Source organism: Caretta caretta, chromosome 1, assembly GCF_965140235.1.
Source record: "Caretta caretta isolate rCarCar2 chromosome 1, rCarCar1.hap1, whole genome shotgun sequence".
NCBI lineage: Eukaryota > Metazoa > Chordata > Testudines > Cheloniidae > Caretta > Caretta caretta.
Genome location: NC_134206.1, coordinates 312,503,378 through 312,791,735, shown reverse-complemented (window position 1 = coordinate 312,791,735; position 288,358 = coordinate 312,503,378). Strand labels below are relative to the sequence as shown.

Genomic DNA, 288,358 nt, shown 5'->3' with positions numbered 1-288,358 from the left:
ATATTTATTTAAAAAAAAATACCTAGTTTTGTAATCTACATCTGCTTGGTACCCAAAATGTGTGACATGGGAAATTAGTTCTTGAAAACATTAATTCTGAAAAAGCCCTGCTGCTAGATAGAAATGTTTCATTAGAATTCAGCACAACTTCCAATCACCACAGCATACGAGAGAGAGAAAAACCCAAGAATAACATAGGGAAGAAAGGGGGACAATAAAAAACCAAACGTCTATCAGCGTGCTGTGCACTTTGTACTATTGATTTTCACTTTGTCTCTATGGAATCTTCTTCCTGACACATCCTAAGTCAAGCAAACAGCATGTGGTATGTTCTACAGCTGGATTGTCTATGGCACCCTTATGTGACAACTTTGCACATCTGGCAGACAGTTATGGAGCCTGCCTGCTTGCTAGTTAGCTGGAAGACAGGTTTTAACTTGAAGGGATAAACTACAGATGTTTTAGCGTGAAGAGGGGTGTGGTATGCTTGCCATGAGCACGTTACTCTTGCTGTCTCCCACATCAATCTCATTCCCCAAAGTGGGGTAGATGTAAAGATTTACCTGAAAAATCTGACATGTTTAGCACTAGCTAATGAGGGTCCTTCTGACTGGAACCTTTTGGTCCTTCTGCCAGTTTCCTCCAACTGGATCATAGATGGAGGAAAAGGCAGGAAGTGAAATGTTTTTGCCAGAAGTCCAGCCAAAACCAGTTTCTTAGATCTCACAGTATTAAAGGGTTTTTCCTGACACTAGAACAAAAAATCCTTGGACTATTTCCATGATGAAATAACTCCCCCTTGTTCAAGGAAGATATTCTGTTTTATGAAATCATCATGTAACCATTACAACCCCCACATCATGCAACAGAACATTTTGAACACAGAAACATTCAATGCTGCGGCATAAATCTGCATAACTACTATTGTATGGGAATCTGGGATAATTTGGAAGAGCCAGAACCAGCAGAAGATGATATTGCCTCTGATTCCTTTTTAAATCATCATAGAGATTAGAGGATGAATATTCGGTCTTTAGTCTGTGCCCTTCCAATGCAGAATGGTCCCCCTATAGTGTATTTTTTTATGCTTTAAGCAGCTTAATTATGAATTACTTCAATGATGAAGCCTCTGCCATTGTCTTTGCCATGCTCTTAGGCCTCACGATTAGGAAACATATCCAGACGAGTTTTCCCTTGCTTTATTTCATCCCCCGTGCTCTTAGTTTCCAACAAAGTGGCTGTTCATGTGCATTTCCTATCAATATAGTCACTTAAAGTCTTGGAAAATCCCAAGTTAATGACTAGGGAGAGCCAGAAGATAAGAATTTTGTTTCACAAAGTCCCTGCTTGGCCTGATTCACAGCAAAGAAATAAACACGGGTCTCCTGCATCCTAACTCACGAGGCTATAGACTCAGTCTCTTGCACTCTCCCATTGGAGCAGTTCCATTTTGTATAAAAAAATTAAATATTCATCAGGCCAGAGAGAGACTGACTTCCCTAGGATACGAGAAACCCAGGTTCGAGTGTCTACTCTGCCTGATTCAGATTAGGTGAGTGCCTCATCACGTGAGTTAATGGCTATTCTGGGCCCTCTCGCAACACCATCCTGAATCTGAGTAACCTTTCCAATAAAAGTTTTGTCAAAACTGATACATTTCTGTGACCCAGTGCCCTCTTGGTGCCCAGGGGCAGAAGGCACAGGGGTGCATAAGGGTTACAGGGAACTCCTGGGTCTGGCATCTATGTACTAGTTTACCAAAGTGTGTCGTGTAAGGACTCTACTGAGAACTTGTCACACAAGTCCTCATAATCATTGCAAAACATATGTATGGATAATACATAAGGAGTTATGTGTATGTATGCTGAAAATTATGTTCTTAAGGTCTGTGACTTGGGGCTTGCCACCAGAAGGTAAACACGTTTATTTTAGGCAGGAGACTTTTTTTTCTTTGTCTGCTAATCAAGTGACAGCAAAGTCACCAGGGGAGATTCTCGGTAGGAAAAAAACAAGCAGCATGGTTGCCCTTTTTGCAAGACAATGGATCATACGAATGATATGTGGGGGTGGAGAGGTACACCCAGTTCTCCCTCACTGTGGGACAAGCTGGCTTGTCTTATGAATGATGGATTACAGCCAGTCTGGCTGTTTGACTCTGGGAGAGGAATTTATGAGACTGAAATGTCTCATTAGTTAAGGTTAGGCTCGAGACAGCAAGTTACAATTTTATTTTGTATGCAACCTTTTGTTTCCATTGATTCTACTTGCTGCTTCTCAAATCTCTGTTCTTCGTTAAATAAACTTCTTGTTTTTACTAAAACATATATAGAATCATAGAACCATTGGGTTAGAAGGGACTGCAAGGGTCATCTAGTCTAACCCCTGCCAAGATGTAAAATTTGTTGCGTCTCAACCATCCAAGACTGATGACTACCCAGCCTCTTTTTGAAAACCTCTAGTGAAGGAGCTAAGTGCTGTGTGTTGGACCGAGTGGTGAATAAGATAGTGTGTACAATTCCTTTCAGAGTAGTCGATCTGTGAATTCTGTGAGTGTCCTGTGGAAAATGGGCTGGACGCTCCAGGGTGATGCTCAGATCATAGAATCATAGAATATAAGGGTTGGAAGGGACCCCAGAAGGTCATCTAGTCCAACCCCCTGCTCGAAGCAGGACCAATTCCCAGTTAAATCATCCCAGCCAGGGCTTTGTCAAGCCTGACCTTAAAAACCTCTAAGGAAGGAGATTCTACCACCTCCCTAGGTAACGCATTCCAGTGTTTCACCACCCTCTTAGTGAAAAATTTTTTCCTAATATCCAATCTAAACCTCCCCCACTGCAACTTGAGACCATTACTCCTCATTCTGTCATCTGCTACCATTGAGAACAGTCTAGAGCCATCCTCTTTGGAACCCCCTTTCAGGTAGTTGAAAGCAGCTATCAAATCCCCCCTCATTCTTCTCTTCTGCAGGCTAAACAATCCCAGCTCCCTCAGCCTCTCCTCATAAGTCATGTGTTCCAGACCCCTAATCATTTTTGTTGCCCTTCGCTGGACTCTCTCCAATTTATCCACATCCTTCTTGAAGTGTGGGGCCCAAAACTGGACACAGTACTCCAGATGAGGCCTCACCAATGTCGAATAGAGGGGAACGATCACGTCCCTCGATCTGCTCGCTATGCCCCTACTTATACATCCCAAAATGCCATTGGCCTTCTTGGCAACAAGGGCACACTGCTGACTCATATCCAGCTTCTCGTCCACTGTCACCCCTAGGTCCTTTTCCGCAGAACTGCTGCCTAGCCACTCATTCCCTATTCTGTAGCGGTGCATGGGATTCTTCCGTCCTAAGTGCAGGACCCTGCACTTATCCTTATTGAACCTCATCAGATTTCTTTTGGCCCAATCCTCCAATTTGTCTAGGTCCCTCTGTATCCTATCCCTGCCCTCCAGCGTATCTACCACTCCTCCCAGTTTAGTATCATCCGATGATAGTGTGCCTGTCATTAACTGAAACCGAGGGAGCGGAGCCTGCAGAGTCCTGGAAGGCAGTGCTTGTGTTGCCAGAGGCTGGTGGGGGGGGGGGGGGAACTGGCCCATGGCAGGCACAGACAAGGCTTCCTCATGCGAAGGGCAGGCAGCAGTGAGGTGCCCCACAACCCTGGGTGCCCCACAATCTTGGGTGCCTCAGGAAGCATCAGATTTCACTTTAATGCAGACTCCTTGAATCTATTTTCTGATGGAAAAACATTTCACTGAAAAATTGCCAACCCACTCTAGTAAGAACATCATGAACATCCAGGCCAAACTCAATTCATGTGCCTTAGCACCCAGACTTTATAGTGCCCAAAATGTACATGTCTGAAACACACTTTTCCGTTCCAGCATAGTCGCTAACAATCAACACATCCAGATTCTTCTGAAATCACGACAGTCTCCCCATTCACTCTGACCTCAGATAGTTATTTAAGATATTTAATAAAACACTACAGATTTTTAATCTGTCAAGTAGGAATTAGGGTTGTTTGTTTATGGTGCAATGGGGCATAGAGGTTTGACCAAGGGTATGGAACTCTAGTGGAACATATTGAGAGGAGTACAGGATTCTGTTGGGAGACATACTGCTTAGCCACCACTGCACCAGGCCAGGTTGCAACAGACTCGCTAAGAGACCAAACCAGTGGCATTCAACCTGTGGTCCGTGGACCCCTGGGGTTCTGCAGGCTATGTCTAAGGTTTCCAAAGGGATCTGCACCTGCATTAAAAAATTTAGTAGTTTGCAAATGGAAAAAAAAGGTTGAAGACAACTGGACTACACTGTTAAATGCCTGAGACTGTGGGAGTCATGCTACTCTTGGGGACAGAGGTCATTAACAGTGGAGAAGCACAGGTAAAGCTCTAGGAGGGGCAAGCTGGAAGATCCAGGAGGAATCAGGGCTACCCAGTTTCAAATATCAGGATGTCTGTGTACAGCTGGGGAGCAGAGACTAACTGGGAAGGTGATCTTAGGAAGTGGGCTCAGCTCTACCCTCAGCCAGCCTCTCTTCCCCTATACAGCTCCCGCAGGCAGCCTCCACTTCCCAGCTGTATTCCCCAGCAGATCTAGCTGAAGCTGCTGGCTGGAGTAGCTGAGCTGAGGAGAAAGTCCACGTACAGGATTGGAGAAAGAACCTTGAGCTGGTGAAAGCTACTCCGAACAGAAGGCTCAGTGGGGCCTGCAAGAAGGGGACAGAGACAGTTATGAGATCTCAGAAGCAGCTTGTAGCTGCAGGGGGAAAAGCCAATGTATATGGCTCTCTCTACAAGAGCAAGTGCTACAAGCTGCAGCAGGCACTTGCCTGCAGCTCTTACTAGGTCTCTTGCCCTTCACACAGAAACCAGGACACAGGGCTGCATTTTAGTTCTGGATATGTGGAACAGACAGGTCATGGTTTCTTAGAATTTTCCACTCCAGATTTATCAGCTAGTTATTTGTGCACAATGCCTTATTTGGCTAATATTGTGGCTCTATATCAAAGCTTGCTATGGCACCTGGAAGCCTTTGGAGCTTAAAGAAAGGAAAATAGTTATTCTAGCATTTGACAGTTTCTGGATAAATAATAATTCATGAGAAGCTAAACTTGTCAGCCTTTAGACTGGAGATGTAAAAATATCTGCTGCCCTAAATGGAGTATTAAAAACAAATTTTGTGAGAATGGATTTTAGTTTTGTGTCTCAACATTTAATAGCTGGAATTATCACCCACACAGCTTTCCTGATGGAAATCAAATGAAGCTCTGCTCCAATAAATAATATTTACTCCTGATATTTTTACTACTCAGCTATTCCCTATGAAAATTCCAAGGGAGTCCCAGATCAAAGCCCCTTGGTCCTGGAGCCAGCACACAACTAAAGACAGAAAAACTATTAACTAGGATGGAAAAAGGGAGTCAAGTAGGCTGAAAATTAACCACTCCCTGTCTTCTTAAGTCGCACCTTCCCATCAGTGGTCTTTTCTCCAGGGTGACAAATGGCTTAGCATCTTATTTTCCAAATTATTTTTTTGTCATTATGCTGTAAGTGTTCTCAGTGCTGTACAAAATCCACTTAAAGAAGGTCATTGCTCTTAAGCACATTCAATCTAACTCTGGTAAATACTATTAAATGAGATGATAGTTCCAGTACAACAGGGCTTTATTGGAGGGAAAAAAAGTAAGGACAGTGTAACAAGGTGTATATGGCTCTCTTCAGAGACCCATTTTTCAGGCATGGGCCCCAGTCCAGTGCTGCCCAAAACAAGGGCATTCTGGGGGATGTAGTCTAGATGGACGTGTGGGACAGTAGTGCAGAGAATATATATATTCAGGTGATTGCAGGACTACATAAACTCTTTTATACTCAGTTTGAGAGTGACCAAGAACAAGCCAAGATCTGAAGTAGGGGTGTGTTGTCAAAGAACTATAGATGTAGACTGAGCCCTGCCTGACCTATAGATTCTCTTAAAGGGCCAGTGTAACACCCCCACCCTGTTGCAGAGGTTTATTTTTATTGCTTTCCCGAGCTCACCCTATTTTGGCTTTTTTGATATGCAAGGCCCCAGAGCAGTGATACTCAAACTGAGGCTTACAAGCCACAAGAGGCTCTTTAATGTGTCTCCTGCGGCTCTTTGCAGCACATGTTATTAAAACACCATGTGATTTAATTATTAACCAGTCAGGATGCTTTTACTATGTTATTATCCAATTAAGTTGTCAACTTGCACTAAGTTATTAACTTATTTGCTGTGAGAATTGCATTATAATGATATAGTACTCTAGTAAATGAAACAATGAATTCACACTACTGTGGCTCTTTTGGGTAAAGTTGATCGCTAATTTGGCTTCTGAATGGCTGAGGTCTGAGTATCACTGTCCCAGAGTGAATACAGTTCTTCATCTGAGGTCCCAAATAGAGTGGGATTATTACCTTTGTTGTTTTACACATTGTATTGTTATCTGCTATATAACCCAACAGGTCATTTGCTTTTTTCTGGAACAGCACCACATTGATGACTCATTCAATTTATCTTCTGTTATAAACAGTGAGGTCTTTCCCTGCTGTGCCACAACCTCACCACTTATCCCCTATTCTGTATCTGTTGATCAGCTCTGATGGCACTCCTATGTGTGATTTCCCCCGGGATACTGCTAACTATTTGTCCATTGCAATTTGGAGAAATGGATGATCTTCGTGTCTTGAGAGGTGGAAGAAAATAATTATCTCAGTTCATCTTGGCTCTCTGAATACGGTTCCTTTTCCAGAATGTTTTCTGGTCTCATTTTGTTCCTCTGCCTTATCTGAAACTGGAACACTCGAGTGGGATGATTGTGTATACATTAACCCGCTCATTAAAGTCTCCATCAAGTGCTCACTGAAGTCAATAGGAGCCCATCCACTGATTTCAATGGGCATTGGATCAAGCCAGACACTGTCAGCATAAAAAGCCTGGTGAAGGGGGAGATGGAGAAAAGGGACACTTTCTTATGTATGCCTCCTAGCACATAAGCTGCCAAAAAAAAATGGTGAAGAATAGCACTTACAGGCTAAAGTTTCAGCACAGGAAATTAAATGCTCACCTCTAATTATTGCTAGCAGGAGTTGTGCATCTAATCCATCACACATGCCACTGATGTACCCCTACAGTATTCTATGTCTTCAATAGGTTTTGTTTTTAATTCTAGATTTTTCAAAAATGTTGTCTGTATATTTTTCCCCTTCCCAAAGTGGTTGCACTCAGGTCCCACTCTAAAAATGTAATATGAAATGAATGAGGTAAGTAATGCTGCTGAAAAGGTTCTAAGGCTGACTGGATGGATTTACTGTCATATTTGTGTCTAAGACAATAACTCCAGACCTAGGCTACATACACCAAGTGTATCTATTTCTTTCATTTTAAAACATTATTTCTTATTCGTTTTACAGTGGTACCTAGACACCCCAGATGAAATCAGAACCCCTTGTGCTAGGCACTGTACAATCCTTGCCCCCCCCCCCCGTCAGTGGCAGACCAGAGACTAGAATCCACGTTGCCAAACTCCCACTCCAGCATCCTATGCGCTAAACCAGGGGTGGGCAAACTATGGTCCTCCAGACATTTTACTCTGGCCCCTGAGCTCCCGCCGGGGAGCAGGGGCCGGGGCTTGCCCACTCCAGCCAGGGGAGCGTGTCAGGGGTTTGCCCTGCTCCACGCAGCTCCTGGAAACAGCAGCATATCCCTTCTCCGGCTCCTATGCATAGGGACAGCCAGGAGGCTCCGCACACTGCCCCCACCCCAAGGGCTGCCCCTGCAGCTCCCATGGGCAGGAACCGTGGCCAATGGGAGCTGCAGGGGTGGCACCTGCAGCCAGGGCAGTGCACAGAACTGCCTGGCCGCGCCTCCACATAGGAGCCAGAGGGGGAACATGCTACTGCTTCTGGGTGCTGCTTGAAGTAAGCGCCGTCCGGAGCACCTCTGACCCCCTTCCATGACCCAACCCCCTGCCCCAGCCCTGATCCCCCTCCTGCCCTCCGAACCCCTCAGTCCCAGCCTGGAGCATTCTACTGCACCCGCAATCCCTCATCCCAGCTAGTGCCCACACCCTCAGACAGAGCCCTCGCCCCCCACGCCCCAAGCCCTAATTTCATAAGCATTCATGGCCCCCCATACAATTTCCATACCCAGATGTGGCCCTTGGGCTAAAATATTTGCCCACCTCTGCACTAAACTATGTTGCTTCTCACCTTTGTTTCAAAATTCTCATTTACTTTTAAAAGTAATTTCCTTTGTTAAACACATTATATACCAAGTACAAGCAGTATACTCTCTAGTGCCTTTACACACACCTCCCTCTAGTGTTAAAAGGGAGCAACTGACAGCCCTGTAGATAATACTACAAGTATAATATTAAAATGTTAGGGAAGTAACTGATGGGACTCTATCTGAACTATTTCAGGTCCTGAGGAGAAAAGAGCCTGCCCAAGTTAGAAGATTCAGCAATATAATATATTCATTAAACATTGCTAGGGATTTGTGCTATGTATCTATGTATTAATGTTGAACCCCACTTTAAATAATCAATAGCTAACACAGCACTGCTGACATGAAGAGATTCCTACTATAGAATAATTTAATGTCTGGATATCTACTAAGGATGTAGCTGCAAGACAAAATTTCCAATCATCATAATGTTGTGAGCCAAATTTTAGATGACAAATTTTGTAAATATCTTGTCTCTACCTATGACCAATTAGGTTATTGAGCTGTGTTAAATCTTGATTTCAGTTAAAGGCTGAAATTGTCCAGGGTGAGTAAGAAGTGTCAAGTATGTCACTGGAACTGTAAACATGATATGTAAAATTGTAAAAGAAAGCATACAACAGAGTAAAACAAATTATGTTAACGGAGTTTGTCTGAGCTAAAAAGAATGGTGGTTTAGGAGCTTTCAAGGCTTCTGATGAGGTTTGCAAAGTTGTTATAGTAACAAGACCAGACTCTTCTTCATATGAAACAACATGTCCACATTTGAGCCACTGAGTATTTGATTTGATTGGACACAGCTGTCATTCCTTTTGGCCATTTCTACTTAGGAAATGAGGTAATTTACTAGCACTGCAAGAGCTATCACCATTGCTACCCTGATGAACATCATTGCACACTGGGAACTTATTGCCTGTAGGGTCTTTTTGGTTAATCCCAAAAATGTTCTAACCCAACTAGTTAAAAAATATAAATTAAACCACCATCTCCACAGATGCATGCTAAGCAACTCCTGAAATGTGACACTAATGTTCCTGCTATTCTCCATTCTGTTTCAATTTCCACCCTACATTATTCATCCTACCTCTTTTCTATTTATTTTTTCAGCTTCTGTTAATTCTCCATGGTTTTACAGCTCACATTGCCATTTGCCCCTGTGCAAAGTGAGTGGAACTGCTACCATTCTGCCTGACTAGGTTCCCCCCACCCACTTTACATAGGTTAGGTGACTACACCAGGTCCACATCAGTAGAGATTAAGGTCCATTATGTCCTGCACTTTACTGCAGCAAGTTTAATGAGCTAAACCCAATGCTTAAGCTGCTCAATTTCAGTGAAAGTTTGCCAGGATCCAGGGTAGCTAATAAGGCCAAGACCATGCAGCTCACTGTGCACAGGTTGCATCGCTGAGGGCTTAAGAAATCAGTTATGCTAATACACAAATACAGGGTTGAACCCATGCAGTGAAGCTTGAAAGGGCAGGGCATTAGTTTAAGTGACTTGCCCAAAGTCACACAGAAAAATATGGGGCAGAGCCAGGAATTCAATCTAGGTCTCCTGAGTCCCAGTCCAGTGCCTTAACCATACACTTCCTCATCCTCCCTATGGACCTTCCCTTAAAGATTTACTAAAGACTTCATGGGCTTTGGATCCACAATTGGCATCTCCAGCAGTCCTTGCTGTGATGAATTGGGAAATTCTCTTGACTACTACAGCTCTAGAAAGTAATCAATATTTTAATGGGAATATGAAACGGGACTGGCTATCTCAGACAAATGGTAATTATCAGGGCATGGAGCTGGTCAGCTGTTTGAATCCTTCCCATATCAATAGGAAATGAAAGCTGTGATCACTCAGATTTATACTGTTCCTCAAGTTGGGTAGTACCTTACTCTATGAGTAATCCTTTTAAAATCAATGAGATTACTCAGAGAAAGGTGCTTCTCAGCATGACCAAAGGTTTCAAAATCTAGTCCTAAATGTCCTGCAGTCAAGTAAGAGAGTGTTACTGTTCTGAATGGGAATTAGTACCATGGAAGGGAAAATTCCCTTGCTGGTAATCCCTCTTCAGTGTAAGACGGCCTGATTTGCAGAAGTTCAGTGGTTAAATAGCAAACTTAGACCCCAGTGGCAGTCAGCCCATGTTGTTTTGCGTTTTGACGGGGAGCTAGAGGGTTGATTTTTGGAGGAGATTGTTGGGGCTTTGTGGGGAGGGGTTGTTTTGTGTGGACTTTTTTAAAATAAACATGACTTCACTAAAAAGAAATGTAAAAAGGAAGGAAGGTAGAGGAGCTTTCCACAACACTGCTCAGTGCTTTGGTTAGGAAAGTGAACAGAATATAGATAGTGTCTTTCCTGTTCATCCAAAATAAGGGGAAGAAAAAGCTGCACTTCTGTGCATAAATGGTTACCACTCAGGTTTCATTGCAAACCTCTTTTTCCAGTTAACCATGAAAGTTTTGGCCTTCACTGCCACTGTAGGATGTTCTTTGAATTACTAATTTGTGTCCTCTGTGAAATATAGTTATCACTGCAACTGAACACGAGTACGTTTAGTGAGATATTTCTTTTCTTTTATTACTTCCAGGAGAAGGCTATCAGTCCACAGAAGTTGAGGAGAAGCTAGCTTTAGGTGTGTGTTTATCCAATTTGTTCAGCTACGTATGCAGTGGAATTTAGTTTAAATTATTAGTATGCTAAAAGTAAGTGAAGCTTGTGGGTAACGGGATGTAAAAGTAGGTCAGTATATAAAGAAATTCTCTCCATGACAGTTTTATGACTTAAAGCAATAGCACATCCTTGACTGCCTGTGTTCTGAATTCTAATACACAATTTATCAGGTTAATATGGGAGATTAAAATGTGAGCTTTCAGCATCCAGATGTAGCAAGTTCTCCCATTGAAACCTATCCGTGGTGACTAGGACACAATTTAATTCCAACTGTATTATCTTTCTCAAAATATTTAAAGTTAGAGAAGTCACTCAGCTGTCTAATTCCTCCTTTCCTGGCAAGGCAATTACTCGCACCTTTGTCATTTAACAGAAAGATAACATCAATACAATATAATACTGAATGTTCTGAAATGACTATTTTAATCATTTGCAAAGACTGTCAAAAACACACCTGTTGGGCAATTGATAATAAGTCTACATACAGATGCTGGAAGAGGAAAACACAGTATTCACAGTTGTCGTCCCTATGAGGGCCCTGATTCAGGAAGGTACTTAAGCATGTGCTGACTTCAGTGGGACTACAAACATGTTTAAAGTAATGCATGTGCTTATGTACCATACAGCACTGGGGACCTGAACTGCTTGAATTACTCACTGAATAATATTAATTATGAATTCATCTCCCATTATCTCTTTGCAGACTCATCCTGTTTTCAGCCTCTGTGTTTGTTATTTGTAAGCGTTTACTAAACGGTTTGGATTTTCAGCCTATTAAACTGTTCATTTTAACTATGTATTTTGCCTAGGGCTCCCAACCCTCCCAGGCTGGCCAGGAGTCTCCTGGAATCGGGACTGATCTCCTGGTGGCTACTCCAACCAATCTGGGAGATTTTAATAGGCCATTAAAAGTCCAGTCAGCGGCACAGCGGGGCTGGCAAGCTCCTTACCTGCCGTGGCTTCACTCAGCTTCTGGAAGCAACTGGCATGTCCCTCTGGCTCCTAGGTGCAGGGGCAGCCAGGGGGTCCCTGCATGCTGCCACCTCCCTGAGCGCTGACTCCACAACTCCCATTGGCCAGGCACCATGGCCAATGGGAGCTTCAGGGACAGTGCCTGCAGGCAGGGGCAGTGCACAGAGCCCCCTGGCCATCTCTGAGCCTAGGAGTAGACATGCCAGTCGCTTCTGGGATCCGCCTGAGGTAAGCGCCGCCCGGCCAGAGCACGCACCCCTCACCCTCACCCTCTCCCACAACCCAGCTCCCTGCCCCAGCCTCTCCCAAACCCAAACTCTCTCCCAGAGCCTGCACCCCTCACCTCTTCCCACACCCAACCCGCTGCCCTAGCCCTGAGATCCCACCCACAACCAAACTCCCTCCCACAGCCCACAACCTGCACCCCTCCTGCACCGCAACCACCTGCCCCAGGCTCAGCCCAAAGCCCCGTCCCACACTCCAAACCCCATGGCCCCACCCCCCAGCCCAGAGCCCATACCCCCTTCCCGCACCCCAACCCTTTGCCCCAGCCAGGTGAAAGTGAGTGAGGAGTGGGGGAGAGCAAGTGTGGAAGGAGGGGGGATGGTGTGAGTAGGGGCAAGGCCTCAGAGAAGGGGTGGGAGCAGGGGTGTTTGGGTTTATGCAATTAGAGAGTTGGCAACCCTAATTGTGCCACTCAAGTCTCCTGGTATTGTGTCTGTGTAATGCCGACAGACCCCCTGGTCTTGGTGTCACTAGATGGGACAGAACACCACACCCAGAAGGTGTGTGGGTTACATCTGCTCCCCAGCTATGACACAAACTTTTTGATGAATGGGAGGCTTCCAATCCAAGATTTTTATGGATGAATAATCATTTGTGGAAAAGTATAACAAAACCTTTGGGATTCACAGAGATTTGGATACAATAACCAGTGGTCACTGGAACATTTTTGAATGATGAATAACTTGACTCCACAAACAGCAACATAAGGTCACAGACAAAACACTGGGGAAGTACTTGCTGCCTTGGCTTGCTGCATGGGCAGAAAGACATGTTTCCTGATGTGTCTAATGAGCTCTACTGTGCCAAGCTAACTCAGAAGTTTCTGGTCTCCTCTAGACAATGGACACTGTGTATGGAAATATTGTTAGTAGCTACTGAATATCTACCTGCAAAGCCCTCACTTAAAAGGTTCTCTCCTGAAGCAGAACAAAATTAAGGACTTGGGAAAGAAATGTAATGTTATTTAAGATATTTTCTTACAGTCCATTTGACATCCTCTCCTATAACTTCAGTGACCTCTTATGATCATGTGTTATCTGTATTCTGGTAGCATCTCAGGGTATGTCTTCACAAAACCTAGACACCTGCAGCTGGCCCACGCTCGCCAACTAAGGTTCATGGGTTTGTTTTTCCCTTCCCTCCCTCAATTCAGAATTTTTACAGTTTTGAATGTAAAAACTAAAGTCACTGGACATGCAGCAAAATAATTCTTTAAAGTGCAGTCAAAAAAATAAAATTAACAAAATGGCAATCTTACAGATTAAGCAGAATGAGTTTCAGTTCTGATATCAATTAGTGTAGAAAATCTTTTTTTAACTCCATTTAAGTTCTAGCTAATAAAAAGTATAAAGTTCTTGGGTCAAATGCTGGGCGCTCATTTACACCAGTGGAAAATCCAGAATAACTCAGAATAATGCTGGTGAAACAGAGCAGAAACGGGCCTCATATTTTGAGGAATTTTGTTTCAAAAAACATATTTCCAATTGTTGCTATAATTACATTCCTGGAGATGTGGAATATGTTGCCTTATGAGAAGGTATGGTGTATAAAATGGAAAAAATAGAGATTAAGCATATGTTTCTAAGAAGATCACCTTGGATAGGTTTAACTGAAACATGCCATCCAATTCTCAGCAGCTGCTAGCAGCATCTCTGTTTCCACACTAAGTGATAGACCCTGTCTCTTTGTTACATCATCATACAAAGAGAACATTGTGACCTACATAATATGCATAATTACTTGTGAAACAAGGTATCAAGGTCATAATTTAGTAGGATTCAAACAAAATTATTTGGATTCTGAAAACATTAATATGGCATTTTATGGCTACCGAGACCCCATCACAGTTATATTAAATGGGATATTTAAAAATTAGAAGGGATATAAACTCTCATGCTACAGGGCATAAGCCAAATACTGACTAATTGCAGCTATGGGCAGTTACCCCATTGTGTTCACTGCAGGGTTTCCTGCACAGTCCTCTGAGGTACCCAGCACTGGTAACTGTCAGAGTCAAGATACTGTTATGAGCTGTGTTAACCCTTGTTGTTGGCTGAGCTAAAACCTTATTGAAACTGATGTGTGAACGCACCCTTCACTTAAGATAGTTGTAAGTGAAAGTTCGGGGCCACACCTAAAACAAGGCCTAATAGATTCTGCCCAGAAACTAGCACCATGTGGGTAGAGAGTTCCGCTGCGTATTGTTCTGACCAAGTTGGGGCGGAGTGAGGGGTTGTGTCTATGGAGGTATACAAAAGACAAGCTGGGGCGCAGACAAGAAACAGAGACTGTGGAGAGCTAGACAGCCAAGCAGCAGCCTCGAAGCATGATGTGATTCTGGGAGAAGCCTAGAGAAAGTTTCAGGGTCAGGGGTGGTGGCTAAGAGAAGCCTGAGCCTCTAACCTAAAACTGCTGCTTTGTTTTTGGTTCTTCCTGTGTTCGGAGAAGCTAGACTTTGTATATGCCTTGTGAACAAGCCAGCCTGCACCAAAACAGTGACAGACTTCATCAACAATTTCTACATCTCCAGGGCCCTAAATTCTAACTAGTCACTTGGGCTGAAAAAGGGGCAACAATCCTGATTTAGATGAACCACCAGTCTCAGCTGAACCATCATGTGATATTTCTATAGGTCTATATTTATGTATAGTGATCATGAATTTTTTTTTTAAAAAGTCTGCATTTACCCGTTACCACTCTGGTATGTGAGAAACAGCAGCACTACCCTTTGCAGAGTATAATTAAATACTAAATAACTAGTATCTCAGCTGCTGCAGTGTGGTAATTGCTGGCAAAGGCTGACTTCTTTTAAAAAATGAAATTAAGGGTGATTACCACATAACGTCTATGTACCAAGAGAAGAAATCCATGCCAAACAAGAAACAAAGTAAATGAATTTAAAGGAATGGTGCTATAGGAGAGTATATTAATGTTATGTACCTAGTCCATAATGTGACAAGCTATGTTTCATTCTAAGTAGGAAAGTAAATACAAAATGCGAGCAGCTCGTGAACAAAGAAAACAGAGTTCTAACTGGTTATAGCTGTGTGGACATTTTGTTTTCCCTGTGACAATCTCTGGGGCAGCAGGATACAGTGGATTCCCTGCACAGCACTTTGCACAAGACACTTTAACAGTTGCCACACACCAGTTCTGGATGGAGTCTGTACAAGGGCCAAATCTTTGATGGTTGTCTTATTCAACAAGTAACCCACCTGCTTTCAAAGGTTTAGCTCCAAATGTGCCTTTGGTTGAAGAAAACAAATACCTGCAAGGGGAGTCCCTTTGCAACATATAAGCAAACTAATGTATAACAACCACATCACGTGACAGCATCCCAAACTGAGAAATAAATGGAAAGATTGGATGAATGGAAAATAAGGGGCAGGTCTCAAATAACCCACTCAATACTGCCACTTCACTTTGGCCCTTTAAAATCTGCAGCTGCCTCCACACTCTTTCTTCCATTGGTGCCAGTACATGCTCTTGTTTGGTGTGGGGGGACCGGGGGGAAGGTGAGGTGGCAAAGTTGAGAGACAGCAGGGAAGTAGGATAGCTAAACAAAGAGCAAGGGAGAGGGGCCAAAAGGGGAAGGGCAGGAGAGGGAGTGGAGACAGAAAGGACATGGGGAAAAGGTAGATTTAATTCCAGTCCTGATGCACTATGTGAAGGTGGAAGGAAGATGTTGGGATGAGAATTACAGAAAAAGGGAAAGCTGCAAAGACAGAGTTGGGGGAATAGAGACTAAAGAATGAACATTTATTTGGTGACCATAAGCAGTTCATGAACAAACTAACGAAGAGGTGGAACAGAGGGGAAAAGGGCAGAAAGAAGTAGAGAAGAGAAATCTCACTGGACAAGGAGAGGGCAACCAGGAGCAGAGCCTGAGTATTCAGCTAAACAAACAACCGCTGTTCTTGGCTTTGGAGGGGCATGATGTTGCTTGCAGGGTAGGCAAGCAGAGGAGGTAAAAAACCCAAAGCCGTTCCTTGTTTGGTTGCTTTTACCCAACAGAAAGATGAGAAGCCAGTTGTCTGAGAGTATGTTTCTAGTATCCAGATGAGTAGAGTGGAATGGTGTGTTTCTATCTTCAGTTAACACACATCTATTTTTACACTTGGAGAAATATAACATTTGCTGAAATTATTTGCATTCCAGAACAGAAGAAGCATCTTTTAGCAAAGGATAAAAGATGAAAACCAGTCAGAAGCAGGGGCTTCAACACAATAAGAGCAGAAAGAGAGACAGACTAAGGGAGCATTTTCTAAAATAGCAGCAAGAAAATCCTGAATACTACTGAAAAAACAGATATGCATTTTCTCTTGGGTAAAACAGCTAAAGGAAAGTAAGACAATAAAAGGGAATAAGAGAAGAAAACTAGCACAATAGGAAAGAAAATAAAAAAAAACTAGCACAAGTGAGGGGGGACATTTTTTTCCAATAGGACAAAGAACCATGCAGAGCATTAGTTCTTGAAATCCTGGTGGATTTAGTTTCTCTCACTAAGGAATGCAAGAGCAGGATCAGAAGATATAAGAAATCACCATAAAAATGCATTGAACTGTTATGCGGTAGGATTGGAAAAACAAAAACATAAAACTCTTGAGACACAAAGGCCCAAAAAAAAAAAAATTGGCTTTTCCTCTAAATTGTCCATTGACTAAAGCATTATCTGGTGAACAGTCAGTCTGTGAGCTCCAGATGTTTCTTACATGAAGGCTTATGCACCGTGTGCTGAATCAATATTAACTAATTAATAAACAAATTAAAATTTAGCAATTATTCCAATTTAAAAAAATACAGCATCAACTAATCTGTATAGTTAGGAAAATGTATCAGTTATATGGTGGTTCTAGATAAACAAGATGTGTCAGTGATGTGCTTTTGGAAAGTGTAGAAGAGGATCAACGTATACTTCAGTGTAAGGAATTCTTGCATTTGAACTGGCGTACGGTCGCTTGCCGCAGGAACATCCTTTACCTGCAATTTTTCGGTTGAAGATACTCATGGTTGAGGAGAGATGAATTTCTTAATACAGCTCATTATAAAAAAATTCTATTGCCTCTATAATGTGCTTGGGTTTTGCAGCTGCATAAAAGGATGGAGGCTAAAAGTCGCTCTTACCTATTAATCAAAATGGAAATTTAGGGAGCATTGTCCTCACTAAAGAGCTCTTGGGAATGAGCAGCTGACCCCAGAGGCATATGAACAGATCACTACTGCTGTCTCTAGTGTGCCACATGCTCTTCAGGGTAAAAGCTATCATAAAAGCTTTAAAATCAGCAATGATTTTGAAAAAAAACTTTGCATTTGGCATTTATTTGAGTTCTAAACTTGGAGGGGGAACAGATCAGCCATTTTGAAAATATTTGCCGTGACCTGAAAATTAGGGATCAGTAAACCATTTTGAATAAAATGAGAACTAGCCTGAGTCTTCCTCTAAACATGGACCCGTACCCAGCTCTGTTGAAGAGCTGAATTGAACTCCATAGAAACAATTCCATTTTTCTAACATTTTCCCCTATGCCTTTGCATTATTGTTTTTGGATGGACACAGAAATGGAACATTCATCACAATACCATAGGACAGGCCATTTGCATAGGGCCAAATCTTGCTGTCCTTTTTCAGAATGTACTCAGAGGCCATGTCTACATTACAAACTTTGCTTGATGCCGGTTACATTGGCATACAGTGACCCAAGTAAGTATATAGATTGTACACATGCATACTTGGCTGCTTGTGTCAGGCTGCATGTACTCGCCACGAGTGCTTGTGTCAATGCAAAGTGGAATGCACCATGGGTAGGTATCCCAGTGTGCCACATGCCACCATCCAGCTGGGTGGGGTGTAAAGGACTCACGCACGGGTTTCTGGGAGCTAGGGGTCAAATTTCCAACACACACCATTCTTAATTACATAATGCCAACCCATAATTTTTTAGACCATTTTCTTTTAAAATCCCACAAACCCACACTGCAGTTTTTGGTGTCCACCATCTCTGACAGAAGCATGGAGCCCGTAGAGCTCTGCATTATTCTCATGAATGCTACAAATATAGGACACATGAGTATGTGGTATTTACAGACCCGCAGGAAGACCTTCAACAGCAGGGCACATGATGATTTCTTCAAGGACAGATTGCTGATGGACAAATAATTCAAGATTATTGTTGGCTTCATGGAGCAACTGCAGATCGTGAAGCACTGCTTCTGGGCCTAAGAAATGAGCAGTGACTGGTGGAATTGCATCGTAATGCAGGTTTGAGATGATGACTAGTGGCTTCAGAATGTTAGGATATGAAAAGCCACATTCCTGGATCTGTGTGCTGAGCGCACCACAGCCCTCCAGTGCAGGGACACCAGAATGAGAACTGCACTGACAGTGGAAAAGTGAGTGGTGATTGCACGCTGAAAGCTAGCAATTCTGGACTGGTAATGGTCAATGGGAAATCATTTTGGAGTTGGAAAAATCCATAGAGGGGGCCATTGTTGTGAAAGTGTGTAGGGCCATTAATTGTCTCTTGCTACACAGGACTGTGATTGTCAGCAATGTACAGGACATAGTGGATGGATCTGCTGCAGTTCAGAAACTCCATTGCAAAGGGGTATGCCTACCCCTATTTTGGCACCAGCCCACCTTCCCACAGAGTACTTCAATAGAAAGGGCTATTTCCTATTGTTAAACACCAGGGATGCTTCACCAAAATCAGCATGGGCTGGTCAGATAGGTGAAAGAAACTCACATCTTTAAGAACATCTTTAAGAACACAGGACTATTCAGAAAGGTGCAAGCCGGGGCATTCTTTCCCAGCCAGCAGATTACCACTGGCAGTACTGAAGTGCCAATAGTGATTCTGGTGGATTAAACCTACCCCTTGCTCATGAAGCCATACACTGGCCACCTCGACAGCACCAAGGAAAGATTTAACTACCAGCTCAGCAGGTGCAAAATGAGAGTTGAATGTGCTTTTGGTAGATTAAAGGGAAGTGCTTACTCACAAGATTGGCTCTCAGTGAGAAAAATACCCTACTGGCTATAGATGGATGTTGTGTCCTGCCTAATATCTGTGAGACAAAGGTGGAAAAGTTGCCACTGGGGTGGAGGTCGACGGCTGTCGGCTGAGTCTGAACAGCCAGATACAAGGGCCATTAGAGGAGCTCAATGTGAAGCTATACATTTGAGGCAGGCTTTCAAAAAGCATTTTAGAGTCCGCCACAATTGTGTTCTGTGTTGGACTGTTCTCTCGCCCTGTAACTTTGGCTGCTGATAGGAATTGAATAATACTGGCTGTACATTTATAAATATTACACTGTGTGCTTTACTGAACCTATGATTTATGCGGTGTTTGCTGCACATGTATAAATAGTACACTGTGTACTGTACTGGCCCGATGAATTATGCAGTGCCTGCTGTACGTTTACACGTGTGACTGGTTGTTTTCTTGAGTTCTGTGGTGCTGTACCCTTGCAAGTATTCAGTGCTTTGAATGCCACTGAGTATTCTACAAGCTGTTTGTGAACTAAAATATTTTATTTTCAAAAAATAGAAATTTGAGTGGCAAAAATGTGCAAATAGAAAACCTCAGAACAATACAAATGTCTAACAACGTAACAGAATAGAACTTTAAAGTGGGAAAGGCAGCAAATATCTGCCCATTTCAGTGCAGAAATATAGTGTATTTTGCCTACACATACACTAACCGTGGCTCTCACAGGTCAGTGTACGTGAAGATGTGGTTGTCCTTACTATCTCCTGGTGTGCAGTGGTAAGACTGGGGTAGGGATGCAGCCCATGAGGCCACAGAATGTTGTTGGGGGTAGGGAGCTGCTTCCATGGAGTTCTCCAAGAACTGCACACGGTGGCGAGTCCAGGATTGTTGGACCTATAGATCCACCAGAGTCTGCAGCATTTGTGTTTGCTTCCTGAGAAGCCCCATTATGTCCTAATGCATCTCCCTCTCCTTTTCCTGCTGGGATTCCTGGGCCTTTCTCCATTTTCTTCTGTTGTCTCTGTCCATCTCCATGTTGTCTTTAAAAAAAATCCAGCAGGCTCTTTGTTCACAGTGTAATGCAACAGTGGCTTGCATGATCTTGCTGAACATGTCCTCTTCTTTCTCCTCAGGCTCAGGTATTCCACGGGTGTAGAGGGGGCACCCCTAAGGCTGCAAGATCAGCAGCTACAGATAAGACAGATAGATGTATCACCGGATTTACAGTCACCATGAAAAGGGAAAGATAAGTTTCAAAACTGTTTTCCCTTTTTCTCCATACAAACTTTTAATAAGACTTGCTTATTGATATTTTGGCTTTGTAGTACTTCTGCACAGCACCACTCTCCAGTCCCAGCCATGGGGACTACAGCCCACCTGGGGTGAGGGGGAGGAAAGAAGGGGGGCATTAAGATTTTAATTTGGATGAAACAATAAAATTGTGATCTCTATTTCCATGGTTATGAGTATCAGGCAACGGCACTGAGTATTGGCACTGTTTTTCACAGGCGGTGGCGATTTTAACTGATCTCTCACTCCTGAGGGTAACAAAGGCACAGAGAGCACAGCTGCTGGTGGTGGTGTCCTGAAGCTGCTTGGGCCCATATGCCAGTAGGCAGTTTACTGTAATGGAGCCCAGCAATCGCATTGTGCAGTGGTGTGGGAAAGTGTCCTACTGCAGAGAAAGAAATAAGGCTGCGATCCCTAGAAGCCTACAGGAGAGCATTGCAGAGTATCTCCATGGAAGTTTTATCAAGATCTCTCAGGATGATACAAGGGACATCCCTACGTACACAAACAAACAGTTCTGCATAGCCTTAACCCTGTAAAGGGTTAAGAAGCTAAGATAACCTCGCTGGCACCTGACCAAAATGACCAATGAGGAGACAAGATACTTTCAAAGTTGGAGGGGAGAGAAACAAAGGTTCTCTCTGTCTGTGTGATGCTTTTGCCGGGACCAGAGCAGGAATGCAGATCAGAACTCCTGTAAAAAGTCAGTAAGCAATCTAGTTAGATATGCGTTAGACTCTGTTTTGTTTAAATGTCTGATAAAATAAGTTGTGCTGAATGGAATGTATATTCCTGTTTTTGTATCTTTTTGTAACTTAAGGTTTTGCCTAGAGGGATTCTCTATGTTTTGAATCTGATTACCCTGTAAGGTATTTATCATCCTGATTTTACAGAGGTGATTCTTTTACTTTTTCTTCAATTAAAATTCTTTTAAGAACCTGATTGCTTTTTCATTGTTCTTAAGATCCAAGGGTTTGGGTCTGTGTTCACCTATGCAAATTGGTGAGGATTTTTATCAAGCCTTCCCCAGGAAAGGGGGTGTAGTGCTTGGGGGGATTTTTTTTGGGGGGGGAGACATTTCCAAGTGGGCACTTCCCCTGTTCTTTGTATAACACTTTGGTGGTGGCAGCGTTTAACCTAAGCTGGTAAGAATAAGCTTAGGGGGTCTTTCATGCAGGTTCCCACATCTGTACCCTAGAATTCAGAGTGGGGAAGGAACCTTGACAGGACATGATAACAGTTTTCAGGTACATAAAAGGTTGTTACAAGGAGGAGGGAGAAAAACTGTTCTCCTTAACCTCTGAGGATAGGACAAGAAGCAGTGGGCTTAAGTTGCAGCAAGGTGGTTTAGATTGGACATTAGGAAAAACTTCCTAACTGTCAGAGTGGTTAAGCACTGGAATAAATTGCCTGAGGAGGTTATAGAATCTCCATCATTGGGGATTTTTAAGAGCAGGTTGGACAAACACCTATCAGGGATGGTCTAGATAATACTTAGTCCCCTGTACTCAAGGCAGGACTGAACTAGATGACCTCTCGAGGTCCCTTCCAGTTCTATGATTCTCAAACAAGTAAAACAATGAAAAGTTGATGTTTTTGCCTTGTTATCTTGGGGATGGGCTGAGCACCATCTTTACATTTGTACATTGTAAGGGAAAATGGATGCATACACACTTACCCAAGGTCCCTCCTCTTTCATCTGTGCTCAGCTGGTGAGACTGGCTAGACAGCGATGAAATCTCAAACAGATCCTGGTTTGTAGCATAGCTGGACTCCCCCCTCCCCACCAACATCTATCCCACCTCTCCTCCTCACTGTTCATGTTAGGGGTCTCTGTCTTAGGCTCCTCCAAGGTATCCCCAGTATCTGTGGGTGCTAGTAGGGTCTCCACTCAGTATGACATGCAGCTCTTTATAAAAGCAGCAGGTCTGTGGTTCAGTACTAGATTGACTGCTGGCCTCCCTGACCTTGTGGTATGCCTGTCACAGCTCCTTGGCTTTCATGCGGCACAGCTGCTGATCTCTGTCAAAACCCTGCAACCCCTGGGCAATCTTTTCTTAAATCTCCATGTTTCCGTGGCTGGTCCATAGCTGTGCCTGTACAGCCTCTTCTCCCCACAGGCCCCGGAGATCCAAAACCTCCTGTTGGTCCAGGCAGACAGACGTCTAGCACATGGATAAAGTACAGAGAAAGGCAACAAAAATGCTTAGGGTTCTGGAACAACTTCCATATGAGTAGAGATTAAAAAGACCAAGGCTGTTCATCTTAGAAAAGAGACAACTAAGGGGGGATAGATCGAGGTCTATAAAATGATGAATGATGTGGAGAAAGTTAATAAGGAACTGTTATTTACCCCTTTACATACCACAAGAACCAGAGGTTGCCCAATGAAATTAATAGGCAGCAGGCTTTAAACAAACAAAAGGAAGTACTTTTTCATACAGCGCACAGTCAACTTGTGGCACTCATCGCCAAGGGAGGTTGTGAAGGCCAAAAGTATAACTGAGTTCAAAAAAGTATTAGATAAGTTCATGGAGGATATATCCATAAATGGCTGTTAGCCTCAGTAGTCAGGGACACTACTCCCCTACCCTAGTGTCCCTAAACCTCTGACTGGACAACAGGGGATCACAGAATATCAGGGTTGGAAGGGACCTCAGGAGGTCATCTAGTCCAACCCCCTGCTCAAAGCAGGACCAATCCCCAACTAATGGATGGATCAGTCGATACATTGCTCAGTTCTGTTCATTTTCATTGAAGCATTTGGCTCCAGCCGCTGTAGGAAGACAGGATAATGGACTAGATAGACCATTGGTCTCACCCAGTATGGCTGTTCTTATGAGCATAGAGCTGACATGGTTAGTTAGGCAGCTGCACACAGCAATGGAGAGCTGCTAGGTGTGCTTGGCAAGCTGCGCAATCAGGGAAATTTCAAAGTTGTATTAAGTCAACGTTCAGTTTTAAACTTTTGAAAGAACAGCCATAACGGTTTGTTCAGAGTTATACACATTTCAGAGTTACAAACCTCCATTCCCAAGGTGTTCATAACTCTGAGGTTCTACTGTATTTACTACTAACAGTCTCAGATGGGCCACATATTGTAGGCAACCTCATCATACAATCCCCTCCATAAACCTATCAAGCTCAGACTTGAAGCCAGTTAGGTTTTTTGACCCCATTGCTCCCCTTGGAAGGCTGTTTTAGAACTTCACTCCTCTGATGGTTAGAAACATTCATCTAATTTCAAGCCTAAATGTGTTGATTGCCAATTTATATCCATTTGTTCTTGTGTCAACATTGTGTTTATAACTTAAATAACTCCTTCCCCTCCCTCGTATTTATTTCTGTGATGTATTTACAGAGAGCAATCCTACCTCCCCTCAGCCTTTGTTTGGTTAAGATAAACAAGCCAAGCTCTTTGAGTCTTCTCTCATAAGGTAGGTTTTCCATTTCTCTGATCATCCTAGTAGCCCTTATCTGCATCTGTTCCAGTTTGAATTAATCTTTCCCAAACATGGAAGACCAATTGCACACAGATGAGTATTCCAGATGAGGCCTCACCAGTGCCTTGTATAATGATAATAACACTTCCCTGTCTCAACTGGAAATACCTTGCCTGATGCATCCTAGGACTGCATTCGCCTTTTTCACAGTTCCATCAGATTGGTGGTTCATAGTCATCCTGTGATTGACCAATAGACCCAGGTCTTTCTCCTCCTCTGTCACTTCCAACTGATAAGTCCACAGTTTGTAGCAAAAATTCTTATTGTTAGTCCCTAAATGCATGACCTTGTACTTTACACTATTGAATTTCATCCCATTTCTATTATTCCAGTTTTCAAGGTCATCCAGATCTTCTTGCATGATATTCCGGTCCTCCTCCATATTGGCAATACCTGCCAACTTTATGACATCCACAAATTTTATTAGTGCACACCCACTTTGTGCCAAAGTCATTAATAATAATGTTAAATAAGATTGGCCTCAAGACCAATACCTGAAGAACTCCATTAGTAACCTCCCTCCAGCCTGACAGCTCACCTTTCAGTATGCCTGTCAAGGTTCCTCCCCCACTCTGAACTCTAGGGTACAGGTGTGGGGACCTGCATGAAAAACCTCCTAAGCTTATCTTTACCAGCTTAGGTCAAAACTTCCCCAAGGTACAAAATATTACACCCGTTATCCTTGGACTGGCCGCTACCACCACCAAACTAATACTGGTTACTGGGGAAGAGCTGTTTGGACGCGTCCTTCCCCCCAAAATACTTCCCAAAACCTTGCACCCCACGTCCTGGACAAGGTTTGGTAAAAAGCCTCACCAATTTGCCTAGGTGACTACAGACCCAGACCCTTGGATCTTAAGAACAATGAACAATCCTCCCAACACTTGCACCCCCCGTTTCCTGGGAAATGTTGGATAAAAAGCCTCACCAATTTGCATAGGTGACCACAGACCCAAACCCTTGGATCTGAGAACAATGAAAAAGCATTCAGTTTTTTACAAGAAGACTTTTAATAAAAAATAGAAGTAAATAGAAATAAAGAAATCCCCCCTGTAAAATCAGGATGGTAGATATCTTACAGGGTAATTAGATTCAAAAACATAGAGAACCCCTCTAGGCAAAACCTTAAGTTACAAAAAGGATACATAGACAGAAATAGTTATTCTATTCAGCACAATTCTTTTCTCAGCCATTTAAAGAAATCATAATCTAACACATACCTAGCTAGATTACTTACTAAAAGTTCTAAGACTCCATTCCTGTTCTGTCCCTGGCAAGAGCAGCATACCGAGAGACACAGACCCTTTGTTTCTCTCCCTCCTCCCAGCTTTTGAAAGTATCTTGTCTCCTCATTGGTCATTTTGGTCAGGTGCCAGCGAGGTTACCTTTAGCTTCTTAACCCTTTACAGGTGAGAGGAGCTTTCCCCTGGCCAGGAGGGATTTCAAAGGGGTTTACCCTTCCCTTTATATTTATGACAATGCCTCATAGTCTCCCCTTTAACCAGTTTCTTACCACCTTTCAATTCGCATATTAATTCCCATCTTCTCCAATTTAACTAATAATTTATGTGGATCTGCATCAAATGTCTTGCTGAAATCCAGGTAGATTAGATCTACTGCATTTCCTTTGTCTAAAAAAATCAGTTATCTTCTCAAAAAGCAAAAACAATGAGGAATCCTTGTGGCACCTTAAAGACTAACAAATTTATTTGGGCATAAGCTTTTGTGGGCTAAAACCCACTTCATCAGGTGCATGGAGTGGAAAATACAGTAGGCAGGTATAAATACACAGCACATGAAAAGATGGGAGTTGCCTTACCAAGCGGGGGGTCAATGCTAATGAGCCAATTCAATTAAGGTGGAAATGGTCTATTCTCAACAATTGGCAAGAAGGGGTGAATACCAAGAGAGGGGAAATCACTTTTGTAGTGCTAATGAGGCCAATGCAATCAAGGTGGCCCATTTCAAACAGTTGACAAGAAGGTGCTTCTTCTTGCTAGCTTTTCTCTTAACGTCCATTCTCCAACCCACTAGCTTTTCTCTTAATGTCCAGTCTCCTACCCACTGCTGTTCCTTTCTCCATTGATGTATCCTCTCTTACTTGATTTTCCTCCTGCTCAATGTTAGAATCAGGAGTGGAGGTTACATGAGCATCTCCCAACTGTCTCCCCTGAGTTCCTAGTTTAAAGTTCTTTTAATCAGGTGTGCCAACCTCCATTCCAGAAGCCTATTTCCCCTCCCTTACTGAGGTGGAGTCCATCCCATAAGAACAGTCCTCTTTCCATGAATGTCTCAGTGGTCAAACATCCCAAAGCCCTCCGTATAGCACCACAGCCTGAGCCATCTGTTGATCATCATAATCTTGTCTTGCTTCTTTCTCTTCTTCTAGGGACAGGTAGAATCCCACTGAAGTTTACCTGAGCCTCCATTTCTTTAAGCATCTTCCCCAGCCTGACAGTCTCCTTTCTTGTGTTTCAGTGAGAATCTAGCTGTATCATTTGTTCCCACATGAAGGACAATCAGTGGATTCTTTCCTACTCCCATTAGGATTCTCTTCAGCCTCAGGTCCACATCCTGTATCTTTGCTTCCAGCAGACAGCACACCCTTCTGTTCTCTGGATCAGCTCTGGTGACAGGCCTGTCAGTTCTTCTTAGCAGGGTATCCCAGTCACCTAGTTCTGCCTCTTCCTGGTGTTGGTGTGATTCTCCAGCCTTCCTCCTGTTGTTTCTGTTTGCAAGTCTTATCTTTTGTTTTCTCTTGCATTCTTCTGTGAGTCAACCTATATCCTCCCGGGAATCCGAAATCTGGTCATCTTCCCCTCTTCTTATAGGACTAGCCATTCTTCTCTCCTTCCTTGCCCTTCTACCATCAGTTACTGCCTTCTGTGCCACTTGTTCATTTTCCAACTCAGCATATCCATTCCTGAGCTCTATTTCTCCTTCACTAGCCAGTCTTTTCCTCTGCTTGGTTCTCATAGTCACAGGCTTCCACTGGACACTTTCCTCACCCAGCCATCTCCCCTCAGAGTTCTTCAGTCCAGATTGCACCTGCAAGTCTTGACTTTTCCTTTCAGCCTCCTCTTGCCTTCCCTCCATCATCTGCTTAAATTCTCTTCAAAATTCAACCATAGCATCTCAAAACCTTGGATTTTCTCTTGCAGCATCTCTACCTGGCAACACTTCTTACAGACCAAGCTCTTTCCAGGTACCCACTCCAGGTTAATGTACATGCCACAGCTTCCCCATCCAGTCGTCTTCATTGTCTCTTCCATTCCTTGGGTCATTACCACTGCTGCATCTATCTAAACTCCTGTCAAGGAGAAAACCAGACAAAAAACCAAACACCACACACACACACACACCTCCCCCAAACTCCTCCAACAGAACTTGCACTCAAACGCCCCTGTTTTCAGCTCTGTTTGCTGGCTCCTGTGCCAATGGCTGCCTTTATAGGCCCCCTAATCAGGGTTCTGCTTCTGTCACTGCATATTACTAGCTTCTGCAAACTGGGAGGGCGGGGGAAAGGTGGGGAGTTCCATTGTTGTAGCTAATCCAGCTCTCTGAGAGGCAGCAGCTAGGTTGATGGAAGAATTATTTTATTGACCTAGCCACATCTACAGCAAGGGTTAGGTCAACCTAGCTGCACCTACTGTGAGGGTTAGGTCCACCTAACTGTCTCTCAGCATGCAATTTTTTTCCACAGCCCTGAGCAAAGTAGTTAGGTCGAACTAAGCTTTAGGTGTAGACCAGGCCTACATAAATGAAAATGAAACTACCCAGCAGCAACAATGTCATCTTGTTACATCCTTCATTTTCCTTTCACTTGCCATCTCTCCCACTGCCACTTATGCTGGTTTTGCTCACCATTATATCTAAAATCAGAATGTAGTTTCCTTCAGGCAGGGTGGGCCCCAATCCTACAAGTGTCCCAGTACAGAGATCCATTGAAATCACAAGGCTCAGAGCAACTGCAGAGGTCTGCCCATAAGAGGCTAGTTACAGGATCAGGATATTGGTATATAAACCACCTAGCACACTTTGTGCACTGCATAGAGGATAACCACTAGTTGAATTTCACATGCCTTGTTGTACAATTGCCATACTTTAATGGGATTGGTTTGGTTCCAGGTGCCTTTCACTGTAAGAAATATTGATTGGAAAACAAAATGGTACATATGAAGGATAACAGGTGAATAATGTCAGTATAATTCACACAGCACCAATTAACATAAATGCAGCATCCACAGTGCACTGTGTTTCACTTTGTTGCAGACAGGGACACCTCTGGAAACGTATTGCTGATTTATATCTAGGTAATTCTGCTCCTTAATTACCAATATAAGCTACAATCAGACACATATGAAAGCACCTCTAGGGTCCAAATGGGTTCCTGGTCGTCAGATGAAGGTTAAAATTCCTATTGGCAAATTGCCTCAATTTAATACGGTTAGAAGATGCTTTTATGGTTTTAAAACCCTTTTTATGATATGTAAGTAATTGCATCAATTTGGCAACCATCTACTTAATTTTAAAGAGATTTAAGAGAACGCCTAGAGTTGAAAACAATCTCTTTCTCAATGCTACAGTAAATTGACTCATTTTAAGTGCTATTCTGTTATGAAAGGGGGAAATTGAAACAGCTTTTGTCACTGCTAAACTGAGTCACTTGAACTGTTATTTACGTGTAGTGTAAAGTTTTATTTACTGTCAAAAGACTGTTCATGCCATTGCATTTACATTGTAAATCCTAGACTTTATTTAGAGTTAAACCGTTAATTTGTTGCTTTTTATTATGCACTCCTAGTTGGCAACAGAGTGATCAGAAATAGGTTAAAAAAATAGTTTCCATCACAAGTAGTGCTCATTTCCATCAATAGTTTCCAATAACAGAATACCTTTTGAAAGGTGAAAGAGCCCCTTACTAAGCATTTATCAACTCCTCTCTCAAAGACCAGCTTTATTCAGCATTTTGTAGCCACTGCCAACAGAGAATCCTTTTATCTGCTGCTTTTGACAGGTTTTTGTTATTGATTGAACTGCCACTGTAATGGTAGATTTAACCATTAACCCCAGATGAGCAGCAAAATATCCACTGCTCATTAATGACTTGCATCTAACCATTTAAAAAATCCACAGTATTGACATCACTATATTTTACATCTTCACACACAAATGTAATGCCTGTCAAAACCAATTTGACAGCCTTGCTTAGCATGAAATCTTGTCTCAGACTAAGAGATGTATGCTGTGGCTGGCTCTGCCATATTTCTCTATGCTGTCCTTCCAGCCTGCCTCCTCACTGACTCAGATGGTGGGTAGAGAATTCAGTCTACCTGCACCTTCAGCCTTTGACCTCTTACTAAGATTATCAACACAGGGAGTCAATTAATGCCAGTCATGGTTGTGATGGGTGTACGAGAGATGGACATCTGTTTGCTGGCAAGTTAGTTTCACATTGTCCCAGTTTCAGTGACCCTGGGCTGGATTTGAACTGTTACTGCAAAAGGTAAAGATCTAATATAATGGTTATTTGACATTCAAAAAAATAGTGTATGTACAGAAACTTAAAGCAATATGACTTCGTTCAATAAGGGGGTTGCACTTAATATGGATAGCTAAATACTTGTACTCTTCACAGATTCATTGCTATTCCTTACTTTCCTGCTATTAAATTCTAGAGAATGAGGGGAAGAAAGGCTTAACTGTTATAAGGCTGGTATAGCTCATCCTATATCCATGTTCCACAGCATGTTCTGTCTCTCACTCTCAAAATGTATCTACAGAGTGCTCAACCACCTTTGTATCGAATGTGCTAAGAATTTCATGTAGTTTATACCTGCTCCACTTCTTTATCTTTTTTGCTTGTTGGCCCACTGGGCCCAGACATTTCTTGTGAATCAAACATGACTAGACTCCTGTGTAGGACACCCTTGCTGTTTCGTTGAATTTCTTATCATGAGCACATCATTTCACTCATACTGAAGGTATATGTTGTGGAGCATATTTTCAAGAATCTATGCCCTAATCTTCTTCAAGCTGCCGTGTGTGTTTGTTCTATTTTTATTTTTTTTAGGAGACTCTTCCTTGGTCTTTGCACCTCTTGCAGTAGCGTGGCCAAATGCTATTGCTTCCTTCTAATCTGGAGAACTAAAGCTCTTTTCCTGAAATGCATGCTATAAGTTTGCTGCAGGTGCATTCTGATATAGAAGGGTATACTTTTGCTTGATTTTTACAAAATAACAATTTGCTTCATTGTCAAATGGAAACAGGTTTAGGAGTCTTGCAGGGGGTCACACAGACTCAAGGCTAACAGATTTATTTGGGCATAAGCTTTCATGGGTAAAAAAACCCCACTTCTTCAGAGGCATCCAAAGAAGTGGGGGTTTTTACCCATGAAAGCTTATGCCCAAATGAATCTGTTAGTCTTTAAGGTGCCACCGGACTCCTCCTTGTTTTTGTGGATATAGGCTAACATGGCTACCCCTCTGATACAGACTCAAGGTATTTTCTCCTACTCAATTTTTAGTCACAACACAAAGAATTTCTCCAAGACTATGCTATTTTACAGGCCAAGAGAACCTTCCTCTTAGTATCTGCTGAAGCAGACAAATCCAACCCTGAAGAACTATCCATGGTGGTAAACCAATTAATCAATCATAAGTGTCTACAGCCCATAAGAAAACCTCATACCATGTAAAGAGAACTATCATCCTATTTCATTGAAACGGTCATGCATATTTGGAAAGGCTTCTCACACAGCATGGACCGCGTCCCCCTGTGCCAGCAAGCAAACAGCCTTTCTATGCTTCCAGGGTTCAGCAAATGCACTCCTCAAGAAGTATTGGCCATCCTAATGGAGTCTTGGCCAAAGACCTGTGCGAATGACCCAGGCTTTTCCTGGTTGGTGAAAGAGTCATAAGCAGAGCTCACCAGAGGGAAGATGATTCCGTTTCATAAAATTGTTGAGGTTTTGACATTTGTTTTTGGTCTTCACTGGAACTCAAACTTTTTTGCAAAAATGGAATTGTCTCAAAATGTCCAATTTTGGACCAAAACTGAGCTCTTCAATTTGGGGTGTGCACATGTTTTTCTATGAAACGTGTTGGCTTTGACAAAACAGCATATTTCAGCACAATTTAATTTAACCAAAAACGTTCCAACCAGCTCTGCTTGTGAGCAATTGGTGTTACTCATGACCAAAATAATCAACAGCTCATTCAGGAAATGAATCGTCCCTTCCTCTTTCAAACATGCAATAGTATGGCTGACACTGAAGAAACACTCCCTGGGTAATCATTTTTAGCAACTATCAACCAATATTAAACCTTCCATTCCTGAGCAAGCATATAGAGAAGCTAAACAAAAGCCAGCTAGAAGCTCATTTAATATTTTAGACCTAGCACAATCTGGATGCAGGCCAGGACATAAAACAGTTTTAGTGGCACTGATGGATGATCTCCAGCTACCAGTGGATGAAGGGAAGACATCAATTCTCATCCTCCTGTGCCTCCTGCAGAATTCAACACTATCAACCCTGAGATACTGCTGTCCTGCTTGAGAGATAACAGCATTTGATCAGGTAATCAGAGACTGTATCATAATGCATACACCAAGGTGGCAGATTAAGATTGTGCAGGCACTGGCAGTTGGAGTTTAGGGACAGCCAGAGCATGGGGTTGCATCCCTGACCATCTTGGCTAATAGTCACTGATGGACCTATCCTCCATGAACTTATCTATTTCTTTTTTGGAACCTGTTATACATTTGGCCTTCACAACCAGCTTGGCAACAAGTTCCACAAGTTGACTGTGTGCTGTGTGAAGAAGTACTTCCTTATGTTTGTTTAAAACCTGCTGCCTATTAATTACATTGGGTATCCCCTGGTTCTTGTGTTTTGGGAAGGGGTTAATAACAACACTTCACTATTCACTTTCTCCACACCATTCATAATTTTATAGACCTATATCATACCCCCCCCTTAGTTGTCTCCTTTCTAAACTGAACAGTCCCAGTCTTTTTAATCTTTCCTCTTATGGAAGCTGTTCCATACCCTTATCATTTTTGTTGCTATTTTCTGTGCTTTTTCCAGTTCTAATATATCTTTTTTGAGATGGGGCAACCAGAACTACATTATACTTAGTTTTCAAGGTGTGGGCGTACCCTGGATTTATGTAGTGATGTAGTGATATAATATTTTCTGTTTTATTATCTATTCCTTTCCTAATAGCTCCTAGCATTCTGTTCGCTTTTTTGACTGCTGCTGCACATTGAGTGGATGTTTTCAGAAAACTATCCACAATGACTCCAAGATCGCTTTCTTGAGTGGTAACAGCTAATTTAGACCCCATCATTTTGTACACATAGTTGGGAATATGTTTTCCAATGTACACTACTTTGCACTTATCAACATTAAATATCATCTGCTACTTTGTTGCCCAGTCAACCAGTCTTGTGAGATCCCTTTGTAATTCTTCACACTTGGCTTTGGACTTAACTGTCTTGAGTAATTGTATTGCCTGCAAATTTTGCCACCTCACTTTTTACCCCTTTTTCCAGATCATTATGAATATATTTTACAGCACAGGTCCCAGTACAGATCCTTGGGGAACCCCACTATTTAACTCTCTCCATTGTGAAAGCTAAACATTTATTCCTACCCATTGTTTCCTATCTTCTAGTCAGTTACTGATCCATGAGCGGACCTTTCTTCTTATCCCATGACTCCTTACTTTGTTTAAGAGCCTCTGGTGAGGGTTCTTATTAGAGGCTTTCTGAAAGTCCAACTCCACTTTAAATCAACTGGATCACCCTTGTCCACATGCTTGCTGACACACTCAAAGAATTCTTGTAGATTGGTGAAGCATGATTTCCCTTTACAAAAGCCATGTTGACTTTTTCCCAACATCATATGTTCATATACATGTCTGATAATTCTGTTCTTTGCTATTATTTCCACCAATTTACCTGCTACTGAAGTGAGGCTTCCCAGCCTGTAATTGCCAGGATCTCCTCTGGAGCCTTTTTAAAAAATAGGCTTTACATTATCTACCCTCCAGTCATCTAGTACAGAGGTTGATTTAATGATACATTACATATTACATTTAGTAGCTCTGAAATTCCATATTTGAGTTTCTTCAGAACTCTCGGGTGAATACCATCTGCTCGTGGTGACTTCTTACTGTTAAATTTATCAGTTTGTTCCAAAACCTCCCCTATTGATATCTCAGTCTGGGACCATTCCTCAGATTTATCACCTAAAAAGAATAGCTCAGGCTCCCACATATCCTCTGCAGTGAAGACTGATGCAAAGAATTCATTTAGCTTCTCTGCAATGGACTTAACTTCCTTGAGTGCTCCTTTAGCAACTTGATCGTCCAGTGGCCCCAGTGATTGTTTGGCAGGCTTCCTGCTTCTGATGCACTTAAAAAATTGTTTGCTATTAATTTTTGTGTGTTCAGTCAATTGCTCTTCAAATTCTTTTTTGGCCTGCATAATGTTACTTTTATACTTGATTTGCCAGAATTTATGTTCCTTTCTATTTTTCTCGGTAGGATTTGACTTCTGATTTTTAAAAGATGTCTTTTTCTCTCTAACCCCCTTATTTACTCTGCTGTGTGTGGCATTATTTGGTCCTTTTACATTTTTTTCTGATTTTAGATATACATTTAGTTTGAGCCTCTACTGTCATGTTTTTATGAAGTTTCCATGCAGCATGCAGGCATTTCATACTGTTCCTTTTAATCTCTATTTTAACTAGCCTCCTCATTTTCATGTAGTGACCTTTTTGGAAGTTAAATGCTAACGTGGTTGGTTTCTTTGGTATTTTCCCCCCTAAAATGATGTTAAATTTAGTTACACTCTGGTCACTATTACCAAGTGGTTCAGCTGTATTCACCTCTAGGACCAGGTCCTGTGTGTCACTTAGGACTAAATCAAGAATTGCCTCTCTCCTTGTGTGTTCCAAGACTAGGTGCTCCAAGAAACAGTCATTAATGGTGTCTAGAAATTTTATCTCTGTATGATATCTTGAGGTGACATGTTCCCAGTCAATGTGGGGATAGTTTAAATCCCCCTCTAATCTCCCTAAGCATTTCACAATCATGGTCATCATCCTGGTCAGCAGTATATTCCTACTGCTATACTCTTATTATTCAAGCAAGAAATTTCTATCCACAGAGATTCTATGGTACTGTTTGATTCATGTAAGATCTTTACTATATTTGACTACGTTTTCTTTCACATATAGTGCCACTCCCTCTCCAGCATGACATAAACTGCCATTTCTATATTGTAATGGGGGTCTACAAACCCCATACTGAGCAGAGGCAGAAGTGGGAGGTGAGCATCTTCTGCATACTGGCAAGCACTTTGACCACACCCCCATGCAGCTGCCACAACTGCCAATCATGGAGGCTGGCACCCAGAGCTGCAACCAATAGGGGAAACAAGGCCTGCTATAAAAAGAGAGCTCAGAGAAGGTAGGAGGCAGAAAGGCCTGGGACAGTGAAGGGGTACCACTGCTACACCAGGCTGCCTCCAGAAACACAGCCAAAGAGACAGAAACAGACTTCTAGGTCTAACTAGAGGCCCGGGGCCAAGAACTGTCCTGATCAGGGCCTAACCAAAGAAAGCCAGTCAGGATCAGTAGAGACCTCTCAAAAGACCATATCAAGGACAGGTTACATATATTTTGTACTCTTGTATTATTGTGTCCCATTGATTAGCATCATTGCACCAAGCTTCTGTCATGCCTATTATATCAATATCCTAATTTAGTATTAGGCACTCCAGTTCACCCATCTTAATATTTAGTCTTCTAGCATTTGTACATAAACACTTGTACATTTTGTCAATATTCAGTTCACGTGTCTTATTTAAATGGGACTCTCTTATGTGTGGCACAGTAACTCCTACCTGTACTTTACCAACTTCTTCCCGATCCTCTTTACTGGGATAAAGAGTCCCCACTTTAATAACTTCATCCCTAAGGGATGTTTCCACCTGAACAGTGTGCTCCTATGTACCTGTCAGCTTTCCCACAGCCCTTAACTTAAAAAAAACCTCTACAAACGTTTTTATTTTACGTGCTAGCAGTCTGGTTCTGTTTTGGTGTAGGTGGAACCCATCCTTCCTGTATAGCCTCCTCCTTTCCCAAAAGGGTTCCTCGTTCCTAATAAACCTAAAACCCTCCATCCTATACCATTGTCTCATCCATGCCTTGAGACCATGCAGTACTGCCTGTCTTTCAGGCCTTGAGTGTGGAACTGGAAGCATTTCAGAGAATGCTGCCATGGAGGTCCTGGACTTTAATCTCATATCTAGCAGCCTAAATTTGGCCTCCAGGACCTCTCTCCTACCTTTTCCTATGTCACTGGTATCTACCTGTACAATAGCCACCAGCTCCTCCCCAGCACTGCTCATAAGTCTGTTCAGATGTCTCATAAGATCTGCAACCTTCACACCCAGCAGGCAATTTACCATGTGTTTCTCAGGTCATCACAAACCCAACTATCTATATTTCTAATAATTGAATCCCCCATTACTATTACCTGGCTCTTGCTAGTAACTTCCCAGGAGGTGTATGCTCAGTGTGATAGGATACCATGACAGCATCTGCACCTCTAAAAGCTATTAGCTGCTTGCACTATAAGAACACATATGCCACCTGCCTACAAAGCAGGTAATCATATATTCTGCATCCAGTGCAATAAATCCCTGTAACAGAATACACTCCTGTGTTCACACCCCATACACTACTGTAATTATCTTTGTACAAGGTATGCCCGTTAAGGTATGATATGAAAACTCATGATTTGTTCGTCAGTTCTGTCCTGATAAAATGTGTGTGGCAACACTGTATGTGAAGTTATAAGAGTCCCCTGTGCAATGTTAAGAGTACATGTTCAAAACTCATATAGCACCAAGCTGGTCAAACAGGCCTGTGTTGAACAAAGGAGTGTATGTTTGCCTTACTTTGCATATAAGCAATAAACAGTCATCAAGCAGGAAGAGAAAACAGAAAGGAAGTTCAAACAGGTGAGAAAAACAGGAGGAAATATTCTTATGTACCCACTCAGTCTCCTAGTTCCTAGCTGGAAATGGTTTTCAACAGAGGAACTGAAACTATAAAAAGAAGGGGCAAATACTCCCAGACCTTTCTCTCTCTCTCACTGCCCAGTACATTCTCTGCACCTAATAAGACAAAGGGAAACTGCTGGGGTGGGGGGGGGGCAGAGGAGGTCCTGACCTGAAGAGTTTAGTCAGTGACCTTGCTGGAAGCATGTGGTAAGAAATTTTGCTTGGATCTAATATAGGTTGTTAAGTTAGGCACTACTAAGTATTTTATCCTTATTTTTCTTGTAACCATTTCTGGTTTTTTATGTTTCATTACTTGTACTCCCTTAATCTTTTTGTAGTTAATAAACTTATTTTACTGGATTATCTAATCCAGTGTGTTTAAATTGAAGTGTCTTGGGAACTATTTACAATAATAAGATGGCACATTATTCCCTTAAAGGAATAATGGACTTAAAATATTTATAGAGTCAGGAGAGGGCTGAGTAATACAGGATATATGTTTCTGGGGTGGTGTTGGAGTCACCCTGCAGTATAACCAAAGCTGGTGAGAGCCAGGATGTAGCTGGCAGGCTGCAGTTACACCCGGACACTCAGGATGTGGCCTGCATGCTGGGAGGCTGTTTGTGAGCAGCCCAGGTGGAGCTACATCAGCAAGGCATTGTAAGGCACCCAAGGTTGCAGTACATGGGTGACACAGACTGCCACTGGTCTGAATTGTACCCTAGTATGTCACCCCCACCCCCACTCTGCTGCTAGACTTCTCTTGTGGGGGGGGTGTTATTGGCTTAAGTTCAGAGTATGTTTGTTGGGTGTAACTACCTCTAATGTACCCTGTGTAAACTCCCTTGCAAAACTCCCATTTGCTACTCCTGTTCACTAGCTTTTGTTTGTCAGTTTGTGGTTGTATGCTTGCTTGTGGCTTTACTGGGCAGAAGGGATACAGCAGCAACAAGGGTCGAGTTCTGTATCTAAGGGTTTTCAACAATACAACACAAAACTGGATCTAGCCCCCACCCAGTGACCTGGGATAATTACACACCAGCCCTCTAAGAAGCAATACTTTCTCTCTCACAAGTACAGAGTCTGAGTGTAGCAAAAACTTTTATTAAAAGGAGGGAATTCACTCAGCATTAATTTAGGAAAACACCACAACTAGGGTTCATAAACCAAATCATGAGCAAAAGACCCACCCCCAAGTAAGCTAGGCAGTTTCCTTTTCCCCTCAGGGTCTTAAGTTCAGCAAGACAAAAGTCCCTTTAACGTGCCTGTCCCTTCTCTGTACCCCACTCACAGTTGCTGTCCTTGGCCAGTGCAGCTCCAGAGTTCAGAGGTTCATCCACACAGTTCACCTCCCACCCTGTGTGGAAGGCAAGGGGTAGGGATAAGGAGGCACCTTACATGCTGCACTGCTCGGGCACTCACTTGTTGCCCCAACGGCCGATTGCTACACTTCCACAGGGCTCTGCTCTGGCCCTCTCCACCAGCTTCTCTGCCAGCTGCCCTGCTGGCTGCTTCTCTCCACCAGCCTCCCTGCTGGCTGCTTGCTGCACATCTCCACCAGCTGCCCGGGCCACTTGCTAAGATATCTTCAGGGACCACCCCCCACAAACACACTTAACACCACTCTCAGTGATTTCAGCTGTTAGCGGGGGAGCCTTACTGCCGGTACACACTGGGCAGTCTCTTGCAATAGAGACACTGTCCTACAGTAGGTGTAACACTTTGACCTAGGTATCAGTGATTTCAGTTCTGTAGCATGTAACAAAACTCTCAATTGAGTCTAAATTAGCTCTTTTATTATACTACAGAGAAAGGAAAGGTCAAATGGTGTCTGGGTCTCTTAAACAGGACCCACCAAATACCTATTCTCACCCTCTCTCAACTCATTGGGCTTTGGAATCTATGTCCCCTGCCTAGTGAGTGCCATTCAGTTGAGGGTGAGTCCCTCAATTGGAGTATGCCAGGTACAGTTCTGCTGCCCTTGGTTCACACAACAAGGATAACAACCCTTTATTACTTCTGCCCCAATAACAAGGAGACTGGGGATCCAACACCAGCCACAAGTGATCATTTAGGCAAGCAATCCCATCATGCTGAGCACCTAGGCAGGGTGGGTGTGTCCATGCAAACAAGATCAGCTCCTGAAGTCTTTTTCCACAGCTCACGACTAGATGACAAGGGAGAGCTCATTCAGCCTCTGCTTACACTTGCTTGAAGATTATAGCATGGTCTGTTCTGGGGGCTGTGGTGCTAGGCTAGCTGAGAGCTAACTGATGGAGCTCTTCATGGGGAAGGAAAGATTACATCAGTATAGATCAACAACAAAAGATTTGGCACATATAGTGTTGGACAAGTTGATTTTTAATATCCAGTGTAGATAATATGGTCCTTTCAAATAACAAACAGGAGCAAATGGGGGTAGGGTGTCATAATAAAAAAAAATTGCTATGTGTTAATAGTGCCACATTGTACAACAGATGAGCATATTTGCAGAATGATTTAGGTGTCTACCCACACAGTGGAATCCACAAACCCTGAGTTAGGTGCTCAAGATCCCTATACAATGCATGGGAAGAATGCCTGCAAATGTGTGATGCTTCCTGGGGGTACCCAGCAGTGGGATGCACCTCACTACCGTCTGCCCGTTGAGTGAGGAAGCCTTGTCTGTGCCTGCCACGGGTCAGCTCCCTGACACCACCAGCCACAGGCAGCGCAAGCACTGACCTCTCAAGCTAGGCAGGCTTCGCTGTCCCTCTGGAGATTAGGGATATGCACACTCCAACCTCCAAGCATTCACCTGCAGTGCCCAGCCCCATAGCCCAAACTCTGACCTGTGCTTCAACAAATTGTTAAGCTGAGGTTCAAGAAGAAGGGGAGCATAAGAGTTATGCAGAATATTGCCCAATCACCCCCTCCTTTCCCTTCATTACGCAAATGAAATCAATGAGACTACACACATGCATAAAGTTAGGCACATGCTTAAGTCTTTGGAACATCAGAGTCTGCACCTGGCTGGGTGTCCGTGGCAGGGCAGCAGCAGGAGAGTGCGTAGGAAATCCCTGGCAGTTGAGGAGATAGTCCAGCCCTGCCCTTCCTACAGCTTGCTGCTCTTCCCCTTTTGCCCCCTCTTGACCGCTGGGGGCTCCCTGTGTGCTCTCCCCACTGCTACCCAAAGCCAGACACCTGGCCAGCCACAGTTTCATTTATTTTGAACCTTCCAGAGCCTGCAGGAGTGAAAGTCTCTGAGCAGGGGAGGGGGGGCAGAAGCTTTCGTTCACTCCATGTCATGTTACCATGCCATGTGTTCTTCCAGGGATGGAGCCAGTCAGTCCTGCCACTGTCCCTCAGTGAGTCACTTTCTGCTGCAACAGGTGGGAGCTGGGGGTGGGGGATGGACAGGGTGCAAAGACTGTTAGGTAACTCCATGGAGAAGGGAATACAGTAACACAAGTTTGGGAACCACTGTTCTAGGAAATCACTTCTGCTCTAGAGTTATTTACTGGGACAAATGGTCACATGTATGATACTTACCTGCCATCCGCAGCCTCCAATCTACTGTAGCTTTTTGTTTTCCACACACTGCCTCAGATAGTGAGGAACCCGTCCCTTTTAGTGGAGGATGGTGGTTTCTTGTGGTGACGGTTTTTGTTTGTCATTGTTGCTATTGTTTTCCACTTGTGTACTGTGCTCTAGAAGCAAAACTCCACAGTTAGTGGAAGATGCAGTCTGCATGACCTGGAACTTTGAGAGCTTCCCTAATGAAAGGGGAATCATTTGACTTGGCTTTTAGGAGTTGTGCTGCTAAGGAAATTCAGAGAATCCTCACTGGTACAGCAGTCACTTCCTGATGATCACTGTGACGAGGCAGAGAAAACCAGCTGGGGCTAACTGATAGGTGCACAGGTGGATAATTAGCTGAAGTCACTCTAAAATTGCTAAAAACTGATTTTGCTGCATTCTCCAGAAAACTGGCCAGGTACTGGCCCTCAGGTTAAAGAATGTAGTAAAGTGTTCTCAGGCTTTAGGGGGATTGCAAAAGCTTACTTGAGAGCCTGTCAAGTTCTTTGCCTTTTATTGGTTAATAAAAGACCTGTCTGTGTGCATCTTACTGCCGGCTTGCCCAAGTCAGCAACCTTCGTAATATTCCTGTGGAAGTGAGAGGCTGCTACACTGCTGGCCAGCAGCCAGAAGTCTTAGAGCCATCAGTGGTGGACTGAGCAACCTCTATAGCCACGCAGGGGGGCCGGGTCCACTCCAAAACCCGGAGAGCTGTGGCGAATGGGATTCAAAGGGCAGGTGTGGGAGGGGGTTGGAATGAATGTAAATATCACGTACAGCTGGTGCAAAGTCCAATCCCTCCCGTCCACACATGCACATTTTTAAAAAAATCGAAAAACACACAGGAAAGACTGGCTAAGTTTTAGCAATATTTCACCACACTCTTCTCCATCCAGCTCCTTCTCTCCAGTTTTTTTTAACGATCTATAGAGCTGCTGGACATGTTTTTCCCCTTAAAAATAATATGAAATTTCAAAATTCAAAACATCAATTGCTTTGCTTTCAGAAATGGCCTCACTTTTTGACTTGCTGTTATATCGTGGAGACGCCATGAAACATCAGCCTGACAGACTTTCAATAGTTGGGACCAATCTATATTTTCAAAGCTAGCCTTGTGAACAAAATGACTAAAACTTGATTTTAAATACAAGCTAAGATTGACTTGGATGTCTGTAAAGTCCCCAAATGAGAAGGATGAGAGGCTGCAAACATGGGCTTCATAGACCCCCAAATGCCATCTGAACGGATGGTTACTGCCTTTGGTCACAATTGGCTTGGGAGAGATTGGAACTGGTTACTTAGAAATGGAAGACTGTTTTGTTACCAGTCACTTGACCCAAGATGTTATTTCATACTTTAATATTTTTGGAAGAGTAATTTCACCCTTTTCATATTTTGGAGTTGGAAAAGGGTTGGTTAACTTTTTATTTTTGCCTGACTCTTCTCTCCCTGATTTCTGCTGCAGCAGACAATGGAAGAAACAGAAAGTTCACAGTAACAATACTAATATGTAGTGCATGTTTGCTGAACTGGAGGTCAAGTCACGACAGAGCTCAGAATAGAATCCAGTCCTATCCATTAACCCTCACTGCCTTCAGCTTGTAAGATTTCCTGCCATTTTACTAAACCAAAGAGGTCTGGATGAATTCAGAAGCAATGAAACTTGTTCTGCTTAGCTGAACCTCCAAACCTTTTCAGATTCCCCCTTCACTACTAAAGACTCCTTCACACATCAAGATAACACCACCATATTTTGAAAAATAAAAATAAATCAAAATGTCAGAAGTAGTTATGGCACTAATAGAAAAACCAGCCTTTGGTCATATTCTGCTCTCCAGATACAGACATTTAGGAGAATTTTGTCCTTGTTAATTAGTTGGAGCAAACAGAAAATATATTCTTTTATTCTCCAGATGGAATCTCTCCAGTTCTGTAATGTGCCTCAATTATTGGCAGTCTGTTCTGAAATGGAAAATAGACAATCTTATTATCTTCCCGCCAATGGCTAAGAACTGATCATACTTTGGCACAAATTATCAAAGATATGGTTAGTGAAATCCAACCGATTTGAAGTCAATGGGAGTTTTGCCATTGACTTCAGCAGAGCCAGGATTTTACCCCATCAACCTAGAATTTCAGTAGTAATTAAAGAGCTTAATTTCTCTCAGTAAAGAGAAATCTGTTACCTCATTCCAAAAATTAAATGTTTGGACAAGGCAGTAACATTTGAGGCAAAGTTCCCTGTAATGGGTATAGAGGTTTTTTAGAGATGTACAGGACTTTTGGGGTATCACACAATGCACCATTAGCTTGTGGAACTCATTGCCACAAGACTTCATTGTGTTCAAGAGCTTAGCAGCATTAAAAGAAGGATTGGACATTTATATGGATAATATGATTAAAAAGAGAAAGCATTTTGGAAGGTTATAAACCTTCAGGGGTCAGAGCACAAATCGGTCTCTAACGAACAGCGATTAAAAAGGAACTGTCCTTGGGTAGGTTATTCCATAATTGCCTATTGCTGGTTTTCATTGCACCTTCCTCTAAAACAATGTTTCTCAACTGGTGGGTCATGACCTCTGGGGGACTCATGAAGGGCAATCAAAGGGATCACAAGACATTGAAAAATTGATTACAATCTGAAGCAAACAAAAGCTCCCTACCCCATACACCCTTAACCTTCAAGGTCAATTATTCTCAGTTAACCTCTCAAAACACAAAAACAAATAAATGACATAGGCTTATCATTGTTATTGCTGAGACGTTTTTTGCTCTTTTATAGAAACGAGGTTGAACATTTTTTCCTTCCAACCTGAAAAGATTGAGAAACATTGCTCTAACACATCTGGTACTGGGCATTGTGACTTACAAACAACAGGATTAGCTGGGTCATGGTTCTGATCCAGTATGGCAATTCCTATGTATCTGAGATAACACTTTGTCTCTCTTTCAGAATAACTACACTTAACATGGGGGGAGGGGGGAGGGGGAATAGGAGGCCACTAGCATAGCTCCCTGTCCTCTGTTTCTCTAAGAAAAGGGCCTCTCCTCAGGAGAGGAATTTTAAAGGGAGAGACTAGTGTAAGGCTCCTGTGACTGGATGACTTTAAAATAGCTGGCTGAGTACAAATTATCTGTATTATTTTTATTCATTACTTGTATTACAGCAGCATCTATGTATTCCAGCCAGGGACTGGACTCCACCAAGTCCTGTGCCAAGTCCTGTACAGCCAAATAACAAAGACAGTCTCTGCCCTACTGATCTTACAGTCTTGATGCCAGACAGGACACTACAGGTGGTCAAAACAGACAAATGGGGAGAAGGTGGGTGGGAGGCTGAGGTGAGAAAATTAACAGTTTAGCGGAAAAATGAAGCCTTTTCTCAGCTCTTGCCTAACCAACATCAGACAAAGGCTTGTTAATTGTAGTGTTTTTTTTAGCTGTGCATAATTGTCACTAGTACCTGGCGAGAGGGAAGATACCCAGGACCCTTTATTTGTGTTTAGCTGAAATGTGCTATAGACTGTTTCAATAAAAGACCATCCCAGGCAGGGATTACTTCTGGTTTGAACCAGTGTGATGTATTGTTCCGTCAAAAACCTCTGGCTTCTTGCATTCTCTTAGGGCTGAAGCATCTGCACCATCTCTCTGATATCCATTCTGTGAAGTCTGTCTGGGCACTGATAAAAACCTAAACCAAATGTTAGGGCAACACTGTCACACTACAAACAAAGTCAATTGTTCTTAGAGCAACGGAATCTCTCTCTCCAATTCCAAACTTCAGCACTATCGCCTCCCATTGTTTGACAAAAGGCTGTTACTTTACAAAAAGCATGCAAAAGGTTTCCACTAAGATTTGTAAGTGAGCTGTAGCTCATGAAAGCTCATGCTCAAATAAATTGGTTAGTCTCTAAGGTGCCACAAGTACTCCTTTTCTTTTTGCGAATACAGACTAACACGGCTGTTACTCTGAAAACTAAGATTTGTGATATTCAATGACTGAGAAATAGTCCTTTCAATTTTATTTGGGAGCTGAATGATGTGATGTTAAATGTCCTTAGTAAGGACAAATAATTCACAAGGAATGTAGTTAAAGTTACACTTAATTTCAATAGGAGTTAGAAGCCTAAATACCTTTGAGGATCTGGGCCTCAGTTCTAACTTTAGCTATCAAAACTAATCTATAGCCCCCAAAAGAATTGTGAGTAGAAAATAAGTCCTTTTATCTTCATTATATTGATCACATCTTTCATTATTAAGCAGGGAAGAGGACTGCAACTATCTGAACACAGGGAATTCACCTGGTCCTTAATGTCTCTCAAATTATAATCACAGAAGAATTTAAGGGATGGTGGTTTCTGACACTTACATCTGAGTGGGAGCATTCTGAGGAAGTTTAATGGCAGAAGCTGGTCTGTGCTATATCCACTGAATGACAATGGACTAAGTTTAACCTCCAAAAAATTACCAGAGTAATATAAAGTCCAGCAAGTCCTACAAACGTAAGAAGAAAAGGAGTATTTGTGGCACCTTAGAGACTAACAAATTTATTTGAGCATAAGCTTTCGTGAGCTACAGCTCACTTCATCAGATGCGTTCAGTGGAAAATACTGAATCTCCTGCTGGTAATATCTCACCTTAAGTGATCACTCTCATTACAGTGCGTATGGTAACACCCATTGTTTCATGTTCTCGATGTATATAAATCTCCCCACTGTATTTTCCACTGAATGCATCCGATGAAGTGAGCTGTAGCTCACGAAAGCTTATGCTCAAATAAATTTGTTAGTCTCTAAGGTGCCACAAGTACTCCTTTTCTTTTTGCGAATACAGACTAACATGGCTGCTACTCTGAAACCTACAAACGTAAGGAATCCCAGTGCTTATAGAAGATTTATATTGTTTTAAATAAATTTATTTTGTTGCAATATCTTAAATTTGACTCAGGGTCTTTCAGCACAAAGGCAATGGCAAATCCCAGTATTAATCACAAGGAGGAGAAAGATGAAGGTAAATCAGTTGGTGGCATATAGAACAAGTGAATGATTCTGGCCAACCAGTTCATCTTTATTGCACTCAGCCTTTCTATCCTGGAAATATATTGATATAGCATCTGTCCTCAACTCCGATTTCACAATCAAGAGCAGGCTGCAGTTTGTTTTACATAACTACTAGTTTGGCTGTGAAGTATAATATAAATATCTTAGTTTATCTTTCTCCTTCTAAGGATCATAAGGCACATAACACATCACTCACCAGAGCTTGTATAGTATAGTTAACAGGAGGACCATTGGTTTCTGCACATTAAATCATTCTTTAAAAAAATCCAATTTCTGCTACAAATTAGAAATAAAACTAACAGAGGCAAGAAAACCAGCAGCCTATTTGCTTACAAAACAAATTTCATTTAATTAGAGCAAGAGAATTTTCTTTGGCTGGCTGTAAATGACCCGAAAGCTAGAGCAAATGAGGACACCTCCCCCTTCGTAGCCCAAAGCAATTTAGAAGGTTCTGACTCAGCAATATCCAGTTCACCAGTTTAATAAACACTGCAGGGTCCAAACCTCTCCAGTTGCCAGCAAAACCCAGTGTCTCCAATTGAGTCAAGCAGAGCTCTCTTGTCTATCAGTTACAATGTTTGCATACATCAAAAGGAGCATTTCTTGTTGGCATAGTCAAGTGGATAATATCAAGTACAGTAACTCCTCACTTAAAAGTCATCCCGGTTAACGTTGTTTTGTTCTTACGTTGCTGATCAATTAGAGAACATGCTCGTTTAAAATTGCACAATGATCCCTTATAACGTCTTTTGGCAGCTGCCTGCTTTGTCCACTGCTTGCAGGAAGAGCAGCCCATTGGAGCTAGCTGGTGGGGGCTTGGAACCAGGGTGGACCGGCAGCCCCCCTATCAGCTCCCCGCTCCCCTAAGTTCCCTGTGCAGCAGCCGCCCAGCAGGCTATCAATTGCCAGCAGTTCAGCTGTCCCGCCCCCCCACTGCCCTGTGCTGCTCCTGCCCTCTGCCTTGGAGCTGCTTTCCAGAGCCTCCTGCTTGCTGGGGAGGGGGGGTAATGTCAGGGTGTCCCCCTGCTCCTGCACCCCGCTTACCCCAATTCCATAGCACAGGGGGGACACACGACAGGGCTCAGGGCTCGGGATGGAGGGAGCTTCCTGGCAGCAGTCTCAGCTTGCTGATTACCTTAACAAGGCAGTGTACTTAAGAGTGGTATCAGTGCACTTAAAGGGGAAATGTGCATCTCTCTCTCACACACAGGGTGTGTGTCTCTGTCTCAGTTGGCCATGCTGTCTCCCCTCCTTCCATTCGTGCTGCCTTGTAGAGTGTGCAGGACGGGCTCTAGGCTCCAGCAAAGCAAGCACGAGCTTGGGGCGGCACAATGCCAGGGGCGGTGTCCCGGCCACTCTTTTTTTTTTGCTTGGGTGGCAAAAAACCTAGAGCCGGCCCTGAGAGTGTGAGGCTACATTAACAACAATGTGTTAACCCTTGTGGGCTCAGCCGAGTGCCAGTTCATCATTTAGCAGTAAGGCATTCCCTGAGAAATATCCCACCCTCTGACTCCACTACCTCAACCAAGCTTCACAGTCATCATTGCTGTGTACAGTATTAAATTGTTTGTTTAAAACTTATACTCTCTGTGTGTGTGTGTGTGTGTGTGTGGTCTTTTGTCTGGCAAAAAAAAATTTTCCCTGGAACCTAGCCCGCCCTATTTACATTAATTCTTATGAGGAAACTGGATTCACTTAACATCATTTTGCTTAAAGTCGCATTTTTCAGGAACATAACTACACCGTTAAGTGAGGCCTTACTGTATATGACATTGCCTGATAGAAACCAAACATTTATAAAAATGGTTTGATCTTGGTTGATGAAACCTATATAAATACCCTTTCAATACCAGATGATAACATGGTTACACTACATGAACAAAAAAGGCACATGCAATTCAAACTCATGTTTTGGTTTTCTATCTTAGAGCTTTAGCTTGAAAACTTTAATGGGAGTACTTACGAGTAAGGTCTACAGGATCAAGCCCTTTTTAAAAAATCATCTGGCCCCATGCAAATAATAATAATACCTAGCACTTGTATAGCACTTTTTATCTGTAGATCTCAAAGCACTTTACGAAGGGGGTCAATATCATGTACCCCTATTTTACAGATGGGGAAACTGAGGCACAGAGAAGTGCAGTGATTTGCCCCAGGTCTTTCAGGAGTAGCAAACTGAACCCAGGTATCCTGAGTCCCACTCTAATGCCCTACCCATTAGGCATTAGTGCTTCCCTAATGGATATTATTTCCATTCTTAGGAAAAATCATACAGCAGGCTTGGATAGTCAGATGCTTAAAGCCTCTTGGCTGTGGATTACTAGGCATTTTCAGGACTTCTCAGCTTTTATCAAAGCAATGTGTGTACTGGGCTGTGGAATGGCTTGTAGGTTCTTATCCTAGACTGGACAAAACATTCATACTGAACCTACTCAGACTGAACTTGAATGTCCACTTGAGCAGTGAGATGAAAGTTTGCACAGTGGTGGGTTTCACAAACCCTGTTGAACGTTCTTCCTTCATCTGATTGGATAGCCTCTTGCATTTGCCTCAGTTAGGGTCCCTCGTTCCCCCGCACCATCACCCTTTGTGCCCAAACAAACCCTGGGGCCCCTACTAACTGTTGTTTTCTTCAGAGATGCCTGATGTCTCCCTCTCACTTCCCTACGGGTCTTTGGAGTGGGGTTGCCAGTTGCTGATGGCCCATTATGCTCAGGAAGCACCAGACACTGTTCAAGTGTTGCCAAATCTAGTAGTAGTATTTCAGGTCTCGGGGTGGCGGGGGGTAAGCCTCAGCTTCCATAGTCAAAGGATTGTGTGATAATCTCAGTCTTTTCTTTTCTTTCTTTTCTAAAGTAAGCTTCTAGCTCTCTTGGTTGAAGAGATGTGACTCCCAAAGGCTCCAATGAAAAGAACCCCAAGGTACTACTTTTAAAGCTCTCCTGATTTTTAAGCCAATCTCCGGATCTTTGGTGATAATGGGGGATGACTCATGATGTTTGAATGCTTGGGTTGGCAATACTATGGTTCCCTCAGTACCAATGGTCTTGGGGGGAACTGGTGAGCAGGAAGTGACCTGATCCCAGCCCTCTCGGGGCAGCAGGACAGAGAAGCACTGTGCTGCACTGTGTGTTGCTTCTGGTCCCTGACTGGATGACTCTAAAAGCCAAATAGCTTTCAGAAATAAGTATGTGTGACATGTCCTGTAGGAGTATAGGACCATATTAGACGTGGGTGAACTATAGTTTTAAACTGAGTTTGGATCTTAGCATGAATGATAGGCCCAAAGCATGTGATCAAAAAGAACGAATTCATGAGAAAGAAGGATTGTTTGTGTTAAAACATGTAGTGAGCCTGGAATCACCAGTGATATCTTATTTAAGGTTTGGACTGACTAATAGAAATAAAGAAAACATGGCTAACTGGGCAGCAGGTGCAGTAAATAATTTGGTTAGAAATGCTTAGTCCAGTAGTGAGGCAAAAATATGGCAAAGTGAGATAAGGAGAAAAACCATGAAGAGAGCAGAGTGCAGCCCTAAACTTCTTCAGCTGACTTTAGCTAAGATCCAATAACCAGCAATGACATTGTTTGTATGTTATTGTGTCTGAAAAACAAAAGGCTTTCTAAGGATTCTTTGTCAAAGCTTTTCCTTGCCCCTCTAGACTCATGCCATGATGGGAAGGTGTCTTCCAGGCCTGAGCCAGCAGTGAATATTTGGCCAATGCTTCTAGCTCTAGTGTTGCTAGGATATAGAATATTGGGGTGTATACGCATATGTTGATATTTTGGATATAATCAATACCAAGTGGCCTTTGAACTAATAAAGGAATACTTGTTTGGAAACTAAGTCATTGTAAACCTTAATAAACTCATTAAGAAAATAATTTCCAATATGTCCTCTTTCCTTAGTTATGCTTGTGTTCTTGCTGTCACAAATGTTAGTAAAAGCCAACAAAAGGGGTCACAAAAACCTGCTGAAACAAAGTCTCAGCATCTGTTTCAATAACATTTTGCAAATCCTTTCCCAGTATTTCCCCAAGTCTTCTCTGCATAGTTTTCTGTAGGATGTATACCAATGCCACAAAGCCTTCCTTGAATATGTGTCAATGGAGGCAAAAAGATCTTTATCAGGTATAATTCTTCTAAAATTAAAAGCAGAAACCCATATTTGCTGGATGCTATTTATTACTTCCCAGCATCCAAACAAATGCTAAAGCTTTATGCTACAAATAAGAAGACAGGGGCCCTTGTTCCAAAGAGTTTACAATCTTATTTCAGACATGTTGGGATGAAGAAAGTATCAAGATAGCAGGAAGGGACTGTGGGAGGATGGACAGAAGATACTGCAAAGAGATCTCATGGTTACTCAACAAAGCTTGGAGTGTAATATGGTAGAACAGAAAATTTTGTTTTCCTTTGTTTTTGTTTAAATAAATGTCTTTACTGAGTCATTTCTTATAAGCATTGTTGTAGAAGTGGGTCTTTAAAGATACAAAACCTGGGGCCTGATCTAGCCCAAAATCTTTATTGCATTATGTATGGCAATTCTTTAAACCTCCTCAAGAAAAGTCTTCCACTATAATACTCTAAGTACAACTCCCTAAATATAATTAAAACCAAGCAAAATAAATATCAATACACTGCTTTGTGCAGTAAGAAAATTACTCCTGCTGAGCACTAATCTTTAATCCATTGTATAAAGAAATCGATTTGTTAATTTACAGTTTCAGTGAAACTGATATTCCAGAAAAAGCCTTATACTCAGTCTTTCATTAGATCTGGTTTCTGACTCTTTGTTTCTTTGTACTTTGAGTCTTTCTTTTACAGTAGCCTTAATTGGAAATCCTTTTCTAAAAGTTCCAGTATTATTTTATTAGTGCTTCCCTCTTTTATGGTAAATTTAAGATGAACTGAACTTCAGCTTTTAAACTTTATTTTTGATCCAGTTAGGCCAGTGTAACAATTCCGGATTTATGAAAACCCATCTATGAAAACCCAATAATATACATCAGTAAGAAAAGCCTTAGGCAAACAAAGCTCTTTTGAAGTATAATTCCCCAGGAAGAAAGGACTCCTAATTCTCAGAATTCTATATCTTTTCCCTGAATTTTCAGAGATGTGTGACCCCACTTGGGATATATTTTCTGATGATTACACACACACACACACACTCAGGCAAAAAAGGGCATGACGATTCTGCTGCATTTTTTGCTGGAAAAAATTATTACAAGGAGCAGTGTAACAGCAAATAAAGTGTAAATGGGGGTTAGATTAACCCTTGGATTTCTTTAGAGATGTCTTGATGGTGCAGGAAAAGGCACAAGCATGTTGCAATTTATTTTGCCATTAGTGTGCCAACAGGTCCTCAAAAGAATGGATCTGGTTCCAGTACCAGATACTGTGCTGTCTACTGTTGGTTAAGTGCTGCTTTCTTGCAACATTAAGAATACTATTCTGCCTGCATTTATGAGCCAGTCATCTCTAATTTTTGCATAATTGATACAAGTGAGGCATGCAGTGTAGCTTTATCAAGTGTGTGAAAAATGGCTGTATATTACGTGTGACTTGGAGACCTTTCCAGTTACATGGGAAAGGGGAGCAGGAGGGATAGAGCACATCATGGAAAGTTTGAGGAACTGGTTAAAAGGATTGGAACAGGTCACATAATTTCACTCTTCCGTAATGTGAGCACACTGAAGATGGGCATGTTAACTTTTGTCTATTTGATCATAGGGTCATTTTAAACAGTAGATAGACTAATGGCAATTGCACAGATGTGTTAGAAGGTGACATTATACACTGGTATTTGCTTGTAGGAAACACAAGGAAGACTCACAAATTATAGATTAATAATTTCACCTTCTCCATATTAACTGAAAAGTATCATTCCATGCCCAAATATGGATGTTTACGTAAATGGTGGCTCCATTTATTCTTTCCTGTATTCAGAGAACTAAAGAACTAAACCCCATAGTCCAAGCTCATGATTTCTGAGGATTCAGAAACCCAAATACTCTGGGCCATAAACACTAAGGAAGCCTTGGCATATAAGGAAAAATCGAATGTTTTCTTATTATTTGTGTTCTCATAGAGCCTTGTATATGGGCAAGGACCCCATTGTGCTAGACACTATACAAACACAGAATAAAAAGACAATACCTGCTCCAAACAGCTTACAAGCTAAGACAAGTTTCAGAGTAACAGCCGTGTTAGTACATAATGACAGGTTTCAGCTACCACAGATGGATACATAAAGATGGAAGAGTACAAAGAAACAATGAGATCATACTGGTCAGCATGATAGGCTATGGTCTTAGCATATATTGTCAAGTGTGCTAACATTGTCTAGCCACTGTTGAGTTTTCTGTAGGTATCACAGCAAAGGAAAATTTTAAGGATGGATTTTAAGTAGAATAATGAGTTAGTTTTTCATGTGTTTACAGGGAGCTTTCCCCAAGTGTGAGGGGCAACATGGGAGAAAGCTTGAAAATTTAACAAGAGGACAATGGAGGCTGACATCCTGGGCAGATCAGATATGGGAGTCAATCTTTCTATACTGAATGAGAGATGAAACGTAGGGTGGGGATAGGTTGTGAAAGGCTTTGAAAGTGATGATAGATAAGAGGGAGCCAGTGGAGGGATTCGGAGAGATGTGTGACATAGTCAAAGAAATAGGTATGGGTATGAGCAGGGCAAGACTGCATTTGCATTTGAAGACCAGAAAAAAAAAAAACGCAGTAATTGAGATGCAAGGTGATGATGCTGGACAAGAGTTTCAGCTGTATAAATGGCTAGGAAAGACTGTATCTTAGAGAGAGTCTGCAAAACTTAGATGTAGCCTGGATGTGAAGACCTCGAGGAAAGTCCAAGTCAAAGATGACCTCCAGTTTACAGGCCTGAGTGACAGATGGGATGATGATGTTCGCCACTGTGGTTGAGAAAGAAGTACAATAACGATTATAAGTAATAAAATAAAGCAATAAAAGGGTTTTTTAAAAAAAAGGGGGGGGGAGCTACAGAGGCCCATTGCCTACATATTACGTTGGTGTCTGACCTCTGCTGCAAAAAAAAAATCTTAGCAAGATGTTAGTATCTGTTAGTAATTATTAACCCTTTTAGTCCTTCACTTTCTGTATATTTTATTTATTTACTATTAACTATTCTTTAGAATCTTTAGGAAATTAACAAAGAATATGTTGAATTCTAAGGCCCATAAATTACCCTATTCAGGAATTCTATGTGCTAGACGGTACTTAATAATCCTGGATGCCTGTATGTCCATAGAAGTACAGATAGTCTGGGAAACCATATATATATCCAGACAATATGGATATATATATGGTGGTTCTTTACATGATCTCAGATCCAGCAGTATGTGAGGGAAAAGAGAGGAATAGCCTACACCTGCTCTTCAGCTGTGTATATATGCCAGATATCTTCTGTTGGGGAATCAAGAGGCAAGAATAATTATGGGGTAAGAAAGACCCACTGAAATACATTACACACTTGTGAGTCCTCTCACTTGTAAATAATCATGCCTTCACACAAATAAGGTAAACTGAGATTCAGACCATATTGTTTTCTTTGAAAACCCTATATAATGATACTGGTATTGGAATGTAGTTGGGGAATGAATCTGCTGTGTCCCTCCAGTTACAATGAAGAAGAGACACAGAGCCAGCTCTTTATCATATCATCACATAAAGGGGGTAATGTATCTATACCTTCTGTATTCTGCATAGTGCTATATTAATCTCTGATGATCTTTGATTAAATCATTCCAGTTGAGCCTGTTATTCGACCATCGTGAGTTGTCATTAACTCAGACATGGAACGAGGCAGACAGGACATTTATCTCCCAAACCAAGAAAGGAAGCTGGTCTCCCATTCATTCATTCTTCATCACTGAGGCAGCCCTGCACTGGGGTATCTGTGTACAGTGTACTGCACCTTTCCCAATCCTTAAAGGTAGTTTGGTGGGGATGGGCAAAGCCATTTCCTGTTTTGGCCAAGCCATTTCCCCATTCCTTAGGTGGAACTGCAGCATCTTGGGGCCTGTCTGTAAATGCCGTGTAAGACATTTTCTACACCCACTTTTCTGCTCGGACATGGCTCCCAGCCTGTCTCTTGATTGTAGTAGCTTGTTGTATGGCACAACCTAAGAAACACTTCACAGCTGAAGAGCAGGTGTAGGCTATTCCTCTCTTTTCCCTGACATATGGCTGGATCTGAGATCATGTAAAGAACCACCAGCATCATATTGTCTGAATGCTCCTTGGCTTTGGAACTCATTCCCATCTTTGAGGTGGCAGAGTCTGGATTTGTTAGCCTTCCTCACACACTGCACATCACCACCTTTGTTCACAAGTATTTGGGAGGGGACAGAGGAGTGGTTTTTGTGGTGGCGTTTGAAGGTTAAAGGAGTGAGATTTTGTTTTGAGTTGGAGTATGGTGAAGGCAACAACATGTCAGTAGTGTAGGGGCAATTTAGTTGAGCTGACTATTGGATTTTGTGGCCTTGTGCATACTATGGTAAATGCACCCAGAGAATGTTGATGGTGCTTATTTTCATGCATTGGCAATAAATTAAAATAAATATTTATAGTAGCAAATAATTTATGTAGCGTTGTAAATCTACATTAATTTTTACAGAGAAGACATGATGGGTTCTTCTGCACATGGGACCGTATTTCCAAAAAGGTGGCCTCAAGCCTACCCTTACACAGCTTATCTAAACAGCTAGTCAGGTGCTCAACTATCTATTCACAGGTTATTACCATATTTATACTCAGTCACAGTAACTGCACATGCAGTTAAGGGTGCACTTTTGTATGTGGACCCAAGCCTCTAACTTTGGCCCATAGTATTGAAAATAAATATAAAGGATAAATGATCAAAACCCCGCTTGCTGAAATTGTACACTATGCCAGCTGAACATTAATCTGTATCTCTGTTTATCTGTGACCTTAAAAACAAATTAACAAACTCATGTCTCATATCTTATTCTTGGTAAGTGGCGTTTAGTTTATCAGTTTGTTCTTAAGAGAAAAGGGGTACTTGTGGCACCTTAGAGACGAACCAATACATTGGTTAGTCTCTAAGGTGCCACAAGTACTCCTTTTCTTTTTGCGAATACAGACTAACACGGCTGTTACTCTGAAACCTGTTCTTAAGAGTTAAGTCTTAGTATAACCCACACACCTCCTGAGTGTGGTGTTCTATCCCATCTAGTGGCACCAAGACCACTTAGAGAGAGATTAGTAAATCTGCTACAGACTTAACTAAAGTCTATGTGGGTTTTAGCTCATGCAGTAGAGGCCCATGCACTAAACTTCAAAGATTCCACATTCAATCCCACCCGCCGATGACCGGAATCTATGTTACAAGTGTTATTAATCTCTCTCTAAATGGTCTTAGTGCCACTAGATGGGACAGAACACCACATCCAGGAGGTGTGGGGTTACATTAGTATTGCAAGCCAGTACATTTACAGGTATACATTTGACATATACCCATTCATTTGCCTAGTTAATCCATGACTGAGAAGGCAATTGAGCATCAAAGGGCCAAATTACCCCCCTTTTATCCACAAGAAAGTCCTCCATACACCAGAGGAATTCCATCATAATCACAGCACCATCTCCTCCCACAATTTCTGTGTGTCCAGGGTCCATGTGGGGTGGGGAGTGGAAGGAGAGTAGGTGCATTGAGAGGATGTATGTCACTCCCCGCCCACCTCCAGCCCTAGAGATGTTACCCAGAATGAAAGTACAGTCCCAGAGGGCTGCTACTGCTGTCAGGCTGAGTCCCTTTTAGAATGACTTCACTGGGGTGGCACTATCAGGAAGCTAGGGGAGGAGGAAAGGCAGGGGGCAGAGCAACAGGACCACTGCACCCCTGGTCCCACCTTCTTGGGATTGGCACCAGCCCTTTTTCCAAAGGGGGACAAACCCCTCCTCTCAACTGTACGAGGAAGATGCTTAGTTAGGGATTGAGTTTTCTGACTTTTAACATAGGAGGGAGCGACCTGACCCAATGGATGGAGTATCGTTTGTGCTTGGACTACCTATGCAATGCCAGTCCCTTGACCCAACAGAGCTCTGACAGGCAGTCAGCACAAAGCCAGTGAAGTGCTGCCAATATTATCAAAAGGAGATTCCCACAATTCCCTTCCTTTAACCAAAGACAATAGCCTGCATACCAGAACTGCATGTGTCTGCACAGAAAATGGAGGAAGAATTGAAGAAGTTTATTAACATGTTTTCCACTTAAACAAAAACACTCTCCACTTCATCTGCATGTAACAATAACCAAGGAATGAGATGACACAGCTTGGCCAACACGCTTATTATAAGTGCACTTCACTGTAAACGTTTATACTTTGCTCCTGAAAAGTATACTGAGGGTATTGCTAGCATCACATAGCACTCAGCTTGTGGAACTGGAAGGGAGATGAGTTATGTTCTTCTGGGGCCATATTTGGAAGCTACCTACCATTTGGTGCAATCTGGTCCATTCCAGTGGCCAACAAAACTTTTCCAAATGTGTTTGTATGAGCCCCAGGGATCAACTGTCTCGGCTAGGGATGATTAAGCAGTATTGAGAGAAAGGGTGAACTCCCCTCAGAGACAGGGAAATCACTTCACTCTCGTCAGTTCACTGGTGGAATTTCAGTTTCACTGGTGGACCCTCACCAACTCACTCCAGCACATCACGGCAAAAGCCTCATTTGGAACTTGGAATCATCCGGAGCAGAAATTCTCCGACACTGGTCTAAAAGCCTCTGGTGTCCACAGAAATATGGCTGGTCACCCAGACTTGGCTCTCTTTCTCATTAATGCATTTATGCATCTCATCAATGCATTTCTCATTGCATTGAAAGACATACTTGTATGCTGAAAACTCTCTTAATATTACTGTACAATATAAGAAATTGCTGTAGTTATCACTGGCATGCTATGTGATTGCAAATGAGAGAAGAGGTGAAAAAGTTTGAAAACCTATGAACCAGGGAAACATCATTTCCACATTGCAGCTAAAATAAGCCTTATTTGCTGCTGTTTATTGGATAACTGCCCCCTGGCATCACTGGAAAGACTTATACCTTACTATATTGTTTTGGGAGTTAGTTAATTTATTTGGCCACTTACACATGAACTCATTACTTGTCCTACAAGCTTGCTATGAACACCACTAAGAGCTGGTTAGGACACGCTCTACTAGAGCATATAACAAAGCTATTCAGTTTACTATTTTGCCTAGGTGACTGAAGTACCAGCATTTTACAAAATGACTTGTTCAGAAACAAATTATTTCTGAGTCACTGTTCTCTGCTGCAATTGTGCAGGGTTGTTTCATGTGTCTGGTAACTTGACTTTCCTTTGATTTTTTTCCCCCATACCATTTAACGACAATTTTATGTTCTAAGTTTACAGAATTTCTTTATACAATACATACAAACAAAATGTGTCTAAGTCACTTTTGTGCTCCCTGCATGCTGGGCTGTTCAGGGCCCTGCCCAGCCCCCGGTATAAGTTAGAGCAGCTTGGAGGCTACTCAAACTCAGTAAGCTTCTCATTGTGAGTCTCTTGCGAGCTCAAGGAAGCAGCAAGTAGCCACAGAGCTCTGCATTGCAGCCTGCCCCTGAAACACGCTAATATGGCTCTCACACCAGGGGCTGGGGCTGCGGGTTTGTATAGCACTAACACCAGCTTGGTGCTGGTTGGGGTGGGTACTCTCAGGAAGCTGTTTGAAACCCCTTTTAAGTCTTTTATTCTGCACCCTTATGTCTTATTATCTAGTCTCTGTGATCTTGTATGTTTGTGTATAGCCTCAGAAACAGGATGATGCCAATTTCTACAGTCAGATGCACCCTATCTCCCTAGCCCTGCTATTGTGTGTGACAATAAAAGCCCATCTACAATTAAGCCCACTATGAAAAGTTATCCTTGAGGAAGAAAAATGGACAGGATATTTTGAATGGGGACAGCAAGGCCAGTGTCTGCACTGTGCTGGCTGGGGCTCAGAAACAGGTTCACACAGTAGGGGGGAAGGGAAGGAATTCAGTAGATGTTGTATAATGAGACATTCTTAATAATCAAATCCCTCATTCACACCGCCTGCACTCTGGGATTCATTCAGCTGGCTCCAAACATGAGCCTGTTCCCTCTGAAGAGCCTTGACTCCAGCTTGCGAAGGAGGATGCGTGCTGCACATAATAAGCATGCTACTTAGTTTCTCTGAGTAAAGAAATGAGAACCAACCACAAGTAGGGGGAAGGTGGAAAGTAAGCGCTGCCTCTCCTTACCCATTACTTACTTAGGTCGGCAGCTGCTGCTGCCACCAGGTGTCAAGCAAGCAAAGAATCCAGTGGGGCAACCACACCCAAGCCTCCTGCAGTGAAGTGGTTGAAATGTCCCCACACTATGAATGGAACAGCAGGGATGGATACACACCCCTGGAACTCCCCATGCAGAAGCAGTAGCATAGAATGTTCTCAGGGAGCTATCCCCTCGTGACAATCAGCACAGTCCTGGTAGTGATGGAGACCTTTGGCGTGGATGCAGCTTGCTTTGTGGCATGCACAACATGATTCTGGGATGTGCTGAGGTTCTGCCTCCAGCAGCAGCAGTAACCCCGTCCCTTAAAAAGACAAAAACTGAGCATGGCTGGTAATCACTGTTCAAGATTTATTAGTTTTGTCACTAGTGCTGGTTTTCAAAATACCAAAGGCAATTAGACTACTAAACTACAGTTACTTGTCCAAGTTTGGAATCAATGTTGTTTATAAGAAAACAAAAATACCCCAGCCCAAGACACTTGCATTTTTGTTTTTCCTGTTCGAAGTTGTAAAGTGGCCACATTATTTTCTTTTAGCTGCTAGACAAAATGGTTTCCAGACTGTGACTTTGCATGCAAATACCAGCATGCTGCAAACATTTACAAACAAGCTATATGCCCCTGAAAATAGGGGGTTTGACAGAAGAGCCAATCTTGATTGCAGTGGCACTGGTAGACAGTAAAATAAGATTCCATCAGCTTTGTTTAGCATGGTACTGGGAATGACTCACTAAAGCTACATCCAAAAAGCATCTTCAAACTGAAGCTGCATCAAAATTATTACCATTTATATCATTTGTACATATAATGTTTAAGTAGTGCTCAAACATATAACAACTTTATGTTGACTGCTGTAGCCATCTCTCCACATGCCATCTTTAGACCAGTAAACCCAACAGCTTTTCTCCATGCTGCACCTGCAAACATCTAAAGGAAAGATTTAGCCCTTGGTCAGCTCTCTTGGTTACCTCTGAAGGTCTACTCACTATTTGCGCCTTAAAGTTCCATTAATAGAATCATATTGATCTGTGTACATATACAACAGGTTCCATAAGAATGCATTTCAGGGCAGGGGGATATCACTAATGTATGGGATTGAAGAATAATAAGGTACACACAGTAATATAAAAAGAATTAACTGCTTCTTTAGCCTGTTGGCAAAGGAGCAAATCCTAATCCCAGTACAGAGCCCAAGGACCTAGGCTGTGTGCTGGAGAGTTCTGCAGGGGCCAGGGAGGGAAAGAATATTCCACTGATAGGCCACACAACAGCACTAGAAACACTTGGAGTGCTGCTGCAGCCTCAGGGAGGAAATGGCCAATCTATCGCAGGGTGTGAAGGGTAGGATGGCTAGTCAGTCTGTGCAGTCATAGATCTATGCGCTCTGGCCTACTCCTCTATATGTTGGTGCTGATGGGCAGCTGTTGTAGGGATCTAATACATCTGCCTCCCTGCATGAAGCCAGGCATCCTGTTTCACCCACGTGGTGGGACATCACATCACTTTCACTGCAGTCACACACTCAATGTCAGCTACTAGAGTGTGGAGTGGGATTTGCCACAACGTGGAGAAAGGGATTTTTTTTTTTACATAAAACAGACAAATGAATACGAGTCATTTATGCCTATGAGGAGACTATGGTACCCGATTATAAATGTGCAAATTCTTAAACAGCTCTTTTCCACATCTGGCCATTTAAACAACATTTTGATTGATACGTTCTTTTTTTTTTAAAAAAGGAAGATTTGAATATTCAAGAACTAACTAACTCAGTATTGGCAATTGAAAATAGATATTAATAGCAACATAACCATAAATACTGTGCGCATATGTTTATCATCTCTGCAATACGCCTTACAATAAGACACACCAGTTTCTATTGTGCAGTTTATTCAGCTTCATATTTAAAAAAATTACTGAACAGTTGACAATTCACATGCATAAACTCAAAACATTCCAGCTCAGAAAAAGTATTCATTTTTTTCAGTTTTATATTAAGGCTTTTAGGACAGACAGACAGACATACAGACATTCTGGATGTCTGTATGTTTGTTTTTTAAAGGCCGTAATTGACTGAAATTTTACATTTGTTAACAAATCTAGTGAAAGTGAGTCCTGGTAGTATTTAGTTTCATTCCTTATCTTTTCAATAGTGTATAGCAGGTGGGGACCAGTGAGATTTGGAAAGAAAAGTTATCTTCAGCAAAAGTTTTCTTCAACAATGCCTTGATTTGGAGTGCTGAATAAGCCACTGTAATGTTATGTCTGCAAGGACAGATAAAAAACAAATAATCTATGAAGGGACATGAGAATGCTAGAAGGTCGTTACAATAAAAAAAACAGAAGCCTCACATTTGACTTTATATCCATTTCAAAAGAGTGAGGAGAGAAGAAAATTGTCATCAAGCTTTTGGGGTGTTGTTGGGGTATGTTTCAAGGCCAAGACCTTCACAGGTAGCTTACAGTCTTGGGCACTTTACATGTGACCCATCCCCGCTGTGATATGCTCAAGATGAGAGTTCCCACAGTTTTCCCTATTTGTTTATCAGGCTCCATGGGAGGAGGGGAGCAGGGGCAGGGAGTACTGGGTTAGGGCATGGTAATGATTTCTATTGCTCTGCCGAAGACAAGGGATTACTTCTCCTTGCCCTGCTCTTCTCCAGCTTTATGTAGGATAGAAGAGTCAAGCTGATCCTTAGCGGATGTAAATCGATATAATTCCATTGGGTCCATGGGGCTCCACTGATTTACACCAGCTGAGGGTCTGGCACTATTTTGCTAAAGAATGGAAAAACATCCAATATTTAAATAAGTGGTCTGGGAAATAGTGAACTCCTTAGCGCTTAGTTGGGATGTCTTTGAACTCAAGGACGTTCTAGTACAGAGGACTTAAAGCTTAAAAGTCTGCAGCAGCCCCTAGGAGTAACATCTACTTGACGGCTGCCTACAAGACCAGTATCCATCAGAAGTTTATTAAATTAGATAACATACTGGTATCTTTCTATCCAAGAAATAACAGTCTGCAAGTACCACAAGTTGTATAATATATTTAGTTTATGTTTAAGATGCATCTTCAAGGCTTCAGTTAAAGTAATTTAATGATCTTCTGCAGAACTAAATGTCTGTCTGACTACTCTATTTGCTTCCTAAAATTTCTAGACTGTTTTGAAGGGTTGCTTTAATAGCAGGCTTGGGTCAAAACGTCTCCAGCTATAAAGCTGCCTAAGGGAGTTGGATGCTCACTCCCCATTAAAATCTCAATCATAATGTAAGTAGTGCACAGAAAGTATTGTCAAAATAACATGCTTACCTATGTTATCCTTTTCTTTACAGGAAATAGAATAGCAGCAGATTTCTCGGTCTTGAATAGCTGAAAGGTTTCTATAGAAAGGAAATTCCATTAAGTAGTTTTATTATTGCACAAAACCAAACCCAAGCATTTTCCACACAATCCACTAAGTTAAGTTTGCAAATTTGTATTCAAAGGGCCAAACTCTAACCTCTGACATGCAACTTTAAAACTCCACTATTGATTACAATAAGTGCATTTTTTAAAGTGTTAAATGTTTTAAGGGCTTCAAAGCCTTTCTGATTAAGCCAGGTTTAATAGAGAAAGATAGAAAAGAGTAGGCATCCATATGTCTGAGACAATATTTCTTAGTAGTAACTAGGAAACAGTGCCTTGTCTTAAAAGGTAAACTTTCACCCTTTCGTATCAGAAACCAACGTTTTTATGAGTTTACAACATTTTGCAACAACAGGATTCAAAGGAGCTCAACAGCAATCTTTGGGAGGTTCACAACACCATGCGAAGTTTACTAGGTTAAGAACTAAGGATCTAAGATTCCTGTATAAATGTGGATGCTGCCTGTGGAGAAAAAAAAATCTGTATTTTAAATAATATTTTTAGTCTTTTTTAGGTACTTGTATGTCCCCCACTATTTAGTGTCTGAGTGTCTCACAGTCTATAATGTATTTATCCTCACAACACCCCTGTGAGGTAGGGAACTGCCATTATCCCCATTTTACAGATGTGAAACTAAGGCACAGAGAGGTTAAGTGACTTGTCCAAGGTCACAAAGGAAGTCTTTGGTAGAGCAGTGAATTGAACTCTGGTCCCCTGAGTCCCATCTTAGTGCCCTAACCACTGGACCATCCTTCCTCTCTGAATTCTTTTTCAAAAGGGATTGCATCCCACAAATGAAAAAGTGGTTTGATGCACAAACTTATTTAAGCAAAATTACTGCTGTATTGGCAGGGCCCTACCAAATTCAGAGTCCATTCTGGTCAATTTCATGGTCATTGGATTTTAAAATTAGTCATTTTCATGGTTTCAGATGTTTACATCTGAAATTTCACAGTGTTGTAACCATGGGGATTCCGACCCAAAAAGGGCTTGCGGGACTGCCACTCTCACTTCTCTGCCACCCGTTGGGCTCAGAAGGCAGCAGCCATGGAGCTTCCTGCAGCTTGGGTAGGTTTCTGGAGATGGGTCTGATCTCCCCCATGTTGCTGTGAGCGTCCCAGACAGGGGCTCCTAGCTGCTAGTCCTGGTGGGGCTGGGGAGGGAAGGGACTTCCTCTTTCCTTGCATGGCTGCTCTCGGAGGCGAGGGGGGGAGATCAGACCCAGCGGCGAGCTGGAGTCGCGTGAATCAGTTGTTAAATTTTGAAGCCGGTTTAGAACCGGTTGTTAAAGGGGTGGGCAAACTCCGGCCCGCGGGCCACATCCGCACCACAGGACTGTCCTGTACGGCCCACCTGAGCTCTCGGCTGGGGAGGCTCCCCTGAGAATCCCTTTTTAGTTTTTACTCACCCAGAGGTGCTCCAGGTCTTCGGCGGCACTTTGGTGGCGGGTCCTTCACTTGCTCCTGGCCTTCTGCAATGGGTCCTTCAGTGCCACCGAAGACCCGGAGCGACTGAAGGGCCTGCTGCCGAAGTGCTGCCGAAGACCCAGAGTGACTGAAGGAACCGGTTCTTCAGCTTTTGGCAGCTCATCACTGATCAGACCCACCTTGCTGCGGATTTTCCTGCAGCTGTGGGAGGTACCCAGAGGTGGGTCTGATCTCCCACTGGAAGCAGTCCCTGCAGAGGAAGAGAAAGTCCTGTCCCTCCCCAGCCCCGTTGGGACTAGCAGCTGGAGTCCGGTGCATGCTAGGTGTCCTGAGCCCTGCTCCCTCCCCCTTCCTTCCAATAGCTAGATTTCACTGGGGAGATCTGATTTCATGGTCCATGACCCATTTTTCATGGCCAGGAATTTGTTTAGGTCCCTATGTATTAGACTTCTTTGTACAAAAGTAGATTTCCCTTACCCACTGTAATAATTTAAGCAAGTTTCAGTAATCAAAAACTATGTGCTTTGGTTGTATGCCAAAAATATTGAGTTGCTTAAGTTTACAGACAATAGTTTCAAATGACTCTCTTCTAACAACAGTCAAGCATAAAACTGCCATTACAATGCATCCTGGATAGCGTAAGAAGGAACAAAACTCTTTACATTAGTTGCATCTTCAGTGATGAGGAAAAAAAAGATATCTGAAACAACTTTATACAACTGAAACTATCAGAAGGAAAGATTCAATAGTGGTTTTCTCAGTCATCAACCATTGCTATTTTAGATGCCAGTTTAGCTAAAAGTGGAGCATCTGAGAATGTAAAATAGAATCTGTCACTGTAGCACACTTCCAATGATTTTGCCTTTACACAACAGTGTTTCAGAATGCCCCAACTATTTAGATAGGCCAGCTACTTACAATTTCTCAATTAGCTGTTTTTCATCCAGTGCACCAGGAAGGTCTCTTTTATTTCCAAGGACTAGCACCTGTGAAATAATTCACATTCAAATTAATGTAAATTTCATGTAATTTTTTTTTATTTTATTAACTATTTAGTATCATAATTTCATTCTATTACCTTTAACACCTAAATATTTAAGACATGATGGCCTACATTCTCAAAAGTGACTAGTGATATTTGTGTTCCACATGGAACACACCTTAAAAGGGCCCGATTTTCACAAAGGGTTGAGCATTCTCAGGCTGAAAATTACAACCCTTTAAGGTGCTTCAAGTTAGGCACACAAAAAGCAGCCAGTGCCATATTCCCTCCCCCACCCCGTATCCCTTCCATGCAGAAGCAGTCATAGGAGCCTCCATTTAGAACTAGGTAAGAGATGTAAGAAAAAATAAAATAAAATAGATGCTTGTGCTCACAGAACTGCATAAAGAATACAAAGTGCACCATGTATAACTTAACACTGGATAAACTTCCTGTATATTTTAATGGAAGACAAAATAAGAGATGGAGGGGTTTTAAAATCATGGTCACATTACTGTTTTAATGTATGTCACAACTGCAAGTAAAAGTCCAGATTAAAATGAAATAACACATTAAAATTCATTCATTGTCATCCTTGGGTTAATAACACTATCTTACTATTATGCCAAGGAATAACTGCAGTAAATAAAGAATAGTTCAATACTAGTTACTTGCAACAAACTAATAAGTAAAAACGACATACTATTGCAACCTGAAAATTTAGGTGGACCCACAGACTGTGATATAACAGCACACAAAAGGAAAGGAACTTCATTATGCACTGCTAAAAATCTCAGATCCCTTTCAATCTCCTCATGCTCAGTAGGTAAGGAGCATAACAGTATGGGGAAATCTGACGAAAAACTGAAATAGGAGCTCCCTACTTTTTTGTCCCTGTCCTTGTAAATCCTGGCTGCAGTTCTATTTTCTCTTCCCTAGTTGACTGGTCCAATAATATGCAGTGAGGTTACAGAGGGGGGTCTCAAATCTTTCTGTTGCAATAGTGGGTGGGATCAGAAATTTTGCCTGGATTCATTCTGCAAATCTCATCTTACTGCAATTATCTGGATGTCAGTTTACTGTCTACCTGTCTACTCCTTCTCATCCAGCTCTCTTTTAGCTAGCATTTTCCTAGGTCAATGACTGGTCAGAACTGGAAGTAGCTGCCCATAGAAAATACGCAGGGGCCAAGCAATAGCCCTACGTTCCTAATACTCTTTGTCCTGGGTCAGAGAACAATCTATTTTCCTTCCCAAAACATCATCTCTGTGGATGGGCCCCATGTCCTCTTTTGCTGATATCAGTATCCAGACAGAAGAATGATGTAAGGCTGAGGATAACCTATTATAAAATTGCAAATTATTTTTAACAAAACATTCAGTTCCACCTCCTCAGTTACTTAATGGTGCTTCAAGCTCACATTATTCTTTGCCAAAAGTCAAGATCCTGCTTGAGGACAGATTAATTTTTGCATTCTTTTTTATATTTACATGTTTTTACTTTGCAGCCAACATCTTCCTTGACCTGTAGAAGCAGAAGACTACTTCATGCTTGAGCTCTGCTAACCAGCCTCTACAAAGACAAGTCTCATACATCTTAAGATATTGCTACTAATATCTCTGGGTCACCAGTTCAAATCTGGCCCACACTGGTACTGACTGAAAAGTATTACCAACTGATAATGCCCTATGTGCAATTAATTTGATAGGCTCAATCCACCTCCAAATTTTTATTGACCCTCACACCAGAAGATGTACAAACACACACTGTAGCAGTGATACCATGTGATAATAACCAGAGCTCTGTGGAAAACTGTCACAAATTCTCACAAAAACAGAACTGGATTTTATGTTTTGTGGGAAATTCTGCGATTTTGAGGTTTTTTCCATTCTGAAAAGGAATAAAGCCACAACATTTCTAAATGTATTGGAAAATAAAAGTCTGACAAAAAATAGTTCAGGTCGATCAAAGCATTTCATTCAGATTTTGACCTTTTTTTAAAAAAAAATAATTTAATATAAAAAAAAGTAATTTTGAAACAAAATCAAAATAGTTCATTCTGAAAATGTCAAAACACTACATTTCAACATTATTAAAAAGCTTCACTTCTGTTTTTTCTAAACAAAATTCTATTGAAATGGATGTGTTTTATGCAACTTTTCAGTTTTGACAAAAATGGCATTTTTCATCAAAAAACCACTTCAGTGAAAAAAATGTCCAACCAGTTCTAGTGTTGTGTTGCCAACCTGCATCACATTTGGGCTGGGATTTTCAAAGGTTTCAGGGAATGGAGTTCACTGGGAGTCGGGTGCCCTTAGGTTTCTTTGAAAATCCCAGACTCAAGCTATAAAGTCTAAATTCACATGTGAACAATTAAGTAAGTAAATAAATCCATTTATTCATGTCTGAATATCAATGACACCATAGCAGACCAATTACATAAATACAAAAACTCAAAAACACTTACTGGAATTCCATGCAACTGTGGCTTGTCTATTAAGCTGTGTAGTTCATTTTTCGAAGCTTCTACTTTTTCTAAATCTGCTGCATCCACCATGTAACTAAAATGGGAAAATTGTCACTTGTACTTTTATCCATTACACATAGAAAACATTATTAAAAATATCTGAAATGTGTCCAATGTACCCACTCCTCCCCCACTGAGCAGATGATTTTTGAAATATCAATTTTTCCTATTTCATTGGGAATAAAGAAAAAAAAGAAAATTAAATACAGGTTGTGGGAAGACAGAAATTTCTGGAAAATGTAATTGATTGCAATACAAAGGATGCTGGATGTGCAAAATATACCATATACGTGTGCCACGTCCTTTTACTTAATGACTTGTCAGATCCAAACATAGTTTAAAAAAAATTTTTTTTGGAGTAACCTTCTCAGTTGGCAGGAGATGGGCAGTATTACACTCCAAGCATAAGGAACCACCACCTACTAAACTATATCGGGCAAACGGACGTGAAGCATGTGCACCCGGCAAATATGTATGTGAGAATCAAAATCTCCAGGAATAATTGAAGTGTAGGGAATAATCTTGCATAAGCGAGGGGACTGACTGGATAATTTAATAGATCTTCATCTAGGGCCTGATTTTTGGGCCTGGCCTTTTCACTAACATCAATGGGATCTGGATCAGGTTCCTAAATTCTACAAGTGTATATCCTTCTAATGTTCCCATGTTATTTCCAATAGACCATTTGAGAGAAATTTTCTCCCAACCTCCAAAATCTGGCCATCGGTTTAACTCACTGCATATGACCAAGAATGACTGGGTTAAGAAAATGATCCCACTTTTACACAAAAGATAGTGTTAGTGACCAAGTAGATTTTTCTTGTTGAATTTTAGTACGACTATGGATATGATTTTGTCACAGTAAAATTAGGCAACGTTCACGGAACAATTATGGTAAAAATGTACAAAATCAGAGTATGGGCATGGCAACAAAAATTGCCTAACAATTTAACAAAGTATTACAGTGTAATGTTAACGCAATAATTTTCATTTCCTTGTCAAAGTAAACTATTTTGAAATTATATATGCATTGTGTGCAATCAATTTTCAAACAAAAATAACGAAAAGCTATATTACTAAAAAGAATCAGTTATTTTTGTTAAGTCCCTTGTACAAACTGTTGCAATTTTGGTATAAGAAGTTATTTTTTATGTGGTGTCTATTGACACCAAGCACATTTTTAATAGGATAAGGAGCATTTGGCATCAACATCGTTGACTGGTAATGCTAAGTATCGCAGGGCAACTGCTGACAGAGCTGGGAATCTGGCCATCATACTTCTTTAGAACTGGAAAACATGCTCTTTCCTCAATTCCTGAACTGCTCCACAGCAAGCCCAATCTTCTAAGTGCAGCAATTTTGTCTTCAAACAATGGTATATTTTCAAATTCTGTGCTTTCACAAACCTCAAGGTGTTTTGCTTGATTTGGCTCAAATACACGGCATGCCCGAAGAAAGCGGCAGCAGATGGGTGACAGTGGGAGGTTGAGTCAGTGTCCATGTATGACACCTTTTTTGTTGTTGTTCTTTGAGCTTTCCAAGAGTGCTGGTTTTGCTGCTGGGTGTTGGCAAGATTCAGAGCAGCTCTCTACCCACAATGCAGGGTCACACACTTAATTTTTGACTTCATGAGCAAGAACTGTGAGCTCTTCATAAGCTGTAAGCATGTTCATGATTTGGGGTGCAAACTCTTTTAGAGCCTGGAGTTCTTCAATAAATGCTGAACTCCAGCATTAAATAAAGGATAACGATCTCTTGAAAACTTGAACTACTGCTATAACCATTCTCCTCTGTCAAAAATATGAAACATAATCCTCAGTGTGTCCAATGTGATAAAGGGCTGCATTGAACCAGCTGTTCCATATGGTTATTATGGGGGTTGGTAAGATGGAAGGACTTTGTGCTATTTCCATTAGAAACATGCAGAACTGGGCTTTTCTGGCAGGGCAGGCAGTGAAAGCATGTTTCACAGCCACAACTAATTCATTTACTTTCAATAGTATCTTCCTCCTCAGATTGCCCAGAAGGTTAAGCAAATGTGCCATGCATGTAAGAGATACAGCATTTAAAAACAAAGGTTTCAAACCTCAATCCCAAGCTTTTCCCATGTAGGTGGCATTATCGGTCACAAACTCAGTGATGGAATCAAATGGTATTGTGGATTTTTCAACAATTTCCCGTATTGGTTTGCTGACTGTTTTTAAATCAACTACTTCCAAAACTTTACAGTGTAACAAAAAAACACCCAGCTTGCGTTCACCTGCATTATCACTGCTTGCAGGAATGGGATGGCAAGAATGTTACGCACGCATCTTTCTTCAGCATTGGTAGTTTCATCTGCCACAATGCTAATTCATTCACAGGACTGCAACTTTTCTTTTAAATTCTTCAAAATGTCAGTCAAACATTTTGGGGAGGTAAAACTTTCTAAGTTGATCTGCACTTGGTATAACACCTACCTTGCTCTCTAAAAACCTTCTCACAGTTTTGGATTGTCGAGGGTATTCAGGGGAATATTTGCAGCAGAGAAGACTTCTGTTAACTTGAACACTACATTTCTCCTGTAAAGCTGCTCTTCGGTCTTGATATTAAACAGCTTTCTGCTTTTTTTAAAAATTTCTATCTTCATCCATTTGTAATGCCTCTCATTTGCGCTTATGAGTTGCACTTCCAATATACTTATCACAGGTTTCAGAGTAACAGCCGTGTTAGTCTGTATTCGTAAAAAGAAAAGGAGTACTTGTAGCACCTTAGAGATGAACCAATTTATTTGAGCATAAGCTTTCGTGAGCTACAGCTCACTTCATCGGATGCATACTGTGGAAAGTACAGAAGATCTTTTTATACACACAAACCATGAAAAAATGGGTGTTTACCACTACAAAAGGTTTTCTCTCCCCCCACCCCACTCTCCTGCTGGTAATAGCTTATCTAAAGTGATCACTCTCCTTACAATGTGTATGATAATCAAGGTGAGCCATTTCCAGCACAAATCCAGGGTTTAACAAGAACATCGGGGGGGGGGGGGGGGGAGGGGGAGGGTAGGAAAAAACAAGGGGAAATAGGTTACCTTGCATAAGGACTTAGTCACTCCCAGTCTCTATTCAAGCCTAAGTTAATTGTATCCAATTTGCAAATGAATTCCAATTCAACAGTCTCTCGCTGGAGTCTGGTTTTGAAGTTTTTCTGTTGTAATATCGCAACTTTCATGTCTGTAATCGTGTGACCAGAGAGATTGAAGTGTTCTCGGACTGGTTTATGAATGTTATAATTCTTGACATCTGATTTGTGTCCATTTATTCTTTTACGTAGAGACTGTCCAGTTTGACCAATGTACATGGCAGAGGGGCATTGCTGGCACATGATGGCATGTATCACATTGGTGGATGTGCAGGTAAACGAGCCTCTGATAGTGTGGCTGATGTGATTAGGCACTGTGATGGTGTCCCCTGAATAGATATGTGGGCACAGTTGGCAACAGGCTTTGTTGCAAGGATAGGTTCCTGGGTTAGTGGTTCTGTTGTGTGGTATGTGGTTGCTGGTGAGTATTCGCTTCAGGTTGGGGGTCTGTCTGTAGGCAAGGACTGGCCTGTCTCCCAAGATTTGTGAGAGTGTTGGGTCATCCTTCAGGATAGGTTGTAGGTCCTTAATAATGCGTTGGAGGGGTTTTAGTTGGGGGCTGAAGGTGACGGCTAGTGGCATTCTGTTATTTTCTTTGTTAGGCCTGTCCTGTAGTAGGTGACTTCTGGGAACTCTTCTGGCTCTATCAATCTGTTTCTTCACTTCTGCAGGTGGGTATTGTAGTTGTAAGAATGCTTGATAGAGATCTTGTAGGTGTTTGCCTCTGTCTGAGGGGTTGGAGCAAATGCGGTTGTATCGCAGAGCTTGGCTGTAGACAATGGATCGTGTGGTGTGGTCAGGGTGAAAGCTGGAGGCATGTAGGTAGGAATAACGGTCAGTAGGTTTCCTGTATAGGGTGGTGTTTATGTGACCATTGTTTATTAGCACTGTAGTGTCCAGGAAGTGGATCTCTTGTGTGGACTGGACCAGGCTGAGGTTGATGGTGGGATGGAAATTGTTGAAATCGTGGTGGAATTCCTCAAGTGCTTCTTTTCCATGGGTCCAGATGATGAAGATGTCATCAATATAGCGCAAGTAGAGTAGGGGCGTTAGGGGACGAGAGCTGAGGAAGCGTTGTTCTAAGTCAGCCATACAAATGTTGGCATACTGTGGGGCCATGCGGGTACCCACAGCAGTGCCGCTGATTTGAAGGTATACATTGTCCCCAAATGTAAAATAGTTATGGGTAAGGACAAAGTCACAAAGTTCAGCCACCAGGTTAGCCGTGACATTATCGGGGATAGTGTTCTTGACGGCTTGTAGTCCATCTTTGTGTGGAATGTTGGTGTAGAGGGCTTCTACATCCATAGTGGCCAGGATGGTGTTATCAGAAAGATGAAATTGGTTCATCTCTAAGGTGCCACAAGTACTCCTTTTCTTTATACTTATCACAGCCAGCCTTTCTCATAAAATCAACAGGTACATTGCATGACATACAAAATAACTTTCCTCCACTTTCACGGAATGTACTGCTCTGGTTACTGCTTAGCGCTTAATTTTGCTACTTTGCTAATTTTTTTTTTTGTTTGCTGTTGTTCTCCTAGTCTAATTTCAAATTAATCGCTATAAGCCCTTCTTTTACAAGATGCATGACTCTTACTTGTGAAATTTAATGAAGGCCACATGATGTTACATTCTTAGTTACTGTTGCTGGAAGACTGCATTCACCACCACTCACTTTGTTTACAGTCAAACAAATGTTAGTAAATTTATTTTGGTTTTTTTTCCATATACTTCTAGTTCTTACAAGTAAAAAAATTGAACAGTTTTACAGGGATGGAATGGTGCATTTTAAGGCATTCTCGCAGCATCAAACTGAAACAAATGGCAAAATTCACCGATTCAATGACAGTAGTGACCTCTGTAACATAATCGTATCCACAAGTATGGTTAATTCATCTATTTTTGGGGCCAGAGACTAAATGTTGAAAAAAGCTACTCCATGTTTTAAAGCTTTTTTTGTTTTAAGGTTTAAAGCACTGTCTACCAAGTTAAATTCAACATATAACCATGATGGAAAGCAGGCAGTCACACAAAAGAGGTAAATGACTGAGAAATATCTGTAGGTGGAGGGGACTGAAAGTGGAAATTGGCAATATTACAAAAAATATTTAAATCATTGATTTGTAAAGAGATACATGAAGAAGCTTACACAACTGCATTGACTCCTCTGCAATAGCGCTCCCACATGCTTCGAAACCTTGGCTGTCCCCCAATGTCCCATACCTGGAGGGGAAAAAAGGCTTCCGATGTTATTCTGAATATACTGTTAGCATGAACAGAGATTTAGAAATTAGAACAGAAGTCTTAAGTTAACTTTTAATGTCTATAAAGATGAAGTTGTTCAATCACATTAACAACGTTATGTGTGAGGGTAAGGAGACTGGAAGAAAGGATGCATTAGCCCTCCAATGACATGAAGGACAGACAGTAAAAAGCTGGGTGGGGAAAAGAATGAGCCAGTGTAATGATGGACTAATCTGGCTACCTCTATTATCTCAATAGTTTTCACATTTGATCGCTGACGAGGCTTTTAAAGATATGAGGTCAAGACAATCAGAAGAAGAAAGAAAATGATAGTCAATTGCAAAGTTGGAAAACCACTCAGTGATGAGACATATGACTAATCAGTTCACCACATGAAAAGAAAAGCTCAAATATACATACATTCTACTTAAAAGAGTTTAATAGGTTGAAAATAATCACTCAGGCCACAATCCTGCGAACACTTATGCACATGCTTAACCGTAAGCATGTGAGTAGCCCCACTGACTTCAATGGAAGCAAATGCTACTGGAGTTCTTTGAGATGTTTTGTCATTATGGGTGCTCAGTGTCAGGTGTGTACGCCCATGAACCTCTGATCATAGATTTTGGTAGCATTGTCTGAGTGGTCCATCCCCTGTACAGTCTCATGTCCCAATCTGAGGGTATAGCGGGGACAGCAGACCCGATGACACTTGAATCCCTTCTCCAAGATGAAATCCTGCCAGAAGCAAGGACTCTGAAGTAGACTGGAAGGAGGGTGGGTAGTGGAGCATCCATAGGGACAAAACAGCTCAAAGAACTCCAGTTACTGTACAAGTAAGTAACCTCTCCTTCTCCTTTGAGTAGTTGTCCCTATGGGTACTCCACTTCAGGTGATTCTCAAGCAGTGTCCAAACTATGGGGACAGGTGCTGAGGAGTTCAATTTAGTACAGATTGAAGAACAGCCATTTGAAAGACTGCATCTGCCCTGGAAGCATACACAATAGTGTAGTGCTGCAAAAAGATGTGAATGGATGCCAAGGTGGCAGCTTTATCATAATCTGCGATGGGAGTGTTCTTAAACAGGGCGACAGAGGTGGGCTGCACCCTGGTGAATGGGCAGCCATCCTAGAAGGGGCATCACATGCCAGAGATTTTTTAGTATGACATTATGCAAACTGAGATCCATTTTGATAGTCTTTGGGTGGAAACAGGGGTTGCCTTCATTGTGTCCATGAAAGAGAAAAAAAGCTTAAGAGAAGCCTTAAAGGGCATATTTCTTTGTAGGTAGACCATGAGAGCTCCAAAGCGTGAAGACTAACTTCTTCCGTAGAGTTGTGAGGTTTAGAGTTGAAGACTTACAACTGAATGTCTTGGTTAATATGGAAGCCAGAGGAGATCTTTGCCAGGAAATGAGGATGGGGCATAGGCACTTTGTCCTGGTAAAATACCACATAGGATGGATCCTCCACAAGGGCTCCTAATCCACTACTCTCTTATGAGCAAGGAGATTTTGAAAGAGAAATAGAGGAGTGAATGTCTTTATGGATTTTAGCATGGTCTCCTTAAGACACTGAGAATGAGATTAAGGTTCCAAGGCACCACAGGGTCTCTGATGTGTGGGAAGAAGTTGGTGAAGCCCTTAATGAACCTAGACATGGGATACACAAACACTGAAACCTCATCAACAGATAGGTGAAAAGCTATAATAGCTGCTAGGTGGACTTTGATGGAGCTGAGTGACAAACCTGAGGTTTTTAAACTCAGCAGGTAGTCAAATATGTGACTGAGATGTGACTTGGAAGGAGACAATGCCTGCTGGTTTGTCCAGGAGTGGAACTGCTTCCATTTTTGCATGTAAGTCTCTCTCATGGACAGTTTCCTACTATTCAACAGTACGTTCCATATTTTGAAAGATCAATCCATTTCTATGCCCAAGAACCTCCAGGAGACAGGCCTCAAGATGTAGTATGGGGAGATTGTGGTGGCTCAGTCTCCCTGATCCCGGAGTCATTAGGTCTGCTGTCAGAAGTCCAAGAAGTGGTGGCCATAATGACAGACGAATCAGATCTGAGAACCGTATCTACCTTGACCAAGCTGGTGCTACGAAGATGATCTCAAATTTCTTGTTTTATCTTGTTCAAGACTTGAAGAAACAACAGTGTGGGGGGACAAGCATAGAGCAAAATTTGTGGCAAAGAGATGAGGAAATCATCTCCACTAGAGCAGTGGTCCACTCCCCCTCCCCCAAATAGTGGTTGGGAGCCGGAGCCGGGGCTGGGGCCACATCTAGGAGTGGAACCAAGGCTGGGGCCAGGAACCAAGGCCATGGATGGGTGGTACTCCCTTCCTGCCCCCCATGGGGGCTGATCTGGGTTCCACCACATACCCTTAATATTTCTATACACCCCCTAGGGAGTGTGCCCCATAGGTTGGGGACCACTGTATTAGGGAACTGTGGCTGTGTCCTCCCCTTGAGCAAAATTTGTGGCACTTTGCAAAGAGGTCTATCTCCAGGAATCCCCCAGGTGAAGAATATTTCCAATAGGATTGGATTGTTTGGCTCCAATTTGTGATCCTAGCAAAATGTGTTTGTTATGGTTCTGCAGACCTGATCGACATCTCAGCAGTATACCTACTTGGTGATTTATGCACCAGTTCCACAATTTTATTGCCTGGTGGTTTATGTAACACATGGCCACTCTGTTATCTGCCATGATCCTGACTAACTTGCCCTCCATTATGTGTAATAAGTGGCTGCATGAACAATGAACTGATGTGTATGGCAGATTCCTGAAAAGTCCATCTGCCCTGAGCCATAGGGTCCTGGAGGTGAGTCCCTCAGCCTAACAGGGAGATACCTGTGGTTATAATCCTTATTGGGATAGGATGCAAGAGTGGGACAAACTCTGTAAGGACTCTTGCACCCACTCGGACAAGTTGTATTTGTTCAGTATGTAGACAGTCCTGAACCAGGCTGGAAGACATCAGGAATGCAGTCTGGCATGAGGTGTTACGAATGTACAGGTATACAACCCAGTAATTGCAGCCAGGTACTCGCTATGGCTTGGGGGCTCAGCTGGAGCTTGGAGATCAGGTTGGACATAGTGATGAACCTGTCCATAGGTAAGCAAGCCCTGGCAATCATGGAATCCACAGTGGCCCGATGAACTCAATGTACTGAATGGGTATCAGAGTGGATTTCTCCATGCTAAGCCTCAGCACCAGTGAGTAGAAAAGGGCATAGGACTTGTTGGTTGTGGACTGAACCTCAAGGAATGACCAATCATTGAAGAGTCACTCATCTGGACTGGGGAAGACCATTATACCCAATTGTAGTTAGGCTGCCACTACTGAGAAGACCTTCATAAAGACTCTTTTGGGCAAGCTGAGAAGCAAAAGGGAAGCACTCACTCATTGCCAATAAACTGCAAGAAGGGTTTGTGAGTTGGATGCACCTCTATGTGAAAATATGAATCCTGAAGGTGGAGGGCCACAAACCAGCCCCATGGATCAAACAATGGTATTATTGTTGGTAGTGTTACTGTCCTGAACCTCCTCTGCTTTTGGATGAATGTGTTCAAAGCTCTGAGATCCAGGATTGGGCTCCATCCTCCTCTATTTTCGAGTACCAGAAGGTATCTGGAGTAGATTATTTTCCCAATGAAGGAAGGGGAACTGGTTTGATAACCCCCAGGAGCAGATGGGACTCTTTTCTACCTTATGTGGGGTAGAAAAAGGGTGATTTTAAATTTTTGGATGACAAGTAATTTTATTTTAAAAATTAGTAAAGATATTTTAGTCCTGAGAAACAAGAAATGCTAGGTCATCTTTTATTGTTTCTCTTAAAGCCAACTCAGTGGGGTGACTCCCACTACTTAGTCATAGGAGTTCTTTTACATACCTTAGAGGACACAGTGATCAAGACTAAGCAAAATAATCACAAGTATTAATCATGGCTATTATTATTAAAGAAAGGAAAATAAAACATTAAACAAAATAGCAGAAATGACAGAATACAAGCAATAAACTGGTGACTTCAGTTACAATCTCTTATGTATGTCTGTGGACAGCTTTAACACCATTGACTTCCTGAGGAAACTACAATCCATTGGTGATCTTCCTGAAAACACCATCCTAGCCACTATGGATGTAGAAGCCTTCTACACCAACATTCCACACAAAGATGGACTACAAGCCATCAGAAACAGTATCCCCGATAATGTCACAGCAAACCTGGTGGCTGAACATTGTCACTTTGTCCTCACCCATAACTATTTCACATTTGGGGACAATGTATACCTTCAAATCAGCGGCACTGCTATGGGTACCCGCATGGCCCCACAATATGCCAACATTTTTATGGCTGACTTAGAACAACGCTTCCTCAGCTCTCGTCCCCTAATGCTCCTACTCTACTTGCGCTACACTGATGACATCTTCATCATCTGGACCCATGGAAAAAAAACCCTTGAGGAATTCCACCATGATTTCAATTTCCATCCCACCATCAACCTCAGCCTGGACCAGTCCACACAAGAAATCCACTTCCTGAACACTATGGTGCAAATAAGCAACAGTCACTTAAACACCACCCTATACTGGAAACCTACTGACCGCTATGCCTACCTACATGCCTCCAGCTTTCATCCAGATCACACCACACGATCCATTGTCTACAGCCAAGCTCTACGATACAACCGCATTTGCTCCAACCCCTCAGACAGAGGCAAACACCTACAAGATCTCTATCAGGCATTCTTACAACTACAATGACCACCTGCTGAAGTGAAGAAACAGACTGACAGAGCCAGAAGAGTACCCAGAAGTTACCTACTACAGGACAGGCCCAACAAAGAAAATAACAGAATGCCACTAGCCATCACCTTCAGCCTGCAACTAAAACCTCTCCAACGCATCATCAAGGATCTCCCCCACCCACTCCTGTGAAAAACATCTCACCTATGTCCGAAAAACCTCTCACCTATGTCCGAGCTATTGAAGTATTCAAATCGTGGTTTAAAGATTTCAAGGAGCAGAGAATCCTCCAGCAAGTGACCCGTGCCCCATACTACAGAGGAAGGTGAAAAACCCCCAGGGCCTCTTCCAATCTGCCCTGGAGGAAAATTCCTTCCCGACCCAAATATGGCCATCAGCTAAACCCTGAGCATATGGGCAAGATTCACCAGCCAGATACCCAGGAAAGAATTTTCTGTAGTAACTCAGATCCCACCCCATCTAACATCCCATTGGACCTATTTACCATGAATATTTAAAGATCAATTAATTACCAAAATCATGTTATCCCATCACACCATCTCCTCCATAAACTTATCAAGTTTAATCTTAAAGCCAGATGGATCTTTTGCCCCCACTGCTTCCCTTGGAAGGCTATTCCAAAACTTCACTCCTCTGATGGTTAGAAACCTTCGTCTAATTTCAAGTCTAAAACTTCCCAATGACCAGTTTATATCCATTTGTTCTTGTGTCCACATTGGTACTGCGCTTAAATAACTCCTCTCCCTCTCCGGTATTTAGCCCTCTGATATATTTATAGAGAGCAAACTTATCTCCCCTCAACCTTCTTTTAGTTAGGCTAAACAAGCCAAGCTCCTTGAGTCTCCTTTCATAAGACAAGTTTTCCATTCCTCGGATCATCCTAGTAGCCCTTCTCTGTACCTGTTCCAGTTTGAATTCATCCTTCTTAAACATGGGAGACCAGAACTGCACACAGTATTCCAGGTGAGGTCTCACCAGTGCCTTGTATAACAGTACTAAAACCTCCTTATCGCTACTGGAAATACCTCGCGATGCATCCCAAGACCGCATTAGCTTTTTTCTCCCTGTTAACCAATTCCTTATCCACCTTTCAATTTTCATATTGATCCCCATCTTTTCCAATTTAACTAATAATTCCCCATGTGACATGGTATCAAATGCCTTACTGAAATCTAGGTAAATTAGATCCACTGCATTTCCTTTGTCTAAAAAATCTGTTACTTTCTCAAAGAAGGAGATCAGGTTGGTTTGGCACGATCTACCTTTTGTAAAACCATGTTGTATTTTGCCCCATTTACCATTGACCTCAATGTCCTTAACTACTTTCTCCTTCAAAATTTTTTTAAGACCTTGCATACTACATATATCTAACTAACAGGCCTGTAGTTACCCAGATCACTTTTTTTTCCTTTCTTACAAATAGGAACTACGTTAGCAATTCTCCAATCATATGGTACAAACCCTGAGTTGACAGATTCATTAAAAATTCTTGCTAATGGGTCTGCAATTTCATGTGCCAATTCCTTTAATATTCTTGGATGAAGATTATCTGGGCTCCCCGATTTAGTCCCATTAAACTGTTCGAGGTTCGCTTCTTCCTCAGATATGGTAATATCTACCTCCATATCCTCATTCCCATTTGTCATGCTACCATTATCCCTAAGATCCTCTTTAGCCTTATTAAAGACTGAGGCAAAGTGTTTGTTTAGATATTGGGCCATGCCTAGATTATCCTTGACCTCTGCTATATCCTCAGTGTTTAGCGGTCCCACTTCTTCTTTCTTTGTTTTCTTCTTATTTATATGGCTATAGAACCTTTTACTATTGGTTTTAATTCCCTTTGCAAGGTCCAACTCTACTTGACTTTTAGCCTGTCTCACTTTATCCCTACATGTTCTGACCTCAATAAGGTAGCTTTCCTTGCTGATCCCTCCCATCTTCCACTCCCTGTTTGCTTTCTGCTTTTTCTTAATCACCTCTCTGAGATGCTTGCTCATCCAACATGCTTAGTCTACAACTCCTGCCTATGAATTTTTTCCCCTTTCTTGGGATGCAGGCTTCCGATAGCTTCTGCAGCTTTGATTTAAAGTAATCCCAGGCCTCCTCTGCCTTTAGATCCGTAAATTCTTCAGTCCAATCCACTTCCCTAACTAATTTCCTTAATTTTTGAAAGTCAGCCCTTTTGAAATCAAAAACCCTAGCTGCAGATTTATTTTTGTTAATCCTTCCGTTCAGTTTGAACTGAATTAGCTCATGATCACTTAAACCAAGATTGTCCCCTACAACCATTTCTTCTATGAGGTCCTCACTACTCACCAAAACCAAATCTAAAATGGCATCCCCTCTAGTCGGTTCAGCAACTACTTGCTGAAGGAATCCATCAGCTATCGCATCTAGGAAAATCTGAGCCCTATTATTATTACTAGCACTCATCCTCCAGTCTATATCTGGGAAGTTAAAGTCTCCCATGATCACGCAGTCTCCATTAGTATTTACTTCATTAAAAACATTAAAGAGGGCTCTATCCATATCCAAATTAGATCCCGGCGGTCTATAGCACACCCCAAGCACTATCCCAGGGGAGGCTCCAGTAGTTTTCTTCCTCAATGTAATTTTTGCCCAGACGGACTCTGTCTTATCCATTCAATCGCTGTAGCTTGGAGTAAAAATGAGAATCTGAGATACAAAGATATCAGTTCCACCCTATACAGTGATACAGTATACCTGATCTATGCAATATTTCTTCAGATATATGAGCATTAGTCTAATCAGCAGAATCATCCTGAAACACTGGAAAGACAAGTTATCTCCAACTGAGTATGAATCAGTTTTCTCAATAAACCTGTTGGCAGTCCATTGGAGAATGGCATACAGCATGCAAAATGGTACGAATGTATTTGACAGGATTTGGAAAACATTTAATCTATAACTGGAGACACTGATGTTATCGCTAATAGGGAAAGAAAACAGACAAAACTGATTATCTAGAAAAATGGGTAGTGTATGAACTGCCATCTGTACCCCTTTACCTATCCAAATAAAATCTATCTAAAATTTTATCTATCCAAATAAAAATGATTAGGTAACTATTGTTCATACTAGTACCATCCTTCTTATGCTTATTTATCATTTTACAGAGCCCACAACTGTGGTAGGTACTCCATAGAAAACACAGGCCTCTGCCCCAAACAGCTCACAATCCAAATGACAGATGTGACAGACAAATGAGGATATAACATACACCAGGAAGAGGAAAGGGGAGGAAAGACATGGGTTAAAGATACATGCTTAGATGGTGACTCAAGACATACATTCGACTTGGTCATAGAAATGTATTCTTGTGCATGCCCTGTATGCGGAGTACATAACTCATTTTTGCATCACAGTATTCAGTGTATAGGGCAGTGGTCCCCAATTTTTTTCAGTCATGCCTTCCCTTACCTGTAATGGAACCTGTTCATGTCTCTCTCCCTCCCCACCACTGTAGCTGCAGCTGGGAGTGGGGCTGGAGTTGTGGTCAGGAGTTGGAGCCACGCTTGGGAGCGGGGCCTTGGGTTGGAGGCTAGGGCCCAGGAGCCAAGGCTGTGGCTCGGGCCTGAGGCTGGGGCTGGAGCAGACCTGGTGACAGTGCAGGGATGGGTGGCACTCCTGCCGAGCACCCCCACCCCGCAAACGTTCCCCTGTGCCCCCCAGGGGGATCCGTCCCACAATTTGGGGACCGCTGATACAGGGAAAACCTATGTGTTGGGTATATACTGGTAAAGGAGGGAAGCCATGACTGAATAGCACAAGATACAACTCACTATAAAAATCAAACTGTCTAGATCAGGGGTTTTCAACCTTTTTTTTTTTTTTTCTTTCTGAGGCCTCCCCAACAAGCTATAAAAACTCCATGGCCCACCTGTGCCACAACAACTAGTTTTCTGCATATAAAAGCTAGGGCCGGCGTTAGGGGGTAGCAAGCAGGGCAACTGCCTGTGTCCCCATGCCACATGGGCCCCCACAAAGCTACATTGCTCAGGCTTCAGCCCCAGGTGGCGGGACTCAGGGACCTGGGCTTCAGCCCCATGCGGTGGGGCTTCAGTTTTCTGCCGTGGGCCCCAGTGAGTCTAATGCTGGCCCTGCTGACAGGCCCCACTGAAACCTTCTCAAAGCCCCCTAGGAGGCCCCGGACCCGTGGCTGAGAACCACTGTGCTAGGTGATATTAAATGTAGATTAGACTTTAAATTGTTACTGCAGTCTTCTTTGATCCCTCATGACTAGAATGGCCACATTTTATAGGCAATATTATCCCAAGTTGACCAGCACAGCTGAAGAACTGGAAAATGCCCTGGTGTATGTCCAAAATGAATACTACTCCTGGGGGAATTCTGCACCAAAAAATTAAAAATTCAGTGCACAAGATTTTAAAATTCTGCATATTTTATTTGTAAAAATAACACAATATAATCACACCAGTTTCAATTATTTTTGGTCATTTATTTCAAAATACCTGTCAGCAAGTATGTCTGTAACAATGCAGACAACAAAAAAGATTCAGAAAATGTTTTTTGAAAAACAGATTCCTTAGTAGGCCTATTAACATAGAACTCTGAGTAACGATTCATTTAAACTACAATAGAGAACCATATTTCCCGCACTCCCCAGAAGCAGTGCAACAGCTGGGGAGAGTTGGGGTGACAGAGCAGTGAGAGGGAAATAATTGCTGGGAAGAAGCTTAGGTGTGAACTTGGAGGGTTGCTGGGTATGGGTGGGAAAAGTATGGAACAGGTTTTTTGGGGGGAGGAGATGGGGATGGACTGTTAGGGAGCTTCCCCCATGCAGACCCTGGCTGACCCCTGGCCTCTCCCATTCAATCAGGCATATGTGTCCCTCCACCCCCACTCAGACACCCACTCTCCCCATCCCAAGTGGCCCTGCATCCCTGCCCCATGTAGCCCTGTGCCTCCACTCCCATTCAGCCCCTGCCCCAGTCTGTCCTCCCGCACTAGCCCTTATGAGCCCATCTGACCTTCCAGCAGCCTGACACTGTCTCCCCAAAGCCCATCTCCCGACCTGGCCCTACAGGCACTGTGAGGAAGGTTCTGCAGACTCTCTCCCCCCTAGCTGGCTGGGAACAGCTGCTGTGTTCTATTCCCACAGTGCCCTCAGGTGGGCAAAAGGTGGAACTGCAGCAATTTTTCAGCAACAGCTTTTTTCTGTGCAAAAATTAAAAGTACACATGGCTTACTAATTATGCACAGGTGCAGAATTCCCCCAGGAGTAGAATAAGGAGGAAGATTCTTTGTTAGGTGGATGCATTGCTAAAGAGGATATGTAAATCACATTAAGCAGATGTTGTTCAGACTAAATCTCAGAGGCAGATCATATTCCCCACAGAAATTTATAAATTGTTTCATTCATTCCTGTTTCTGTGGAGTAATAATTCTTAGCATATAAGAAGTGTTTCATATTCTGAGAGGGCTGTCCAGTACAAACACTAGTTAATGTTTTAATTAGCAAGTTAGGGTAATCAGTATGCTTTAAATTCACCATTCCTTTTAGTGTCCTTACACTGATCTGTTAAATCAAATTCTTCAAAAACAGGAATCCCTCTTGTCCAATTTCCATACTTTATCTGGGCGTAAAACTCTTTCTTAAAATTCCAGCTATCCTGCTGAATAACAGGTTTAAGGGGAAAATCTTTCCCTTTTGTGCCCAGGAAAGTTTTAGCAAGGGAGCAGGAATGCAGTTGGAGGCAGGCTTAAGAGTGTGGAAAGCTGTAGGTGGATTAGGGACTCAATGCACGGGTGGTTTTTTGATAAGCGTTTATTGTGGAAAGATTTGACCGATAATAGAAAGTTGCAGGAAGGGAAAGTGTAGTTTTGTCTTATGCTGTTCTTTCAATGTCTGCCTCCATACAATCACATTTATTTCTACTCAGAAGGTTATCTTTGCAACCAGACAGGATTTAAACAAAAAAAACTGTTTTCAGAAGTAAAAACAGTAAATCTTGTAGAAACAGAGATGGGAACCAAACTCCCCAGGGAGAGACTAAATCCTTGGACAGTGCAGAGATTAACAGATTTCTAGTGTGCTGCTCACAGGGCAACATACACCAGCAATTTCTGACAACATTATACTGTACACTGACAAGTAGGGAAGAATAAGGTGCTTCTACAGAGGTCCTAGGCACACCTATAATATTTAATGCCAATTCCCAAAGTCACAATATAAAGGCAGTAATTATCAGTAACTGTTATTATCAGTAATTATCAGTGGGAATAGCACTCAGGAAATACTCAACTTCACTGTCAAGGAAATGGGAAAAAGCAGTTCAATTAAAGTAACAATGGAAATTTCCTTCAAATCATCTCTGTGGATAGGTATATAGGGTATCTAATAAGAGATGCCTTCTTTTAGTACTAGCCAAATTAGCTGCTGTGGAAGACACACTCCCCTGCTCAATGCAAATGATGTGCCAGATGTACTTCTTAATGGTCTATCATCTCACCTTTTGCAGTGTAGATTCCTTTTATGACTCGCTCTGTATACATTGAAAACAATATTTCACATGACTACATTTCCACCAGGCAATACATCAGAGAACACTACGTTCTTTGAAATAATTCCTGGCCCTTTGAAGAACCCTTCCGTCAATTTTCTGTAGGTAGATGAAGCCCTAACTCTATGACATTTTTCCAGTTAGGTAACAAGATAAGCAATATTGTGTTACTTCTGAGAGAAACAAGAGTAATTTTCCCAGACACACACTTTATGCACTATATTTTTAAAATTTAATCATGATACTCTTCTCTAATGATCAAATGGAAACATATTTAGGGCCTGAGTCTCAAAAACAGCTGAGCATACAAAGCTCCTGAAAAAAAGACCAAGAGTACATTAACAGAAAGCGGTATTACTCAGTGGCAATGCAGATCTTAGTGAATCATCATGGACATGTATGGTGGCCAGAAAAAGGGCATGCTGCCAGAATTTTCAAAAACTGGACTTTTCAGAGGGCACAAAAGGAAACTCTATTCCCATTAAACAAAATTGACATTAATGGTGCCTCAACCCACACTGATTTTGGGTGACAATGCATACCCACTTTTGCCATGGCTCATGAAACTGCTCCTAGATTATACAAACCCAGTGAGATGCTGAGTCAGTTAATAAAATAAAAATTTCAGAAGCGCCAAAAGTTTGTTTAAAAAAAGAAATCTGCAGAACCATTTCAAAATTTAATTTCATTTAGAAGTGTTGATTTGGACATTCAAAACATTTCATTTCAACTCGAACAAAAATTTGTTGCATTTTCATTTCAGGGGGGAAAGGAAAAACCCACCCATCAGTTTTGGTTCAAAAGGAACCTATCCATCCCCCAACTCTTTTCCTGCTCCTCCCCCGCAAATTTGGCCACCAAACCAAAAAATGTGTTATTCGCTCAGCTTTATTTGGGAGACTGAAAGCAGGACAGGAAGGGCTGTTGGCCTACAGAGATGGGTCAGTAATTAATGTAGTGATTATCAATTTGTCTCCTGAGTTTTGAATAACGTATATTAAAGCAAAGATGAGGTCTTTATTATTAAAGAACAGTGAAAAGGCAGCAGGACTCACAGCACTATATATTCCATGGGAACGAGAAGTTGTTGCAGCAGTAGTTAAGCAGTCAGAGAAGGAGGGCTGGCAATGCCAGCTTGAGCTCTCCTGGACAGTTCACAACTAGAGCCCTATGCTGATACCAATTTATATCCGCAGATGTGGATATAAACTGGTATCCGTGGAACTACAGGGCTCTCCCAGGAACCACAGCGGTGAAAGGAGCAGAACATGGAGCCAGCGCCCCAAGTCAGCAGCTCTTCTGGCACGGCTGTACCACCTCTAGCCCCATCCCTGCCCCTGCCCTTCTATGCAGCTGTCTGCATCTCCTGTCTGGGGGCATGTGCACCGCTTGAACACAAGAGCGTGACCAGGGACAGCTGCCAGTGAGCCTGGTGCCTGTCCCAGTGGGCTGAGCTGGAGGCACTGCCGGCATGGGCTGCTGGCTCCTGGGAGTGGCAGCCCCACATTCTGCTCCTTTCACCGCTATGGTTCCTGGGAAAGCCCTGCGGTTCTGCAGATACCGATTTCTATCCAAGGAGATCTGCATTCACGGGTATAAATTTCTATCCACGCAGGGCTCTATTCACAACTTTTTCCACATGCCCACAGTTGCTCCCCCCATTCAGGTCTGGGGTCTACCGAGTAGTTCTCCCGCTCCTGCCTCTGGGGCTGAACTCAGGATTTACTCACTCTCGGTCACTCCCACCCATAGCCTAGTTCAGCAGGGCAAAGAGGCCTGAGACAGTTGAGATTGAACCTCCACCCAATCCTGCTCTGAAATTCATCCGTTGTGTGCCTCCCCCTCCAACAGTTCAGTTCTCAGTTTTTAGTCCAGTGGTTCTCTATCAAGGGTACACACACCACTGGGGGTAGGTACACAGAGGTCTTTCAGGGGGTACATTAACTCATCTAGATATTCGCCTAGTTTTACAACAAGCTACGTAAAAAGCACTAGTGAAGCCAGAACAAACTAAAATTTCATAAAATGACTTGTTTATACTGCTCTATATACTATACGCTCAAATGTAAGTACAATATTTATATTCTAATTGATTTTATAATTATACGGTAACAATGAGAAAGCAAACAATTTTTCAGTAGTAGTGTGCTGTGACACTTTTGTATTTTTATGTCTGATTTTGTAAGCAAGTAGTTTTTCAGTGAGGTGACACTTGGGGGTACACAAAACTCCTGTAAGGGGAACAGTAGTCTGGAAAGGTTGAGAGCCACTGTGCCCCCAGTGGCTATTAGTCTATTCTGTGCCCCAGTTTAATCAATTACATTCTCTCCCTAAATCCCATATTTCTCTGTCCCATAACCCCAAGACCAAACACTACATTCTGATGACCCAAGCCCTAGCTGTTCATCCACAAAATTCCTCATTATATAGGATAGGAATCAGGAAAGGTGGGGGGCACTTCTGGTCACCCTGTCTCTCCTTCTCAAACTCCTCCTTTGCTTTGTTCCCCTCTATTCCATCCACCCACTTCTACCTAGTCCAGTACTGACTACCCCTGAGCTGAAAAATCATGACAGAACAAACAAACAAAAACAAAAAAAATCATAAGATTACAAAACTCACGATTTTTGAGCTACACTCCCATTGCCTTTTTGGTCTGTTTTCTGAATTCGTGGGGGGTGGGGGAGGGGGGAGATGTGCGCGCACACTTCACATTTGGGAGGACCTACTCTTTTTTACTCCTAGTTGATAGGTGGGACACTTCAACACCTTTCCCTGATCCCCTCCCCATGCACTGTTCTGTGGTTCTTCATCCATGCCCTGCTCCCTATAGGCCCATCCATCCAATGGGCATTATTCTGTCTCATGCTCTCCACTTCCATTGGGCACAGACCCAGCCTTGCGCCTCCCCCATCACCAGATGTTGGCCTTGTCCCAGCACCTTCTCTCCCCTCAATCCCTGGCACACACTGCTCAGTTCCTCCTCCCAAATCACTATCCCTGCCCAGATCCCTCTCCACTCCCCATTACGGCCGCTGCCTGGCCCATTCCATGCTGAAGCTCAGTTGCAGCAAAGGAACTGGCTCCCCACAGGATGTAAAGATGGGAAGCACGCACACCTAGGATCACTTCTTTCTCTCACCTCTCTGTTCCAACCAGGGCCAGATTATGACACGCTGAGGCCCTAAGCTATGGTCCTGCTTTGAGCAGGGGACTGGACTAGAGGACCTTCTGAGGTCTCTTCCAACCCTAATATTCTATGATTCTGTGATTTTAAGTATAAGAAGCCCCATACCATTAAAAAAAAAGGAATTTATTATTTTCACAGAAAGGACATTGAATATACAAAACATGAAAGCTTTATATTTGCATCTATACAAAGGCTAAATTGTAAAAATAGAATAATCTTCATTTTCAGCAGCCCTCTCTGTAACGATGACATGACAGAAATCAATTTTAGACAAATTCTTTGAACTAATTGCATATGTAAGTAAATAATACAATATACACAAATACTAAAAAAATACAGTAAATAATACAGTTTACTAGAAGAGTTCAGGAATTTTTTCTTCTCTGCTGGGGCATTTAAATTGTGGAATTCATTGTCTGAATACGCAATGAGACTCTTAGAGGATATAAGATGGCAACAGGAGGCAATAAAGGATATGGGATGCGGATAACCCATAAACTTAAAGCTCAACTATTAGTTATATTGATATGAATTACACCCAGGTAATAAGCAAACCATCAGAAAATTGTATGCAGGTTGTATTTTTCCAATAAATTGATTTGTTTTGTTTTTATAGAAGGTTATGCTGAATTATCTAACATTGGTACTAAAATTAATAGCAGAAAGTTTTTATTGTAACAAGTAAAAAATGTAATGTTATATTATAAACCTTGAGATTTATATATCTATACAACAAAAATAATATTTTTATTAATATATATATATATTATATATGCTGAAAACCTGTGTTATTTTACCAGGATATTTCTGTGAAAGTTGGTGCTATTTTGTCTATGTACTCACAGGAAAACAAGAGAGGATATATAATTTTTTTACACCATGAATAAGGACAATTATTATTCTTTTCACATGAATAAATGAAAAAATGTTTGATTAATTTTGCTAGGGAAACACGGAGTTTATTCAGGCTATATATAAAATATATTTACAAACGTTTATTCCAATTTAATTTTTGCTACAAAACAATGAATTGTTGGGATTTTTCTTTTGCCGTACTTAAAAATACAATCTATTATGCATAGGATATGTGATTTATAGAATCATAGGACTGGAAGGGACCTTGAGAGGTCATTTAGTCCAGTCCCCTGCCTCATGGGAGGGCTAAATATTAGCTAGACCATTCCTGACAGGTGTTTGTCTAACCTGTTCGTAAAAATCTCCAATGATGCAGATTCTACAACCTCCCGTGGCAATTTATTCCAGTGCTTAACCACCCTGAAAGTTAGGATTTTTTTCCTAATGTCCAATCTAAACCTCCCTTGCTACAATTTAAACCCATTGCTTCTTTTCCTATCCTTAGAGGTTAAGAAAACCCATTCTTCTCCCTCCTCCTTGTAACAACTTTTTACATAAATGAAAACTTATGTAATCATCCCCGCCCTCTTCCCCCCCGCCCCCGAGTCTTCTCTTTTCCAGACTAAACAAACCCAATGTTTTCAATCTTCCCTCATAGGTCATGTTTTCTAGACCTTTATCATTTTTGTCCCATCTTCTCTGGGCTTTCTCCAATTTGTCCACATCCTTCCTGAAACGTGGCACCCAGAACTGGACACCATACTCCAGTCTATAAGTCTATATAAGAATTTTTACATAATATATTATAGGTAGTATGCTCTCTTGTGCACTCCAAACCTGGTGAGCAGAAAATCTCAGTCTTTTTTCTAGGCAGACCCCTCTCTTCACATTCGCTTCTCTATACTCTATCTCCCCAGGACCACTAATTAATCTTGAGTAAACACCTCAGACATACAGAGTGACAAGAAGCTATATGCACGAAAGAGACAAAGAATGTACTAGAAAAAAGACTGGTAATCTCTAGACATGCAATGAGAAAATGAGAAAAGCTAGCCTATATTCTAGCAAATATAATGATTATTATAGGCTTTAATAGCCTATAAATCATACATGCACATAGTTTGAAATAACTTGCTCACCAAGTACTCAGAATATTTTGATATATATGATATCTTTCTTCATTTCTCTCAAAACCCTCTATCCTTTCGTCAGCACTCTCAGATATTTACTGTGAAGTTCCCGAAACTGACGGAGGGAAGCCAACACAAATTTATCCTCAAGATCCACTCGACCCAAGTCCATAAGACGATCACCTGCAAACTCAATCATGTGAAGCATGGATAGCTCATGAAGCAGAAAGCGGCATGCACACTAAAATACACAATTGTACGTATGTACTGATCAAAAGAAGAAAGAACACACTAACATACGAGCACGAGCTTGGCAGGATTGCTTCACAACACTGCCATCTCTGCCCTCACATTCTTCTCGATTTTATCGGCAGTGAGATTATCTATTTGTTTAACTAAGGTATGATGGTACGGTCAGAATTTTAACAGTAGCAGCTTGCCAACAAAACACTGCCTTAAGAGACTGATAGCAGACTTACTCATAGAAACACTAATTTTACAAGTGCCATTTTTGTTTTTTTCTCAGCCCCAGCCTCCCGCCTGTCACTAATGAACAATTAGTGAAGGATTCGGGTATTTGTGTAGTGTATATTTGTCATATTTGAATGAAAATGTCTATATTTAGAGAGCATCTTCTTTTTCCCGTATCTCCTTTATTCATCAACCGATTTTGATAAAATTTGAAATGGAGTCAGTTTTTTCTTTATTAGAGGTCCCTCATATTGTGAGGCCCTAAGCAGTAGCTTAGTTATCTTATACCTTAATCAGGCACTGGTTCCCTGAGCTGCCTTCCCCTGGGGCTTCCATGCACTGCATAGGCAGCAGCTCAACTGAGGGAGCAGATTCCACAGCAAGTGGAGGGGCAGCCCCTGCTGGCAACAGCTAGAACTGCAGCTCAACCTGCCAGTGCCTGACTCTGGTGGTTCCAGCCAGAACTGCAGCAAAGTTACAGCACAGGCAAAAATGTTAGAGTTCCCAGGATCTTCCAATGAGATTGCAACAGACCAGTACCCACGCTGCAAAGTTGCTGGACTCACCAAAATACCACAAGAGTTGGCAACACAGCTGCCACCCCACCATCCTAGCTACACATCTCCTCTCCAATTCCCTCTAATCCACTTCTGTGGGTCTCCCTCAATTTCCCTCTATCCCCCTCCCCCAAACATCTCCCCACTCTGGGCCCCCTCACCTCAATACCTCTGCCTGCCACCCCCAGGCTCCTCTATTCCCCCACATCTTTTCATGTTCCCACCAACCTCGGGGTTCACTCACTCACTCCAGTACCCTTCCCTGTGGTTACTTTCCACTTAGGCACTCAGGTTTTCTTGACTTCTCATATACTCAACAGAATCAATTTCCCTCTCAAGCCCCAACAGTCCTGCATCAATTCCCTGTTCTCTTGCCTAAATCTTCTTTTTGGGTTCCTTGACCCAGAACATTCAGAGTCCCAGTAATGTCAGTGTGTGTGTCCAGAAGTAGGTCTTCCTTACTCGATTTGTTCCCTGGCCCTCTGTTTCATAACGCTTTCATCACTGGGACTCTCATTTCCTTTCCCCACCACTGATCAGAGAAGTACATAGCACTGCCATGGCAATTACAGTGAAAGATGAAATGACCACAATTAACCACAGAAATACTGTAAGATAACAATTTCAGTTCAGTTTTCAATTCCAATGCCCTTTCTCCTTGGCCTAGAACTTTTAAGGACCTAAAATTAAAATTAGCACATAATTATAGGGGTAATTGGGGGTGCTAGATTGTTATCAGAAAGTGATCCTCGAAGGTGGGAAAAACACACCTTTGAAGGGGACAGCTGGTGGTGAGTGTAACAGGACTAAAATGTTAATGCAAGCAAACAGGAGCCTCAGAAAAACATCCCCACCCAGTTTGCAGAACACACCTGCAAGGGAGAGAGGGGAAAGATTGATAAATTCACACTAGAATTATTCATACAGGTGACAGTACAGAATCAGCTCTCTGAAGGGAAATGCTGTGCAAGTTTCTGTGGGGATGGAAGGAATTTTGCCTTGATTACAAAAGTCAAACACTCGTTTTATGAAAGGTTCTAGGACATAATTGCAGAAAATTGAGCAAAAAATGTTCAGATTCATTAGTATCTCCACTAGATTTCTAAAAAATTAATATTTGAAAATAGACAAGAAAGATAGTTCACTTATTCCCCCAAACCTAATAGTCTGACACTTTTCTAGCATAATATCCTGTGAGAGAAATAGCATATATGCGAACAGAGACCTTTTATAAACTTTAGTTGTTTTTATTTCTTGAGAGGTTTTAAGTAGCTTCTTTATCAACATGACACTTTCAAAGATAAGCTGTTTGATTTCTGACCCAGGTCATAAATATCAAGATTACTAAATTGTATTGTTTGCAAGAACAATATCTGGTCATAATATGTTCAAATTTGTTTTTAATTTTGTTGATGGATGAATGTTGAATGGCTGGTTGTTGCTAGGATCTTTCCAGTTATTTTTATAAAATTTTGGGTCAGATTTATTTAAACTGCTGACCATGAATAAAGAAACCCTAATCTTCAGTATCTTATTTTTACTTTTTCTATTTTTGTCTTTGTTTTTATTAGTTGGGAGACATCCCAGCCTTTTTATTCTCTAGTTTTTAGGGTTGAAAGGTAGGGTTGTTTATGCCTGGGTGTATGAGCGCCTGTAAAAAGCCACCTAGGGAAGGCACCACGAAGAAAGTTCCCTAGGTTTAAACGGCCCTAAAACAATCTCAAAAGATATTCACTAAAGCGTGCTCGGCATTCTGCTTTTGAGCGTCCTAAGAAACTTGAAGCTCTCAGCTGTCAACTGCTAAACAAGAGTTTTGTTAGTGTTCTTTTAGGTCTGGGCTGTATTATCTCTGTTTAGGGATAGGGCAGGAAAGGGTTAGCCACTACACAGCAACTGAAATCTAAGGAAGAAGCTCTAAGATAGTAGTTTAGACTTAAAGTAATAATTTCATTTCATTATCAAAATATTTAGCCATCTTCAAGTTATAGATACAGCCAATTTTGGTAAACTTCTTATAACTGGTATATAGCCAAATGGACTGCCACCTCCTTGAATTCCTTCTTAGAATTTAGACTTCTTGTATTAATTTTACAACTAACTAATTTGATTATTTAATTCCAATCCAGTATTGAAGCTAACTTGGAGTAAACCGTGATTTGTTTATTTGAAAGTTGTATTGCTTTAGTCTTAGTATTATTGAATATTATTAACAGTATCTTAGCTTTGGGGATGTTTTTGCGATTTTATTAAAACAATTAATCAAAAATAAAATGTATAAATAGAACACTCAGCCACATTACTTTCAATGAGCAAACAAGGGTATAGAACCTTTGAGGACCTTGGTGGACATCAGCTGGTCAACCTAAAAGCCTGAGCAGCTCCCCCTAATTAGACTTTGTTTCTCACAATGCCTGGGAATACTTCATGTATCAAACAGAAAAAGTGAACTGTGATTGCTAATAAGGTGCAATGGCCTAGCACATGCAATGCAATGCGAGTATTTTAGCTACAGTGACCGATATGAAGAATCTTTCAAAAAATTTCCTATCTGTATATTTTTTATAATGCAGTTTCTATTCAAAAGAAAAATATTTTTTCCCTGTTCTTGTCCTCCATTTTCAGTCCAGACACATGACCTGGCACAGCAACCGCTGGGCATGTTCATCTGGGCACTTTCACGCTAAGTGGGGATGGCGAGATCATGTAGCCAAAGGCTGAGTGTTACCAAGGGTGATGCTGACTGTGGGGCAGTAGAACCAGGTGGGACAAACAGGGGTTTGGCAGTTGCTACTTGTGCTGTAGACATGAAGAAGGGGAAGGTAAGGAGAACGGTTTAAGCTGAGGGAAGTAATGGCTGGAAGTGCTGCATGACAGGTAGTGACACTGATGTGAAGTTATGGCTAGCCTTTAATTTATCCTAATGGTAGCATCCATAAAACCCCTGAAAATAACAAATACACAAGTCAGGGATGGGGGGGGATGACAAAGTCAGTCTCTATGGTACACATTTAGAATAAAAAGCAGTATACCTGTTGTACACAGGTGATGGTCCCTCAACCACTATTTCCTCTTCCCAGTTCAGTTGCTATTTCCTCCGCTATCTCTAGATCCTAGGTCCCCCAAAAGTTTCTGGTAGTGTTTTTTAGGCACCCCCCAGTTGGCTCTCTCTCTCCTCTGATTCACGGAGCTAGTGTTTTCTTTCTGATCCTCTTTGTCCCTTACCATTGCAATTAAATGAACCTTATAGCACTTTGGGCTGGTTGGAGGGATGAGTTCTGAGGATCTGGTCCAATTCTCCATAGACCAGACATATTTTCCAGGCTTATTACTATTGTCACAGGTGTTGTCATAGAGGAGCTTAAGCTCCTCTATCTTTTCTGAGTACTGCTTGCTGCTGTAGGTAATGCTAGTCTTGGCTAGCTGCTCAGACAGTCCCACACCAAAGTTACTAAGTTTATCTCATCTGCACAAACTGCCACAAGTTCTCACATGTTTGCCGCAGACCACTAATAGGAAGACTTGCTCTGAGTCATGCTATTGATAGAAGCAGAATGAAGTCTAGTACAATGTTGCTGAAAAAGTTGGTATCTGAGAAAATAGCATACAACAGAACAGCATGACAAGTGCTTGTTTGTGAAGGTAAATGGCTCATCCAGTCTCTATCCCAACTCTGGGAAAGCTATGAAATTTAGGAGAACTGGACAGCAGAAATATTCTTCTGGACAGCAGAAATATTCTTCTTGGGCTGCTCCCAATATCTATGTGAGCATTCCCACAGCATTTTCCAGTATAGAATAGGATCATTCCCTTCTTTATAACTTGGGGAAGTTTGTTCTATAACTCACCCAACATTTACCCTTCTTTCTAAAATATGAAGAAAAAAGCAGGCATTTTATTCCAAAAATATAGTATTTTGTATTTCTGAAATATTTTGAAATAGCACATATTCCCTTATGATTATGGCAGAACGTGGTTGTTGCTCAAAACTTCAAATAAGGAAGACTGTTCCCCATTTTGGGGAGTAAATCAATTAAGATTTGTCATATCTTCAGAGGGAACTTTTTTGTTTCAAAGAGATTTGGCTAGTTTGGATTATATTCTGCAATTGTGTTCATGTAATATACATTGTATCATATACCCCCAAAAAAGCCACCCCTATGTTGAAAGAATGTTATTTAGGTTGCAAACTGAAACACTTGGTATTTAGGAAATACCAGATTCCCCTTGCCCCTTATTCATCCATCCGCTGCACTAACAAAGACAGGGATCGTACAGAAAAAATAGTTTGTGGTCATGTAATTTAAAGGCTGTATTATAAAGTTTATGCACAAGATGGCAGATTTAATGTTTCACAGGCAACTGCAAAGCTCACATTTACTAACTTTGAGAGCTGCTGTGTTTTGGTGTGGACCCAGCCTTAGAATGTTCATGTTTATTTATTTGGCATGCTGTCAAAATTTTCCCCACAAGTGCAAACCACAGCAGAAAGATTGTGATATTTAAGTTTATATCTCAGCCAAAATTGAATAGAATTTCAAGGACCATTAAAAAAAGAAAAAATACTTCTATAGCTTGAGAGCTTTCATTCTGCCTAATTTCAAAGGCCTTCTGCAAATAACTCAGATGTTAGATCTTCTCAAAAAAAGTTGGCAAGAATCTTTATTAATGCAATTGTTTAGGTAACCTCAATATACTGGGACCTAACAGCTCGCCCTATGATTATTCTACAAGCTAATAACATTAAAAATTGAATGCAAAATATTAAAACATTGAAATGCAATGTTTAAGGTCTTATTTCCTATTTGTATAACTTTAATACTTAGGAGTCCTAGTCATTGACCAGGAACCTATTGTACTTGGTGCTGTACAAGCACAGAACTTGTCTACATGGGAAAGTTTTGACAGTTATACTGATACAGCTATACCAGTATAGCCCACTCACGTGGACACTCTTATTCTAGTAGAAGAGTGGCTTTTTTGGTTTAGATGAAACCCACCAAACTAAACCAAAAAAAAGGTACTCATACCAGAATAAGCCCTGGTCTACACTAGGACTTTAGGTTGAATTTAGCAGCATTAAATCGATGTAAACCTGCACCCGTCCACACGATGAAGCCCTTTATTTCGATTTAAAGGGCTCTTAAAATTGATTTCCTTACTCCACCCCTGACAAATGGATTAGCGCTTAAATCGGCCTTGCCGGGTCGAATTTGGGGTACTGTGGACACAATTCGACGGTATTGGCCTCCAGGAGCTATCCCAGAGTGCTCCATTGTGACCGCTCTGGACAGCACTCTCAACTCAGATGCACTAGCCAGGGAGACAGGAAAAGAACCGTGAACTTTTGAATCTCATTTCCTGTTTGGCCAGCGTGGTAAGCTGCAGGTGACCATGCAGAGCTCATCAGCAGAGGTGACCATGATGGAGTCCCAGAATCGCAAAAGAGCTCCAGCATGGACTGAACGGGAGGTACGGGATCTGATCGCTGTATGGGGAGAGGAATCTGTGCTACCAGAACTCCGTTCCAGTTTTCGAAATGCCAAAACATTTGTCAAAATCTCCCAGGGCATGACGGACAGAGGCCATAACAGGGACCCGAAGCAGTGCCGCGTGAAACTTAAGGAGCTGAGGCAAGCCTACCAGAAAACCAGAGAGGCCAACGGCCGCTCCGGGTCAGAACCCCAAACATGCCGCTTCTATGATGAGCTGCATGCCATTTTACGGGGTTCAGCCACCACTACCGCAGCCCTATTGTTTGACTCCTTCAATGGAGATGGAGGCAACACGGAAGCAGGTTTTGGGGACGAAGAAGAAGAAGAAGATGAGGAGGAGGTGGTTGTAGATAGCTCACAGCAAGCAAGCGGAGAAACGAGTTTTCCTGACAGCCAGGAACTGTTTCTCACCCTGGACCTGGAGCCAGTACCCCCCGAACCCACCCAAGGCTGCCTCCTGGACCCGGCAGGTGGAGAAGGGACCTCCAGTGAGCGTACCTTTTAAAATACTATACATGGTTTAAAAGCAAGCATGTGAAAGGATTAATTTGCCCTGGCATTCGCGGCTCTCCTGGATGTACTCCCAAAGCCTTTGCAAAAGGTTTCTGGGGAGGGCAGCCTTATTGCGTCCTTCATGGTAGGACACTTAAGCACTCCAGGCCAGTAACACGTACTCGGGAATCATTGTACAACAAAGCATTGCAGTGTATGTTTGCTGGCATTCAAACAACATCCGTTCTTTATCTCTCTGTGTTATCCTCAGGAGAGTGAGATATCATTCATGGTCATCTGGTTGAAATAGGGTGCTTTTCTTCAGGGGACACTCAGAGGTGCCCGTTCCTGCTGGGCTGTTTGCCTGTGGCTGAACAGAAATGTTCCCCGCTGTTAGCCACAGGGAGGGGGGAGGCAAAATGCGACCTTGTAACGAAAGCACGTGTGCTATGTATGTAATGTTAACAGCAAGGTTTACCCTGAAAGAGTGTAGCCACTGTTTTATAAAATGTGTCTTTTTAAATACCGCTGTCCCTTTTTTTTCCTCCACCAGCTGCATGTGTTTCAATGATCACAGGATCTTCTCCTTCCCAGAGGCTAGTGAAGATTAGAAAGAAAAAAAAACGCACTCGTGATGAAATGTTCTCTGAGCTCATGCTGTCCTCCCACACTGACAGAGCACAGACGAATGCGTGGAGGCAAATAATGTCAGATTGCAGGAAAGCACAAAATGACCGGGAGGAGAGGTGGCGGGATGAAGAGAGGGCTGAAGCTCAAATGTGGCAGCAGCGTGATGAGAGGAGGCAGGATTCAATGCTGAGGCTGCTGGAGGATCAAACCAGCATGCTCCAGCGTATGGTTGAGCTGCGGCAAAGGCAGCTGGAGCACAGATTGGTTACACAATGGCTGTAGTGGCAATCACCCTCCTCCCCGAGTTCCATAGCCTCCACACCCAGACGCCCAACAACGCGGTGGGGGGGCCTCCGGCCAACCAGCCACTCCACCACAGAGGATTGCCCAAAAAAAAGAAGGCTGTCATTCAATAAATTTTAAAGTTGTAAACTTTTAAAGTGCTGTGGGGCATTTTCCTTCCCTCCTCCACCACCCCTCCTGGGCTACCTTGGTAGTCATCCCCCTATTTGTGTGATGAATGAATAAAGAATGCATGAATGTGAAGCAACAATGACTTTATTGCCTCTGCAAGCGGTGATCAAAGGGAGGAGAGGAGGGTGGTTAGCTTACAGGGAAGTAGAGTGAACCAAGGGGCGGGGGGTTTCATCAAGGAGAAACAAACAGAACTTTCACACCGTAGCCTGGCCAGTCATGAAACTGGTTTTCAAAGCTCCTCTGATGCATACCGCGCCCTCCTGTGCTCTTCTAACCGCCCTGGTCTCTGGCTGCGCGTAACCAGCAGCCAGGCGATTTGCCTCAACCTCCCACCATAAACGTCTCCCCTTTACTCTCACAGATATTGTGGAGTGCACAGCAAGCAGTAATAACAGTGGGAATATTGGTTTCGCTGAGGTCTAAGCGAGTCAGTAAACTGCGCCAGCGCGCCTTTAAACGTCCAAATGTACATTCTACCACCATTCTGCACTTGCTCAGCCTGTAGTTGAATAGCTCCTGACTACTGTCCAGGGTGCCTGTGTACGGCTTCGTGAGCCACGGCATTAAGGGGTAGGCTGGGTCCCCAAGGATAACTATAGGCATTTCAACATCCCCAACTGTTATTTTCTGGTCTGGGAATAAAGTCCCTTCCTGCAGCTTTTGAAACAGACCAGAGTTCCTGAAGATGCAAGCGTCATGTACCTTTCCCCGCCATCCCAAGTTGATGTTGGTGAAACATCCCTTGTGATCCACCAGAGCTTGCAGCACTATTGAAAAGTACCCCTTGCGGTTTATGTACTCACCGGCTTGGTGTTCCGGTGCCAAGATAGGGATATGGGTTCCGTCTATGGCCCCACCACAGTTAGGGAATCCCATTGCAGCAAAGCCATCCACTATGACCTGCACATTTCCCAGGGTCACTACCCTTGATATCAGCAGATCTTCGATTGCGTGGGCTACTTGCATCACAGCAGCCCCCACAGTAGATTTGCCCACTCCAAATTGATTCCCAACTAACCGGTAGCTGTCTGGCGTTGCAAGCTTCCACAGAGCTATCGCCACTCGCTTCTCAACTGTGAGGGCTGCTCTCATCTTGGTATTCATGCGCTTCAGGGCAGGGGAAAGCAAGTCACCAAGTTCCATGGAAGTGCCCTTACGCATGCGAAAGTTTCGCAGCCACTGGGAATCGCCCCAGACCTGCAACACTATGTGGTCCCACCAGTCTGTGCTTGTTTCCCGAGCCCAGAATCGGCGTTCCACAGCATGAACCTGCCACATTAGCACCATGATGCATGCATTGGCAGGGCCCATGCTTTCAGAGAAATCTGTGTCCATGTCCTGATCACTCACGTGACCACGCGAACGTCGCCTCCTCGCCCGGCATCGCTCTGCCAGGTTCTGGTGCTGCATGTACTGCTGGATAATGCGTGTGGTGTTTAATGTGCTCCTAATTGCCAAAGTGAGCTGAGCGTCCTCCATGCTTGCCGTGGTATGGCGTCCGCACAGAAAAAGACGCGGAACGATTGTCTGACGTTGCTGTGACGGAGGGAGGGGCAACTGACGACATGGCTTACAGCGTTGGCTTACAGGGAATTAAAATCAACAAAAGGGGTGGCTTTACATCAAGGAGTATTTCAGGCAGGACTTCACGGAGGGTTCCAACAAGAAATGGTGCACCTAAGTAATTGTTCTTATTGGAACGAGCAGGTTGATCTGGCTTCTGATTGATACACGGCTAGATTTACTTCGCTGCACCTTCTCTGTGAGTGACTGCAGTGTGACCTAGAGGAATGAGTCCTCTAGATGGGGGAGAGGGGAAGCAAATGAGTACAAAACAAATCTGGTCTATTTCTTGTTTTGATACACTCCATCTATCTTTTACATCTTTGGATGGCAGCAGACGGTGCAGAAGGACTGCAAGCCATCCACATTTCATGGCTGCTCGGCAGAAGATGGTACAATAGGACTGCTAGCCATCCGTATCGCCTGCCTGCTCACTATAAGATGGTTCAATAGGACTGACTGCAGGACTCAAGAGAATGACCTGGTCAAGTCACTTCTAATGTAGTCCCTGCACCCATGTGTGGCCAGGAGCACCTCGGACATGACGATGACTACTACCAGTCCTATTGTACTGTCTGCTGCCACAAGGCAAGGGGTTGCTGCTGTTGTGTAGCAATGCAGTACCACGTCTGCCAGCACCCAGGAGACATACGGTGACGGTTACCTGAGCGGGCTCCATGCTTGCCGTGGTATGGCGTCTGCATAGGTAACTCAAGAAAAAAAGGCACGAAACAATTGTCTGCTGCTGCTTTCACGGAGGGAGGGAGGGAACGGGGGCCTGACGATATGTACCCAGAACCACACGCAACAATGTTTTAGCCCCATCAGGCATTGGGATCTCAACCCAGAATTCCAATGGGCAGCGGAGACTGCGGGAACTGTGGGATAGCTACCCACAGTGCAACACTCCGGAAGTCGACGCTTGCCTTGGTACTGTGGAAGCACTCCACTGAGTTAATGCACTTAGAGCATTTTCTGTGGGGACACACACACTCGAATATATAAAACCGATTTCTAAAAAACCGACTTCTATAAATTCAACCTAATTTCGTAGTGTAGAAATACCTTAAGAGTGTACAGACAGGTTTTGGCAGTTTAACAACAGTTTAAATTAATATCTTAGACTATTAAAAAACAAGCAAACAAAAACCATCTCAAACTTTCCTAAGTAGGCAAGGCTTTCAACCAGGTGCAGGAATCCCACAAATCCAGAGGGAAGAGAGACAATTTCCAAGAAATGGAGGAGAAAGGATGAAGGAGAACAGAGAAGACAGGTTCAAGAAAAAAGGAGAAGTAGCAGGTAACTGTTTACATATGAGACAGCACAGTAATTTCAATATATTCAATACTGCTCTAATTTAGATCAGTTGGAGCCAAAAGAAATTCCTTCAGCCCATCCTATAATTTTTGAACTTCTTCCATTTGAAGAAGTATGGAGGGAAGGCTTGGCATGGCAGGGACTTCCCAGTGACAAATAAAATAAGAATGTATTTATTGGAAAAAAGATGACATGTTTTGACCTGAAACATCTAAAAAAGAACATTGTCATCTTAGACACTTGTCTGCTTTTCACCCGCACTGATGTTTTAACTGTAAGATTACTATATTTGAAAAAGATTGGAGAAAATAAATCATCATTTTCAGTTTAATTTGTGCATTGGACAGCTCTTCATATAGTCAGATTCACTACATCCTTGTATTGTCAAGTAAATTTTTCCTGTTTTTCACACAGCAAGAGAGCACAGAGAAGATGATTAGTTCAAACGTATAAGAGTCATTGAAAAGTCACAAGAATTGAAAGAGATGCAGTGGCAGGTGTAGAAAATAGTTTTAACTTTATTTTTTAAATAGACTGAGTTAAGTTTGCTTGATTACTTTAATAATGTGTTCTTCACTATGTAGGACTGTTTTCATAAAAGTGAACAAATTTCTGTTGGTTTCTTGAAATAACTGACCAGAGTGCATATTCAAAAGAAGTCTCAATAAAGATTATTAAAAAGAATAGTCCATCCTATTATATCACACAACAAAAATGACAGCTGTCATCAATTATTCTAACTGCAGCCATTTTCACCATGCTCACTAAATATTACACACACACACACTCCATGCTAAAATATTTGGTTTTAATAGTTACTTCCTCTTTTGTATAATTCAAACAAGAACACTTACCTTTATGGTGACATTTCCTTTTGTTATTTTTCTCATATTGAAGCCTACTGTAGGAATCATATCTTCTGTGAACTGCCCTGACTAACCAAAAAAAAGAAAAGTTATAATTAATATAACTAATTAAGAACACATTCATCATTTGTAATCTAAATAATCTTTCATTTTCACAACATAAATTGAGAATTATGTAAATTATTTAAAATAATATGAACCAATGCTTTGATTAACACACTGTCCTGCCATCGTGAGAAAACTGACCATGTCTGGCCTCTTGTTCCTAGATTGATTATCCTGAGTAGTCAAAGAAATTCTCAATACACTTCATCTGGTTCCTTTAGCTAAACTGGGGGCAGCATTGTTGGATTACTATGAGGCCTTGACAACCCTAAAGGATATTTCTCCTAAAGTTCCTCACCAGTGCTACCATAGGTTCAGCTCCACCAAAGGTAACAATGGTGAAAGTGGGTGGTGCTGCAGGGAATAACTGATATTTTGAGTAGCTTGGTGTTGGAAGCACCACCTCCCCTCAGGTTCTTATTCCTGCAATAAGTGGAGCTGAGTGAGTGATAATTTGGAAAATTTTAGGAAAATACTCTCTCATACACAAAGTTAAGGGAAGTCCTGTCCAGTGCCTCACAGTTGAAATGAGCATTGCTACAATAAAGGAACTTAGGTTTTTTTTAAAGCATACTTTACCATAGTACCAAAGCGCTAACATAGACCATGAGAGAGGAGGAGGTCAAAAATGAGAACCTAAGTAAAGGACTCATTATGCCCTCTCCACCCATCACCTCCAAAAATGTACCTTTAATAAATATAGTCGGCATTTTCTCCCACTAACAACTTTACACTGGAGCTATTTTCTATGCCATTTGACAACTGACTGATTCCCAGTGTTATCACTGGTCATACCAGACTTGCTGCATCTTTCCCCTTCATTAACTGGGGTTAAGAGGATAAGATTCCATCGCTCTATCCTTTATCTACCAACTATGGTAAACCCGTGTTAAACTAGGGCTTAAAAAGTCACAAAAACTTTCAATAAAGATCTGTTACTCTCACTTGATTTTTTTAATGTTCTCTACCTTTCAGATTAAAACAACTCCTATTAGTTAGTTCTTTGGTGTGTTCAGGGTATATTGTTCCCAGGACACCAAACTTCTCTATAGGCAGTCTTATGGATAAATTTTCTCCCGTGCTTTGCCCCCATCCTTTGTTTCTATATGTCCCCTCTCTTGTTCTTTGCTTCATTCACTTTCTATAAATGCCTCCACATGCAAACATCATCATTAAACACAATTGTATCTGTGCTCCTATATAAAACCACATGCCTAGCAGCAACAGAAGCAGAAATTTGGAATGCCAATAAAATCAGACAAAGCCTAGTTAGTTTCAATCTTCCGGTAAAGACGTTGGTCTAATTTGTTCAATATTATATGCTGAATAATTATTTTATGCTGAACTGACTTTCAAAGTGAGAAACCAGAAGAAATGTGATTATTCTTCAAATAGTGGAATCTTGGGGAAAAAACTAGAAAGTTATGCCAGGAATCCATTAAAAGCCATGAATTTGGTTAATCCTAAGAAAGGAAGTCTTTCATTTTTATTAGCAAAGTATACATCAGACATATTAAAAAGGAAGACATATGTAATAAAATAAAAGCCATAACTGCCCTGGTTTGGAGATACAATGTATATATTGGGTTCCACAAACAGTTAATGTTTCCTATCTAGATATCTGGTTTTATCTTTCTGAGATATTTCTATTATGGTAGAAAAGAAACAGTTACAAGCTAGACATTATTTTTATAGTTCTCTCCTCCATATACAATCTTGGACTTTCTAGCTGAAAGACTGGGAGGGGTGGGGGTGGGGACGGAGAATTACCAATTGTTGCCCAATCAGCATATAAAGAAAAGGAGTACTTGTGGCACCTTAGAGACTAACAAATATATTTGAGCATAAGCTTTCATGAGCTACAGTTTAGTTTCTTACCAAGGAATCTGTTGTGATAAGATTATTTGTTTCAAGAACTATAAGGAGCCTTGAAGTGAAAAAAATAAGTCCGATAAAACAAGATACGTATCTTGTTTTTGTAAATATTCAGGGGTGTGCAGTCAGACATCCTTATTCTATCATATTTCAATGAAACAAACGACAATCTGAAGGAGACAAAAGACTTGATGCTTGAGGGTTTTGAAATGAATTTTTCATAGCTTCCAAAGCCAGAAGTGACTATTGTGATCATCTAGTCTGAAGTGCCTGTGTTATACATGCTTACAAATTTATAAATGCTTTGGCATACTGAATTAAATAGTTCCAAATACTGAGTTAACTATAAAAAGAAAAAGAGTACTTGTGGCATCTTTGAGACTAAAAAAGTATCTGAGCATAAGCTTTTGTGAGCTCTAGCTCACAAAAGCTTATGCTCAAATAAATTTGTTAGTCTCGAAGGTGCCACAAGTACTCCTTTTCTTTTTGCGAATACAGACTAACACAGCTGCTACTCTGAAACCCGAGTTAACTACATGGACTATTTTCATTAACAGTCACTCTTACCATTAACAATGGCCCAGATTCTGCTCTGTTATACAGGCTCGAATCCCAAATAACTCCTTTACATACAGTGGAATTTGTCTGGATTTACACTGGTAGAACAGGGCAAAATCTTGTCCAAGCTCTTCAGGGCAAGGACTGTCTCACAATATGTTTGTACATGGCTTAGCACAGTGGGACCCTGACAAGGATCTCAAGCTACTGCAATACAAACAACATCCTATCCCTGTGTTTTATGGTCCACCACAGTTTGAGTTTAAAACACTCAGTCCTTTGTCATGATGGTTTCTCTTTTCCCACTCAACCTGTCCCCTCCCCCTGCCCACACACTTCCAATCCCCTCAGGTCTATTGTATTCAAGAATAATCCACTGTGAACCACTTATCATGGACTGTTTACTTCAGAACTGGTTCCCAAACAACCCTTCTCTATCATGATACCTTATCTCCAACTTGAAGGACACAATACATGTCCTTTTCCATAGCTGCAATCTGTGCCCTTCCCCAAATCAGAAAATATGGTTAAAAGTGATTCATCTCATAACATTCTTCTTAGACTGCATCTGTGCTGGCAGAAATTAGACACGTAATTTTTCAGTAGTGCATCTCCACTGATTATAGTAATGGCAGAAACTGTAGCACACACAGTACCACTATATTGTCTAGCCCATTTTGTACCACCATATTGTCTAGCACATTCTGAGTAGAATTACATAACATGACAACAAGAAGTTGAGGGTCCTGTCTGTGCTCCACTTCCAACATCGCTACCACTGGTTGAGCTGTGACGTGATGACTTACAGCCACAGAGTTTGCTAATGTAAATGCAGCCCAAGACCAAAAGATGTTATTTCTTAGCTAACTTGTTCTCCTCTAACCTACAGCAGAAGATTTAGAGTTTGTGCCAGTCCCAGTGTACCTGCACAGAGCACCATAAACACACTGCTAGTGGGAAGCGAACTCCTTGTAAATCATTAAGCGCTAACACCCGCACTTATTATTACACTGGTGCTGTTGTCTTATCGTAAGACTATTTCCATTTTTGCAATGGTTGCAAGCGGCAAGATGATTTATTGTTTGCCAAGCAAGAACTCCCCAGGGCACAGCAAGCCCTTGCGAGCAGAACAAGACTAGATTAACAGCAGCACCGCTGAGGCCCATATCATCAGATCACCTGAATGCCAGATATGTTAGCAAACTGCCTTTTACAATCTGAACTGCAGACCTCCTTTTCTGTTTGCTGATTGATGGTCTTCCCCACAACATACCCTCCCAGTGGCCCCACTGCTAGCCTCACTCTCCAACACCTGCATGCTTCTCTTCATCCTTTCATCTTTTTCCTCTTTATCCTGCTTCCTTCCTCCTCTGATCTCATCCCCGCTGCCATTTCCCTTCATCGCACCTTGGTCCCCATATTATAAAGTAAAACAAGAAACAAATGTGGACTAAAGTTATGTGCTTATCACCACCCCAATCACTTGCTTATATGTTGTATCTCTTCCTCACATGCTTCCTCTGTTTTCTGTCTTCTTAAACTGCCATCTTTTCAGGGTAGGGACTGACTCATCAAGTGTCTATATGGATGATACCGCAACATAAGTTAGTACTAACTGTCAAGGCTGATTCCCCACTCTGGCACTTTGAGTGCAGAAGGTGGGGGCCCACAAGGATTCTAAATATTAATACTGGCCACTCCATGCTGGTATTGATCTCCCAAGTTTCCATCTTTTCTCTGACCTTGGATGGGTAGATGTTGCCACCACCCAAGTGCAGAACCCTTTTGAGAACCTAGGAAGGCGCACTTGGGAATTCCTTCCTGTGGGGGTACCCTCAAGCCCTTTCACCTACCCTCTGGGGAAGAGCTGAGAAAGAAAACAAAGGAAATCAGCTGTTGCCAACAGCTAATTAAACACCATATGCACAAACCTCTTAGGACATACAAAAAAAGCCAAACCTGGTCTTAAAAAGGTAAATTTTATTAAAAACAAAAAGAAAGAAAATATATCTGGAACTTAGGCTATTGCTAGAATTAAAAAGAGCAAATATAATAATTAAGCATCAAGAATGGTTTTCTTAAGGTCCAGCTTAAAGATTACAAGCAAAACAAAAGCATTTGGGGTTAGCACAGAGGAGTCCACGAGCCAATAAAAAAATAAAAGAAATAACTCTAATCGCGTCTTCCTAGACATTCCCATATCTGGGGTTCAGATAAGTAGTTCTAGATATGATCTGATGATTTTCCATACCTGGCTTAAAGCTTCTTATAGCATTGCTGCTATTTGTCTCCTCTCTCCAGAGAAAAGGACAGACAGACAGACAAAGGGAAAGTTTTTTCCCCAATTTTAAAAAGTTCTAGCCCTCCCATTGGCTCTTTTGGTCAGGTGCCCACTCACTTTCTTTTACCTAGGCATGCAGTCAGACTTTTTAAACCATTTACAGATAAAGCAAGTAGAGAACAGCTACCAAGAGGGATTCTATAGCTAACTGGCTGGCTGCGTGTCCACAAAAGGGAGCTACCCCCCTTTCATTTATCACAGTAACAATGACAGGCAAAATGGAGACAATGGGATCCATTAGGAAGCCCAAAGGAAAGATTAACTTTGAGTAACAATAGATAAATAGATAGACAGACAGACAAGATAGTTTAGCTGATCAGTACATATTGACAGGTAGGGCTGGTCGACATTTTCCATCAGAAAATGCTGATTTGATGGAATCAAAGTGTTCCATGCGAATGTGTCAAGTCCATTGAAACTTTCGAAAGAAATCAGGCAGAAAGGAGTTGACCAGCCAGGTTGCCAAAGTGCCCTCAAAGCTGCACAGCAGCCTATTAAGCGCTGCGCAGGCGCTCAGGGCTGCGGCGGGGAGAGATGCCTTTCCCCGCCAGCCCCAACCCAGCACAGCCCCAGACCTGCCGTGGCCAGGGGAAGAGGCGTCCCTCCCCTAGCCCTGGCCTGGACCTGCCACAGCCAGGGGAAAGGAGCCTATCCTGCAGCCCCAGCACAGGTGGTGCTGCAGGGAGAGAGAACTGGGAGGAGTCCTCTCTCCCCACTGTAGCCCTGAGGCAGCCTGCACCCCAAACTCCTCATTCCTGGGCCCACCCCAGAGCTTGCACCCCCAGCTGGAGCCCTCACTCCCACTCCCCCCCACACACACCTCAACCCTCCGCCCCAGCCCTGAACCTGCCATCCTTGGCTCCACCCCAGAGTCCTCACCCCCCCACACATCCCAACCCTCTGCCCCAGCCCTGAGCCCCCTACCACACCCTGAACCCCTTAGCCCCACCCCCACATATGAATTTTGTTACGTGCACCAATATGGAGGTGATGTGTCACACATCACCTTTGTACTGGTGCACATAACAAAATTCATTCCGCACACATGTGGGAAAAATTAAGAGGGAACACTGGTCAGCTCAGATCGCTACCTGCTGGCCAGCTTGCCTATTACCTAGTTCCTTGGCTGCCATGACATAGTAGTAAAAATCTTTCAATCTTTATATTCCATTACAATCAACAAGACTTTTATGCATTGTTATAAAAGTCAAAACTAAATGTTTGGACACAGTCAAAATGTCATTTGAATTCTTCCAAAATGAACTTACAGAATTTTGCTCCAATGAACATTTTGAAAAATTGTTACATTCCTATTCTACATAGATTTTGGAATTTCCTACAAAATAAGTATTCCATGTTCCAAACAGCTCTAATATTCAATGTGTACTTTTTGGCATCAGGGAAGCAAATCTTTAGGAAGGACTTGGATGTGAAGAGTGGTGGTTTGACAAACTGATATGGAGTGGGCATTCTAAGCACAGGGACAGAATGGAAAAGGGCATGTAAGTGGAAATGAGAAGAGAAGATGAACAGGACATTAAGGGCAGCATCGTGTGAGGAGGACACAATAATACTGCAGATCAGACACACAAGCTGATGTAAACCTATTGAAAGTAAGGTGAAAAAAGTTTAAAACTTGATGTGATGGATGAGTGGGAGTCACTGAAGGGATTCAGTGAAGGTGGTGATAAAGTCTCAGTGACAGACTAGAACATTATTTTACCAGGTGAATTTTGGCTAGATAGGCGGTGTTGCTGTGATGATTTATATAAAACAAACACTATTTTATTGTAGAAAAAGTGACTTTGTATAATGTACAAATATCCTTTGCCTGGGGGATTCAGAGTGAGATAGATGAACCTGATAATCAAAAAGCTATTTTCTCATCTCTAACCTACTTTAAACTCACATCTGTTGTTGGTGTGATATTAAAGCAGTTGCAAAATGATCACTGTCCCAGGGTTCTTCCCATCCCCCACTCACTACAGAGATCTTATGACAGGATGAGGACTTCACCACAAGCAATAACCCTCTCTCCTGAGGGCATGGGGAGGTGAGCAGGAGGGAAGAGCAATGCCAGGCATTCAGCTACAAGGCACTAGAAATCCTAACAAATTTTCTAGCTACCATCTGCTTTCCAGCCTCAAATACAAGCCATGTTCCCCCATATACTACTACAGGGGTTCTCAACCTTTTTCCTTCTGGGGCCCCCTCACCCAACAGGCTATAAAAACTTCACTAGCCCAGCTGTGCCACAACTGTTTTTCTGCATATAAAGGCTAGGGCCGGCATTAGAGAATAGCAAGGAGGGCAACTGCCTGGGGCCCCACACTACAGGGGAAACCGTAAAGCTAAGTTGCTCAGACTTCAACTTCAGCCTGGGGCAGTGGGACTTGGGGCCCCGAGCTACAATACCCTGTGGCAGGGCTTCGGCTTTCTGTCCTGGGCCGTAGCAAGTCTAATGCCAGCCATGCTTGGCAGACCACCTGAAACCTGCTTGCAGCCTCCCCCCTCTCCTCCCCAGGGGATCGCAGACCCCAAACCACAGTACTACTACACACCGTCCCAAGGGCTCACTCCCGGGGGGGGGGGGGGAAACCAACCACAGGCAAGGTTCATCCAGCAGGCAGGGCTAGGGGCCTGCTGCATCCAAACCCAGGGACAGACCGCCTCCATTTCCCCTGAAGAGAGACAATCCCAGACACGACCCTCTGGCAGCAGATAGGGTCCCCCGGCCCCCTTAAAGAGAGACACCCCAGTGACAGTGTACCAGACACAGCCTTCCCCCCCCCCCACCTCCTTAAAGAGACACACCACCCCCACCCGAGACACCGCCCCCCACCCATCCAGACACAGATCTCCCCCGCCTGCCCTACAGACACTCTCCCATCTCATTAAAGGCACAGCCACAAGACAGAGCCCCCCCCCAACCCGCCAGAGGGCCAGCGCCATGGCCCCCTTCTCCCGGAGACCGACAACCACGCCGCGGGGAGGCCGGGGCCGGGGCCGTACCGCCAGCACGGTGAGCAGGGTGGTCTTGCCCGAGTACTGCAGCCCCACCAGGGTGAGCTCCATCTCCTCCTTCCAGAACAGCGAGCGCAGCCACTCCAGCAGCCGGGCCACCAGCGCCAGCATCCCGGCCAGCGCCCCCGTCCCGCCTCCCAACTCCGGCGGCTCCGGTCGCTGCGGCGGCTGCGCTGGGGACAGCACCGGAGTCGGAGCAGCTGAGCGGGCAGACGCACGTGATCCCAGCCACCGCCCTTCTCCCCAGGCTGCCGCTGGCTGAGTCGCCGCAGACTGGGAGGGGCTCGGGACGGCGCGGCCGGGCGGGTCTCAGCGGCACGTGGGCTGCGGGAAAGGGGGGGAGGGATGAGCCTGGGGGTGATAGGCTGGGTCTCTGCGGGGGTGTCATTGAGGGGCGGTGGGGGGGTCACGTGAGGGGCGGGGAATCACATGAGGGCTGGCAGGGTGGGTCCTGGGGGGAGGGGGTCATTGAGCGGTGGGATTACATGAGGGGGTCAGAGGGCGGGTGTTACTGCGGGGGTCATATGAGGGGTGATAGGGTGGGCCCCTTCAAGGTAGGGTTGCCCAGTTTGGCTGGCCCTATTCCTGGAGGTTTCATCACATGACATAATCATTAATTAAAAATTAGTCTTTAACTCCTGGAGACTCCAGAACAATCCTGAAGGGTTGGCAACCCTACTTCAAGGGGAAAAGAAAAGGAGTACTTGTGGCAAGTTAGAGACTAACCAATTTATTTGAGCATAAGCTTTCGTATGCAGCCGATGAAGTGAGCTGTAGCTCACGGAAGCTTATGCTCGAATAAATTGGTTAGTCTCTAAGGTGCCACAAGTACTCCTTTTCTTTTTGCGAATACAGACTAACAGGGCTGTTACTCTGAAACCTACTTCAAGGGGTTTATTACTGAAGGGCAGGTGGCGGGATGGAGGTGTGGTCACATAAGGAGCGAAAGAGTGGATCCTTATGGGGTGGGCCCTGACAAAGAGTGGGGATCATGTGGGGGGCCATAGGGTGGATCCTCACAAGGGGGCCACCGAGGGGTAGGGGAATCGTGAGGGTTGACAAGGTGGGTCTTCATGGAGGGTCACTGGCGGGGCAAGGCACTGGCTCTGTATACGGGTGTTGTGCAGCAGAAGCAAATTAGTTCTTGGGGTCTTATGGCACTAGCCTAGTTCTTGGGAGAATCAAGGGTCAGTTCCCCACTCTGCCATTGACTTCCTGTGTGACCTTAAGCAAGTCACTTAGCCCCTCTGTGCCTCAGTTTCCCATCTGTACAATGGGGATTGTAGACCTGCCTTGCCTCACAAAATAGTGGGAGAATCAATACATTAACATTGTAAAGCACTCCGATATTACAGTGATAGGGGTCAGAGAAGTACCTAAGATAGACAAGACTGGTACAGTGTGGGGGAGGAGGATGTGATGTGACAGGTGATGGCCTGGGGTCCATGCTGGAGGCATTGTCTTTAGGTTTGGGCAGAGGTGAAAGTAAGCCAGTATGCCTCGGTACAAGAGCCGGTGCGCCGTACTGGGGTGGACTGGCTTCCCCAGGCACAATTTAAAGGGCCTACGGCTCCGAGCAGCAGTTGGAGCCCCCGGCCCTTTAAATTGCTGCCAGAGCCTTGGGGTAGCGGCGGCGGGGCTGGAAGGCGATTTAAAGGGCCCGGGGCAGTAGCGGCAGCCGAGCCCTGGGCCCTTTAAATCGTCCCCGGAGCCCCGCCGCCGCTTTCCCAGCACTCCTGCAGGCTCCAGGGACGATTTAAAGGGTCCGGGGCAGTAGTGGCGGCCGGAGCCCCGTCCCCGGAGCCCTGCTGCCAGAGCCCTGGGGAAGCGGCGGCGGGGCTCCGGGGACGATTTAAAGGGCCCAGGGCTCCGGCTGCTGTTACCGCCCTGGGCCCTTTAAACCGCTGCCAGAGCCCCTGGCTGCTGCTGTTACCCCGGGGAGGGGGAAGGAGGCACTTGCCGCTACAGGGTGGGCCGGGGCTGCCTCTGATCTCCCCCAACACCACCCCTTCTGCCCAAGGCCCTGCCCCTTCCGGGGGCCAGAGCCGGCCCCAGCCCAGCCCCATACTGGTAAGTCCCTAGACTTACTTTCACCCCTGGGTTTGGGGGTCAGTCTACAGTTGGAATACCTCTCCCCTCTGTCAATCTCCTATAGCCAGCTGAATGCCTTTTCCCATACTACCCCTTACGTAGAGAACAGTTGTTCAATTCTGGTCACAAGGCCCTATCCTCTCATTCAGATTCTTTTCTGAGACTCAAGTTTTGTTGATACCCATTTGAAGTGACATGCTAGCTTGTGGTTAACTAGATGTTTTTGCCTATGGAGTGGATTTTCACTATCACAAGGAACTTCCTTTTGTTTGCAACTGATAAGGAAGCACACTAATACTCACCATGCTATTTTGACTCATAGTATTGCACAAAACCTTATATTTCCCTTATATATATATACAAGACATATCGCACACTGAATCTGGGTGCATATGTTAACCTGAAATTATTTGTTAATGTTGCGGAAGTTATAATTAAAGTTCTGCATTATACAGAGGGAGATTACTGAGTTGTGTGTCATTTCCTCGCTTGTTAGAAGCAGAAGAAAATTCCTTTTGAAATGCATCTGTTGCTGACAGTAGAAACATTGTGTGGCATTATGATATGGTTGAAATGTCCCATAATTTGGAATTTCCTTGCTTTTAGGGTTTGGGGATATGTCACAAATTCTTGATTATGTTTATTACCATAATGCATAGGGGACGACAACAAAAAACAAGGTGGACAGTGCCTGGAACAATGGGAAACAAAGTAGTAGACAGGTTTCAGAGTAGCAGCCGTGTTAGTCTGTATTCGCAAAAAGAAAAGGAGGACTTGTGGCAGCTTAGAGACTAACAAATTTATTTGAGCATAAGCTTTCGTGAGCTACAGCTCACTTCATCAGATGCATTCAATGGAAAATACAGTGGGGAGATTTATATACATAGAGAACATGAAACAATGGGTGTTACCATACACACTGTAACGAGAGTGATCACTTAAGGTGAGCTATTACCAGCAGGAGAGCGGGGGTGGGGGTGAGGGGGGCGGGGGAATCTTTTGTAGTGATAATCAAGTTGGGCCATTTCCAGCAGTTGACAAGAATGTCTGAGGAACAGAAGGGGAAATAGTTTTACTTTGTGTAATGACCCATACACTCCCAGTCTCTATTCAAGCCTAAGTTAATTGTATCCAGTTTGCAAAATTAATTCCAATTCAGCAGTCTCTCCTTGGAGTCTGTTTTTGAAGGTTTTTTTGTTGAAGAATTGCAACATTTAGGTCTGTAATTGAGTGACCAAAGAGATTGAAGTATTCTCCAACTGGTTTTTGAATGTTATAAACTTTGTCGTCTGATTTGTGTCCATTTATTCTTTTACGTAGAGACTGTCCAGTCTGACCAACGTACATGGCAGAGGGGCATTGCTGGCACATGATGGCATATATCACATTGGTAGATGTGCAGGTGAACGAGCCTCTGATAGCGTGGCTGATGTGATTAGGCCCTATGATGGTGTCCCCTGAATAGATATGTGGACACAGTTGGCAACAGGCTTTGTTGCAAGGATAGGTTCCTGGGTTAGTGGTTCTGTTGTGTGGTGTGTGGTTGCTGGTGAGTATTTGCTTCAGGTTGGGGGGCTGTCTGTAAGCAAGGACTGGCCTGTCTCCCAAGATCTGTGAGAGTGATGGGTCATCCTTCAGGATAGGTTGTAGATCCTTGATGATGCTTTGGAGAGGTTTTAGTTGGGGGCTGAAGGTGATGGCTAGTGATGTTCTATTATTTTCTTCGTTGGGCATGTCCTGTAGTAGGTGACTTCTGGGTACTCTTCTGGCTCTGTCAATCTGTTTCTTCACTTCAGCAGGTGGGTATTGTACTTGTAAGAATGCTTGTTAGAGATCTTGTAGGTGTTTGTCTCTGTCTGAGGGGTTGGACCAAATGCGGCTGTATTGTAGAGCTTGGCTGTAGACAATGGATCGTGTGGTGTGGTCTGGATGAAAGCTGGAGGCATGTAGGTAGGAATAGCGGTCAGTAGGTTTCCGATATAGGGTGGTGTTTATGTGACCATCGCTTATTAGCACCATAGTGTCCAGGAAGTGGATTTCTTGTGTGGACTGGTCCAGGCTGAGGTTGATCGTAGGATGGAAATTGTTGAAATCATGGTGGAATTCCTCAAGGGCTTCTTTTCCATGGGTCCAGTTGATGAAGATGTCATCAATGTAGCACAAGTAGAGTAGGGACATTAGGAGACAAGAGCTGAGGAAGCGTTGTTCTAAGTCAGCCATACAAATGTTGGCATACTGTGGGGCCATGCAGGTACCCATAGCAGTGCTGCTGATTTGAAGGTATACATTGTCCCCAAATGTGAAATAGTTATGGGTGAGGACAAAGTGACAAAGTTCAGCCATCAGGTTTGCCATGACATTATCGGGGATACTGTTCCTGATGGCTTGTAGTCCATCTTTGTGTGGAATGTTGGTGTAGAGGGCTTCTACATCCATCATGGCCAGGATGGTGTTTTCAGGAAGATCACCAATGGATTGTAACATTCAAAAACCAGTCGGAGAACACTTCAGTCTCTTTGGTCACTTGATTACAGACCTAAAAGTTGCAATTCTTCAACAAAAAAACTTCAAAAACAGACTCCAACGAGAGACTGCTGAATTGGAATTAATTTGCAAACTGGATACAATTAACTTAAGCTTGAATAGAGACTGGGAGTGTATGGGTCATTACACAAAGTAAAACTATTTCCCCTTGTTTATTCCCCCCACCCACCCGCCACTGTTCCTCAGATATTCTTGTCCACTGCTGGAAATGGCCCACCTTGATTATCAGTACAAAAGGTTCCCCCCGCTCTCCTGCTGGTAATAGCTCACCTTAAGTGATCACTCTCATTACAGTGTGTATGGTAACAGCCATTGTTTCATGTTCTCTATGTATATAAATCTCCCCACTGTATTTTCCATTGAATGCATCCGATAAAGTGAGCTGTAGCTCACGAAAGCTTATGCTCAAATAAATTTGTTAGTCTCTAAGGTGCCACAGGTACTCCTTTTCTTTTTGAAAGTAGTAGACAGTCTTCACCCTGCAGAGCTTAATATCTAAACAGACAAAATAGGGAAAGAGGATATAGCATGCAAGCAGAGTGAACAGCATAATGGCCTGCAAATGTCATGTTGTAATTGTTCCATGAGTTTTCTTTAAAAAAACAGTGTTAAAGATGGAATTTAGTTAGGGGGTAACTAAGCTAAATGGAGAGAGGACATTTAAGGGAGGTGGATGAGGGTATGAAAGGCAAGTATGATGTGAAGCTGTGGTGAGGAGATGGAGAGCAGTGGCACGAGGTGTGGGGAGGGAAACAAACAGCCAGTCATATATGGCAGAAAATGTCCTGTCAAAATTGGAGAAAAACTCTGATGGGATCAGTTTTAAATGATCGCTGCTAATACCTTTTCAACAAAGTTTTGTTGATAGAATTTTTATTATGAAATGTAGTCGCCTGACCTTTCTTGCTGTAAAAGCCAAATTCTTTAGTTTTTAGTTTGCAGGCAGTTAAACAAAGTATTGCATGTAATACTGGAAGAATACACCTCTCTGTAGCTGCAACTCAGAAGAACACTGTTCTTGTGGTTTGAGGTACTGGACTGGGAATCAGAAGATCTGCATTCAATATCTGGTGTGACTTTGGGAAGGTCAATCTCTCTGTGACTTAGCTGCCTATCAGTAAAATTATACTTCCTTTCTCCTACCCTTTGCCCATCTTGTCTATTTAGATTGTAAGCTGTCCTGGGCAGGGATTTATGTGCCTGTACAGCACCTACCACAGTTGGGTCCTCTAAGCACTCTTAAGATTTAGCTGGCTTATTATTTTTAATATACTCTGTTGTAATAATTGGCCCTACAGATTTAACCTAATTGTGAGTTCAACTGTTAAGATCACACTTGGTGAACAAGAAGAGTATGGAACCAGAGATCAGTGAACGAAAATTGGTGTGTTGGAAAGTAAGCCTAATAGGTGGACAAGATAATGAGAGAACAGACTAGTCTACCCATCATTGCACTTTTGGGGTCCTCAGAAAGAGATTTGGGGAAGCTGGCTACTGTGACGCTGGCTGCAAGATGAGAGGAGGGGAAGGAGCAAGTTTCATCATTATGAAATTCACCTTCACCATTCATCATTCATTCACCTTCACCATTTCCTGGGACCTAGGGCCTTCTTCATCCTAATGCTGATAGATGTCCGGGCCAGAGAAAGAGGGACCCAGGCACCACCAGCTCTGGCTAAATCCCAAACACCACCTGCACTTCATCTCCCTTTCCACCATGTGTTCTTTCCTTCTCCACCTTTATTTCTTTTCTTTCCTACCTCTCTCTTTTTTCCATCTGTTTAGTAAGTCTGGCTTGGCCAGGCAAGACTGCATATTTTGCAACACTGCTGTAAGCCTATGACCAGAAAGAGGAAGCTAAAAGCAGTGCCCTAAGCAGTCCAATACTCATGTCAAGGTTGCCAGGTCTCAGAGTGGCTGATAAGACCATGGGCTTGTTTCTCTTCCCTACCGGGGAGATCAAGACTGCTGTATTCGATGCAGCGAGTGTTGATTTATCGGGTCTAGTGAAGACCAGCTAAATCAATGGCAGAGCGCTCTCTGGTCAACTCCGGTACTCCAGCTCCCCAAGAAGAGTAAGGTAAGTCAACTGGAGAGTGTCTCCCATTGACACAGTGCAGTGAAGGGGTAAGTCGACCTAAGCTACGTCAACTCCAGCTATGTTATTCATATTGCTGGAGTAGTGTAACTTTTAGGGCATGTCTACACTACAAAGTTAAGTCAATTTTATGTAAGTTGACATTAAGCCTCCGATTTAAGTAAGTCGATCTTGCGTGTCTCCACTGTGCATATTGTATCGGCGGAGTGCATCCTCACTTGCAGGGCTTGCATCAACGCACAGAGCACTACACAGTGCTTGTAGCCAAGGGGAATTTTGGGTTGGGCTTGCAATGCCTCATGGGACCAAAACATTTGTACAGGTGGTTATGGGAACATGGCGTTAGCCTTCCATGATGCATTTACCTCCCTCCCTCCCTCCATGAAATCAATGGCAAAGAAACCAAGCCCTTTTTGCACTTTTTTTCCTAAGTCTGGGTTACCCACACAGACACCATAGCATGGCAAGCATGGACCCTGCTCAGCTGTACACTGTTGTTGTGAGCATTACAAACACCTCACACCTTATCCTGTAGTATTTACTCAGCCAAAGCAGGAGCCACCGCGCAGAACAATGGGATGCCACACAACAGCCCTGCTGGAAGCCATGGACCGGAGCAATTCGCAGATGCTGGCGACAGACATGCATCACCTTGACTTGGTGGAGCACCGCTTCTGGGCCTGGGAAACAAGCAGTGACTGGTGGGATTGCATAGTTATGGAGCTATGGGATGATGAGCAGTGGCTGCAGAACTTTTGAATGCATAAGGCCACTTTCATGGAACTGTGTGAAGAGTTTTCCCAGTCCTGAAGTGCAGCAATAGTAAAATGAGAGCTGCTCTGACAGTTGAGAAGCTAGTGGTGATAGCTCTGTGGAAATTTGCAATGCCAGACTGCTACTGGTCAGTGGGGAATCAATTCAGAGTGGGTAAATTTACCGTGAGATCTGCTGTGATCCAAGTTGCCAGGGCAGTCTATAGACTTCTGCTAAGAAGGGTATTGACTCTGGGGAACGTGCAGGACATAGTGGATGGTTTTGTTGTGATGGGGTTCCCTAACTGCGGTGGGGCTATAGACGGATATCTTGGCACCAGACCACCTTGCCAAAGAGTACATAAATCAAAAGGGGTATTTCTTAATCATGTTGCAAGCGCTGGTGAATCACAGGGGCCATTTCACCGACATCAACGTGGTATGGTCGGAAAAGGTGCATGACACACGTATCTTTAGGAACTCCAGTCTGTTCAGAAAGCTGAAAGCAGGGACTTTTTTCCAGACTGCAAAAAAAAACATTGGTGATGTTGAAATGCCAATCATGATCCTGGGAGACCCAGCCTACACCTTGCTCCTATAGCTCATGAAGCCATACACAGGCAGCCTGGACAGCAGTAAGGAGCGGTTCGACCATAGACTGAGCAAGTACAGATTGGTGGTGGAATGTGCCTTTGGACATTTAAAAGGCTGCTGGTGTTGTTTGCTTACTAGGTTCAACCTCAGTGAATGCAATCTCCCCATTGTTGTCGCTACCTGCTGTGTGCTCCATAATATCTGTGAAACAAAGGGAGAAAAGTTTCCTGCAGGGTGTGGGGTTGAGGCAGACCACTTGGCAGCCAATTTTGAGCAGCCAGCCACCAGAGCAATCAGAAGAGCACATTGAGGGGCTTTGTGTCTCCGTGAGGCTTTGAAAACTAGTTTCAGCAATGACCCACAGCAATGTTACGCTTATGTGTGTTGATCAGACTTTATCAACAACAGTTCTAGCTCATTTCAACTAACTTCCTCTCTCTCACCACCCCCCTTAAAAAGGGACAGCTATTACCATAGATAATACAATTTAAAGACAGTCAGATTGGTGAAGGGGGACCTTCTTTTTAAAAACTCTCTACAGCTAAAGGAAAAAAGAACAAGTGATGTTAAAATGAAAGCCTTACTTAATACCTTAGATTTCCAATGCTTTATTTTTCATTTTTTTTGTATCTTTAATAAAGGGTTAAAGAGATGTTTAATGGTGTACTTGCCATGGTACTAAGCAGGCTGAGGTCTCTGTACAACAAACCCCAAACCTTGTTAAAAACTGTTTAATGTTGGACAGTTTCAGGGTCATGTTAACATCTTTAACTCTTTGGGCCCTTTATTCCAGCTAAAAAAATACAACATGCCATTCCAGAGACATAGTTGGAAATATAAAAATGTTTAAGAGGAATGTATATGTATCCTTTGAATAAGATAATTTTTGAACAATAATGATGATGACATAAAATGTATATGTGGTAAGTGAGATTGGACCTGCACCAAAACCCCATATCCAACCACTACTAAACTTCAAGGATAGCAGGGAGTTCAGAATCCCCATCTTTGTAACACCCTCACTTCAGGGGGGAGAAGCGGATTGTAATCTGAATCCAAATTTGCAACAAAGCCCAATGCCAACTCTGTCCATATATTTATTCAAGTGACACCGTCACAGGACCTAATCACATTAGCCACGCCATCAGGGGCTCATTCACCTGCACATCTACCAATGTGTTTTATGCCATCATGTGCCAGCAATGCCCCTCTGCCATGTACATTGGCCAAACTGGACCAGTCTCTACGCAAAAGAATAAATGGACACAAATCTGACATCAGGAATCATAACATTCAAAGACCAATAGAAGAATGCTTCAACCTCTCTGGCCACTCAATAAAAGATTTAAGGGTGGCAATTTTGCAACAGAAAAGCTTCAAAAACAGACTCCAACGAGAAACTGCTGAGCTTGAATTAATATGCAAACTAGATACCATTAACTTGGGTTTGAATAGAGACTGGGAGTGGCTGGGTCATTACACATATTGAATTTATTTCCCTAAGTTAAATATCCTCACACCTTCTTGTCAACTGTCTAAATGGGCCATCTTGATTATCACTACAAAAGTTTTTTTCTCCTGCTGATAATAGCTCATCTTAATTAATTAGCTTCTTACAGTTTGTATGGCAGCTTCCACCTTCTCTGTATCTATAAATATATATATATATATATATATATATATCTTCTTACTATATGTTCCATTCTATTCATCCGATGAAGTGGGCTGTAGCCCATGAAAGCTTATGCTCTAATAAATTTGTTAGTCTCCAAGGTGCCACAAGTACTCCTGTTCTTTTTGTGGATACAGACCAACACGACTGCTACTCTGAAACCTGGTATTGCATAGACTTTTTATCCTGTACTATATTATTATTGGCTCATAGCAATAAACCTGACAGACATTGGTTATTTGATCTCTTGAGTATATTTCATAATGAACCTAAGTGTGGTCAAGCAACTGACTACACAATTTATCAACACCCTGTAACATACTGTTAGTGTTTATGTGCATCATTGGTGCCCTCTGCTGGATGGAACGTCAGAAACTCTTTAGTGTTTTTCTTCTTTATAAATTTGTCTCTTGCTCTAGTGGCTAGAGGACTGAAAAGGATATAAGAGCAGATATGACATGCTAAAGCAGATTATCTTTTAACTCAAGAAGTCTGTTTTGGAAGCTTAAGTTTTATGCGTTTTGTGCATTATGAATGCAGCTTCATTCACTGAGACTATGCTTGGGATAGAGGGTGCTTCAACCTAATTAGGCCTGTGCCCCTCCTTACTGGTCAAGCCTTGCAGTGAGGTACTAGGTCCTTTGTTAGTGATATTAACAGTGTCCTCCTTATAAAACTACAGGATGCCACCAGCCTTCCATTAAGTGAGAGATTATTGGTCCCCTGTTCAATAAACCATCTCTTGACACTTAACAGCCTTCCCAACTATCTCCCCATCTCTAACTGTCCTTAGCCTGAGGGAACAGTGAATGTAGTGAGGCTATTAATACTGTTAATGAATTGTATTTTGTTTGTCACTGCTGCACTTAGGGCACTGTCAAACAAACATTGTATTATCATAGCAGTAGGATCCGTAGTCATGGACCAGGGTGCCACTGTGCTAGGTAGTGTACAAACACAGAAAAAAGACAGTTCTTTTCCCAAAGACCTTACAATTTAAGACAAGAGACAACAGATGGATACAGATAGATGGAGGAGTACAAGAGAATGGTAACATTATTGGTCAGCGTGATAGGCAGTAATCTCAGCACACCAGCAGCCTAACCATTGTGAAGTTTTTTCATAGGCATCTTGGCAAAGAAGAGTTTTATGGAGGGATTTGAAAGGAGAATAATGCATTTGTTTTGAGGAGACTTATGAGGAGTTTCTCCTAGCTCTGAAGAGCACCATGGGAGAAAGTACGAAGGTGCTTGTATGGAAATTTAAACAAGTGAACAATGGAGGCTGGTATCATGGGCCAGTTGAGGTAGTCACTGACCTCTCAATAGTGAGAGATAACGTGTGGGATGGGTTTAGGCAGTGAAAGACCTTGAAAATGTAAGATGAGGTTATGTTTAATGTGATAGAGAAGGGGGAACTAATGGAAAAATGCAAAGAGAGCAGTGATACGGTCAAAACAACAGGCTAAGGAAATGATCTTTGCAATCAGAATGGATATGAATGGGGCAAGATTGCATTTGCAAGGCTAGAAAAAAGAATGTTGCCGTAATCAAGATGTGAGATGAGAACCTGGATAAGAGCTTTAGGTGTGTAGATGAATAGAATAAAGCTGTATCTTAGGGCATGGTTACACTTGCAGATGTAGAGTGCTTTGAGTTAAACCTGCCTTCAGTGAGCACAGTAGGGAAAGCTCTTCAGTCTGTCCACAGGTGTGGCCACATTTGCAGCACTTGCAGTGGCATTGGGAGCGGTGCATTATGGGCAGCTGTCCCACAGAGCATCTCTTCCCATTCTGGCTCTGTGGCTTGTGGGAAAGAGGCAGGGAGTGCGGGGCATTCTGGGTCCTGTCCTAAAGCTCGCATCGGTTTGCATCCCAGCAATCCCTGTGTTTCCATCCACATTTGGCACCATCTTTCAACGTTTTTTGTACTGCATGCTCTGTCTTCCCTTTCGGTCTGCAGGAATGGAGCCCAAACTGCTGAGGAGGGTGCTGATGAGTCTCGCCAGCATGTCACATTTGGCAGTCAAGTTATTCCTTATGATCCAAAGTGACAGTGAGGGCTCCGACGATGATATCGACTCGAGTAACGCATATGACACGAGTTTGCCTGTGGCATTCACAAACATGCTCACCACTGTGCAATGCCACTTTTGGGCTCGGGAAACAAGCACTGAGTGGTGGGATCACATCATCATGCAAATCTGGGATGACAAGCAGTGGCTGCAGAACTTTCGGATGAGAAAAGCCACTTTCATGGGAATTTGTGATGAGCTCGCCCCCGCCCTGCAGTGCAAGGACATGAGATTGAGAGCTGCCCTGACGGTAGAGAAGCGGGTGGCTATTGCAATCTGGAAGCTGGCAATTCCAGACAGCTACCGATCGGTCACTAACCAGTTTGGAGTGGGAAAGTCAACCGTTGGAATCATGTTGATGCAAGTTTGCAGGGCCATTAATCGCATCCTGCTGAGAAGAACCATGACTCTGGGTAACGTGCATGACATTGAGGATGGCTTTGCAGAAGTGGGTTTCCCTAACTGTGGAGGGGCGATAGATGGCACGCATATTCCAATTCTGGCACCAGCCCATCTAGCTTCCGAGTACGTTAATCGGAAGGGGTATTTCTCGATGGTTCTCCAGGCGCTTGTAGATCACCGTGGGCATTTCATTGACATTAACGCAGGCTGGCCCGGAAAGGTGCATGACTCACGCATCTTTCAGAACGCCGGCCTGTTCAGGAAGCTGCAAGCCAGGGCTTTTTTCCCAGACCAGAAGATCGCCATAGGGGAAGTTGAAATGCTCACTGTGATCTTTGGAGACCCCACTTACCCTTTAATGCTATGGCTCATGAAACCCTACACAGGGAGCCTTGACAGCAGGAAGGAGCGGTTCAACAGCAGTCTGAGCCAGTGCAGAATGATTGTGGAGTGTTCTTTTGGCCGTTTAAAGGGCCGCTGGTGCTCTCTGTATGGGTAGCTGGACCTGGCCGATGACAGCATCCCCACCGTTATACCCCCGTGTTGTACCCGCCATAACATTTGTGAAGGGAAGGGTGAACAATTCACGCAGGCTTGGAACTCGAAGGTTCAACACCTACAGGTTGAATTTGAACAGTCAGAGATTAAGCTATTAGAGGGGCCCAGCGTGGGGCTGCAAGGATTAGGGATGCATTGAGGGAGCAATTTGAGGCTGAAAGCCACCAGTAATGTCTGGTGGCCTACACAGGAGTGAAGTGCAGTGGTTCCAATGTTAGTAGGAATCTGTGTTTGCTACGCTGACTTGCAGTGCCTGTTTCTTTCCTGGGCTAAGGTATCTTTTATTTTATGCAATAATAAAGAATGTTTTCAAAGCCAAAAAATCCATTTATTGAAAAGAAAATTCATTTATTGAAAAGAAATACAACTGCTTGGGAAACAGAAAGGGAAAGGGGGTGGGGTGGGGAATGGTACAATCACAGATTTGCATTTGTCCTGTTATCATACTTAGCTGTCCTGTCTGGAATGCTGTGAAGCCACAGGTGTTGGAGGCAGCTGGTGGCAATAAGAATCCAGATGTTGGGGAAAGTGGGTTGGAGGTGACATGGGGGCACAAGGGAAAGAGTTTTGGGACAAGGGCTGCCGGGGGAGGGGGGTGGGTGCGGTAGTGCTCCGCTTGCATGGCTACGAGTGCCTGGATAGAGTCCACTTGGCGTACCATTATGCTTATCAGCCGATCCGTGCTTTGCTTCCAGAGCACTGCGCTTTTGTGCTGGCACTCCTCATTCTGTTGGTGGATCCTCCTATCACTGTCCCGCCACTCCTGCACTTTTTGATTTTCATTACTTGAATGCTGCATTACTTCATGCAACATGTCTTCCTTGCTTCTACATGGCCTCTTTCTGATTCTTTGGAGTCTTTCGGCCGGTGATAACACGGACGTCTGAGATCTGAAGGTTGCATCTGTAAAGGCAAAATGCAACCCTTAACAGAGGCAGCATTGTTTACACCAGACAGAGCAATGATTTCCCTGTACTTAAAGACAAGCACAGTCTACACAATAGCATAATTTGCCCCTCCCAAAGCGAGCTCACATAACCCACAGGAGCCCCAAAATGGTGAGTAAGCACAGGGTCAAGCGTGACTGATTGTTTCACGGCTGTACCGTCCTCTGGGCTTCTGTGCCTTGGGGACAGCCAACAGCTGCAGGGGCCCCTGTACTGAACACTGTCCCCACATTTTCCACAGGAGTTCACCCTGGAAGATATCTCGCTGCTGAGGGTGACCTGGGAAGCAAGGGAGGGTCTTCTACTCCAATGCAATTTCTATCTTGGCCCATATGCAGCTTGCCTGTGTGCAGCAACGATTCCCCCGCCCCTCGTGGCACAGTGGCATGGACAAATTAGACTTACTGAGACAAGGACCACAGTGGCTCTTCCCAGAAACCTGCGCAAGCGCATTGCCCAAGTTCTGGAAGAGACCTTTGAAGAGATCACTGAGGCTAGTTACCGCAATGTGAGAGAGCACATCAACACCCTATTCCGCATGTAGGCATGCATGCAGCCCTAACCCTCCTTGCCCCAAGAGCCCGCACTGAATAACTTCCTTCCCAAAATAAAAGCCGCTCACGGAACCTCCTCTGCTGTTTTGTCCTTCCTCAAGCACCAGCCACTGCAACTGGCTACCTTCCTCCTGGCTTGAGAACAGCTCCTGGCTGCATGCATCTAGGGATTCCGGGGTGTCTTTCTCCGCCTCAGCACCCTCGCTCCTGCTTTGCTCCTCCTCCTCCTCCCACCTTGTTGAACTGGGCTCTGAAGTGTCCATGGTGGTACTCGGAGTGGAGGTGGGGTCGCCCCCAAGTATCGCTTCCAGCTCTTTGTAGAAATGGCAGGTCGCAGGGGCAGCACCGGAGCGGCTGTTTGCCTCATGGGCTTTGCGGTAGGCATTCCACAGATCCTTCATTTTAACCCTGCATTGCAGTGCATCCTGGTCATGGCCCCTTTCCATCATGTCCCTTGATATCTGCCCAAAGGTATCGTAATTCCTACAGCTGGAGCGCAGCTGGGACTGGACAGCTTCCTCCCCCCAAACACTGATGAGGTCCAGCACCTTGCCATTGCTTCATACTGGGGATCGCTTGGTGCGTGGAGGCAAGGTCACCTGGAAAGATTTGCTGAGAGCACTCCACGCCTGGCTGAGCAAACAGGAAGTGGATTTTCAAAATTCCCAGAGAATTTAAAGGGTGGGTCTGATGGTTGGTCACCTGAGGGCAGGGCAGTAGAGTTCAAAGTGATGACCAGACTGGCCAGCACAGGCATTATGGGACACTTCTGGAGGCTGATCAGAGCGCACTAACAGACCAGGGCGTCCACACTGGTGCTGCGGCACTCCAGTAGGGGCGCACAAAATGTTATTCCACTCACCGTGGTGGAGTACCAGGAGCGCTCTAGCCACGGAGTCAGAGCGCTCTACGTGCCTTGCCAATGTGGACGGGTAGTGAGCTAGTGTACCCAGGGCTCCTTTAATGCACTCTAACTCGCAAATGTAGCCAAGCCCTTCGAGATGTTATGCAGCAACAGTCTTCAAGACTTAAATATAGCCTGGATGTGAGGATGTAGAGAGAGGTCTGTGTTGAAGTTGATGCCCGGTTGTTGGCTTGAGTGACAAACAGGGTGGTGGTGTTATTCACAGTGATTGAGAAAGGAGGTGGCTGGGGAAGGCTAGAGTGGAAAGATTAAGAACTCTGTTGAGCTTGAGCTGACAGACATCCACAAAGAGATGTCAGAGAGATCAGCTGAGATTTTATAAGTTGAAAATAAATGATACAGTATGTGATTATGTACATACTAATTGGTGACTGTATGCATATAGCTACACATTGTGCTACAGCTTTAAAAAAATGAATGTAAAAATAGAACTGAATCATGAATGAAGTATATGCTGTCTATATAAATGAGTCATCCACACTGATTTGCATATGGTATGTATGTGCCTAATTTATCAATCAGTAAATACTATGCAAATATTTGTAAACTGAGGTGTATGGATAAATTGAAAATTGACATCCAATTATGACATGAAGAGCTAGAAGCAATATGATAATGAGTAAGTAAGTATGATGAAACCTGGTAAGATTATTCATAACTAGAATGCTAATATAGATGGTTTATAGAGGAGAATCAGAAGGGGAAGAGGTAAGGGGTGGCACTCCACATCAGAAGTATTTGCAATGTTAAGGGCATACAGGTTAACAAGAGAAAGATAGTGTCTGATCTTCAAGACACCTGCTGTGGAAAACAACTGTTCTTTTACAAATCCTGAGAGCTTCTGGGATCTGACTCCAAGGGCCAGATCCTCAGCTGGTGTAAACAGGCATAGCTCTGTTGACTTCAGTGGAGTGTGGCAGGTTTGGGATTGCTCCATGATAATTTATTAATATAGTTGAGGCAAGGTTGACCTCTGCAGTGCCCACCAGTGGCCCAGCATGGCAGTCCCTGCCTCAGGATCTCCTATAGTCAGCCACCACCTAACATAGGTGCCGGTGCTTGGAGCCTTAGCACTCCAGCTAAGACACTTTCCAGATCCACCCTTCTAGGGTATCAAAGACTCAAAACAAGAGAAAAGGAGGAACTTAAAAGAGGGTCATCCAACAATTCTTCAGCAGAGCCCCACTCTTCTCTTTAGGGCTGTGACAGGGTGCTGAGTAAGGAGGGCTTAATCAGCCCCTTGCCACTCCAGCCCCAAACGGTGGGAGAAATTATGGACTGAGTGATCCTCAAACAGAGTCTGGGTCAGGCCACACCAGCCGAGCACTGTGGAGGCTTCCATTAAGTTAACTGAGGAGTATGCAGAGGCACGGTTCCCCTGGAAGGAGGATTGGACACGCCAGGACCTGGAGTGGGGGAAAAGACCCCAAGAAACCCCCCCCCCCGGGAAGGGCCTCAGGAGAAGGAGACCAGGGGAGCCCCCAGTTACCCTGTACAGCTCATGTGCTGGCAGTGAGGGCAGCTAGGACATAAAAGGGGGGACTGCCCAGAGATGGAATGTGGCCTAGCTGCGTTTTGCAGCTGGATTAATGTTGGAGGGCGGGGGAAAGGGTGAGGACTAACCATCATTCTGGTGCCAGTGGGGAGGAAGCCCCAGAGGGGCCTGGTAGACGTGGCCTTGGCCTGCTCACTCATCAAAAGGGGGCTGGTAAAGCCACACTGGCTTTCCCCAAAGGCGAGGATGAAACTTGAGTGAGTCCACGGGGATAGGAAGCACTGCTCAATGGCCCAGGTGCCCCGGAAGCCCGGGGCAGGTTTTGCTGGAAACGGATTGGGGTAATGGAGGGGTTACCGTACCCAGTGGTACTGGGGACAGACTGGGACCCCTTTCCAAAAGGGAAAGGAGGCAGTGGGAGGAGACCCACAGGAAGGAAAAGGGGAGGGACCCCAAGAGGGGAGGGAAACCTCTTACACTAGTGGACCCCAATGAGGGGGAAGACCAAGGTCCTCATGAAAAACCAGAAGAAAATCGTAGACAACAGAGTCCGAAAGGGGAAGACAAAGGAGTAGAGGGGGAGGGGCCTAAGGAGTGCCCCAAAATAGAGCCCCCAGGAAAACAAATCTGGACCTCACTGGACAGGGTAGGAGAACCCGAGGCCCTGAGTGTCCTGGGGTGGTCAGGAATGATCCTGATCCCCTGCCAGAGGGAAAGGGCGGGGGCAGCCTGGAGGACAGACCTGGGGTTGTGACTGGTGTGAAGATCTGTGGTAGCAGCAGAGTTAGGGGCTGTCCACCCCCTAGCAAGTGTGAGTTCTCCTGTGGGTGGGGGATGAACAAACCCTGCAAGGACAACCCCAGGGATCACCCACTGGGAGGTGAGAGACACGCCTGGAATAACACCCCCCTGGCAGAGGGAGAAGAGGATGTGCAAGGAGAAACCTAGCGCTCACCCATGTCCCAGTCTTATTGGAAAATCCGGGAGATGGGCGGGCACAAGCCCACCTATTTCTAAAGGCCCCTCCCCCAGCCTAGCGGGAGGGACCACTGGACCCAGGGACCAAGTAAATGCGGGGGACAACTAATGAAAAACAGGGGTTGGAGTGAAGGTCATAGGTTCAAAATGAGGATACCGGATGGGGACACCGAGCAGAGAACCCTGGACAGCTCCCACTGCTCCTCAAAGCTGCCGAGGGAGCCAGCGGACGCTGCCCAGTGGAACTCTGCCTGGATGCGTGAAACTAGGGAGGAACAGAAATAGACCCCACAGTCCCAGAGCACCTCCTCGTCCAACATCCTACTCCTGGTATTATAGATGGAAACTTTGGCCAGGGCCAGGAGAAGGTTGACGAGGAGGTCTCGTGATTTCGTGGGGCCATGTAAATGTAAAGAGGAACAAGTGTGGGGAGAAGTGCAGCCAGAACCTCAACAAGAGGTTCTGGAGGATCCAGAACAGGGGCTGCAACCTGGTGCATTTAAGATAGGCGTGCGCCAGGTTCTCCCTCAAGCTGCAAAAGGGGCAGGCCTCGGGTATAGGGGTGAACCGTGCCAGGTGCACGCCCGCGCTCACAGCTCCGTGAGGGAGCCACCAACTGATGTCCCCGGCGGGCTGAGGGACCAAGGTGGAATAAAGGCTGGCCCACCGGGGCGCCTCACCCTCTTTAGGTGGAAGATAGTCCTGCCATTTGGTGTCAGGGCGGGACGTGAGGGTGAGGAAGTGCAGTGTGTGGAGCACGAGCGTGTACAGATGGTTTCTGGGCGCGGTTCAAAACCAGATGAGCTGCAGGGTGTGCAGCCGGCTCAGAGTGTGGGAGCAGAAACCAGAGGGGCCCAGCTTATGTCTCACGACAAGAGCCTGTCTTCAAACGCATGGTCAGCTTCCCTGGGACAAGTCTGCCCATCCACAAGGGGGGTCATCTAGTTGACAGGCTGTCTCCTATTCCTGGCTAAAACTTGGCTTTTCTCACATAAGTCAAAGCAGAGGTCAGCACTCCTTCCTGGTCAGCACTCAACTGACCTAACTAAGTCCTCTCTTTCTAACACTCCTTGCTGCACCTAACACCTAGTGCTGGTGTAGTGGGACAGAGTTGATTGGTACCACAGGCCCTCAGCAACCCCCTCCTGGCCATTGTGAGGGTTTTATACCCCAATACAACTATATGTTGGCCTGGTTATTGGGTGTTGTCTGAATAACTATATTGGTTTAACTCAACAGGATTGGATCTGGAAAACAGGCAAGCTGGCAAAGAATGGCTCAAGATAAGCCATCTCTCAATGAGCACTGAAAAGTTGTTAAGGGACAGAACCAGAGCTATTAGCTTTGATGTTTTTTGCCTCTGTCTCCAGCCAGTCTTGACCAGCACAAGAAAAAGGCCTCTGAACACAAGAACAAAAGCATTATGGTAGGGTTAAAAGGGACCCTCCCCCAAGAGAGGGAATAATTGTTCAGGGGACCCAGATAGACACCAGAACCCCCTGCAGTGTCTGAAGAAGCTAGGCCTGCCTGGGGTCTCCATCAAAGACTTTAGGTAAGGAAGACATAGGTATAGACTGTTCATTGTTTTAAAATCCTTTTTCTGTATAAGTTTTTCATATTGCTAAAATAAATACTTTTGTTTTAAAAGGCTGTCAGATCACTAGTGTGTGCCACCAGTCACAGGCTTATGAAGGGAAGAACTGCAACTGCCTGAACTCAGTCAAGCCTACAGACTGAGAATGGTGGTTACACAGGGCATTATAGTCCAGGGTCACCAGTCTAAGACGGAGAGACATGCAACATTCTGCCCCAGAATACGTAAAGGCATGAGGCTAACCACCTTAAGGGTGCACTCAGAGAGAGCAGAAAGGGGACAAAGGTGTAACAAGCCCTATAATCGCATCATGGAGCTACACTGAATTAAATCAGCTCAGGATCTGGCTTCAAGATCCCCACTCCTGAGTCTCTTTTAGAACAGCACACTCTTTTAGAACAGTGGTGTATTCTTTGACCTTGCACCACTGAAAAGGGGACGGGTCAAAGAGTACACTGGGATCAAGAAGAAGATGAAAGAGTTCATGATAGGTCAGATTCTGACATCCTTATTGCTACCAAGTAGTTACACTGGTTTCAGTGGGGCTACTCATGGAGTAAGATAGTATTAGATAGAGTATTTGAATCTAGCCCTTTGTGAGTCAAAACTTGGGATGCTCCAGGCAATCCTTTTGTATAAGCTGGCTTCTCTACAGATTCCCACCAGAAAGACTGTTGATATTTGGTGAGCTCCCTATCCCAACAGTGAAGATTATATCAAACTTGTCAAGGGTATGAATATTTAAAGGAAAGTCTGTCACCAAAATCTTTGTGGTTGTTTTGTTTTTTTATTTTTTTAAGAAAAATATTGTCATCACAAGGGTCAGTAATACCGGACAACATTTTTAAACTCAGCTAAGTGACTTGGTAGCCTATGCCTAAATCCTATAGACTTTCAATGAAATCAAGGCTTCTAAGTGCCTATGTTGCTTTTGAAATTTTTCCCGCTATGTTTTAATTAAGTTTAAACTCTATCCTGAAAAGTGAATCTCTAAACATGATATCAAGAGATTCCATGGTCACGAAGTGTCTCATTTAGATAAACAGACTCAGAGACAGCTGATGGAAACCTAGCTGTGCGCTGTGCTCCCTTTAGTTTTGCCTCCTTCTGGCTGCAAAACTAAAACTAACAGGAAAGTGAGACTTTGCACTAGGGAGGGGGGAAGAGTACAGAACCCCCTGAACCGCCCGTCAACTTGCTATACTTCACCGATTTGAGAAGAGTAAGGAGGGTTGACAGGAGAGCATATGTCATCGACATCGCGTAGCGCGCACCCCATGGTAAGTAGATCTAAGCTACATTGACTTGAGTTATGCTATTCATGTAACTCAAACTTTGTAGCTTGGATCGACTTTTCCCTTTAGTGTAGACAAGGCCTAAGGCTATGCCTACACTGCCCTGCAGTGCAGACACAATACATTGATGTGAATAGCAGTGCACAACTTTCTCTCTCTCACACTATCAGCAGTTGAAAAGGTTTTGTCTTGGTCTACACTACAGGGTTAGGTCAAATTTAGCCGCTTTAGGTAGATTTTATAATGAATGCATCTACACAAGCGACCCCATTGAGTCGACCGAAAGGGCTCTTAAAATCGACTTCTGTACTCCTCCCCAGCGAGGGGAGTAGCGCTAAAATTGACCTTGCTGGGTCGAATTTGGGGTAGTGAGGATGCAAATCAACGTTATGGAGCAGTCCAGACTGCTCCAGTGTGACCTCTCTGGACAGCACTTTCAACTCCGATGCACTAGCCAGGTATACAGGAAAAGCCCCAGGAACTTTTGAATTTCATTTCCTGTTTGGTCAGCATGGCAAGCCCAGCAGCACAGGTGACCATGCAGTCCCCCCAGAATCACAAATGAGCTCCAGCATGGAGCAAATGGGAGACACTGGATCTCATTGCTGTATGGGAAGAAGAAACTGTGCAGGCCGAACTCCGATCAAAAAGAAGAAATGCTAATATATATGCCAAGATTGCACAGGGCATGATGGACAGAGGCTACGACAGGGACACACAGCAGTGCCGTGTGAAAGTCAAGGAGCTCAGGCAAGCCCACCAAAAGGAGGTAAATGGTCTCTCTGGATCAGAGCCCCATTCATGCCGCCTCTATGATCAGCTGCATGGCATTCTAGGAGGGGACCCTACCAATACCCCACCACTGTTGGTGGACACCTGCAAGGGGGGAGTCTCTCACAACACAGAGGAGGATTTTGTGGATGAAGAAGAGGAGGAGAAGGAGAATGCGCAGCAGGAAAGCGGTGAATCTGTTCTCCCCAGCAGCTAGGACCTTTTCATCACCCTGGAGCCAATACCCTCCCAAGGCAGGATCCCCAACCCTGAAGGCAGAGAAGGCAGCTCTGGTGAGTGCACATTTGTAACTACAGCACAGGGTTTAAAAGCAATAGTGTTTAATGTTTGATTTGCCTGGAAGACTTGGGATGCATTCGCAGCCAGTACAGCTACTGGAAAAGTCTGATAATGCGTCTGGGGATGGAGCGGGAATCCTCCAGGGTCATCTCCATGAAGCTCTCCTGGAGGTCCTCTGAAAGCCTTTGCAGAAGGTTTCTGGGGAGGGCTGCCTTATTTCGTCCTCCACGGTAGGACACTTCACCATGCCAAGCCAGTAGCAAGTAGTCTGGAATCATTGCAGCACAAGCATGGCAGCAAATGGTTCTGGGTTTTGGTCGCATTCAAGCAACATTCAGTCTTTATCTTTCTGTGTAAGCCTCAGGACAGTGATATCATTCATGGTCACCTGGTTGAAATAGGGGAATTTTTGTAAGGGAACAGTAAAAGGACCCCATTCATGCTGGGCTGTTTGCGCTTGGCTAAAAGGGATCATCCCATAGCCACACGATGGGGGGAGGGGTGAAGGGATCATCCCAAATAGCCATGCGGAGGGGTGGGGGAAGGTGTGTGCTGCACATCCACCTGAAAACCACAGCCCCTCCTTTTAAATGGCAAACCCAACCAGCATTGCTTGCTATGGGAAAGGAGGACGCTGCAGTTTGAAAACATTCCCACATGTTATGAAGGCGTTAGAAGCCAAACCCGCGTACCCTTTGGCTTACCATGGCTGCCTGGAAAAAGAATTCTGTTGCCCAGCCATGTGTGATGTGTCACCATACCAGCAGGCGCTCAATATAAAAGGCAAAATGCGACCTTGTACCTAAAGCACATGTGCTGTCTGCTGTGAATTGCTTGATTCACTGTGGAAGAGTCTCTCTTTTGTTCTCAGAAATGTATCATCCTAAATTTTACTCGGCCTTTTTATCTCCCCCCAGGTGCAAATGTTTCTACGCTCCCCATATCATCTCCGTCCCTGAGGTTATCGCAGATTAGAAGGCAAAAAAAACGCACTCGTGATGACATGTTTTCCGAGCTCATGCAGTCCTCCCACACTGATAGGGCACAGCTGAATGCATGGAGATATTCAGTGGCAGAGTCCAGGAAAGCATTAAGTAAGTGCGATGAGAAGAGGCAGGATGCGATGCTGAGGCTAATGGGGGAGCAAATGGACATGCTCAGGCGTCTGGTGGAGCTGCAGAAAAGGCAACAAGAGCACAGACTGCCGCTGCATCCACAGTACAGCCGCCTGCCCTCCTCCCCAAGTTCCATATCCTCCTCACCCAGAGGCCCAAGAATGCGGGGGTGGGGGGCGGCTCCGGGCACCCAGCCACTCCACTCCAGAGGATGGCCCAAGCAGCAGAAGGCTGTTATTTTGTAGTGTGGCTACAATAAGCAATGTGCCCTTGTCCTTCCCTCCTCCCCTACCCCACCCGGGCTACCTTATCAGTCATCTTCCTTTTTTTTTTAATTAATAAAGAAAGAATGCATAGTTTCAAAACAATAGTGACTTTATTTCCTCTGCCAGCTGTGATTGAAGGGGGGAGGGTGGTTAGCTTACAGAGAATTAAAATCAACAAAGGGGGCGGGTTTGCATCAAGGAGAAACACACACAACTGTCACACCATAGGCTGGCCAGTCATGAAACTGGTTTTCAAAGCCTCTCTGATGCTCAGAACACCTACCTGTGCTCTTCTAATCGCCCTGGTGTCTGACTGTTCAAAATTGGACGCCAGGCGATTTGCCTCAACCTCCCACCCTGCCATAAACGTCTCCCCCTTACTCTCACAGATATTATGGAGCGCACAGCAAGCAGTAATAACAATGGGAATAGTGGTTGCGCTGAGGGCTAACCTAGTCAGCAAACAGAGCCAGTGAGCTTTTAAACGTCCAAAGACACATTCTACCACCATTCTGCACTTGCTCAGCCTATAGTTGAACTGCTCCTTACCACTGTCCAGGCTGCCTGTGTATGGCTCATGAGCCATGGGAGCAAGGGGTAGGGTGGGTCTCCAAGGATAACTATTGGCATTTCAACATCCCCAACAGTAATTTTATGGTCTGGGAAGTAAATCCCTTCTTGCAGCTACTCAAACAGCCCAGAGTTCCTAAAGATGCGAGCGTCATGCACCTTTCCCGGCCATACCACGCTGATGTCAGTGAAACATCCCTTGTGATTCACCAGTGCTTGCAGCACCATTGAGAAGTATCCCTTGCAGTTTATGTACTGGTTGGCAAGGTGTTCCAGTGCCAAGATAGGGATATGGGTTCCATCTATTGCCCCACCACAGTTAGGGAAACCCGTTGCAGCAAAGCCATCCACTATGACCTGCACATTTCCCAGAGTCACTACCCTTCAGAGCAGAACGTCAGTGATTGCATTGGCTACTTGAATCACAGCAGTCCCCGCAGTAGATTTGCCCACTCCAAATTGATTCCCAACTGACCAGTAGGAGTCAGTTGTTGCAAGCTTCCACAGGGCTATCGCCACTTACTCTCAACTGTCAGGGCAGCTCTCATCTTGGTATTCCTGTGCTTCAGGGCAGGGGAAAGCAACTCAGAGTTCCAGGAAAGTGGCCTTACGCATGTGAAAGTTTTGCAGTCACTGGGAATCATCCCAGACCTGCAAGACTATGCGATCCCACCAGTCTGTGCTTGTTTGCCGGGCCAAGAATCGGCATTCCACTGTATCAACCAGCCCCACTGCTGCCATGATGTCCCAATTGCCACAGCCCGTGCTTTCAGGAACGTCTGTGTCCATGTCCTCCTCACAATCCTCCTCGTGCTGCTGTCTCTTATCCAGGTTCTTCACAAACTGCAGTATAACGCGTGAGGTGTTTACAATGCTGGCAACAGCGGTGGTGAGCTGAGTGGGCTCCATGCTTGCTGTGCTATGGCATCTGCACAGGTAACCCAGGAAAAAAGGCTCAAAATGATTCTTTGCAGTTGCTTTCACGCAGGGAGTGAGGGAGGGGAGACTGACGACATCTACCCAAAACCACCCGCGACAATGTTTTTGCCCCACTGGGCATTGGGAGCTTAACCCAGAATTCCAGTGTGCAGCTGAGATTGCGGGAACTGTGGGATAGCTTCCCACAGTGCACTGCTCCGTGAGTCGATGCTAGACACGGTAGTGAGGACGCACTCCGCTGACTTAATGCGCTTAGTGGGGACATACACAATCAACTGTACAAAATCGATCTCTAAAAATTGACTTCTATAAAATTGCCCTAATTTCATAATGTAGACATGCCCTTGGAAAGTTAAATTTTGCTCTTAGCTATATATGTGCAGCCCCTTGTTTTCAGCATATGCTCTCAGTGATATCTGTGCGAACCCATTGAAGGTTAATAGGGATTGTGCAGGTGTCACTGAAGGCTTGATCTGATGACAGTGGGTTTGCACAGATTTAGGTGAGTAAGGGTTGAACCACAGGTTTCAGAGTAACAGCCGTGTTAGTCTGTATTTGCAAAAAGAAAAGGCGTACTTGTGGCACCTTAGAGACTAACCAATTTATCTGAGCATAAGCTTATGCTCAAATAAATTGGTTAGTCTCTAAGGTTGAACCACAGTTATTGCCAGCTTAAGGGAGGATCCACTCCTTAAATACTTGTCTTAGTATCACCTGTTTTGTTTTTTTTATTTTATTTGGGGGGGGGGTTTCAGAACATTGGCAGATATTCAAAATCTTTTATCCAAATTATTTAGTAAAGTGATGATTTTTGTTAGTACTGCAGTAAAAGTGCATGAATGTGGAACATCATAACACTGTTTTGGAACCTAAGGGCCTAATCTCGCAAGTTGCTTTGCATGGGCACTTGTCTTCCAGCAGCCTGCAGAATTGGGGCATAAAATGCCTTTCAAAGCATTTTTAATAATGTAAGTGCATTTTTACATGACTGAATGCTTCTTTATAATCTGATTTTTTTAAAAGAATTTAGCCTGTTTTTCATATTGTTTTTTGTGTTGAAATATTATGATTCTATATTCTTTTGATCTGGTTTAATTTGTACACCTATCTAATTTTCTGGAATTTGTCAGGACCTTAATTTCAATTGCATGACATTAGGTTCTGGATTATTTTCTTTTCCTGTTTCTTTTCTGCTTTATGTATAACAAGCTATACTAATATGATGCAAATACTGAAAGAGAACTGTTCTGGGGTTCTTGGAATGCTACCCGCATCTCAGCCTGTCCTCAAAATGCTCTTGTTGGCTGTCTCTCTCCAAACCTGTCCGTCTCTGTTTTTATTTGACTACTGATAGGCAAGAGGCCATTTGGCACGCATAGGCCTACGATTTTAGGTTCTTTTCACATTGGGCTAAGTGCCAGCAGTTGCCTCTCAGGTATGCCAGTACCTTTGAGTTGCCCTGAAATGAACAGCACTACAGAGCAGATGCAGGTGATTCAGAGAGGCAGGTTTAGATTAAGAAATCTAATAGTTATGTGCACTGAGGGAGGTGTTCATTAAGGCAATTGGACCTGTCCTTCTGGACCATATCTCCTTGCCAACTCAAACCCAGCTTTCCCATGTCCCTGAGCATTGCCATCTGAAAAGTGCCTGGAGGGGAGGTGTACAAAGTAATGAAGGGTAATGAAGGTAGAATGGATGCTCCTATACTATTTACTCTCTCTCAGGACACAAGAATAAGGAGCCAGTCAATTAAATAGAAAAACAACAAATGTAAAAATGAATAAAAAATGACCTTTGGAACTCATTGCCACAAAGATTGTTGTGCCAAAAGTGTAGTAGGAGTCAGAAAATGATTTGTTATATATATTATACTGGGGGGTGGGGGGGCTTCTCCAGGATAATAAGCTGGGCCTGGAGTTGACTACCTTTAGGCACTGCCAAAGGGTACTGGCCATTGGTGGCTGGTTGCTGATTGTTGTCCTTTAGCTTCCAAGTGCTGCAGGCTGTAACTCCCTACTTTCTAGCTAAACAGAAAGGAATGTGGCTACTTTGGTGAGTGACCTGATGGGCTGCACCTTGTGTTGCAGAGACTGGCCTGAGCTGACCTGCAGTAGCAGCAGCCCTAAGCTGAAGCAGATCCAATGACAAAGAGTGAGCAGGGTGGCAGGAGCAGGTTAGTGTACATAGTGGCTGGAGAGGCAGTTGCGAGAAGTAGTGAATGAAGCCAAGGATCTAGATGTGGGATGTGAGTGAAGCTGAGAGATGTTGCTTGAGGAGGAGTCCCTCCTGCCCCTCCCTGTCATGCTGGCTGATACAGCTGGAGGTGGGAGCACCAGCAGTAGTTGTTCCAGCTGAATACTGGCTGTTAATGGAGAACTAATCAGCGGGTTAATATATACGGGGCCCTGAGAGTCAACAAGGCGAGAGCAGTAAGAGGAGGTGCAAGGACTTGGGAATCGGCTGCAATGAGCTGGAAGGCAGAGTTGGCCAAGACAGAAGCTGAACGTGTGTGTGTGTGTGTGTGTGTGTGTGAGAGAGAGAGAGAGAGAGAGAGAGAGAGAGAGAGACCTACTGTGGTCATGCATGCATCCCCAAAATACTAAACATTCCAGCACTTCTGGGAGCAGCCTGGGCACACCTCTGCCTATGTGACTCTTCCCCTGCTGGTGTGACCTCACACCATGCGCAGTGCATGTGAGGTCGTGCCACCTGGAGGATGCTGTTTTGAAGAGCACATTACCCTACCGCTGCTGGCAAGATCTCACATGCATGGTGTGTGCAAGGTCATGGCAGTGGGGTGGCAGTGGGGTAGAAGAGCATGCTCTTCAAAATGGTTCCCCCCCACCACACACACATCCATTATACCAGACAAAAACCATGTCCAATTTTGTGTCAGTACCAGACAGGAGACAAACCACTTAAAAACAGGAGTGTCCGGCTGAATGACCTGCCAAGTGAGAACTTCCCCCCCTCCCCCTGCCCCCCAGCTCTAAGTACTGGAGAAATTCCCTTACACTGTGGATGATTTATTGTAAAGTTTCAGATGCCATTTCTTCTCTCCACAACTATCCTTTTGATTTGTGAGATTCTTGTGTTTACAGGATATGTGGTATCTGGGCTGCTTCTCCCCCACATAGAGGCATCTACCAGTTACGTGCCAGCAAAGTGGTGAAAAGCCCATATAGTTACAGAAGGAGGAGTGAATTTATAAATGAAGGTGACAGAAAAGATCCTGGGAATTATCACTCAACTAACCTCTAAATTTTTTTTAAAAATAATTTACACCAGATCTCTCCTGGGGAGATTATAGGATTGGGCAGAGAATTGTAATTTATTTGCTAAGGAGTAAGCCAGTTTCTGGAATGGCTGTTCTACCATTGATATCTACTTTGTCCTCTCATTTGATTAATATATCTATTTCCCCAAGTAGCAAAAATGTTATGCACCCTTTGTCAACCTGAAATTGGCTTTTGGTTCTGTTGGCAGAGGTCATCTCTGGGGGAAACTTGTAGGGACTACTTTACCTCATGAGAACCATTCATAGCCTAACAGTGGCCAAGGTTAAGGTAAGGCAGCAAGGTGAGGTAACTGACTCTACATCCATCACAAAAGGTGGTCTGTCAGGGCTAGTTATTGGACCCTTTCCTTTTAATTTTTATATTAATGAGGTGGTGGCTTTAGAAGAGGTGCAGTATTTCCCTCCCAAAATTCTGAACTGATTTGTGTCTGTCCTTTATGAAGATGACACAGTTTTTCTGTCTCAAACGCCTATAGGCTTGAAGCATATTTAAAGGACTTCAGCTCCTCTTGCCAGCAGGTGCACTCAATCATAAACTACCAGAAAATTGAAGTAATTGTTTTTGGCTGCTGACCAAGGCTACATAAATAGACAATTGATGGCTATTATGTAGAATGGGCCAGGTTTTTCCCCTATTTGGGTATTTGTTTTACATAAAATGGCCAATGGGATAAACATGTAGAGGAGGTAAAAAAGAAAGCTAAGTTCTATTCAAACAGTGCTGTGTTTCACTTGGGTCCATGGGCGCAATTTTATAATCCCAACTCTGAGAGTTTTCAGGGCTAAAGTCTGTGGCCAAATATTAGATGGTGTGAAACTTTGGGCTGGAAGAACCATAGTAAATTAGAGGCTGTGAAAAACAATAATATTTAAGGAGAACATTGGCCTCCCAAATTACATTCCCGCTGCTTTACTCAGACCAGAGGTAAGGGAATGTGAAATTTCATCTCCTCTATATTAACTCTTGGCTCCATATTCAGCATATGAATGGACACTCCTTCCAAGGTTATGTCTAGAGAAACAAATTAACAAGATACATTCCCGGAAGTTCGGCTTTTGCAAGTTCACTGTTCTCTCCATTCTTCGGGCTTTTCAGAACTTGACTTGCTTAGGACTGTAGGCAAAAGGGTGAAAATGTTAGTGAAGCTCAGAGCAGAAGATATCCTCAAACAACTGGATATGGCAGTTGTTCATACAACAACTGTGTCTCCTTGGTTTTCTCACCTAAAAGATATCCATAGTTATGAGATATATTTGGCTATTTTGAACAATATGTTGAGGGCCTTTATAGGTCTCCTTTTCCAAACGATGCAGACCACCTATTTGGAAGGGAGGTATATTGGCACTAGAAGTCTTTGCCCATGCAGGTCTGGCCAGGTTGAAGACTTACCACACTATTTATTGTCTTGTAATTTGCACTGTCAACGAAATAAGTGGTTCTCCCCATTCCCAACCCAGATGCCTTTTACCACATCAGCTTAGAAATTAGAATACTTGCTGTGTACTGAATGTTTCAGTAATACAGATTGTCACCCTGTTGGCCTGGTTAGTCAAAGAATAAGAAAAAAAGTATGTGAAAGACTGGCTAATTTTGACCTAAATGAAATTATGTACTCCTAATATTTTATCTTATTTTCATAGATCATATTAGAATGGTGATTTTAAAGTTGTAACTGATTCTAGGGAAGGGTTAATCTTGCATTTTTAATTTGTTTTTAAAATTTGTATCTGTTTTTTGGAGTTGTGTTGATTTAAAATGTTGTATTATGTGCAGTGGCCTGTGGCTAAGACTCTATTAATAAACAGTAAATCATGTAAACATCAAAATGTTACATTAGCCAGGAGTTTGGGTAAGGTATATAAACCATTTTACTTCAGGGCACTCATTGATGGGGGTTAGGAAGAAAATCTCTGTGGATGAGCTTTTGCATAATTGTCCAATTATAAGATTTCTTGCACTTTCCCAAAGCATCTGGTGCTGGCCACTGTCAGAGACAGGATATTGGATGAGATGGATCAGTGGTCTGATCCCTATGTTCCTATGTCTATATGGTGCTATGATGGAGCAAGGAGTAGGTCACAAGAGGGCACTATGGAGGTAGGCTCCATCACAGGTACATTCCGTGGAAAGGGAAGGTCTATCTCAAACACAACAGAGAGAGAGAGTGATCTGTCCACACTCCCCTGGTGCCTCCAATTCCCTCCCCTCTCCATCTTCTCCCACTATGGGATCTCAGCTCATGGTGCCTCCAAACTCTTTTCACTTCTCTCTGGGAAACCTTCTCTCCTCCTGGTGTCTCCATCTCTTCTCCTGCCTGTGGTCCTGAGAGTTCTCTCGTGGCAAAGGATTGCCAGTGCAGTACAACTCTGAGAGCTAGACAGAAACAAACACATGCACAAGAAGTTTTGACAACATATGTTAGCTCACGACAGAGATTTGTTTGGTCATTAACTTGCACAAGCTAATATAATTTCAAATGTGAAAAAAGCCTACCCTTGACATACTTATGGGCGTGCCAAAACTCTAGGCTACCACTTATAAAATATTAACAGGGGAGGTTCCAGTGGTTGGGGATGCCTGGATTATTTTCAGCTCTGTTTCTGAAATATAGAGGTGAAGAGTAACCAGGATTGTGTCTATATGGGCTGCTTAATGTGAAGGGGAGCAGGGGGTGGCTCAGTTGCAGAAAAACATGCATAAATTCTGGTGTCTTGTGATGGCTGTATACTCAAGGTCTAATAACCTTTATCAGGGATGCAGTGACGTACGTATTTGTATTGAAGCTGATCAAGACTGCCCAGCAGTACACTAGATTTTTATTATTTTTATTATTATTATTCATGATTAAACTTGAAACATTAATGGCTGAAATCCCTTTGCCTGGTGGACTCAAGTCTATAGCTACAATGGAAAAGTTGTCACTTGCTCATGATAACTTGCTATCCAAAATCCATCAGAACATTGTTTATCCATAATAAATCTAAGACCTTCAGACACTCTTCTGCACATGTCTGTTAGGACTGACAACCTGAAAATGTGAAGATAATGGATTGCAAGACATATTATATGTGCTTTCTGTTAGGTTTAAGCATTAACTTTAAAAAACATAAAGGGGCTACTATATCAAAATCACTGAAAATTCCATTAGCGAGGAAAGTTGTATCAATGGGAGTGACGATTTACAGAGGTTGTTGTTAGCTCTAGGAACACCTGCAATCTATTAACCCATTGATGCTACGAGTCCCGCTTTCTCCATCCATCAGTTACTTCAATCAAACAAGCATCTGGCATAACAATTCAGAAGGTTATTTTATAAGGTGAACTGCATTGTTCTTTGTCTTTAATGTTAAGATTGAGTAAAAACAGATCACAAACTCACAATATAGAATTAGTAAGGGGTTATTACATATTCAAATATTAAACCTTAAAAATTTCTTTGGCCAAGAAAGGGGTAAGAGCTTTAAGCAAACATCTGTTGCAGCTGCTCAAATACAGCATTTAAAAGCAGGTGTATTGAGTTCCAAATAATACACAGAAGCCAGTGAAACTTTTTATCGATTCTTAAAAATAACTCCTATTTAGAAGCCCAAAATGCCAACTGTGACTCTGCCAGACCAGCCAGATAATGCCAGTGTTCAGATCAATTTGTACCTTGGCTCTCACACCAAAGATAACGCTGGTAGCCAGTCCTGTAATAAAATTAATGATTTATTAACTAGGAAAAAAGAAATGTTATTTATAGGTTAAAGCAGGCAACCTATACCACAGCTGAGTTAAGTCTGGTGTTAAAAGCTGACATCTATCAGAATCAAATGTTTGTTTTTCAGGGATAACCCACGCAAGGCCTCACTGAGCACTTACAAATGCATAGGTGGAAACCAGTCCAGCTCACTTGTGTTAGCATCATCAAAATAGATATTGATAAGTTAAAAATAATGTTTAGTATTTAGACTTTATACAATGCTTGTAGGATCCTGCATGTATTAATCTCATTGATAACCTCTGTAGCCCATGATATAAAGTTATATTGAGTGTTTGCATTGTAAACCTCTATAATTGCGTAACTCAAAAAATATGAAAAGGAGTGTTGATTAAGGTAAAGTGCTTCACAAGCACCCAAGATGACCCGTGACACATTGTGTAGAATCAAAGGACAGAGACTTTGTTGATTGCTTTCCTAACTTCCTCCAGGAAGGAGAGACCTACACATGAACTCATCCCATCGGTTTTGAACTCTGGGGTATAGGGGATAAAAAATACCTGACAAGGGGAGACTGGTTCTTTTATGTTGTCTGGATTCTGATGGGCAAGGATTCCTAAACATAAGCATAGAAATCCTCAGGCTGCTTAGCATGGGTTAGCCCTGAAAAAAATATTCAATCCTAATAGATCTGTCTGCTCTTCAAACCACAGACTGAACTCACTTGTGTATATGTTGCCTGCTTTAACTGGTAAATAACTCATTTCTTTTTCCTAGTTAATACATGATTAGTTTATTACTGGATTGGCTAGCAGTGTTGTCTTTGGTGTGAGATCTAAGGTACAAATTGATCTGGGGTGAAGTGACTAGTTTCTTGGGATTGGGAGCAACCTGACTGCTTTGTGTGTTTAAATATGTAAGTGACAATATATCATTAAGTCCAACTTCCCTGGGTGGCAAGATAGACTAGAGTGTCTAAGGGGACTGTCTGTTATTCCATTATAATATTGTAGTACTCTGGGAGCTCACCTTTGTTACTGGGTTAGTGAAATCTGCTTCTTGAGTCTGCCCAGAATTTGGCACTCTTGGTCATGAGCCACTTCAAACAGTGTGACACCAACATCAATGAATGAGGGAACTGGCAATACCACAGTAATTTTTACACCTTTTAAAATAAAAAAAAAATTGTAATCATTGGTGCTGCTTTTCACAGCTTGAAGCAGTATGTAGAAGGCAGGAATCTTTCATTTCACATTGGCTTTTGAATGTGAGATCAGATTTCAAAATGGTGTTTCCATGCATATGCAAGTTTGTTTATGCAATCATCTGCTTGAGCAATTTTTGTCCTCATTCACTTCAGTCACTATCAAAGATTAGAATTCACACAGGTAAATCCCCTAGCTTTGTGCCTATACATTCTATTTTTATGCACAAGTGAGTGCTGACTGTATGTACAATGTTGCACATGCACAAATACTAGCTAGGCTGAGACCCCTTTGAAAACGTTGCCCATGCTGTGTTCCATCTCTAGCTATGCTGATACCTCAATAGGAAAAAAAATATGGGGTAAGGACATATGTATGTCAATTCCCAGAAGACAGTTAGAAAGTTTTTCCTAATATCTAAATGTCTCTTGCTGCAGATTAAGCCAGTTACTTCTTGTCCTACTTTCAATGGACAAGGAGAACAATTGATCATCATCCTCTTTGTAACAGCCTGTAACACATCTGAAGACTGTTACCAGGTCCCTCAGCCTTTTTTTCAGGACTAAACATAGGTTAAAAAAACTGGGTTTCTAAACTTTTTTATCATTTTTGTTGCTGTCCTCAAGACTTTTTCTCCTATTTATCCACATCTTTCCTAAAGTGTGATGCCCAAAACTGGACATAACACACGAGCTGAAGCCTCACCAGTGCTGAGCAGAGCAGAACAATTATCTCCTGCGTGTGACATACAACACTCCTGTTAATACCGCAGTCCAGAATATTAGCTTTTTGCAACTGCATCACATTGTTGACTCATGTTGAATTTGTGATCCACTAAGATCCCAAGATCCTTTTCTGCAGTTCTCTTGCCTAGCCAGTTATTCCACATTTTGTAGCTGTGCATTTGATTTTTTCCTTCCTAAGTATAGTACTTTGCACTAGTCTTTATTGAATTTCATTTTGTTGGTTTCAGACCAATTCTTCAGGTCATTCTGAATTCTAATCTTCTCCTCCAAAATGCTTGCAATCCCTCCCAGCTTGGTTTCATCCATACATTTTATAAGCATGCTCTCCACTCCATTATAAAAGCCATTAATGAAAGTGTTAAACTGTACCCGGTACTGAACCAAGACAGAGCCCTGCTGATCCCACTAGATACATCCTCCCAGTTTGACAGTGAGACATAGATAACTACTCTTTGAGTATGGTTTTTCAATTAGTTGTGCACCTACTTTATAGTAACGTAATCTAGGCCACATTTCCCTAGTTTGCCTATGAGGGACTGTATCAAAAACCTTACTAAACATCAAGATAAATCATACCTACTTCCCCATCTAGGCGAATAAACCTATTAAAGAAGGAAATTAGATTGGTTTGGAATGATTGTGCTTGACAAATCCATGTGGCTATATAGCTCCACACTGCCCCAGACATGTGGCTATGAACATATAGTGCAATTAAGCCCTGAGGTTGTCATTTGCTGGCATGGTTAGCACTCCTAGCTGCAACTGATGGGAGCTGTGCTTTGAATGTATCAAATGTTGTTGTTATGCTAAGGATTCTAAAAATTCAGGTCATGGTGAATCAATCTGACACACAAAGTTAGTGGATAATTTTGACCTTAATCTCTGACCCTCAGCTCCCCCTGTGTAATATGGGGATAATAGCATTAGACCTGTTGTGAAAATCAATTGTTTGTGAAGCACTCAGGTACCATAGTAAAGCCCAAGATGACAATATTTTTTTCTTCAGAGCAGGGTTTGAATAATGTGCAGTAAATAGGGCCTAGAGCCATACATGGAACGAGGATAAAACAAAATATTGAATAGCTGCTCGTTCATTGAGCACCATCCATACTGCACGCTGAATGAGTCAGAGGTCCTATGGAAAAAAGCAGTATAATCCTATACCATAATGCACGTGCATAGGAGGGGTGAATTAATGTTGCAAAGTGCTGGCATTCCTTAACTTTTGAGTGCTGAACTTTGCAACCTTAATGTTCTTTGGACATAGTTTTGTGTTTAATAGCCTCAATCATTAGCTTATAGACTATGTCTATGCTACCACTTTTGTCAGCAAAACTTGTGTCACTCAGGGGTGTGACTATTCCACCCCCGGAACAACATAAGTTACACTGGAATAGTGCTAGTGTGCACAGCTTCTGCCACTCAGGGGGTAGCTTTTTTTTAATGCGGATGGAAGGGCTCTCTCCCATCAGTATAGAGCATCTTCACCACAAGTGCTGCAGAGGTGCAGCCGTACTGGTACAGCTCTGCCGCTGCAGCACTGTAAGTTTAGGCTGCCCTTAATGTTAACTACAGCTTGGTGAGTACCATAAAGCATTATCTGCAAGTGTTTAACAAAATGAATATGCTTAAGTGCTGGCCAGACCCCCTTTGTGTTCACCCTCTTCCACCTTTCAAACAGTTGAGTTATACTCATGTGAACTTTCGTGAAAAAATATGTTTAAAACTGAGATGTGCAAGTATTCGTAAATGGTATATTTTATATAGAGGGGATCCCCTTTTGACAAAGCAGGGCACATGGGATCCCAAAACTCTTCACCAGAGCTCTGGCAAAGAAGTAATTTAATAAACCAGACAAAGATCAACTCACATTCTTTGGAAGTAGGACTGTATATGTACATATGAAGAGAAAATTTAATTTAAATTCTTCACCCAGCCATTAAATGTTAGTCCCCCAATTTTTCTAAGAATGTTGCATCAAGCAAAGCGTGTGAAAAGAGATAATTGTCAAAAAATTTCCTAATCCTGTTTGTTACTTCACCTTTGTTATAGACCGGAACAGGCAGTTAGAGCAGTGGTGGTTGGAGCAAGAGTCAAGAGCCAAAGGTCAAAGTCAGGGTTAGAGTCAGGAGTTGAGCCAAGGGTCAGAGCCTGGGACAAGGCATAGAAGCAGAGATCTGGAACAAGGCAGACATCAGGAACAAGACAGGTCCCAGGAGTCAGGCAAAAAGTCAGGGTAAGTGCTTAATTTGTAATGAAAAAAGTTCTGGGGCTCAACAAGTAGTTGCCAGGGCTCCAGCAACTGTTTTACATTCATGACTGATGCAGCAAGCCCAGAGGTGCCGTGGCTCAGCCCTGGCACAAATTAAGCACTGGACCAATGTAGCAGCCAGCCAGAGTTTTGCTGAGTTGCTCAGACAACTTCCCAAAACTCCTTCTGTCTTAAATAGTAGTCTGAGCCAATGGGAGAGGTCATACAGCTTCTCCAATTGAGATCTTTGTGGGCAGTGCCTATGATGAACTAGGGTCCAGCAGCCCACACTCCCTGCTGATACCATCAAGCTGATGGAGAGTGGCTGTGGTCTGAGGACTACATGGGGACCCACAGGCCCAGGTTCAAGAGCTGTGATCCCTTAAAACCTTCAACTGCTCTCTTCCCCAGAAATTCAAACCCCAGTAGCTTCTTCAATACCTCCTTCAGATGGTGGGAGTTTAACTCATTCAGAGAAAGAACAGAAATACTCCATGACTTTTGTGACCACTCACACTTAGCCAATACAGACCAAATTTGGAATATTGAATATTAGATACTTGAGGTGAATTGTTTGTAATCATTCCATAGGATAAAATTAATAACTTTTAAAAAGTCTTTGAATACATTTAAATAAGGGATATATAGCAAAGTCCTTGCATATGTTCTAAAAGTAGAAATTGGCTTCAAATTATTTCCTCCACTCTAAAGTTAATCCAGGTATTTGTAGGAACTAGTATTTATGTTCACACTGGATGAAAATTCACCCCATAAGGAGAACCATCACTAAGTCTATATATTAGTCAAGACCCATTTAAGTTCAGTTTGAAGTGAATTTCACATGCTTATTTTGACACATAAAATCTTCTATTACAAATAGCTCCCTCAACCATACAAATGTTTTTTTATATATAAAAATTAGTTACAAAATGTTCATTTTTTTGGATTATTCTGTTACACAAAGATGTGACCAGTATTTCTCTGGCACAAATAGTAGTTTATAGAACTAAACTGAAAAGCTGATGTACAGTATGAGGCACAGAAAATGGGACTGATCCAGATAAATCCGCAGAAATTGCAGCTACTTATCTCCTTTCAAGAATAGTCCTTTTGTGGGAATAAAAACTCCAGAATGCTGAACGTAGCCTTTTCTTTTTCTTTCTTTCTTTCTTTCTTTCTTTCTTTCTTTCTTTCTTTCTTTCTTTCTTTCTTTTTCTTCAGTTGTGCCATTTAGATTAGGTTTCTCAAAATTAGAATTAAACAAACCACATCCAGTATCTTCATCTCATCAGAAGACGAGCCACTGAAGCTATGCGTATCAGTTATCTTTAAATCACCACTGCTGTTAATTGGGACGTTGATGTGTCCTGCAGTAGATACATTGAATGTGTTATTCCAAATAGTCTGCTGAAAATCTTTTGTTGCATTATGTGCAGGTAATGTTATGTTTCTCTGTGGGATAAATGAAAATATACTCGTGTTGGAAGAGGCTTCTACATTAGAAAGTGAATTTAAGGATACGTGAACACAAATATCTTCTGAAATGCAGGCATTGATGTAGTGGATGTCATTTATATCAACTCTAAGTTCACAATTGTAGCCTGCATAACAGCGGCAATAAAATTTTTCTATAAATCGCTGCAGATCCTGAAAGGATGGCTGCCCTTGTATGGCATATTTCCCATTCTTTGACATCTGAATGACAAAATTCTCTGGGTTCAGATGAAGATAGTCACTGGAGTTCCAGTTCTTTCGTGCACATGCACCAGAGTCTTGGCATAATGCCTGACTACAGATTTTGGCTGCCATGGTTACATTGATGATGTAAGGGTTCAGAGTGTGCCTAAGGTAGCTGTCCAGAGTCCTGCAAGTGTTCTGTGAAAAGAAAATCATATTAAAAACATTTTCAATACGAAAATGGTTGTCACTTCAATAACAACATTGTCATAGCTAATTATCAATGTTTTTCTTGAAGTATTGCAAATGCAGACAGCCAGTTATCATTGGATGTTGGAAGCAAGCACACTTATTAAATTATTATACAGTGCAATAATTATGAAAAAATTATGCTAGGTAGATGCTGGAGATTTTATTAAAAGCATTCAAATATCAGAAAGCAAAGGAATTAAAGCTTTCACTTTATTTATGTAAGGTTAGCCTGTAGTTTTTTTGAGTCAGATGTGCTTAATGAAGTTATAAGAGAGATCAAAATTCCTTTTATTTTGAGGGGATCCTGAAGAATTCTAGGTCTTCACAAATGGTCATTTTTTTCTAATTATTGTCCCTATGAAACTCTTAATTTTTTCCACTGAGCTGACTATCCGTCAGCTGCAGAAGACAGGGGTTTTTATGGCTTGAACTGAACACTCCAAGGGCTCTGCCTTTGGAACAGAAAGAGTTCTGGGAACTTCTTCATATTGAGGAATATCTTCAAAACATGCCTCATTGACTGAGAAATTCTTGTGTAATTGGCACAGGTTTCCTGTTTCCTTGGCATGGTTTCATAATTAGAGGCTGGGGGCAGGGGTTGGTTTTTGGTATGTTTTGTTTCTGAGGCTATATCTATACTGGGAATTTACCCTGATTAGACACCAAACACCTAGTGTAGACCCGCAAAACTACTATTTGCACCAGTGCAGCTTACTGCTGGGGTAAACTGTACCAGAACATATCACAGCTGATAGCAGTTAGTTTACCCTGTCTGCATTAGGGTTTGTACTGATACAGCTACATCAATGGCTGCCCACCAATGGCTGAAATTAGGATAATAACCCAGTGTAGAAAAAGCCTAAGAGATCTCTCTGCTTTTTATCTTTTCCCACCTGTTATGTTGAAAAGGGTATGTCTTGGACCTAGCAAAGGCTAAGATGAAACATTTATTTACTATTAAAACATTAAAGAGTTAAGTGTGGTCTGGGATTTCATATCAAGTTATTGCTTACTATACTGTAATACACTCCACTATAAAAATCTTTATAACTCATTTATTAAAGATATAGAAAAAGAAGGGGAAACAGTTAAAGCATTTGAGCATTTGAAATGTGAAGTATTGAATAAGACTTTCATTTTAACGGTAACCATTATTCCCTTTCCCTTTAGCTGGAAACAGTCTTTTATAGGAGACAGCTCTGTCTGACAGCCTTTTAGATGGTGGTAACTGGTCTTCTGGGGAAAAGAGAAGTTCGTTTGGATGGTCTAGAGCTGTTGTTGAAATTGAGCCCCATTTTCTTTAAGACAAAACAAAACAAACACATGAAAGAGAAGAGGACAGAACAGTAAAGATGGAAGCTGTTTTTTTCTATTTTAGATGCTGATTTGTACTTCAGCCTCTCTGCTGGAGAAGCACAGGCACATTGCATTATCAGCCACTCCAAGACCTGTCGAACTTGTACCACTGTCAGTCTGTCTTAGGCATTGTTTTAAGCGGCCTCTCTGATCACAAGCTCACAGCTATATTACGAAAGATAAGAGTTGTGTTGGCTGGCTTATCCACACTCTTTATTTTTAGACAGAAGGCAAGAGGAGTGAGCTAGGAAAGAGAAGAATAAGGCAGGGAAGGAAAATTACACACGAGGGGGTGACACCAGAAACCAAAATCTCATGTTCCAGGCCTTGTTTAGGATTTAGCCAAAGCTGGTAGAGGTAGCAATGTCATCTAGTTCCCTCTCTCTCTTGTCTGATCTGGTCTGGTCAGGATGCCTTTCAGGATTAGGATGATGTAGGCCCAGTGGTGTTAGTGTGGATCCCAGCCAGAAGACAGTGGGAGTGGCAGCCAAGATGGTCAACCTTGCTCCTTCCAGTCCATGCATCCTTCCCACTCCCATTTGGTGAAGCCCAGATAAACATTGTCCATTATGGTCACCTCATCTAGGTAACATTAACCAATTAAAATACTTCTTTTTATTTCAACTATAGATATTTCCTCCCATTTCTAGAATCTCTCGATTTTTATCACTTACGTTATGCCAACCTGTGACCTTTCTAGGAGTCTGGAAGACTCCTTAGTACAGGATTCTTTTAATTCAAGCAATCCAGTTTGTATCTGTCTATTTATTTTTAACTTTTATGGAACAGACTGTGTTGTTCTTGGACAATTTAGAGCACATGCCTTTGAACAACACAATCTACTATCTTTCCACTCTTCTGAAGAGCTGCAGGACTTTACTGTTACTGATTCTGTCAGTTACTCTAGGTCACTTATATTGATTGCAGTGGCACCCAAAGTGACCGAGGCACACAAGATAACACTTTCAAAAGCACCTGCGGGAAAAACATACAAAATGTGGAGAGAAAGGATATAATATACCATTAAAGTAGTCAGAGTGATGAGTGGCACAAGTATTGTTTTGTTTTATATAAAGAGAGGACAGCTAAAGATATTTTAGCTAGCAATTCTTAGCTGATTCATTTCTTGGAGGAGTTGTGGCAGAAGTGGGTCTAGTGGAGAGATTTGTATGAAGAGGGTAATGACTTGACATATCCCCGCTGGAAGGTTGTTCCATGAACACACAGCTTTACTCATGTAAAAACTTGCACAACTGTGTAGATAAATGTTACAATCTGTTTATGCAAAATCTCATTTGCTTATACTAATCACTTGCAAATTTAATTTTAAAGGCTGTTGCCAATGTAAATTCTGTCATAATAATTGTGTGCACAAATTACAGATGCAAATGATATTCATATCAAAATCAAGCATGTAGAAATGGAGTCCATGTTCAGACTCTCTTGAAAATTTAGTCCTTAAAGAACTATAAATATTTATGTGGCATGCTTTCTGCTCAGGAGATACCAACAGTGCTAGACAGTTCCAATTCCTTCCTTTTAGTAGACTGTGGGTGGGGGTGAAAGTACAATAACTGCACAAACAATATTTTATATGGAGTGACTTGACTGTATACAAATGGTCTAGTTCATAAGATTTATTGGAGCATCCTTAGAACAGTGTTTCTCAAACTGTGGCTGATCTTCCTAAAGTAAATGAAGGGGGGAAAAGATTTTTTTCCCCTCTTTTGTCATGCATCTTTCTCATATAAGAGTCAGTCTAGGTATTATCATCCATTGCATACAAAATAGAGAACAGACTAATCATGAAATGTAACAGGCTGCACCCTCTTAATGTTTAAAATATTTTCCCTAAATGTACCATTAAAAAAAACAACAATCCGTGAGGACGATCATAAAAATAGTTGCATCAGACAAGGCCTGAATATTTTTCTGTGCCTTAGGATGGAATGCTATGAAGAAATTTCAGAACTCCTAAACTGACTAAACAAGTGCCAACCTGCCAGCAGCTAGCATAGTAGTTTGTCTAGCCACTCATCCCTAACAGCATATATCAGATTAAAAGTTAAGTACTAACACTGATATAAAAAGACTTCTGAAGGGATGATGTTTTATTTAAGTATAGTGGCAGATGATGCCAACAAGCCTTAAAGGTGTTTGCTTTCTTCTCAGAGAAGACACTGGGTCTTCTGAAAACTACTTAGTCATTATTTAAAGTAGAAATTCTGAGAGGAGTAAATAAATAATAATAATTAACACCTAAAACTTTTCATCTCTAAGGAAAAAGAATGTATTGCTTGTTAAAAAATTGAATGTAATTAATCTGACATACCACACTCAGTGTTAAATTCAGGTCTCCCCAGATTACAATTCCAGACACCCCTAATGCAGCAGATTCTCCAATGGTATTTACAAGGTCATCCTGAAAGCAAACATGCAAGGATGAATAATAAAGTAAGTATGCTTCAGTAATATGCAGTACATACAATAAGTTTTACATAACCAGAATAACCACCTTGAAAGCGGTAAATAATTAAACAAACATTACACCCACATTCTGCTCTCAGTTATGCTGGTGGATTCTGGAACAGAGTTGAGCAGATAATGCAAGACAACATTGCCACCTAACACCCTTTTGAGTATGTCTTATGATCACAGAACTAAGACTCAAATTGAGCTCGTAAAAGTTCATGAGACACACTGGCACTTCTCCAAGCTGATCACCATTTTGTCCCACCCCCTTCTCACCTCGACTGGCTAATCAAAGTTGATGGTGTCCCAGTTCAAAAGTGCTACCTGAGGCTGGGACATGAAAGACCTCGGGTTCAAGGCAATGCTTCGCTTAACTTTGGCCAGCAAGGGGAGCCAAAGCAGAAAAGCAGCAGGGGGAAGAGTCAACCGCTTTGGGACACTCTGCCATCAGGAAAGGCAAAGACACAGGGTGATCCTGGGCTTTACACATAGGTGAATTTAAAATATTTGTTTATATATTGTTCAGTCAGGTCTAATCCCAGGTAACCCCACTGACTTCAGTGGAGTTTCTCCAAATTTACAGAATTATACTGTATAAATGGGAGCAGAATTTGTCCATCATACTTAAGATTGACCTATAAAGGCAACACTCAGTGGACTTGTGCCATTTTTGCCTCTTTATGGTGTAAATAAAAAGTTTTGTTTTGATTTTTTTTTAATTCTGCTTCTTTTTTCACATCAGAAATTCTGACCCTGCTCTAGACAAGCAAGTTCCATGATAGCAGAACTAGTGAAATGGTGACATCACAAGAGCCCAGAGAACAAAAAATGAGCAACAGGGTGGGATAGGGGTTTACTGTTTAAAAAAAAAACCCTCTAATTTTCTTGTTTGTTTTATTAACACCTAATCAACAATGGGTATTTAACATTTTAGAGAAAGGAAGCTTCTCTTAAAGATTTGAGAAACTTGCTTCTTCAGTTACAGAGTTAGAATTCACAGTAGACATCCCTGGGAGCTCTATGGTCCTCTAACACAGTGGCTCTCAACCAGGGGTACATGTACCTCTGAGAGTACGCAGGGGTATTTCAGCGGGCACATCAACTCATCTAGCTATCTGCCTAGTTTTACAACAGGCTGACATAAAAAGCACTAGCAAAGTCAGTACAAACTAAAATTTCATACGTCTTGTTTATACTGCTCTATATACTATACACTGAAATGATTAAATACATATTAAAGTACAATATTTATATTCCAATTGATTTATTTTATAAGTATATGGTAAAAATGAGAAAGTAAGCACATTTTCAGTACTAGTGTACTGTGACACTTTTGCATTTTATGTCTGATTTTTATAACCAAACAGTTTTTAAGTGAGGTGAAATTTTGGAGTAAGCAAGACAAATCAGACTCCTGCGAGAGGTACAGTAGTCTGGAAAGGTGGAGACCCACTGCTCTAACAAAACCAGGGCAGACCACACTTCATATTCCTAATCCTTCTTGAGGTAAAACTCAACTGAAACATCTTTTAAAAAGTAATCTTCATACTTTCTTTCTACATCACTTAAAAAAAATTGTCCCCAGTTAATTTTAATAGCCCCTAACCAGTCAGGCTGGAACAACAGCTTATTCATATTTTCCCTCAATTAACATGCTACAATATTCTTTCCACTTCCATAGTACTTCACTACTTGTTGGATATAGTACTACTCATAAGGTACTGGGAGGAAGTTTGGAAGAATTCAATCCTTTTGGCTTGGCTGAATTTAGTTGCTGAAAAAACTTAAGTTTTGTGAGTCTGTCTGTACACTTCCATTTCAATACAATTTCATTTACTTGTTAAGTAAACATCCAAACCCCCTGTAGGATACTTTAATCATCTTGCAAATGCTTTGTGCCTATGTATTTAGTATGCCTTACATTACAAATATTTAAGAGCTAGCCAAGCCTCACTCACCTGAGAGAGATATTCCTGATTGAAATCTGTGAATACTGGACGTGTATATACAAAAATGGGAAGTGGACAGGTGGAATTGGAAACATTAGAAACTCTAATGGCTTCTTGAACTCTGTTACGAACAAAGAGTGGTGCATTTTTGGAAGATCTCAAGGCCGTTTCCAGATAGACAGATGGGTAAAGTGCTGTGCTTTCCTCCCACAACCAATTAAGCTCATTATTTCTTGCTATTTCAATATCTAAACAGCTTCCTGTATAATTGTGGGGATTTTGGTTGTAATCATAGTTATAGCAGTCAGGGTAAAGGTAATATCCCCACAATTGATTCGGCTTCATTGATATTCCCAGTTTTAAAGACTGCAACATAAATGATTTTGCTGCAGCTTCAAATTCCATTTTGGCTAAAGTCCTGGCTTGGATTTCTGATATGCTTAAATCTTTTTGCTGAACAAACTCAACAGACTCCTCTCTGTAAATGTCTTTCGATCCCCAGTTCCGTATCCATAGTGGCCTCCAGTTTTCCCAGTCGATGACAGCCAAGCCAACCTGTTCATCTGAAGGGATGTAAAAATTAACATCATCACTGGCTTTCTTTAAATGATGCTCCATGGAACACAGTTGGGGGATCCCACCATTAAATGTCTCACCTGTGTTCTCATCTATGTAAGGATAATTGCCGAGCCTGTCTGCATAGAATATAGTAATACTCTGCTCAGTGGATGTCTTCAGTGTGCTTCCTACCAAGTGGAAGGTTCTCAAATCCAGCTGCACTCCAGTCTTCTCACTGCAAAGCTCTGTAGGGGCATTCCAGATGGAGAGGAAAGGAGAATTGGGGATGAGAGGACGGGCTCTTATATGCAAAGATGAGCTGTAAGTAACTAGAATAATGATGAACACCAGCCAGGATGCTCTGATAGAGGCAACAAAGCTACCAAAGCTTTGGACTTGCCTTAGGGTTTCCATTTCAGTTAGTGAATGGCTCTGTATGTACAATGCCATTAGCTGTTTGTAATCAAGCTACAAATAAATGCTCCAAAGGTGCTCACAGCCATGGTAGTCAGACAAAGTCTTTAGTAAAATAATATATTTCTTCAAATAGAGTACACGTTCAGCAATATTCCTTAAGGGTAAAAGATGTGTGTCATTTATCCGATGTTCTTTATTGCACATCCGAGAAAGCTTCCCAATAGTTGCCCAACCTAATGCAAAAAAGAGATTGAAACCATTATAATACCTGGTGGGATTTTTTTTCAGAGTATCCTTAAAACATAAATAGATATAGTTTGTAGCTAGGAAAATACTGCCATTTTTCAACGAGTAGAGACTACTCCTACTGAGTGAAAAACCAGCATAGCATTATAGAAGCAATACAATACTTAGAGAAGATATAAGATGGCCAGGGAAGTGGTTTCTAATGGTCAGAGCATGGAACAGAGTTGATACCTCCTGTCTTACTTCTGATTCTGTCAGCAACTCAAGTGTGTGACTTTGTTCAAACTCACATAAGCACTTGGTGCCTCTACTTATTCAGTAGTAATCTGGGTATAATATTACTTACCTACCTCACAAGATTGTTGTGAAGCTCTTAATTTTACAAAGCACTCTGAGATCTCCAGATGAAAGATGCTGTATACATGCAATTGTTATGATCATGTCCTTGCCCTTGGACAAAATGTGGATGCTATTTTCTTCTCCATAAGTTTCTTGTCTCATATTCCTGTTGCATTCCTGTTTTTAATGCAATATACCATACCCCTGTTGCAGCATAAGCACTATGATATAGTAGCTCTGTTTGTCTTCCACTTCTGAGCCCGGTAATCATGACTGCATGCCTATCAGTCAAGCTTTGCTAAAAATGCAGTGCTTTTTCATAATTTACGCTGTTGTGAAAATCCTTCCTGCTGAATTATTTCTGCCAAAATAATATGGTAATCGTATTTGCAAGTGACTTGCAGTAGGAAAGATCTCACAATACAGAATCCATCAAAATAAAGCTTGTGATCTGTGGGCTTGATTATGCCCAGACCTATGTGGGTTTGCAAGGCTACTTTTCCTGCCCTAGCTGCACACAACGAGAGCATATGACTTCCCCAGTGCAGGTTCCCTTGGTAGTGCTAGCCTTCCCAAATGGGTGTGAAGGAGGTGGGACATTGCCCTGTATCACTCCTCTCCACAGGCTAGAAGAGTGAACTCTGTGTGAGGCAGGAATGAGTGCACACTGCACCCTTGGAACACCTGGTACAGTGGCCACGCTCTTAAGAGCTCAAAGATGCATTATGCCTGAGCCAGGCCCAATGACTTTAGGACTCAGCATTCCTGCTGGGGCAGGGTACCTCCTCACCATAACTAAACACTTTGCTTGAAAAGAAGTATGAAGCAATAGCCCTGTTATTGCAGTGCGATGGGGTAGTCTGCCCCTTAAGGGCAGGACTGCCTATGGGTCAGTCCTCCCCATCATGTGTCATGGTCTTTAAGAATATTGGGCGGTCTGATATATAAGACCTGAGGAGATATGGGAAGAGAGGTAAAGGGTCCTATGAAGAGTAGCAGATAGAAGGAATCCTGTTACTGTGTTTTTACCAGCCTGGGACCTGAAGCCTTGAAGAGAGGGTGAGGTAGGGTTCCCTTTTTCACCCAGACAGTAAGGAATGAGCTCGGAGAAGGGGCCAGCATAAATGCTGCCTCCACCTTCATAGCAAGTCAGATACCTGTAGAAACTACAGGGAGCAAGAAGGCTCTGTTAGGATATAGATATTCAGGCCTGTCTGTAAAGGCCTCTACTCTAAGAATTTAGGTGTATTCTTATCACTTAGCTAGTTATAGAGTTACAGAAGAAAGAATCAAAATCACTGTCTGCTGGTGTAAGGTCCTTCTCTTACTGTGACAGTCTGAGGCCTTGTTCTTAGGCTAAGGCCTTTGGCTAAGCAGCAGAAGCAGCCATAAGCTGGAAAGAGAATGGTCACATCCTCACATTCCAAACTCGTCAATCTGGGGCTGTTAGGAAGGTGATCTGATCTATCACCTCCAGAGAAAGGGAAGAGCCTAGAAGATATAAAAGGAAATTTAGGTTGATAGTTTTCTGTTAGAACTCACTTATCAATAGACACAGCTGGGAAACCCTTATGTCTTTATAGTTGTAGTTGTGAAATCCTCACTTCTGTATTGTTTTGTCATTATAGTTCCCACTTTGCTATTGTTTGTCTGCATAGTCTCTGTCTGGTTCTGTGATTGTTTCTGTCTGCTGTATAATTAATTTTGCTGGGTGTAAACTAATTAAGGTGGTGTGATATAATTGGTTACATAATCATGTTACAATATGTTAGGATTTGTTACTTAAATTTCAGTAAAATGATTGGTTAAGGTATAACTAAGCGGAACTCAAGTTTTACTACATAGTCTGCAATTAATCAGGAAGTGTGTGTGGGGACGGGGGTGGGAAATGGGAACAGGGAATGGGAGTGGGGAAATTGGAATCATGTTTGGCTAAGGGCAGGAATGGGAACAGGGACACAGGTGTAAGGCTCTGTGGTGTCAGAGCTGGGAAGGGGGACACGAAGGAAGGAAACTGGAATCATGCTTGCTGGAAGTTCACCCCAATAAACATCAAATTGTTCGCACCTTTGGACTTTGGGTATTGTTGCTCTCTCTTCATGTGAGAAGGACCAGGGAAGTAAGTGGGTGAAGGAATAAGCCCCCTAATAGGCTCCTGCAGGGCCCTGAGTTAGCAGGGAGAAGACAGCAGTAGGGGAAGGTCTGCTTACTGAACCCTCCCAGCCTCAGGGTGAATGGACTAAGTGGGGAAAAGGGCCCAGCTGGAAGAGAAGCTGGTTAAAGCCCTGCCAGTGGCCTGAACTACAACCCAGTTCCAAGGAGGAGCACTGTGGGAAACTCCTATCTAAATGAGGGAAACCATAAGGGCAGTTTGAAAGATAGGCTGGCATGTGCCACAGAAGCTGAGGAGGCTTAGCTGTGTCAGCTTCTGCCTTTCGGGTTGAATAAACTAGACACCTGAAGGGGTGTTTTTCAATATACAAGCCTCATGGGACTTATTAAAACCCCTCACTCAGTGAAACCTATGCAAAGACACAATGGTGGCACTTTACTGGACCACCAGGGCTCCAGGGACGAGGGTCTCTGCTGCATGCAGATATGGGTTTATAATATGGACACTGTTCAGATCTAAAGAGCCCAGTTCTTGGTCTGCAATAGCTTCTCTGCACTGCTTTGTCTGTGCAAGTAGGTTGTAAAACTGATTTAAATGCCCCCTGAATATTTCCCCAGTGTAGAGGAAAGCCAGGTGTTATAGAGCCAGCACAGTCTGAGCCCCCAGCATGGTGGATGTGGCTAGGCAAAAAGGGGTATGACTGAAGCACTGCAGTTCTGTGGCTATCCTGGTTGCCAGAACAGCTCCTTGGGGCTTTGGGCAGCCATGTGGAATTAAGAGTCAATTGGAAGCTACCCTAAGTCATATGAGGGGCCAAATCAGCCCTGAGCCAGCTCTAAGATCAGGGGAACACTAAAGTAAAGCTACATTTACCCCCTCTTCCTTTGTTCGTGTGCCAAGTACAGCTCAGCTAGACCCCAGATTTGGGTCCCCGTGTTGTTTTTCACAGACTCTCTGCAACCATTTAAACAAGTGCTCAGTGCATTCCTACCCCTCTTGTGCCTGATCAGCTCTGCTGGCTTCTGCAGAGGGTTTTGCATCATTGTGTTTTCCTCACTTGTCCCCTTTGAGAAGGCGAATGATGCCACTGATAGCCTCATGCAGTGTCCATGCTCCTCAATCACATTATGCCTGGGCCTGCCATAACTTTACCCTAAGTGAATATCCATCCTTTTCTTACACTCATTAATACTACCTGCTTCCACTAGAACCTTCAGTAGATTCAAATCCCAGTAACTCTATGAGAGAAGTCTTTTCTGAGATCTAAACTAACTCTGTCCTTTCTTTGCTTAAGTTAAAAATCAGGACTATATGCCATGCCCTCTCTTCCTAGAGGTTGACCGATGAAGCTATGTCTGTGCCAGTGTAGGGGAAACCCTACATTTGTAAGGGCAGGCATACTGCATGCACATGTGCTATGCAGTTTAAACCTTAATAATGCAGGCAACATTTATTATGGAATTCAGGAGTTTTTGTTTTACAGTGGAGCTTTATATTAACACACTGTATGGTTCTATCTAACACACACTGTATGTTAATGGTATGATGGTGTGTAAGGACAGGCCTTTCTTGGGAGAATGAATTTTGAGTGGATGAGGGTGGAAGTGGGCTATGGATTAATCTGCTAGCTGTAGTAACTATGCTATTGGTAAGTTCCTTCCCTTGTGATTTGCGACTGTACTACCCAACCCGCTAGGGAAGGGTAAGGAGGATGGTGATGTACTAACAGTAAAATTCTTACCTTACCTCTAGACAGATGTACTTTCTCATCTCTGACTGGTTAAGGACCTATTCTGGAGCAGTGCAGCTTCTCTTTATTCTCCCAAAGTAGTGACCTATCATCGATGTAAGTTGCATTGAATGCCTATGCAAATTGAGACATTTTATCAGCAGCCTTCTGGATAACAATTTTATGCAACTGGTATCCAAAACAAATGTGTCCCATACTTAATGAAGGGGGCAGCTGTTGGAGATGGAACTGAAAAAAAAAATGCTGGATCCTTTATAGGGCATTATCTCCGGCTGATATTGCTAATAGTCTCATTATTGAGGGTGTTGACATTTGTAATGGTATGTGCAGTAACTGAAAGCATTATTAAAATGGCTAGGGAAACTACTTATGTAGTCAGTCCATTACTACATTACTACTAATTATTTACAATTGATTGTCTCTCCTTGGGGGAAATGAGAACCCAGATTTTGGGGTACATGTCAACTTCCTGCATCAGGAAGCTTTGCCTGCTTCTGATCAAAGGCTAGCACATTATGGACTACAAAGAGGCTATGCAGAAACTCTGTTATAGAAATCTCACAGAGATTCTGGAAGGGGCATGAGTCCCCAGCAGCTCAACCAGCGCTCTGTAGATCCCAACTCATCTATCCCCCCTTTGCTGGGACCACAAAAGTTACTACAGTCCTGGGCAGCCTGTATGTGAGAGGGGACGTCAATGCTGTGATAAAAGACCCATGGCACGATAAAAGACCCACACAATTGCATTATAGATATTTGGGCTCGGGCTGGAGCGCTGGCTATGAAACCCTGCATGGGGGGAGGGTCTCAAAGCCCAGGGCCAAGCCCAAATGTCCATACTGTAATTTTATAACCCCTCTGCCTGAGCCCTGTGAACCCAAGTCATCTGACCTGGGCTCAGAGACTGTGCCATAGGTTTTTTATTGCAGTGTAGACATACCCTAAAAGAGGGAGGTGAGAAGGAAAGCAGAGGAAAAGGGACAAACCACAGAGGACCATGGATAGGGGCTCTCCCATACGGCCAAAAAAATTAGCTAGTGGGAGGATTGGAAGAGTCATGGGTGGGCTTTGCTTTGTCTTCTCTGTCCTCTGGATACCCTTGGTTGAGTGGGAGAGCTTCATCCTGAGTGAGGTCTTTATCATCCCTGGCTTACATTTCTATTTTGGAGCTGTCCTCTGGCTCCAGTATCTCAGGAACATGAGGAAACTGACCCCAACCACAATCTTCTTATAAAATAATTTCTGATATCAAGTTACAGATGAGTCATATCCGCATAATTCATTTCAGTGCTCCAGAGTGTGGTTGTAATACATACCGTGATAACAGCAAAGGTGAAAGTGGGCCGGTATGGTGTACTGGTAAGAAGTGGTTGCCAGTACTGGCCGGTACACAGCTGATGTTAAAGCCACGGCAGCGCTTTAACGTCACTGCCCCTTTCCCCCCCCCCCCCCCCCGGGCCGCTGACGGGGGAGACAGTGGCGGGGGGGGGAGGGGCAGCTGCCCTGTGGTCCGGTGATTTAAAAGGGCCCGGGGCTCCTGGCTGGAGCCCCGGGCCCTTTAAATTACCACCAGAGCCCTGGGCAGCACCAAGCAGCATGGAAGGGCTGGCTAGGGGAGGCTGACCCCCAGCTCTGCCTCTTCTGCCCGAAGCCCTGACCCTTCCAGTAAGTCTTTTATCTTACTTTCACTCCTGGATAATAGGCTATGTGAATAAAGAAGTGCTTCGATACAAATGCCATACTAATACTGAAAATACTAATATATAAATTCTGCTTTGATCATATGTAAAAGATGATGGTAATTGCGGAGCATGTGTTTCATATGATTCCATTTGAGTTTTTTGAGAAGAAGAATGTTTTTTGAGCTTTTCTTGGTCTCTTTGACTCTTCTGTCAAGTCTTGTCTTCTACACAGGTATATAGAATTTTGTATTGGGGAATAAGGATTTTGTATTGGGGAATAAGGAGAATGTGATCAAATGGAAAAATTCAATTACACACTTCATGTTGGATATTATACAATGAAATACCTATCACCAATTAGCATCACGATAATATAATGTTATAGAACCTCCTACTTAATAGCCATGTATTCTTGAGAAAGGGTCTGATCCTGCACCATTGACGTCCACTCTGTATTTGTTGTTGACTTCCGTGAGTGGGATCAAGCCGAAAATGTGCAAAAAGCTGACCCGCCATATTGCAAACCTGCTCTCTGATCTAACCTGATTTTTTCTGTTTTGTTGACCACTGTAACTTAGAATTTCTTCACATTAACCAAATAAGGTGACGTTTTCTGATGGAGTGACAAGTTTATATTGGGGCTCTAGAGACAGAACAAGGAACTCTTCTCAGAAATCATGAGGGGGGAGGAGAATATCTTCCATTTATACATGAACAACTAATCAGATGAAAGAAAATTATCACATGGTTAAGGAGGAATTCTTACCCCCAAATCAAATTGGAGCACTAGAGAGTACAAATTTGACTTTCCACTCTGTTAAGTTTACTTGTAAGTGAATTTGACTGGAAGGCCATGGATGTGGAGGAAAAATATAAATCATTGTACTGTATATTACATTTATCAGCTTATCTAAAACTCAGCTGATTTTGCCAATCCTACTAAGATTTGTTCAATTGATTGTTGGGAAACTTTTGCCTCCAGATCTTATGGTAATTTATTCTTGTGTGTTAAAGTTAATAGATTATTTCACATAATAGCTTTCAGTTAAAAGGATTGCCTCTGGCCCAGCTTAATGATGACAGGTCTAATAAATGTTTCTCTTTTCAGTCTCCTGTTGTGAATGTGGGTCTAAATGAGCTAAGTAATAAAGCTGCCCTTGTCTTTGTCAAAAAGTCAATATCTTTAGAATATATTAACACTAATTGCTCTAGAGTTATCTGGGAATATATACTGATGGATCTAAGTGCCCTGAGTCTAGGGAAATAGCTACTACTTTATATTTTCCTGAATTTGACATTTGTGAAGGTTATATATTGGAAAATATCATATCAATTTTCTCTGTTTAATTATTTTCTCATTTTTATATCATAAACTAGATTGCAAATGAATAGAAAGGTTGAAAATCTGAGTGTACTACTCCAATGCAACATCTCACATTTCTTATTCCGCTGGTACAGAATGATGTGTGTCCCATCAGGGGTCACTGCTAGTGCTGCTTGGATTAGCTCCAAGAAGTGCTCCTAAGCATTATAAGTATCGGGCAGCATTATTTTACTAGGATTAGATGTGAGAGTCTAAATTCAACCATTGAGTCCACTAACATCAGAACTAAGTTTGACCCAGTAAGTGCTACAAGCATCTGACATCTACTGCCAATAATGCTCTTAGCCACATGCCTCAATTTTGATGCAAAAGTCATTGAATTCATGGATTTGGATGGCTCATAATGGCCCTTCATGGAATCCCATACATTGAGTGACTTGTATAACCTGTATTAGTCTGCCTCAGTATACAGAAACATCTCTAAGATTATGACCATGGATATATTTATCTATAGTTCAGAATATTTGGGCCATTTTTTGCGTAGTTTGCTAGCCTAGTGATTATTATTTCTTTACTTCATTCTAGCCTGAGTCACTTGAATAATTAATGACAGTGTTAGTAATACAAACAATGATCAATGAAGCAAATTAGGCCCTGATCCTAAGAGTAAAATCCTGTGAGTGCAGGAATCAGCTTTTGGAATTGGGGCCTTGGTTAAGATGGAAGTGGAAGGACTAGGCCATTTGTTTAGATCAGTCTAAAGCTGTCAGGAATGATGTGGCTACTTCCTGATGTCTAGTAGGAACCAGAACTTTGGGCCTTTTCACTCTGTTGTTTCCTTTTTGATTAATAGTTTATAAACTATTAATGACAGGTTTCAGAGGAACAGCCGTGTTAGTCTGTATTCGCAAAAAGAAAAGGAGTACTTGTGGCACCTTAGAGACTAACCAATTTATTTGAGCATGAGCTTTCGTGAGCTACATCTGATGAAGTGAGCTGTAGCTCACGAAAGCTCATGCTCAAATAAATTGGTTAGTCTCTAAGGTGCCACAAGTACTCCTTTTCTTTAAACTATTAATAAAAACTTTGCATGTAAGTTGACTCTAATGATATTGGGGAATTCATTTTGATATAGTTACTGAGATATTCCTTTTTCAAAAACATAAAGATTAAATTCCTAAACTCCATAATTACATACACAGAGTGCATGTATACATCGGAACTTAGTCTTTTAGTGAAATATAGTTAGAGTCCTGCATGGGTACAAAATTTGTATCTGCATCCGTATGGTCTGTGCATATTAGTGGATGTAAAGTGGATATCCACAGATTTGCCAGGCTCTAAAATAGCTATTCACACTATCAAGAACATACCATACTTGAGATTCTAGCCCTTTGTAACTCTGTGGAACAAAGTGGTATAGATCTTGCTTCATTTGTATTCATGCTCATAGTAGAAACAGTGAAAAAATGACTGAAGTCTCAACTCCACCTACTGGAAAGAGAAAGCCATTCAGCAGTTACTGAGGCCTTGTCTACACTACAAAATTAAGTCGACCTAAGTTAGGTTGACATACAGCCATCGCAGTAACTACTGCATTTTTTTATGTCCACCCTGGCCCTTTCTGTCAGCAGTGCACTTCCTCACCAAGAGTGCTTCTACTGACTGAAGTGGGGCATTGTGAGGTACTGACAGCTGGACTGCCCCCCTGCTCCGGGGCTGACAGCCCAGAGTGCCTGCCGGGGCTGACAGCCTGGAGTCCTGCTGCTACTTCCCAGTGGGGACCTGGGGGGAAGGGAAGGAGAACCCAAGCCTGCCAGCCTCCCAGTGAGGGATTTGGGAAGGGAGTTAAGGAGATCCCAAGCCGGGCAGCCTGTCGGTGAGGGACTGCAGAGGAGGAGAGCCCGAGCGGTGGCCAAGCTTGGGCTCTCCTTCCCCAGTCCCTCACTGGGAGGCGGCGGCGCAGCTCTGGGCTGTCAGCCCCAGTGTCCAGGCTCCGGGCTGTCAGCCCTGTGTATCTGACAGACAACAGGCAATGGTAGTAATGAAGTGTCTACATTGACCTAAGCTCTACGCCTCTCACAGAGGTGGAGCTATTAGGTCAATGTAGTGGCCAGCTTACATCGGTGGGAACACCATTGTAATGTAAACATCTATAGAGTTAGGTCGACATAAACTGCCTTATGTCAACCTAACTCGGTAGTGTAGACCAGGCCTGAGGAGTAAACAACAGCTATAGTTGCTGAGGAGGAAACAGACCAAAATAAGTGTGAGCAAGTTTTGTATTTGAAGAGTCATTAATTCTGCAGCCTTGTGAGGTAAAAAGACAACTAAGGCCCAAAAGCCATTTTAAGAGAGATACCATATAACTTCAGAAGATCACTGAAGGACAGATTATGCATAATTTGGGTAGTCTGATAACTGTTTTGTTTGAGTAAACATTAGATGGCCTCAAGCTAGGGAAAATAATTTGTTCATTTGAATCTTATTGCCCAGTCTCATAAATTGAAAGAGCATTCAAGGCATTGGTGGGCCATTAAGCACAGCAAATGTCCCACTTTCTTTGAGAATCCTCGTATTAACTTCTGTTTTATATAGCTGTTGACCAGTAGGTGCAGCAAATAATCATGTTGAAAGTTTAGATGTGTCATGACAAGTTAGATGTCTTCAAGTCACCAGAGCCTGGTGAAATACATGCTAGAATACTCAAGGATCTGACTGAGGAGATATCTGAGACATTAGTGATTATCTTTGAAAAGTCATAGAAGATGGGAGAGATTCCAGAGGACTGGAAAAGGGTAATAGTGCCAAACTATACAAAGGGAAATAAGGACAACCTGGGGAATTACAGACCAGTCAGGTTAACTTCACTACCTGGAAAGATAATTGAGCAAATAATTTAGCAATCAATTTGCAAACACTTAGAACAGGGGTTCTCAAACTTCATTGGACCGCAACCTCCTTCTGACAACAAAAATTATTACACGACCCCAGGAGTCTGGACTGAAGCCTGAGCCCACCCAAGCCCTGCCGCCCCAGGTCGGGGCCAAAGCCAAACACCAAGTCCCACTGCCCCGGAGCAGGGGTTGACCAAAACTAAAGCCCACGGGCTTCAGACCTAGGTCAGGGGCTTGTAACCTGAGTCCCGCCGCCCAGGACTGAAGCCTTTAGGCTTCAACCCCGGGTGGTGGGGTTCGGGCTTTGGCTTCAGTCCCATGCCCCAACAAGTCTAACCCTGACCTGGTGACCCCATTAAAACAGGATCTTGACCCAGTTTGGGGTTCCGACCCACAGTTTGAGAACCGCTGACCTAGAAAATAATAAGGTGATAAGTAACAGTCAGCATGGATTTGTCAAGAACAAATCACGTCAAACCAACCTGATAGCTTTCTTTGACAGGATAACATCTTTGTGGATGGGTGGAATCGGTAGATGTGGTATATCTTGACTTTGTAAGGCTTTTGATACTGTCTTGCATGACCTTCTCATAAACAAATTAGGGAAATGCAACCTAAATAGAGCTATTATAAGGTGGGTGCATAACTGGTTGGAAACTTGTTCCCAGAGAGTAGTTATCAGTGCTTCACAGTCAAGCTGGAAGGTCATGTCAAGTAGAGTCCCATAGGTATCAGTTCTGGATCCAGTTCTATTTAATATCTTCATAAATTATTTTGATAATGGCATAGAGAGTACACTTATAGTTTGTGGATGATACCAATCTGGGATGGTATAGAAGTGCTTTGGAGGATAGGATTAAAATTCAAAATGATCTGGACAAACTGGAGAAATGGTCTGAAGTAAATAGGATGAAATTCAATAAGGACAAATGCAAAGTAGTTCAGTTAGGAAGGAACAATCAGTTGCACACAAAATGGGAAATGACTGCCTAGGAAAGAGTACGACAGAAAGGGATCAGGGGGTCATAGCGGATCACAAGCTAAATATGAGTCAACAGTGTAACACAGTTGCAAAAAAAAGCAAACATCATTTTGGGATGTATTAGCACAAGTGTTGTAAGCAAGACATGAGAAGTAATTCTTCTGTTCTACTCCACTCTGATTAGGCTTCATTGGAGTATTGTGTCCAGTTCTGTGTGCCACATTTCAGGAAAGACGTGGACAAATTGGAGAAAGTCCAGAGAAGAGCAACAAAAATGATTAAAGGTCTAGAAAACATGTCCTATGAGGGTTTGTTTAGTCTGGAGAAGAGAAGACTGAGAGGGGGCATGATAACAGTTTTCAAGTGCATAAAAGGTTGTTACAAGGAGGAGGGATAAAAATTGTTCTCCTTAACCTCTGGGGATAGGACAAGAAGCAATGGGCTTAAATTGCAGCAAGGGTGGTTTAGGTTGGACATTAGGAAAAAATTCCTAACTGTCAGGGTAGTTAAGCACTGGAATAAATTGCCTTGGGAGGTTGTGGAATTTCCATCATGGGAGATTTTTAAGAGCATTTTAGACAAACACCTATTAGGGATGATCTACATAATACTTAGAGTCTTACAATGAGTGCAGGGGACTGGACTACATGACCTCTTGAGGTCCCTTCCAGTCCTATGATTCTATAGTATTTGAAAAGAGAACAAAGAGAATATTTTGCATCTTGGTGCAAAGAATTGTGGTATATGAAATGATATCACCTAAACTGGGACAAATCAGATGGCCCAGGGATTGTTAATAGAATACAGAACCTTTTACTTCCATTTCCAGCTCAGGTCGGAATCATGGCTGTTCAGTGTCCTGTGTGACTTGACCCATGTCTTAGTTCTATTCCTAGTGAATGGGTATCGATGTCATAAAGCCACCTCAAAAGGGAGGGAAGGATAGACTTGTGGTTAAGGCACAGGCCGAGGAGTTGAGATGTGGGTTCTCTTTCTAGCTCTATCTCAGTTTCGTTGCCTGTAAAACAGGGTGGAATGGAACTGACCTAACACTAACAGACAAATTAATACTGGTGAATTATATTGAGTTCTTTAAATTGAAGGTGCTACATATAAATGCACACCATCAAAAGGATCTAAGTAGCACATGTGTTGGCAGGCTGAGCTGATATGCCACAGACCGAAAGAGCAGTGAGGTTGAACATGCATCCTTAGAGGTGGCCGTTATCAAGGTTCAGGCACATTGATGGGACAGAGTTAAATATGTTGCACTGCCACCTGCCTGTGCTGTAGCTTCTGCAGTCACCATGGGCTGCTGACAAGGGCTCTGTTCCGAGATAGTTGAATTCTCACTCTGGTTTAGTCCCATATTTAAACATAGGACAGTTGTATGAGGAGGAGTGGAAATGAAAGAAGCCTAACGGATATTATAAGACAAGCTCTGCTCTCAGATTTTGGTGTTTCCTGATTGATCCTGAGGTTTTTTTGTATATAACAGAAGACAGAATTTGTCCATCCTTCAGGGGGTCAAATGGTCAATACCTGAACTTACAGGGGACACGTTTCCCTCAAAAACTTACATATTAAATAAAAAATGTGAAAAGGCTGGTTAAACTACCATTTACTTATATTAAACAAGGGATTTTCTAAATGAACTTTCCTAATATTTTCAATTATTTTTTGACATTTTCCCCATGACTACTCTATTTTTCCATGACCAACTTGGAGTGTTAGGAATTCTTTTCCCAATTCCTGTTCTATGATTTTCCCGTTAGGAGTTCGAACTCTCAAATCTGTAAAGATTCGTCTGACAGCATCATTTCCTAGGAGCCTATTTATTGATGTTCCAATTTGTTTTTCAGCATGTTAGCCAAATGAACTGTCTGAACATATTTCTAAAAGTATTTGGAGAAACACCTTTGCCTTGCTGTATATAATTATGCTTGGTGGTACCCAAATGCTGCAATGACAGTGTCCATGGCTTTCAAAATAAGAAGGAGGACAAGATAAAAGCCCATCTATTGTTACTCACTCTGCAGAGAATTCAAGCTCATTAAAGTTGCTTTATAAACCTCTTGGGAAGTGTCCATATCCAAAAAAGCACATTAGAAGTTAACATTATGTGAAAGAAATACAGCCATAATCTCACTTAAAACTTCGTTCCTACACTATAGCGTAAAAAGTGGCTTTATTTGAGGCTCAGATCAGACTGGGGGGGTCCATTCTGTTCACATTTCTACAACAGGCTACATGGGCAAATCACAAAAGCTTTGGGCAAATCACAAAAGCGGCCACAGATTTTCATGGCCTCTCTTTTGGTGATGCACTTTACAGTGTCTCAGATTAGGCCCCCAAAACCCGAAACACAGCAAATCGGTGGCTATTTGGAAAAATGGCCTTAATTCCTCTTAGTTTCCTTATCTGTGAAATGGGTAGAAACAATACTTACCCACCTCCCTCTTTCAAAGGGGGCTGTGAAGTTAAATACATTAATATTTGAATACATGTATTGCATTGTAATAATGCTTTGTATTTCCATAAAACCTCCCATCTGATGCTCTCAGTGTGTTTTTCCTCTGTCTTTGTGTTCTGCATTCTCATGTCACAGTAAAATTTTCTGGGTAGCAATTTTAAAACGAGGGCTGTAGTGTAGTGTACAATCTGTTTTACTTTGTGTTGCTGTACAAAGACAGACTTCCCAAGCTGATGAATAGTTCTTTTGAAAGAGCTCTTCCTAACAGAAGGCAACTATGACTGTAGAACTATGACAGTGCAAATGAAACGCTATAAATTACTTGGTCCATATGCACAAATACTGTATTCATAAGCAAACTTTTTTTTTCCCCACCAGGATCTTGATTTTGAAAACTTGACTCCTAATCTCTGCTCAGAAAAAATACAACTTGCTTTCTCAAATACCAGGCCAGCACAGAAACCTATCTAAAGCACAATTCTGGTTAAAGTAGAGGGCACTTCCACATCTATTTTTTTTCTCCTAAGAGGGGAAGTGTTGCCCAATTTTGACGATTATATGGGGAAATGATCCAGACTCTACGAAAATTGCTGTGCCTTAGATAGGAGAGTAATTTTCAAGAAAATGTCAATGAAATAGGCAGAATGGGCTTTTCAGAACCCTGATCTTTTAAAGAAATACAGACTCAAAATTATTATAGCTGCCATTTCAGCATCAGAAAGTTCACTGTTCTATTAATTGGTTTCAGTCACGGAATTATATTACAGCTTTTGATAACTGGGTCTTTCAGTAAGGATGCAGCGTTTCTAGTGGTGGTCACTTTTGAAAGCAATGGGCCAAATTCATTCCTGGAGTAATTCCATTGTGCAATAGTTACACCAGGGCTGAAATTGTTCCAGGATCTTTAATAGCAGCGATTTACCTGTAGGGCTATGGGAGAGTAAACAGGGAAATGTCTCACATCGGAGTGATCCTGGGAAATACGTACTCACTGATTTCAGAGCCAGTTTGCATCTGTCCTCTTTTCTGCTGTAGGTGATTTCTTTTATTGTTTGTTAAAGATCAAACCTCACTGTTTTTTTAAAGCTTGCCTTCCTGTCACTCCCATCCACTCAGGCATTAGCTGTGTCTTCCCTCACCCCGATTATTAGAATAAATAAAGCCAAGGAGAACATGGACTTGCAACACAGAAACTCATCTCTCCCAAGAGTAGTTTCCTTTTCCCTTTATTTTCGGTCAGGCCTTCTCTTGTCTTTCCCTTTCTCCATTATTCCCATGGTCTTTCAGTATTCTTATAAATTCATCTGTCTTTTAGGGTAAGATTCTACCCTTGTCAGAGACAACACATACCTTTTGATGGGGGTGGGGGTGGAGGGTAAAATTTAAAGGTTGGGAGACACTTGACCGCCCCAAGTGTTGCCTCTGGGAGGTGGGGGACATGGGGAAAATTGAAACTTGCCTGCTGACTTTGACTGGACTTTTGCTGGCAGTTGAAGCAGAGCCATTCACAGGTGAGAAGCCCCATCCCACAGGGTGCCTGGCTAGTGGGCTGGCTGCGGGAGGTGGGCGAGGCTGTGGTTGTGAGTGTGAGCCTAGAAGCGGCGGTGGAAAAGTCCGGGCGAGGGAACAATGGGAAGAAGAAGGGAGCTCAGCATGGGCTGTGGTCCTGTTAGACTGGCTGCATCGTGTCCAAGTAGAGAATGCAGAGAGGGGAAGGTTCTGAGTTGTTAGGAGTTAAGCAGGACTGAGCCCACCTAGCCCATAGCACCTAGAGGTGGCAGGGGACTGAGTGGGCTCTGCCCTGGTACATCAGAACTTCATGAAGTAGAGCCAAATGGAAAGCAGAAATCTGGGGGTGGGGGGTGGGGATGCAACCCTGTGTGCCCACCCTCCACATGTCGCCTCTGTTTGCACTGGAGGGACCACTTTCCTTCTGGAGCCCCTGCAACCTTAAGCAGTGTGCAGTCCAGGGAGCTCTTTGGGATGGTGCATGATGGATAAAGCTATGGCCCACCTTCTCCCTACCCTCTCTCAGACACCAACACCCATTGGGGGCAGTGGGAGGTAGCAGCAATTGTACTCCCCTGTACAGGCCTTCGCCTCCCTTTTTGCACTCACACAGCAGCTGGCTACAATCTAGCCCTTAACTTATAAGCAACTCTGAGGCTAACACCTTAGTTTTTTATTTGCTTGTAGCAAGTCTTGCCGTCAATGGTTCTTCGTAAGTAATAATTAATTCATTACAACACATCATTTACCTGCATCAGCAGGTTAGAGATACTGATGTGTCTTTCCTTCCACCCTTTACTAGAAATATCATAGTAACATCACTCTTTAATAGGGACAAAATAAATTTTCACCAACTTTTCTCCCAAACATAGCTCCTTCCAGTAGCTTCCTAAAACAGGGCAAATACTTAATAGCTTCCTTCACTTATAAGTGAAAGTGTCCAGAGAAAATTTTAGGTCAAGCTAACATAATTTAAATAAGTTACTTGAGAAGTTTGTTTTGGCACATTTTGTAGGTCTGGATATATGCACTTTACTCAATAATCCTTACACAATGTAAGAATAGCCATACTGGGTCACACCAAAGGTCCATCTAGCCCAGTATCCTGTCTACTGACAGTGGCCAGTGCCAGGTGCCCCAGAGGGAATGAACAGAATGGGTAATCATCAAGTGATCCATTCTCTGTTGCCCATTCCCAGCTTCTGGCAAACAGAGGCTAGGGACACCATCCCTGCCCATCCTGGCTAATAGCCATTGATGGACCTATCCTTCATGAATTTGATCTAGTTCTTTTTTGAATCCTGTTATAGTGGCCTTTACAACTTCCTTTGGCAAGGAGTTCCATAGGTTGACTGTGCATTGTGTGAAAAAATACTTCCTTTTGTTTGTTTTAAACCTACTGCCCATTAATTTCATTTGTGATCCCCTAGTTCTTGTGTTATGAGGAGTAAATAACACATCCTTATTTACTTTCTCCACACCAGTCATGATTTTATAGACCTCTATCATATCACCCCGCCATCTCTTTTCCAAGCTGAAAACATATGAAATATAAATAGCCCTATGTGTATTTGTCATGATGCCTGTTAATTTGGGAACAAGGAAAATAAAAACATTCTAAATTGCAAACAGGTGATAGTCGGTATTATTCACAGAAGAAGGTATTTACATGGTATATTATACTGTTTACTTATCTAACTAATAACTAATCTTCAGTTTTTCCGGAAAATCTGACTAAAAGGTTTCAATGATCAGAGGTGAAATTGTAATACTTTACAAAAATATAAAGTGCTGGAAAATCAATTGTAAGTGCTCACCTGCATGATACTGGAGGGCAGGAATTGCTGCAATGAATGGGTGTATTGTTACGCAGTTTAATCTGCCCTGTCACGAAGGGCAGGGCTATGACACAACCAATCAGAATTTAACATTTAGGCTATGACCCTAATCCCAATTACATGGTGAATGAGCAAAACTATTTTGTCACACTTGAGTGTGTTTAAATTGTGCAACAAAACTCTGCCTCACTCTTCTGCTATAGGTATTACTTTAGCAATTGGAGTGTAGAATTAAATCAAATAGTTTAAAGCAATATACAGGTTTGTACTTATTTTGTTTCAAATGAGGTTTTTTGGGGGTTGTTTCGGTTTTTTGTGGCTTGATGCAGTGCCCAGTGTCCGCTATAGTCAATGGGAATCTTTCTTTGGATTTCAGTGTGCACTAGATCAGGGCTCAGATAAACAAAAATTAGATGTACAATCAAGAACACATGTAGGTTATGTTATTATTAAGGACAGAAGGACCAATGATAGTTAGAAAGGCAGCATGTACTTGCCAGTGAGCTGTAAGTAACTAATTGTCCCCATCTCCTTCCACCCCAACCTATCTCTATATTGCAGGAGCCTTCCTCTTCTCTTGTGGCATTAGCCTCCTCGTTACTGTCAACAGAAGTTTACTAGTTTACCTACAGCTTGAGGCTTTTTATTGGATAGGGTTTTTAAATTAAAAAAAAAAGATATGCTCTCCATATAATTCTTTTAATGAGACATAAGAGTTAATGGACCTGGTGGCAGTGGTGGTGATCTGTGGAATAGAAAATGAGACATGAGTCTGATGAGCTATAGAGATTGTTCCTGAGCTATATGGGGAAAGCATTAAAGAGGAGTTAGTAGCCACCCTGCTGTAAATGAAATACTGTAGAAAGGTATGTCCAGGCCAACACCAAAACCCCTTTTTAGACATCATTAAACTATTGGTCTGCCTGTGGCTTTCAATAGCCATCTCTTGTGGCTGAGAGGCTTTTAACCTTTGTTCACTGTTATCAAACTGCTCCTTTCAAAAAAAATTTAAGTTATTTGGAAAGATGCCTGCCCGGCAGCCTTGGATATGGAAAGCTTCCACTGAAGAGGCACAGCAGGGCCCTCCACATTACCCCAGTGTTCTGCACTTCATCCCTTCTTCTGCAGGAACCTCCTAGGATTGAGGACACCCTGGATGGCCCATTGAATCCATGGTCTGTCTACTGAGATTGCCAACAAGGGTGTCAGTGAAAGCTGTGTGTTTTGTGGTGTGGACATCTGTATGTTAGGAATTGGACTCGCTCACTGCCCACCTCGCTCACTGCCCACAGCTGCCAGTCTGCCATCAGATGCCAACAGCTTTTAGCTACTATCCCAATGAGCTGGATTCAAACCAATGACCTGGTGCTAAGTGTTTCTATGCTCCCCATCCAGAACTGCTGTTAAGCTCCTGGGGTTTTGTTTTTTTTTTTTTTTTTTTTTGTAGACTGCAAATTGAAAGATGTCCTAACTCACCGTTGGAACAGCCATCAGGCTGTTGTAACCTGAGAAACACAGCCTTGCTAGTCATTTAGCTTAGTGCAGTCTGACGGACCTCTGCTGATAAAATAGTTTTAAGCCCAGACCTATGTGTACCTGCATTTACCTTCCCCTACAGTATTGTATGTGTTACACTGTCATGATCAGTCATGTACATCTCTGCAGAGGGATTTTTTGAAATGTGTGTAATATAACAAGTAGATACAAATCAGTCCATTGCATACTATAAGTGTTTACTCTGACAATTTCCAGTTGCATGGCCCACCCAGAGTCTGAATAGTTGAAGAGAAAGAGGCCCAACTGAAGAAAAACAAAACCCTCTCTAGGGTTTCTGGTTTATCTGGTTTGTTGCTTAGCCAGAAGCCAGCCAAGTCTTGGGCCACATGCCCTTCATGTGTCTCGACACTCTGTAAACTCAAAACAAACAGTGTAAGATCAACATAATAGGGCAGCTCTTCTGACTCACCCTCTCATGACAATGGTTCAGCTCTTTTTTAAGGTTTGTGTGTATCTGTTGTGACAAAGCTCTGTCCTTGCCTCCGTGGGTCCCACGTTTCCTGGCAGATTTCTCTAGCCTCAGAGGCTCACTGTGACCCTGCACATAACCATTCTCTCTCTAGAGACAAGGGTCACAGTCTACTGAGCCATTTTCATCATAATCCAGCAAGGGAGGTGAGGAGAAGTTATCCTTCCTTGCACAGACTCTGTTGTCTCCCAGTCTCAGTGATTAATCAGGGGGCAAAGGTGGGGGGGGGGAAGCCCGGGCCCACCCTCTACTCCAGGCTCCAGCCCAGGGACCCTAATAGTATCAGCTATGGTAGCTGACCTTTTAGAAACATAACATGTACAATTCCCTGGGCTACTTCCCCCACAGCAGCCCTCACTTCCTCAAGGGCCTCCCTCCTTGTGCCTGATATGGTGTGTACTACTCAGCCTCTCCAACAGCGCAACTTCCTCCCACAGCTCCTGACATGCACACCCACCTGACTAACTGGGAGGCTTTTAACTAGGTTCAGCCAGCCCCTGATTGGCTTCAGGTGTCCCAATCAACCTAGCTTTCTCCCTGCCTTCTGGAAAGTTCTTAATTGGCCCCAGATGTCTTAATTGACCTAGAGCAGCTGCCATTTCACTTATCCTGGTGCTAGGGATTTGTTTAGCCTGGAGCTAATATATCTATCTCCCACTACTTTTCTGTAGCCATCTGGCCTTGCCCCGACACACTATGCTAATGCATTCCTAGCTTAGATCCCAGACTTCTTAACCCAAAGTACTCAACAGTTGTCTGGTTCAGTGGGGGTGCCTCCCATGAGGCGAGGTACAACAGGGATGGGGGACCTCCTTTAGGAAGCAATGAACAACCTGTACAAACCATTACAGTGCTTTTTACGCCATGTCTTTTACCAAACTTATTCCAGGGTCCACTGAATCTCACTCCTCTTGGACTCTCAGTTTCCAGTAATGCCCCAGTAGAGTATTTAATGATCAGCAGTGGACAAGGGGACTTTGTTGATTTCTATCAGAGGTTGTGCAAAGCTTTTCCACATATCACCTTTCTCATCTCCAGGCTAGACTAGTGCATGTGCTGTACTTAGAGTTACCAATTAATTCCACCCCAAATCTCCAGCTGGTGCAGAATGCAGCTACTCACCTCCTATTTGGTCTGGACCATCACAAGCACATAACTAAGGCCCTACCAAATTCACAGTCCATTCTGGTCAATTTCACGGTCATAGGATTTTAAAAATAATAAATTTCATGATTTCATATATTTAAATCTGAAATTTCTCGGTGTTGTAACTGTAGGGGAACTGACCCAAAATGGGGTAGTGGGGGACGGAGGGGGTCACAAGGTTATTGTAGGTGGGTCATGATATTGCCACCCTTACTTCTCTGCTGCTGCTGGTGGCACTCTTTCAGAGCTGGGTAGCCAAAGAGTATCAGCTGCTGGCAGGGAGCCCAGCTCTGAAGGCAGCAGCACCACCACCAAGGGTGGCCTGGTATGGTATTGCCCCCCTTACTTCTGCACTGCTGCCTTCAGAGCTGGGTGCCCAGCCAACAGCCACCGCTCTCCAGCTACCCATTGCTACCCTTACTTCTGCGTGGCTGCTGGCGAAGCTGCCTTCAGAGCTGGGTGCCTGGCCAGCAGCTGACACTTTCCAGCCTCCCAGCTCTGACAGCAGCACAGAAATAAGGGTGGCAATATCAAGACTCCCCTACAATAACCTTCCAATCCCCCCCCCCGAGCCGCTTTTGGGTCAGGACCCCCAGTTTGAGTAACACTGGTCTCTGCTGTGAAATCTGTATAGTATAGGGTGAAAGTACACAAAAGACCAGATTTCACGGCGCATTTGATGCGTTTTTCGCAGCTGTTAATTTGGTAGGGCCCTACACATAACACACATGCTCACATGCAGTTGCTTGCCAGGCAATTTAAGGTGCTGGTGAAGATCTTCAAAGCCCCATATGATCTGGGACCTGGTTATCTGATAACACTTCCCTCTTTGATGTCTATCTAATCTTGCTAAATGTAGATGTTTCCAGGTACCTTCTAGGTACAGTATCTAAGCACCATTGCTCTCTACTCATCACAGCAGTTAAAGTGGGTGGGAAGACTGTCATCAACTGATATGTCTGATCACTCCATGGCAGGCAGCAAAGCCTTCTCAGTTGAGGGCTGCTACAGTAAAGCCTGCTGCTCACAGCAGACGCCCAGAACATGAATCTAGTGACCTTTAGCCACCATACAAGGCTCATGTATTTTGTTTAGCATTTTAACGACTTACTGATTTTATTTTTGAGAATGGCACCTCTCATTTGTGTTTGAATCTTTTTAATTCAGTGCCAGGCTACCAATAGGCAATAGACACTTTCAAAATCGTAAATAAAAATGTCTTATTTACCTGATAGACCTTCACCTCTTGTTGTCTCTTATATCAATCTTTGCTGGAGTGCAAAAAAAAATCCAAAATAAATCATCTCCCTGCTCATCTTCTGTGTAGCTTGCCTGATGCACATGATCCATATTCAACTGCCTTTTCACTCTGAGAAATAGGTATGAGACTTGTTTTTACATGTGTATGTGTTTACCCAGAAGTAAGAGCAGGATCTTTGTGGGCTAGATCTTTTCAAATATTGACATGGGAACTTCCCTTTATTTTGGTGTTAGAAAGGATAGTGTTGTGCAAAGTCTTAGAGGGGAAATATATACTTTACATTGAAACATGAATGTCATATTTCATGAAATGTGAAATCATGACGATGAGTGCCATTCCCCAACCATCTTTTTCTGTCCTGGAAGTTATGAGCAAGTTGAGTGAAAATTCGTTCTATGTCAAATAAAATACATTTCTGTTCACCCCATGCACATGATGAAAGTCACTCTACTGAAGAATGTAGGGTACCAGCTCCCTAGCTGGTGTAAATCACCATTAACTTCAATGGTCTTAGGGCAGTGGTGGGCGAACTGTGGCCACTGGGAGCTGCAGGCGGCCATGCAAATGTAAACAAAGGGTCTGGTGGTCCACCAGCGGATTACCATGATGGGCCGCGCATGGCCTGCAGGCTGCCCACCACTGACTTAGGGCGACTTATACCAGTTGGCCCATATTCATTAATATAGTAGACATTTGAGGCCACATCTTTAAAAAGCAGAAGCCACTTGTCTATTTTTGTGCACAGATGTTGGGTAAATATATCGGCTAGTCTCTGGGGCTCTTCAGTGAGAGTAAAAGAGAACTCTTCAGATACAGGTTAGAGTGGAACTGCTCTGTGGAAATTCCTCCAGTTTAAAGGCCCTCACATATTGTTCCACAGCAAAGGCCAGAGAATACAAATAACAACAGATTATCTGGCCTTCTCACTACCTCCACCTCAGGCAAACCCCCACTCACTACTGCTTAAGGCAATGGTTTGCAAACTAGGGAGGGCAGAATAAGTTCTCTGGGGGGAGGCGGGGGCACGAAGAAACTGGGATCCCACAGGTCCCGCAGGACCCACTGCCGTAATAGCAGGATAAAAATAGAGTGGGTATTTCAGGATAAAAGTAGAGTGGTATTGCATGGCAGGATGGGAGCAGGGTTAAAAAATTAATCCTCCTGTGCTACAAACATCATGAACACCCCAGTCAGCAGATACCTCTCTCTAGTCACCCACCTCTGGAGGCAGCGCTGCTGCAGATTACAAGTAATGGAGAGGTGCCCATCACAACTTCTGTAAATGGTAAGGGAGGAGTGAATGGAAAAATTTGTGCACCACTGACTGAAGGAGCCCCCAAAGAGCTGAGCTTCCTGCTATACAAGAGGTCTGGACACACCAAATCCTGGTTCTCACCAGTTCTGCTGCCCCCTCTCTCAGTCTGTAAGAGGTAGGAGCAGGATTTGCTCCTTGGTGCAGAACTTTATTTTAAAATATGTATTTTACTGGCCAAATTTTTCTACCAGTTACACCCATGGAACTCCACTGGCTCACTGGTGTGGCAGGAGTGGAACTGAGTGCAGAATTAGGCCCTATACATTTATATAAGATCCCCTGTTTACAATTTTTTAAAAGACTGTTGCTATTTAGAAGCAGTTTTTCTACCATTACCCTAGGAATACAACATATATTAAAATGTTATCTTTTAAAAATATTGTTCTACATTAATATTTAAAGAAACAAAAAGAAGTATTTGACTGGTGCAGCAGGTGGGAATGTGAATGTATGAAATACTGACTGATCACGTGCTATAATATATATTATTCTTACTGTATTTTTCACTCCATGCTTCTGATGAAGTGGGTTGTAGCCCACAAAAGCTTATGCCCAAATAAATTTGTTAGTCTCTAAGGTGCCACAGGACTCCTCGTTATTTTGACTGATCACTGATTGGAATTATCCCGTGTCTATCTTTGATCATGTAATCAAGAGTCTGTTTGATCAATTTGTTTTGTTTCCTTCATATTTGCGCTTATGGAGCTTAACCTTTGAAATCCAAGTCAAAACTTTCCTCTGAGATCTTCTGGTGATTAGATCAGGTACATTTCCTGAACATTCCAATCTTTCCTACTGAGGTTTCTTTCTTTTACTCAGAGGCTGTGAAGTCAAGAGGAGAGCATATCTTCATTAGCACTTGCATCTTCAGGGATACTAGATTAGGAAGAAGGCCTGAGACCACGAAGTTAACGATGATGAAAATCTCCACTTGCTCTACAAGAGGTCCAAAAAACTTCCAGAGGCTTAGTTAACTTTTAATTTGTTATTTTATTTTACCTGGCTGTGGTTGGGATGTCGAGCATTTTTTGCAGGGTGATGATTTTATTGTTTTCCAATATCAGTCAGGCAAATGCTGTTCTAACCAGCTACAATGGCCTGATTATCATGTACACTAAAGCTCTTTTCACTGATCTGGTGGTTCAAAGGGGCCTTAGAATGGCTATAATTGCATTTATATCCACTTTAAGGCCCTTTTCCACTGTCAGACTAATGCAAGGGGCCTTAGTGTAAATGAAATAGGCCCAATATGTAGGTATTCTTTAAAGAAAAATATATTAGGGTCTGATGGTCTTCTCACGTTTGTTAGACACTATTGTCTTCAACTGAGTTACTCATTTACTTTCACCAATGTGAGAGGAGAATCAGGCTGATAGGATTTTTGTTGGATTTCTGATTTAAATTTAATGACGGAAATGTGTGTATCAGATGTATCTCAAAAGCTTTGTTCAGTGCATTGAAAACAATCACATGCAGAATAATTTAGAAAAGGAGACATTCTTTATGTAAAGAAGGAAGGATTGTTAATCTGTGGTATATTTGAATGCCTGAGGAAACAGAGTTGGCTGTTTTCCTTACAAAATAAATTGGGCATTCCTTTTATGAAGAGTGTAACAATCTTGGGGTTCATTAAATAACAAACCAGTGAATGAGAAAGGAATGAAACTTTAATAAAACAATCTGGAGCATTTCTGGTGAAATGCTGCATACAGCCATGTGTTCCCAGACTCCGCCTCCAGGACATATCACCAAATTCCCACACTCACAACACAATCCCTTATGAGGGACTGTCTCCATATCAGAATCTTTCATAAACATATCTCTACATCTTCCCTCTTAAAGAAAAATGAATTAACTCTTATATACATATATATAGATACAAACTAACAGTTAACTATCTAATAACACATGCATCAAATTCTCAACCCATCTAGTACATTTCTATAAACCCAATGTGTCAACTACCTAGAGAGGAAAGGTTACCAGCAGATCATTCTCGATTGAGTCTTTACCACGCACTTTCCTCAAATACTCCTTCTCCAGGCAAGTTAGCAAGTCTATGAGTCTTTCAGGATGTTTAATCTCCCACTCTGATCTTCTCAGTATCAGCTATTAGAGTCTAAGTTGTTCTCTTATTCTTTGGCAGTTTCTCCTTTGTGCGTTGATGATAAAGGATCAGTTAAATGGGAAATGCCAGAGTCATAGAATCATAGAATATCAGGGTTGGAAGGGACCTCAGGAGGTCATCTAGTCCAACCCCCTGCTCAAAAGCAGGACCCATCCCCAATTAAATCATCCCAGCCAAGGCTTTGTCAAGCCTGACCTTAAAAACTTCTAAGGAAGGAGATTCCACCACCTCCCTAGGCAACTAGTGTTTCACCACCCTCCTAGTGAAAAAGTTTTTCCTAATATCCAACCTAAACCTCCCCCACTGCAACTTGAGACCATTACTCCTTGTCCTGTCCTCTTCCACCACTGAGAATAGTCTAGAACCATCCTCTCTGGAACTACCTCTCAGGTAGTTGAAAGCAGCTATTAAATCCCCCCTCATTCTTCTCCACATCAGCTGTTAATGTGTGGGAACTTTCTGGAATTATTTGTAGATCCCTTTAATTATGTCGAAATGTGTCCCCCTGGTCCATCTGGAATACATAAGACCTTGGATGCAGCTGTTCTTTAATGTTACCCCTTCGGCCACAAGTATTAGAGGTGTGATTCCTCGGGCACTCTCTATCACTTGGGTTAAGAGATGGGAGATCATGGGCCCTTTTGTCAAAGTAATATTACTGCTTCCACTTCTGATTTTCTTTCATCTTCTGTATAGTTTCATTGTTATGAGATTTCAGCAGGTTATCAGTAATTGGTAAATTAGATCTGATCCTTCTACCCATTAACAGCTGAGCTAGAGAAAAGCCATTTTCCAGAGGTGTGCTTCAGTAAACCAATAAAGCTTTATACAAATCACTCCCATGGTAAAACATCTTTTTATAAGGTTCTTTATTGTCTGTATTAACCTTTCCACAGGTCCATTTGGTTGGGGGTAATTTGGACTTGATGTTTTATGATGAAAATCCCAATCTCTGGTAAATTGCCTAAAATTTGTGCTGGAACATTGTGGCTCATTATCACTAAAGACAGCATCTGGAATTCCATGTCTGGAGAAGATTTCCTTCATGCTGGCTATCACTGACTTACTATTAGTACTGTGCAGTGTGCAAATTTCTGGTTACAGAGAATAATAATCTGTGACTATTAAATAATCCTTTGATAGCGATGTAAATAAATCAGTGCTGACCTTCTCATAAGGCCTTTGGGGAACTGGATGAGGTCTCAGTGGCTCTGCTTGTTGGCATGGCTTGTATTTCAAGCAGAAAAAGCAGTTTTCTACCACATTAGTGATGTTGTGATTGATCCATGGCCAATACATCACCTCTCATACCCATTGTTTGCACTTCTCAATTGGTAAATGACCCTCATGAATCTTCTCTTGCATTTCTTTTTGGAGACTCATTGGAATGACAACCTTATTGCCCTTGAAAGTCACCCCATCTATCACAGTAAGTTCATGTCTGCAGTTCCAATAGTCTCTTATACTTGGACAGGAACTGCGTATTTCTTCAGGACGCCCTTTAATTATCACTTCTTTAAGGATTCCCAATTATTCACCTTTATCCATTTCCTCTCTTATTTGTTGTAATTTCCTGTTAGCTACAGCAACTGAATTTACAATCAGATCTAGATAAGCTTGCATCTCTGTCTCTAAAGTATTCTCTGGTTTCGTGGAAGCCACTGCTCTGGAAAGTGCATCTGTGGTGAACATGAATTTACCGGGCATACAGGTCACAACCAAATCATACTTTTGCAGCTTTATCATCATTCTTTGAATCTTTAAGGTACAGTCATTTAGCAATTTGCTAAATCAGGGGCCTGTGGTCCATTTCAACTTCCACTATCTGTCCATAAATATACCAATTGAATCTCTCACAAGCAAATAATATTTCTAAAAGCTCATTTTCAATCTGTGTGTATCTGGTTTCTGCCTCAGTCAGGGATTTTGATGCATATGCCACTGGTTGCCAACAATCCTCATGCTTCAGTAAAATCACTGCACGTAATCCACACTGTGAACCATCTGCTGAGATTTTAACAGGCCTTCCTGATGCATAGAACTTCAACACTGGTTCTTGTATCAGTTGTTGTTTTAAACCTTCCCATGATTCTTCCTGTTCTGCACCTCAATGCCATTCATTTTTATTCTCTAAGAGTTTTCTCAAAGTTGCTGCTTTGGTAGATAAATTAGGTATGAATTTTCCAAGATAATTAACCATTCCCAGGAGCCATTGGACATCTTTCTTTGATTGGGAACATGGCATCATTTCAATGGCTGAAATCATCCCCTTATCAGATTTTACACCTTCATTGAAAAAAATATGCCCAACAAAAGTCAATTCTGTAACCCTCAAAACATATTTCTACCTAATTAGTTTGAGGTTTGCAGCTCTAGTTGCATCCAAGACTTCCTGAAGTCTATGATCATGCTCCTTTTTCATTGAGCCCCGGATGATGATGTCATCCATTGACGTCTCAACACCATTATTACATTCATAGATTATATGTATGGTTTTGTGGTACACTTCTGTGCTGAGGCTATGCCAAAGGGTATGCATAAGAATCTGTATCTTCCAAATGGGGTATTAAATATGCATAGTTTTGAGCTTTCTTCAATTAATTTTAGCTGCCAAAAACCTGAGGATGCATCCAATTTACTGAAATATTGAGCATTCGCAAATTGAGCCATAATCTCTCTTCTCATTGGTAGTTTGAAATGTTCTCTTTGTATAGTCTTGTTGAGGTCTCTGGGATCTAAGCATATATAGCTGGCTGTTACTTTTCTCCACAAAGACTAGAATTTCACCCATTCTGTTGGCTCCTCAATTTTTTGTATTATTTGCATTACTTCCATCCTTTCATGCTCAGCCTTGAGTTTATCATGGAGTACAAATGGCACCTTTCTAAATGGATGGATAACTGGAGGAACCTGCTTGTTTATCTGGATTATATGTTCACCCTGCAAGCAACCCAACCCTGGAAACAGGTCATGATATTCCCGAAAGACTGCCTCATAGCTAGGGTCAGTATGATCTTATAGTGAGAGCACCCATTTTACCAGACTGAGTTTCTCACATGTAACCAGGCCTAAAATTGGTGTCACCTCTTTTGGCACAATGAATGGGAGCCTGTACATGATGTTTGTATGGTTGATCCTAGAATTGCACCTCTCCTTCACTGGTATATTTGTTTCAGAATAATCAGTTACTTTTATTTTTGTTGGTCCCAGTTTGGGTCTTATTTTTAGTCTCTCATAATCTTGTTCAGAAAGAATATTAACCTGAGAGCCTGTGGCCAGTTTCAGTGGAATAATTGTTCCATTTACTGTCAGTATCCAGTCCCTCTTATCAGGCTTGCTAGGTCCAAGTACGTCTATGAAAAACTCCTCAACCAGATTGTCTTTAACTGAGTGCACTTGACTTTTCTGCATTTGAGATCTGCAGCATTTTGCAAAATGATTATGTTTCCCACATTTTTGATAGAGTTTCCCAAAGGTAACACACAGTTTGGGACCTTGCTCTGATCCACACCTTCCCTGTGACTGTCTGTACCAGTTACAGGTTTTACTGAGTTTCCTTAATTCTGTAACATATTGCTCTATGGTGTCATCAATTTTTTGTATGCATGTAAAAAAAATTGTCTCTCTCTAAGGTTTCATTCCTTTTTGGCATGCAATGTTCCTTAAATTTAGTCAGTATTTTACTTAACTTCATGCTTTCCCCTTCTTCAAACTTAAAGTTGTTATAAATATCCAATGCTTCCTCCCCAACAATATGCAAAAAGATAGATGATTTCACTTTATCATTTTTCTCCTGTGCCCCTGTGGCTGCTAAATACAATTCAAATCTCTGATTTTTTTCCAGTTTTTCCAGTTCCAGTTTTTATGTTTTGCTTTTTTAAAAAACTTACTGTCTGACAACTGCAGACTGGATGGAGGTTGCAACACATCTATTTTTGGCTTTTCCCCTCTATTTAAGCTAGTCAAGATGCTACTGTGCTCACCAGATACATGCAAAAGTCTCTGTGCCTGGACTCCGCATGCTTCTCTGGTGCCTCCCTTTATCTCTGCTTCCCATTGCAAACACACGAGTTAACTTCAAGATGACTGCAGTTTCCTCCTCATTCAGTAACTCTGGCACCATGTAACCATCTTGGGGTGCATTAAATAACAAACCAATGAATGAAAAAGGAATAAAACGTTCAGAAAACAAACCAGAGAGCATATCCGTTGAACTGCTGCATACAGCCATATGGTGTTCTGAACCCCTACCTCCAGGGCACATCTCCAAATGCACACACTCACAATGCAGTCCCTTGTCAGGGAGCGACTCCAAATCACGATCTTTCATAAACCTATCTCTACAAAGAGGTTGCTGGAGAAATATACTAATTAGAGGTGAATGGAAATTTGGGTCAGCTCCCTGACTCCCTGAACAGCTGGCTCTCTGGGCTGCACAACCCAGGGTGAACATTCTTGGAAAACTTCACATTTTTTCATGGGATGGAAAGACTGGTTCTGAGCCAGGACTAATACTAATGCACCTCTGCTCTGCTTATGCAGTTAGAATATTACCTCTTAAAAAATCTGCTTTATAAACTACCTCCAGAATTGTTTCAGCTGTTTGTGAATCAGTGCCCGTGAAAAAAGGATTCTGACAGTAGCAAAAGTGACAGGCCATTTGGATTGCAAAGCAGCAAAGATACAGTAAGAATCTTCCCAAGCAATACATCTACATATTAAAGAGATACAAGAACTTCACAGAGCTTAACATACTAGTCCCAAAACAAACTTAAAGGGTCACTAGAGAATGAGATGCTGATTCTCAGATTACATGTGTTATTTATTGTGCCTATTACTAAAACACTAATATACTTTATAAAAACCACACTGCATTTTAATACAGAATTGCCCAATTTTTTTTAGGCCCTGGAAAATAGCTTTGGGAAATGTCAATTTCAGTGAGAATCCTGTATTCTGATTGCATTTGATTTCTGGTAGTTTAATTCTTTGCAACATATGAATGGAATTTCTAGAGGGGATTTTTGATAGTTCTCAAATGAGTGTATTTCAGTTTCCTCTATGCTTGGTTCCATTGTGAATTTCTCCATATGAAGACAATATGAGAATTTCTGAAATGGTTGAGTAAAATACAGAAATGCTGATCCATTTAGCTCCTTCCTCTTTTGTAATGAGAGGCCAATAATATGGATCTGAACTTGCTAGCCTAATAACGTGTAATTGGATCACTGTGTGTCACACTAACAGAAGTGTGAGGTGGAGGAGATAACGGTAAGGCATAAAGATAAAAACCCCCATCACATTTCTTTCGTATTGTGATGGGGGTTTTTATTAGGGCAGGAAGGGGCAATGTTTGTGAGATGTTTGTGTATGAAGGTTGCAACAGACAAGATCAATGTAATTAGAGGGGCAAGACCCACTAGCCTGTTTGTATCATTGAGCTCCGTGAATAACTGATTTTTCAGTTTACTGGCCACTCCATTTGAAATTTTTGGCAAACCAAAATATTTATTTAGGGTTGAATGAAACACTTGGACCTCAAAATAAAAAGAAACATTATGTTTTGCTTTTTTTAAAAAAAACATTTTATAATTTTTAAAATAAAATTGAAGTAAATTTTGAAACAAAAAGTCATTTCAGATCAAAAATTCAAAATGTTGTATTTCAAAAATGTCAAAGCAAAATATTTTAACTCTTTGGGAATTTCTTTTAGTTTTTTTCCCCAACCAAAACAATTCATGTTGCTCCAAATTTGCAAATTTTTTTGTGGAAAAAGATTTAGGCCCACAGCTCTAGTGCATCCCTTACAAATTCAGGACATCCTGTAACAGAGGATAAATCTGATGCTTACTTCATGCTACACCTGTTCTTTCCAAAAGGAGAAAAACACTGCTAACAATGTTGGGAAACATCTGTTCCTCTCATGTCACAATGATTTTTAGTTAAATTTTACCAAGTTAAGTTTAAAAAGGAATTTAATGGAAGAAGATTAGAAATCAACACTCACTGCTGGATTTCCTCTCTCATTTTAGTTTCTCTGGGAAGGATTGTGAAATTAATTGTTTTCAAAATATTTAAGACTTTTTGAATCTGGTAAAACTTTAAAAATCATTATGATAAGACACACATTTTGCACAAGGAAAATACTTGATACCTTTAGTAAGAAAAGCACGTACCCACATAACAGCATTACAAAGTTATCCAGAAGCCTCACAACGTTAGGTCCCTTCAAATACCTGGTGGGACTCACATCCATTTCAATACAGCAGCCAGCTGTATTTGCCTTTTAGTCATAGCTTCCTTATGCTCAGCTCAAAATTACCACGCTGAGAGCCTGTTCAATTTCATAGTCATCTAAAAACTCATGTTAGGTTTTGCAAGAGTCTGATTGGAATCAGTTAATGTTCACCTTGCTCTTTCCCTCCTCCACCCACTTAATTACCTGCTGCTACTTCCACAGGGGGAAATGTTTGTACGGTGCTTTGAAGACACATTGAGCTATGTCAGTGGCAATTATTAGGATAGGAAAACATGAATACCTATATAATACTGACCTATGCATTTTCTGCAGATTTTACCCATGTTATCTTTTTTTTTGGAAGAATGCCCCAAGGGTTACTCTGAAACACATTTTCCATTATGGTAATCAAAGTATAAGAATATTACTTTAAAACCTCCCCACTGTCCTGTCTTGATTCCGAAGGCTAGCTGCTTTTTGGTCTTAGAGAATACTCTCATTTCTTTCATCAGTTTATTATTTTTAAGATAAACCAAGTCCAAATATAAGTTACAGATCAGATCACTACTCTGAAGTCTTGTCTACGCTCGAGTTTTCCCCCCTAAAATTTCCAATCATTCCTAATACTGATGCAGCACCACAAGTGGTAGCAACAGTAGGAATTCTTAAGATGATAGTTGTCACTGTCATTTTTATCACCGTCTTTTCTAGACTTGCACTGGTCAGATTTAGATGACATAAATGCAAGTCTAGAAAAGATGGTGATAAAAATTTGTGTCTACACTACAAATACTCCAGCACTGCAACTATGTCTCTGTAGCATTCTAATGTAGACACATGTTTCAGTGATGGAAAGGGTTTTTCATCATTGTAGTAAATCCATCCTTTAAGAGACGGTAGCTACATCAATGAAAGAATTCTTTCATCAACCTAGTGGTGTCTATACTGGGGCTTAATTACATCTCTCGGGGGGCGGGGGGGAGGTTTTGAGATTTTCACACCCTTGAGCTATGTGGCTAGGCCAGCCTAAGTTTTAGGTATAGACTAAGCCATAGAAACACTGCCAGTTGCTGGAGTCTTGTGTACACTAGTGATCCCATTTTACTATCACTGGTGGAGCTGCACTGGTGTTAGCAACCTTGGGATATTTTAGAAGGGAAAATCTAGTCTAGACACAGTCATATCACTTAAGTGAACTAACAAAACTAGAATAATGTTGTTGAGTTCTTTTGTCTTCCTTCACATAGTCCATTTCAAAGCCTACCAAACTCCACAGGTTCATCTTCCAAGTTCAATAAGCTACTATAACATTTTAATTTTGTTCCCAGATGGGATTTTAGTTTTGACTGACTTCATACAATTCTCTTTGGATTTCCACATTCATTGATTTATAAACTTTGTAGATTTTTTTTATAGTGTAAAAGCCCACTAAAGTAAATAGAAAGACTCCCAATGATTTCAAAGGGGAAAACCACAGAATGATCATAAAATATTTATTTACATTTAATATATTTCTAATTGTGGTACATGTGAAAAGCTCATAGGGCCAAATCTTGGCTTGCCTTACTCACATGAGCAGTCCTGCTGCAGGCATTGGTCCAGATTCTGAGCTCAGCTATACCTCTGGAAAATAATTACTATTCCACTGAATCCAATGGAATCAATACTTGGATGGGAGACAAAACAATGCATATAAAACTTCATCAGATAAGAAACATCACTATTCATTGGTCTGTTTAGTAAATGTAAGAACATTAATAACATTGATGACTGCTTGCAGCTTTATTTAAAACTGGAGTATATATTTACTGAAGCCCTCTAATTTTGGCCAGGTATATTTCCAGAGGTGTTGAGTGCCCTCAACACCAGTTCAGCCATTCTAAAAGTCAAGCTGTGGGTGTCTGAAACTGAGCACTCAGAAACTGAGGCACCCAAAATGAGTGAAAACTTTTGAAAATTCAGGCCCAAATTACTAGAGAGCTCACTCTTAATCTTAATCTTAACAAACAAGGGAAGATTTCTGCCTTATTATAAGTAAGGTAAACATCTCTCTAAATGTCTCTAACAACCGCACCAATAGAGACTTATCTCTCTGGACAAATATATTCTTCTGTGTGAGTAATAGTTTGTTTTAAGAGTTGCCTGGAAACAATTTGCCTGAAACACATTCTTAAGGTAGTACTATAAACACTAATCCTTATGACATTAATTATTTTTGGAGGGTTTATAATCAGAGCTGTGTGAAACTTTCCAAACAGTATCTGAAACTCAAGCCACATTTGCTATGCTTAATCAACCTTTCAGTGAACTTGGACTGAGCATTGAACCAGCCTGGACAAGTTCTGAATAAACCTGAGACATTTTATATTTTCACCTGAAAACATGCAACATTTCATGGTTCTTGCTGAGTTTTACATTATATTCCAGGGTTCATTTGGCATCTAAATTCAGTGGGCAGAAACTCAGAAAAATGTTTGCAGTGGTGCTGGTCAGAAAAAAAACTTTTATGAATCTTTTGCATTATGACAGGTTTCAGACAGCAGCTGTGTTAGTCTGTATCCACAAAAAGAAAAGGAGTACTTGTGGCACTTTAGAGACTAACAAATTTATTTGAGCATAAGCTTTCGTGAGCTACAGCTCACTTCATCAGATGCATTCAGTGGAAAATACAGTGGGGAGATTTATATACACAGAGAACATGAAACAATGGGTGTTACCATACACACTGTAATGAGAGTGATCAGGTAAGGTGAGCTATTACCAGCAGGAGAGCGGGGTGGGGTGGGGAACCCTTTTGTAGTGATAATCAAGGTGGGCCATTTCCAGCAGTTGACAAGAGCATCTGAACATATATAATTCTAATTCTGTGAGAATGCTGGAATTGCTGATGAGTCACCCTAGGGTTGTCAGGCATCTGGTTTTTGACCAGAATGCCCAGTCGAAAAGGGACTTGGTCCCTGGCAGCTCCGGTGAGCACTGGTGCTGACTGGATCGGTAAAAGTCTGGTTGGTGGCACAGAGGGACTAAGGCATGCTCCATGCCTGCCTTGGCTCCGCACAGCTCCTGGAAGCAGCTGGCATGTCCGGCTCTTAGGTGCAGGGCTGGCCATGGGGGCTCCATGCATTGCCCCTTCCCCAAACATCAGCTCTGCAGCTCCTATTGGCTGGAAACCACAGCCAATGAGAGCTGTGGGGACGGCACCTGCAAGTGCGGGCAGCACACAGAGCCCCCTGACCCCTCCACCTAGGAGCTGGACATGATGGCCACTTCTAGGAGCTGCCTGAGGTAAGTGCCTTCAGGCCAGAGCCCGCACCCCTCAATCCCTCCCGCACCTAAACCCCCAGCCCCAGGTCGGAATCCCCTCCTGCATCCTTACTCCCTCCCAGAGCCTGAACCCCAACCCCCTGCCCCAGTCCTGAGTTCCCCTCCTGCACCCAAACTCCCTCCTGGAGCCTGTCCCCTCCCCTGCACCTCAACCCCCTGCCACAGCCCTGAATCCCTCCCTTCCCCCCCCCCCACTCCAAACCCTTCATCGCTGGCCCCACCCCAGAGGCTGCAATCCCAGCTGGACCCCTTACCCCCTCCCCAACCCCCTGCCCCAACCTGGAGAAAGTGAGTGAGGGTGTGGGAGAGTGAGCAATGGAGGGAGGGGGATGGAGTGAGCGGGGGACGAGGCCTTGAAGAAAGGGTGAGGCAGAGGCGGGACAAGAGTGTTTGGTTTTGAGTGATTAGAAAGTTGGCAACCCTGGTCACATACAGTGGCATGTATATGTGCACAATCACTTAATGAAGAAAATAAAGTTACCTATCTGTACAGTAACTGTTGTTCTTTGAGGAATGCTCTAGGAATTATTTTGGAGAACTTCTATGGCTTGTGTTATGCAGGAGGTCAGACAAGATGATCACAAGTGTCCCTTCCACACAAACTTCCTCGTGACTGGATTTTACTAAAACTAGACAAGCCATTTACAACGCACACTTTGCTTCTCTACAAAAGAAAAAGGACACTAAACTTTCTAAACTACTACATGCTACAAGGGGCCACAGCAATGGTTCCCTCAACCCACCCAGCAATATTGTTAACCTATCCAACTATACTCTCAGCCCAGCAGAAGCAGGTCTCCTATCTCGGGGCCTCTCCTTCTGCCCCTCCACCCCCACAAACATGATACAGTTCTGTGGTGACCTAGAATCCTATTTTCGACGTCTCCGACACAAGGAATATTTCCAAAATACCTCTGAACAACATACTAATCCACAGAGGCCTCCCTACCAACACTACAAAAAGAAGGATTCTAGGTGGACTCCTCCTGAAGGTCGAAACAGCAGACTGGACTTCTACATAGAGTGCTTCTGCCGACGTGCACGGGCTGAAATTGTGGAAAAGCAGCATCACTTGCCCCATAACCTCAGCCGTGCGGAACACAATGCCATCCACAGCCTCAGAAACAACTCTGACATCATAATCAAAAAGGCTGACAAAGGAGGTGCTGTTATCATCATGAATAGGTCGGAATATGAACAAGAGGCTGCTCGGCAGCTCTCCAACACCACTTTCTACAAGCCATTACCCTCTGATCCCACTGAGAGTTACCAAAAGCAACTACAGCATTTGCTCAAGAAACTTCCTGAAAAAGCACAAGATCAAATCCGCACAGACACACCCCTGGAACCCCGACCTGGGATATTCTATCTACTACCCAAGATCCATAAACCTGGAAATCCTGGGCGCCCCATCATCTCAGGCATTGGCACCCTGACAGCAGGATTGTCTGGCTATGTAGATTCCCTCCTCAGGCCCTACGCTACCAGCACTCCCAGCTACCTTCGAGACACCACTGACTTCCTGAGGAAACTTCAATCCATCGGTGATCTTCCTGATAACACCATCCTGGCCACTATGGATGTAGAAGCCCTCTACACCAACATTCCACACAAAGATGGACTACAAGCCGTCAAGAACACTATCCCCGATGTCACAGCTAACCTGGTGGCTGAACTTTGTGACTTTGTCCTTACCCATAACTATTTTACATTTGGGTACAATGTATACCTTCAGATCAGCGGCACTGCTATGGGTACCCGCATGGCCCCACAGTATGCCAACATTTGTATGGCTGACTTAGAACAACGCTTCCTCAGCTCTCGTCCCCTAACGCCCCTACTCTACTTGCGCTATATTGATGACATCTTCATCATCTGGACCCATGGAAAAGAAGTCCTTGAGGAATTCCACCATGATTAAAACAATTTCCATCCCACCATCAACCTCAGCCTGGTCCAGTCCACACAAGAGATCCACTTCCTGGACACTACAGTGCTAATAAACAATGGTCACATAAACACCACCCTATACCGGTAACCTACTGACCGCTATTCCTACCTACATGCCTCCAGCTTTCACCCTGACCACACCACACGATCCATCGCCTACAGCCAAGCTCTGCGATACAACCGCATTTGCTCCAACCCCTCAGACAGAGACAAACACCTCAAGATCTCTGTCAAGCTTTCTTACAACTACAATACCCACCTGTGGAAGTGAAGAAACAGATTGATAGAGCCAGAAGAGTTCCCAGAAGTCACCTACTACAGGACAGGCCTAACAAAGAAAATAACAGAACGCCACTAGCCGTCACCTTCAGCCCCCAACTAAAACCCCTCCAATGCATTATTAAGGATCTACAACCTATCCTGAAGGATGACCCAACACTCTCACAAATCTTGGGAGACAGGCCAGTCCTTGCCTACAGACAGCCCCACAACCTGAAGCAAATACTCACCAACAACCACATACCACACAACAGAACCACTAACCCAGGAACCTATCCTTACAACAAAGCCCGTTGCCAACTGTGCCCACATATCTATTCAGGGGACACCATCACAGGGCCTAATCACATCAGCCACACTATCAGAGGCTCGTTCACCTGCACATCCACCAATGTGATATATGCCATCATGTGCCAGCAATGCCCCTCTGCCATTTACATTGGTCAAACTGGACAGTCTCTACATAAAAGAATAAATGGACACAAATCAGATGTCAAGAATTATAACATTCATAAACCAGTCGGAGAACACTTCAATCTCTCTGGTCACGCAATCACAGACATGAAGGTCACTATCTTACAACAAAAAAACTTCAAATGCAGACTCCAGCGAGAAACTGCTGAATTGGAATTTATTTGCAAATTGGATACTATTAATTTAGGCTTAAATAGAGACTGGGAGTGGCTAAGTCATTATGCAAGGTAGCCTATTTCCCCTTGTTTTTTCCTAACCCCCCCCCCCCCCCCCCAGACGTTCTGATTAAACTTGGATTTAAACTTGGAGAGTGGTCAGTTTGGATGAGCTATTGCCAGCAGGAGAGTGAGTTTGTGTGTGTGTGTGTGTGTGTGTGTGTGTGTGTGTTCTGGGGGGGGGGGGGGGGGGAATGAGAGAGCCTGGATTTGTGCTGGAAATGGCCCACCTTGATTGTGCTGGAAATGGCCCACCATGCACATTGTAGAGAGAGTGGTCACTTTGGATGAGCTATTACCAGCAGGAGAGTGAGTTTGTGTGTGTATGGGGGTGGGGGGGGGGGTGAGAAAACCTGGATTTGTGCTGGAAATGGCCCACCTTGATTATCATGCACATTGTAGGGAGAGTGGTCACTTTGGATAAGCTATTACCAGCAGGAGAGTGAGTTTGTGTGTGTGGTTTTTGGAGGGGGGTGCGGGAGTGAGAGAACCTGGATTTGTGCAGGAAATGGCCCACCTTGATTATCATACACATTCTGAAAAGAATAGTCACTTTGGATGGGCTATTACCAGCAGGAGAGTGAGTTTGTGTGTGGAGGGGCGGAGGGTGAGAAAACCTGGATTTGTGCTGGAAATGGCCCAACTTGATGATCACTTTAGATAAGTTTCAGAGTAACAGCCGTGTTAGTCTGTATTCACAAAAAGAAAAGGAGTACCTTAGAGACTAACCAATTTATTTGAGCATGAGCTTAAGCTCATGCTCAAATAAATTGGTTAGTCTCTAAGGTGCCACAAGTACTCCTTTTCTTTTTACTTTAGATAAGCTATTACCAGCAGGACAGTGGGGTGGGAGGAGGTATTGTTTCATGGTCTCTGTGTGTATATAATGTCTTCTGCAGTTTCCACGGTATGCATCCGATGAAGTGAGCTGTAAAACACGAAAGCTCATGCTCAAATAAATTGGTTAGTCTCTAAGGTGCCACAAGTACTCCTTTTCTTTTTGCGAATACAGACTAACACGGCTGTTACTCTGAAACCTTCTAGCCTTGGAATCTATGAATTCCATGAGCCTCCTACCTTCCCCGCTGTTTCAGATAGTAGATAGACAGCGGTGCAAAGGAACAGCGTGGAAGGCGGCAGTCATGCCCTTTTAATGCTACAGCATTTTAAATGTAGACAAGCCCTCAGAAAGACTCCAGTGGAGCTCATATAAATTTTTGCCAAGCCCGAGATGGTTGAATACTTAATAGTATATCCTAAAATTCAATAAAATTATATCAGGATAAATAAAAAATCATCAACTCAAATGGCACTATGAAACGGTAGATCAACAAAATGAAAATCAAAGACTGCGCTGCACCAGGCAATAACAGGAATTCTGTCCATACCAAATTGGCTCTACTAGATCCAACTGCATAAAATAGCTATTGAAATATTGCTGCAGGAGATTAAAAATGCAAGTTACATTTGTAAAGAACAAATACAGGACAGCAACATGATCATTATAAGTCTACATAGCAAGCTTGGCAATATTCAGCAATGAGTGGCAGTCACTTCTTGGAGAATAAAGGATCTAGAGGATGAAAGTTAGTGATCAGTGGTAACATAAATAATTCACAGTTTTAAAACTCCAAACTTTATTGGACAGAGTAATAGACCTAGAGAGCTAGTTTCAGAATCTCAGCAGTGTCGGTAGGTGCTGAATAACTTCTCAGCGTGACACTGGCTGGAGGAGACCTTGTAGAACTAGATTCAGACTGATAGCATAAATATAGCCTACAAACCATCCTTCAAGGAGAAAAACCACAATGACTGGTCACCATTAAATTAATTCACTTCCAAGAAAGGAATTGGGTGCTACAGCAATCCAGAGTATTGAAGTATCTAGGAAGAAACTATCTTGTGTACTATATGTCCCTTTTCCAACATATGCCTGGAAATGCAGTGTATATGTGCTGCCTTTCTCACAATAAAAGATTGTAACCACAAAACAGGAATAAAATTTGCCCTGTTATACTTAGCAAAACTGTGAATTGTTTTCTGGAACCATTAATCTCAAAATTCAGTGAAACACATCAAGACAATAGAAGCCAGACAAGCTTCCAAAGAAAATTCAGCTGAGCCCTTCCTCCAAAGAATAATTTACACTATGGAATGCTGGAAACAGAGTACGCCCATGTGGATCACAGACAGCTATTACAGAAATAAAGTTTAACAATTGATTTTTTGTTTAAAATTTAACTCAGAACTCTGGACCAACTGGATGGAAAGCAAACAGGTTCTATGCTTCACTTGTGCTACCCTCCTTTATAACCTTCTCTGTGACTAACCTACTCTTGAGGTAATGGTTATGTAAAGTACTGCTATTGTTTATAATACAAGAGCATTAGTTACTGACTTCTTCACCATATATGAGCATTATAGAAAATGTTTTTTTCCTAGGTTCTCTGCTTGTGTACTTATGCCAGCTGAGGCTATGACCCAGAAAATCTAGTCGCACGTGTAACTGGTGATTTACTGTGTACTTCACTTTCACCATCTGTATAGGGAGGAAGGGAGAACAACTTTAACTTCTGCTCAGTCTGTCTCAGATGGATGACCTGAAATTGTTTGTCTGACATTTTTTGCAAATAATTGCTTTATAGATAGCGGTGAACACATTTGATTTAATATTTTAGGGTTCTACAATCACAATGTACAGTCTAGGAAGCCACAGAATGTATATAGGACCCCAAGAGAACCAGCTCACCTATACTGACCTGAAAGAATTTGGGCAAAGATTTAAATTTTATTTAACTAAAAGAGTTTTGTTTCCTTTCATAGCATCAAGCTGCCAAATTAATCTCTGCTGTAAAGAGGTGCAACCCCAGTGCAGTTAATGGAAATCCATCTTCTGAATATGGCCAACAGCATCATAGATGTTAGATGAAGAAAAAAACTGGGTAACCTAATAAGCCATCTCCTTATCAGTGCAGAATTATTCCCTACATTATACTTTCTAATGTTTGCAAAGACCCAAAAGCCTGGTCTTCCGCCACTTCCCATAGGATGTTAATCTACAGCATAATACATCTCATGCCAGGAAGTTTTCCCTAATATTTCCCCTAATTTTCCCCTTTCCTATGTTTATACCATTTCAGCTAGCTATACCCTCTATATACCACAGTAAATAATTCCTCTCTCTTCTTGCCATTGACGCTCATAATTTATTTGTAGTCTGTTATTATGTTCCCCTGCCCCCTTAATCATTGCTGAACAAGCCATCTTAATCTTTACCTACAAGCCGGTCCCTCCAGTGCTCTGGTCATTTACTTTGCTCTTCTCTGAACTGCCTCTATTTTTTCTGTGGTAATGAGGTACTCAGAATGGAATGCAGTATGCCAAGTGCAGTTGCTCCTTCCTGCTCCATAATGTGCATTGGTCTTTTCTGCAGCCACATCTCATAACTAGCTTCTATCTAATTTGCTGGCCACTGACATCTTTGGTCTCTTTCAGCATTACATTTCCCCAGACTTCTCCCTCAGCCTAAGTATATGTTTAAGATTATTGTTCTCCAGTGGTATTTCTTTCCCTGTAAAACAGAGTTTTGTTTGTTTGTTTCTGATTGGTCACTGTTAAAGTTACCCAAGGCCCAAAATGACTTATGAAATTTGTTCAGAAGTTTCTGCAACATTCCCCACAAGAACTGCTGTCACCCCAGAAAGCCCACTGTGATGCTCAACTGCTTTTACTTACCTTGTAGATGTCTCCGGCTGTCTCCAGGAGAGAATCATGTAAAGGAATTTCCAAGGGTTTTTTTTTCCTGTGAGCAGCTCTGAGGTGAGCTGTGCAAGGGAAACTGGAAGACGGCAGAGCAGGAGAGATGTGTGAGGTGTGGGTATCAGAAAACACTACTGTGCCACAGGTGTTCTCATGGAAAGAAAATTATGGTCTGTATGCAAAAAGAGGAGGAGTAATCCAAAGATGGGAGGAGAGGGAAACAAGAGATAGCAAAGCCATAAAAATTCCAGGTAGCTGATGAAGAGGGACCGTAAAAAATGACACCTGTAACTGGTTAAATTAACTCAGGTACTGGGGGAGTAATGTAATTATTTACTTTTGTTGCTGTTTGCCATTTATTTTTAATTCTAAAAAGGAGCCTGCAGTTGTCTAAGGGCTTGATCCTGCACCACTGAAGTCAATGGAAATTTTGCCATCGACTTTAATGGGAGTAGGTTCAGTCTCTAAATCTAGATATTTTAACTGTAATTTAAGGAATGTAATGAAACATGACTGTTCAAATTGCCACAAGACCAGTGGTAGAAATACTTTGTAATTGGATCAAAGGAATAATTACACCAAACAGATACGTCTTCTGGTAGATGTTGAGAGTTAAAATATTTCCATGAGCTGTAGGGAATAGCAGGCTTAGATGTTTAGTGACCAAGATCTGGGAAAAGAACATCTACTTTTATCAATTATTTAAATGACCTAATCAGCTGGAACAAGAGCTGGTCAAAAATGTTTAGACAGAAGATTTTTGCATCAGAAAACGCAGATTTGACAATGTTGGAATTTTTTTTTACAGGAAAGTATCAATTTCATACAAATTTTCAATGGGAAATTATCAAAATGTTTTGTTTTGAAAAGGTCAAAATGTGTTGTGTTGACTTTATCAATTTGACTTTACTATATTATACAGTATTATATATAATATTATATTGAAACAGTAATTAGTGTGTAAATGATCAGAATACTTTGAATCATTTATATCATTTTCATCTTCAGAGTGCTTTATTTATTATTATTATTATTTATTTATTATGAAGCCCTCTGAAGGAGCAGCATGGAAGGTGCTGCATGGAAGAAAGGCAGGCAGATGGGAGTGGAAACAGTGGTATCTTTAGCCAAGCAAAGGGGGCTGTGCAGCCAGGCCCACATCTATTACATGAACATATGGAAATATTAGTGCCTGAGCCAGTTCTCCTAAGGGGCTGCCAGAGTCAATGATGAGGATGGACTATGCCGGAGACCAGGAAGAAATGGAGGAATATCGGTGGGTGTGTTCAAAGAACAAATTGGCCACGGAAAGAACAGCTTGAGAGATGACCCTTCTATCCAAGGTGAAGGAGAGCAGCTCTGTACACCCCCAAACAAGAAAATGTAAGGCATAACCTACAAATTGACTAACTGCTAATAGACTGCAGACAAACAGCCTGTTACATTACCTACTGCTTAGGCCTATGCCCAGAGCAGTTAAGGCCCCAGAGCAAGGCACAGTCAGTCCTCCCTTGCCTAAGGGGTAGTCACTGCTTCATCGATGGAGGGGATATAGAAGGATTCTACAGGACTCTACCAAAACAAGCAAGTATCTAATCAAGAAATACACAGAAGAGAAATAAAATCAGTGTAGCTGTATGTTTCAAAACACATTTCTATCAAGTGAAAAAGGGTTTAAACGTGCAAATTTGCCTGCTGGTTTACTCTTGCCAAGACAAAGTTCATCTTATGTAGTGCAAAGTGGTGAGCATCAGGGTAGGAATGTTTCACTATAAATGTGGAGTCATTTATGGCTCTAAAGCAACTGGGGCACATTGAATTTGGGTCAGTGAAGCAGGAGATGTGATAGCAAAATGCCTAAACCCACAAACATTCAAAGCTCTTACTCATGCATATGCTTGCCAGCTGTCACTCAGGATACAGAATAAGAACAGCCATACTGGGTCAGACCAATGGTCCATCTAGTTCAGTATCATGGCTCCTGACAGTGGCCATTACTAGATGCGTCAGAGGGAATGAACAGAACAGGGCAATTTTGGGGTGATTCATCCCTTGTTATCCAGTCCCAGCTTCTGGCAGTTGGAAGGTTTGGGACCCTCAAAACATGGGGTTGTGTCCTTGAACAACTTGGCTAATAGTCATTGATGGACCTAGACTCCATGAACGTATTTAATTCCTTTTTGAACCAAGTTATATTTTCGTCCTTCACAACATTTTGTGGCAATGAGTTCCACTGGCTCCCAGCCAATCGGAGCTGCAGAGCCAGCACTGGGGGCAGGGGCAGCACACAGAGATTCTCTAAACGCCCCTCACCTAGGGGCCGCAAGGGCATGCTGGTGAGCCCGTGCTTGTGGCTCCAGTCTCATGGGCTGGGGGAAGAGCAAGGCAAGGGGATTGGTGTCCAGCCCACTGCACAGAGACTTGCCATGAGCCGGATGAAAAGAAGCAGTGGGCTGCATTCGGTGTGCGGGGCTCCCCTTAGCCTGAGGCCCTGGGCTGCAGCCCTAAAGCCCCTGAGTTAATCCTGGCCATGATGGCCCTGCCCCTTTCCCTTCCTGCTTCACGCATTCCCCAAGGCCCTCACTGCCTGTTGCTGTGGTCCCTGCTGCCTGCGGGGGTAGGGGAGTGAGGAGTCAAGCGGGGGAGTGTCTCACAGCTGATGGGTGAGGAGGTGAGCAGCAGGTGGGGGGGAGTCTCACGAAGGGCAGGTGAGGAGGCGAACAGCAGGTGTGGGGGCTCTCATGGCAGGCGGGCCGGAGAGGAGGCAAGCAGCAAGTGGTGGGGCGGGTCTTGTGGCAGGATGTGGCAGTTTCATGGTGGGATGCGGTGAGCGGGGAGGGGACAGGCCAGGGGCAGAGTGGGAGTGGAGTCACTGGGGGAAGAGGTGGGACAGGGAGCTAGCCTCCCTAGGGAAAGTTTCACCCACTGCCCATGCAAAAGTCATGTTGACTCTACCTCAATATATCGCATTCATCTATGTATCTCATCATTCTCTTCTTTATTATAGTTTCAACCAATTTGCCTGCTGCTGAAGTTAGGCTGGTTCTTAAGTTACTGGTCTATAATTGCCAGGATTGCCTCTGGAGCCTTTTTTAAAAAATCAGTGTTACATTAGCTAACCTCCAATCATCTGGCAGAATCTGGTTTAAGTGATAGGTTACATACCACCATTAGCAGTTCTGCAATTTCATATTTGAGTTCCTTTTTGGGTCACATTTTCAACTGGTCTCCAACTAATATATCCACAAATCGGTTTTCAAGAACAGACAGAGTCGTTAGATATATAATTGAAGCTTTGTACACACACATCTGAATTTTCAACTGAAGGTGCCTGAAAATTGTGGGATTGTTAGTGAAGGTCACTTTATAATTTGGCTTGGATAGTTCGCTTTGAATGCTAGATTTTACAACCACAGTAACAGCAATTCTATCTTTTTCTGCCCTTAACCTGTTTCTTAATCTTTTTTTACTACAAAATAATTACACAAACTTTTTCAACATGTTATTTTATGGTTTCACGTGAGGGCATGGGTATGTTCCATTTCAGACTCTTTTTTCCTGGATTAACTAGTTAACATTTGAACAGGTCTTTCATTATGTAAATCACTACATACACACAATGTCCTATTGTTTATTACTCCTGTTATCAATACTGCCATGGGCTAGATTAGTTCTTCAGGGGGACCACCCAGTTGACACAAAACACCTCCCGCACTTCTCCCATCTTGTAAATGGAAGAAAACTTTATTATACTTGCCCACAATGTAGGTTATATTTAAATCCTATCGTGGTTAAGAAACAGTTTTGTTTGCTGATGAGTATCTGCCACTGCCTACCATTTAACTCAGATGGATATTACTTCCTGATAGGAATAATAAGAAGCCTCACAGAGAACTTGCAGGAAAGCCTCTTCCCCAAGCAGGAGGTGATAGCAACGTTTTGTTGAATTCCGATATACATATGGTGAAAGGAACACCTGGTCTGCGACCCTTGGAAAGGAATGTCCTTGTTCTGTGGAAAACTGGATACATTTAAGCCCCTGGGGGGAGAGAGACTTTTGTTCTGACCAAGCCCTGTGTAAACTTTGTCTTTAAGGCTCTTTTACATTATTAAATGAGTTTCCAGATTGCCTAAACTGTTGAAACTGGATAATATTCAAATTCCAAAGTATGTAAAAGATTTCAATATTCTCATAAGAAGCTCCAAAGATTCAGAGGTTTGTGTTCAGTCTGAACAAGGTTAGAAGTTTAGCTGAACTTACTCAAGCCCCTTGGGACAAGAAGCTTTCTGAGGTCAGGCTTTCTAATGAGATTTCTGGTGTTTTTTTGTTTGTTTCAGTGAGTTTGGCAATATTATCAGAATAGTGTTTCTCATGGTATTTTGGCATTTTCACTTCTGTTCCTGGTTTAAATCAAAAAGTGTCAAAAGCTGCACAAATTTTTATTTTTGTATAAAAAATTAATCTTTTCCAGATTTTTGAACAGTGTGCATTTAGTTTTAATCATGCTGTGAGCAAAGATTCAGGGTGGTTCATGCTTTAAATTAGCCAGTCTGTATAGCCTTAATTGATGATGATCCTGACATTTGTAAAATACTTTGGCCTGGATCCACAAGGGGACTTTAGGCATTGTAATACTGAGCACTGCCACAGCTAACTTTTAGTCACCTAGAAAATCACTGGCTCAACACAGCAATCCACAGAGAGTGAGTTAGGTGCCTAGGCTCCCTGTTCAATTAATGGGAAGAGACAAGCAGTTTAGAAGGCAATCTACAAAGCCAGCTAGCTTGGTGGGGAGATGCCTTAACTAACCAATAGGAGATTCTAACAAGAGGGGTGTATTGTAAAGCCCGCCCCTCTCAGAGTTTGGTGTCTATCTCCACTTGCAATCCACAAACAGGGGAAAGATAGGCAGGTGAATGCCTGGTGGGGCCTCATACAGTAGGTGGGCTCAGGGGCAGTTTAACGCCATATGTAACTTCTGGAGTGGTAGGGAAGTGAGGAAGATATCTCTGATAACTTTTAGCTCACTGGGTAGGGAACTCATCCAGGATGTGGGCCACCCCCAGTTCAAGTCTCCCCTCTGCCTGGTGAGGCAAAGGGACTTGAACAGGGATCTGCCACCTCTCAGGTGAGTGCTCTAAACACTGGACTGGAGGGATATTCTGATGTGCGTCTCCGTCTCTTTTATTGAAGTTATTCCACTTTAACTATTTAATTGAATAATTAAATATTAATTGGGCCAAAGAGGGTGAGACTCACTCTACAGTCCAGTGGTTAGAGCACTCACAGGAGAGGTGGCAGATTCCCGTTCAAATCCTTGCTTCTTACTAGGCAAAGGGGGGACAGACTGAAACTGGTGCTCTTCCACATCCCAGATGAGTGCTCTAGGCACTGGGCTAAAGGTTAAACCTCCTTTCCTTCTGTGCCACTCCCAGCTATTTTGTATGCAGATAGGCAACCTCTGAGCACGACTTCCAGATTTGGCCTAATTGGCAAGATAGACATTTGCGTGTCTATCCTCCCACAGTTCATGGATTGCTCTGGACCTTAGTCAGGAGAGGTACCTGGATACCTAGAAGCAGAAACATAGGTATCTAGCATACTTTTACTGCAAAAACTTAGGTACAAGTGAGTTAGGTGCTTACAGGGCTAGGCAGCAGCTATGCAGTGGCTTAGTGGATCACAGTAGAGCCCAAAAACAGGATTTAGGCACTTAAATCTGGGAGTTAGGTGCCCAAGTACCTTTGTGGATTAGGGCTTTGAGATGTAATGATTTAAAGCACTAGATAAGAGCTAGGTATGATTGTTATAATTTTGACCCTATCTTACAGGCCAGATGCTGCCACCATTAATCAATACCCTATTCTATGAATTTCGAGTAGTGTTGATTTCAGTGGGGCTATGTATGGTGTAAGGTACAAGACTATTCATGGTGTAAAGTATTAAATGCATGGGTGGTAGAATCTGCCCCATAGGTATTAGAAAAATACTCTCCTTTTCATCCCTGCATACTTACTAGCAGCCTAGGTCTTAAAGGTTTACAGCACCTCCTGTGAGTTGCTGCGCACCCTCAGTACCAATTGAAATTTACAAGTGATGGCACTCAGCACCTTGCAGGACTGTAGCGTATTAGAAATATGTTGGAGAATGGGTTGAGCTGGTGGTCTACTTCAAACACTGGCGGTAGAGCTGATCAGAAAACCATTGACAGCATAGTTTTCCAGCGGAATATGCAGTTCTATTAAAATATGAAATGCTTCATGAAACTGTGTTGATTTCACTGAAATTTAATTTCAGAGAAAAAGTCAGGGGGAGGGAGTTCTAATGTTGTTGAAATGGGACTTCTAACATTCTTGGAATGAAGTGTTTTAACTTTTGTTTTCAAAACAACTGCTCATTTTTAATTTTCCTGTACTAATATTAGGTTAAAATTAAAGTTAAAATCAAAATGATTTTATCAAAGTGAAACACTGATCAATCTGAACTGAATTTTTTTAAATTCTCTGTTGCAAAGAACTTCCAGATTTTCAGGTTTTATTCTGAATCTGAAAGAGATCTTTAAAGTTTCCCCTATACAGAACTTCCATTTTCCACACAGCTCTAACCAGAAGCAAGTGATGGCCGCAAAAGCATCTGTTTTTCATGATGTAAATGTATCAGAAAACAAAAAGATGTAACTACTTGAAAGCACATGAGGATCTCTCTCAACACCTCAGCATACTAACTTCAGAAGATTAGATGTAGGATTGTCAAAATCACTCAGCATTGGCCTAACTCTGTGAGTTCAGTCAATACTCAGTGTTTTAGAAAATCCCACTCTTGGAATGGAGGTGGAACTCAGACCTCTCCCTCAGACCTACTTTCTTTGGCATTGCTGAAAATGCTAATTTGGGTTCACCTTGTTCTAGGAGCCTTTCCCAACATGCTCTTCTAGTAGCTTTTTCTTTTTATCTGGCGGGGTAAGGAACTGTATCCCTAAAGTGGCCATTTTGCATCCAGGTGGTACTAGGTTTAGCTATTCCCCTCCAGCTGGTAAGCACTCTTAATTTCTATTAAGGGGAAAGGAGGGTGGAAACCTTTCTTACATCTGAGGAGATAGAATATCCTCCCAGAGAAGATGTTTCTGCTTTAGACAAAAGATGCTCCTCTCTCTCTTTCTTGTAAAATCTCAGACTTCTTGGATTTATTTCTGTGGTATTATAGTTATTTTATAGTTATTTTATAGTTATAGTTAGTTTATAGTTATTTTCTGTGGTGTCCTGGTCACACTGATGGTAAAAATGGACACAGCTGAATTTAGGTCAATACTCCTGGTGTGGTGATGAATCTGCACATAAAAGGTCTTGCTCTAATAAGAGTAAACTGTTTCTGTATGCAATAAACATTTATTATAATAAGAGCAGGTAATGGTTTTTGGGGTGGTTTTTTTTGCTTTATATTTATATTTCTGTTCAACTACACAAAAAGCAATGTTCTAGCTTAGTACACACACACACACACCAATGGCACCTTTCTCTCCATTATTGTCATTACATACATAGGTTGGATGAGATGAAAAGGAAGTGCAGGCCCTGTTGTTTGCATTGGCTCTTCTCTGATCTAGTTTATCTACTTCTCAGCATCTGAGATTTGCATCAAATTCTTTCCTTATCACTTTGTCTCCTGTTTTCATTGCTCCGTGAAGTGAACATGATTTTTGAAATCTTGCTATCATTTAATTTCTCCACTAATTTCAGTAGAAAGACATCACCTTGAGCATAAGTGGCAGCATTTCTTAATTGCTTTCAATACTCCATCACCCGTCATGTTTGTTAAATCAATATTTTACTACGTGCAATGCCTTGACAATAAAATTCATACCTGTCATCTTTTTATCAATAATAACACTGTTAAAAGCAGTTACCAACACTTTAATGATTGTGACAGCTGTTTGGGCATATGTAAATAAATGTGGCAGGTACAGCAATATAACTGTGAATGGCTATTTGATCTGTTCCAGAATAGCATTTAGTGGGTGATCCTTTCAGAGTTACGTACTCTCAATAAAGGAAGTAAAATATATTTTAAAATTATTTGCTATTTCTGAGTGTGTAGTTGTTGATTTTTTTTAAACCAATTAGAATATTTTAAAAACTACTTCCAACAACGTTTATGAACAAAGGACTGTGCAGAACATCATTGTCTATATACAAATAGAATAGGAGGAAAAAACATATCACAAGGCTCTGATATGGTGGATGGTGTTGATGATCATGTAGACTATAAGACCAGAGACAGTATGAGTGTTTTGACACCTCTATGGTGGAATTGTCTTTTTGCTTAATGCTTTAAGTATATGATGTTACCCCAAATCACTGTTTAATTTTCCTTGCATTTCTGTTTTTCTACTTTTCTAAACCTTCTCTTTCCACATTTAAAATTAAACAAGGAAGAGGATATTTTAATAAGTGTGTAAAATATAGTTACCTGAAGAATAGTAAATTATATTATCAATATACAATGCTTGTATTTTCATCCACAGATCTCAAAGGACTTTACAAAGGAAGAAAAGCATCTTTTTAAAGATGGAGAAACAGAGGCTAGCCTGAAGTCACACAGCAGATCAGGGAGATAGCCAGGAATAGAACCTAGGTTTCCTGATTCCTAAGCCAGTTCTCTAGCCACTAGACAACACCGTCTTCTCTGCAAGGTCTCCTTTAAGCATTATTATTTTGTGGTCCAAAAAGCCCCGAAACCCCTCTTTCCTCCAGAAAAAAAGAGCAGGTTATTGGGAGTTAAGGGCTTGGGTTTTATTCCTGCCACAGTGAGGTTTTGGGCAAGCTCCCTATGTCATCATTTTCAAAGAATCTCGTGTTTGTTTGCTTTTGAAAATATATCCCTTATTCTCTGTGTCTTGGTTTCTCCATTTTTAAAATGAGGTTCATAGACCTGCCCACTTTAGTCACAGGCTCTGAGCTCATCAGATGAATAGCATTTTGTAAGTACAAAGTAAGTCATGTTGTTACCATATCATTGTGATATTTCAGAAATAGTAACTCTTTTATTTTATCACATCGTTACTAAGGATTCACAACATTTCATCAGGCACCTTGTATAATATTCTGTGGGTGATGTCTGTAGCAGAAGGGCATGGAAAGCAATGAGACTGGCACAAGAGGCAGGAAGTTATAACTTTTATCAGTCTCATGACTGTGTGATTAACCCAGATATTAATAGGTTCTAGCAAAACTAAGCACCTATGTATAGTGTTCCAACTCATCAGGAGATAGCTTATCCTTGTCTACAGACACAGTTGCACTGGCTTAATGCAAACCTGTGTGTGGACACTCTTATTTTGGTTTAAGAGTGGCTTGATTTGGTTTAGGTTAAGTCAGTTAGGAACAGATTTAAGCCTGGTTTAAATCAAAATAAGTTAAGGGTATGTCTACACTACGAAATTAGGTCGAATTTATAGAAGTCGGTTTTTTAGAAATCGGTTTTATATATTCGAGTGTGTGTGTCCCCACAGAAAATGCTCTAAGTGCATTAAGTGCATTAACTCGGCGGAGTGCTTCCACAGTACCCGAGACTAGAGTCGACTTCTGGAGTGTTGCACTGTGGGTAGCTATCCCACAGTTCCCGCAGTCTCCGCTGCCCATTGGAATTCTGGGTTGAGATCCCAATGCCTGATGGAGCTAAAACATTGTCACAGGTGGTTCTGGGTACATATCGTCAGGCCCCTGTTCCCTCCCTCCCTCCCTCCGTGAAAGCAAGGGCAGACAATCGTTTCGCGCCTTTTTTCCTGAGTTACCTGTGCAGATGCCACACCACAGCAAGCATGGAGCCCGCTCAGCTCACTGTCACCGTATGTCTCCTGGGTGCTGGCAGACGCAGTACTGCATTGCTACACAGCAGCAGCAACCCATTGCCTTGTGGCAGCAGACGGTGCAACAGGACTGGTAGCCGTCATCGTCATGTCCGAGGTGCTCCTGGTCGCCTCTGTGAGGTCGATCAGGAGCGCTTGGGCAGACGGGTGCAGGGACTAAATTTGGAGTGACTTGATCAGGTCATTCTCTTTAGTCCTGCAGTCAGTCCTATTGAACCATCTTATGGTGAGCAGGCAGGTGATACGGATTGCTAACAGTCCTATTGCATCATCTTCTGCTGAGCAGCCATGAGATGTGGATGGCATGCAGTCCTTCTGCACCGTCTGCTGCCAGCCAAAGATGTAAAAGATAGATGGAGTGTATCAAAACAAGAAATAGACCAGATTTGTTTTGTACTCATTTGCAAGCCCCACCCCGCCCCCCGTCTAGGGGACTCATTCCTCTAGGTCACACTGCAGTCACTCACAGAGAAGGTGCAGCGAGGTAAATCTAGCCATGTATCAATCAGAGGCCAGACTAACCTCCTTGTTTCAATAAGAACAATAACTTAGGTGCACCATTTCTTATTGGAACCCTCCGTGAAGTCCTGCCTGAAATATACTCCTTGATGTAAAGCCACCCCCTTTGTTGATTTTAACTCCCTGTAAGCCAACCCTGTAAGCCGTGTTGTCAGTCGCCCCTCCCTGCGTCAGAGCAACGGCAAACAATCGTGCATCTGAGTTGAGAGTGCTGTCCAGAGCAGTCACAATGGAGCACTCTGAGATAGCTCCCGTAGGCCAATACCGTCGAATTGTGTCCACAGTACCCCAAATTTGACATGGCAAGGCCAATTTAAGCGCTAATCCACTTGTCAGGGGTGGAGTAAGGAAATCGATTTTAAGAGCCCTTTAAGTTGAAATAAAGGGCTTCATCGTGTGGACAGGTGCAGGTTTACATCGATTTAAAGCTGCTAAATTCGACCTAAAGTCCAAGTGTAAATCAGGGCTAAGAGGATGAAATATCATGTACAGGATGCAGTGCAATGATTGGAATGCTACAAGATGTTATGATGCAATCTGCTGCTGCTATGTTGCTCAATTAAAGATAAACAATAATATTGTGTGTTCCCGACAGGTATTTCCTCTATACTGGCAGAAATCCAACTTTTTCCAGTCATTTACTATGTGTTCATGGTACTCCACATAAGTGTGTCTCTTCGGGTCTACTAAACACTGCTCAAGCAAGCAAAATCAACAGAGTGGTGCTAACCTAAGGCCTTTTGACTCATGCAAGGTGCTAAACACTCTCTGACTTAAGTGGGAGTTGAGGGCTCAACTTCAGTGGGAGTTGAGGGTACGTTGTCAGGGGATCCCAGTGCTCTGCAAGACTGGGTCTCTAGTCTGTGAAACAAAGGGAATGAAGAGTGATGCAAAGTTAGGAGGGAAAGTTCCCAGATAAAGAGCTGTGCAAGTGTAACTTACATAAAGGGGAGTAAGTCAGCTTACCTACCACAGAACTCCGCTATCTGACTTAAAGTATTTGCACTGATCATGAATTCCTATCCTTGCAAGAGACTACAACTGGGTTTTCTACAGGAACGCTCTAAATACTAAAAGTGGGAGTTATAAGGGGATTGACTTTCTTTCTCTTCTTAGGAATCCGGTAACAGTCTTCACCATAAGAAAGTTACCCACACACAATTAGCAGCATCAAATTTCATTTTTTTAACTGGCACTCCAAAGATAAACCGTTACAGCACAGCCGTTTCAATGCACCTTAGCTAGACTAACATAACTAACTACAGATTTGTTGTTTTCCTTTAAAATGAAGAATATAACACGAGCCCTAAAATATAGATATTTATACCTCACAAAATAAATACAAGGATTGGGGCTTCTGACAATTAGAGAGCTTCTGCTTCTCACTTTCGGTATTATATTGACAATTAAATAAAACATTTAGTTGTGCTACATAACCAATTGTTTCATCATCCACACAACTTCAGAAAGGAGAAATTGACAATTACTGTAGGTGGATGAGGTAATATCTTTTGTTGGACCAACTTCTGTTGGTGGAAGAGACAAATATTTGGGCTTACACAAAGCTCTTCTTCAGGCCTGGGAAATATTCCCCAACAGTCACAGCTAAATACAAGATAGAACAGATTGTTTGGCATAACGAGCTAACATATTTCAAGGGACCATTCAAGGTGAAATGGCCAGTAAACACCTCTCCAGTCATCGGGGGGAAAGGAGAAAAAAAGGCAGGGGACAGGAAAATTTAGTGGGTAAAAGATTGTTGCAATAAACCATACATCCAGTGTCTCTATTCAGTCCATGATTTTTACTGTCTAGCAAAGTTATGAATTTAAGCTTCAACACTTGTCTTTTGAAGCTGTTATGCTGGTTTCCTCTGAGAACTGAGAGATCAGATATAGAGTGATCACTTTGTGAAAAGTGTTCACCCAGAGATGATATGGTCTTTTTATCTTAAGTTATTTTTCGGTGTGAGTTCATTCGAGAGTGTAGTGATTGTCTGGTTTCACCCATGTAGTTGTTGTTGGGGCATTTAGTGCACTAGATGGACCACACCATGTGTTCTGAGAGGTATGTGGAGAAGCCATGGATCTAGTAAGTTGTGTTGTGAGGGATCTTGATCAACATAGCTGGAGAAGATGTTTACAGGTTTTGCATGTGTTGTTCTGGTCATGTCTGGTGCCACTTTGAGTTGGTGGTACATGGTCTGTGGGGAGCTTACTTCTGATGATGGCTTGGAGAAATTGTGGGGTTCTTTGAAGACCAGAATAAAGAGTTCAGGAAAGATTTCTTTCAGGATGTGGTCTCCACAGAGTATGGGTTGTAATTGTTTAATGATACTCTGTATTGGTCCCAGGGTAGGATGTGCAATCAGAGGGGATTTTATTTCCTACTGAAGCAGATTCTCTCTGGGTGTGACCCATTCCACATGCGATCTATTTCTCTAGTGGACTGACCTTGTTTGATGAAGGCAGCTTTAAGTGTGTTAAGGTGTATTCTAAGTCCAGGAGGATTTTCTCCTCAGACCATATAGTGTGGTATCTGAGTTCCTAGCTGGAGATCACAGATCCAGTAACCACCCCAAACACACCAAGAAATCTGTTAAGGGAGGTGGGGTCTCTTCTGACCTACAGGAAACTGCATTGAGATCCCAACCCACAAATTCAGTCTTCAGCTCTATCAATTCGTTCAGAAGGGCTGGGATGGAACTGACCAGTGCTCAACATGGCTTCCAGTTTTCTACTCCTGATAAAACTTACTACTGATTGCTCAGGAGCTTCCAGCTTCTAACGAAGGGAGGCATGTGTGTACATGCAGGAATGTCTGCCATTAATGAAGCCCTCCACACCAGCTTTAGAACAGCTACTGAGCATGTTTAACAGCTTCCTGCACTCTCTCTAGTGTGCTGTAATAGCAATTGCTTGTTTGCAGTCACTCATCCCATACTGCCACCTTGTCTGGGAATGTTTTCCTTTAACTAAGAGCAAGTAAAAATAGCAGCTGTAATTACAGCAATAATGTTGTTGGTTGAACACTAGGAAATATGAAAAAGAAAAAGGAGTTACACAAGGTTAAGCGTAGGCATGGAATTGAGGATTTTGGGGACAAGCATGGAGACTGGTCCTTTGAGGTGGCTCCTTTAGGGGAGAAGTGGAGTATCTTCATTTACTGGACGTTTCTTTAATTAATGCACTAAAGCAACTACCAGCTTTATTGACTGTCTTCACTGCAAAGTCATCCAAATATCATTAGCCAAAACTGCTAAAGCCCTGTTCCAGCATGTGAGGTCTCCTGTAAAAGCTGAGATTACTTGTTTGGGACAGTGTCTGTTCCAGTTGTTCAAAAGTCCTGTCAGCAGTCTAGGACATGAGGGGTGCATGGCAAAACTGGTGATGAGCAGATATGTAAATCTTGCCTGGTTGTTTTCAGATTTAAACATCAATGCTGGTGAGTTCAGTAGGGAAATTAATGGGTGTCAACCAGTTTGGTGAAAACAGGACGCCCTTCCTATAATATGTGTAAGATGATTATCCTGGCTAATTGTATTGTGTGGCCTCACAGCCTCCTCCCCCTGGGTTAGCACACCAGGCAGAATCCCTGGAATGATGACATAGGCATGAACTCAGGAACAAAAGACCATGTGTTTATTACTGGAAGAAGGTATTTAGGCAAATTCCCTCCTGACTTTGCCTCACCCTGGCTGGGAGCACCCCTTCTGACCTTTCTGTCAGGGTTACTTCCTGTGTGTGGGGTCCTTCCCCTCTGGAAGGAGCCACCATATGTGCCGCACACACAGTATACTTGTATAGCATGGTATCCCATTATATATCCCATGTATCCCATGGTATCCCATAATTATACTAGCTAATCCTGCTGTTTTATCTGCCATCATGGAAAATCCCAGCCGCTTCTATCTCTCTTTCTAGTAGTTTTGCACCATTGAAATTTTCCACCTATATTTTTTTCAAGATACTTGTGACTGTTCATGCCACTTTTGTGTTGGCTTCCCATGAATATTCTGTTTATTGACAGCAATCTTTGAGGAAACAGGAAATGTTAAGTAAAAACTGGAGAATTATTTTCAAAAAGTGAATCTTAAATTCTTTTCCCCTTAGCATTTGCACTGGAAACTTGATTTTAAGAGTTACATTCATCCAGTCAGGAAAGAGAGAGGCACCACATTACTTGGGAGTCCAATCACAGAAAGAGGCACAAATCCATTGGCTATATTAGGTTATGAGTTATCTGACAACCTCTATGAAACATGAATTGAAATCGAACGATGTTAATGAAAAATACAGATATATTGTGACATAATAAAAACGTGTGATGACGCAAAGGACAGGCAAACCCTGGTTGTTTAATGGAGACTGTCTTCTATTAAAGATAGAGCAGAATTGTATTCAGTACCTCTGGTGATACTTTAGGGATGTCTCTCCAGACAGGAGGTTTTTTCTTGTGCATGTTTCACTGTAAGCAATAAAATATTCAGGAGATAGGTAGGGCACAGTGTTCACTGCATATACAATAGTGCTGTTCCAATAAGTACACAATCAAAATAAATATCTACCACATACTAGGCTGGAGAAAGAAGTCTTAAAAGCAGTGGGAGGTTCAGAATCCTCCACTTCAAGTGGCAATAAATTCCACAGAAGTCTTGACCCCTATATGACTGCTGTTTAAAACATGTTGCCAACCCCAAGCATTCAAAACTCATGAACTAGACCCCAAAAGAATTATGGGACTGGGTTTTTATTAGCGTTCTGGGTTTTGAGCCCTTAGGGTTCACATTTTCAAGCTTTTCTCTACAAGCATGCGGGCCAGATGCTTACTTTTTTATATATAAATGAAAGCTGGGATTCTCATGCAAGCACATATCTCCATCAGCTGATGCTTTAAGGAACCTCCCAAATGTAACAAAATTGATCATAAAATCAGAAGGGTTGATATCACTGTGTGCTGATATACACCAGCTGAGGATCTGGCCTGGAATTGTCATCAACCAATCTGAAAGCTCAGCTGTCAATGTTTCACCTCCATATCATAACAAGCTACAAGCTAGAATCATATGGTATGTCTTTCCTTTCCCCTCTTTATATTCCTTCTTCCTGCCTCCAAATGTTTTGTCTGAATGCAACTACAGATCTCCAGAGCCTAGCACTGCATTGCTCTTACTTGCTCAAAGGGGTTTGCGAATGTGGAAGGCAGTCATGCAGAGATATGTAAGTGAAGCAAAAGCTTTATGTTCAGTTTTCAGCTCCCAGCTCCAACTTCAAGCTAAAAGAGCTTTGTATTTCATCTCACTGTTGCCCTCTAGTGCTTTTCTTTCAAATCTCTCCTGTAACAATTGCTATATTGCAATTTAATCATTACAAAATTCAAAAGCAAAGATATTCATTTAAAGCTCCTGTGTCCTCCAGTATTGCAAAGGAACTACCTTGCTGGGTTCATTAGTCCTGCTATTTATTTAATGAAACAAGTGTCACTGAATACAGCTTTGTATTTTCATAGCCCTTGTAATAGGACTTATTAGTAATAGTACTGCTTCTTTGTATCGCACTTTCCATCTTCAATGTGCTGTGCCAACAGTAACTAATGACTGCATGTTCTAGGAAATTGGCCCATTTGGATTTCATTCCTCTACTTCAATGGCTTTAATCTGTGGGGAAAGGAAGGAGAGCTTTGTTTTCCTTGGAGAAAAGTGATGTTCTTATAAAGTTCTGTAGTACCCCCAGATACTACAGAGGTCAGCACCTCAGAAATAGATGTAATAATGAGCCATGGCATTCCTTCAATTTGTACAGAGAGAAGGGACCAAGTATAGGGGGATCTTCCCTTCGCTCATGAAAAGGAGGAGTGCCACCTCAATGGCATTACCTCCTCCTCAAAACCCACTGGGACTCCTCATGGAAGTGATTGTGAGATTTTTCAGGTGGGAGGGGTAGAGCATGCACTGACCCACAGACCTCTAACACCTGAACTAATGGAAGAACTGGTAATAGGAGTAGGCTGATATCCTTGGTGTGGACCAGCCACTAGAGGGAGGATGAGATGCACACTTTACTGTGCACAGAAACTACCTGTGACACCCTGGCACCCCAATATTCACCGCTCTCATGTAATTAGGATATGTTTTGTACAAAGTATGCCTTGTAAGGTATAATTCCCACAGTATTCTGCCAGCAAGTTAAAGAAGTATGAATTGAATGAACGGACTATAAGGTGGATAGAAAGTTGGCTAGATTGTCAGGCTCAACTGGTAGTGATCAATGGCTCAATGTCCAGTTGGCAGTCGGTATCAAGCGGAGTATCCCAGAGATCAGTCCTGGGGCCAGTTTTGTTCAACATCTTTATTAATGATCTGGATGATGGGATGAATTGCACCCTCAGCAAGTTCGCAGATGAAACTAAGCTGGGGGGAGAGGTAGATACACTGGAGGGTAGGGTTAGGGTCCAGAGTGACCTAGACAAATTGGAGGATTGGGCCAAAAGAAATCTGATGAGGTTCAACAAGGACAAGTGCAGAGTCCTGCATTTAGGAAGGAAGAATCCCATGCACTGCTACAGGCTGGGGACTGACTGACTAAGCAGCAGTTCTGCAGAAAAGGACCTGGGGATTACAGTAGACGAGAAGCTGGATATGAGTCAGCAGTATGCCCTTGTTGCCAAGAAGGCCAATGCTATATTGGGCTGTATTAGTAGGAGCATTGCCAGCAGATTGAGGAAAGTGATTATTCCCCTCTATTCAGCACTAGTGAGGCCACACCTGGAGTACTGTGTCCAGTTTTGGTCCCCCCAGTACAGAAGGGATGTGGACAAATTCGAGAGAGTCCAGAGGAGGGCAACGAAAATTATTAGAGGGCTGGGGCACATGACTTATGAGGGGAGGCTGAGGGAACTGGGGTTATTTAGTCTGCAGAAGAGAAGAATGAGGGGGGATTTGATAACAGCCTTCAACTACTGAAGGGGGGGGGTTCCAAAGAGGATGGAGCTAGGCTGTTCTCAATGGAGGCAGACGACAGAACAAGAAGCAATGGTCTCAAGTTGCAGTGGGGGAAGTTTAGGTTGGATATTAGGAAACACTATTTCACTAGGAGGGTGGTGAAGCATTGGAATGGGTTACCTAGGGAGGTGGTGGAATCTCCATCCTGGAGGTTTTTAAGGCCTGGCTTGACAAAGCCTTGGCTGGGATGATTTAGTTGGTGTTGGTCCCACTTTGAGCAGGGGATTGGACTAGATGATCTCTGGAGGTGTCTTCCAACCCCAATATTCTATGATTCTATGATTCTAAAAGTTATGATCTTCTCAACATTAATATCGCATTGGATTGTATGTGCTACCATCATATGTGAAGTTACGAAGTTTGGCTATGTGTGTGTTACTGAAACATGTTATGAGGTTGAAAACACCCACAAGCAGCCTGTCAGGTACAACAGTAAAAAGGCCAAACAATATTAATGGCTTATTGAGGAAATGCACACAAGCACAAGGATTACCCCAAGAACTGTGTACAATAGAAACCTCTCAGAGATAGCATTATACAATGGGAACTGTTTGACCCAGGTCACAGCAAAAGAGCTTTTCAGCAAGTGGGAAGAAGATATAAAAGGGGGAAATGACATCATGATGGTATCTCACTCTCCCTACAACAACACGCCTGGAAACACCTGAGGGGCAAGTACTGAACTCTGGGAAGTGATGGTCCCAGGCTAGAGGGATTTTTAGCCTGTGTATGAAAAGCTGGGAAAGCCAAAGCAACTTGTGCCTTAAGAATCTGCCAGCCTGTTTATCACTCAGGGTGAGAATTTGCTAATTCATATCCTACCTATCTAGTGTGTTAAGATCAGTTTGTGGTTTTATTTATTTACTAAAATAATCTGCTTTGATCTGTTTGCTATCTCTTATAATCACTTAAAATCTATCATTTGTAGTTAATAAACTTGTTTTTGTTTTGTCTAAAACCAGTGTGTAGAAATTACAACTTGGGGTAGAAAGCTGTTGCATAGCTCTCTCCATATTGAGGGAGAGGGTAAACTTCATGATCTTATGCTGTACAGTTCTCTGTACAGTGCAAGGCAGTGTAATTTTGCGTTTACACTCCAGAGGGGGGTGTACACTTGAGTAACTAGGCAATTCCTTAGCTGAGCCTTCCCATACAGAGCTGATCTCAGCATCTGTGTGTATAGCTGCAGCTGGTGTCCCTACCTGTATGTGTGCTGGTAAAGTGCAGTCTGAAGCCTGAAGAAGGGCTTGGCTGGCTTGCCTCAGCAATACAGTGTAAAGGGAGCCCAAGCTGGTGGGTCAGACAGGCTCAATGGTACACCAGTCCCAGGTGGCACCCTGAAGGGGGGAGGGGAGGGAACCCATCACACCACCATTACTATTTCATTACTTGCTGAAGAGCTCAGTAGAGAGGCCAAGGACTGAATTGGCACTTGAATTCTATTTTGTAAACACCAACCAGCCTTAAGTTTTAACTATTGATTGGTCATTAGCCTGTTTTTTTGACATTCAGGGTCAGATTTCTAGCTGTTGTACATCAGAAATGTTCCTGTGAATTTAGTGGTGCTATTCTGATGTACGCCAGCTGGGAATCTGATCCATAGTTTTCAAAGAGCTTAAAAACTCAGTAGGAGTTTTGAGCACTGGTGTTTGATATAATATAATATATCAAACAGCTGGACAAAATGGGAAGTGTCTGAAATAAAGAACATTCTTTACAATATTCTCTGACATAAAACATTTCTTGCAATACAGATAAAATAAATAGAAATACCTTTGAAGACACTGCTGAAGTTTTTTTCGAAAACAGGACTTACCAACCCTGAGTTCTGGGAATGGGGGTTGAAACATAGAATCAAATTTAGCATTTTTGGCCCTTCTCTGGGGTTCCAGTGTGTTTTGTTTTGTTTTCGGTGGGGGGGGGGAGGGTAAGTACAGTCTTTAATAATTTCCATGGAAGTGACGCCTCCATCCAGCTCCCATCAAAACCAATGAAAAGATTCACATTAATTTCAATGGGAGCTGGTTTGGTCCCTTTGTGGCATTCAAAAGCCCCATCAAGATTGCATGTCATCTATTTGGAAGCAGCATAGTACATTTGTTGAATTTTTGTTGGTTTCCACTTTTCACTTTTGCTTTTCAGTGTTCAACTTTTTAATATTTAAGACTGAATTATTGTAATAAAAATTCAAAGTCTAGAAGCTATGTGACCCTGGCAGAAGTATAACAAAAGGTTCTAGAATGTAGGGGAAAGTTCTATGATGTTCCAGAATCATCATGTCCTTTTTGATAACAGAGGGAGGCATAGTCTAGATAGTATGAGCACAGCACAGAACTGGGCTCCACAAACTTTGGGACGTGGACACCCAGCTTCTACTAACAACCACAGTTTTGAGCAAGGCTTTGGGGGCAACGAAAGAGGGTAATACTGCTGCCTGTTTTTCCTATCCGTCCCTTTCCTGATATAGCTTTTATTACTTTTTAACGCTTAGAGAAAGGTCTAGAGCACTAGTTAGGAGAAGCAAAGGATCTGCTGCAATCATTTGTGTTTGTGTACTAGTGCATGGAGTAGAGCAGGAAACACATCTACTGTACCAGTACTCAGAAAGAAAATCTAACTGTGTATTGGCAGCTGTAGCATATATGAATAGGGTAGTGTCCCTTTAATTGGTTTGTGAACCCTCTAACTGTATTCACAGTGTTCTATGTTTCAGAAGTCCCCAGAATCCCATCAGAGCAGTAGTAGTATACATGTAGCTAGGCCTCACCTTTGTGTATGTTTAGTAAACATAGTTGTTTCCGTTCCAACTTTGCCTGTCTGGTTTCTTCATATTGTTCTTGTTGTATAAGAGCAAAAGAAGAGCTAGTTAAATACCGGAATAAACAGGGCTCTCAGCTTGGCTGTGGGAAAACCAGGGTCAAATCTCTGCTCCAAATCAGGTAGAACAGGGACTTGAACCTATGTCTCCCACATGACTGCCCTAATTACATGAGTCTGGGGTTGGGTATGGGTTGGCCTCTCTCTCTTTATATTTACCAATGAGAGGACAAAGGACAAAGGTTATATATAAGGACTCCCCAGCCAGAAGAATGGAAGGAAAATTGAGGCTCCAAGAGAACAAGGCTGGGTCCCACACCTATAATCCTTTGTTATATATACAATTTTAAATATTATGAAGATTGCGTTTAGATTTTAATTAGTTGATTTAAATCAGAAATCTGTCTAGAGTACCAACTGTGTTCACAGATTAGTTTGCACACCCATTGTCTTGCAGGCTCAGGGTCTTGATATGGTAGAGAAGAGCCAAAGCTCAATTAGGTAAAGGTTTGTATGTCCTCCAGGGGTGAAAGTAACTTAAAGGACTTACTAGTACGCCGGAGTCCTGAGCAGGGGGCGTGGCCTCAACCAGAAGAGGTGGGGCCTTTAATACCCTTACCCTTTAAATCACACCCAGAGCTACCGGCTGCAGAGGCAGCTGGGAGCTCAGGGGCAATTTAAAGGGCCTGGGGCTCCCGCCGCCACTACCGGAGCAGAGCTCCTGACCCTTTAAATCGCCAACAGAGTCCCAGGGGCTCTCAGCTGCCGCCGCTACCCCAGAACTCAGGTGGAGATTTAAAGGGCCTTGCGCTCCACTGCGGTAGCAGCGGCCAGGAACCCCTGGCCCTTTAAATCATCCCCCGAGCCCTGCCGCTGCTACCGCACAAACTTCTGTGTGCTGCTACCGCACAAACAAAAGCTTCTGTGCACAAACACTGCTGCCTCACTTTAGGCATTTGGGTACCTATCTCACCCCTAAGCCCCAGTGCTATCTTCAAACCAGTTGAGGATAGGCATCCTATCACCCCCGTGAGGTCTGATCCAGAAGGAGGAGCACTCTCCCTTGTAGCTATTAGACCAGTAGTCAGATCACTCACCTAGCATAAGAGCACTCACACAGCATGTGGGAAACCTGTATTCAATTCCCTCCTCAGGAGGAGAAGGATTTGAACAGTGGTCTCCTGTTTCACAGGAGAGTACCATAACCACTTGGCGATGGGGTGGGGGAAGAAAACTCCCTCAGGGTCTCCTGTTGAAGCACTTCCATTTTGAATACTTAAATAGTCTTTTGAAATAGAATGAATGACTCTGTCTTCTGACATGCTGACATGTCTGCATCTTTAGTTACATCTTTCACAGTATTTGACCACTATGTATTTGAGTGACTGCCTACCCCATTATTATTAGGCCCTGATCCGGTAACTAGGTCTATGTGTGTGCACGACTCTGCCTGAGCAAATCCAGTTGAAGGATCAAGACCCACATTTATTAACCCCACCTTGCAACATGATTAGAACAATTTTCCAGGCTCAAACATCTGCTCCCCTGCCTTTTACCACAATGATGGAAATTGAAAAAACTAATGGCATTTTATTCAGCTTGGACAAGTGGGCAAGGCTGGACTGCATGCCTGAATTAAGGGATAACTGATACCACAAATAGAAATTTTAAATCAAATTAAAGACAGAGCTAATATCAGAGTATCTCTCGCTACAAGGACTAGAATGTAGAATAAAAGACACTGAGAATATCTCTTTCTGATAACAACATCACAACACTCTGCCCAGATTTTTCCCGTCTCTTCTGATCTAAACCTCAGCATTCTGTTTCCCAAAACCATTTTTTAATAACCTTGGTTACCTTTGCTAGCAGGCTGAGCATACAGAAGATCTCTGCCAGACTGTTTCAATAATTAAGGAGTGAAATGCTGTTTTTATGCCGATTGTTCAATAGTTGTTCACTTCCTAGATAAATGAAACAATAATTATGGTTATTTTGTTGTCTGGCACAAATCAATAAATATTCTCAAATACCAGCTCTAATACATAATTTTTAGCTATTATAATCCTTTTAAGCATCTTGTCAAGGCTTCTGACAACTTTGATAACTAGGAAAAAAGTATTTTTGTATATTTTTGTAATAAATGTCCTTAAGAAATCAGTAAGCCTTTCTAAATCCTATTTTTCCCCCAATTTTATGTGATTCTGCAGCTGATCTATTACAAAAGAGTTCAAGCAAGAAAATAAGAGAGGAATTCATGAAAATAACAAGGACACTTGGTGGCACATGTTTGGATAGTTTTCAGGCATGCACATAGGATTTGATTCAGTGCATATTGAGACCAAGGGAAAGAATCCCACTGACTTCAGTGGGCTTTGGATCAGCTCGTATTAACCAGAGTACTTTATTTTTAATTACATTATTTTTATATGTCATAACTGAGCAACAACCAGCTGCACAAAGAATAAAGTGGGAACTCACAAATGTCTATTGTAATAGGAGAAAGTATGTTTACATGTTTTATCCTTGATATAGGAGGATGTATTATTTTAAATGTATAAAGTAAGATTAGTGGGTTTTGTAGCTACCACTTAGTGAGTGTAATGATCCACATTGAATTTTAATTCTCATTAAAAAGAAAAAACTACAGTTAAAATAATTTGTTCCACTCTCTCTTTTATTATTACACGCCATAATACATACTATTAGGCTATGTCTACACTACTGCCTCTGTTGGCAAAATTTATGTCATTCACGGGTATGTGAATATTTAGCCCCCTCCCCGCACCGAGCAACATGCGCTGACTAAAGTGCTCGTGTGCACAGTGTTATGTTAGTGGGAGAGTTTCTCCCGCTGACATAGCTTATGCCACTCACAGGGGTGGTTTCTTTATGCCAACGGGAGAGTTCTCTCCTGTCGGCATAGAACTTCTTCACCAGACGTGCTGCCGTGACACAGCTGTATCAGAACAGCTGCAGGGCTGTATGTGTAGACATGGCCCAAGTTAACCAGCTGTGTAGTTAGCTTAATATAAAGTCACTATATTCTTATGGCAAACTTTAAACCAGTACATTAAGATCCAGTTCTGATTGGGAATGGTATTTTTGGTATAACTCTGTGGTGTATACCACTTCTCAGGAAACCCTGCCACTCTTCCTCTACAGAGCCAGTGTGCTCTTGTGGGAATGTGTGCTCATGCAACAGTAACTCCAGCACATAAATGATCCTCTAAACTTTCGGATCAGAGCACTGGTTTTGTCTTCAAATGAGACAAATAATGAGAGCTCAGCTCTTCAGAAAGTAACTCTGAGAGAGTCTGAATGACCACCAGACACTTTTTGAATTAGTAAGAAGCCAGGGATTTTATATACAAAAACCAGGGGGAGTAAAAGTCTGAGAAGAGGCAGCATTCAAATTAGGGAGAGTCTTTCATGGAGAATAGAGGGCTTTGCCGGAGCTTTCTACCTATCCTCTCCTAGCTCCCTGATAAAAGGAAGCTAAGGCCCAGCTCCATGAAGGGATTTAGGCCTAACATTTTAGGCTTCTAGAAAATCACTGGAACAACAATGGGATCCACAAAGCCTGAGTTAGGTGCCAAGTTTCCCTACACAATAAATGGGGAGAGATAGGCACCTTAGAATGGAATCTACAAAAGCCAGCATGCGAGGTGGGAGAACCACCTAGAGAAGACAATGGGAGATGCCAATGAGACGGGTGTGTCCTAAGCCCTGCCCCCCTCACTGAGTTAGTTGCCTATGTCCAGGCTGCAGGGAGATGCCTATATAGGCTAGCAATCCACAGCCAGAAACTTGTCTCCTGCAATCAGGTGGCTTAGGCCGCTAAGTTATTTCTTGTGTGAATGCGTTCAGGCACCTGCCTCACTCCACATAAAACACCTAGAGGAGGAGCCCACCTTATAGCTTTTAGTCTGGTTGTGAGAGCACTCACACAAGATTCAAGGTGTGAACAGGGGTCTTCTTCTCAGGAGGGTGCTGTAACCACTGAACTCTGGGATGTTCTGATGTAGGGTTCCCTCAATCTCTCCCGTTGAAGCTTTTCCTCAGTGAATTAATAATTAAAGAGTAACTGGGCCACAGAGACAGAGCAAAAGATAGAATGATTCTGTAGCCCAGTGGTTAGAGCGTCCACCAGGGAGGGAGCAGATCGAGGGTCTGCTCCCCCTGTTCTGAAGACTCTTTTAAATTATTTATGCACAGTGGAACAGCTTCAACAGGAAAGTCTGAGAGAACCCTGTCTCAGACTATCCCATAGCTCAGTGGTTTGAGTTTGACATCTGTTCAAATCCTCAGGCAGAGGGGGAAATGGAATGAGGGAATCCCACATCCTGGTGAGTGCTCTAATCAGTGGCTTAAAAGTTATAAGGCATCACCAGAACCACCCTCTCTGGTCAAATTTTGAAGGGACCCAATCCGGTAGGTATGCTTTGAGCATGCCTACCAGCTCGGGCCCTCCAGATGAGGTAGGCACTCCTCCACCTATCTTCCTTCAGTTTGTGGATGGCTCTGGGGCTTGGGTGGGAGATAGGCGGCCAGATATCTAGAATGAGGTAGCAGTACACGTGCTTAGGGGCAGAAACTTGGGCGCCAAGGGGACTCTTACCCTAGAAATATGAGAGCTGAGTAAGTTTAGCAGCCTACGTGGTTAGGCAGAAACTGACCACAGGTATTGTTTTTTGCAGCAGAGCCTAAAACTGGGACACTGGAAAACTGGGTATGTCTACATTGCAAAGAAAATCCACAGCTCCAAATCTCAGAGCCCAGGTCAATTGACTTGGGCTCACAAGACTCGGGTTGCAGGGCAAAACGTAGCAGTGTGGATGTTCTGGCTCAGGCTCTGAGACCTTATCTCCCTCACCAGGTTTCCAGAGCCTGGGCTCCAGCCCAGGCCAGAACATCTACACTGCTAATTTTAGCCCTGCAGTCTGAGTTCTGTGAGCCCAAATCAACTGACCTAAGCTCTGACACTGGGCACCATGAGTCTTTTCTTGCAGTGTAGACATACCTTTAGGTACTTAAATATCAGGGATCTTTATGGATCTTGGCCTCAGGCACCCAAGGTCAAGATTGCAATGTCCAAGTTCCTTTGTGGATCTGTGCCTAAGATCTTTGAGTACTGCCTAACGGGAAATCATCAGGCTAGAGACTGAGGAGCAGAGCATCACCTTGTGTAAATGTACACAAACTGAGGATTTGCCCTCAGGAGAGGGGAGATCAGAGGAGAGAGGGACTGCCTCATCCTGACCTTCTCAGAAGCACCTAGAGCTCTGCTCCAGCCAGAAGAATGGAAATTGTGAATATAGCTGGGTAACCTCCTGCCACGGTTAGTGTTTTAGAGTGGATTCCATAATCCCATCCTTACACAAAGCCTCAGTGGCACACTGATGTCAATGGCTCCACACTGATTTACACCAGTTAAAGATCTGGCCCATTAACACTGTTCACAATTATGGAGATGCTGAAGCAGTGACAGATTTTTCTCCAATATCTTTTTAAAATTCAGTTTTTGCAGCATGTTATACAATCCTGCACTTAATTCTTTAGCTAGCTAAGGTATTATAAGTCAGCACGCTGGTTTTCCTTGAAGTTTGGCTAAAGATCTTCTATGTTAAATTACAGCTTTGAAACTTGGACATTCAAACAACAGATAATAAAGAAAGTAACACCATAATTCGAAGGATTGTATAGAATAATTCTGAAAATATCATGAATAGACCACGTAACCAATGAAAAAGTACTGGAGATGACTGGACCTCAGCAAACACTAGTCAAATTTTATTAAACAAAACATTTGATTTGCTAGGCATATTTTAAGGGGTTCAGTGGGAGATTCATGTTTATGGGCACTGGAAGAGAAAGTTGATGGCAAAAGAACACAAGGCAGAAAAAGAAGATCTTCAATGGATGATGTAGTATCCTGGGTGGATCAACAGGCCTATTCATCCACACGGAGATTAGCAGAGGATCATATAGAATGGGCTACAATGGTTGGAAACCTCCAGTAATGGTGATGTCACATAAGAAGAAGAAAGCTCTTCCTTTGCTTGGACATGTGTATCTTTCTCTGGAATTGGGGGGCGGGGGGGCATTTGAGAATCTTTGGAGTGATCTAAACAAATTCTTCTGTCAAGGGAAGAGAGCAGCACAATGCAGATATGGTTTGCTTTTGAAAAAAAGGAAAAATTATTGCACCTGTGCCAGCAAAGAGAAACTTTGTTCCAAGTCCTCCTGGTGTCTGTAGTTTTGTTCAGACATGCTAAAGGTGTGGCTCCACATTCTTAAGACATTCAGCATTAATGCCACAGATTACAGCTTTTTTCCAGTCTTCAGCTTCAAGGCTACAGGATATTTTGAAAGAAATACATTCAGAATGACAGATGGTATAGAAGAGAATGTAGGTAGTCTGGTTTGCCACTCATGGGTCAATGCATGCTTAAAAAAAGCTAACAAACTTCTAAACTGAGAACATTGAGGTAGTATATTATTTATTTATGAACTGGCTAATGGTGGAAACCATCACTGTGCCCTATTGTAACGTTAGAACATGTAAATATTTCTTCATCACAAACGATAGCTATGGCATAATTAAATGCCATATTTTTGTAAGTTTTCTTAACATAGACATGAAATATTAATAGTAGTAAAACAGGTGTGACAAATCAAGGAAACAGGAAATTCATCTCTGTCTTTAACTGTATATGCCTTTCAAACATCATTAGGTGACATTCCCTAGCGTACCGTGCAGTATGCGCTGCAATACTTAGGTACATCGCAACATATCACAGGTAGGAGCTAGGTTTAAATAGATTTGTAAAAGAGTCAAGACCTGACTGAAATAATATAATAACGGTATAATTCTTATTTACTATTAGTAGCATTAAGGGTGTAATACAAACCAGAAAGCAAGAAAAGTCAAAGCTAAGATTTAACTAAATGCTACTCAGGAGTTATTAGGAGACATTCTATGATGTATAGTATGTATTGCAATCCCTGGACATAACAAAGTTAGTTAAAGGTAGAGAAGCAGATTTAATCATGAATTTCCTTGCTTTTGTCACATTGTTTTACAATAGAAATATTAGATGATTTTTTTAGTTAAAAATAATTTGTATATGATCGTAATGTCCAGAAGCCCAGATTAAGGTGAGGGCTCCATTGTTCTGGGCGCTGTACAAACTGTAATTGTATGTCTACACTGCACACTAAGCCCAAACCCTTCTTCTGTCCACACATAAATCAGTCTGACTTGGGTCAGCAGGCACTCAGGACCCAGGTCTGAGGACCCAGCTAGAAAGGAGGGTCAGAGCCCAAGTTCCACTGTGACTTGGGTCCAAGCCCTGCCATTTTGCAGTGTGGATACTGGTCAAGCCGCAGACCCAAGTCGGAAGATCTGCTTAGAGCAGTACGGACGCATTAACATGGCTGTGAGGTCTGGGTCCAACAATTGTAAACCCAGGTTTACAATACAGTGTGAACATTCAAATACAAGTGTGGAAATAGAGTCCACAACCTCAGGTCCCACAGACTTGGGTTTACAATTCAGTATAGATACACCCGATAAGACAGTCCCTGCACTGAAGAACAAAGTGATGTGAATGTGCACAAGAGCTTACTCACTAATGGAGTCACTTTAGATTATTGAGTAAAACCAGCCTTGCTCACAAATTTTTAACAAACACTAATGGAGTCTGCACAATTCTTTTTTAAAGACCTTTACTCTGGAGGTGGTCAGAAAATGGAATTTCCATCTCAATATGTCAAAAATTATTTTCATTCCGAATCAGAACAAAAAGTTGAAATTTCAAAATGTACCACAGAATGAAACTTCTGGAAAAAAATTATTTGGAAACAGCAAATCATTTTTTCACTAATACCAAAGTATTTCATTTAGACAATGCTGAAACATTACAATATAATATAAAACATTAAATATAGTACATAACATATAATAGTTAAAAAGAAAATTGTCAAAATTAAAAATTTTTACCTTATTGAAATGAAACATGTCAACATTATCGAAATGAAAAAAGAATGTCAAAATGATTAGTTTCAACACTTTACTGTGGAAAATTTTGTTGAAATTGATAAATTCCCACAAAACATTTTGATTTTGACACAATTGCATTTGCTGATGTAAAACTATTCCAATTTTTTTTCCTATCATTTCTAGTTGCTAGCAAAAAACATTTTTGCTTTAAAAAGTTCTTGGCAGTTCTACAGCACTCATTTATTAAAAGAAATAGTCTTCATTTCATCGATGTTTGTAAAATATAGTTCTAAACTCAATTTATTTCTTGTTGCTTGCCTGTTTTTTGGCCTCCCTCAAACTTAAATGGATTTTGATGTATTTCATTCAACAAAGGAGTACAACAGTTCTGTCACAGATTTTATCTATGGCACTTACATGGCCTCCGTTACCACAGGAGCTGAGTGCCTCACAATCCTTTCTTTAAAAAGTTTATCCTGGCGACACCCATGTGAGATAGGGCAGCATTAAAATATTCTACAGATGGGGAACAAAGGCACAGATTCCTCTATTTCAATGGAAGTTAGGAGCCTAAATACCTTTGAGGCTCTGCATCTAACTGATTTTACCCTAGGTCACACAAGGCATTTGTGGCAAAGTAAGCAGTTGAACCTACATCTCCTGCTTTGCTGGCTAGCCCCTATCCACTGGACCATCCTTCTTCCAGGTACCTTGCCTGACGTGTAATGACATAATTTATTGTGTATGTATATTTTTAAGAATACGTCATTATTCACCAAATAGATTGTAATTGCTCCATTCAAATAAATCCACATTTCTACACTTAACCCTAGGAAAACTGCTAATAGTTTATTTAATCTTTTTATTACTGACCTTGGCACAAAAAGTGGGAGTGTGCTAATAAAGTTTGCGGATGATAGAAAGCTGGGAGGTATTGCCAATTTAGAGAAGGACAGGGATATCCTACAGGAGGATCTGGATGACCTTGTAAACTGGAGTAATAGTAATAGGATGAAATTTAATAGTGAGAAGTGTAAGGTCATGCATTTAGGGATTAATAACAAGAATTTTAGTTATAAGCTAGGGACGCATCAATTAGAAGTAACGGAGGAGGAAAAGGACCTTGGAGTATTGGTTGATCATAGGATGACTGTGAGCTGCCAATGTGATATGGCCGTGAAAAAAGCTAATGCGGTCTTGGGATGCATCAGGAGAGGTATTTCCAGTAGGGATAAGGAGGTTTTAGTACTGTTATACAAGGCACTGGTGAGACCTCACCTGGAATACTGTGTGCAGTTCTGGTCTCCCATGTTTAAGAAGGATGAATTCAAACTGGAACAGGTACAGAGAAGGGCTACTAGGATGATCCGAGGAATGGAAAACTTGTCTTATGAAAGGAGACTCAAGGAGCTTGGCTTGTTTAGCCTAACTAAAAGAAGGTTAAGGGGAGATATGATTTCTCTCTATAAATATATCAGAGGGATAAATACTGGAGAGGGAGAGGAATTATTTAAGCTCAGTACCAATGTGGACACAAGAACAAATGGATATAAACTGGCCACCAGGAAATTTAGATTAGAAATTAGACGAAGGTTTCTAACCATCAGAGGAGTGAAGTTTTGGAATAGCCTTCCAAGGGAAGCAGTGGGGGCAAAAGATCTATCTGGCTTTAAGATTAAACTCGATAAGTTTATGGAGGAGATGGTATGATGGGATAACAGGGTTTTGGTAATTAAATATTCATGGTAAATAGGCCCAATGGCCTGTGATGGGATATTAGTTGGGTTGGGAGCCGAGTTACCCAGGAAAGAATTTTCTGTAGTATCTGGCTGATGAATCTTGCCCATATGCTCAGGGTTTAGCTGATCACCATATCTGGGGTCGGGAAGGAATTTTCCTCCAGGGCAGATTGGAAGAGGCCCTGGAGGTTTTTCGCCTTCCTCTGTAGCATGGGGCACGGGTCACTTGCTGGAGGATTCTCTGCTCCTTGAAGTCTTTAAACTACGATTTGAGGACTTCAATAGCACAGATATAGGTGTGAGGTTTTTTTTGCAGGAGTGGTGGGTGAAATTCTCTGGCCTGCGTTGTACAGGAGGTCAGATTACACGTTCATAATGGTCCCTTCTGACCTAAATATCTATGAATCTATGAATAGCCACAAAAACAATACTTTGAAGACAGACCATTTTCCAAAAGTTTTTGAATAGGCACAAGAGATGTTTGTGCCAGGACAGAAGGAGAGTGCCAGGACAGAGAGCCTCTGGGAGGCAGGGCAGGTTAAAACGCTTCAGAAAAGTGAATTCCACAACATACCTTCTTTGTTGAAAACATCCCTCAATTTTCCCTCCCAGTCTGTCCCTTGACAGAGCCCATCCTGACCTTTCTTTTGCACTGGGAGGCAAAACACAGCCGGGGGAAATGGCATGGCTGGAGGGAAGAGTGTATTATACAAGGAGAAGGGGAATATTCTAGGATGGGCCAGGACAATGGGGAGAAGTCTATTTGGGCATGATGTGAGTTAAGAAGCAGAAGCAGGAAGGGAGTAGCTGGTTCCTGCTAGTGAGCAAGAAGATGAATTAGGGTTTCAGTAAAGGCCACTTAAAAGCAGTAATCTCATTGTGAAGGGTTAAAAAATTGATGCTTGACATGACAGACTGTAATGACTGTTTCAATTTATTGGGGTCTGTTAGATCTTTCTTTGTCCATCTATTAGCAGAACTGGTAAAAAATGATATAATTTTCACAACAAAATTCATACAACATTTCAATAGATTATTTTCCTCAACATTAGAAATTTCTATGAAAAACTGTGTCAAAATGTTCAGCCAGCTGTGTCTATTCGTGACCATTGTGGTGTCTCTTTTCAACCTGGTTGCTATGGCAGTCACCATGTCACTGTGCATGACAAATTCAGTAAATGATTTTTTTTACCTTTTTAGAGTGGTACATTTTGAAGTAGAAAAATGATTGGCCCATATTATCCCCATCTTCCTTGATACAGCTACTCTTTTAAATACCAACAAACTTGGAGTTTTTGGAAATATGGTTTTAAAAAATATTTATCTCCATTCAGAACTTGCTGAGACCAGAATTATAATAACATTTCAAGTGACTCTCTCTGGAATGTTTTTTACAACTCATCTTTTCTGAGATTATTTTAATTAAGTATTTTGCTGTATTAATTGGAATACCTACATGAGGGTTGGGGATGACTCTTTTTAATCCCTTGAGCTGCATGGCCATATATTGAGCCCAAGCCAATAACCCTTGTATGCACAGAACTCTCATCTATTTCACTGGGGTGTGGGTGTGTAAAGAGGTCTTGCACTGCAGTAAATGGTCTCCTTACAAGGGGGTGGGGAGGAACTTGTGTGGCTTAGGACACATGAACTAAGAGAGAGAAGACTGGGAGCCAGAGTCACTAACCTGCTCCTGTGATGCAAAATGGTCTCAATCTGAATTTAGCCGCCCCATTTAGAGGAGTTTATGACTGTTGGGCATCACCTGAGTAGTGCAAAGCAATCAGACTGTTCTAATTAATCTGTCTCTGTCTGATTTGTTGCTTAGAAATGGAGGGCTACAACATCTGGAAATATTCTGCCATTGTTTTGATTCCAGTGATGCATTAATTTAATTTGTCAGCAAAATGTAGATACAGAATTTAAAATAACATTTAACCCCTGGTCCTACTATGCTGGGTAGAAAACACATAAAGTCTCTTCTGAGCCAAAAAAAGTTGCCCAATTCTGTGTTGATTGATTTAGGATATCACTTTAGTAGTGTTTTCATTGCTACAATATCTCACTTGATTTTTAAAAGACAATAGAGAATTGTCACAATCTCTCTCTTTTATGAAAGTGGTTCCTCTGAACCTATGGAGTCTAGAAAGACCCTATTCAGTGTAACTATTCACAAGTTGCAAAAAGAAAAGGAGTACTTGTGGCACCTTAGAGACTAACCAATTTATTTGAGCATGAGCTTTCGTGAGCTACAGCTCACTTCATCAGATGACACAGATGACACAGATGACACATCTGATGAAGTGAGCTGTAGCTCACGAAAGCTCATGCTCAAATAAATTGGTTAGTCTCTAAGGTGCCACAAGTACTCCTTTTCTTTTTGCGAATACAGACTAACACGGCTGTTCCTCTGAAACCTATTCACAAGTTAACACTCAGAAAATAGAAAGGCAAAGAAAGCAGACTTATTACTAATGTTTTGGGTAAGAGGAAATCTGCAGAATTTCCAGGTTGCTTATCTGAAGTCTGAACTTTCCGGCAATCAGCTCCTTCATAGCCCTGATAACAGTGACAGGTGAATTTCTGTGACATTACTTCCAGGTCAGTACTTGATGCTTCTCCTCTGACTGTAAATTCTTGGTCCTCTGAAGCCTCTATTTTGAAGTTTTTAGGATTTAAATGAAGGTAATCCAGAGCTTTCCATTTTCTTCGTATACATCTCCCGTTATTCTGACAAAGATGGTTGCTGCACACCTCTGCTGCTTTGGTCACATTGATGATGTAGACCCCTAATTCAGTAGCAACAAATTGTTTCACCTTTGTGCAGTTGCCCTTCAAAAGCAGAGAAAAAACTTAGCTGACGTGAAACTCACTAGTCTGTATTCTTTGTTCAAACTGAGAAATATGCAAAATGTAAATAAAAAGCTTTAAAATTGGAGCTAGAATTAGATTATTAAAATTGAAATTATGTTGACTGTCTAAAATAGTACTAGATACATACACTAAGAGATTGTTCATTTTAAAAAATAACCTGATAGTGTCTCATTAAGATCTTTGAATTTGATTGGAGCCACAGCTCTGTGTTCAAATGATTGGCTTCAGCAATTGATCTCATTACTGACAACTGAGCATATCTACTTTACTCCTGAGGGAATTCAGCGCCAATGCACATGTGCAGAATTTATGTCCCCCACAGATTTCTTTGCTTCCCCGCAGAAAAAATGGCTTTTTGATGGGGAAGCAAAGGGAAGCCACAAGAGCTGTCATGCGACCCTCCCCAGCAGTATGTTTCAGGTGCCCAGGGCAGTCAGCAGAGAAGTAAATCACTATGGGGCAGCGGGTGGGACTGGGGAAGACCCAGCTGATGGCTCCTATCCTGCCCGGGGCTCAGCTGCTAGTCCTGGCTGGGCTGGGGAGGACGGGACTTCCTCTTCCCCTGCATGGCATCCAGAACCGGGTCAGACTCACCCCCAGATTTATTCCCTTGGCTGTAGGAAGCTCTGCAAACTCCCCTCCCCCCATGCTTCCTGCACCCATCTTGCAGGGGGAGGGATCACTGTACAGGGAGCTGCTCCTGCATCCACCCAACCCCTGTGGATCCAGACCCCCTCATACCCAGACCCTTTTACCAATCCTTACCCTCCCCCCGCACTCAGAACCACCCCCCACAATGAGTCTCACTCTCTCTCCTGGACCACCCCAATGAGCCATCCGCACCTAGATCCCCACCATATCAAACCCCAACCAGCTGCACCTGGACCCCAACCCCATTGAGCCCCACTCCTCCAGCATCTGGACCCTCCCCCCACTGAACTCCCCATATCCGGACCCCCGTGCCAAGCTCTATCCCTCCCAGACCTCTCCTGCTGAACCCCAAGCACTTTCACCCCACTGCAGAGTCCCATTACAGTTTCACCCAGAACCCCCCAACAAGCCCCCATGCATCCAGATTCCCCTGCACCCAGACCCCCACTGAGCCCCCTGCACCCAGATTGCCCCACACAGAACCCTCTCAATCCATATCCTGGACCCCCCATACTAAGCCCCTCCACGCTTGGATCCTGCCTTGCTGAGCCTGCCTGCCCACACCTGGTGCACCTGGCATGGAAGGGCAGGGCCCTGGGGTGTTTCTGGGACAGCCCTGGTTCTTGCACTATGTAAGGGTTGGATGCAGCCTCACCACTGAGTCCATGTACCGGGAGGGGGCGGGGAGCTACACATTGATCTCCCACCTCTGTGCAGCCAGTGGCCTGTGATCCCCAGTTCCATTCTGGAGGTTCCACATTTATTTGACAAAAAAAAATTGCAGAATTTTGCAGAATTTTAAAATACTGTGTGCAGAATTTTTAGTTTTTTGGCATAGCATGCCCTCAGGAGTACTACTTGCACCTAACAACCTTTTGTTCCTGTTACATCTACCAGAGTCGTAGTAACTAAAAAGACGTGCCTCACACACCTTTCACATGGTAAAAATTTATGCCCAGCCTTCTGGAAGCTAAATTTCCATGTTACAGAGTTCAAACGCCAGCCCTTTTGTCCTTTACATGTGCAGGCTTAACATAATATAAAGCAAAACCCCTACATCATGGGTCCATGTACTAGTCTAGATTTATGAGTCCACATGCCTAAATGAACACATCCCATAACCAGCCAACTCCTTCTGAAAATTCCAATTAATGGATATTTTAGGAATACCCAAGGCCACCTGCCCTGCCTGACTGGTTTGCTAATAAGGCTTTGGCTGACTTCCTGCAGCTCTGTAAAACCTGACCCGGATTATGGGTATTCAGAACACTTCTCCAGAATCCCTGCTGCCAGCCACTGACTTCCCTTCCCACCCATGGTGGCCTATAATTAGGAGAATAACCTGTTCAATCATGAAAAATGTGCACATTCCCTCATGATCTTGATTGGGTGGCTAAGGGGACTGTATGAGCTATCACACCCGCTGGAATTCAGAACTCAAAGGAACTGATGTATTTGGAAAATGTTGTTCATACAACGGAATTAAGATATATGCTGTGCTAATACATTTGAATTAGCATTATGGCATTGACTTACCTCTGATGACGTTAAATTCATATCTCCCCAAATAACAATTCCTGAAGCTCCCAAGGCGGCACTCTCTCCAATAGTGCTAATAAGATCTTGCTACAGTGAAAACAATAAAGACATCACTGTCAGTCTAATTTATTGCTTTCACAGTTTGTGGTTATTAAAGCCAGGCAAGTGTTAGTGTTAAACAAAATGTAAAGCAAGGTAAGTGTTATACAAAACTCACAGGGCTATAAGGATTTCTAGTCCAGACAAAAATAGAATCTTCTTGATATTTTATTGAAAACACTGTGCATACTTCTTATTGCATTCATCTCTCATTTTACAGTATGTGTCATAGTGATAGCTCACAAAGGGCCAGCTCTTCAGCGGGTGTTAATAGACATAGCTTTATGGACTTCAATGGATCTAGTCCATAACTTCTGAAAAGATCTAAATTGCTACTGAAATAGGGGTGGGCTCATGATGCAAAATTGTATCTCAGATCTGGAACATTCCAAAGACTTGGGATGTTTGGATCCAAGGTTTTGTTTCAACCCATTAGGACTGCAGGATCAGGCTCATCTAGGGAATATTTCTTGGGTGGAATGTCAAGAGAAAGACTTTCTGTTTCTGATGGCATGAGAGTGGTGCAAAGTGTATCTTCTTTTCGCACTTGTCTATGTAGATATATATTAAACAAATTTTAAAGAAGATTCATTTTGAGAAATTGTTTTCCCAGCAGCCTTAATTTTCTGGATACAAAGATAATTAATGAATATCATTAAATAGATCCTTGCAAAATTTACACTAATTGTTGGCATGGTGATGGGGAATTACTGAATGTTTCAAGTGAACAATCAAACCAGGAAAAATAATTTTATTTTCATTTACGTTGGCAATAGTATAGATTAATTATTTACTACATAGTGTAGTACATTTACTAAAAGTCCTGATGGGTTGGTTTTTTTTTACATGAAAACTCCTTAAAGAGTTCAGCTAATAAATCTCTGCTGAAAACTAGGGAGAAGCAGCCACTTCTGTACACCAATCAATTACAATCTTTGTCAGATTTAGAAAGATGTAATTCCAAGTCCAAGGTCATGCATTGGCCTCACTTTTTTTCAGTGTGAACTCCTTCAGACCTTCATATAAGATTAGCAGTTATCATGAATGGACAGCAAATTCAAGGATGGAGAAGACTGGCATCGTATAACTTAAATGAAAGAGAAAGTATGACAATTTGGGAATCTGTCTATGTGAATTTATAAATTCCATTCTGATTTTATGTTTATACCCCGATCAATGTCTTCTACTGTATCCTTACATCATCCCTCTGGTGTCAAAGGAAGGGAATGTTGCACCTGGGGATCTGTCCCTAAATGGAACAGACATTAAGGTCCATCAACAATAGCCTGGCCCTAGTAGAACAATGGAGACAACCAGCCAAAGACTATTGACTTGCTAATGACTCCAGTAGGCTGTAATAAACATTGGGGATGTTGAAGGTCACAATACATTGAGGATTGGATGGAGAATGAAAAACTGCAGGGGAAGTACATGAAGAGTTAAGATGTTAGGAGCTTCTTCTTAGAGGGAGACTCACTACAAGAGGAGACCAGAACCAGAAGGCAAGACTGGGCAGAAGGAATGGGGGTACAGGCAGATCCTGGGTTCCATGAAAGATGCTGACTAATAATAATACCTAGTTCTTATATAGCACTTTTCATCAATAGATCTCAAAGCACTTTACAAAGGAAGGGTAAGGAAACTGAGGGAGGGTCTTATGTGCAGGAGTTTATTTTTCTACAGACCTATATATCTCTTGTGCTTATCTATCAGTAAGGTATATGTGTATGTTTCAGAAGTTCCGTACCCAGGAGGGTAAAGCTCTGGAGACGGCATGTGAGCTACTGGGGAGACTTGGAAGGGCCATATTGGTCTTGGTGGTCTAACACAGTTAGGCTGTGAGGTCCCACATCCCAAGAAGGTGTACAAGCCTTGGACTGTGTTCCTTGGGAATGTGCCTGAAAGGCTCGTATGAAGTGTAGTGGTAGTGACAAGCTTTCAAGCTACACGGAGCTCTTCTTCAGGTCTGGGAGAGGTACTCAGAGTGTCTCAGCTAAAAACAAGATAAAACAGATATGCTAAACTATTTAGCTGTGACACGCTTAGTACATTTCCCAGACCTGTAGAAGATCTTGTCTCTCTCACCAACAGAAGATGGTCAAATGAAAGATGTTATCGCACCCACCTTGTCTTTCTAAAAGGCTTGTGTGATGGGGTGTTGGCTTCACACTGGCCTGTAGGGGGTTGGTAGAACCCTAGGGAGGCTGTGCGAAAAACAGCCAATAGAGGAGGGGCTATGAGGAGCAGCTAATCAAGACCCAGCAGGCCCATATAAAAAGAGTTACAGGGAAGAGTGGGGTCAATTACTCCTGGGAGCTCAAGGAGGAAGGACTGGATGCCTTGCAGGTAGAAGGAAGCTAGCACCCTGGACAGAGCAGTGCTGGACAGGAAAAGGGGAGCGAGAGGGAGCTTCTGGCTGGCTGCTAGGACTGGCATGCTGAGGCCCTGAGGTTAGGGTGTTGAAGGTGCTGGGGCTGCGGGGAAGTGGCCCAGGGAAATATATTGAGGAGTTGGAGGGGAGGCAACATGTGGCTGCCAGATACAGGGTCCTTGGGTCAGGACCCAGAGTAGTGGGTGGGTCCAGGTCCCCTACCCCAGCCACTGGGGAAGTGGCTGCACTAGAAGTTAAATTCCCCCAGAAGGGGGGATCACAGACAGTGACACAGCTGGAGGGCTGAACCACGAAGAGGATGCTGTGATTCCTGAGGCTGTGAGAGGGGTTGCAGGCTGATGGCGGAGATTGGATGACACTGTGTAGACTGCTGATGGGGGGTGTCAACCTCAAGCTAATCCCTGAGATGGCCAGCAGGAAGTGCCAGCCCATTGTGGTGAGTGACATGCACTGGGACAGCTTGTCTTTATACTGCTCAGACTCTGTAAACTTAAAAACCTGTGGGAGCCAAGGTTTGGGTCTAATACAGCAATCTGGTGGCTGTCGCTAATGTGGAGTTACAAGAAGGTTATATTTGTTATTTAAAAGAAGAATATTATCTTTTTCTGAGAGGATCTCTGTACCCAAAAGAGAAGAATGGTCTCGTCTAAGGCCCTGATCCTGCAAACACATACACATGTTTCACTTTAAGGATGTCGTCCTACTGGCTTCAATGGGACTGCTCACATGCTTAAAGTTAGGCACTTGACAAAGTCTTTGCAGGGTTGGGGCCTGGGGCAACAACTCCCAAGTTTGAAACCCGGCTCCCATATAGACTACCTATGTGGTACTGGGCAAGTTGCTTAACATCTCCTCCCCAGTTTCTCTCCTGTAAAACGCGAATAATACCTACCTAACAGCTCTGAGAATTAGTTAATAGCTGTATAGTGCTTTGCAGAAGAAAAGCATTTTGTGTTAATTTAACCATTTGCATTCCAGCTAAATAAAATCTGTAAAAATTCTCTAGTTTTGTCATTGCCAGACAGGAATATAGCACAGTGCTGAACTGGAGAAAAATATATACATTACAAAAATGTTAGAGAGACAAGGTGGATGAGGTAATATATTTTATTGGACAAAGTTCTGATGGGGAGAGAGACAAGCTTTCAGCTTACACAGAGCTTTCAGAACCAAACAGAAGTTGGTCCAGTAAAATATACAACCTCACTCACCTTGTTTCTCTAATATCCTGGGACCAATATGGCTACAACAACATTGCAGATTTTTTTTTAAGTGTCTTTCAGATTGAATGTTTACTGCTGAACTTTGGCTGTTTTAAAACATGTAGTCACAGGGCCAGCCCACAACATTTTGGCACCTGAGGCCGGGAGCTCAAATGATGCCCCCATGTCCCCTCGCTTGGGCCAAAACTGTGAAAGGTCTCAATTCTGCCTTCTTCCTGTTCTACTCTTCTCATGGTACTGCTCTGCTACCTACCCCAATAAAGGAGAACTAACAACTTAAAATGCCTTGTTCAAAAATTTTATGTAACACTTAACTTTCAAATGCCTGAACATCAAATGTAACTTTTTTTGTCTGCATAGTAAACAATGGCATTTTTATCTGTTTGAATAATCAAAGTGGTGCTTTCCTTGCCTTCTTGGTTGCAAAGATTTGAACTGCTTCTCCACTTTGTCACCATTGGGTATTTCACGCCAGTAATGTGTTGGATGGAAACTTCTATTTTCATTGTTTTTGGGGAACATGAAGTTTTACACTTGCTATGGCCCTTCCTTGCTGTACAAGGAAGTCCCTCAGGCTATTGCTCAAGTGGGTCCACAGTCCTGGATCATCTAGACTAAAGGAACTTAACTCAGCAGCAGCTGTTTCTTGCACCTCCACCACACTTTTCTCTAATCTACACTTTTCTTCAGGAATGTGCATGGTTACATCCATTTGAGATGGAAATATGGATGCTGCAGTAGCTGCCAAGTCACCTGCACTCTGACTAACTGGAAGATCAGGCATCTCCTCACCACTCACATCCTCACTGGGGCCGGAAGGCTCACCGTGAACATTTGTGTCTATGTATCTCAAGAGAGCTCCTTCCTGCTTAGATAGAAAAGCTTCCTTTGCTTTCTTTCTTTTTCTGAATGCTGCCCAAGAGGGGCGTTTTCTACTTTCACTCATGACTGCTGTTCTGTGCCTCTCAACACTGGCTCTCAACACTTAGTTGAAGGGGACAAATAAGCAGGCTGGTAGCAGGGCCTGAGTGAGGGAAGATATCAGCGTCTTAAGGGCCTAACTGGCTCCTACTACTTCAGTTGACTGCCTGTTCTCCTCAAATGGGTTCAGGGAAGCAGCAGGAAAGAGGAAGCTCCCTGAGAAGCTGGTGTTAATCAGTCCAGGCTCCATGGGGTGCTAGAGAGGTACATAAGAGGCTCCTCATCCTCTCTCTCCCTGCAGCTCCTGCTGCTTTCTGTTATTCCCTCTCACCTCTTCTCCTGCTGGCTTGTTATGTGCCCTCTTTCCTCCAGCACAGCACTTCACCATCTCTGTGCATCTAGAGCAGAGAGAATACATACGTACCAGCAGCAGACACAATTTTCTACACTCTGGGTCCTAGTGGCCACCCCCCTCCACCCAATACACACATACTCTGGCGCCTGAGGCGGCCGTCTCATGGTAAGGCCAGCCTTGTGTAGTCATTTAAACAATAATCAGCAGAGTAGACCCATATACAAGCCTTTACAAACATACAAAGCATCTCTGCAATAATGATGGTTAGATCACTTAAAGCAGCCTCCATAACTCCTAAAATTGGCTTACCTTAGAAAGAAATAATAAAGGATCATCTCGGTAACTTAGTCTAGTATAGACAAACACAGGCAGAGCATAATCATGCGATGTCATGGAGGAGATCCTCATGGACTCAGTCACCCTAAATTGTGAGAAACGTAATATGTGTTCACTGTTTCCAAGGGTTTTCTTGATGCCAATGGAAGGATACAGAGCTGCACTGCTATCCCAGAGCCAGGAAAGTTCATTGTTCCTCAAAACTTCACTCTCTGGGCAGGAACCAGTGTAGTCCTGGTCATGGAAATTATAATTGTGGCAATCGGGGTATAAATAGTATCCCCAGAGGCCCAGAGGTCTGCTTTTAATCCCTAGCTCAATTGTCTCCTTCATGAAAGCCTTTGCACTTTCTTCAAAGGAGAGTTTGGCCAAATGTTCAATGTCATTTGCTGAAATATTGCCTTGCGTTTCAGAAATGAGCTTCCGTGACTTTCGCCTGTAAATGTCTTTTGTGTTCCAGTTGCGTGCCCACTGAGGCCTCCAGTATTCCCAGTCTATGACGGCTAATCCTTTAAAGTCCTCAGCAGGAATGTAATATTGAATGTCTTGGCCAGCTTTTTCCAGATGAGTTTGCAAGCTGAAGTTTTGAGGTAGGCCACCATTTACAGGGATTTCCTGCGGTGTGTACCATGGGTAGTATCCCAGTCTATTCACATAAAATAGAGTCACATTCTGCCCTCTTGCTCTGGCCAGTGGGCTTCCAATCACATGGAACATTTTCAGGTTCAGAGTTATGTTATATTTCAGTGAGCATTGATCTGTGGGTGCATTCCAGGCAGCAATAAAAGGTTTTCTTTGGAAAACTAGTGGTTGGGCTGGTTTCATTGCAAATGTGGAACTCCAAATAAATGTAATCTGTCGCCACACCATGAGCTGAGCCAACTGGATAATATGTAATAGTATCCCACTTTCAAATAGTATTCTCATGATGTAAGAGGCTACTGTAGAGATCTCCTAGTTCAATATTGTCTGCAAAACATAAGAAAGGGGGCATTATTTGTTCTTTACACAGTATTAGAAATCTGAGGTATTTCTAAGGCATTTGCAGCTGTAGTACCCCAGAGCCAAAATGTACATGCTACTTTACAGACAAACTAAAAACAATGGGCCAGATTCTCAGCTGCTGTAAATCAGTGCAGCATTGTGGAAGTCAATGGAACTGTGGCAATTTATAGCAGCTTAAATCTACCCCAATAAGCCATATCCTGATCTAATTGAAATTAATAGTTTTGCCATTACTTCACTGGAACCAAGAGTTGTCTTCCTGTCCCTGCCCTTAAATATTTACAATCCAAATTACCCACATTCATCTCCCTTTCAAACATTTTTTTTTCCTTTGGAGACGGGCAATCCCCAGAAAGTGGATTTAGGGCCAAATTCTGTTCTCAGCTACTCTATGCAACCCTCTTAACTTTAGCTTGGGTTGATTTAACTTTAATGGGAATGTAGGAGTACAGTTGAGAACAGAATTTGGCCCGTGCATTTTAATGTTAACTTAATTTCTCCTGTGCCTGACACAGTAATCTTGTCGTAAATATTTTGCATTCTTACATGGTTACTATGAAGAACTGTGGGAAAAGCGAGGATGTTTGTAATTATTTTTAACAGTAGGAAAGAATGAGTAATGAAGTTATTTTCTGTTTGGAAGACAATAACCCTAGCCACTGCTTATTCTGGGGTCCATTCAAGTACTCTCACTACAGTATGTCCTCTCTCATTTTCTTCTGCCCATACTTGGTGCCTTTGCATAACATGAGACATCCTTAAGCTGGCTGTCCGTGCACTATCATATTAAAAAGAAAAGGAGTACTTGTGGCACCTTAGAGACTAACCAATTTATTTGAGCATGAGCTTTCGTGAACTACAGCTCACTTCATCGGATGCATCCGATGAAGTGAGCTGTAGCTCACGAAAGCTCATGCTCAAATAAATTGGTTAGTCTCTAAGGTGCCACAAGTACTCCTTTTCTTTTTGCGAATACAGACTAACACGGCTGTTACTCTGAAACCTATCATATTAAAGTTCAGCTTCTTGTTGCTTCCTTCAAAGCTCTATAATAGCTCTGCCCCTCCCTACTTAAGTTGTGTTGTTTCCACCTCCTCTGCTCTGCAGATGTTCCCATACTCATCCACCTGTTTGTCAGCTTCTTGCTTAATTGCCTCCGTGTCTTGTACCACGTGGTCCCATCCCCATATAAGTCCCTCTTAAAGACCCCCTTTTGCAATGCTGCCTACAGTGAATCTAGTTGACTTGTATTAAAAAGTCCCTATCTCTTGTTCCCCTTCCCCTAATCTCTGCTTAGCTATCTATCTCTCCTTAGACTGGGATCTGCTTCAGGCAGGAACCATCATTTCTTCTTGACTGTTTGGAAAGTGCCTAACACATCATGGGTGCTAGCATAAACTAGTAATTATAATTGGTTTATTGCTCAATAAGCATTCAGGTTGTCATTTCTTGACCTCAGAATAGAAACTCAAGCATGCTAAACTCTACACGTCCAGATTAACCCATAACTAGGCCCTAGGCAAACATACAATTCTGAGCTCCTCTACTGGCCAGCTAAACTAGATACTCCCACAGTATGGATGCATTTATATTAACCTTGTCCTGGCCAACACAGCTACAATCGTGATCTATAAACCCAAGCATGTCTGGCTTCCACTGCACAGATGTAGCTTAGTTAACCCTGTCCTATAGTAACTGGCTGCATGGACACTGCCCTGTTAAACCCCTAATGTCCGCACCTCCAGGGATCTCTGCCACCCCTCTTCCACTGGCTCCTGTGTGGGCAGTCTGCAGTTCCCCATACTTGTAGCAGGTCTAGAGGCTGTCACTGAGTGACTCCTGTGGGCAGAGCAGAGGGTACATGGGCTGCTGGAAGCAGGATGAGGCCAGGCAGGCCTCTGTGGGGGATCCAGGGTGCAGAAGCTGGCCTCATGGCAATGGTGAGAAGGAGATGCGCTGCCCACTCTGCTACCCACTCAGGTTTGGCCCAGCCACCCAAAAGGAGAGTAAATGGCATTTCAACCTACATGGGGCAGCCAGGACAAAGCTAAGCAACACTGCGACTGTGCACCAGGTCACAATGCCACTCCTTCATATTCAGCCTGGCCACACTTTTATCATGAGGAAGGGAGGGCCAGGCCAAATCTGAGTGAGTGGCATCACCATTCAGGGCCATAGTGCCACTTAGGTCAGGTATTTGCTTAGTTTGCCTATTTGTTTGCCTGTTTATATTGTAGTCCAAAGGATTAATCTGCTTGCTTGCATAGATATCTTTTCTTATAAGTTTAAGTATTTGATGTACTGTAATAGATTTATAGATTCATATTGAAAATAAGTTTGTCTGTAATGCAAGAGACCTACAGGCCAAAAACCTATATGTTAAGCTAAGGCAAAGTTAGCATATCTATATTGGGACCTTTTAACCCGAAAGTAAAGTTGACCTTCATCTTGTTACCCAAATAGATAAAGTACCCACACCTTTACCTAGACCAATAGACAAGGAAGAATGGCATAGGGGTTTTTTCAAAGTTGTACCCACAGATTTAACAAGTACCCCACAAAAAACGGATGTGTATATGTGCCTGTCATTGATACGCATATGCATACTAGCCTATGGGGTAAGTGTACCTTAACATTTCTGTGGGGGAGGAATGAAATTTGGGCATAAGAGGAAGGATTTCCAGCATTTGTGCCCTATAAAAGAGGTGACCCACCTCGCTATCTTCATCTTCATCTTCAACTCACTATCAATGCTATCCATCTACGACAGCTAGTAATTATTAATAGGCTATACTTATTTTCTTTTCAAACTTTAAGTTCCAAGGGGACTAGGCTAAGCTTGGTTCCCCTAAACTTTTATTCTCAGTTTTGTTTGTTAGGTTTTTAATTTTAAGTTAAGTTAAATAAGTTAATTCTAAGGCAGCCTTGACAGCTCTTCACATTAGTTTCCTCTGCAAGAGGTGAGAAACCGGAACCGCCAGAGGCGAGGTCCTGTGTCTTTCAACACCAGGTTATCAAAACAGGGTGTGAGTATTAACCAAAATTTTGCAGCACATAATATTGTATTACCATATGTATCTCTTAAATAACAGTAATACAATTGTAGCTTTGTAACTCTGACTATTTTACCATTTACTTACTATTTCATGGATTTTAATAAAAAGTCTTTATAACTATATCTGTCTCAGTGTGAGCTTCCTGTCATAGAATCATAGAATATCAGGGTTGGAAGGGACCTCAGGACCAAAGCAGGACCAATCCCCAACTAAATCATCCCAGCCAGGGCTTTGTCGAGCCTTACCTTTAAAATATCTAAGGAAGGAGATTCCACCACCTCCCCAGGTAACGCATTCCAGTGTTTCACCACCCTCCTAGTGAAAAAGTTTTCCCTAATATCCAACCTAAACCTCCCCCACTGCAACTTGAGACCATTAGTCCTTGTTCGGTCATCAGCTACCACTGAGAACAGTCTAGATCCATCCTCTTTGGAACCCCCCTTTCAGGTAGTTGAGAGCAGCTATCAAATCCCCCCTCATTCTTCTCTTCCGCAGACTAAACAATCCCAGTTCCCTCAGCCTCTCCTCATAAGTCATGTGTTCCAGTCCCCTAATCATTTTTGTTGCCCTCTGCTGGATGTTTTCCAATTTTTCCACATCCTTCTTGTAGTATGGGGCCCAAAACTGGACACAGTACTCCAGATGAGGCCTCAGCAATGTTGAATAGAGGGGAACGATCACGTCCCTTGATCTGCTGGCAATGCCCCTACTTATACATCCCAAAATGCCATTGGCCTTCTTAGCAACAAGGGCACACTGTTGACTCATACCCAGCTTCTCGTCCACTTCTAGGTCCATTTCTGCAGAACTGCAGCCGAGCCATTCGGTCCCTAGTCTGTAGCAGTGCATGGGGTTCTTCCGTTCTAAGTGCAGGACTCTGCACTTGTCCTTGTTGAACCTCATCAGATTTCTTTTGGCCCAATCCTCTAATTTGTCTAGGTCCCTCTGTATCCTATCCCTACCCTCCAGTGTATCTACCTCTCCTCCCAGATTAGTGTCATCTGCAAACTTGCTGAGGGTGCAATCCACACCATCCTCCAGATCATTAATGAAGATACTGAACAAAACCGTCCCGAGGACCAACCCTTGGGGCACTCCACTTGATACCGGCTGCCAACTAGACATGGAGCCATTGATCACTGCCCGTTGAGCCCAACAATCTAGCCAACTTTCTATCCACCTTATAGTCCATTCATCCAGCCCATACTTCTTTAACTTGCTGGCAAGAATACTGTGGAAGACCGTGTCAAAAGCTTTGCTAAAGTCAAGGAACAACACGTCCACCGCTTTCCCCTCATCCACAGAGCCAGTTATCTCATCATAGAAGGCAATTAGATTAGTCAGGCATGACTTGCCCTTGGTGAGTCCATGCTGACTGTTCCTGATCACTTTCCTCTCCTCTAAGTGCTTCAGAATTGATTCCTTGAGGACCTGCTCCATGATTTTTCCAGGGACTGAGGTGAGGCTGACTGGCCTGTAGTTCCCAGGATCCTCCTTCTTCCCTTTTTTAAAGATGGGCACTACATTAGTCTTTTTCCAGTCGTCCGGGACTTCCCCGGATTGCCATGAGTTTTCAAAGATAATGGCCAATGGCTCTGCAATCACATCCGCCCAACTCCTTTAGCACTCTCGGATGCAGCGCATCCGGCCCCATGGACTTGTGCTTGTCCAGCTTTTCTAAGTCCTGAACCACTTCTTTCTCCACAGAGGGCTGGTCATCTCCTCCCAATGCTGTGCTGCCCAGTGCAGTAGTCTGGGAGCTGACCTTGTTCGTGAAGACAGAGGCAAAAAAAGCATTGAGTACATTAGCTTATTCCACATCCTCCGTCACTTGGTTGCCTCCCTCATTCAGTAAGGGAGCCACACTTTCCTTGACTTTCTTCTTGTTGCTAACATACCTGAAGAAACCCTTCTTGTTACTCTTAACACCTCTTGCTAGCTGCAACTCCAGGTGTGATTTGGCCTTCCTGACTTCACTCCTGCATCCCCGAGCAATGTTTTTATACTGTTCCCTGGTCATTTGTCCAATCTTCCAGTTCTTGTAAGCTTCTTTTTTGTGTTTAAGATCAGCAAGGATTTCACTGTTAAGCCAAGCTGGTCGCCTGCCATATTTACTATTCTTTCTATACATCGGGATGGTTTGTCCCTGTAACCTCAATAAAGATTCTTTAAAATACAGCCAGCTCTCCTGGACTCCTTTCCCTCTCATGTTATTCTCCCAGGGGATCCTGCCCATCAGTTCCCTGAGGGAGTCAAAGTCTGCTTTTCTGAAGTCCAGGGTCCATATTCTGCTGCTCTCCTTTCTTCCCTGTGTCAGGATCCTGAACTCAACCATCTCATGGTCACTGCCTCCCAGGTTCCCATCCACTTTAGCTTCCCCTACTAATTCTTCCCTACTAATTCATAACCCCAAGGGTCCTTTGTAAATTCTGTGAAGCCTGATTCAGGACAAGAACTTTGATCTTCTGATCAAACAGGTTGGTGAGCCTAAAACCCATACTAATTAATATTAATAATTAATTAATAATATTATTAATTATTTGAAATTAATTAAAATAAATTGGCAAATTAAATCAATATTACTAACACACCCTAGATCAGGCTACAATCTGATCCCTATCACTGTTGTATTTGAGCATTCCATAATCTTTAATGTATTTATTCTCACTACACACCTGTGAGTAGGGAAATGCTATTATACCCATTTCACAGAGGCACAGATTTTCAAGAGCAGAGTAGGCATTTAGGCGTTCGACTCCTATTGAAAATCAGTGGCAATTGGACACACAAGTTCCATTTGTGCTTCTGAGATCTCTCACAGAGAGACTATGGCCCAGAGCCCAAAAGGTATTAAGCACCTAATTCCCATTGGACTGGCCTAAGTGACTTGTCCAAGGTGTCACAGGAAGCCTGTGGTAGAACAGGCTATTGAACACAGGTCTCGTGTACCACTGGCTAGCACCCTAACTACTCAACCATCCTTCCTTCTGGAAGCACAGGCCATTTTGCGTGCTGTGCTGTATTCACACAATATTCTGACAATTCAGAGAGAATCACAGAAGTTAGCAATGGGGATGTCTTATTAGAGGCAGCCAGTCCATCTCCTTGCACATACAGGATTGTTCCCTACTGTCAATTTTCAGGTGTCTGGTGTAGTTTAGTGTTAAGCCCCCATTGGCAGAGCCATATCACTTCACTATTCTTCTCCTTCCAGGCCTTTTGAAACTCTAACTTGAAAATGTGTCACTGAAGATGATTTGGGTGCATACTCCATGTAATTCATCCTAACCATAGATTTTTTGCCACTAGATGTCATCATACACAAAACTCCATGGTATATGCTTTCTAATATAATACAAACGAAGGAGCATCAGTTTCTTGCAAGAACAGCTTACATATATCTTGACTTACATAGGTGAATAGCCAACCTAAGCCAGCCCACTTACACATTAAATTGAAACATGGTTTGTTTGCTTTTCAACATACTTGAGTTTTGCCATCAATCTGAAGGGGCAATTTTCAAGGTTGCAACTTGTCACTGATTAGCACTTGCGTTCTGGGACAGGGTGAAGTCGGTGTAATTAGGTATATGGTCTCCTGTGTTCAGTATTTTTCTTCATCAGAATACCTTAGATTGCTGCTTAGGGAAGTCAGTATCTCTTATTGAATGTTGGGGGAAAGAGGGCTAGCATTGCACTGTAACAGTGTGAGCGGATCAGCTGTAAACATCACCCTTGGGCTGAAACTTATCATAAAGGGTCATAAACAGAAGAATACTTTTATCCTGTCTTCTCTTTTGGAAATTGCTGCTCTTTGTGCCTGCTTTGTGCCTGCTGATTGGCCCATCTGGAGGCGGGATGTAATATACACTTAGTTCATATTTTGTGTTACTGCATGAATGCATAAATAAGTTTACTCATTTTTGATTCCCCCCCACCCCCACCCCCCATCACACTTACACAAAAACATCCAACCTCCAGGTGGGCTGAGAGTCTGAAGCTGTTCATTTGCAAACTGCCTACTAAAGTGAGGTGCCAAAGTCCTACTCTGCTGCCATTCTTATCTCTTACGTATACTTTTGGAGTCAATAATTAGTAATAAACTGTTGCAGAGTTACTGAGCACACAAGAACCTTTGTTTCTTCTTCTCCACTGGGTATTTCTGCCCATTGTGTGTGTCGTCTTATTACTGCTGGACACTAGAATGAATTTACCAATTAGGATCTGAATCCTCAACCAGTCCATGGCAGGTCTGTGAACAAAGTGACTACAGAAGCAGTCCACTCTGTCCAGTGTCTATCAGCAGGCACAAAGAGCAGCAATTTCCAAAAGAGAAGAGAGAATAGGTGTGTCTCCTATACCCCCTAAAACTGCAATAGCTAGAACTAAGCAAGAACTGGCCTGAAAAAAAAGAAGCTTTTGTGATAAAGAAGACATTAGTATCACAAGATCTGAGTGTCCTGCTGCTAAATAAATGATGGCAAAAAAGTCTAGGCATGGATTAGATTATAAAAGCCCCCAAATTAATCTATAGTTGAGGGATTTATTTTCAAACCTCACCATTTATCCTGTAACAAAATTCTGTTCCAGTGATTTTACTTTATCCACATCAAGGGATTAGGAAAACTGCAGCTGATGAATCAATAACAGCAGGTTTTTCATGATGGGTGTAGGTGTAGTGGGGTGATGTTGGCTCATTGCATGGTTCTTGAAAAAGTGAATGCTAATTGGCTGAAAAATAGGCTGACTCCATACTTCAGCCAATCAACATCATTTTATTCATAAAGGTACACATTTTAAAAAATCACATACCATATGTGTAAAAATAAAATAACCCCCCGGAATTTAAATTATAATTAAAAATAATTCTTTCATCAAACTTTTATCTGCAAATTAAAAATGACATGCTCAGAAATATGAGGGGCTGATGCAGGTTTTGTTGAGTTTAAGTCATGCAGCAAGGGTGAATCTTGCCTCCTGCACAGGATTTAAAGCAGGATCTGAGGGGCAGTTGCTTAGGGGCTGAACACCCATTGTATGGTACAGAGCCCAGTGGCATAGGGGACCCAGGGAGGCTAAGAGGGTTTGGAGCAGATTGAGAAAGGGAGTCAGAAGTCCACTGTCAGAGGTCAGGATACTAGGTCTGACCCAGGATAGCCATTCTATGTTCTTATGACCGTGCATTGCTATTACATTAACCCTATTACATTATGCCATCATTATGCTCTTTGTGCTGGGGAAATTCCCAGTGGGTAGATCCAGTTCCATTCTGGCCCCTTCTGCTACAGAAGTAGCATAACTGGGTTAAATACAGTCCAGAATCAGGGCCCATTGTTCTGATTTGTAGCCTGGACACAGATTTAACTGAATACATAGGGTGCAACGCAATGGCGAATCAGGCTCTCGGGGTATGTTGGCGTCTACACTGCAAATGAGAGGTGTGATCGCAGCCTGTGTAACAGACTAGTTTTGATGTTGCTAGCTTGAATAACCATATCAGTGAAACTGCAACACCACGGGTGGCAGGACAGGCTGTACAAACCCATCTTGGCTATGTTCTCCAGCAGCTAGCTCAGGCTGCCACAATTTCACTGCTCTTGTTAGTTGAGCTACCTAGATCAAAGCTAGCCTGGGTGTGTCTACATGTGCTGCAGCCACACCTCTGATTGTAGCGTAGACATATCCTCCATGTCCTCCTTTCCTTACAGCGCTGCAACTGCCAGAAGGCAAGAGCAAATACCAATGGATTTCTGTGTATTTTGCTCTCCCACCATTATTACTTACAGCATTTTGAACTTTGTTGAATTGACTGCTCTAAAAAATGTTTCTCTTCTTGTTTGTGTTCCTGTTCCTAGTTATATGGTGAATCCCAAATGAAAATCATGTAAGCAACTCTTGTTGTTCCTCATATGGTCATTAGCAGAAATTAAACAGAAGTTTATCACTGTTTAATAGTAACGGGCTGATTCTTCTCTCACTTAGCCCCTGTAGAAAACTGGTGTAAATCATCGACTCCAGCAGACTTATTCCTGATTTGCACCAGCATCAGAACAGAATGAGGTCTGAAAGCTTTGAGTAATTCAGAATGCACTCCCACGTGAGTGATTATAGCTTGCATCTAAACAAAGCAGCCTTGGATGTCATTCCTTTCTTCCTACTCCAACAGACTGAAAAAATGTAACTTGCAGGTTTTCTCCCACTTGCTGCATGTTGGATTAGCACTAAATATTATTGTTGAGAGAAATGTAACAATTCCCCTTTGTCAGATGAGGGGATTATGGTAATTATTTTGAACCTGAAATCATGTAAATCTCTGTAAGCCTAGTGTACAAAATTTATTCTTACCGTGGGTTTTTTTGAGCAAATCTATCAAGCTATCCCAGTTGTTGTGCACATCTGCTGTGCATTCTTTCTGTCCATGTCTCTTCAAAGTACTTGAGTCTAAACATAAGGAATTGGGGACTGTTGCTGGCCAGCCTCTGAGGGCTTGGTGACTGAAAGAAAGGAACCGTATAGTTCCAGGCTAAGAATAAAAAAGTGAAAGAGGAAAGGAATGATCTGAGGGTGAATAGACAAAGCATATGTGAACATTTGAAGCCAGATCCCCACCTGGTGTAAATATGTGTAGCTCCACTGAAGTCAGGAATGCTGCACGAATTTCAATCCCTGAGGCTTTGCCCCTTGAAGAGCAGAGAAATCATTACAGAACTGCAGGAGGAGCTCATATTCTGTTAATTGCGACTTGAGAGTGTTTTCTATTAAATATGATTAGGAAAAAATTCAAATGAGGTTTTTAATACCTTTGGGATAGATTCACAAAGGTACTTAGGCACCTAAACCCTAAATCTCAGTTTAGTCCCAGTTTCAGGTTCCGCTGCGATCCACAGACCTCCCACTGAGCCCTTTAGGCACCTAAACTCACGTGCTGCCTAAATTTTCAGGGTAAATTCTTTAGGTGCTTCAGCAGGAGACAGGCATCCAAATGACTAGAGAGAGAGGCAGCAGTGGAGACAGGCATTCACCAGCCTATCTCGCATGCATGACTCAGTCCAGTAGGCATCCTCAGAGGCAGCTGACCAGATCAGGTCCCACCTTATAACTTTTAGCTCAGTAGTTAGAACACTTACCTTGGATGTGGGAAACCCACAATCAGTTCTTTCCTCTGTGCCAGAATGGGAGAAAAGAGACCCCTGGTCAAATCCTATTTGTTAGGAAAAGGCTCTAACCGCTGAGCTATGGAATATTGTGGTATGGGACTGTCTAAGTTTTTCCTGTTGAAACTGTTCCACTGTGTGTAAATAACTAAAGAGTCACTAAGCAGGTGGACTTGACCCTGGGTTTCCCATCTTCTAGGTCAGTGCCCTAACCACCAGGCTACAAAGTTGTTCTAATTCTGTCTCTTGCTGGCCCAATGACTATTTAATTCTTTAATCCACAGTGCAGCAGCTTCAACAGAGATTCTGAGGAACCCCTCCCACACCAGAGTGTCCCATAGGCATAGCTCCGTGGTTAAAGCATTCACCAGAGAGATAGGAGACCTTTGTTCAAACCTGCATCTCCCACATGTCACGTGAGTGCTTTAACCAGTAGGCTAAAAGTTGTTAGGGTGGGTCTGCCGCCAGCACCTCCTTTAGTGGTTTTGTGTGGACTTAGGTACCTGCCTAGCTCATTCTCGCAAGAAATACCTGAGGCTCCTAAGCCTGGCTTCAGGAGGATTCCTGGTTGTAGATTGCTAACAGATATGTGCCTGCCTGTAACCTGGATTTAGGTGCCAAACTCTGTGAGAGGGGTGTGGCTTAGGACACACCTCCCCCCTTGGCTAATTTAAGGCAGATCCCTGCCTAGTAAGCTGGCTTTTGTAAGGTACCTCTTACTTCCCATGCACTGTATAGGGCATTTAGGCACCTAACTCAGAGTTTGTGAATCAGTGTCATCCTGTGATTTTTCTAGTTGCCTAAAAGTTAGGCATTGCGACACTCAGCATCACATTGCCTAAGTTCCTTTGTGAATCTTGCCCTTTCAGTTTAGTTTATTACCTAGGACATTTACAGTTGGGCTATGTGACCCAGGGACCCCTTATGTATGTTGTTGTCATAATAATAATATAAGGATGACAGTTTCTAGACAGTATTATGCTAAGAACTAGATCTGCTCTTTCCAGATCTACGTGCATCAGACTGAGTTCTCACACAGGCAAACTCCCAATGCCTGTTATTCTGTATAACCTTCACTTCGAACACTGTAAACTTGTTTATAGTGTGTAACACATGAAGTTTGAGCTCATGAGACTCAAGAAAATTGTATTCATTTTGCCCATTAGAGTAATCTGAAAGCTCACAGAAGCTCCAATTCACCTCTGTGCAGAAAGCCACCACAGGACCCCAGGCTTATGGGGAAGAGGAAGTTCTGGCATATCCACCAAACCATTCCCTCCAGTGGGAATCCAAGGGCTTCATCCCCAGAAATGGCAATGAGTTTAGTCTCCCCAGACTCACTTTGGCTGCTAAAGCTTCTCCAGTGGGAGAGAAGAATCCAGAGAACAACTGGCAGCTTCCAGACTCAATACCACCTCAGGTTAGTGAAGACACATGCTGATCCACAGACAGGCCTTCAAAAATCTAACTATGCATTGTGTGCCAGATTCCTTAGTTAGGTCATGTCCCATTTCAGTGGGATTACTCAAGAGGTAAGTGTGACAATCTATACCTTGGGGGAGCGTACTGTAACCCCCATATTCCTCATTTTCATATAAGTATGATCTTACACATAAAGCATGCCTTGTAAGGTATCAGGGGAAAGGTTATGATCTGCTGAAAGTCATTTCTCTAGCCATATATGTGTTTCATGAATACATAAGAAGTTATCAGGATTGTGTTGTATGGTGGTCACTAAAACATGCTGTAAATTGGGGAATCAGCCAGATTGGAGTGACCTAGCAGATCACCGGTCCAGACAATACCAGAGGAGAACGTCACAGTAAGATACTCCCCAATACGAGTAAGCATGGCAGAACCTGGCTCTATATGAGGGAAATCTGGGATGATTTTCTCAATTATTGACTGGCAAATAAAAAACAAAGGTAAGCAGCAAGCACAGAGAGAGAGAAAATAAGATATTTTAATGTTCAGGCCTAAAAAAGCCAACCTCTGAAAGAGGCCCCTAAAAAAATTTCTGTTAATAATCTGTCATCTGTTTGACTGAGAGGATTGTTGTTAGCATGGAATCTTATTTTATTCCATTCTAAAAGTTGCTCACACCGATTAAACTATTTGGCTATCAAGGGGAGGACAGGAAGAGATAGCTTGGTGTGTTCCTTTAAACAAATGTTAGAGTACTGCAAGGTAAATCTGTTGTTTCACTTAACCTCAGATTAAGAACAGAAGTCCATTTTATAAGGGAAAAAATTGCTCAGATATCTATGATCTCTATAATGTAACAGACTGCCAATATGGAGACACATTGCCGTAGAGAAAAAATATTAATTTTCTCAAGTGATCACATTTAATCAAGTTTGTTAAAACAGAAGGAGTAAACCAGAGTAGAGACCACTGACATATTGTCATTTGGAATACCATCCATTTCTGTTTATTTTTGATTGTTAGGTGTTTTTAGCCTCCTATGCAAATGAAGTTACATATTGCATAAAATCTGAGTCTGAGCACAAATCGTAAATGCCATATAAGATTATGTAGCTGCCTGGAGCTGTACTCCTGAGGGAGTAAAAAAACCAAAAGCATCACTCCTGTGTCAACTGTCTTGCTTCTTTTACATCAAATTGAAAAAAAAAAATCCATTGTTCTTCTATTGCCACTTAAACAGTATATTTAGTGAATCAGAAAACAAAGACATTGGGATAAATTCAGTGGTATTAAACCAGAGATGAACTGGCCTATTGTAATTTGAGAACATGGTGAAGTTTAACTATAAGTACATTCTTCTTATAATTTAGTGTACTACTTATTTCCACAAAAACAACACACTTGCTTTAATCTTATTAAACAAATCCAGACATTGGGTTTTTTGAGAGGCCTGGATTTTTGCCTTTAAGAAACCTTATTGCTTCCAGCTTGCCATCCTTCAAAGTGCACAGAACTATCATTTCCAATTTATTTTTAGAATAATCTGTGTTTGCAAATACTCCTACTGTCTGAGCCTGGCACAGATTGACAGGAAACTACTTTCCCTGTTACGTAAACAAGAATATGTTCTGGCCGCCACTGCATGCTAAGTATATCAGAGTTCAGGTGGCAAAACACTCTATAAATGTCTCATTAATCAAAGTTTTATGATGTAATTCTAGTTTATGGAGTAAAAATTCTCAGAAAAAAAACAGTGCATTTTTAATATGCTTATTTGAAATACAGTTTACATTTAATGAGCACTATAACTTTTTACTAGAGATTATTAAATACAAATTTCTCACAGACACACTTACTTGCATGTACAGTGTCATGACTCATAACTGATCTGAGCATTCATTCTATTTTATTCTCATTTTTGTTTTCTTTTAGATCTCCCTGTGTTCTCTAACCACATTATTCCTATTTTCCTCCCATTAATATCTACATACCTCAGCAATGAGGAAAAAGTAGGTAAAATGTAAAAATGGTCACACTATTAAATTCAAACAAGCCACTCCAATCTCTGACCCTTTAGACTTGGACTTTAAAAAGGGACTTACCTGACCACTTTTAAACCTTCTCATAGCTTCACCACTTACTTTACATTCATAGCTTGATCAAAGCATACAACCCCCCATTATCAAATCAGCTGGCTAAAATGAATCTACTTGTCATGCTTACCACACAAACAACCCTAATAACAATTCAAACTTCATGGTTTTGGGGTAAGTCATCTCCAGACATGGAAAAGAGACAGTTTACAGCACTGGAAAAAAAACATAGTGGGACAAATTCATTCCTGGGGTCACTCTTTTGATCTCAATGAAAGTTTTGGATGCAAGATACTGGGTCTCAAGTTTGTATTACTTCTGGTCTGCCCCTTCCTGTTTGTGGGTGATGATTTTGTTTATCTTTACTTCAGTTTTGGGGGCAAAAGAAATACAGGACCAGGCCTAGAACTGTTCAGTGCTTGAAGAAAAACCTACCAGCAATGGAATATAAGACTGGATAACAAATATTTGTGTTGCTTAGGTCCCACGGCTACAGCTAGTCAAAAAGACAGGGGGACAAACTAAACAAAACATTTTTCTGAATTTTACAATTTGAGAAATTTCAACTGGCTAAAATGCAAGTTACAAGGAGAGCAAATGTGTAATCTGAACACGTAGTTGTGATGGTATTGCTAGCTTTTTGCTGTAGGGTAGCAGACGTCAGGGCCTTACAGATCAGCTTCCTGTTGGAAGATAAATCAGTACTAGTAATAGTCTGTGTATATTCATTGTGAAACTTGTTTATTACAGACTATAGACACCAGTCCTGGAACAGAGGTGGTCACACATGGCTAGCAGAAAATTCCCTTTTTCAGAAATCTCAGCCAAAACACCAGTGACCAGCTCCCAGGGAGAAACTGTGCCTAAAGAATTTAGTTTGCAAAATTAAGCAAAGAGGAAACTGCCCTGCTGCTTGCCAGAACTCCCCCCAAAATACCATACCACAAAACTAACAGCAGTGAAGCATTTTTTCAAAGACTGAACAGTGTGCACATGCTAAGAAAAAGAACTTGTAAGACTATGTGCAACAGCACCATCTGGTGAGTCCCATCATAACAATTATGGTGTGTTAAATGGGCTTGGATGAAAGCTGTAATTTGACTGGTTTGTGAGATCTCACTATTTCCTGTTTATTATTTGTACAATAGTACATGGATTCTGGCTTGATCAGAAGTATGGCAAGAAAGCAGCAGTGCAACCATGCAGAACAAATACTGGTAGGTTGATACATGAGTGATAATGCGCAGATCGCAACCACATTGTGGGGACATCAATGAACTAATAAAAAATGGTGAGGTAATATGTCCCCTGTATCCTCCAGGTGGTTGGGTTTTTGCAAGAAAGGCCATTTACAGGGTATGTCTGCATCTGGTCCTACCAGTATCAGCAAACACAAAGGCACGCCTAACAGGGCAAAAACATTAACCAAACATCTTTAAACTTCAAAGAAGGTTTACTTTTTTAGTTAGTTTTAAGCCCCTATATTTCAATGGGAGGCAGGTATCTAAATACCTTTGAGGGTCTGGGCTTCAAACCCTGTCAAGATTCACATTAATTTAATGTCAATTGGAAATAAAAGAACATGTAGATGCTTATGACCAAAAAACCCATCCTTCCCACCCTTTAACAGCCAGACTGTGTCAGGCAGGAAAGTTCAACAGATGCCCGTCACAATTGTGGTCCCTGCACTTGAGGTTCAGGAACCACTCACTTGGCAGCTCAAAAGAGGGGAGAATGAAGAAGAGGGGGTGATGGCTTCACCTCTCTCCATACCGGCCTCTTCTACTGGAGTTGGCTGGCTGCACCTACAGGGTGATACGAGCTATACAGTCCTGCTGTGCGCCAGACCACTTGCCAAGCTCCTCACTGCCAAGTAAGGGGCAATGGCAGAGGCTGAATGCCACATTGTAAGCTGTTATGGTCACAGCTTTCAATGAAAAAGTACAATAATACTCCTAATGCTCTGTGGCCTTTTATGGACATATTAAGGTTGTTATAGTTGTGATGAATTGGAGGTTCTGTCTGTCCCACTTCTGAATTGTGGATAATTTTATGAAATTAGATCATGAAGTTATTGTCTCACGGAAAGCCTATAGGCATGTGGAGCCACAATGAGGTAGCAGGGTTGTATCAGGTCTGTGCCAGGCCAGAGACAACTATGAGTGATCAGCACTCAGTGATTGTCAATTCAAAGTAAAACACCTTGAGATAATGGGTTTGCTGTAGCCGGGAGAAGACACTTCCTCCTCTTGTCTGAAGGGAGCAGGGTTGAAAGTAGTGGAAAGTTATCAGGAGGAGAACAAAAGAAGCGGGTGACTCAATGGAAGGGTAAGCTAGTGAAGGACATTGCATTTATGAAGTTCTGTTGTTTTGTGTGATCTGTACTTTCCTGTGCTTTACATGATTGAACATAAGGAGCATAAAGTTGATTGCATGAAGTGTGTGTTAGTGCATACCCCGAGATAATTTAACTGCAAACCAAAAGCTTCACAGCTGTTGGGTAGAGTTCTGGGTTTAAGTATTGAGGAGTCAGGGGCCCACGCTGCATCCAGAGGGGCGAGGCGCCTGGACAGCGGGTTCCAGTACTTGGAGAGGGGTGCCAGATAGAAGATCTGCGCCTGAGAGTGTGCCTAGTGAGCCAGAGACTGGGGAGGTGGCTAGACTCCATTTGGGCTCCAGAAGCTTAACACAACCCATGGAATCCAGAGCACAGAGGTTTAGATTCCCTTCACAGCAGTCCTAGTGCATGGCCAGAAAGTAGCTCTTGCTAAGATCTGTGACAATAGTAACAGAGCCCCTTAAAGCAGTGGTTCTCAACCTATTTATCAATGTGGGCCACAAAGTATTACCTGGGCCTCCCGCCTAAGCCCCCGCCCACAAACCCCCTATGCTCAGTGCCTTCTGTCCAGAGACCCCTCCACAGAGTGGGGGCAGGAGCGGAGAGACCTGGACCCTGCTGTGCGGGGACCCCTGACCCTCGACCTGACTCCTGCCATGAGGGGACAGGGGGCAATGAGGACCCTGATCCAGACCCCGCTGGACCCGGACCCCGCCGCGTGGCAAGCAGCCGAGAGCCCACAGCCTTTAGCACACAGCTGAGCTGGGCTGCAGCTGTGTGCTAATTGGGCCCCATGTTGAGTACTGTAGCCTTAAAGAAAACCACTTTCTAACTGACTCATAATTATAAAATCCTTCTTCTTACACCAGGAAGTACTCAAAGATTACTAATCAAAATATAAAATTCAGATCTGTAAAATCATACTCAGTTATATGTTGAGTTCCATTGATTATATTAAAGAATTAAAAATCCCAGGCCAAATTCTTCTGGCAACAACCAGGGAACGCAACTGAAGTCTGCGAGGAGAATTTGGCTCACAATACTTCTTAGCAGTATATGGGACAAACCCTAAAGACTTTTACTTAGTCCCTGGCAAACCTTCCATTGAGGCTGACTCTGCTATCACTAAACCTGGTGTAAACCAGATGTAACTTCAATGAAATCAGTGAGCTACACTGCTGTCAAAATGGTAAATCGGAGCAGAAACAGGGCCTTTGGGCCAGATCTTCAGCAGATGTTAACTGACGTACCTCCAAGGACTTCAGTGGCATTATGCCAGTTAACACCAACTGAGGATATGGCCCTTTGACTAAAATGGGAATTTTTCCCTCGATTAAAACTTTGGGATTTGGCCCCTATGTTCATACTGTTTTATATAAAACGTTACACAAAGTACCAGCACTCTTTTCATGGAAGATCTTGTGTTAATTTCACTTAGGTTCATTTATATTACCAAATAATTTGTGTATATTGTTAAGTATATTGAGTATTTTATTCTTTAAAATCTGTATAAATAGAAGAAATACTTTACAGTATAAAACATGAAATAAGCTAAAAATAAACACTACCATTTAACTAACACTTAACATATGCCTAATAACATTATATTTTCACCCCACAGTGTGGCTTATGAAAACAAATTAGGCTACTCTTCTACAATACAGAAATGTCAAATCCAAAAAGCAAACCTGTTACTTATGACACATATTTAACAAAATTAAGCTCATTGTTTCAAATGCGTGTGTTAAAATGAGGTGGATTGAATGTATGCTTAACTTTTCTTTTAACCTCAACGAACACTGAACATGAAAAGAACTAAAGCATAGTATACACAAAATTTTTAAAATGTAATGATTTCTAGGCACAGTACTAAAAGTTTTCTTTTTAATTACAAATAACAACCCCCCCCCCCCAAAAAAAAAAAAGATTTTTACCTTCAGATTTGCTGTCAGCCATTCCAGTTACGTGATACAAAGTAAAAGTTGAGTTGTGAACCTTTATTGTTGCATTTCAGCCCAACATATCATTACAGTGGTGACTCAGAATACTAAGACTTGCACTAGATCTCTATTTAACTGAAGTCAGTCCCACTTAAGTGTCTTGGTTTAAACTGGTCATTGCAACCTTAAAATATCCATTATAATTCTGTTATGAGCTAGATTTTTAACTGGTGCAAATCTGAGCATCGGAGCTTTCACCAGCTGGGAATCTGACTCCTATTTTACAGTAATGGTTGGGGATAAATTTAAGATGTACAAACAATACAAAATATACAGAAGAATTTTATTGTGCTATATGCAGATTAATGTCTTAAGTAACTTGCTTTACTTGAGCAAGACTTAGTCCAGTATCAAGAATGGCCTCTAGCTGAGGCCAAATTCTGCCACCCTTACTCATGTTGAGTAGCACTTTCCCCTGAGAGTAGTCTCACTGATTTTAGTGGAGCTACTCATGGAATATGATGCTACTCAGTGTGAGTAAGGATGGCAAATTCTGACCATGAATAATTAGTATAAACTCTCAGATTGCTCAGGGTAAAGGATTGTATCCATATTCTCTTCGATCCAAGCATAGGTCTCTCATTATTTCAGTGCACACTGCTCTAGGTGAGTACTCTACACAACCCATCATTTGGAAGTTCCAAGAGAAAACAACTTTTATATTGTACCTAGCAACTCAGTTCAGAGAGAGAGAGAAAGAATTTTTCTTGGTTTTGTCACCCATTTGATCAAGTCACTTATATATGACTTTTTAAAAAACCTACTGTATATAAGATAGAATTTTTTGAAAAATAGATGCATTCCTGTGAGAAAATGGGCCAGTGCCTTATTTTAAATTAATGTTTTAAAATATAGTTTCAACTGAAAAATAGGACTAGTATGATGGACTAGTATGATGGGCCATTTCTTGGATACTATATTCACCAGTAATTATTCAGTCCATCTTTCCACTAGCCTTACTTAAAAGAGTATCAGGCTACAAAGTGCTGACCCTATCATCTAGATCAGAGTCCCCTACATGGGAGCCAGGGCAGAGCTTGTGGGAGGTGGGGTGCTCCATTTTCTCCCTCCTTCCTGAAAGAGAGGATGATATGTTCCCGGAGGGTTTCTGTGGAGGCTGCTCACCATTTCCTGCTCTTGATGGATCTCTCTAATCCACTAACTCAGTCTGGTGATGTGCAGGGCAAGTGGGGCATCAGTCACAGGAGTGTTCTACCAGCTATATGTAGGTTGAGCAGGGTGGAAGGTAGGGAATTCAGTGCCCAAGAGGCAGTGAGGAGCACACAACGCTCCCTATCTGGAAGGAAGGAGAGTGGAGCATCCCACCTCCCAGCAATCAGGAGACTGAGAATCCCAGACCTGAATGGATTTTAGAGGTGATTTTTTTAATAAGTAGCAAAGATTGAACTGGGTTATCAGAAACTGCAGACAGGCCCAGTCTTTAGTCAAAGAGCAGCTTGTGAATCAACAGGACAAAGGAGTACAGTCTAGACCCCTGGTCAATGGGAAGATCCTCAGAATTAATGTGTTCTAAATCATCCAGCCTTTGAAATAAATGGTCTTTACATCCTTTTTTTCTGCTTGTCTAAGGATAAATCCTGAAGTCTTTACCCAGCTTTACTTGCTTCTCACTCGAGCAAAACTCCCAATGGATCAGTAGAGTTTTGACTAATTAAGGAATGAGCTAGAACAGTACGAGTGGGGCCAGTAAGAGGGAGATGCATTCGAAATCTCCTTAACACTCTGTGCAAAAACGCTGCCTTGACCAGTAGGATTGGTACTTAAACAGAGCAGAATGAAAATAAAGCAACAGTCTGCAACACCATTTCCCATCTGAATAGAAGCTTGCTAAGCAAGGAGATCTGAAGTCTCAACTGCAATGTTTCTTGCTTCCTTGTAAGAAACATTAGTGTACAGTGAGAAGCAGAAAAACCTGCATGGATCCAAATAAGAGAAGGTTGAGCATTTGATTTTTTGATCTATTAAACAGAGTGTGAGCCCATTGTTCAAATACACTTCGGTCAGGCAGTTCACAAAATATCCCAGTCCAGCCTTGGTAACACTGACATGTGAAGCTTTGCTTCATGGCCTTTATGTCTTCTGGTTTAAGTTTTCCAGTCACAAAGAATCTTGGGCCTTTTTCAGAATGGTGGACCCTAATCTCAAAACTATTGGGCGACAAGTGCAGACAAGCAGAAGAGTCACTAATTTTACGGATGCATCTCCCATTCTTCTTACACAGAACTTTACTGCAGAGTTTGGCTGCTGAGGTCACATTAATGACATAATGTCCTAAGGGGCCATCTATGTATTTTTTCACAACTGAACAGCTCTCCTGCAGGAAAACAAGAGTGTGACATGTTAATCAGTAACCAGAGTTATGTCCAAGTTTCCATATTTTTGGTAGAACATTAACATGGAACTGGCTAAAGTGATATACTGAGATAAATCCTGTAGGCCTTACTCATGTGATTAGCCCCCTGGCTTAATCCGCATTCATGGGAAGGCCAGTAAGATATTGCCCTTTATTATAATCTTGCTTTTCTCTTTTGGGTGCCTGGTAGCAACATATTGAATGTTTTATTAAAAATAAGGTTTTCTAGTGATTGTTGAAAAGGAATGATTTAAAATAAAAGAAGTTTTAAACATCTATTGACACACTGCTTTAGCACTAGGGATTTCTACACTGATCACCATAATCCTTTAACCTAGTAGCTACTAGACAATTTTTACTGGCTGGTGTGCAATGTGGAAAAATAGTTTTTGGTTTTTTCAGCTCCATGTTAGGTCGCTGAACTGGTTTGGGAGTTCATCCCACGCCACTGCAGTCAATGGGAGTTTTGCCATTGACTTTGATAGTAGCAGGGTCAAACATTGAAAGAGGTTGTGTCTTCCTGTATTGCTAATGCCCTATCAAAGGTCAACTTGCCTTCTCCACCTGCAGCCTTTCCAAGAGTGAGGTGAGGGAGCTGGCCTATCAGGTGCCTTGCAAGGATAGACAATGCAACCTTCTGTCACCTTTGGTAATTCCAGGAGAGGGGATTATAAGACTTCTTTAGGTGAGTCCTGGGGCCTTATGAGGAGGAGCAGGACTTTTCTTAGGTTGGGATTATATTCCACCAATGACTGTGTTATAAAATTTAGGACAACGCTCAACATTTGGTATGTGAAAAATGTTCTGCATCTCATCCCCTGCCAAATACTTAGCCTTGTGTTTAGTAATGTACAGATTATGCAAGCAGCACACTGTTAAACAGACTGTTTACATTTACATTTCAGTGTTTCAAACTGTATCTTATTATCTTGGTATCAGAGCTATTCACTGCTATGGATGTCATCCATGTTTGGTCCCTGGATGTGGTTCCTAGGAAGCAATGGCTAATATAAGTATGTTGTTAACAAGGTGAAAGGACTCCCAAGCAGTCATCTTCAGCCAAAAGGCTGGTGACAGTGATGGGTGAGGGAGAGCTTCATGGTAAGGATGTAAAATGGTAGAAATGAGGATGGGTGGGGAGAGAGTCTCTTATCAAGGACATAGCACTTAACCCGTGAATGTTTGTAAATCCACCCCACCTACCTTTGAGCTGGCATACTGCATGCTTCCCCAAAGGACAACCCCTGCTGCCCCCAAAGCAGCACTCTCTCCAATAGTGTTCACCAGGTCAGTCTGAAAGAGGAAAGTATCAAAACTGGACATTGGAAAAGCATCAGAACCCATAGAATCAAATACAGCAGAGGACACACTGACATTTAAGCACTACTTTTCTCCAGAGGAGATGTTGATTTATGAATCTTCATATTCAAAAAGGCCCACAATGAGCTCCCGAATCCTTGGGGCAGGGACTGTCTTTTGTTCTATGCTTCTACAGCTTCTAGCACAATGGGGTCATGGCCCACGTCTGGGACTTCTAGGTGCTATCACAATACAAGTAATAGATAATAACAACAATAGATCCAGGGACTCACTGACTCATTCTGAACATTGACTTACAGCAGAAACTGCAAAGGGGTGGGGGGGGGGGGAATAGTTAAAATAATTTTAAAAAAATGTTTTGCTTATCCACACAAATAAATGCACCTTCCTATTGATGTTTCAGTGTGTTGTAGTCTATTCAGAATGATTTCTCCAGACAGATGGGAGGAGCAGAAAGGCAGTGACACTCTTCTGAACTGTAGTGGACAATTCGTATAGAATACTCTAGTACCTCTTTTGCAAGGGATTATAACTATGATAGTTTGTCATTTAGTCAGTCCATGAGTATTTGCAGTTCTGAGGCCTTGTCCATACACACAGGTTGTACCACTTTAACTATACTGGTATAGAGATTGGCAGACACAATTACACCCATAATAACAGCACATACACCAGGTAGAACTGTATACCAAGTTAACTTATTCCTGTACAGGAAGGGAAATAAACCATATCAGTATAAGCGCTTTTATACTTAATGATTGCCTGTTCTAGTCATTCCCTCTGAAGCCCCTGACATTGGCTACTGTTGGAAGACGGGATACTGGCTAGATGGACCACAGGTCTGGTCCAATATGGCCGTTCTTATGTATTGGCATAACTTAGGCTGTGCTTGGGTTGTACTGATGTAGCTATTTTGGTAAAAAATCACAATGTAATTATACCAATACAAAAACTGTGTTCAGATCTGGCTTCCTTAGTGTCAGTGTAGCAATATGCTTGAGCACTTCATAATACCAGAAAAAGAGAGGCTGGGGAACCCTCCCAATGTAAAAAGATGCTATGGGGAAATGGAGCATTTAGCAGGGAAGGGGAGAAATAAATAAACAGAACCCAGAGCAACTACCTTTCTTATCCATCCCCTAGATCCCTAGCAAGTGACTTTCATTTGGGAATGTCAGTGCTTTTCCTCCCATCCCCTGAGGCTAGGGACACTGACTGTGCAGCCTTTGCAAAGAGAAATACAAACATTTCATAAAGAACCAGCAAATGTTATAAACTGGCTGGTGCTTGATAGCATATTGATACGGTTTCCTTATCTTGTCTCCATCACTGTGAAATCACCCAAGGGCCCAGGGGATGATCATGTGATGGCAGTAGGTGTGTTAGAACTACAGATAGATAAAACTGGATGTCTCCATTATTATTAATAAGAAAAGGAGGACTTGTGGCACCTTAGAGACTAACCAATTTATTTGAGCATAAGCTACAGTATGCATCCGATGAAGTGAGCTGTAGCTCACGAAAGCTTATGCTCAAATAAATTGGTTTTTCTCTAAGGTGCCACAAATACTCCTTTTCTTTTTGCGAATACAGACTAACACGGCTGTTACTCTGAAACCTGTCATTATTATTAATGTTATTTATTGTTTTTTTAAAAATCACACATAGCTCTCTAAATGCACCTAGCAGTTTATAAGTAAGGACTTTGCTGTCCTGAAATGTTTATTGTTCAAGAAAGTGAAGACACAAATCAGTGGTTGAGGAAAAGGAGAGTGTGCGGAATTATTGGAGAAGAATATGAGGAGGATTCCTGGGACACGTGAGTGGTGAAGGTGACCTTTAACTAAAGGTCAGATGAAATAATATTGGAAATCATGGAGATATTTTAAAGAACTGGGTTTGCCTATTGGTCCATCATGTAGGTTTCACAGCACTATGCCATGTTATTGGGCTCACCTGCAGTTCGTGGTGCTGCTGATCACCCAAGCAGTTCTTGAGAGCACTTTATTATAGCTAAAATCATATAGCTCAGTGCTTTCTGCAGAAGAATAGAGTAGGGTATGTCACTGGTGTTACTTTCATGTTGAAAATGGTGGTGCGTTTTTTATTGGCTTTAGTTTAGCAGTAAAAAACATGTTCGGCTAAAAGATCAAACTTTGAAAAGTTGAGTGACTTTAGGATATAGTTAAAACTCTTGGTAGTGGCCGTGTTAGTCTGTATTCGCAAAAAGAAAAGGAGTATGAAAGCTTATGCTCAAATAAATTTGTTAGTCTCTAAGGTGTCTCACAAGTCCTCCTTTTCTTTTTGGTAATGGACGATCCCTAGCCCTTTTCTTCTGCGAAACACTTCACAAAGATTATAAAACCACAAATCCTGGACCCTGACTGTTTTAAATCAACCGCATCGGGGTACAGTGAACTAGCACAACACGCAGTTCCGATCTCATTAACAACTTGGTGATCGCGTCTCAGTCAGACAAAATAAGGGGTCGATATATCAAACACGTTTGAATGAACCAAAAACTGAACAGAGAGGGTTATTCACTTTGTGCAGCTTCTGAGGTTCTTCGAGACGTGTGTCGCTGTGGGTGTTCCACTTTCAGTGTCGGTGTGTCCCTGCACCATCAATCGGAGATTTTTGGCAGCAGTGTCTGGCAGGGCTGCACCGACACCTAAAGTGGAGCACCCAGAGGGATAGCACTCGAAGAAGAATAGAAAATATGGACTTTTACGGAAGTATGGTCCGGTAGTGAGGTCACTGGCCTCGATGTCAGGAGCCCCAGGGTTTAATTCCCATCACCATAGACTTCCAATGTGATGTTGGGCAAGTCACTTAGCCTCTCTGTGCTTCAGATAATCGCACTTCCTTTCCTCATAGGGATGCTGTGAGGCCAAATACATTAAAAGACTGTGAGGTGCTCAGATGCTATGGTGACAGTGGCCACATAAGTACATAGATAAGTAGATAGCCTAGGTAGTTAGATGCTCTTCTCCTTGCTCTCCCCACCCCTAGAGGAGCCATACGGAGGAAAGAGAGGGACTTAAAATACTTAAAGGCTCCATTTTATAAGATGTTTGTTTATCTTGCCTCATCCCCTACCTGTGACTCAACAGCTGCTTAGCATACCAACATTTCCCCACAGTACCCTGGTTTCCTCCTCTCTCTGCTGATGCTCAAGGTACTGTTCCAAGTTTTGGATGCTGTTCCCAGCAACCAAAGACCCTCAAGATTCTGCTCCTGAGCTGGTGTTCTGGACTAGCCCCCTGGGGTAGAGTATAAACAAAAAGGGAACTCCTGTCTCACCAGGGCTCCTTCCACAGTTTGATTCGCTGGGTGATTTCATTTTGTATTGAAAAATGTTTGTGATCTTTACTTCAAATTCTGAATGGCTCTTTGTTTCAATCTAGTCATATCCCATCTTATTCTATATAGGAGAATATTTGTGCAAAGGTGGCTTTGTTCATGGGGAATGGCCTTTGTACAAATACACACCGTGACATGAGGACACAGGTATTTCTACATGAACGAGAGTCGCTGTTATTCATTATTCATCATTTATTTGTCATTCTGCTTTATGAAAAGATTTGTTCTTCCAGTCAGGGAGCAGAAACAATGCCATGTAACTTCAATCACTGATCACACATTATTAATAGCAAAAAGAAAAGGAGTACTTGTGGCACAGTCTCTAAGGTGCCACAAGTACTCCTTTTCTTTTTGCGAATACAGACTAACACGGCTGTTCCTCTGAAACCTATTAATAGCAAGTAGTCTAGGGGGACAGTTTCTGAACACCCTAGAGCATCAATATAGAGAATCATTTGCATAAATTATGTGGTGAATACTTAGAGATAGGAAAGCCATTCATAGAAGTTAGGATCTGTTGGCAAATGATTTGCAAAGAGAAATGAGGCAGGGGGGACCCAATTGCAGGGATATTTCTGGCCTCGGAATTTTTGTCTTTCGTGGGGCTCTTATACCTGCAGCTCTTTCTGGTGGTTCCCACAACTGTTGCTTCAACTTAATTTTTTTCATTGTGGCACTTGCTGTATCTTTAGCACTGTACATGTTACTGTACTTGTGCACCACATCTTATTCTGTCAGCAACCAAACAAAAGCTAAATTTCCATAGGGCTAGATTGCCCCACTCTTGCTCAGCCATGGTAGGGCATAAGGGGGAGTAAAGTCCCTATTACCCTCCCCCCTTGCTCAGCCTTGCTCACATTATGACTATAGGGAAGAGAACAGGGAGCTACTCTGCATTGTTAGCAAGGCGGAGTGGGGAGTGTGAGTAGATTTGTTTCTGTTCCTCCTATATTTGCTGCCCAGAGTAACTGATGGGGGTTATAGGGAGATGTAAAGTGCTCCAGAAAAAGAAGTGCAACTTTCCCCAGGGTTCAGGGTGCTGGGAAGGAATCTCTGACTCTCTGAGCTACAGTTGGTTGTCCTGTCTGCTACTGGAGCAGTGCAGAGTGTGAGGTTACAGTAGGTAACAGTGTCCAACTATGTTTCACAAGAGCTGATATAAAATCATTTGAGGACATCAGGGCTGTGAAACAATAGATTTAAAACAATAAAACCATGAACATTGTTTTCATGATCATTGGCATTTGGAGCTCTTTCCGGTGCTCTATCTATAAAAAGCCTGCCAGTCCCCAAGCTGCACTCATACAGCTCATGCTGCAAAATATGTAGTCCGGAGAAGCTACAAGCTTGGTACCCATGATCAGTCTTTGAAGATGTATATTTTGTTTTCACTACAAAGTATATATTTGAATATTCCTCACAGCGGCTTCCCCCTGCTTTGAATGGGCTGTGCACGCAGGTGCTGAATGTTTTAGAAAAGATCTCTGAAACATCCAGATTGGAAAAGAAGGTGATATGCAACTAAAATACAGCCCAGTGGATAAAAGGGTAACTTATGGGCAATATCATTTTCAGTTACTATTATCGAATGTGGAAGCTAGGTCCAGGTAAACAATTAACTTTGTACAGCCTCGTATGTTCGAAGGTTTGCATAATATATAATTGTGCTAGATTTCATATTATAGGATGTTTAGCTAGTGGTAATGGTATTTTCATTTTAATCCCGAGATCTATGTTTATGATGAATATACCTATTAGAGCCAATGCTTGCTGAAGTATTCACTAACTTTGTGTGCCTCTATTTTGAGTTCTCAGATGGAGACACCATGGATGGAATCCTAACTCTGCTGAAGTCAATAGAAAAACTCCCATTGGCTTCAGTGGGGCCAGGATTTCACCCCTGGGTGCCTGATTTTGTCAGAGGTGCTGAGGACAGGTAGTTCCCATGGAAAAAAATCCTTGGTATCTCTGAAACTCCGATGCCTCATGGAGGAATCTCCAGCTGAGAACTAACAAGCTGAGGCACACAAAGTTAGTGAAAGCTTCTGAAAAGGTGGCTGTATACCTTGCGTTTCCTCACTAAGCAGCCAGAGAGACTGCCTGGGTCTGCACAGCTCCAACAGGAATCCCCCACTCATAGCTCCAAACTGGAGCAGTCAGATGGGAGCACTCTGGAACCTGTGGGACTGAAGACGCACACACACCCATGGCAACCGAAAGTAGACGGATACAGCCCTGATATTGAGCCCCTGACACTCCAAGCCACCAACCATGATACCATTTTTGTATGGCGAACACCACAGCTCTCCATGACCCAAGAGTGGGGCTGTGAGGCGGGGCGGGGGGCATCAGTATCCAAAGAGGGCTATTTGTTCTGTCGGGAGGGAGCTCCCTTCCCTCCAACTGGGTCCACACCTCAAGTATGGATCAAACCAAATCCTTCCATGTCCAGGGTTGGCCAGCCTAAAGCAAAAGGCTATTTAGGAAGCCATTCAGGAATTACATGCTCTGAGCAGTTGCATAGACAAGATCCAAGACAAGGGTTATGATTACCACAATGTTATCAGAAATCTTGATGTCTGTACATTTATTTTGTAACCTGCATATTTTGATTGTATTTTTTAAAATATTTCCTTCAATTATCATTGGCTGAAGAGGCGTCACATGACACAGAAATTGTATTTTTGTAATACAGTAGATTTAAAAAGCCAAAACCCAGATACTCAGTTACTGTGCATGATCAGACATACTGTACTTTCAGAAAACAATATGGCCAGGAGAACACAGTCATCCTTCCTCTAAGAAGCCTGCTGTCACATTCTGCCTCTGTGCAAGTTTTCTCATGCAGGAGCTAGGAACGCTAAGCTAAACTTGGGCTTACCTAGTTGATATGTCTCATTAATTTCTGTACCAAGGGAGCTTCCATTTTGGGAAGAAAACAAATAAACTCAACCCTGAGATTCCTTTCTCATGAACGTTTATCTTCCCTTAATATTAGCGGATTTCAAACTTCACTGAGATTTGTCAACTCCATTTCTCAAGCTGAAGAATTAATCTGAAATATTTAGTTACTTAAGGAAACAATTGCTTTGTACTTTCTTCTAAATTACTCTCATAAAAAGAATACAATATTATTGTACAGTAATAGACCAAACCACAGCAGGATCTCTATTGAAAGCTGTAGTGTTTTGTACCATGACTGTAGTGTCTTTCTTTACCAGGATAGTTCTATATATGAAACAGAAATGCATCTATAATTGTTATTATACAAGGAGAAAGTCCTAGGATATGCTTTTTCCAAGAGATTGCGTGGCTAATCTTTAGATTTCTATATATGTCTGCTTACCTCTGTCAAAACATGTAAAGTATAGGCATAAAATGGTCTGGAGTAAACAAAAACAGGCAAAACATAGTCTTTTCTAGCAACGGAGGCAATACGTATTGCTTCCTTAACCCGATAGTGAACGAACTTCAGAGCATTTGGACTTGACTTCAATATATAATCCAGATATATGGATGGATAAAGAGCGGTACTTTCTTTCCACAGCCAAAGCAGAAGATCATTGCGGGAAGATTCAATGTCTGGGCATCTACCTGTGTAAGCTTTCGGATGTTCTTTGTAATCATAATTGTAGCAGTCTGGGTAAAGATAATAACCCCACAGACCATTCGGTCTCATGTGCTCAGCCAGAAGGATAGTGTTGTTCATAAAACTTTTGCCAGCATTTTCAAATTCTTCCTTAGCAACTTTCCTAATTTTGTCCTCTGACCACTGAGGATGGCATCTCCTAACCAGTTCGAGAGACTTATTTCTATAAATGGTTTTATTACCCCAGTTCCTGTCCCACTGGGGCCTCCAGTTTTCCCAGTCAATGACTGCAAGTCCTTGGAATTTCTTCATGGGTATGGAATGGTCAATGTCAGACTTAGCTTTGTTAAGGTGCTTTATCAGACTCTCATTCTGTGGCACCCCTCCATTGACAGGAACCCCAGTGTCTAAGTAATAGGGGTAATGCCCCAAATGAGTGTGATAAAAGATTGTCACATTGGATCCACTCAAAGTTTCATTGGTGTTTGATGCAATGTCAAAAACTCTGAGATCTAGGTCCACCTTATACCGCAGCCTGCACTGTTCCGTAGGTGCATTCCAAACAACAATGAAAGGTTTGTGGAGTAGCAGCGGGGCCTTTGCCTGCTTGAACAGTTGGCCATCAACCATAATAAGCAGCATTGTAATTTCTATCCATTTAATCCACAAATTGCACATGGTATGCTGTTTTCGCTGGGGCTAATGCGATGGTTTCCCTGAAAACAAAAACAAGAAGAGACGTTTTTTAAAAAAACAGTATTCACAGCAAGGACAGATATTGTGTCCAAGATATGGCTTTTATGTTGAGTTTCTTTTTTAACTTTGTACTCACAACAGATATGGACAAAGACAAAACTATAATCAGGACAAAAATAAGTCAGTGTTTAAATGCCTTCAAGGATGAGGCGTGTACCTGGGGAAACTATTCTACAGATTGGTCGATTTCACTCTCAGGTCAGGAAGCACTTTCCAATACTCAGCCTTTCCTTGATTTCCATTCTGCCAAGACACTTTCCTCTCTTCATGCAAACCTCTCTGAAAGACTCACTTCCATGAAGACACAAGAATTGACTTAATAATATAATACTATTAGAATAATTTTTAAACAAAAGCATCCTACTTATTCTGTGTTTCAGTTTCCCTGCATATCCTGTGTACTCACCATCTGTTTTACTTAGGAGGTAACCTTTTGGGACCTAAAAGTGTCTTTTTGGGGTCATCACAATACAAATACATCACAATACAAATAGGGCAATAATTATTATTATTATAATTAAAGCATAGGGTGTCTTTCTCACATAGATTAACCAAGAGAACTCAGATATGTGGTAATATACAGTATACCACATGTCTAAGAAAAGAATAAGGCCCATGTTTATTACTGTCTACTGTGGTACAAAATCATCATTTTTCTAAAGGAGTAGGTGGAAGAATTATAATCACTCAGCAGGTCAGAAGGATGACATTCTTAATGACTCTTGAAAGTGGGAAGGCTAGTTGTTATACTGTATGTAACTTAGATATCAGTATGGTAAAGAGAATTAATTATATTAAACTCAACAAATCATCCATGGAAGTGTCAAGTACCTATGAAAAAGAGGAACTGATTTTTGTTTAAAATATTAATGGAAGTGGGTGAGACCAGATTGTGAGACCAGATCTGCCATCAGACTGCAAGTGCACCCTCCCCAATTACCCACAGCGGGTACAATGAAGTAGAAGGATATCCAGTTTGTACATTATTTGAGGAAGTGTTGCCGTTTGCAAGTGATATATCTGGGACTGGGACTGGTCCCCTAGTCTTTTGTGCCTCCCTGCCATTCTTATCTTCTAGCCTCTAGTATTATGTGTCTCTCCCTCTTCACCAGTCCCTTCTCCTTGTCTTTTGCTTTTCCTCCTGATTCCACTCCCTTGGCCTCCTGTCTCTGATACAGCAACCATTCTCCTCCCCAGCCCCTGTTTCTCTCCTTTCCTGCCGCCTCTCCAACTCTTTTCTTTTCCTTAGCCAATTGCTACAGTAAGGAGAACGGGAAAGATGAGTGACAGAATCAGTACTAAGCTATCAACCTGTTGACAAGTTTGGGGAGGATGACAAGGAGGACCCCTTCTAAGATGAGACCCAAACTTCCTACCCTCCCCTACCGATGGCAGCAGCCCTGAATGACCCAGCCAAAGTGTTGGAACACACACATAAAAACAAATAGAACGTACCTTTCATTACACTCTGAAATATTTTGACAGCTGCCTTCTCTACCTCCCCTCGGCCCTGCAACTTTCCTGCCTCCTTCTCCCTCTCTTTATCTGAAATGATCTGATTGTTTGTATGGTGCCTAGACAGTGGGGCCTTGATCCCTGATGGGGATCCTGAAGCACTTACCACAACATAAATAAAAATAATGTTTACTATTCAAGCCCCATTATAACTGTAATTTCTCCTTGCTTATAGCTAGTAAAAAGTCTCATTTGCACAGAAACCTTCAGGAAAGCAAGGAATTCTTTCTCCAGAAGGCTCTCATCTGTTCTCAGTCAACATATGTTGAATACCTTTAATAGGTTTACTCATGCATATTGTGGTCGCAGGCATTGTTCATTAAACACCTCTCACCATTAGTCACTGAATGATAATATTTTGTTTATAAACAGAGAGAATTCCTAAAACTCTTTGTATTGTGAACAAGAACCAATCTAGATCTATTGACCTAAAATTGTTTTTTACAAATTGCGATTTTATTGCAGATGTTATTTTTCACTTCAGAACAGTGATTGAGGCCAAGTGGAGCAAGTCTTTACAAAAACAAATAAGGTTCATCTCTGATGCTGAAAAACTGAGGGAAAATACAATTACCTACTGTTTCACAAATGCACCACACAATCTCCTAAACATGTACAAAACATCTTTTATTACTGGGGCCACTGTTGTCTATCCTGACTGTGAGTTTATTGGTCTCATGCATAAGCACTAATTGGACTGCCTCAATCCCTAGCTCTATAATGAGCACAGGCACTAACGATTCCATTTTGCAGTTAATTGTGAATCTTGGTTCAAATTTGCCTGTTTTTCTCATTCGGTGACACTTTGTCATCATTCATTTAACTTTCAAAGGACATGCCTATCTTTCTTTGTTCCTGGAGTGTTCTCAAAACAGAATCTGCTGTCAATGTTTCTGCTCTATATTCTAAAAACAAAAACAGCCCCTCATAAACTAAGAGTTAAGGACCTGATCCAAAACACACTGAAGCCAATGAGAGTCTTTCTGCTGACTTCAAGTGGGCTTCAGATCAGGCACTCAAAGCACAAAATTAAGTGCAATTTGCTATTTATGTCTGCATATGTTGAAGTGTAGGACTGTGAGGCTGCTGGACTAATTACAGTATATCCTTTAATCACTGATAATTGCTCCTCACTGAATAAAAAAAAATTGATAAATTTCTGTGAATTTCCTTCACTGTTTATGTAATAAAAATGTTCACAATACAGTTTTCCCAAGCAAATTCTATTAATTTAAAATAAACTTTTATGTCCACTGTGCCTAAATATTTTCCATCAAAGTATGCAACTCGCAATGGGTTGATATCAGCTGAAATTGAGAGGGGGGGAGTTATTCTCTTTTACTTTAAAAGAAACACCTTTATGCCTAATCAAGACAATGTAGTACCCCCTTCGCCCCCCCCCCGCCCCTCCCCGCAAACGATTGAGCTACACTTTTACCACTAATAGAACAATACCCTCCTAAACTGTGATTACATCTAACTTGACTTCTTCCATGCATGCAGTTTTGTTGTAGCCATATTGGTCCCAGGATATTAGAGATACCAGGAGGTAATATCTCTTACTGGAACAACTTCTGTTAGTGAGAGAGACAAGCTTTCACGCTTACTCAGAAACCTGAAGAAGAGCTCTGTTGAAAGTTTGTCTCTCTCACCAACAGAAATTAATCCAATAAAAGATCTCATTCACCTGGTCTCTTTGATCTCTTCCAGACAACCAACTGCTACCTTGTCACTTTTGTTGATTATTTGAGCTATTTGGACTCCAATACTCCTCATGACAGTTGATATTTCAGTATCTATTTATAAAATAATAGCCCTCTAATGTAATCTCCCATGTAATACTCCACTGTCTGTATACTGACTTCTTGAGAAACTATAATCTATAAGTTTAATATTAATACATTTCTATTTTTCTATTTTACCATCCTTGTTCCTAATTGTCTTTGAATCTCAAATGTTTCCATCTCTACTGGATAAATGAGTCATATTTATAGACATATTTTCTATTAAAAAGTTATTCTAAAGAACTGGAATAATTTTTTTACCAACACAGATTGATCACGTGTGGCATTTTGTGTCAAAGAATCATAAAAATAAAGAATGTTTCTTCATTCAAATAATTGCTTACTAAAACTTGAGAACCACCCACCATCTATTTTAGTTAATATTCAGTGTTCTAAAGGTATGGGTCTAAAGGTCATAACAATATGATGTGATTTTATCTCAATATTATTTTTGTCCCTGTAACGTAAGGATTCTTCTTTCTAAATAAGGGATATCCAATCCTTTCTTTCCACTTACTATGAGGTCTGGGTACTGTTTCTTCAAATTGGTAAGCAGGAGCCAGGCAGGAGAAGGCTGGCAAGGTTGGAAGCACAAGCTTTGCAATGAAGCAGAGAGAGTAGCTTTAGGCTACTTAAAGGTCTTAAAGGTGTGCTCTTAGGACATATTAGCTAACACCTACTAACTAATATGTTATAAAACTCTGGGATAGACAAGGCAGTGTGTGTTTTAATACATACTGAGCTGGTTGAGTTAAAGTCAAGGGGAATTTAGGCTTTAAAACAAGCTTAGCAATATGTTAAAGTATGTACTGCCTTGTCTACCCTGGACGTAGAAAATGTTAGTTATCACATGTTAACTAACACACCTTTAAGACCTAGCCTAGACAAAGCCTTAGGCGTGACCTATCCGCAATGTATAACTATTTAAGTTAGAGGTGAGAATTTTTACCAAAATAGTTACACTGGCACAACCCCTAGTAGTGTGGGCGCAGTTATACCAATATAAAGGTGCCTAAGGGCTTGTCTACACTAGCGCTTTACAGCGCTGCAGCTTTCTCACGCAGGGGAACGAACAAACACCCCCCTGAGCGCAGCAAGTTTCAGCTGTAAAGCGCCGGCGTAGACAGCGCACCAGCGCTGGGAGCCGCGCTCCCAGTGCTGGGAGCTATGCCCCTCATGGAGGTGGTTTTTCAGAGCTGCGCTGCGACTAAACAAGACACGTCAAAGCACAGCCACGGCAGTGCTTTAATGTTGCCAGTGTAGACTAGCCCTTATACTTGGATAACCTATTATCTACCCTGACATAGGTACATTTATACTACTATAACTGCATCTGCACTAGGGGTGTTGTACCACTTCAACTACACCAGTATAGTTAAAACAGTCCAACTTTTGTGTGTGGACAAGGCCTTAGAAGGAACAATGTTTTTCTTATGTCCAGTAGAGTTCCTTGCTCTGTGTTAGAAGAAAGTGACTCTTTGTGTGATTCTTTGCCAGTGTCACATAAAGTCCACCAGTGACAGAGTATTATGTGCTTTATTGTTATTTATATTGTGTTTGTTGAAACTGAGAGATTGAAGTATTGACAGCTCCTATATTTCATGAATCAGACATCAGACAACCATGAGATTAGTTTAAAAATCATGAGATTATCTAGGCAATATGATAAATAATACATATAAAGTTTCCAAGGTGAAGTTACATTTTGTATCTTATTTCCAGGACTGTATGTAGCTTCTCTGGCATGCCACAGCCTGCCTCAACAAATGAGTTACAAGTATCCCTGTGTCTGCAGAGGCATGATGCAGTGTGTTAACACACAGCAGTGGTAAGAAGATTTCAGAATATTGTCAAGCAATAGTCCAATAAATTCTTTCCAGATGATTTTGGAGAAGATGTTCATAAACAGGACATTGGTTTTAGGTCATTAAATGCTGTTTTACGGTAGGACTGATAAGAAGGGATTGGTGAAGTTCTTTTCAAGTCAGCAAATGGCATGCTATATTCACATTTTGAAACCATACCCTCACTAGTGCTTTCATGATACTAACAAGGAGGCGAAATATATTTCTTAGTGAATCTTAAATACATGATCCACACCCAACAGTCTATTTTCTATGTCCCTGACACTGAATACACAGCTCTATGTTTTTAAATAACATATTGATTGATACTGTTCTAAAATATATTTGAAGTCAAAGCAATGTTGTTGTTTCTCAGATGTGAATTTTATTTCTAACCAGGTGTCTCTGAGGTGCCTGTTTCAGATCAATATTCTAAACCAAAGTATTTATTATGCATCAAAGTGTAAAGCATCACACAGCTATTTGGCTGGAAAATAAAGAGAAAATTAACCCAGAGGTGTTTTCTGTAAGAGAAAACATTGCAGAAATATTTTCCTCACTATTGGACTGTAAACAAAAGATAAAACATTGACATTTACAATTATTAATTGAGTAAACAATATTGGTACTCACCTCTATAAAGCCAGTGAGTAGAAGAAAACTTTGGCAGAGCAGTTGCTGCTGTGTTTGTATTAGAAGTTTGCTCCTCCTAATGGGTGTACTTTTAACTATTGAGATACTGACTGGATCTGGAGGGAAGAGGGGATTTTACCTACAAGGCATCATGTAATTGCAAAATAAATACATCATCAAAACCATGTTGACTCTTCCCCAGCGTATCATGTTCTTCTATATGACTGCTCATTCTGTTCTTTACTACAGTTTTAACCTATTTGCCTGTTACTGAAGTTAGGCTTATTGGCCTATAATGGCCGGGATCACCTCTGGAGCCTTTTCTAAAAATTGGCATTACACAGAGCCATCCCTTGGGTCTGGTAAATTGGGGCGACTGCTCCAGGCCCCATGCTTTGGGGGCCCCCACACTTCAGTCACGTGGGGGGCACTGTGCCGGCCCAGGGGGTTGAGGTTACGTGTGCCTGGGGGCCAAGCCAGCCCTGGGAGTTAGCGGGGCACCTGGTGCCGGCAGCAGGAATTGGGCCCACACTCACCGGCGGGAAGCACACGGTCTATTTCTTTTTCTTGCTCGGCATCATGGGGCTCAGGCTTAGTCTCCAGCAGTGGCAGCAGCGACCCCAGCCCACCCCAGTGTCACCTGCCACCTCACTGGCCACCAACATCCTAGCACCACTGGAACACGCCAGTGACAGGCTGACTCCATCCACTGCCCTTCCACCCCAGACCCTTCCCTTTTCTGGGACCCCCCCCACCCCCAGCACAGGAGGCCCCTTCAGCCCAGCAATATATCAATTTGTTCCAAAACCTCCTCTACTGATATCTTGATCTGGGACAGTTCCTCAGATCTGTCACCTAAAAAGAATGGCTCAGCTGTGGGAATTGACTTTACATCCTCCACAGTGAAGACTGATGCAAAGAATTCATTTAGCTTCTCCCCAATAGTGTTGTCTTCCTTGAATGCCCCTTTAGCACCTTGTTCATCCAGTGGCCCCGATGATTGTTTGGCAGGCTTCCTCCTTCTGGTGTACTTTAAAAAAAAATCCTATTAGATTTTGTGTCTTTTGCTAGCTACTCTTCAAATTCTTTTTTTGGCCTGTCTAATTATATTTTTACACTTGACTTGCCAGAGTTTATGTTCCTTTCTATTTTCCACAGTAGGATTTTACTCCAAATTTTTAAAAACTGTCATTTTGTCTCTTTTACTCTGTTTAGCCATGGTGGCTTTTTTCTTTCTTTTTTTTTTTCTTTTTTTTTTCTTTTTTTTTTTTTTTTGATCCTCTTACTGTTTCTTTATTTGAGGTATTCATATAGTTTGAGACTGTGTTTTTAAAAAGTTTCCATGACTCAGCATCCCCTTCTTAGCAACAAGAAGGTCAAGGAAAGTGTGGGCCCCTCACTGAATGAGGGAGGCAACCTAGTGACAGAGGATGTGGAGAAAGCTAATGTACTCAATGCTTTTTTAGCCTCTGTCTTCATGAACAAGGTCAGCTCCCAGACTACTGCACTGGGCAGCACAGTATGGGGAGGAACTGACCAGCCCTCTGTGGAAAAAGAAGTGGTTCAGGACTATTTAGAAAAGCTGGATGAGCACAAGTCCATGGGGCCGGATGCGTTGCATTTGAGGGTGCTAAAGAAGTTGGCTGATGTGATTGCAGAGCCATTGGCCATTCTCTTTGAAAACTTATAGTGATCGGGGGAGGTCCTGGATGACTGGAAAAAGGCTAATGTAGTGCCCATCTTTAAAAAAGGGAAGAAGGAGGATCCGGGGAACTACAGGCCAGTCAGCCTCACCTCAGTCCCTGGAAAAATCATGGAGCAGGTCCTCAAGGAATCAATTCTGAAGCACTTAAAGGAGAGGAAAGTGATCAGGAACAGTCAGCATGGATTCACCAAGGGCAAGTCATGCCTGACTAACCTAATTGCCTTCTACGATGAGATAACTGGCTCTGTGGATGCAGGGAAAGCAGTGGACGTGTTATTCCTTCACTTTAGCAAAGCTTTTGATACAGTCTCCCACAGTATTCTTGCCAGCAAGTTAAAGAAGTATGGGCTGGAAGAATGGACTATAAGGTGGATAGAAAGCTGGCTAGATCGTCGGGCTCAACAGGTAGTGATCAATGGCTTCATATCTAGTTGGCAGCTGGTATCAAGCAGAGTGCCCCAAGGGTCAGTCCTGGGGCTGGTTTTGTTCAATATCTTCATCAATGATTTGGAGGATGGAATGAATTGCACCCTCAGCAAGTTTGCAGATGACACTAAACTGGGAGGAGAGGTAGATACGCTGGAGGGTAGGGATAGGATACAGAGGGACTAGACCAAAAGAAATCTGATGAGGTTCAACAAGGACAAGTGCAGAGTCCTGCACTTAGGACAGAAGAATCCCATGCACCGCTACAGAATAGGGAATGAGTGGCTAGACAGCAGTTCTGCAGAAAAGGACCTAGGGGTTACAGTGGACGAGAAGCTGGATACGAGTCAACAGTGTGCCCTTGTTGCCAAGAAGGCTAATGGCATTTTGGGCTGTATAAGTAGGAACATTGCCAGTGGGTCGAGGGACGTGATCATTCCCCTCTCTTCGGCATTGGTGAGGCCTCATCTGGAGTACTGTGTCCAGTTTTGGGCCCCACACTACAAGAAGGATGTGGAAAAACTGGAAAGAGTCCAGTGGAGGGCAACAAAAATGATTAGGGGACTGGAACACATGACTTATGAGGAGAGGCTGAGGGAACTGGGATTGTTTAGTCTGCGGAAGAGAAGAAAGAGGGGGGATTTGATAGCTGCTTTCAACTACCTGAAAGGGGGTTCCAAAGAGGATGAATCTAGACTGTTCTCAGTGGTACCAGATGACAGAACAAGAAGTAATGGTCTCAAGTTGCAGTGGGCGAGGTTTAGGTTGGATATTAGGGAAAACTTTTTCACTAGGAGGGTGGTGAAGCACTGGAATGGGTTACCTAGGGAGGGGTGGAATTTCCTTCCTTAGAGGTTTTTAAGGCCCGGTTTGACAAAGCCCTGGCTGGGATGATTTAGTTGGGGATTGGTCCTGCTTTGAGCAGGGAGTTGGACTAGATGACCTCCTGAGGTCCCTTCCAACCCTGATGTTCTATGATTCTATGATTCAGCTTATCTCTTCTTCCCACCTTTGAATTCTTGACCTTCCTCCATATGAAGCGTCTTAATAAACTCAAGCACTGCATTGCTACCTGATGCTCAGATTCATCACTGAATCTGCCTTCTGACTGCTGGTCCCAGATTGGTGCCTCTATTTCTCCATCTGTAAAATGGGAATAATTATACTGACTTCGTAATCTATTGACAAAAAGTGCTACATGAGAGATAGGTATGCATTAATTATTAGCCTTGCCTTAAACCACTCCAGTTTATTCCCTGGGAGCAGATTTGCTTAGGCTCACTCTACTTACCCATATAGATCCGCAGGAAAACTGCAAATCATACATAGTATCTCTGTATCAGTCACTCCCATATGGTAGAACTTCAGCCCTGCTACCAGGCATGATATCCAGGGGCTGCTTTGGTTACTCAACAGCATGTAGTTCTGGCATCTTTTGGACTAAGTTCTAGAATGAAGAGGAAACAGTCTAAAACAGGAAGTTGGAAAAGATAAATCAGCGGGGTCAGGTTGGATATGAGCCTATAGCTTGAGTGATGGAGGTAAGACACAAGCGGTGGAGGCTGTGTTGTAGGCCTGCTATTATGTGAGAATGCTTTGCTAGTGGAAGAGTGGTGATAGATTTGGACATTCTTGGCTCCTGCAGGGTCACAATAGGGTGATATTCCCCACAGAATGAAGGGAATATAATCTGTTTTACAGTTACCTAGATATTTTTAGAGTTCATTCTGTGGACAACTAATCCTGGCTTCATATTTCCCACATTTATCTCTTTAGATTTATACAAGAAATAAAAGAGGCACCTACCCAAGGTTCTATTTTTAAAGGAATTTAGGTGCCTAAAGATGCAGATAAGCACCTACTGGGATTTTCAAAAGCATGCGAGGAGGTTAAATGCCTGTTTCGGAGCTTTTGAAAATCATACTAGGTGCCTAAATATCTTTGAAAATCTGGCCATAGGTGCTCCTGACGTAAACTGCAAAAACAAATAAAATGAAGCTGTCCACAGAACACCTCTTCCCCAACATACAAAGCTGATTTTCCTCAAAAGCAGCAGCCTATGTAAATGGATATGCTCTGATGGTCAGTAGACTTGGACAATTTCAGACTATACTGAGTTAAATTCACCACTGGAAAATAATCACGGGAGTTGTGTGTGTTGATGGTGGTAATTAATATAGCCTGATGATCCTGTTCTGTTTAGGTGAGGTTTTGCACGTGGCTGTACAGGAGCTGGTCTGAGAACACTAATTCATTCTGTACTATTCACAGGATAACTGTTGGATTGTGGAAAAGTTTGGTGACTACTGTCTTGAGCTAGATTAAAGCAACCTTGATTAGACAGGCTCTATCCCATTACCAGTTTCCTGAACGATTTAGTCCTCATTTATTTTTACACCATATGTTAACAATATTTAACATCTATGTTGCACTTTTCATTTTTAAAATGCTTTACAAACATTCAATAATTAACTCTCTCAATGCTCCCAATGAGATATGTATATATTATCTTCATTTTTATCTGTGGGATGCAGAGAAGGCTAATTAACTTGACCAAAAATATAGAGGGAGCCATTGTCAGAGCTAGGATTAGAACTGTGGAAATCATAGATCTCATGAGTCTGCACTCTCTCAAATGTATTCACGAATGTTTTTCCTAATTATGGAGTTGAGGCTTCATAGTAAAGGCTGAATTGAGTTTTGTCTAAGAAAATAAATTATCATTTCTACTTTAGAAGGGTATTATATGCACCATGTAGACCATGTAGGTAATCTCACAAAGGATCATGTATGATACTCAGGTTGGAACCTGCACTTTCGTACATCAGGATTTCTTATTTTCTTGACAGTCTTAAATCCTTAGAAGGATTAGTAATTAGTGAAGTATATTAATTAAAAAGAAAAGGAGTACTTGTGGCACCTTAGAGACTAACAAATTTATTTGAGCATAAGCTTTCCTGAGCTACAACTCACTTCATCGGATGAATGCTGTAGCTCTCGAAAGCTTATGCTCAAATAAATTTGTTAGACTCTAAGGTGCCACAAGTCCTCCTTTTCTTTTTGTGAATACAGACTAACACGGCTGCTACTCTGAAACCTGTATTAATTAAGGAGACATAATTTAGAAATTTAAATTTATTTGTCAGGTAGCTAATAAAGGGGTTCAATAATTTAAGGCAGTCTAAATTTTATTCAAGTAGCAGATCATTTCCCTCCTACAATGACCCGTGTCCTTAGGCATTCCAAAGGGGATAGGTTGCATTTATCCGGAATGATACTTTAAAACAAACTACCTTGCCCTCACTATTTATTTTATACCTCTGCTATTTGTAAAGAGCTTGTAAACAGCTGAAGTTCCCACCCTGCTCTGAACAGATTATGCCTATACCATATGTAGTCCAAATTTAGCCCCCCGAAGGGTTTGCTTTTATTGGTGACTCAAATACAAATAACAACACATAAACTTCAGTCTAAATTATCATCCCACTCTCAACAGTCCCTTCAGAAATGCTTCTGACACAGCCCCTAATTCTCTTTGCTTCAAGGGAGGCTTAAACCTCTTTTATAGCAAGACTGGAGCCCACAAGATCCATCTTCCACTATGAGTTAGCAGAAGTTACTATGTATCTCTATTCAGGGTACTAGCACCTGACTTTATGGTGACTCAGAATAAGAGTCCGGCATTTCAAAGAAACTGTCTTAAGACATCTCAGGCTTTCAGATGTTGTAACAAAGGCATGACAGACATGAGTGCTGGCAAGGGACTGGCCTTTATTGCCTGGTCCGAGTCACATGGTATGTGCCAGAGTTACAAAAGGTTACAGGTACACCTTTGTCACATGGCAGGTTTCAGTATCTACTGATTCTGATGACTACTGTCACATTTCCCTCCTCATGTCCCATTTTGAAAAGTCAAATGCAAACATAACACAACACCAAACAAAAATAATAATCACAAATTAACACATCCAGTTATTAATACATACATAAATAGGTGTAACCCTTTTACCAGGTGGAGTCAGCAGCAACCAGGGCCAAGAACAATATCTAGAGGTTCCTTTTCAATAATACAACACAGAATGAGCTCAAGCTCCGACCCAGTAACCTTGGAAAATTACATTCTACCCCTGGGCATCTCTAAGAGGCAATACTTCCCTTCCCACAGGCACAGAGTCTGAGTGTAGAAAATAAACTTTTAATGAAAGGAGGGAAGTAACCTGGCATTAATTTGGGAAAATGCCACAAGCAGGGTTCATAAACATAAAACCGTGAGCAAAGTGAGTGAGTTGGGCAGTGTTTTTTGCCTCAAGTTCTTGATTCCAACAACCAAAAGTTGAGTTCACCTCCCAGTCTGGGGGGAGAAGGCACCTTCCTTACTCTGCTGTCTTAGCTGTTGCTCTGGAATTGCCACCCTGCTGGCCAGCTACTGTGCCACTCTGCTGGCTGCCCTGCTCCGCCAGTCATTTGGCTGGCTGCTCTGCTGGCTGCTCCGCTCTTGTGGGCCGCTTGCCGTTCCGTCGGCCACCCTGCCAGCCGTCACTGATGCACACCATCACCTTCTGCTGCCACCTCCTTCTCTACTGTGACCTCTGTGGGTCGGTCTCTTGAGTTTCCACCCATCTCTCAGTGATTTTCAGTTCTTAGTGGTGGAAGCAGGCTGGGCAGAAATGTTGGTCCCACAAGAGGTGATTTCAACTCTAGTGAGCACGTAACAAAACAAAGACTCCTAATGGAGCCTTAATTAGCTCTATCTTTGAACAGAGCGGCGGGATGATTTAAGCCAGGCCTAGGACCTTAGGCAGAGCCCACACCTCAAGGCCGGGACATCCCCTCTTACTTTTCACAGTGGTCTGGTATCTGAGCCCTCTGTTCAGCAAGTTCAATTAAGTTGAGGGTGATCCCCTCAATCAGAACAGGCTACTACAGTTCTGCTGCCCTTTACACATGCAATTAAGATAACATTTCAATACCCCTGCCTTCAATACTAAAGTAATTTTTAACCCAACACCATCCAAAATTGGTCACTTTGGCAACAAAGCACTGTCTGCTCATACCTAGGCAGAGTGGGTGTGTTCATGTAAATATAGTCTGGTCCTGAAGCCTTTTCCCCTCCCCAGCTCATCACTAGCTGTCGGGGCAGAGCTCATTCAGACCCTGCTTACAACAGGATATCTAGTATGGAGATCAAGGTTGATTACCTGACTCCCGACAGATTATTCTGTTCCTTATTAAAGATCTGTCATCTCAGAACCTTTGTGGTCATGCAGCCACTATTTGGTCTTGAAACAGTTCCTTCTGCTTTGCACTGTTTGGCCACTGAGGTAGTTCTGCCACCAGGAGCTAGTGCTTGCTGCTCCTGGGATTTTTATTGTAGTCCTGGATGGCCTTCTGTTACTCTGTGAGTGCACGAGCATTGTGGATACCTTCAAGAAACAGCCAGCCTTTTGGTTTTGTTTATATATCTTCTGTTCATTTTACAGAACTAACCCTCAGCAGTGGTTCTGACATATAACCTTAGTGCAAATGGAATAGCTGTTACCTTGGTAAGCTTCCAGGCACTATCTATTTGAAATGTATCATTCTCTCCCACTTGCAGTGGGGGTAACTGTTGGATGTTTTATAATAGTATATCTTCTGTTCTAGTTTCTGGGCATATGGCTCTTTTGCAATTACTTCAAGGTTATTTATTTGTATTTATTTATTTAGTCTCAAGAAGCTTGTTGTACGGTATAACATTTTTTGTTCTTCCAGTCATTAGTCTCTGAAATGGTGATCTTACTATAGTATTGTGAGGTGTCCTGCAATATTATTACAGCACTAAGAATGGATTTTTTGATTGCATCAGAACTTGCTTTTTGGTATACAATTCTTTGTCATTTGTACTGACTTTTCTGCGAACATACTGGATGGGATGATGATGATGATGATGCTTTATACAGTGTGCCTAACTTGATATATCAGAGAGAATTACCAAAATGGGCTACTCATGGGCCAATATCTGTTATTCATTTATCTGGACTCCCATGGCCAGCGAACTGCAATTTGCAGTATATCATACACTGCTACTTGATGTGTTGTGCAATAGTTCAGTTTAAAAAAAAATCAGAGCAGGAGTTCATTCATAAGAGGTAATCCTTCCTATTTAATTCAAATATATCTGCACCAAATTTGGACCACATGCGATAAAAAAAATGAAACCTTCATGTGGTTTCAATACTTCTTTTGTATTCTATTTCCTATATTTATTTCAGATTTTTCACTTATCTTTAATGGCAACAATCATAACTGACAAGATTTGGATATCTTAAACTCTGTTCTTACACTTCTCAATACTCAGAAGGTGACTCTGGATTAGCATTACTGACCTCCTGCTCTGCAGTATCCTTCTTCTTCCTTGTCTTCCTTTATGACATCCCACCACTTCGTCTTGGGTCAGCCTCTCTGTTTTTCTCTTTCAATCCTGATCTGTTGGATTCACCCCAATAAATAAATATCAGTTGGGTCAGAGAGAAATAGAGAGCACAAAAGAGACACTGACTCTATAACCCAGTGGTTACAGCACTCAGATGGGAGGTGGAAGATCAAGTTTGTCCCTGTTCTAATGACTATTTGAGCTAGTGACTAGGAGCAGCAAAGAAGGGAGTTCTCCAGGTGAAGGAAGAGCAATGTTGTAACCCTGTGTGAGTTTGCGGTCTGCTAGTTTGTTTGTTGCTGTGAGCTTGCTTGCTCACTGTGTGCCTGCTTGATTGAAGTTCATAGTGTGGTCTGTTTGGGGGGCTGTGTGCTGAGCCTCGCAGCCTGCTAGGCAAAGCTGAGAGCTTCCTAATGAGGCTCTTGCCCATCATCCTTTAATCCCTAGCCCCTTTAGGATCCCTTCACAAGGGGGCAGGACTAACTCAGGAAGAACAGGGGCTTAAAAAACAGCTCGTAAGTGGCCAGAGGCGCTAGCAAACTGAAGCAGCAGACAGAGGAGTTTTATGAAGGAGTTTAGAGAGGTAGCATGAGAGCCAGATACACCTAAAAAAATTCTCTACATTTAGGCCAATAATACGCATTCCCCTTCCCCCCAAAAAATCACCACAGACAAAGAACAAACAAACAAACAAAAACCCCAGCAACAGTAAAAATAATGCAGGCAGAAGTCCAGCAGCAGAGTGGGGGTTAGCCAGTTTATTGCACTGAATGCAGCATGTACGATTGATTACCTGCCTTTTGGGCAGGTGGCATATGTGTGCATTCATTACAAGCAGCTCATGGCTGTCAGAGGCAGAGTGTGGGCTCTTGAAGCCAGACTGGATGAACTGGAGGAGTGAAGGGAGACAGAGAGGTATATAGATGAGACTTTCCAGGACACAGTAGAGTGGTCCCACCCTCAGTCTGACAGCCTCTGTGCTGCTAAGGAAGACAAAAGTCTCACGGAAGGAAAACATCAAGCTGGAGAGGAAGAAAATGATCCCATAGTTGAGACCCTCCTTCCAGATGATGTCATGCTATCCTCTTGCACTGAAGATACTTCTCTAGGGGGAAGGAGCCCTTATTATTAGGAAAAGAGAGGTAATAATAATGGGGGATTTGATCATTAGAAATATAGGTAGGTGGGTTCGTAATGACCAGGAGAACTGCATGGTGAATGGCCTGCTGGGTGTGAAGGTTGCAGATCACTCGAGACAGCTCGGCAGACTTCTGCGCAGCGTTGGGGAAGAGCCAATGGTTGTGCTACATGAGGTACCAATGACATAGGGAAAAGTAGAAGACAGGTCCTGGAAGCCAAATTTAGGCTGCTAGGCAAGAAATTAAAGTTCAGTACCTCTATGATATCATTCTCTGAAATGCTTCCAGTTCCATGTGAAGGGCCAATTAGACAGGCTGAACTTCAGGGCCTCAGTGCATGGATGAGACAATGGTATTTGGAGGAGGGATTTAGGTTTATTAGGAACTGGGGAACTTTGCGGGAATGGAGAAGCCTGTAATACAGGAAGGATGGGCTCCACCTAAACCAAAATGGAACCAGATTGCTGCAATGTAAAAGTAAAAAGATCCTAAAGGAATTTTTAAACTAAGTGCTGGGGGAAAGCCACAGGTGTGGAGGACTACCCAGTTTGGACAGAAATGGCTCATAGGGGACTATCTATTAACAGGAATTCTCTATACCCTATTTAAGAGGAGAGGATAGAAGTTGATAAAATACAGGTAGAAACTGAAGAAAAACAGTCAAATGAAAGAGAGTCACATTCAATTATATCTCATGAAGGGAGACAACTAAATTTTGATAAATGTTATAAGTGCTTGTATACAAATGCAAGAAGTCTAAATATTGAGATGGGTGAACTTGAGTACTTGGTATTAAATGAGTATATTGATATAATAGGCATTACAGAAACTTGGTGGAATGGTGATAATCAGTGGGACACAGTAATTCCAGGGTAAAATATATATAGGAATGACAGAGTAGGTCATGCTGATGGGGGACTGGCACTATATTTGAAAGAAAGCATAGCGTCAAATATATTTCTATATTATATGAATAAAACAGTACCACGGAATCTTTATGGATATAAATTCCATGGTTGAATAATCAGAGTATAGCAGTAGAAATATACTGCCAACCACCTGACTAGGATGGTGACGATAACTGTGAAATGCTCAGGGAGATTAGAGAAGTTACTGAAACCGAAAACCCAGTAATAATGGAGTATTTCAACTATCCTCATCTGGCCTGGGAACATTTCACCTCAGGATGGGATGCAGAGGAGCTAGTCATTGAACCCATAAGAGGAGGGGTAATTATTGATTTAGTCCTCAGTGGTGCACAGGATCTGGTCTAAGAGGTGAATATAGCTGAACCACTCATTAATAGTGATCATACTGTAATTAAATTAAACATCCTTGTAAGGGGGAAAATACCAAAGAAACCCACCACAGTAGCATTTAATTTCAAAAAGCGGGGGTACACACAAATGAGGAGGCTAGTTAACTGGAAATTAAAAAGAACATTCACAAGAGTGGAATGCCTAAAAGCTGCATGGAAACTTTTTGATCTACTCTGATCCGTTGGAGTGGTCCTTCAGTCCTGTTCCTTCATTTCCTGATAAGGTGGTTCTCCAGTTTGGCACTTGGATTTGTATACATTTTCACACCCCAGCTTGCGGGGGGTAGGGGCGCGTGGACAGGGGCAAGACGGGTGCGACCCTGAAAATTTGGGGGGCCACTGCTTTAGCACATCAATCCATAGCTATATTTTAATGATTTGCAACTATAAAAATTTTTAATCTTATCCTTAGCAATCCTTCACTTTTATATGTCAATCTTATGTCAGTCTATATTATCCTACTTTACTCCCTTAATCTATTACGGGGAGCGGAGGGGCTGGACAGCATGCTAGGATTCTTTAATGTCAACATTTCTTTATCTTCTGCAAAGATGGATTTGTCAGGGGATTTTTGTTATCCAAAGTCCAAAGCCTTATATTTGTAATTACCAAATCTTGTCAGTGATTTTCCTGTTACAAATTTTGAAGAGCCTATGTTTTACAGCCTTAATATAGAGTTCCTTTTAACGGTAATCCAACAGCTGTATGAAATTTTTGTTATTGTTCTTAAAACAAAAAATACTCTTTATTAATTTTGAGATGATTTTAGTCTTCAATTTAAATTTCACAAACAGCATGTCTTTTCAGTAGGCCTAAGGCATGATCAGGAGAAATTGGAACTATCATAAGAAAAGTGGAATATTCAGAAGGTGTGGAAACATCCTGTATGACTGAGATTGGGACATGTCCCTGTGCCCGCAGCTAACCTAATCGAATACGTCCACAGCTACGGGGCTGCTGAAAGTCATATAAATGACTGTGCTTGATGCAAATACTTGAAAAATAAGTTAACTGAATGTCTTTCAACATGTAGTGGGATGGAAATGTAGTTATATACGGTCCATGTTTTGAATAGGTTCACTGGAAAATTAGATATGCAAAGATTAAAATATAGATGAAGCTTAGGGCATCACTTGAGACAGGAAGAATTCAGGTGTGTGGGTGGGTAATTATCACAAGATAATAAGTTGCCTCATATTTGGAGTCACCCACATTTTTTAACCAAATTACCTCTCCCTGTTGTTCTGTTTCTATGATGTGTCATTGTGCAACAGTATCACTGATACCATTTTAGTCACTCTTTGCCTGTTTAGTTTCTCTATTATAGCTAATTATAGCCATGTGAGTAGAAGCAATTTGGATTTTATTCTCAAGTAACATTTTAAGCCCCCAAGAGACTTACGTGCTTAAATCATGGTGACCTGCAATAGGAGTTAGGCTCCCAAGTCATTTAAGCACTTATGAAAATATTACCTCTCTAACTTAAATACACATTCGGTTCCCACTGGTAAAAAGTAGGGCCATCAAGCAATTTAAAAAATATATGGCTATTAATCACGCAATTACAAAAATTAATCGCAATTAATCACACTGTTAAACAATAATAGAATACCATTTATTTAAATATTTTTGGATGTTTTCTACATTTTCAAATATATTTATTTCAATTACAAAACAGAATACAACGTGTACAGTGGTCACTTTATATTTACTTTTGCTTACAAGTATTTGCACTGTAAAAAAAACAAAAGAAATAGTATTTTTCAGTTCACCTCATAAAAGTACTGTAGTGCAATCTCTTTTCATGAAAGTGCAACTTACAGCTGTAGATTTTTTTTGTTACATAACTGCACTCAAAAACAAAACAATGTAAAATTTTACAGCCTGCAAGTCCACTCAGTCCTACTTCTTGTTTAGCTATTCGCTCGGACAAACAAGTTTGTTTACATTTGCAGGAGATAATGCTGCCTGCTTCTTGTTTACAATGCCACCTGAAAGTGAGAACAGGTGTTCGCATGGCACTGTTGTAGCCGGTGTCACAAGATATTACGTGCCAGTTGCGCTTAAGATTCATGTGTTCCTTCATGCTTAAACCACCATTCCAGGGGACATTTTTGTCTATCAATTTTACAGTGCAAGTATTTGTAATAAAAAATAATATACACTTTGATTTCAGTTACAACGTAGAATATAATATATATGAAAATATAGAAAAACATCCAAAATATTTAATTTTTTATCACAATTTTTGTTTTAGTTAATTGCGTGAGTTAATTGTGATTAATCGACAGCTCTAGTAAAAAGTAAATGAATTCTCCAATAGCCTTACCAAACCCGATCCGTGTTGTTATTTGAACCAGAGCTGGTAACAATGCCTAGAGTTTTCCCTACACTTTTCCATTATATGACCCTATTTTCAGTTGCTTATAACGTTGCCAAATTTGAACCATTCAGGCTGAAAGTTTCCTTGCCAGGAGTCTCCCTCGGGATGATTATTTTTGTAAAGTTTCTTCAAAAACAATTCAACCAAGAGGAAGATTAGGGGGAAAAATATGGGTTTGTTTAGGGTTTTTTTGCTCATATTAAGAAAATTTTTACAACCATTTCATTGACAAGCTCTGGCATCTCCTTGCTTGAAATGTGGCAAGGGGACAATGTTCCTTTATCAGGAATGGGCCTTTTGCCATCCCCTTGAAAATTCACCCAGATTTGGCCAAGCTATAAAGCTCCAAAAAATCTCAGTTTGCACATGCTCAGCAGAGATTGGTTTGAGTTTGGCAGCTAAATTATCTGAAAACCCCAACATCCATCTGCACTGAGCATGCTCCAGCTAAGCAGGAGTTTCCCTGCAATTGCTGCTCCCGGAGCCTGCTGTAGTGTCAGGCACCAGTGCTGAGTGTGGAGAGGCTCTCTCTCCTGTGTTTTCAGTTTTCAGTTTTTCAGCTATCACCCAGGCACCACGTGGGAGGAAACAGTTACACTGGAATGCAGAGGGTGAGACATGGTTAGACATAGGGAGAGTGGGTTGCAGAAGCTAGTGGGTGAGGAGGATTAGAAGGGGAGCGTGGGGGAAGCAAAGGGAGAAGGGGACACTGGAGCTTGTGGAGGGTGGATAGGAGTAGAGGGGGTTGAGAGTCAAGGGGATGGATTGGCACAGAGAGGAAGTGGGGCAGGAGCCAGGAGGATGTGGCATGGATAGGAGCAGAGATGAAAGGGGGCAGAAGCTAGGAACAGCAGGGGTGAATAGGCGCAGAGGAGCACTTGAGTTCTGGTATCTCCTAACTTTCAACTTTAATGTTCTTTTCACATAGTTTTTATGGATATAATATTGTCTATAATCAACTGGGACCATAGGTTTTTTAGTCTTACAGTTTTTTGTCTTGAATAATGAACTAATGTACAACCATGATCAGCACTTAACATCCCAAAAGAGCCAAATGTGGTTTTAGTTTGAAACGTGACTAAAAGTGGCATTATGGGTGAATATGTTTATTGTCTTTCAATTATTTCTGTATTGTATGTACTCAGTTTATAAGTAAACATTTTTTCTAACTGCCAGCTTTGAAAACCCAGTAGGGATCTGAAAGTAAAGCTGGGTTCTTTCCACCTTATTAATCATCACCAGTAAAGACAATTCTATAACCCAAACTATGCCCTCAGTTACACATTGCAATCTCATTTTTTTAAATTATACCATCAGTAATAGCTGTGCAGTTCTGCTGTCTTCAGTATATTTGCACGGATATAATTCTTTAGAATTTGGTAAACAATTATTTTGGAGATACACAGAAAGGAACAGAATCCAACTCACTTTTAGTTATGTTAGTTCTTCAGGGCTAACAAGAACACAATGTAGTGAAGCTTATTTTTGTCTTTCACGCCAAAAAATATGACTGAATTTTGCAGAGGGCTAGCACAAGGCCTACGCAATATTTAAATCCCTCTTAAACCCTATTCTGAAGGATTACATGAGATTTATGTTGTCCATAGCCCTTTTCACAGGGATTAATTTAATAAAAGTATCATTTTTACATAGTTTTCAGAGTACAATTGCATTCTAAATTAAGGAAGTGGCACCATCTTGTGGGTGATAGTAAAAAATTTTCTTAAAGTGAATTTAGACTTCATTTAGTGTGTTTCATTCTACTCTTCTTTCATTTGTCTCTAATATTTCTTCAGCGCTCCACAGAATTCTACAGAGGATTAACACAAGGTAAACATTTACTTTTGTCAGAAGCCTTTAGAGCACAGCCACCCAAAAATTGATCAGATGTATGCCATTTTGGTAACTTGAACACAGTACGTGGATTTACATGGGATACTTGAGATGATACACAAAATGATCTATGAAAATCCATTTTTAAGATAACCCCAGTCTTACCAAAAATATTTAATGACTGCTGTTTAATATTTGACAAATATATTCACTTAATCTTCTGTTTGTTTTATAAATGCTGTCAGACAAAACATACCTATCAAGAAACTGTTGGTAGTCACACTGAGCCTAATAAAAATATAATTACAAAGACTTTCTGATCACCTACTCCACCCACATTTTCACATGCTTCAGTGCTTCCTGGCAGAAAGAGAGATTGAAACCAGAAGGCTGCTCGTGTGGTATTTTCTGGCCTAATCACAAACATGAAGCAATAGAAATTGTTCCATAAAACCTGTTCTCAAGGGATTCCCAGCCTAACTTTGCACACAGAAGAGGTGTGAATAGTTCAGAAAATTCTTAGATAAACATCCAGGCTTCCAAATTTTGTCCAAGTCAGTTTGAACAAAATAAGAATTGACCCACCTGAACCTTCATCCAGAATTCAAAGTGAACCAAATCCAAGCTGGTTTTGAAGTTCCCAAATGCTTGGTTAACTTCATTTGTCACCCTGCCTGTCATGTTTGTTAACTGTCAATAACCATTAATTATCAGGTGCTCTGGATTTCCTCATTTTGGGCTACCTTAGAACTGGCACTGTGAAAATACAGCTTTTCTTGCAGTATTTTTGACTTGGCTTAAACCAGAAAGCAACAGAAACTTTGGGAGGAAATCTGTTCTTGTGAGACTACTTCCCAGACCAAAGAGATTTAAAGATTTATAAACTATGATTTGGATAAACGTTGCAAAAGCCTCCAAAGCCAGCCAACCTATGAGCCTTCTGAGGTTTTCCCTTCATTAGTCACTGCATTTGAAAGGATCTTTATTTTTTTAAAACGAATTGCCATCAGTCTGCCATTCAGATCTAATGCCATCCACCAATCTAATGGATGGGCAACTTGATTGGATCTTCAAGTTACTGGACAGCTTTAAGATAAAAGGGGAGTATATACAGGGATAGGTCGCTCCTCCCTAAGTGCCCCATTGCCATTGGCCAGCCTGAGAGATAAGAGCCAACTGGTTCTGGCTTCCCACAGTCATTTATTAAAACTCTGGTCTGGGATTTTCACATCTTTTGTATATGTCTGTGTTTTCAGGTTGCTGTGGGTCTGACTGATCACTTGTTCAAGGGGTTTAGGGAGCTGAACAAATAGTGCCCCTTTCCAATGTTAAATTTTTATAATGTTGTGGCCTGCAGCTTAAAATCCATCCCTGTGTCTGTCCTCATTCACCTGTGTGTCCTGATCAAAAGGACAGTACACCTTTCTTTGACCTTCAATGTAATGCTTTCAATGGTATTGATAGGTCCAGTGTAGGAGGTCTAGATTTTATAATGGACAGCAGTAGAGCAACTTGGTAGTGAGTGATCTTCAAGCACTGTTAACTGGACAACAACATAAGTCTCTATGGGCCCAAGCCTTTTCATTCAAGTCAATAGTAAAAATCACATTTATTTTAATGAAAGCAAGATTAGATTGTTTGGGATGGATGCTCAGCTCATGTAAATTGTCAAAGCTCTACTGAAGTCAATTTATGCCAGTTGAAGGATCTGCCCCTTTTATCTGTTACATTTTGAATGATGTGTCTTTCTTGATGATGTGTGTTTCTTACAACATGCTGCAGCGGTCATTTAATATATGGTTAAGCATTGCTCAAAATTAACAACATCATTCCTCCTGTACTTGGCTCTGAGTGGGATAATAGACTTCCAGAAGGAAACAGCATAGTTGTCTGTTGTTGTTTCTCATATTATAGTCCAAGGCGTTTATCCAATGCCCATTGAAGCCAATCTTTCCATTAACTTTAATAGAACAGGCTCTAAGGCAGCAAATTATCCTCTTTGGAATTTATGATCTAACGTCTTATTAGTATAATAAGGATTCCCTCTCCGCCCTCTCCCACCTCGATTTATCTTCAACTAAATTCAGATAAATATTTACTAAATCCAGGAAGTGAAATAGCATGCTGAGTCACTTCACAGACAATCAATAGGAAGAAGTTGCTATGCCAGCATACGTACTGTAAAAAATTAAAAAATGGAATGCTGTCTTTAAACTTTTATGAAGGAGTCAGTGAAGAAGATTCCTTTTCTTCTTCAGATAATGAATATAAAATAAAAATAATCACACAACCTAAGCCAAAAACACTCAGCTGAAACATTATGGTATTGCTAAAGCATTCACTAAACTTAAAGATGGGCTCTCATTATAGTCTCCTGGTTTTAGGTGTTTTCACTTTTTTCTCAGCCACATCCTTCTCTTTTTGTTTTGTTTTTTTAAATAAATATAAATGAAACGGAAGGAAACAAGAAAAAATGTTAATGCTAGGGCAGGACATCAAATGCTAGAGTCGAGATTTAAATTCCGATTGAAATCCATACTTAAAATTCAATCTTCTTCCGATTTATTGTTCCAAATGGCCTACTGTAGAGATACTGCATACCTGAGCTGTACTGTTTGGACCAACATCTAGACCTGAACTTCCCCAACATTTGCATGAGCTCAGATCCAGTGTTCTACACTGAGCTTATCTCTAATGACAGTAAGAAAACTTGATGATTGAAATTTTGAATACACAAAAGTCAAGAAATTCAGGTATGGTTCCTGCAGCAACTCAGTCCTGCCGCAACTCAGTCACATTGAACATGTATTTTAAGACTTTACCATTAACAATCTGCACAGAGAGACAAGCTACGATATATGGGTGAGGGGATTATTTACATGTGCCTGGCCCAAATTCTGATCACAGATACACTGGTATAAATTTGGAGTGAAGCTAACTTCAGTAGAGTTACACCAACAACTACCGAATCTATGAGCTGAATTTGGCCTGAGTATCTCTGAATTTCCCAACTTTTGTATGTTTAAAATCTCATCCACTGTGATGCATTAAGATACTTATTTGCATTTTAATTATATATTTGTTTCAAACGAAGCTTGCAAAGGAAATAACATTATTTAAAAGAAAAAACAAACACTTTTTTTCACTTGTCTTGTGCTGCTTCACCCATTATTCCCATAGGCAAATGTTATTTAAACAATTGCAATGTGTTGGCTCGTTCTGTACTATTAGATATCACATCTTTCTGATTAGATAGTAGAAGTGCGCTAGCCCAACAACTCCCAACCTTATTAAATTTATGTACGGTTTTATACAATATGCAAAGGCTGTCCACCAAGATACTGCAGCTTAATGCCTACCCAGCCATAAAATTAAAAAATCCCTATTCTTTAGTCTTTAGAGAGGAAACATATTAGGATTTTACATTTAATTTTCTGTAAACATGGTCCATCCAACACTTATCACAGAGTAACAGATGTTTCTTTCCATGGAGGAACATATTCATCCCTTGGTTCTGGACCGGGAGAGTGAATAGTGAGAAGAAAATAGACCAAGCTGGTAAACTGTAAACAGAAGATTTTCCTTGTAATTAAAAAAATAAATGTTTAGCTAATCAAAATAAGCTCTGGCTTCAATGGTATTATAATTTATTCTTATATGCTGTATTATTTACTACAGTGTATATAGACACACTGTAGTAAATAATACAGTACAGTATTGGTATTATGGGAAGGCACTTAATAGACTGACAAAATATAACTAATATATCTGTCTTATATTATTTATATATCAATATATTTTTGCCATTCTATTATGTGCTTTCCAATAGTACCAGTTGTCCCACTGTGGCAGCTAAAGTCTTAATAAACGTAATCTTTTGAAACATTTGTTCACAGACTGATT

The 288,358-nt window shown here is 42.3% G+C and overlaps 4 protein-coding genes across 5 annotated transcripts; all 4 read right to left on the bottom strand.

The window, feature by feature from the left end:
- Window positions 1–57,322: 57,322 nt before the first annotated feature.
- On the bottom strand, window positions 57,323–107,248 carry LOC125630667 (ADP-ribosylation factor-like protein 8B). Of its 2 annotated transcripts, XM_048836903.2 has the most exons (7): window positions 106,958–107,245; window positions 99,055–99,135; window positions 70,607–70,680; window positions 65,275–65,368; window positions 62,744–62,811; window positions 60,303–60,373; window positions 57,323–59,257 (listed from the first exon to the last, which is right to left on the bottom strand). In XM_048836903.2, exons 1-7 carry the CDS (start codon window positions 107,078–107,080, stop codon window positions 59,208–59,210), a joined length of 561 nt encoding a protein of 186 aa, XP_048692860.1. In that variant the 5' UTR covers window positions 107,081–107,245; the 3' UTR covers window positions 57,323–59,207. The 2 variants fall into 2 exon arrangements, with proteins under 2 accessions (XP_048692860.1, XP_074980563.1); XM_075124462.1 differs by lacking the exon at window positions 60,303–60,373 and having other exon boundaries at window positions 106,958–107,248.
- A 36,605-nt stretch (window positions 107,249–143,853) lies between these two features.
- Window positions 143,854–192,767, bottom strand: LOC125630897 (hyaluronidase PH-20). The gene is made up of 4 exons (XM_048837118.2): window positions 192,632–192,767; window positions 150,422–151,620; window positions 148,324–148,413; window positions 143,854–144,581 (listed from the first exon to the last, which is right to left on the bottom strand). Exons 2-4 carry the CDS (start codon window positions 151,418–151,420, stop codon window positions 143,937–143,939), a joined length of 1,734 nt encoding a protein of 577 aa, XP_048693075.1. The 5' UTR covers window positions 151,421–151,620; window positions 192,632–192,767; the 3' UTR covers window positions 143,854–143,936.
- A 32,255-nt stretch (window positions 192,768–225,022) lies between these two features.
- On the bottom strand, window positions 225,023–233,816 carry LOC125637180 (hyaluronidase-4). Its single transcript, XM_048851405.2, has 3 exons — window positions 232,965–233,816; window positions 227,663–227,752; window positions 225,023–225,433 (listed from the first exon to the last, which is right to left on the bottom strand). The coding sequence occupies exons 1-3, from the start codon at window positions 233,814–233,816 to the stop codon at window positions 225,023–225,025; spliced, it is 1,353 nt and encodes a 450-aa protein (XP_048707362.2).
- Window positions 233,817–251,629: 17,813 nt separating this feature from the next.
- Window positions 251,630–263,419, bottom strand: LOC125630904 (hyaluronidase-1-like). The gene is made up of 3 exons (XM_075124461.1): window positions 262,465–263,419; window positions 255,639–255,728; window positions 251,630–254,396 (listed from the first exon to the last, which is right to left on the bottom strand). The coding sequence occupies exons 1-3, from the start codon at window positions 263,383–263,385 to the stop codon at window positions 253,968–253,970; spliced, it is 1,440 nt and encodes a 479-aa protein (XP_074980562.1). The 5' UTR covers window positions 263,386–263,419; the 3' UTR covers window positions 251,630–253,967.
- Window positions 263,420–288,358: the final 24,939 nt, after the last annotated feature.

What these genes read in the sequence shown, in the direction of transcription:
- LOC125630667 (XM_075124462.1), bottom strand. Translation starts at nt 107,080, where the DNA reads ATGCTGGCGCTGGTGGCCCGGCTGCTGGAGTGGCTGCGCTCGCTGTTC. An exon ending in CACAGTTGCATGGAATTCCA is followed by an intron (nt 62,812 to 65,274) that starts GTAAGTGTTTTT and finishes ATTATTTCACAG; the next exon opens with GTGCTAGTCCTTGGAAATAA. An exon ending in AAACAGCTAATTGAGAAATT is followed by an intron (nt 59,258 to 62,743) that starts GTAAGTAGCTGG and finishes CTGTCCTTGCAG; the next exon opens with ACATAACATTACAGTGGCTT.
- LOC125630897 (XM_048837118.2), bottom strand. Translation starts at nt 151,420, where the DNA reads ATGGCATTGTACATACAGAGCCATTCACTAACTGAAATGGAAACCCTA. An exon ending in ATCAGGAATATCTCTCTCAG is followed by an intron (nt 148,414 to 150,421) that starts GTGAGTGAGGCT and finishes GTTTGCTTTCAG; the next exon opens with GATGACCTTGTAAATACCAT. An exon ending in TGAATTTAACACTGAGTGTG is followed by an intron (nt 144,582 to 148,323) that starts GTATGTCAGATT and finishes TTCTTTTCACAG; the next exon opens with AACACTTGCAGGACTCTGGA.
- LOC125637180 (XM_048851405.2), bottom strand. Translation starts at nt 233,816, where the DNA reads ATGAAACCAGCCCAACCACTAGTTTTCCAAAGAAAACCTTTTATTGCT. An exon ending in CTTTATTATTTCTTTCTAAG is followed by an intron (nt 227,753 to 232,964) that starts GTAAGCCAATTT and finishes TTTTCACTGTAG; the next exon opens with CAAGATCTTATTAGCACTAT. An exon ending in TGAATTTAACGTCATCAGAG is followed by an intron (nt 225,434 to 227,662) that starts GTAAGTCAATGC and finishes CTGCTTTTGAAG; the next exon opens with GGCAACTGCACAAAGGTGAA.
- LOC125630904 (XM_075124461.1), bottom strand. Translation starts at nt 263,385, where the DNA reads ATGTGCAATTTGTGGATTAAATGGATAGAAATTACAATGCTGCTTATT. An exon ending in CTTTACATGTTTTGACAGAG is followed by an intron (nt 255,729 to 262,464) that starts GTAAGCAGACAT and finishes TTCCTCTTTCAG; the next exon opens with ACTGACCTGGTGAACACTAT. An exon ending in TGCAGTATGCCAGCTCAAAG is followed by an intron (nt 254,397 to 255,638) that starts GTAGGTGGGGTG and finishes GTTTTCCTGCAG; the next exon opens with GAGAGCTGTTCAGTTGTGAA.